This window comes from Schistocerca nitens, chromosome 7 (assembly GCF_023898315.1).
Source record: "Schistocerca nitens isolate TAMUIC-IGC-003100 chromosome 7, iqSchNite1.1, whole genome shotgun sequence".
Taxonomy (NCBI): Eukaryota; Metazoa; Arthropoda; class Insecta; order Orthoptera; family Acrididae; genus Schistocerca; species Schistocerca nitens.
The window spans coordinates 617,539,165-617,827,522 of record NC_064620.1 but is presented as its reverse complement, the minus strand read 5'-3'; positions in this window follow the sequence as shown (position 1 = coordinate 617,827,522).

Here is a 288,358-nt window from a genome sequence, read left to right as displayed (position 1 = left end):
TACGCAATCTGACTGCATAGAACAACAACAAAGAATGAAATGGAAAATTTCGTTAACACAATTAATTAATTAAGTCCCCAGCAACTATAAAACCTACGAAACCAAAGCACAAGTATAACTGTTCTGTGTGTGGAAGTGTGATTCAACGTACGCATCTGGCACGGTTCTTCTTCAATAACACAAGAAATTTTAAATATCATTTATACTGAATTAATTAAAGAAAATAGAAATACCATAATTACTCGAGAAAACCAAAATTACACTCTAATCCAAGAACACAAGCCAGATGCTTTGTTGACTGAACCTGTAATGACGCATTATTCAGGACAGTGTTCACTCTGTCTGCTTGCCGGGGGGTCTCATCCGAGATGTGGAGGAGGCCCTACCGGCGGCGATAGAGAGCACTGGGTGCACCCGACTGCAAATTGTTGCTCATGTCGGCACCAATGACTCCTGCCGTCGGGGTTCAGAGGTCATCCTCAGTTCGTACAGGCGGTTGGCGGAATTGGTGAAGGCGGAAAGCCTCGCTCGCGGGGTGGAATCAGAGCTAACTATTTGTAGTATCGTTCCCAGAACCGATCGCGGTCCTCTGGTTTGGAGCCGAGTGGAAGGCTTAAACCAGAGGCTCAGACGATTCTGCGGAGATCTGGGGTGCAAATTTCTCGACCTCCGCTATCGGGTGGAGAAATGTAGGGTCCCCCTGAATAGGTCAGGCGTGCACTACACGCCGGAAGCGGCTACAAGGGTAGCGGAGTACGTGTGGAGTGCACATGGGGGTTTTTTAGGTTAGAGAATCCCCTCCCTAGGCCCGACAAGACGCCTCCTGAGACGCGGCGAGGTAGGAGTAGGCAAAATGCAACAGGGAATAACAATATTAATTTGCTAATAGTAAACTGCAGGTGCGTCTATAGAAAGGTCCCAGAACTACTCTCATTAATAAACGGTCACAACGCCCATATAGTACTAGGGACAGAAAGTTGGCTGAAACCAGACGTAAACAGTAATGAAATCCTAAACTCAGATGGGAATGTATACCGCAGAGACAGGCTGAACAGTGAAGGGGGAGGCGTGTTTATAGCGATAAGAAGTGCAATAGTATCGAAGGAAATTGACGGAGATCCGAAATGTGAAATGATTTGGGTGAAGGTCACGGTTAAAGCAGGCTCAGACATGGTAATTGGATGTCTCTATAGGCCCCCTGGCTCAGCAGCTGTTGTGGCTGAGCACCTGAAGGATAATTTGGAAAATATTTCGAGTAGATTTCCCCACCATGTTATAGTTCTGGGTGGAGATTTTAATTTGCCGGATATAGACTGGGAGACTCAAACGTTCATAACGGGTGGCAGGGACAAAGAATCCAGTGAAATTTTTTTAAGTGCTTTATCTGAAAACTACCTTGAGCAGTTAAACAGAGAACCGACTCGTGGCGATAACATATTAGACCTTCTGGTGACAAACAGACCCGAACTACTTGGAAAAGTTAACGCAGAACAGGGAATCAGCTATCATAAAGCGGTTACGGCATCGATGATTTCAGCCGTAAATAGGAATATTAAAAAGGGTAGGAAGATTTTTCTGTTTAGAAAAAGTGACAAAAAGCAGATTTCAGAGTACCTGTTGGCTCAACACAAAAGTTTTGTCTCAAGTACAGATAGTGTTGAGGATCAGTGGACAAAGTTCAAACCCCTCGTACATTATGCGTTAGATGAGTATGTGCCAAGCAAGATCGTAAGAGATGGAAAAGAGCCACCGTGGTACAACAACCGAGTTAGAAAACTGCTGCGGAAGCAAAGGGAACTTCACAGCAAACATAAACATAGCCTAAGCCTTGCAGACAAACAAAAATTAAGCGAAGCGAAATGTAGTGTGAGGAGGGCTATGCGAGAGGCGTTCAATGAATTCGAAAGTAAAGTTCTATGTACTGACTTGGCAGAAAATCCTAAGAAATTCTGGTCTTATGTCAAAGCGGTAGGTGGATCAAAACAAAATGTCCAGACACTCTGTGACCAAAATGGTACTGAAACAGAGGATGACAGACTAAAGGCCGAAATACTGAATGTCTTTTTCCAAAGTTGTTTCACAGAGGAAGATTGCACTGTAGTTCCTTCTCTAGATTGTCGCACAGATGACAAAATGGTAGATATCGAAATAGACGACAGAGGGATAGAGAAACAATTAAAATCGCTCAAAAGAGGAAAGGCCTCTGGACCTGATGGGATACCAGTTCAATTGTACACAGAGTACGCGAAGGAACTTGCCCCCCCTTCTTGCAGCGGTGTACCGTAGGTCTCTAGAAGAGCGTAGCGTTCCAAAGGATTGGAAAAGGGCACAGATCATCCCCGTTTTCAAGAAGGGACGTCGAACAGATGTGCAGAACTATAGACCTATATCTCTAACGTCGATCAGTTGTAGAATTTTGGAACACGTATTATGTTCGAGTATAATGACTTTTCTGGAGACTAGAAATCTACTCTGTAGGAATCAGCATGGGTTTCGAAAAAGACGGTCATGTGAACCCAGCTCGCGCTATTCGTCCATGAGACTCAGAGGGCCATAGACACGGGTTCACAGGTAGATGCCGTGTTTCCTGACTTCCGCAAGGCGTTCGATACAGTTCCCCACAGTCGTTTAATGAACAAAGTAAGAGCATATGGACTATCAGACCAATTGTGTGATTGGATTGAAGAGTTCCTAGATAACAGAACGCAGCATGTCATTCTCAATGGAGAGAAGTCTTCCGAAGTAAGAGTGATTTCAGGTGTGCCGCAGGGGAGTGTCATAGGCCCGTTGCTATTCACAATATACATAAATGACCTGGTGGATGACATCGGAAGTTCACTGAGGCTTTTTGCGGATGATGCTGTGGTGTATCGAGAGGTTGTAGCGATGGAGGATTGTACTGAAATGCAGGAGGATCTGCAGCGAATTGACGCATGGTGCAGGGAATGGCAATTGAATCTCAATGTAGACAAGTGTAATGTGCTGCGAATACACAGAAAGATAGATCCTTTATTATTTAGCTACAAAATAGCAGGTCAGCAACTGGAAGCAGTTAATGCCATAAATTATCTGGGAGTACGCATTAGGAGTGATTTAAAATGGAATGATCATATAATGTTGATCGTCGGTAAAGCAGATGCCAGACTGAGATTCATTGGAAGAATCCTAAGGAAATGCAATCCGAAAACAAAGGAAGTAGGGTACAGTACGCTTGTTCGCCCACTGCTTGAATACTGCTCAGCAGTGTGGGATCCGTACCAGATAGGGTTGATACAAGACATAGAGAAGATCCAACGGAGAGCAGCACGCTTCGTTACAGGATCATTTACTAATCGCGAAAGCGTTACGGAGATGATAGATAAACTCCAGTGGAAGACTCTGCAGGAGAGACGCTCAGTAGCTCGGTACGGGCTTTTGTCAAAGTTTCGAGAACATACCTTCACCGAAGAGTCAAGCAGTATATTGCTCCCTCCTACGTATATCTCGCGAAGAGACCATGAGGATAAAATCAGAGAGATTAGAGCCCACACAGAGGCATACCGACAATCCTTCTTTCCACGAACAATACGAGACTGGAATAGAAGGGAGAACCGATAGAGGTACTGAAGGTACCCTCCGCCACACACCGTCAGGTGGCTTGCGGAGTATGGATGTAGATGTAGATGTAGACATTGAAATAATGAGAAAAAAATAAGAGTTTTGTACCCTTCATATATATTGACGAAAAGCACTCTAATCATTACAATATCTCCATTGGAACAATATCTGATCTCGACAAGCACTGCCCACTACGGCTTCTCGACAAGAACTGCCTACTGCCACATCTCGACAAGAACTGCCCACTACGACATCTCAATAATCACTGTCCACTACGACTTCTCAACAAGAACTGACTACTGCCACATCTCGACGAGAACTGACTACTGCCACTTCTCGACAAGAACTGCCTACCGCCACATCTCGACAAGAACTGCCCACTACGACATCTCAATAATCACTGTCCACTACGAGTTCTCAACAAGAACTGACTACTGCCACATCTCGACAAGAACTGACTACTGCCACTTCTCGACAAGAACTGCCAGTGGAGGCGGCGGAACAATACTCTCTAGCGCGATCTCTGGCGCTGTGGCTCAGTGTAGCCACCTTTCAACTTCATTCGCGAAGAAGGCATTGCGTTCACGACGGTAGCTGGAGCCCGACGGTGCATAAATGTTGACGATGCGTACACCAAAAAGAGTAAGGGCCATACCTCTGCCGTTGGGGAGGTATTGGACATCTTCGGCAAGACGACCTTCGCGTAAGATGATGGCAACACCACTACCGGTGTCCGAAGCGGGAGAAAGATGCACCGTGAAGCCATGTGGTGGTGAAAAATCGGCGACATGCACTTCCTATGTCAGCATCATAAATCACATCGCTGAGCAGCGCTAGTTTGTGGGGCGCACGAGTGGTCGCGAGGTTAATCGTTGCGACACGATAATGCTGGTGTTGGAGTCCCACAGGCACAGGTGGGGCTTCTTCTTCAGAAGCGAGAGGTCGTCGATCTTGCCGGTCCGCTGAAGAGGCTGCTATTATGGAGAGTTTGCGGGCGCGGGCACGGGCGCAACCGATGGGGGTGCCCCATCATCAGCACCGTCCACCCCAGTCCCTTCGATCTCCACGTCGTCTGCCCAGGAGACTGATACTGCGGTAGGGCATCGGCTGCGCACATCATCCACGTGGAGAGGAGACGTAGTTTTCGTCCCATCGGATAGGCTCTCTTCAACGTCGACCTGTGGGGGCGACGGCGCCAGTAAGGAGGGGTGTTCGTTGCCAGTGGTCGCCTGTGGCGGGTCTTTCGCATCAGACGTTTGGTCATCAATGAGCGGTTTGTCATCCATCTTCGGGTCTACATCCCTGGTATCCATCCGTAGAATGAATTCATCAGGGGGTGTACGGCTACGTTTCTTTCTCTTTCGTGTCGACCCTTGTTTTCGAACAGGTCGTTCAGAGTCCGATTGCGGGTGGCTTTCGTCTGACTCCGGACCAGTCTGAAGGAAAGCAGAAGTAGGTACCACTCCCGGATCAACGTCCATTTCAGTAGCATTTTCAGTCACAGTGCTGCGATGATTCGGCAGGTCAGGATCTGGCGTCTGTGGCACCTCAGAAGGAATCTCAGGAGCGGTTGCATCTACCTGATCAGACGACATCAACGGAGCAGGAAGACCATGTGTAGAGGTGCTACCTCCCTGGGCAACCTTGGCAAATGTGACAGGGATCTGAGTGATTACCGCTGGGGACGCTTCCTCGCCGACCGGCGTCTGGATCAGGCGGCGTCGCATGCAGGCGGATCTGACGTGGCTTTCTTGTCCACAACCCGCACATGTTCGGGGATGGCCGTCGTACATAACAATGGCTCGCACCCCGCCAATTGTCAGGTATGATGGTATATGTTTTTTCAGTTCGATTTTGACCTGACGCACACCATTAAGTACATGGTAGGTCGTGAAGGTTTGCCATTTTTCCTCTACGTAACCGATGACGTTACCGTATGGTTGTAAGGCAGAGACAACTTCGTCCTTTGGCACTTCAAAAGGTAGTTGGCTGGCTCTGAGCACTATGGGACTCAACTTCTGTGGTCATTAGTCCCCTAGAACTTAGAACTAGTTAAACCTAACTAACCTACGGACATCACAAACATCCATGCCCGAGGCAGGATTCGAACCTGCGACCGTAGCGGTCTTGCGGTTCCAGACTGCAGCGCCTTTAACCGCACGGCCACTTCGGCCGGCCCAAAAGGTAGTTCAAACACCCTAATCGTGCGTTGACCGTACTCTGCGAGTTCAAGTGTTACAGCTCCGACGTGACCATCAGAGTATTTGAACTTAAGTCCATTGGCATGGCGGCGAATAACATCTTCACACACCTCGGTGTTTGTCATTTTAATATGAACGACACTACTCGTGTTCGAAAAATTGATTCCGATAACGTGGTTAGGATCCAAACGACTTCTTCACGTGTGAACGTTTCAACTTCATGTGCACGAGGTCGCGCATGTTCAGCTGGGAAGGAAACGTTAGGGGTCGCAGGACGGTAAGCGCTCGACATGTTGTTCACGGTGGACGGACACAAACCTTAAAGCTACGACGCGGAAGTAAACAACGCCTGCAGCGGAGCACTGGCCGGCGCGCGGGGCCGTCCGCACGCTGTCACGGCTGAGAGCCGACTTACCACTCAGCTACCGGGGGCGGACAATTTGCAAGTAAGACGCAAGAAATAGTTTGAGTGACATCATCCATTCCTTCCTTGGAAACGAAAAACCTCTCGATTTACTAAGAAACTTACGTTTATGACAAAAATGTGCTCCCCTACGGACCAAAAGAATAAGGAGGAAATCTGCACGTTGCCTAACTGAAGAAATAAAACAGCTCATGAGTCTGAGAGATTCGAGACATCCATGATAAAAAACTATGCCCTAAGCCGGAAAATCATGTTGTCTACAAGCAGAACAGTAATAATCAGTCAAGCCGTGAGAAAGGAAAAACTCAGGAATGCCCAGACGTTGACCGACAACAGAAATAAACTAGCTGACCTGAGAAAAACTTGCGTTCTCTTAGTATATGGAAAGTTAAAGTTGCAGCTGATTTCATAGTCGCAGCCGAAGAACTCAACTGATACTTCACATTGACAACAACCCCAATCGAACTGCAACGAAACAGAAACCCATTGATTCCTTAATGGTGGTAAACGACTGTAGCTCGAAAAATTCTGTCACGAAAGCTGTCATGCGTATCAGATCAGCGTCTACTGGACACGATGGCACCAAAGTCCAAGTGATGAAGCTTGCTATTGACTCACTGCTGCCACTAAAACAGTTATAGCATCCCCTTGTCTCACGTGATATTCTACAAACCATGATTTTTTCCGACAGATTCCATATTTCTAGGTTTCCGGAAAGCATTTGTCTTGGTGCCCAATTGCAGACTGTTAAAGGTTCGAGCATATGTGTTAGGTTTCGAGATATGTAAGTGGCTTGAAAGCTTTTTAAGTAGTAGAACCCAGCACAGAGTTTTCGACGGCGTGTGTTCAGGGTATCTCCGGGAGTGTGTCTGAGAACTGTGATAGGGACGTTTTTATTCTCCATGTACATAAATGGTCCGGCGAACAGGGTGAGCAGCAATTTACGGTTGTTTGCCGATGACACTGTGGTGTTCGGGTAGGTATCCTAGTTGAATGACTATGGGAACATACAAGATGATTTAGATAAAATTTCTAATGACAGCTTGCTCTAAACGAAGAAAAGCGTAAGTAAATGCGGATGAATAAGACAGACAGTCTTGTAACCTTCAAATGCAGCATTAGTAGGGTGCAGCTTCACCCAGACACTTTGACTGAATATTCAGGCATAATGTTGTAAAGTGACATGAAATGTAATGAAAACATTATTTTGGTAATAGGTAAGGTGGATGCTCGACTTCGATTTATTGGGAGAAGTATGGGAAAGAGTAACTCATCCATGTAGGAGGCGGCGTTTAGAAAGACAGTGCGACGCATTCTCTAGTGCTGTTCGACTTTTTGGTATCCCTGCACTGGACAAATTAAAGTAAGGCATCGAAGCAATTGAGAGGCGGACTGCTAGCATTGTTATCGATAGCTTCGATCAGCAGACGAGTATGACGCGGATGCTTCGTGAACTCAAATGTTAATCCCTGGAGGGGATACGATGCTCTTTCAGCAAGATACTACTGGACAAGTTTAGAGAACCGACATTTGAGGTTGACTGCAGAACGATTCTACTACCGCCAACGTAAATTTCGAATAAGGACCATGAAGATAAGATGCGAGAAATTAGAGTTCGTACGGGGGCTTTTAGGCAGTCGTTTTCCTCTCGCTCTATTTGCGACAGGAATAGGAGGGGACATGACAAGTAGTAGACAAGGTACCTTCCGCCATGCAGAATACGGTGGTTTGCGAAGTATGGGTGTAGGTGAAGATGGAGGTATCCAAGACCACTCTTTAACCATAAGTCTCGGCCTGAAAACATGGACTAGTTAAGGAACTATCTAAAATGGACGCTGCAACAGTACCCTCTCATTACTGACCTATTTGAATTCTTCTTGCGGTGCCGAAGGTCTTAGAATAAACATTATGACGCCAGGTAACAAGTTACCTAACTGCAGACAACCTACTAGAGGAATAACAATCATGCTTCCGTAAACATCGAAGCACATTATCTGCTTTAATAAAGTTAACATACAATAAGACCAGAAGCTTGACATGGATGCACAAGAGGCAACTATCATGTGGTACTCGGACTTCAGCAAAGCATTTGACATTGCCGACATTTTACTTTCCCAACTTAGCAGACTAAATCTCTCGCCGAATGCAGTGTAATGGTACCGCTGATACATGTCGCATCGCCAGCAATGTATCATGTTGGGTACGATGAAGAGTCAAAGGAGGCAGGCAGTTGAAACGTCCCCTTTCCATAATAGTACACTACTGTGCTTAAACTGACGCACAATATTTTTAGCGCAACGCAATCTGACTTTCAATAATCTCTACAAGAGAATGGCCCTGACTAACATTAACCTGTACTTTTCACAAATCACTTACCTCACAAAAATCTTGGTTACTCCCACTACTGCAATACAGCAAGCGCCACTACTGCCAGCTAAATAAAAGATTCAAACTATGGAAGGCACTAACTACTGATAGGGATAGTTAGCAAATGAAAGATATTAATAGAGAACAAACAATGTATTTACCTTGATATCATATATATATATATATATAGAGAGAGAGAGAGAGAGAGAGAGAGAGAGAGAGAGAGAGACAGCAGTTCATGACAAATTTCAAAACTCCGCCATCTCTCTCCCCACATCCACCACTGCTGGCGGCTCACCTCCAACTGCGCAACGCTACGCGCTGTTCACAGCCAATGCCTAACACTACAATGGCGAGTATTACAACAATGCAAAGCAGCCACAGACTGCACACAGCACAGCCAGTGATTTTCATACAGAGGTGGCGTTACCAATAAAAAAAACCTAAACAGCCTACTTACACAGTTTTAGACAGGTCCTACAGTTCTGTATTAGTTTCTATAATCTGTTCATTGAATGCCAATGATGTGTGATCAGTCTTGACCTGCTGAAAATACCCAATAGGCGTGAAAACAGCTATCGAAAATGTCAATACCGACCTTTGTGCGATACCAAAATGGGGACAGTCTGTCGGGTTAAAAGGCAACCTACCCAAAATCTCAGCGGGACTGACTGGTTGTTCTAGCCTCATTAGCCAGAATTATAGGGAATCCATAACGTCTTCAATCCTAAACGGGACAAATATCAACTTCTGTACCTCATCATATGTTCTAGAAGAAATAACAGATGAAAATGGAAATTGATCTGAGCACGTAAATGCTCTGTTCAAGACGGCATCAGCATCTGTCCATATCCTACAAAAATATACCATAAAAGGTTCTCTCCTGTTGACCTGGAAAAGAAATTTCTACGAACACATACTGCATACTTCCAATCACTGATAACACTGAAGTTACCCTGCAAGATCTTTCTCAGGAAAACTCACGGTACCGTTACCTGATTATGAATGTTTGTGTTCCTCGTATCTGTGGTGTCTGACTCTTAGATCATATTTCATCATCATATACATACCTATAACAATTGCGTGCAGACTGGTGCAGATACTTTCCATACCCTTTGGAGTCTCTACTGTCTTACCAAGGTATACTGTCCTTCATGTTTCTCCTGAACTTTAACGTTCTTGTCTCAACAATTTGGCAGGTATACCCACACCTATCAGAGAAAAATCCTTTCTACACCACTCCATGGTTGAGCCACTTTCACGAAGTCCTTCTCAGAAGCAGGAACACGACTCTGGCATAACCTCCTGCACTATACTTGATAACTGAATAACATTTACAACTTCAAAATAGAGCTAGTGATATATCTACTGAAGCATAAATAATGGCTACGACTGTCCCTGAACGCACTCGTTGGGGCAAAACATACTTAAATTTCTTTTCCCCATAACTCGCTGTATCGAAAAACCTCTATTCTGTACACCTACACATTCTTTTTATATCTGCCACTATCACCAATGTCAGCGCTGTTATGATTACCGTTTCTTATTGTTATTAACTTTATTAGTGGTGGCAGCAGCAGTGTTAGAAGTACTGCTAGTATTACCTTCTCAGCTCATAGTGTTACTTATGCACATTATTTGTATTGATACTATGACCATTTTGATACTACTTATCATATTAAAACTTCTATTTTTTAGGTAAATATGACGTAAAAAGGTATTTCATATGTGAAACTTTGGTCCGATGCAAGACAGGGCCTGATGACCCTAAACTGTTCAAGTTGAGAAATAAATAAATATTTCTCCTGAAAGTAGCTGTAAGCTGATGGGTGGTAGTTTTACGGTGTGTGTCACTGCTACAAATGCTGATATCGCGGCTGAAGCTGGAGTAAGCGTCACGTTAACAAACGATTAGGATGCAGTATCTGCTATCGTTCATGTCCCATTCAAAACTGCCCTGTTAGCGATGTCGACTTATTCTTCGCAGTTCTTTATATCAGCGTGTTAGAAAGCAGATCCTGAATTGTGTCATCTCGGGCTCTCGAACGATCTAACATCTCTTTCAGTAGCGGTAGAAAGTTCTCATAATCTGTATCTTTGCCTTTACCTTCCTCATCAATAGCTGTACTGAACAGTGTTACTAGCTTTCTTTCAATCATTCGTTTCTTATTGAAATCGCTCAAACGTATTTCTATATCCGTTTTCACATCATACCTTGAATTGATTTCACATGCGAACAATCAGAGAATATAGTACAAGAAACTGTCCATAGATTGTGCTATCGCAGATTGGTGCTACGATGGAAAATTCAAAGATTATAGCAATATAAACAAACAATAGAAAGCGCTGCCTGCGGTTAAATATTTTATCATTACACGACTTTGTTTAAACCGTTACTATCCAGCCTGTGAATGAACCCCACAATACTTTCAGAATTTACTTAATATACGTTTGCTAGAATAGTAAAGAGTACAACTCAATTGCTGTGCCGAGGCTCTGCGACTACTGATTATTCTGCTATATGCTGTCTCCGATCTTACCTCGATTCGAGGCCGTGAAGCAGGTGGACGACGATTTTCGTCTGGCAGCTGAACTCCCACTCCACTGCCATGCTATCCTAGTCACAGGTTCCCAGGTGTCGGCACCATATTATGCACCGTTCATTAACTGACGTGCAATGTTTACACCTTCATTTTCGTCTCCAATCAGAGATATATATATTTCAGAGACGAATAAAGATCAGAGCACATTCACAATGAAGATCGTGTCAATCTTGTATTCGATGTAGATGGCTAAGGAATCACTCATGACTAAATGTAATGCCAATTATGGAACGTATAAATTTTTGTTGCCTTGACTTTGTGGAACCAGGAACTAGGGCTTAAAGGGCATTTTTGGGTACGTTTGTCCTTAATATTTCCATTTACTGCCCCTTGATGACATATTCGAGTGCCCACTGGAGTCTTCCTCTTATGTATAATGCAATCTTTAGGTGAGATGGCAAATTTTAAAGAGCCATTTACATCAGCGATCCCCACTAACTTATCCACTACTTCATTAAATATAATGTTAGCGCCCACCTTGATACACACAAATGTTAACTTCTACGCCAGAGTACAGGCCTTTTTTGTGGCATTCTTAGTGTCCGCTACCATTAGATTAGTTTTCCTGAGAAGAGCTCACGTCTGAATGTCTTGGAACAACCTTCCACAGTCCACTAAAAGCGAAATGTTTATATTGTGAGTTTCTACAACTAATTTGAAGCTTCACGCATAGTTCGTTGGCGCTTCTATGCAAAGCATCCTTGGGAAGTGCAATCAGATTCTTTGCAACATGTACTTGGCCACAGGAACATGCAACAACCTCTACCATCAGCTGTGGTTTTCGATCCGTCATATACAGTACCGGTCAAAAGCTTTCAATTACCTGTCACAGCTATGTATTTTTAATTAAAACAGGGAATTCATTCTAAATATTTTATCACATCCCCAAATCCGATAATAAAACAAGTATAACCATGTGAAGTTGGAAGCGCCTGTAACGTGTATTCGACTGGTTTTTCACCTAGAGGGACACTGATGAGCATCCGGTCCAACATTGTCGTACCTTAACCTAAGCTGGTTTCGTTCTAATAGGCCTCATTCCATCAGTTCGCGTTAGTGTACAGTACAGTGGGTGAATCTGGCAGTGTGCTTTTATACCTAGTGAGGTTCATAACGTATTATCTCCTAATGAGACAGAAGCAGAAGACTGGAATTCAAAAACGTGCTGTAATTTTAGCCCTGCATCTAGAAAGACAGTAGCAACAAAAGTTGGCATTACCCTATCTACAGTGATGTATACGTTGTAGCGGTTCAAGTAAACTAGAGACAATGTAAGTGTGTCTGGAAGACACCGAGTAACGTCATACAGGGAAAATCAATTCATATGTGCTCAGACTAATCACCAGAGTACGCGTACTGCACCTTAAATACTTGAGAAAGTAAATACTACGCGAGCAACTCCAGTTGCCCTCCCAACAGTGCAAGGCCTTCTCCGTGAACAAGTTTTAAAGTGGTGTATAGCGGCCAGAAAACGGTTATTATGTGAACAAAATAAAGTGGAATTATTACAACGGGTACAGCGAAAGCCAGGTTTTCACGGACGACTCTAAATATGAAGTATTTTAGAAGCCATCGTCGACTTCGTGGAGAACGTATGAGGAAAAATGTTTAGCGGCAACGGCCAATGATCGGCCATGGTGTGGGGATGTTTTGTGTCTGGACAAGAATGCACGCATCCTGATCGCATGTCACCTGAAAATGGCAGAAGCATTACCGGCACACACTTGGGAGTGGGTTGACTGCAGCTCTCACGCCGACAGTGAGGTGCAGAAACGACATGTTGCCGCAAAACAGATCAACAAATTCGGCAGACTCTCTGGAGCTCAGTTGACCCAGAAGGTGACAAATAGCACCAGAGCTATTGTAAATTTGACAGATAAGGTGCTAGATGCAGCCACAACTTCTGTCCTCACGAAAGGGTTGAACTTTGCACCTGTACCGAGGACCATACCGAAACGGGACATCATCAGCAGCGTAGAGGAAGCAATCCGGGGCCTACCCAAGGAGGAAGCTGAGCAGATCCGAAGGGAGACCTGCAGGATCATCGACAAGTCACGACTCCCTAAAGCTAACATTACTGCGCCGGAGCGAGAGGCTATCCGCGCACTGAGGGATGATGCTGACATCATGGTCCTCCCAGCAGACAAGGGAAATGCGACTGTGCTGATTCGCACAGTTGACTACCAACAGAAAATCTGCTCTCTGCTGCAAGACCCAGCCTACAGGAAACTCAACAAGGACCCTACATCGACGATGACCAGGAAAACCTTGGCGCTACTGAAGGACTCAGATCTACCAGAGGCAGTGCAGAAACGGCTGTATCCCAGAGCGCCAACGACACCGCGCCTGTATGGATTACCCAAGATTCACAAAGATGGGGTGCCTCTACGGCCGATTCTGGACACCATCAACTCGCACAGTTATGGACTGGCCAAATACCTGGCGACACTATTGAAACCACTGGTGGGACACTGCAGTCATCACGTGATAAACTCCGCGTATTTCGTTAGAATACTGAAGGACATCCGAACACAGAGTGATGACCTACTCGTGAGCTTCGACGTCACCTCCTTGTTCACGAGAGTACCGCTACAAGACGCCTCGGCGCTCCTTAATCAGCACTTCGAGCCTGAAACAGTGAAGCTCTTTGAATATGCACTTACGACCACCTACTTCAAGTGCAATGGAGAGCATTATGAACAAGTGGATGGAGTGGCCATGGGATCTCCCCTTGCTCCAGGGATCGCGAATCTTTATATGGAACACTTTGAGGAGGTGGCACTACAAACTGCTCACCGTAAACCCAGGCACTTCTTCCGCTATGTGGACGACACTTTCGTGATTTGGCAGTATGGCAGGCAGGCACTGGAGGAGTTTATGGACCACCTAAACGGCATACATGAAAATATCACCTTCACGATGGAAGTAGAAGAGAATGGCTGTATTCCATTCCTGGACATACTGATCAGGAAGAAAGCGGATGGCACGCTGGGCCATTCAGTATATAGAAAAAAGACGCACACAGACCTGTACCTCCATGCAACCAGCTGCCACCATCCGGCGCAACGCCAGTCAGTACTGACCACCTTGGTACATAGGGCGCACGTCATTTGTGACAAAGAAAGCCTCTGAGACGAATTACACCACCTAAGAGAGGTATTTCGGAAAAACGGGTACAGTGAAACACAGATTGACAGGGCCTTCAAGAGAAGACAGGCTGACAAATTTCAGGAAGAGGAAGTTAACAAGAGACTCGCCTTTCTTCCATATTTGGGGCCCACATCAGCCAAAATCGGGAGGCTATTAAGAAAATCTAACATAAATACCGTCTTCCGACCACCGCCGAAGACGAAAGAGCTGCTGGGCTCAGCTAAAGACCCACTCAAACTAAACACACCTGGTATATACAACATTGCCTGCGAATGTGGTGTGCAGTACATTGGTCAAACGCAGCGCTGCATCTCTAAAAGGTGCGAGGAACACATCAGGCATGTTCGACTTGGACAGATAGAGAAATCTGCTATAGCTGAACATAGCATCAAAGAAAACCACACCTTTGACTTCGAAAACACCAGGGTGCTGTGCCGAGCCGGGAGCTATTGGGGTAGCGTCATTAAAGAATCAATAGAAATACGGGTCCACGAGAATCTTGTGAACAGGGACGAAGGCTATCAACTGAGCGCGGCCTGGAATCCAGCATTAGCCGCAATACGCCAGGAACGCAACAAGAACCGTCCAGCTCACGAGACGCGATCACAATGCTCCGACGGAGACACGAACGGCGCACCCGCTTCCCCCTCCACCTCGCCCGCCGGCTCCTCTGGACCCAGCCTCCCGCGGCCAGGTGGTGGGGGGCACACCGCAGGTATAAAGGGACCGGCATCCGCAAAGTCTCGGCACTTCGCCAGAAGATGATGAGTATGTCACTCGTCGAAACGTCGCAGTTTGAAGACACCGCCACCCGGCTGGAAGCCCGAGAACTCTTCGCCAGCTGTATACGCCGGGAAAGCATACATTCACATTTACTACAAAATCTTATCTCCAGAATGACTAGAGTTTGTGTAATTGTACTGAGGGCACAGTGTTGATACTTTGAAGAGGCTAAAATCTAAACCATGTTGAACTGTACTTAATCACAAAGAGAGAAAATATTTATTTTGTTGGAGAATTAAGTTTGTATATTGTGTTTGAACACTGAAACAAAATATATAGCCTTTTTCGTAAGGGGTCGAAAACTTCTGACCGGTAGTGTATCTCGAAATACTACAGGAAATTATCAGCAATGCTGTTTTTTGCGAAGTGCGCTGCTCCGACGAAAGTTTTTGTTGACAAGTAGAAAAGGTCTGCTGCTAAACTCTATTTGTTGTAATGGTAACCGGCATTATAAAATGCACATATTCTCACGGGGTTTCCAATGTAGTTGTTGCACACTCAGTTACGACTTGGTCATACAGACCATCCTACCCACGGTAATTTGTAACCACTGCCTCTCCAGCTGCAATTTTCGACTGTTTATGCCGTGCAACCAACAAATATTGTTTAACAATAATGGACGCCTTTGAAATAGTTACGTCAGTTCTGTTAGTGAACGTTGAAGATAAGCGGATAAAATAGCGAATAATATTGTGGACAATTCGGTGGAATTAACAACGAATTGTAACGCATATTTAGAGAATTGCTTTGGCATTCCTTTGGAGTCATTAACTCCGGCCTAACGCATTTTACTTCTTCACATGCGCAAGGAAACGTCTCGGATTCGCATTGTTTATTGTTCTAATTGGTAATTTCCACATTGAAATAACACTGCCCCTCTTTCAAAGTGTATATTAAAGCGAATACATGCTCCTTTATCAAGATGAAGGTCATGTCGTTGCGTCTGTAGGACACACTGTGCTGAATCGTGAGGTAGTCACCCAGTGACGCAGACAGAGATCTTTCAATGAAATGGTCGATGTTCCGTACGACGTTCCAAACTGGAACGAATAAAGCCCCGAACTTATATATATATATATAACATCGAATATTCCAGAATATTCTTCTACTAAATGTAGAAGGAAGTCACAGATACCGAAAGAAATTACACAAACGCCTAAAAAATTACTCGCTGAAAAGAGATCCTAGCCAGAAACCGCTTCGTTCTCAGCCCGTGACTATATGCGTAAAACTTTTTTAAAGACGTAATGTATGTCCATTTGCCGGCCGCGGTGGTCTAGCGGTTCTAGGCGCTCAGTCCGGAACCGCGCGACTGCTACGGTCGCAGGTTCGAATCCTGCCTCGGGCATGGATGTGTGTGATGTCCTTAGGTTAGTTAGGTTTAAGTAGTTCTAAGTTCTAGGGGACTGATGACCACAGAAGTTTAGTCCCATAGTGCTCAGAGCCATTTGAACCAATTTTTGTATGTCCATTTATTTGATTCTACGATGTTGTCAAAGAATTATCTATCGAGAAGTCGTTAACTGACACTTAATTACGATAAATTATACAAAGAAGGCGCGATTTTGACAAACTTCTAATGCGCTGGTGTCTTGGAACGGGATCCAGCAAATAACAATACGAAAAACACCAAGCACGAAAAACACCAAACACGAATATTTTTAACCAACAATACTTCGCTACCTACATTTTATTACAAAGAATCTTACCATAAGCGGCTCTTTTTTCCAGAGATACTCAATATGATAGCATTACATCAGATCATATTCAAAGTATTTAAGCAATAATACAGAAACACCATCAATAAGGGCCAAAACTACAAATATGGTGGCTCCTAATGTGCGTTTGTTAGGCAGAGTCCTTACGCATCTCATCAGTCACATTTCTCTCCATGAAGCAAAAATCTGCGGCATCTGATTCTACCTGCCACGGTCGATATGCTGCTCGTTGTGAAATTCCCCGTTGTGACGCCATATAATGGACCAGCTTCTCGTCCAAGTTCGCTTTCCCCCCTTGAGTGAGGATTGCTTGACCCTTTGTTTAGTACCAATGAAATCTATGTACAGTGAAATACAAAGGCTAACTAATAAAAGCCGCGCGGGATTAGCCGAGCGGTGTAGGGCACTGCAGTCATGGACTGTGCGGCTGATCCCGGAGGAAGTTCGAGTCCTCCCGCGGGCATGGGTGTGTGTGTTTGCCCTCAGGATAATTTAGGTTAAGTAGTGTGTAAGCTTAGGGACTGATGACCTTAGCAGTTACGTCCCATAAGATTGCACACACATTTGATTTTTTTTTTACTAATAAAAGGGCCAGAATATTCAAAAAACTGTTTTACACTGCTTTTTTTGTATGTCGTTTCGGAGCAAAATGATTAGAAAAACCTATGTTAAGTGTTTGGGAAACTCTGCGAACAGTTATTATTAGTCATGCAGAGCGCCGTGTTTCACTGTGCTGCACAATACACCATCTTGATGTTCCCTCTGTAGGCGTATGTTGCCGCTACATTTAGCCGTTCGGCGTGTGGAACGCGAGCGTTAAAATAGCTAATCCTTCGTGATTATTGCTGTTATTGTTGACGAGAGCGTTGAATGTCCCACGACCCGTAGAAGTATAGAAGCTCTAACGTTTATCAAACTCAATCTTTTTTGTGAATTAATTATGCACAATATTGTGGTACACTGACTATAGCCACGTGAAGAACAATCCACGCTATACGTTGTCAGTGTTTCACTTTGATTGTCGTTGAGATTACTGACTTATGATAGCTTAACAGAGGCCAGATTGGTGGCGCACAGATTCCATTGTTCCGTGAGTCTATGGCTGAGCAGACGAGACGTCTCAACCCTTATCTGACAATGATTACACACTGAAGCCATGCATGACTATCTTGCTTAGGACGAAAGGTGACTTATAGTAATGACTTACGGCACACAAAATGAAAATTAAAGACGCCTCAGCAAAACCTGAAGTACTTCGAACTGTGTAACCACAAACGAGATACAGACAGTTTACTGTGGCCGCTGTTAAAGGTCAAATGTAATTCACCCTTAAGACAGGTGGTTCATAGGGTTCATAGAACCAGTTTAACACCATTTCTCTACAGTTCCACTCCCGAACGGCGCACAGAAAGAACAAAGGCTTAAAAATACTTAAATACTTCTGTGCGGATACTGGTTTATTTTTATGTTCGTTTCTCCCTAACGAGTGGGTGTGCAGATCCAGTTCACGCTAAGTGAGGAACATTGTTCTCTTATGGAACCAAACATGCCAGATGCCCTAGTTCCACTTACATAAATAAATCTTTCACTTAGGTCCTTCTTTTGTTCGTTTATGAGGTGATCTATAACTATCATGACAGTTACTATAATTTATGGCCATGATTGCTGTCGAGTAGCCTACTTGCGTTCATGTTTACACAGGAATTCGATTACTTTCGGTGTTAAGTGAGAACTGTCACGTCCACCTCGGTAGCTACACGGTTAGCGAGATGAATTACTAAGCGAAGGGTCCCAGCTTCAGTTCCTGCTAGGTCGGAGATTTTCTTGGTTTGGGGACTGCATGTTGTGTTGTCCTTACTTTGGTATCGTCATAACTGACATTACTATTGAGAAGGCTGAATGGGTATGGCCCAGAAGCCAGTAAAAAATAAAACACTATCATCATGAAGACTTTAATTTATGACTCTCAAATGATGGCTCTCCTCCCCCACTGGAGTAGTGTGCCCCTTCTCCTACCAACACTGTTGTCGTGTGCTCGAATTTGTTCCTCCCACCACCGCCACCCACCTCCTCACTAGTGCCTCCATCACTCTGAGAGTGTCATTCTTAGCCTGTGCCTCCACTGGGTAACTGCATGAAACATCTGCAATTTACAGCATGGTAATGCGTACTCAATGCTGTTTGCCGATTATTTGAGGAACATGGTTACAAATATGAAACTTACCATCAAAAAACACAAAAAAATACACTTCTCTTATATTATAGCATAAAACGTTCCTACATAAGAAGAAAATAGGACTTGGTAACTATCATTACAGCACATAAATGGCAATAATCATGCGTAAAAATGTGTAGTCCACGTCACTCTGAATCAACAAAATACTCACTTTCTACTTTGATAGTACAATACTATAGTAAATAACAGTCATATACGGTATCATTATATCTTCTGCACACTGGCACTGCACTCTGTCGGGGCTACTTGAGAGAGCAGATCAATGCAGTCCACCTCCTCCTTCTCGTCCGCTCCAGTAATAACATGGATACACTGCCTGATGTCTCACTTGCAACATGATTTGCATCAAATTCAAAATGCTTAAGGATGTGCTGCTAGTTTAGCACAACCAAGAGGGTACTTGCTAATAGAGGAAGGGAGTAGCCCTCATTACCAACGAGTCCGCAGCTCGTGGGCTAGCGGCTAGCGTTGCTGCCTCTGGATCTCGGGGTCTCGAGTTCGATGAGTTCGATTCCCGGCCGGGTTGTGGATTTCCCTCCCCGGGAACTGGGTGTTTGTGTTGTCCTCATCATTCCATCGTCATTCATGAAAGTTGCTAGACTGCACTGTGTACAGATTGGGAATGTGTACGGGCGCTGATGAACGAGCAGTTGAGCGCCGTACAAACCAAACGTCATCCTCATTACCAACTGCCTCCACTAAACCATCCATAAAATTTATACAGAAGCAGAGAATAAGACTTTAAAAAAGCCATTTTTATTCGAACCTTAATTTACTACATACACAGCGCAGTTTAATGGAAGATGTGCCATCAATATAGCAATTTACATCCAACGGTAAATGCTTATCACAGAGTCATACATGGAAATAACCTCATCACTATGAAAAATCTCTATGTTCTATTACGCAAAGCAGATATTAGATTTTAGGAAACAGATAATAAGTACTATATTGCATTCAAATTATAGCGCACATCCATAATTTTTGTTATAAACTTTAGGAATAACTTCATACACTTTTCAGATACAAGTAGGTAGAGACTATATGTTGCTATCTTTACACCCCAAAGAGAAAATACAGTCGTAAATGTCATTATTGGTCTAGACGCATCAACACTTGTAGTACGAGAGATGGTCTAGATCCTCGTAGGAACCGGTACATGTGGAAATGGCAATTGAAAACAAGAAATACCAGCACGAGGAGCCTAGCCCCTTCACAGCATACACTGACATTAAATGTCTACTCATTCTTGTCGCGCTCTGTAAGGGAGACTGGACTGATACATAAGCAACCTTCACAGAGCAGCATGTACCATACGTTGTGACATATATAGTTGTGTGGTGGTGTGACGCAGGTAAAAATCGTTTTATATCATTTGTCAGGGATAATTCTGGGAGGTGGCTGCTCAGTGAGGTAGAACAACTTGCGTGGTATTTTGATGACAATAATGGCACCAAAATCTCCATGATCATCCCACAGGGGAAGTTCTGCAACACAGCATACACTGCATGCAACTTAAACAACTACATGCCGTGACTCATACTCACATCCTTCCACAATTTCAGCAATTATAATGACGATTTCGTAACTGTGCACTTGGGTGTTTTTGGTTTGCGCAAAGACCAGATCCTGTCCTGCCTGAGACCGTTTAGACACACATCTCGTTCTCCAGGCGAATGGCGCCAAACATTACATCACACTCCCTGGACTTAATACGATTTATGCAAGCGCTGCTTTAGAAATACGTTAGGAGGACACGTAACTCTCTAAACCTGCATTTGCCGATGGTGCGAACTTCCACTCATGACGAATAATGTTGTCTGTCCCTATAAATACCTGGATTTCAAAGAGAGACTCAACGAAGTCACATTGCCTGACATACCCACATTCACCAGTTATCTTACAGACAATACCATAACGAATACCGAGTATAGCTGGTGAATGTTTAGCAGGAATTCAGCGTCTATGATTTAAAGAGTATGAAACGCTATATATTGGCATGGACGTACGACTACTTGCAGATATTTTCGAGAAGTTGTAAATAGTATGCATGACCACATACATTTTGAATTCCACATTATACTACATGTCGACTCTGAATTTTTTATCATTGTCAACGTGGTGCTCTTTTTCGAATGCAGAATGCACGGTGGACTTTGGCAATGTGTGCAGAGACACGCCAAGGCAAACAAGACGGGAATGGGCGGACAGTTCAAAGTATATGAGTATGAGAGTTACGTCACGTGTCTTCGTGTTAACAACTTACACGTATATGCCACGCAACATAATCTGGCTGTTGGGAAGTTTCGACGGCTGTCTGGGGAGGACACCCATATATTAGGTGATTTCAAAGGTTTGACAGCTGGTCTAATAAAGGATATGGTGTGGAAGGTAGACTTGGCGTATCCTGCAAGTTTGCATGATACGCACAGCAATGGAGCACCTGGACCCATGAAAAGACTCCACCCTTCCACCCTCAAACTAATGACGGCACTGGGGGGGGGGGGGGGGGACAGAGATGCATTATGCACTGCAGATATTTCCAGCAACGTATCCATTTGGAATGGTTAATGGTTCTGACTAGCGTCACCCAATTCATCTCTTTCAAGTCAAGTCGCTGGTTGAGGAAGTATATTGACGTTGAAACGGGACGGAGAGCCCTTGTGACATGTGACTTAGATAAATATTTTTTTTAAATTGATGAATAATGCTTTTTTCAAGAAAAACATCGACAACTTAAGAAAACACCACGAAATTCACGAAGTTTACTGCTGGGAGAGGCGTTATGCGGGCAATATTATGTCGCTTGGCCAAATTTTAAAAAGACCACATTCCTCAGCCAAGGTTTAGTCGTCATGGAGATGGATAAGTTTTCGATAGAGTTCATGAGAGCTGTTTATGTTTGTATGTGTATATCGGACATTTCCTAACTCCATGTGCAGCAAATTCACTATGTCTTCTGAAGACCAAATTCACTGACAAAGAGTTACTTTATATGGATGAAGACTGTTTCATCTACTGGATGAAAGACTGCAATCCAAATAAAGTAACGAGATACAGTCCGGAGGAATTCGACACGTCTGGATATTCGACCAATAATACGGTTTACATCTCATAACTAGAGGTTTATCATAATCATTTCAAGCCGTATCAATTCGAATACAATTCTCAAGGTTTCTATGACTATTTCCGCCATCGTTGTCTGGAGTAAAACTGCTAACTGCAGGGTCTAACACTATGATCTGCTTATATAACCACGATTGTGGCGGCTGGCACCAATCAGAGAGGGCCGAAAAGATGCGAGCGGGGAAGGTGAGGTGGACAGCTCAAAGCCACTCCGGGCCGCCGCGCGACTGGGAGACAGAGCCCGGCGACACGTTTGGAATTGTCGCTCCCTGCAAGCGTTAAGCATCCGCCGTGGTTTCCTTTCGACACCCAGAGACCGTCCCCACGCACTATTCACTGTGTGTCTCTTGTCTCTGTTAAAATTGTTGTTGTTCATTCATTTTATAACGGAATTCCAGTACGTTCACGTATAAGCCAAGACTCTCGTTTCTCAAACAGTATTTTGTGTCCGTTTACCAGGCAATGCTCAGCTACGGCTGACTTGTCAAACTCCCTTTCTTTTTTAAGATGTCTCTCGTGCTCAGTACAATGTGCTGAATTTTCTGACCTACATAGACGCTGCTGCACTCGCAAGGGCATCATACACACAGGGCACACGAAGAGCTTTGTCGTCTGGAAGAGGGCGCAGCGTATCTTACATTTTCGGCCGGGCTGGAACACTGGTATCAATCCCCGTGTCTACAATACACGTCCTAACTTGCTGCTCATTGTTCCACAGTGTGCCTCCTACTATACTGTAAAAATTTTCTTACCCTGATTTTTCTCTGCTTGCTTAGACATTGCAGTAAGCAATGGAAACTGTAGTGCGTTTAAAATTAGTTGCGACTTTTGACAGTTGAGTACGGACCGAGTGGAGGAAAGCGTAGTTGCCAGCGTGTGCTGAACGCGTCAGCATGCGAAGATAACGCCAGGCCTGCTCGGTGCGTAAACTGTCGGCCGCGCAAGCTGCTCCAACTGCATTCTTTTTCAAACGATTTTGGAGAAACTATACGGTAGTAAACTGTGAGCTTCATGATCAGTTACCTATTACTTCGTTAATGGTCATAGTTATTGTGATATTTCCGTATTAGCTAAACTACTGCTAGAAATTCTTAAAGTGTATAGTGAAAAATAGGGATCGCTACGAATTTTCGTGTGATGTGATATGTAATATATTGCTGCATATAAAATTTAGATAACATATTGAATATTTATTAAACCTCGAAAGATATCGTTATTTATCTACAGTGTCCAGGAAATGGAATGTGTGTAAAGATTTCCGTCACGAACGCACAAGCCACTGAAATAGCCAGAATGAAATATTCATAAAGCCCTCGTAACTTATAAACGGTCTGAAATATCCAAACAAGATTTTGGCAAATGATACAACGCAAATAGCAGAGCATTTTTCAATATGATTAATATGCGAAACTTCCATGTCTACCATGGTATTCAAGCAACTACAGAAGTTATTAAAAGATATAATGTAATGTTGAAGGACCATCAGTAGCCTGTGAAACGAAAACTGCTGTGGGTTTTGAAACAATGTAAATGAAGAAGCTGCACATTTATTTTTATGCTGAGAGTGGGCTTTCTCATAACTAATGATATGTCTCGCCCTCTGTTGCTAGTTTAATAATACGCTGTTTTATGATTCTGCCACTATTTCAACTGCAGTAGAATCTTAGTGAGATGTATATCTGTAAATTCTGCTGTGACTATTCAAAAGAAGTAGTTGCTAACACAACTATAAGGGAAGCAAAGTATTACTCAAAACTCGACACAGTCCTTCATGACTCCGTGTCTCCTTAAATACATTTTTGGTTTGGCTGACAACTTGACGCCAGCCCTGTGATGTAACTTTTGCAATGATTTCTGTTGTCAGCATTTCAACCTCAATGAGCGTAAATTTCTTGTTTCTGCCACATTACTTTTCACCTAGGCCCATATATTCTCACTCGGATTTAAATGTGGATGATACGGGGAAAGCCTGATTATTCTATGCCCTTTATCGTTAGCCTGTTCGTCGACCTAGTAGCGTGGAGTTCTTGGCTTGTACAGTACTACAAGTTCCATTAACTTCGCCTTACACAAGCTAGGTTCAATCGAATAGCCGGCCGGAATGGCCTAGCGGTTCTAGGCGCTTCAGTCTGGAACCGCGCAATCGCTACGGTCGCAGGTTCGAATCCTGCCTCGGGCATGGATGTGTGTAATGTCCTTAGGTTACTCAGGTTTAAGTAGTTCTAAGTTCTGGGGGACTGATGACCTTAGATGTTAAGTCCCATAGTGCTCAGAGCCATTTGAACCATTCAATCGAATATTTCTTTGCACCTAGAGGAAACTAGCCGCTTTCCTCCGCTGCATTGTTGGAGCTTTATCCATCACAACCGAGTGATATTGCGTACTGTCCATTGCTTTGTCGAATCCGGATGAATAGTTTGCATCAGAACATTATATTCACGGCCGATGACCGTGTTCTAGGACGAGCGCATTTACGTGTTCACACGTGCTCTACTGTTGTTATTAATGTAACGCCAACACGAAACACTCGTTCACAACACCTGACGACTGTAGAACACTATAACGCTAGAAAATACTACTTTACTACAAGGCTTAACAGACGCGACACCACGTGGCGCTGTTTATCCATGGCGTGGTAACAGGGGCGCTGCACCAAGCGAACTGGTCGTGGCGTGGTGGGGAAAGCCGGCTCACCATTTTTGTTACCTGGACAACAGGGTCATGCCTCCACCGGTGAGCCAAACAAGTCGCAACTAATTTTAAACGTACTATACTCATCAGGCTTTAATTGTATAATAAAAACTGCGCTCTACGTACTAAAAGATTTTTACATCAAAATTTTTTATTTACTAATATAAAAATTTGTGTGATTTATTGTGTATGTGAAAGACCTTACACATTTTATTATTTAGAACCAACATCCAACTTCGCACCATGCAGACATTTGTCTAAATCAGTCTGCAATTCGTTCTCATGCTTTGATCACTGTCTTAGCTGGTAAAATACATTATGACCTCCAAACAATCTAAGAGGGCTCCATAGATTGTGTCCCAAATAATTTACCGGAACATAAATTAAGATCAGCAGAGAGCCTATAACGCTCGCTTGGGGATCCCCAGATGTCACTTCGTTTACGCTAGATGACATCCTATCAGTTATTACGAACTGTGCTCTCTGTGACAGGAAATCGCAAATCCAGGCGCAAAACTGGTACGATACTCCGGAAACAAGTAATTAGGTTAGAAACCTTTTATGGAACGGTGTCAAAAGACTTCTGGAAATCTGTTGTTGTTGTTGTGGTCTTCAGTCCTGAGACTGGTTTGATGCAGCTCTCCATGCTACTCTATCCTGTACAAGCTTCTTCATCTCCCAGTACCTACTGCAACCTACATCCTTCTGAATCTGCTTAGTGTATGCATCTCTTGGTCTCCCCCTACGATTTTTACCCTCCACGCTGCCCTCCAATACTAAATTGGTGATCCCTTGATGCCTCAGAACATGTCCTACCAACCGATCCCTTCTTCTGGTCAAGTTGTGCCACAAACTCCTCTTCTCCCCAATCCTGTTCAGTACCTCCTCATTAGATATGTGATCTACCCATCTAATCTTCAGCATTCTTCTGTAGCACCACATTTCGAAAGCTTCTATTCTCTTCTTGTCCAAACTATTTATCGTCCATGTTTCACTTCCATACATGGCTACACTCCATACAAATACTTTCAGAAAAGACTTCCTGACACTTAAATCTATACTCGATGTTAACAAATTTCTCTTCTTCAGAAACGCTTTCCTTGCCATTGCCAGTCTACATTTTATATCCTCTCTACTTCGACCATCATCAGTTATTTTGCTCCCCAAATAGCAAAATTCCTTTACTACTTTAAGTGTCTCATTTCCTAATCTAATACCCTCAACATCACCCGACTTAATTCGACTACATTCCATTATCCTCGTTTTGCTTTTGTTGATGTTCATCTTATATCCTCCCTTCAAGACACCATCCATTCCATTCAACTGCTCTTCCAAGTCCTTTGCTGTCTCTGACAGAATTACAATGTCATCGGCGAACCTCAAAGTTTTTATTTCTTCTCCATGGATTTTAATACCTACTCCGAATTTTTCTTTTGTTTCCTTTACTGCTTGCTCAATATACAGATTGAATAACATCGGGGAGAGGCTACAACCCTGTCTTACTCCCTTCCCAACCACTGCTTCCCTTTCATGTCCCTCAACTCTTATAACTGCCATCTGGTTTCTGTACAAATTGTAAATAGCCTTTCGCTCCCTGTATTTTACCGCTGCCACCTTTAGAATTTGAAAGAGAGTATTCCAGTCAACATTGTCAAAAGCTTTCTCTAAGTCTACAAATGCTAGAAACGTAGGTTTGCCTTTCCTTAATCTTTCTTCTAAGATAAGTCGTAAGGTCAGTATTACCTCACGTGTCCCAGTATTTCTACGGAATCCAAACTGATCTTCCCCGAGGTCGGCTTCTACAAGTTTTTCCATTCGTCTGTAAAGAATTCGTGTTAGTATTTTGCAGCTGTGGCTTATTAAACTGATTGTTCGGTAATTCTCACATCTGTCAACACCTGCTTTCTTTGGGATTGGAATTATTATATTCTTCTTGAAGTCTGACGGTATTTCGCCTGTTTCATACATCTTGCTCACCAGATGGTAGAGTTTTGTCATGACTGGCTCTCCCGAGGCCGTCAGTAGTTCCAATGGAATGTTGTCTACTCCGGGGGCCTTGTTTCGACTCAGGTCTTTCAGTGCTCTGTCAAACTCTTCACGCAGTATCGTATTTCCCATTTCATCTTCATCTACATCCTCTTCCATTTCCATAATATTGTCCTCAAGTACATCGCCCTTGTATAGACCCTCTATATACTCCTTCCACCTTTCTGCTTTCCCTTCTTTGTTTAGAACTGGGTTTCCATCTGAGCTCTTGATGTTCATACAAGTGGTTCTCTTATCTCCAAAGGTCTCTTTAATTTTCCTGTAGGCAGTATGTATCTTACCCCTAGTAAGATAAGCCTCTACATCCTTACATTTGTCCTCTAGCCATCCCTGCTTAGCCATTTTGCACTTCCTGTCGATCTCATTTTTGAGACGTTTTGTATTCCTTTTTGCCTGCTTCATTTACGGCATTTTTATATTTTCTCCTTTCATCAATTAAATTCAATATTTCTTCTGTTACCCAAGGATTTCTACTAGCCCTCGTCTTTTTACCTACTTGATCCTCTGCTGCCTTCACTACTTCATCCCTCAAAGCTACCCATCCTTCTTCTACTGTATTTCTTTCCCCCATTCCTGTCAATTGTTCCCTTATGCTCTCCCTGAAACTCTGTACAACCTCTGGTTCTTTCAGTTTATCCAGGTCCCATCTCCTTTAATTCCCACCTTTTTGCAGTTTCTTCAGTTTTAATCTACAGGTCATAACCAATAGATTGTGGTCAGAGTCCACATCTGCCCCTGGAAATGTCTTACAATTTAAAACCTGGTTCCTAAATCTCTGTCTTACCATTATATAATCAATCTGATACCTTTTAGTATCTCCAGGGTTCTTCCATGTATACAACCTTCTATCATGATTCTTAAACCAAGTGTTAGCTATGATTAAATTGTGCTCTGTGCAAAATTCTACCAGGTGGCTTCCTCTTTCATTTCTTAGCCCCAATCCATATTCACCTACTACGTTTCCTTCTCTCCCTTTTCCTACACTCGAATTCCAGTCACCCATAACTATTAAATTTTCGTCGCCCTTCACAATCTGAATAATTTCTTTTATTTCATCATACATTTCTTCAATTTCTTCGTCATCTGCAGAGCTAGTTGGCATATAAACTTGTACTACTGTAGTAGGTGTGGGCTTCGTATCTATCTTGGCCACAATAATGCGTTCACTAAGCTGTTTGTAGTAGCTTACCCGCGTTCCTATTTTCCTATTCATTATTAAACCTACTCCTGCATTACCCCTATTTGACTTTGTGTTTATAACCCTGTAGTCACCTGACCAGAAGTCTTGTTCCTCCTGCCACCGAACTTCACTAATTCCCACTATATCTAACTTTAACCTATCCATTTCCCTTTTCAAATTTTCTAACCTACCTGCCCGATTAAGGGACCTGACATTCCACGCTCCGATCCGTAGAACGCCAGTTTTCTTTCTCCTGATAACGACATCCTCTTGAGTATTCCCCGCCCGGAGATCCGAATGGGGGACTATTTTACCTCCGGAATATTTTACCCAAGAGGACGCCATCATCATTTAATCATACAGTAAAGCTGCATGCCCTCGGGAAAAATTACGGCCGTAGTTTCCCCTTGCTTTCAGCCGTTCGCAGTACCAGCACAGCAAGGCCGTTTTGGTTATTGTTACAAGGCCAGATCAGTCAATCATCCAGACTGTTGCCCTTGCAACTACTGAAAAGGCTGCTGCCCCTCTTCAGGAACCACACGTTTGTCTGGCCTCTCAACAGATACCCCTCCGTTGTGGTTGTACCTACGGTACGGCTATCTGTATCGCTGAGGCACGCAAGCCTCCCCACCAACGGCAAGGTCCATGGTTCATGGGGCAAGGTCTGGAAATCTAGGAGTATGTAATCAATCTGAGATACTCTGAAGGTGGCACTGAAGACAACACTCAGAGCGTTGTGTGAATAACGAGGCAGTTGTTTCACAAATACAATATTTCCTTCATCCGTGCCTCTTATGTCCCAGTAGATCGGTTTTGTCGAGGACATTTCATAGTAATGGAAGACAGTATATGTTACAAAAACCTATTACAAATGTTAGTTGTAAACCCTGCAGATAGCACGAGTGGACAGGATAAATATTGAAGACTTTGGCTTCCAGTGGCTTTCGTGTCAGTTTATGCATTGCCATAGTATATTTAGTTGTTGCCGAGGTAACATAAAGCTGCAAAATTATTCTTCAGCTAAGATAATCTTAAATATGGAAATTTGTGGTAAGCTCTTACGGGACCAAACTGCTGAGGTCATCGGTCCCTAAGCCTACACACTACTCAATCTAACTTTAACTTATCGCTATAGGCAACACACACACCCATTCCCGAGGGAGGACTTGAACCTCCGAGGGGAATGAGGGAGGGGGGAGGAGCTGCACGGACCGTGACAAGGCACCTGAGACGGCGCGACTAACACTCGCGGCAATATAATCTTAAACAGGATGACACAGAATACGTGTTTGAAAGTATTTGTCTTCTGTGGTTTAATTGTATGCCGTAAATGACTCTCCTTGTGACATTGCTGTGTTGTATCCCTGCAAATTCTATAGCTCACTCACCGATGTCTCAGTTCGCATTTCAGAATGAAAGCTCTAACTTCGGTACTCCGTTTGTTGATGGCGAAGGCATTTTACGCTAATCGTAGGGTTGAGACGCACATTCAGCAGGACATTTCGGCCAAGAACAAAACCCCGGAATGCCCATTTCTCGGTGAGATTCCAGTACAGAGCTGAAGTAAAATTGTAATGACTACAGTAAAGCAACCTCTGATACAGATTTTTCTGTAATGTCAACCCTGTTGTTTAACAGTTTGCTGAATTGTTTCCAAAAGACAAAATATCTACATGGTTCCAGAAAGGGTCACTCAGGACGACCAGTCTCAGTTGTAGCCCTAGGGAGTGTGCGAGGGCGAACTTATTCAGTGAGGAGTCCACGACATCAACAATACATGCAGCACAGTAACTCAGGATGTCACGACGAAGTCTCCAGAGATTAATGAAAAAGAAACTATGTAAACGGTGCCATCCATTGAAGAACAGGGGTGTGAAGCGGCCATAGTCTTTTGGAAATGAGATGACTGAGGCCTCTGAAAATGGCATCAGACCTGTCTTACAGATGAACCACACTTTCGTCTCCTTAGGTACATCAACAAACAGAACTGGCACTACCAAACTGCCGAGAATCCACATTTTCTAGCTACTACTCGATCTCATCAACAAAAAGTCACTGTCTGGTGCCCACTTAGTACGACACGATGCGACGGAATGCTACGAAACTACTGCTTCATGCTAGACGCAGCACGTTTATATCGTACTGCGGCCGTCTTAGATTTCTCTCGAGAGACATCCAGGGGTCAGAGCATTGCCCTGGCACCTTAGCATTCACTGTGCATGGTTTAGAATGACGCCGTTATAGTGCCGATATCAGGTGGGGGGGGGGGGGTTGATTATTTCACATGAGATTATCAGAAGGACAGACCCTTCAAAAATGCACCTGCAACAATCCTAGATGTTGGTGCTGCGGTTTCCAGAGAAATTCGAGCATTCTAAAATAATGATAATCAGAAAGTCATCACGGAATTCAGTTCAAGGATCTAAACATTCATTGCTGTAGAAGGGAAAACTTTGAAAACCTTCAGTATTTAACTTCAGGTTGCCTGCTATAGCATGAATGTGATGGCAACAATCTATAGCCCCTTATTTTTCGCAATAGTCAAAAACCTCGTAACACTCACTTTGCGCCAGCCTGTAAGTAGGAGCCGTGTACTCGTATAAGACATGGGATGCTGTGGAGTTGCAGGAAATTGTGGAACTGTATGACAGGGGAGTTGGACGCGGCGTTCCAGAGAGAGAGAGAGAGAGAGGGGGGGGGGGGGGGAGAGAGAGAGAGAGAGAGAGAGAGAGAGAGAGAGAGAGAGAGAGGCGGCGATCGCGACGGCGTCGTTGTCGAAGACCACTGCCGGAAACAATTTTGGAAGGCGCACCCTGGGGGAGAATACAGTGTTATAGCAGGAGCGGCCGAGGCCGGGACGAGACGTCGGTCAGCCCTGTAGGCGGGCGACGGTGCTGTCTGGGGCGACAGCGTAGTGCGCACGCACTCTGTCCGCATGGCGGCTTTTTCGGCGCGACAAGACGCGGAATTCACAGGCTGTCCTACAAGGGTAACGCAGATACTCCTCATCACCGCTTTCGTCCACGTCATTGGTACATGGAGCTTTGGCCAGAAACGAAAGTGACAGAAGCTGGAGCTCCAGATGGCCAAAGGTTTATAAAAAAAAAAAAGCAGTAGGAGCAAGTAGGACTCGCACTCTGAGGGTTCACACAAACTTAATTATGTATATAGACAGTTCATCCATCGCGGCAGTCGACAGTCTGTTATCCGCACTGATACTGGCAAGATGCCATTCCTGGGAAGTCCAAGACTTTTGAGAATGCTTCAATTATAAGTTAAATATCGGACAACAAGTGAGAAAAGAAATATTTTTTGTGTGATATAATTACAAATTAACGATTTTCAGATATTTTTCCTTTGCTTATGCGGTGAAACATCGCACGTTTCCAAATTTCACGATTCCAGGTCAAGGCTCAAATGGCTCAAATGGCTCTGAGCACTATGGGACTTAACATCTTAGGTCATCAGTCCCCTAGAACTTAGAACTACTTAAACCTAACTAACCTAAGGACATCACACAACACCCAGCCATCACGAGGCAGAGGAAATCCCTGACCCCGCCGGGAATCGAACCCGGGAACTCGGGCGTGGGAAGCGAGAACGCTACCGCACGACCACGAGATGCGGGCCCAGGTCAAGGGAAAGTATCCTATAGGTATTGATGAGTGAAATTCCGAGTATCAAAATATATGACATACAGGGTGACAATTATTTAACTCAATGAAGAAAAACGTAAATTAGTTACATACTACAGCGTACACACATTTCATTCAACATGTAAACGTCACTACAGATATTCGGATTTAGTTATGACATGTTCAGTATGCCTGCATCCTTGGGGACGATGTCACGCAGGTGGATATCAAAATTCTGCAAGACTCGCTGAAGTGTCGAAAAATCGATGGTGTCGATGACCCCCTGAACGCCTGTTTTCACATCAGCAATTGTTTTTGGGCTATTGCTGTACACCTTGTTTTCAACACAGCCCCACAAGAAGGAGTCGTAAGTGTTCAGATGCGGAAAATATGGTGGTCAATCGAGGCCCATGACAATGACCTTTTGGTACCCAATAGGCAGAATGTGGTCCCCAAAGTGCTCCTGCAGGGCATCAGACACTCTCCTGCTCAGATGGGGTCGAGTTCCGTTTCGCATGAAGCACATTCTGTCGAAATTAGAGTCATTTTAGATGACAGGGACGAAATCATCTTCCAGAACCTTCACGTACCATTTGGTAGTCACCGGGCCATGAAAGAATATCAACTCGATTATTCCGTGACTGGGCATTGCTCACCACACAGTCACCCGATGAGGGTGAAGAGACTTCTCAGTCCCCCCAAATGCGCGACTTTTGCTTATTGACGAATCCATCCAAATGAAAGTGAGCTTCATTGCTAAAACAAACCTCGCATGCGCGTACTAATTCCCATCATGCCCGCGGCCGACTGTGCAGTTTCGGCGTCCTAACTCAAACCGTTGAGAAGCTACTTCGATTTTATTTCACATAGTTCAATAAGTGTCACCCTGTAAATCGCTGCACCTTTTGACTGCATTCATCTAGAAGTTTCCATTTTTCGCACCGCCAAGGGGCCGTAAACTTTAGTTTGTGGCAAAAGATACAGAAATTTCAACTTGCAACGCCTACCAGTTCCTGAGAAAAACGGTTTTCAACAGTCAGATAGGCAGACAGACGGAAAGACGGACATCAAAGTGACCCTGTAAGGTTTCCGTTCTTGCCGACTGAGGTACGGGACCTGCGAGAAATGAACCGTTTATAATAACATTGTTTCCAGGCAGCATTTGGTAGAGCGGTACATATAGTCTGCGACGGTCGTTCGCTGCAGTAGCAAGAGGAGAACCGCACCGGAAACAAGTGGCCACGAAACCCTTAACAATTTTGTATTTGGGAAAATGTCAAAAACTCCATCTGCCACAGATCTCTAGTTCTAATTTGCTTACCCCAGAGTGTCTACCGATAAGGTACACCCACGATTTGTGTCACATTACCGAAATTCCTTTTATTTAGCCAGCAGATAGCCGCATTTGGTATAAGAGGAGCTCCAGGGGAGAAAACATCATTATGACAAATATACATAGGTGGGCGTAGTACCAGACGCATCGCAGGACGCCCCAGAAACAGCGCAATCTTCGACGACTACAACCTACTGCCAGCGGCAGCCGCCACTCGCATCCCCAGAAGCACGCTCTACAGATCCACGGTTTGGCCGCTGCTTAACAGCAAGTTTACACCGGCTGGACCATGCATTTGCCAGCCACCAGCCGTGATTCGGCTCTCTCTCTCTTGGCGGGCTCTTCGAGCGGTTCCGCTGCTCTCTGACAAACCGTGAGACCGAACACTACGGGATGAAGCCAGCACCGTACGGCGCGCTCTCCGCTCTTGTCCACCGCCGCCGCAAAGTGTTGCCTCCGGTTGGCTGTCACATACGGCCTCGACGCTGGCTTCAAGCTGTGGCTGCCCCGCTGTGGCACAACAAACTACTGTTTTCGCTGTCGGCCTGCTTTTCGACCCGCCGTGTCACCGATCCTGACTGCTTTGATGCTTGGCGCACTCTCTACCCTGGCAGGAACACATCACCAGCCCTGGCGCCAACTGTCGTTGTGGTCTTTAGTCCGGAGATTGATGAAGCGCTCCAAGGCTTTCACTCCATCCAGCATTCCACATCCAATTGAACGTGCTTAATGCACTCGTCTCTCGTTCTCCCTCTGCAACTTTTAACCGCCAACTTCCCTCCAGTATTAAACTGATAAGTCCTTGAAGACTCAGAATGTGTCCTATAACTGACGCTTACAACTTACGCCCCCATTTTATTTCCTCCCTAATTCCATTCAGTATCTCCTCATTACTATTTTGTTCATTTGTAGGTCCATAGTAGGCTGTATAGTTATCCTCTATTTGTCGTGCGATTGGCCAAATTTTCATGTCTATATAAATATGTTGTCGCTTTAACCTCTTTCATTACTTGCTATTGCTCATATAAAATTTTGTAGGATGAAATGTAGAGAGAGGTCTACAACTTCTGAAGAAAATAGTTAACTATAACTTTGTCTTACAAATAAGGATATGTTCATTTTACAAGCATAACACTAGCGTCTGGATGTTATTCGGCTGTTTATTTCAGTTTTATTATCAATAACGTTGTACTTATGTGATTTAGGTTTTATTGGTGATTTAACTATGGTTACATTTAATGGTTGTTATAAGTACGACTTAGGTACAATACATGTAAAGTAATGTGGTGTTTCATACATTCAGCTAGCATTTCATTAATCTTTTTTGATGTGTACACTATGTGATCAAAAGCATCCGGACACCTGACTGAAAATGACTTACAAGTTCGTAGCGCCCTCCATCGGTAATGCTGGAATTCAGTATGGTGTTGGCCCACCCTTAGCCTTGATGACAGCTTCCACTCTCGCAGGCATACGTTCAATCAGGTGCTGGAAGGTTTCTTGGGAAATGGCAGCCCATTCGTCACGGAGTGCTGCACTGAGAAGAGGTGTCGATGTCGGTCGGTGAGTCCTGGCACGAAGTCGGCGTTCCAAAACATCCCAGAGGTGTTCTATAGGATTCACGTCAGGACTCTGTGCAGGCCAGTCCATTGCAGGGATGTTATTGTGGTGTAACCACTCCGCCACTGGCAGTGCATTATGAATAGGTGCTCGATCGTGCTGAAAGATGCAATCGTCATCACCGAACTGCTCTTCGACTGTGGGAAGCAAGAACGTGCTTAAAACATCGGTGTACACCTATGCAGTGATAGTGCCACGCAAAACAGCAAGGGGTGCAAGCCCCCTCCATGAAAAACACGATCACCCCATAAAACCACCGCCTCCGAATTTTACTGTTGGCACTACACACGCTGTCAGACGACGTTCACTGGACATTCGCCATACCCACACCCCGCCATCGGATGGCCACATTGTGTACCGTGATTAGTCACCCCACACAACGTTTTTCCACTGTTCAATAGCCCAATGTTTACGTTCCTTACACAAAGCGAGGCGTGATGTGTGACTTATGAGCAGACACTCGACCATGAAATCCAAGTTTTCTCGCCTCTCGCTAACTGTCATAGTACTTCCAGTGGATCCTGATGCAATTTGGAATTCCTGTGTGATGTTCTGGATAGATATCTGCCTATTACACATTACGCCCCAGTTCAACTGACGGAGGTCAGTCTGTACGCTTTTGTGCTGTACGTGGCCCTTCAAGTTTCCACTTCAACCACTTCGCTATCAATATGTACAAGAGCCAAGAGGGAATAATAAGAGTGGACGACCAAGAACGAAGCTCTCGTATTAGAAAGGGTGTTAGACAAGGCTGTAGCCTTTCGCCCTGTTGCTCAGTCTGTACATAGAGGAAGCAATGATGGAAATAAAAGTAAGGTGCAGGAGTGGAAGGAAAATTCACGGTGAAAGGATATCAATGATACGATTCGCTATTGACATTGCTATCTTGAGAGGAAGTGTACGAGAATTACATGATCTGCTGTACGGAATGAACGGTCTAATGAGTACAGAGTATGGATTGAGAGTAAATCGAAGAAAGACGAAGGTAATGAGAAGTAGAAGAAATGAGAACAGCGAGAAATTTAACATCAGGACTGATGGTCACGAAGTAGATGAAGTTAAGCAATTCTGCTACCTATGCAGTAAAATAATCAATGACGGACGGAGCAAGGAGGACATCAAAAGCAGACTAGCAAAGTCAAAAAGGGCATTCCTGGCCAAGAGAAGTGTACTAATATCAAATATCGGCCCTAATTTGAGGAAGAAATTTCTGAGAAAGTACGTGTCGAGTACAGCATTGTATGGTAGTGAAACATGAACTGTGAGAAAACCGGAACAGAAGAGAATCGAAGCAATCGAGATGTGGTGCTACAGAAGTATATTGAAAATTAAGTCGACCGATAAAGTAAGGAATGAGGAGGTTCCGCGTAGAATCTGAGAGGAAAGGAACGTGTGGAAAACACTAATAAAGAGAAGGGACGGGATGATAGGACATACGTTAAGAGATGAGGGAATAATTTCCATGGTACTAGAGGGCCAAATCTGTAGAGGAAGACAGAGATTGGAATACATACAGCAAATAATTGAGGACGTATGTTGCAAGTGCTACTCTGAGATGATGAGGTTAGCACAGGAGAGGAACCTTTGGGGGGCCGCATCAAACCAGCCAGAAGACTCATGGAAAAAAAAAAAAAAAAAAAAGGGATGTTCAGGAGTGTGGAAATCTCGGGTACAGTCGTATGACACAAATGACACCCTATCACCTGACCACTTTCGGAGTCCATGAGTTCTGCGGAGCACCCCATTCTGCTCTCTCACGATGTCTAATGACTAATGAGGCCACAGATGTGGGGTACCTGGCAGTAGGTGGCAGCACAATGCACCTAATATGGAAAACGAATGTTTTCGGGGGTGTCCGGATACTTTTGATCGTATAGTGGACGTCTTAATTACTTGGTGCACTGACATGTTTTACACATGTGGAACACCAAAATTTAGAGGTTTGTAGACCATAGAGAATTGTATACCGCTGATTAGAAAAAACGTGATTTGTAAATATTGTTTAATGTATAACTACTCTATGTCTTAAACTGCCACATTTTATGAAAGCAGGTACGACATGTTCACGTGTCACTAGTAGCTAAATTTTATTCCACAGTAGCGTCTCTCTCTTTCTTCGTAAATAAAGAAATGTACTTTACTTTAGTCCTGTTATAGGTTTCTTGTGCAGTTATATTACATTTAGAAATAACTGGAATATCTGCAAGTGTAAAGCAGACATACTATGCATTAACTATATTTTATTGAGTTGGTGTATTTCTATACCATGGGCATACGTATTGCATTTTAGATAAGGAATATTACAATACCCACACCTCTCTGAACCCTACTGTCCCTAATGCCCATCACGTTATCCCCACGCCATGTTGTTTTTATAACTGCTAGGATTCTACGTCCAGTACGTTGAAATACTGTTTTATAATGAGTGTTTCACGCATAATACCTTGACGTTGTAACTCATGGTTCATTAAACTATTCTGACGTTGTAACAGACGTTTCAAAAAAATCTATTTTTAGATATAAGATTAAATTACGTTTAGTGACACGTCAGCAAAGTATACAATGTACACATAAGTTCATTAGCGATGGCCATCTACCTTATCTTTGAGTGTATGCTCTGCTATAAATTAGAACAACTGATTTCTGCCACAGTCTGAATATGGAAGTCTTGTGGTTTACACATGAGATGAAACGGTTATTTGCTTCTAGTCTGATGTTTTCGATCTCATATTGTTATGCAGATATATTATTCCACGTATGGATGCCCGTATGGAATGGTTTATTCGATTGTACGGCACAAAACGTAGGGTCTATAACTTACTGCTTATGAATAAGTAAGTGATACTGCCTCTATGGAATGTAAACACTACTACTGTTATGATTAATGATATTCCACGATGTATATATTTTAATGTAATACTCCTCCATGTTCATATATATTTGTTGTTGCTGAAAAATAAACCGCAATTGCCCAAACGACGAATAATAAAAGATAAATATACGGCCTACTAAGGGCAACGTTTTCTTTCTGAAAGAAATCTCCTTATCAGTTATGACAACTACCATTTAATTTTCAGAATTCTTCTGTTGTATCACAATTAAAAAGCTTCCATTCTCTTCATCTTTGAACTGGGTATCGTTCATGTTTCATTTCCGTGAAAGGCTTCACTCCAGACAAATACGTTCAGAAAAGAGTTCCTAAAACTTAAAGTAAAATTCTGTTTAAACAAATTTCTCTTCTTCGGGGACTCCTTTATTTTACTGTTATTCTTCTGTTTATATCCTCTCTAATTCAGCCACTATAAATTATTTTACTGTCCAAAAAGCAAAACTCATTACTACTTTAATGTCTGATTCCCTAATCTAATTCCACAGCACCTCCCGATTTGATTCCACTACTTTGCATTACTATTGTTTGCTTTTCAATATTTATCTTACATCCTCCTTTCGAGACACTGTCCATCCAGTTCAGCTGCTCTCACAAGTTCTTTGTTGTCTCTGACAGAACAACAGTGTCACCGGCAAACTTCAAACCTTTTATTTATTCTCCCTGAACTTTAATTCCTACTTCAATTTTTCTTTGGTTTTCTTTACTGCTTCCTCGATGTACAAACTGAATAAAATCGGGGATAGCTTACAACTGTGTGTCATTCTCTTCACAAACACTGCTTCCTTTTCATACCGCTCAAATCTTATACATGCCGACTGGTATTAGTAAAAGTTGTAAATAGCCCTTCGCGCCTTGTTTTTTACTGCTGTTACCTCGAGAAAAATAAAGTGTGTATTCTAATCAACATTGTGAAAAACTTTCTCTAAATTTACAAACGCCAGAAATGTCGGTTTGCCTTTACTTAACCTGTCTTCCAAGATACATTGTAGGTTCAATATTGCCTCACTTGTTGTAACATTTCTCTGGAACCCCATGTGACCTTTCCCGAGATCGGCTTCGACCAGGTTATCCGTTCCTCTGTAAATAATACGTGTCGGTATTTTGCAACCATGGTTTATTAAATTGATGGTTCGGTAATATTCATCATTTCCAGCACCTGCTTTCTTTGGAAGATGATTTATTACAGTCTTTCCCTGTATTATTTCCCCTGTCTTATATTTCATGCACACCAGGTATAATTTGTTTAGTTATGGATGCCTTTCCCAAACATACCAGCAGTTCTGAGGGAATGTCGCCTGCTGACGCCAACTAGACGTGGGTGAAACCATTCTTTTCAGCGACTTTGTCAGAACATCTGACTCACTGGAGTGAAATAGCTCTTTTTAAGGATTCTCCACTCACCATACAGTTACTAAAATAAAGTAAGGCACCTTGACTTTTTAATTCAAGATCACTGTACCTGTACTTTTACCTTATTTGTTACATCCATTCTAGTTCTAAAATTTCCTAAAAGTTTTACATATCATCTTCATTAAAAATTAAAAATATCGGTATAAAATTATAAATATTTTAATAAAGTTGGGTAGTTATAGAAATAAAACTCGTTCTTGCTTTTTTCACAACTCTATTGAAAACAAGATACAATATAAGAGCTACAACATAAATGAAATTAATTTCCTATTTCCTGAAAATATCTACTGTGGTCATTTACAAACAAAGCCACAATAAATGTGTCCAGGAGTAAGGAACTGAGATGTTCTGGGCACGCAGCCGGTTGTCGTCATCAACACTTCACGATATTTCGACTGGGAACCTGCCAGTCATCCTGAGGTGAGCCATCAGTCTCCTATGGCACACCGGAAGATGTCTGGCAGGCATCAGTCGAAATATCGTAGAGCGTTGTTGACGGCGACCGGTTGCAAGCCCAAAACTTCTTCCAACACTCAGTTCGCCGAGAAAATATTACAGTCAGAAGGGAGCTAATCTTTGTTATTTTTTATAAACAAAATTTGATCAGTTTTACTCCAGGTGAGTCGGTTCGTTTTCTCGGTGCATCTCGGTGCATAGCTACACTCACAGTGCATACGCGTAGCTGCAGTATACAGTCTTCTCGGAACGAACTGGTCAAGCGATGTCAACATGAGTTATCCTCTCATCTCTGCTTGTAAGCAAATATTCGTCAGATAAAAATTTGTCTAGTTCGAAAATCGCCATAAGTCTCAGACCGTGGTTCCTTGGAGCTGGCAGATGATATAATCGCCGATTGCGGTGGCCGAGCGGTTCTAGGCGCTTCAGTCTGGGACCGCACGACTGCTACGGTCGAAGGTTCGAATCCTGCCTCGGGCATGGATGTGTGTGATTTCCTTTGGTTAGTTAGGTTTAAGTAGTTCTAAGTTCCAGGGGACTGATGACCTCAGACGTTAAGTCCCCTAGTGCTCAGAGCCATTTGAACCATTTTTTTGATGATATAATCGAATTCCGCCTACACTGCAGAATTCGCACGGATCACGGGGGTAACTGGTTAGTAATTGTTCTTTTTTTCATTTTCCTCTGTTTCACAAGTTTTCTTATTACTTCTACTCTTTTCGAAGAATTACCAATAGTTCTCTGTACTGCATTCCGTGTGTCACAACGATGTTTAAAGAATAGGAAAAGCATACGATGTGAGGAAGGTTCGAAAGCATGACAGCTGATTTCATGTTTGAAGCACTGTACGTTATTACGACAGAGATTTTAGTTTGGTGTTATAGTAGGTAATATCAACATTTACTCAATTTGGAATACAGGATCATTATAATTAAACGTTTGCTACTACTTACCGCATGCTACCCAACTTTATAGGAAATATGTTCGGAGCTTGCGCTCCAGGATTTGGGTTTTTAGTAGTGCCAGTGTCATGACGTTAGGCGCCGATACTGGTACGGATTAACTCGGAACCCAAGATCCAAGACACGCAGCATGAACGTCACATGTCACTGTCATCTGCTTCGCCAACATGTGACCCCTGCTGCACGGGAGAGGTGCTTTGGACTCGTCTGTTTTGGTGCACACAGTAGCTCCATCTCACATTGCTCGCCAGGTCACTCGGCTGCTACGTAACGCATTTGGAGAAAACCGAATCACTTCCAAGTTATGAGGCCACCAAGATCATTAGATTTGAACCGGTGTCGTTTCTGGCCGTGGCTTACCTAAAGGACAGATTTGATCAACGGGACACTAACACACGTTGGAATTTGAAGATAAGCAAAGCGAGGGAGGCAACCAACATCATACCTAAGCTGTTTCGACCAACAGTAGAGCAGTTTCTAGTTCGGTTCCAGGCTGTTGTGGGTACAGGCGGTCGTCACAGCGAGCAACGTTTCTGTCCTGCAACCTACAACGTAAACATGGTATGCAATTAACGATGTCACCTTCTCATCTGGAAATTAAAATGTGTTTCTTTCAACGATTTACTTGTTATTTCTATTTCGCACGTCCTTACAAATGTTTCCACAATGTCTCATTGTCCTACGATTACTAGTTTTTCTCGGGTGCCCCAACAAGTAGCGAAAGTCTAACCATAACTACCCTATGCTTTCTGCAGTATGTCTTTCTTCATATTGGAAGAATTCACTAAAGTACGTCTCTGACTCTTCTCATCCAGAAAATGTTTCATGAGATAAAAACCAATATTATTTGTAGTTGTTCACCCATCTTTACCTTTGCGGCTATCAGATCATTTTCAATTTTACCAAATAACTGGGAATTAGAGATTCTGATAACCTTTCCCGAATTTGTAAATTATAATTTGGGCAAAACATATTTATGATTTTTCATGATGTCATTTATATAATGCCATACCTTCATTTAATGTGATCTGCTTTATAACAATGACAGATTTTTTTTTGGGTTGTTGTAAACGAAAATCGGTTGGAGTTGAGGGCATCAAAAAAGAAAATAAATTAGAATGTGTTCAGGATTGAAATTACAATGGCAGCCTTGGAACAGATTTCGATTAGCTTTCACGTCCTGGAAGGAGAACTTCATCTGAAAGGGAAGGAGGCATCAGCGAGGATAAATCGCGGGAAACGATTTCTCAAATATCTGCAGAAAACTCATCGTTCGGCTGCGATCTTGATCTATTTCCTCACCCACACCGTTCAAGAGGTACTGCTGGATTCCTGGACATTAGACATCTCCTCAGGTTTCACGAGGAAAAAAAAAAAAAAGAGAGAGAGAGAGAGAGAGAGAGAAGTTATCCGCTGGCAGTAGCGGCATTTTTCTTTTTTTAATCGTTTTTGGTGAAATGATTCAAAATATCTTTCGTAAGTCTTCTAGGTGAAGGCTGTGTAGTTATATCCTGTAGCACTGAACAGTAATGTCTCCGAATTATACTGCTCTCAGTATCGGGTGAGGTATTACACGTAAATTGAAAAAATCCACGGCCGGAAATGTTACAGTTAACAAAATATTTTGGGCTATTAAGACTTGGTGGAATGGATTGCACCTTAAAACCTAACGTTTCGTTCCATCTGCGGTGGACTTTTCGAGGGAGATCGAAGTATATTTAAATGTCCGAGTAACGAGCCAGGGTGTGAATTCTTTGTTGATCCATTATGGACTGTGGGACAACGGCTGACATGTATTTCTTGATGTAATAATTTACCAACAGCCGTATGTATTGTAGAAATTTATTTTATGAACTTCTTATGTGGTACCAGTTTCGGGCTATTTAGCCTTGGTCGAATGGGGAATGAAGATGGCATCAATGTAATGCCGAAACTGGTAGACATAAGAAGTTCATAAAATAAATTTCTACAATACATACTGCTGTTGGTAAATTATTGCATCATGAAGGGTGTGAATTGATCGTTCAAAGAAGCTACGATTCCTCTTGAAAATGTCCTCCGCAGATGGTATTGACACGTTGGGTTTTAAGCTGAAATCCATTCGACCCTGGCATTATAGTCAGGAACATTCTGTTAATTGTGACGTGTTACATGTCACGCATATTACTAGATCGACTTTCCCATTCCGCTGACGCAGCCCTCTGCCGTTAGAGGATTCCGAACTGTAGCGTGTAACATGGCCTGCGTAACGCAAATATGCCGGTGCGTGAGAAACAGCATACTGCAATCGATTTTATAAATACTCAACAGTTCGTCCACACATGGAACACCTTCTCCCTCAACGTTATAATGCCAGACCGCACACGACGCTGCGACATCTGCAACAATCCAACGCCTTGGGTTCACAGTCGTCGATCATCGTCCATACAGTCCCGACTTGGCCCCATTCGATTTTCATCTGTTTCCAAAACTTGAACAACACCATCGAGGACATCACTTGGATAGTTATGAAGCGGTGCAAACAGAGGTGGGGCTGTAACTTTGACAACAAAGTCGAAGTTCTATAGTGACGATATCAACAAACTGATCTCTTGCTGGGAAAAATATCTTCGTCGCCAGGGTTCATATGTTGGGAATTATATATGTAATGATGAAGAATGAAGATGTAAAATGTTAATACAGTTCGTTTTATTTAAAAACTTAAAGAATTTTCATATAAAACATTTGGAGGCCTTACATTTTAATAAATATATAATAAAATATAATATATAATAAATATATAATAAAATACTATAACATAATATACTATAATATAACTATATATATATATATATATATATATATATATATATATATATATATATAACACAATTAAAATATTAAGTATTAAGACACAATTTCTTAAGTAGTAAAAACTTAAAATGAGAACAAGTGTACGCACACTGTATTATGTAATACACACATGCACTAACATGTGTGTAAAATTTATTAATACATAGCTTCATTTTAAAATAAATAATACTCATCCTGAACTCAAATGGAGAACACTGTGTCAAGAAGGGATGAGGTCAAACTGCGAACTGTGTCAGGGAGAGGGGTAAGATGGCTGCAGCCCGTATCAATGAAAGGGCCAGGAGCACAAAGAATGACGCAAGGGGGGGGGGGGGGGGGCTCGTGTGAGTTTGTGAACTCTCACTCACTGTCAAGTGAGCTGCAGTGCGCTCCTTGCAGGCTGTCTTCGCAAATCAAGAGAAAAAAAAGAGAAAGCATTTTCTACACTCATGAAGCCCTCAAATAACTGACTTTTCTCCGCTTTCCACACCTTCCATGGCTGACAAAAGCTACTCACAACAGTAAAGTATATGAACACCTACATTCACATCGTCTACACCATACTTTTCTGCAACTTGGGAGACATTTCATAATACAATGCTCTATGGCACAGTGACTAATCCAGCGTGTTGGGTGAAATGCTGCTGTAGCAGCCTGTGATAGAATCTCGGTTTCACTCACTTTCATCACTGGGCAGACATTTGGATCTGAAGAGCTAGTGCTCCATTCTTCTGACTCACCAACTGATCACTCTGTAGAAGGAGCCAGTACTCTGAATCAGTTCAGGAGCCGATCGTCCATCTATAGCGCAAGCTGCTAAGCAGGGAAGGACTTTAACTGTGTCTTGTGCTGCTAAACCAAAGAAATAAGTTGTCACAAGCAATGCGTCGCCTTTCTTCCAAAAATTCCCAATGAAGTTACCAGAGCATTTCGATTACACCTTCGTATCGACTGTTCGATGAAATAATTCCAATTTAATGAAAGCAGGTACTGACAAGTCTGAATTTAACCAAACTGTCAGTATTTGGCAATTGTTACTTATTCAACAGACCTGATGTATTTACAATAAGAGGAAAAACTGGTAGTAGCCAACCTTGACGAAGATCAGTTTGTATCCAGAGAAATGTAGGAACATGCGAGGCAGTACTGAGCCTAAGACTAGTCATAGAAGATAGGTGAAGGAAAGGCATACTTACGTTTACACCTTTTGTAGATTTGGAGAAAGGTTTCGACAATGTCGTCTGGAATACACTCATTGAAATTCTGAATGTAGCAGGGGTAAAACACAGGGAGGGAAAGGTAGTATACAACTTGTATAGAAACCAGGCTGCAGCTGTAAGAGTTGAGGGGCAAGTAAAGAAAGCAGTGGTTGAGAAGAGAGAGAGAGAGGGAGACGGTTATTCAGTCTGTACGCTGAGCAATAAATAAAGGAAAGCAAAGAAAAATTTGGGAAAGTAATTAAAATTCAGGAAGAAGAAATAAAAAAGTTGAAGTTTGCCGATTACACTGTAATTCTCGCAGCGGCAGCAAAGGACTTGGAAGAGCGGTTCATCGGAATGGGCAATGTCTTGAGAGGAGAATATGAGATGAACACCAACAAAGCAAAATAAGTGTAATGGAATGTAGTCGAATTTAATCAGGAGATTAGATCAGGAAACGAGACACTAAACGTAGCGTATGTCTTGCTATTTGGGCAACAACAAAACTGATGATGGCCAAAGCAGAGAGGATACAAAATGTAGAAGCAATGGCAAGTAAATCGTTTCTGGAGAAGAGAAATAGAATATACAGTGTTAAGAAGTCATTTCTGTACGCATTTGTCTGGTGTGTAGCCGTGTATGGAAGTCAGATGTGGACTACAAACAGTTCATACAAGAAGAAAATAGAAACTTTTGAAATCTGATTCTCAAAATTAGATGGATATGTCATGTAACCAATGAGACGGTACTGAATAGAACTGGAGAGAGAAGGCATTTGTATCACAACTTGAGTAAGAGAAGGAATCGCTTGGTAGGACACATTTTGAGACATCAATGGATCATCAGTTTAGAACTGGAAGTGGGGGCGGGGAGGGAGGGGATGGGGGGGGTTAAAATTGTAGAGGTAGACCAAGGGATGAATACAGTAAGGTAGCGCAAAAGGACGTAGGCTGCAGTAGTTATTCGGAGTTTAAGAGGCTTGTACAGGATAGAGTAGCATGGAGAGCTGCAACGAACAAATCTTCGGACTGAATACCACAACAACAACAATGTGCTCTTCCCACTTGTTACGATCCCAGAATTCTTTCGAAGTCTGTTGTCACTCCTACGTGATAAGGGCTCCAGACACTGCAACAATAGAAATGGTCACAATAGCGTCTCGTATGCGATTTCCTTTACGTATGCATTACATTTTCATAGAAACATTCCAATAAATCTAAAGCCTCGACTCGCCTTCCTTATACTGGTTTTTACGTGACCATCTCATTTCATATAACTTATTATCTTTACGTAAATAGGCTTGGGACGTGACTTGCTCAGTATGTTAATCAATAACACAGCTCTACAAAATAAAATTTTTTTTTTCGTTGCCAGGGAAGTTTGAACGAAAATGGGATATTGTTATGATACTCATTCCGAGTATATTTCTACTTTTTCCAAATTGGCTCTGGTTTTTGAGATATAGGTTATTTGTGGAAATGAGAGTTTCATGTGGATAATATCGACTGCAGGGTCCATATATGGTGTAATGTATTTGCTACCTGTTTTTTAATTAGTGATATTGTACTATCTTTATTAAACAATTGTGCTCAGGGAGTGCATCTGTGTGGTTGAGGATTACATCATGCAAACATCACACTGTCAGCATGTGTTCAGTCCTGTTGTGCGGTGCGTGTGTTGAAGATATTGAGGGTTGTGCAGATTTGAATTCGGCGGTACTCGACATTCATTTGTTGGCTGAGGTAATCCCCGCAACAGCCGATAGGTAGCGTTCAGTGTAAACAAGAAAAATGGCGATGGTCGAAAGTCACACACATGTGCAGTGCAGCTTCAAGGAGATAGAACCTTTTCATCGTGACGTAGCAAATAAGAGGTGAGTATTCATTTCACACAAAACAATTAATGATGTTTGTTGGATGTGATTGACATGCAAATACAAGAAAGTTCTGCATAATATGTAGTATTTGTGCAATTTTGTTTTAGGAAAACATGAGTTCTTCACGCCGTCTTTGCGTGAACCATCCAGATGAGTTCTGCTACATTTGTGGTGAATACGTTCTTCAAAAGAACAGGAAGAATATCACTCCTTTTGTGAAGGAAGCGTATCTGGCATATTTCGGAATTAAACTTGGAGATCAAGACAAGGCGTGGGCACCCCATAAAGTTTGTAAATGCTGTGTGGAGTGCTTACGGCAGTGGACAAAACGAAAAAGGAAAAGCTTAAACTTCGGAGTGCCTATGGTATGGCGAGAGCAGAAGAACCATACAGATGATTGCTATTTTTGCATTGTTAATGTGAAAGGTTTTAATAGGTTCAAAAACGAAAGTGGGAATATCCCGATTTGGAGTCAGCAAGAAGACCGGTGGTGCACAGCAACGATGTTCCTGTACCAACCTTCACAACATTACCCACGCTAACATCATCAGATGACGATGTGCACGGCGAGGAATGTACAAGTAGTGGTTCGGAATACGAAGGACGTGAGACACAACCCCAGCAGTTCGACCAGAAGGAGCTCAGTGACTTGATACGAGAACTCAATCTTTCAAAGCAAGCATCAGAACTCTTAGCATCCAGGCTTAAGGAAAAGAACTGTCTTCATCCAAGTGTTAAAATAACAGCTTACCGGACGAGAGAAGAAAACCTTCTTCCATACTTCAACCAAGAAGAGGTTATAGTGTATTGCAGCAATATACCTGCACTTTTACTTGAATTGGGGCTGCCAGAATATAGACCAGAGGACTGGCGTCTCTTCATAGACAGTTCCACTAGAAGTTTAAAATGTGTCCACACAATATCTTGACAAGAAAATGTATCGTGAAACATTCGCCACCTCTGGTCCTCTCTAGTGAAGTGCAGCAATATTTTTTCCTATACAGTTCATGTTCGCTACGTTTTCATACAAACTGTGCAAATAAGAAATCTGCTTACAGGATCAAAATGGTTCAAATGGCTCTGAGCACTATGGGACTTAACTACTGAGGTCATCAGTCCCCTAGAACTTGTTGTTGTTGTTGTGGTCTTCAGTCCTGAGACTGGTTTGATGCAGCTCTCCATGCTACTCTATCCTGTGCAAGCTTCTTCATCTCCCAGTACCTACTGCAACCTACATCCTTCTGAATCTGCTTAGTGTATTCATCTCTTGGTCTCCCTCTACGATTTTTACCCTCCACGCTGCCCTCCAATGCTAAATTTGTGATCCCTTGTTGCCTTACAGGATTACACTTGTCTGGGTCACTTGGGCTATTATTATTAAGGTAATCGGAATTATCCTCCATAACGGTTTCGTGAGAAATAATATAGGGGACTTGTAACCAAGCATATGGAATCGCAGAAGCACTCTTCTTCCTTTTACAATCAACGTTCGTCTAGCTGTCGCTTCAGTCTGGAACCGCGCGACTGCTGCGGTCGCAGGGTTCGAATCCTGCCTCGGGCATGGATGTGTGTGATGTCCTTAGGTTAGTTAGGTTTAAGTAGTTCTAAGTTCTAGGGGACTGATGACCTCAGACTTGAAGTTCCATAGTGCTCAGAGCCAGTTGAACCATTCTCTCCTTCCATCTGCTCATCCTTTCTCTGTGCTCCCCCTCTATCTATGCACTCCTTTCCCTTATGTCGATCTCCTGCCTCCACCCTCTACTTCCACTTCCTCGTACCCCCTCCCTCTTACACCTTCTTCCCATCCTTCCCTCCCTCCTTCTGTTTGACCGTCTCCGCCTCTTCCCCTATTCAGTCAATTTCTGGCTCCCCCTCTCTCTATCCATCTTCTTCTCCCCTTTCTCCGCCCTTCTCTTCTCTCCCTGTCAAAGTCATTCTCTTCCTCTCTCCTTTCGCTGTCCATCTCCTCCTCTCCCTTCTCTCTGTCCATTTACTTCTCCACCACTCTTTGCCTCTCACCTCCTCTCACTATCTGTTTCGATCTCATAAAGGAAGATCAGGAAGACAGCGTACAACTAGAAGTCCTGCATCGTCGACACAATTGTTGGAAATTATTTTGTAAATTCTGCTTGGAAGTCTGCTACGCAATGTGCAGGTGAATTGAGGGATAGCAGTACAAGTGTACGAAGAATCCTGAAAGCTGCAAAGTTGCAAGTTTACACCCCACGATTGTTGTTGTTGTTGTTGTGGTCTTCAGTCCTGAGACTGGTTTGATGCAGCTCTCCATGCTACTCTATCCTGTGCAAGCTTCTTCATCTCCCAGTACTTACTGCAACCTACGTCCTTCTGAATCTGCTTAGTGTATTCATCTCTTGGTCTCCCTCTACGATTTTTACCCTCCACACTGCCCTCCAATGCTAAATTTGTGATCCCTTGATGCCTCAGAACATGTCCTACCAACCGGTCCCTTCTTCTTGTCAAGTTGTGCCACAAACTCCTCTTCTCCCCAACTCTATTCAATACGTTCTCATTAGTTATGTGATCTACCCATCTAATCTTCAGCATTCTTCTGTAGCACATAAATTCGGTAATGCATCTGATTTTATTACGATGGTCACCTCTCCCGGTGTAGGTGAGAGGTTGAAATTTAGTTAAAAGATATCGCCACAACGAGAAAACCCTGATTAACACTCCAAGTCATATCCGTGGCACCCTAGCGATTGCTTCCACCTGCTAGATGGCACGTCATTGATATCTAATTGATAAGCTACTTAATTAAATTGGTCATGAGATTACTGAACGTGATTTATGACGACGATCCTGATCGCCGAATGCACGACAGTGTGTACTGGACACCGGAAAATCCGCATGTTTATGTGGATAATGCGCTCAAACTACCAGGGGTCTATTTGTGGTTTGGACTATCAACCAGGGGCTTTGTAGAACTCTCTTTCTTTGATGTTACTGTCACTGGAGAAATGCACCTGGAAATTTTACACACAAATTTTGCCAGATATATGTGCTCTTTGTGGAGCTGATGAAGAGGTCTTCTACCAACAGGACAGGGTGCCACAACACTACCACCTAGCCACACGAGCTTACCTGGACGATAATTTTCCGGGGCATTGGATTAGACGAAGAGGGCCCATAGAGTTCCCTACACGGTCCCCAGATCTAACACCTATGGACTTTTGCTTGTGGGGAACTGTGAAAGATAACGCCTATCGACGTGTGCTGCGATCTCCACTGTAACATTGACTGATGTAGTTGCGGCGACCGGTCGTCGTTCTGTTATGTGTATAGCCGCCAACGGTAACATTTTGAACAATTAAAGTAACAATGTGCGAAACTGTAGATTGTAAAAAATTTGTGATAACTATTAAATGTAAAATAACACATAAGTAATACTTTTCGTTCCTTAAAGTGTGTATAAATCTTTCTTGCGGACTCTGTATTTAACGTGTATTTGTAGATATATTTTACCTGTATCTCTAACGAAGTTCGTCCTGCAGAGTCATTTCCACACAGCTCACTATTTAGGACATCAAATCTCCTGAATTATATATGACGTACAAATAAATAATTTTCTAAGTGCGCGCTACGGGATTTGTGGATACGTCTGTGACAAGTGTTGCGAATGCAGTTGATAGGAAAGAACCAACAGATTAATAAGTCATGCATTATGTGTCCGTATTTCACGCTTCTTAGTCTTTGATATCATGCCTCCTCAGTTATATGTGGCACAACGATGGTAGACTCTGTGGTATTGTGAATACAGCCTGCAAAGAGGTGTCTCGTACACAGTAGTACAGAAGTAATAAATTAAAACTTGATGCTGTGCGAACAGCGAAAATGTAGAAACGGCCAACTAATTTCCTTTCTTCATTTCCTGGAGTTGTCAACGAGAGAAATTTGAAAGACACTGAGTGCTCTCATTCTCAGGTCGAATACTGAAAGCATGGGGTGTGGTTACTCGCGTGTTGCGGGTTACACTGCTGTTTTTCTGTGTGTGTCAGAATGTGTCCCAGGCGGTATACGAGAGAGAAGCGACGAGGAGAGAGACAGTCGGAGAGGGAACGGAAGAGATGGCCATCGAGACATGGCAGAGGAGACGGAGAGAGTGAGGGGAAGAAGAGATGGAAGTGAGAGAAGAGAGACAGGCGCACTGGACAGGAGATATTGTGAGAAAAAGATGAACAGAGAGAAAGGGGGAGGAGTACATGAACATAGTGTGGGAGGAGGAAGTGAACGGAGCAAGACGGGGCTAGTGGATGGCCAGAGAGAGGTGGAAATAGGAGATGGGCAGAGAGAAATGATAGAAGTAGACAGACAGAGGGAAGGGGCGTTTGGGAAGTGTGCATGTGGGAGGTGGTGACGTAGTGGTCAACTGGAGAGGGAAAGTGTGTGAGTTAGCAGATGGAAGAGAGGAGACAGAAAACGTGTGTATTTCTTCCTTTCTAATAGTAAATTGGGAGAAATAAATACCCGGGCACCCCCGTGTACTCAGCCAATAGATATATAAGAAACTGCAACTGGCTCTCAAAACTAAACTAATATCGCACTAAAATAAGCAAATTATAATTCGTACAGGTCAAATATGTTGTTCTTTAAAAGTTAATTTTAAGAGAGCAATGAAAGTAGATAAATTGGTGGACATAGAACGAAAAGGTTATAATAGATTTACGTGGCGCAGAGTGACCATAAATTGTGATGAATTTGTATGACTCCATTCTTGCCAAAAGAAAATTGTGTAGTTCAATCTTTAAAAGGCATATGGAGTGGACAAGTGTGGGTGTATGTAAAGAATACAATAAAATAAGCGTACAATAACCTGTGGTGGGTATAATAGGTTCACAGTCACGAGAATATTACTGAAGGAAGCAATATGAAAAAGCAGAGTGTCTGATGACCTAAAAATATCATGCAGTTATGCTATTGCGTAGGTGACGGTTTTATATTTAGTTCTTACCATAGCAGAAGCCACATACACTGATCAGACAGAACATTACGACCACAGAGCTACTGTACATATAAACACGTCCAGGCAATAGCGGCGTCACACGGCAAGGAATGACTGCTAGTCTGACACACGCTGGTGCATGTACTATCAGTGACAATGTTGTTCGTTTGTAGAATAGGGAAGGCGCGCGATCTGTCTACGTTGGGCTGAGGTCAGAGTGTGATGGCCCAGAGGCTCGGCATGACCGTGCCGGGAGCTGCACGACTTACCGAGTTTTCGAGAAGTGCTGTGGTGAATGACTTCAAGATGCAGCGAAACCAAAGGTAAAACCGTGTCCTCTCGTCGTGAAGTTGGGCGGCAACACCTCATTACAGAAGTCAGACTGCAAAACCGGGACAGGTGGCGAACTGTGACGAAACTAAGATCAGACTTTAAGGCTGCGCAGAGTACAAGTGTATCTGAGTACACAGAGCACCGAACACTCCTAACGAATGGCCTCCACAACCGTCGACGCACACGCGTGCCAATGTCAGCACCTGACGTCGGCAACTACGACTCAAATGGGCACGTGACCATCGACACAGGAGTCGGCACAGTGGCAGAGCGTTTCATGGTCCGATGGATCCCAGTACCTTCTGCATAATGAACTGTTTGCAGACCAAGTACATCCCATTATGACGATTTCGTTTCCTGACAGCTGTGGGATTTTCAGCAAGATAATGCACCGTGTCACAAGACCAGGAGTGTGATGGAATGGTTTGACAAACAACTCAACCCACCAGATCTGTACCCTACCCAACACACGTGGGATGTGACCGAACGTGGCTTCACAGCTCATCGCTCCCCTTCCCGGAATTTACGGGAATCGGGTGACCTGTGTGTGCAGATGTGGTGCCAGCTCCCTCCAGCGACCCATCAAGGTGTCACTGCTTCCATGCCACGACGTGGTGGTGGTTAGTGTTTAACGTCCCGTCGAGAACGAGGTCATTAGAGACGGAGCGCAAGCTCGGGTTAGGGAAGGATTGGGAAGGAAATCGGCCGTGCCCTTTCAAAGGAACCATCCCGGCATTTGCCTGAAACGATTTAGGGAAATCACGGAAAACCTAAATCAGGATGGCCGGAGACGGGATTGAACCGTCGTCCTCCCGAATGCGAGTCCAGTGTGCTAACCACTGCGCCACCTCGCTCGGTACGACGTGACAGCGCTGTTATCCGTGCGAAATGTATACATACCGGCTATTAGGTAGGTCGTCATATGTTCTGTCTGATCAGTGTATGTGTAAAGCCTGTATGGAGCAAAGTTCATGGGCAATTGAAGCCAAATATATTCAAAACAAAATCCGTTTAAAACGTATGTTTATGATGATACTGCTGTAGAAATTAATAATGAAAGCGAACAGACATTATATCATTTGCAATTATTAATAATACAGCCACTATTTGATTTATACGGATTTATAATTGTTAGTATTTGCCCTGTTATAAGACAAATATTTCGACTATATAATACTACGCTTCCCATTTAAATATATGTTCATTAGCTATGAAAATATAGTTGCTTCATAAAGACGTAAAATTATCTTAAGGTGAGATCTGAAACTCTTCATGGGAAGTGATCGTGGATGGCTGAGGGAAAAGAAGTGAACCACCAACGATAAAGGAGAGCGTCTCCTTGAGTGTTCAGATGAACATAACATGATACAACAATCATAATCTTTGAAGTGCATAAAATAAGAAACTGCACCTGGAAAATCAATGTGATAATGACAGCATTTTCGTCGATTTTATATTAACGTTGAGAGCGTAAAGATATCAAATAAAGTCCAACAGTTCTCCAGAATTAGACGTAGACACCGAAAATGAGTGTATGTTTGTAAGGTCTAATTTAAGATTTAATATAAACCAGAAAACTAAAACAAATAGTTGGAATATTGAAAAAAACTGGGAAGCTAAAAGAACAGATTTTGCTACTAGAGTCAGCATTGTTACTAATTTCAGCAATGCTTTAACATCACTGTGCCGTTTTTGATACGTCTTGGAGTTGCTCACCATGTTCAGATCCATTATTCCAGCATCAAGGTCTTTCTTCCACTCTTTTCTACTTGTGTAGCGCTCCACATAAGGTGTCGCTTCCTTCGTTTTCTTCGTTTTCTTCCTGCAGGGAAGACACGAACAGCACAGTATGCTGCGTAGCACCTGAGAAGCCAAAACAAAGTCACTATATGCGTAAACCAGTGCCTATACATTAAGACAACCATGACGCCGCCTCAAACGTGGACTAAATAGCGATCAAGAAGTTGAGGTTTTTTTTTGTGGACTGGCTCTGACAAGGATTTGACCCTTGCCTCAGTTTGTTGGAATAATCTCCTGAAACTGTAAAATCTGCGTTAATAGACGTATTTATTCCAAACGTTGAGAAAAAATGAATTGTATACTTCGATCAATGCTTCACGTTCAGTGGGACTGTGGTGAAGTGCAATATCGAACAGTGCGGGTATGCATATGTTTTCGAATTAGTTTTACGTTACATCAAGTGAGGAGTTATGAGATACAATGGAGGCTCACTCAGTATCCACCTGCTTCACTTATCCCCGGCGAACTGGAATTCCATATTACCAAGCCGTAACACAGTGTGTCAGTGTTCAGGACGTCCACGACGAATGGCAGCTGCAGTTAACTCCGAGATAATATCTGGAGTATCATATTAACAAGTGAGGTATATTTCCTAATCCGAGCGGAGTTAGACACGAGAGGCGTAAGAATTTTAACTCTAAGCATTATCTCCAATCAAAATTTTCATGGTCCTTCAGTGGCATATTCGGTCAGTCGTAGACAACAGAGACAGCCTGCTACAAGAAATCCATCTAAAAAATGTGTGTGCTGCTTCGATTTCCGAAACGTGATCCAAACTAGATAGGCATATCATCAGTAGAAGGTACTTTGTTATTAGGTCAGGCAGACTCGACTCTAAAGGGGGTGACGCTGTCCTGCTGCGGCAGGAATTACTTTCCCGGATATACACATTAGTTCCCCTACCGCAGGACTGCAGATATCGGTAGCACGAATTAAATTACGTTCTGTATTATCCACGCCGTTAGCCGGTTTTTAGTACCCGAGAACTGAGATAGGTGAAGTAAGAGTGGAAAGTACTGTTGCTCCAACTTGAGCAACCGCTGGTGCTCTGCGGGAATTTCAGCGCTCACACCTCTATTTAGGGAAATTCGTGTACAACAGACCCAGGACAGAGCTCACCTAATGTAATGGAAGACAGTCACCACATAGTCCTCGACGACGGCTCTCCTGTTCTGGAGTCTCTTGCGACAATAGTGGCTCACGTAATTCTTGCCACCAAAAGTGAATATTTGTGTTCGGTCGATATTTCATCAAAAATCAGGATAAGGTAACTTTTCCTGTTATTTGGACGATGGAAGCGACAAGAGACGTGGAATTCTTTCCTAAAAGTCATTGGAACATAAATAACAAAAACTGGCACTCTTTCAAAAAGTAATAATAGAGTTGCTGAAGTAAGTTTACCCGAGAAAGGCTCAGTGTAAGTATCTTACTACACATTCTTTAGAATATTAAATGCGAAAGACTTCTAGTGTCAAAAGCGACATTTAACTTAGTTATATGTTAAGAACTCCGTGGTACGGTGGAATACAGAATACTCACTAGTGACTGCCGAACGTCGTCTAGAACGAAAGAAGGGTGAAATCTTCTCATCTGTGGAAGATCACCCGTGAAACTGGGATGTAAATGCTCGAACTAACATGTTTTAAAAATTGTGAAAACCTCTTAACTGGATAAATTCCCCCCCCCCCCCCCCCCAGCAGTCATCACGTATGATCATTTCCTAAGGCCCCCGTCTTAGATGAAATGGATAAATTATATACGGAAGTCCTCTACGAATTCAGTCCTTGGAATGTATTATGCTCACTGTCCTGTTCTCTCTCTCGTGACAAATCGTCCCTTCACGACTTTTCTACGAACCTTATCGACATCTGAATTAGAGTCTGCTACCCCTCTGAATAGTTCAAATTATGGTTCCAGTTCCCTAATCTAAATCGGTGCCTGGAAGTCCAACTTCCTACATACCTATCCCGTTGTCGGCTTGTCGGCGTTTACTAAAAGAGCTCTTGAAAGACTTATTTTGTTTTGTGTTCAGATCTTTCCAAAGTGCAGTACCAAGTGTGTAAGAATAAAAAAAATTACTCGTACAAACTCAAGAGGACTACCTAAACGCTTAGATCAGCGCACTACTCTGTTTTTAATGTACACACGAGATATGAAGAACATCATTACACCAGTGGTTAAATCTCTCCAGTATGCAAATGATTTATCGCTTTTCTTCTACACTTAAAGACCAAATCTCTATGCCTAATGTCAGGCAGAGCCATTTACACCTTCAATGACTGTATGACGGCCAACGACCTAACTGTTTGACTAAGAAATTTTCTACAGTTGTCATCAGCCCACTATGTAACCACGAAAAGAAGCAGCATTAACGCAATGGGACCTGCAGCTGGAACTTGACGGTGTGACCACTGTAAGTCTGTCTTCGTCCGCTGCATCATCGATTAGAATGATCGTTGTACCGTAGCGTTGCGAAAGGTGCACTTCATCAGTTTGACTTAGTAGAATTCGCGTGCAGGCTTGTGGGCCTTGGAGAAATGCGACCATCTTACAATAATATCTTACTAGGAGAAGTTGTTGACGCCCTGCTGCATGTCGATGTTAGTACTTTCAAAGATATTTTAATAGCCAAGTAGGGCAGCAGCCCAATACAGATTAATCATGCTCCTGCGACAAATGAGGGTGTCTTCCACACACAAGGTCTGCATTGGAAATGAGGAGTGTTTGCCCTCTGATAGTGAAAGCATTCGGCTCAGTGCACAGTATCTACAGTTAGGTTCAAACAGATACATCCATAGACGAACTTAGAAATCCATTCCGATATCAGATGTAAAATCTCACTATTTACAGTACGATGAAAAATTGCTTTGGCACAATGAGTTCCAGTTTCATTGTCTACTTTAAACTTTACTGACGCACTTTGTTCACTTTTATATTGATTGCTTTTAATTTCAAGAGACTTCAGCAGAAAGATGCGTATTACTTCTCCCGCAGCTGAAGTATTCCTAAGAACTTCGTCTGCCGCCACCTTGATCATATTTTACTGCAGAAGCGGCAGCGATTCGAGATGCTCTGACATTACGTATTTATGTGAGGCTCCAGAACCTGCTGTAGTCTAGCAATCAAAAAGCGTGTTCCATTCTGTTCAGATTAGAGTGTAACAGTAAGATGAATATTCAGGTATTTGAAATTTTACGATAAGCATTGAGAAATAAACGAAAAGGCATGAGAATTTCATTCCAATGGGCCACAGATCATGTATGGCTGGCTTAGGGCACTTAGTCGGAAAGCTGGCGAAGAATCCCAATGGTTCTGGATGTGCGACGAACGTCGTTCTACCATCCTCAGATTTCCAGCTGTGAACGACACTGCGATCCAGCCAGTAATTAGGAGGTTCTTCTGTCTTCGAGACTTTCAGTCTAGCAGGAAGGTGAAAACTATCTTTTTTTTTTCTTATTCGTATGAACCATAAGTTCATCCTAAGTACTTACATTTGGTAGATGTCAGGGATATCCGTTTCTGCGAGTGTCAGAACACAAGAAAGAAGGAGACGCAAGTAACCATATGTTTACCTACAAGTACTTGGAAATACATCAAAACTCTTTAGTGCAAAACCTTGTGAAATTGATGATTCCCATTCCAACAAGTGCTCATGTTTTGTTATATCATAGGGATCCTTAAACATCTTCCCCACTCCTTCTGATGCGTTTACGCTACGTACTAATTTTATTTTCTTCTAGCTCAGAAAAGTAAGTAAATTCGCTGTCCTCGATTGTGGCTTTACTTCACACCACGTGCTTTCTGTCCATCACGTACTTTCGTTTCTGAAAGCTCCCAGTAGGTTGACTGAAGAAACATGTTTATCGCAGCGTTAGCATGGTTTTAAGAAATAGAGGTAATTTCTGTACTTTTGGACTGGATTGACTGTAGAAAATGCTTCAGAATGTAAATATACCCTGCGCTATAGAGAAAGAGGTCATTTATTTCCTCAAAACAACACAGCGATGCTTTTTATAGGTGTAGCGCTATGTCTCCATTCGGCACATTCACAGCAGAGAATACTAGACGTATAAGAGAGCGAAGAAGAGAAGGTGGAATATGATGACAAAGATTAGGCATTTCCAATGAGGTAACGCACCAGAACACCAAAGCCTATGCCAACGGAACATTAAGGATGTTTCATATAGCACATCTACCTGAGATGTTGAATAAAACTTGTAAAAGTTGATTATGATTGCGTTGCCTGGTTTTAAGGACTGTTCTTCATATCACATTTGTGCACTAAATGCAAAATAGGTATTCGTTTCAGAGAAAGAGCAAGAAGGAACTGTTTTTTCAGTTCCATAAAAAATAGAGTCAACGATCTTGCCGCAGTGAAGGCACCGGTTCCCGTCAGATCACCGAGGTCAAGCGCTGTCGGGTTGGGCTAGCACTTGGATGGGCGACCATGCGGTCTGCCGTGCGCTGTTGGCAAGCGGGGTGCACTCAGCCCTTGTGAGGCAAACTGAAGAGCTACTTGTCTGAGAAGTAGCGGCTCCGGTCTTGTAAACTGACACACGGCCGGGAGAGCAGTGTGCTGACCCCATGCCCCTCCATATCTACATCCGGGGTGACGCCTGTGGGCTGAGGATGACACGGCGGCCAGTCGGTACCACTGGGCCTTCATAGCCTGTTCGGATGGAGAGAGAGAGAGAGAGAGAGAGAGATAGCAAATAGAAGAAACTATATAAAGGACCATATACATAGGGACTTGCAAAAGTAAGTGACACATGTCGGCCCATGCTTGTGCAACAAGTGTGACGCATTTTCAGAAGACAGTACATGCTCTGGGTATCGTGCAGACACAGTTCTCCAGTGATACAGATAACAAATGAGAGTGAAATCACGCGACAGCTGGACACGTACTCCAAGTTTGAATTACGCGGGACAGTACGATCATTGTGGGCATAACGTCTGACACACGGGTTAGCCGTGAATTCTGACGCTGTATGGACTACATTCAATTTCGCGTTCAGCAACAGTGAAATTCTGCCAACAGTTTGACCAAAGCCGGACAGATGAGGATCATGCTGATCGCCAATGGAGGCCATCGACTTGTACGTCTGCCATAGACGACGATGTGAAGGTACCGAGGAACTGATTCACGCCAGTCACAAATTTTCGGACGATGAAGACATTTACACACTTGTTCTACAATGGCTGCGTGGCCAGGAGCGGGTTTCTATAGTCGATAAAGTGAGCGACTCTTAAAACATTTCGAGTCTTGCTTACAGAGCTCTGATGATTGTGTTGCAAAACATTGTCATGTATCTGCGTTTGTTTGAAGTTTAATGCAGTAATCAATATAATATACTTGGCGTGACATAACAACGTGCAACGTACTTTCTGAAGGCGCTGGAGTGAACAGTTTTCTGATAGTATTTTATGACATAATAATTAACTAACATTTTGCGCTACGTACGTAAAATGTTTATATATTTCAGTTGTCAGATTACAAATAAAATATCTAAAGATAATCCGTGAAAATATGTCATTATTAGGATGTAAAACGAGTTTGATGAATGATGTAGCATATATGAGTCTACTTGCCCTAATACTTTTATGATTCATAAGAATTTTTTTAAATTTGTTATTTCAGTCTTATTCGGTCCCAGAACATTTAATTGACAATCAATACAAAATTTTCGTTCGCAAAACCCAAGCTCAGAACCGAGGAGAATAAATAAAGCTCCTGTTTGAAATTTTATGCTTTCCCGGAGTAATCAGAATCGATAGTCTCCTCAGGGGCCTGTATATTACGAAGACCTGCAACCTTGGCATCAGTTTTCAACAGGACTCAGCAACAGGGGTTCTGATAAGGATGGGGAACAGCTGGATCGCCGAAATACTGAATGAAATTGATTTTATAATGGGGCAGCCAACCTGAGGTGTCATTCAAGAAAGCCCTTATTTGCTTTAGACGAAATAATAGTGTGGTTGTACGAAATACGGTTTGTTATTTATAAGTGAATACTCTTGTTAATCTCTGTGTGTATGCATTTCATTCTCTCTTGAATACTACTTCGTGTTTTCTGAATACATTTGATATGTGAAGAGTCATTAGCTCTAAGTATTGAACATAGGTGAAACAGCAAATTAATTTAAAACCATTGTATACATTATTTATACAATGTTTTCTCTGCATATATGAGTTGACATTTGTACCACGCAGTTTGCAGTATGGCTCAGTAAACCCAAGCGAAATAATGTAGTAATAATAAAATTAATAAAAATGCAACAAAGTAAAGGCTGTGTGTGTGTGTGTGTGTTGGCTGTCCTACCTATGCCTTCTCTATATAACTCCATATTTTACTTCCTCTGCTCCCCATTTGATTAAAGTCGACTTGAGGGCTAATATGAGAGGACTAATAAGAATGTCATTAGATTAACGACCCCAAGAGGGAAACGAAACCGGTGCATCAAATGTATCTAATGCCAAGCAGCCTACATCTGATGTCTTAATGAGATACAAAGTATTCTTTGAGTTTTGGCCGAGAAAGAAGAGAAGGCCGTGTTGGCGAAGCGGTTAACGCGCTGGAGTTTCATACATCTCGAGCTGCTGAGATCCTCATTCAACGTTTTCACCTGAATTTTATTCATTTTCTCAGTCCACTTCAAGCAGGTGCCGGAATGGTTCACCTGAAAAGGTTATGATCCGTTTATTGCTACACCTTTGTGCGATCCGAACGTCGACGAGACGTCAAACGCAAATTTTCGTTCTACTTATCTAGAACATCACAAAGTAGGATAAAGTTTGAGCGCAGTTCTAGAAATCCCTTTAATCAGTTGGCAACTTTTTGGATCCTTAATCGATAGTTTGGATATAGAGTTATCAAGTTTACATCATCTTAATTCCTTCCTTCAGCCTACTAAAAAGTTTCACTATTTTATTTAGCGTTGAAAAGTAAAGAATAAAGTTAATGCCTCATAGGGTAAAACTGCCAAGGTTATCATTGATATCCATCCAATATCCCTGAGTTCATGATGTCTCCCTTAGGTACTAGACGTACCCTAGCAGCAGTAACCCTAATGAGTTTCCTTCACTTAATAATTCAATTATGAATCCATCGTGATCAAACATTTGAGACTCGAAAAATAAGTTATAGTTGCGTTTACTGTATGTCCTTATCCGTGTTACACCAGTTCTCAATTTGCTCCCGTCGCAGAATGAGGAAATTCTGTGGTCTTTCAGCTCCTTTTGTGTAGTCATAGATCTTGCAATTTATATACACATCACACTTAAGCAAGTTTACATAATTATATTTCAGTTACGCCTTTGTTGTTATTGCTGTATCACTACATCCAAATTAGAACACTGAAGATTGTAAACTCGGCAACACGCAAATGTCAGAAAATCTAATCTGTATCGTTATTGCTCGTACTTACACCCAAACCTCCAGATATCAGACACTCAGATCGGTACCAAACGTTGTGTTTCAATAGAGTACCAACCAAAACACCGATTTAGTTCGCGCTGGGTGCTATCGTCCAATAGAACATTCATAAACGATAATTAAAAGTAACACCAGCACAATGGAGTCTAGGAGAAGCATATCTGTGATAAAACGCCACAGAGAGCTGTGGTAGGTGAGTGGGTAAGGCGTTAGCTCCTCGTCTTAAACTTCCCGAGTTCGAAGCCCACTGATGACGATTTTTGTAAAAACAGTTTACGCGTGATATTGTTATAAGGGATACCATATCCCTGACATGTAAAAGAACGTTTCGGAGTTTGTAACAATGTTATTTTTGCTGGCCACCATATCCCATTACTACACTCCAGGAACTAAGGAAAGCGTAGGGGGTGCAACGAACATAGTTTATTTATTTTCCTTTTCTCTCATTAATACCACCGAGAATAGCAGGTTGATACTCTATCGGCACACAACGTTTGGTATTGATCTAACTGTTTCACATCTGGAGGTTTGGGTGTTAGTGATAAAATGCTATTAAAGGGGGGGAGGATCATCACATAGAGCCGACGACGATGTAGTTCGGCCACACATGTTGCAAGGTCTTGACTTCCAACGCCTAAAAAAACATATGTGACATATTTTCCTGAACCTGTAAAGCACTATAACACGTTCCGAAATACTTCACGTTAATGATAATGCTAAGCCGAGAATCACAGCCAGTATGAACGTTCTTACTACGGACTATTTCACTTCTATCTCCCACTACGTATGGTCGTAAGTAGTGGAAAACAAACTACTGATACTGTCAGGGAATAGTGATGATGATATAACAAATGTGTTTTTTTTATTTACTTATTCTTAGCATTCTTCTCACATGCATCTGACAACGTATTTGCCTTCCCTTCCACCTTATTGTGGAATGAACCCAATCACTTACGGTAATAAGGCAAGTTGGTTCGTACATCCAGAGAAAACTGTTTATTTAATTTGGATGCTCGTTTTGCTATTGCAGTTTTACATTTACATTGAAAACGATTCCATAATTACTGGACCTAATTCGGTCAGTTCTGATCCTCAAAAAGAAAAAAAAAGACATTGGACATAAGGCGATCTATGTGGATAGAACGTAAAGCGAAAAACGTATCTACGATGGCGTTAGGTGAGAGAGTTCCGGATGAGACATTTAACTGACTTATTTGCTTGGGATGTATGTTGAATGCTGTTTGCAGAAACGTGCACACATATGAGATGGAGTTCTAATTTAGCAACGTGCATTCTCGATTACCTATCTGCACTGTGGTTTTGTGGAAACAGTTTCGCATGAACTAGCACAAACAGTATACGTTGCTCACATTGGCAGTTTGCTAGAACTCAACGAGCTCATACTGTGACTACTGCAAGTTGTACTCCACTGAATATGCGTAAGTTGATTGCAAATCTGCTTAAATAATCGGCATTATCTATCAGTCACTTCGTTGGCCATACTGGCACAGAAATGCAAGACGATAAGAGAAGACCATATTGGTGAATTCAATTTTCCGAAAATCATAACAGATCGTAATTAGGATGCTACTTTCAGCCATTGCACAAACGTGGAAGTGTTAGTTTTGAGACAATTATTCAGGATATAGGAAATCAACTGAAATCCCTTGCCAGAGAAAACGTATCAAGGTCGGATGAGAAGCTGGGACATTCTACAGAGGTCACTCAAAGAAGTTGCATCCCTTCGATTACCAGTTTATTATAGGTTGCTGGAGCAACTAGGTAGCTGGAGCAACTGACGGTACCAAGCGATGGGAAAAGAAGCGTAGGTCAATCCAGTTTTCAGGAGAAGTCGCCGGGCAGATTCACATGATAATACAGCGCTACTGACAACGTCCGTCTGTTGCAGATCTGTGGAACAAGTTCTACGCTCACTCATTTGGACGTTTCACCAGAAAGAATATCTGTAAAAGAGTTTTCTACAGACAGAGATCTTGACAGACTTACCAGTTAGTTCGGAATCTGACTCAACCCGTAAGCATATACCACCGGGAATTTTCTCACTGTGTAGGCGATAACTGATGCTTGCTACTTTAAAAAGTTTCAGATATTCTTGCAGGATGTAGTATTATTCAGAACTGAATGAAGTGAATAATGACATGTTCGGAAAGAAGAACCTGTTGAGATATGGATCGTTGAATATTCTCAGTTCACAGAGAACAAGGAGTGCATTTGGCAGTTTCGTTTTAAAGGAGAATTTAATACCGTAGTCTGACTGGCTGTCTTAGTTTTCATGACTTGTAAACTATTTGCGTGAGACTGGAGCGCTGAGACATTACGAAATGACAGAAATAGGCACGGCTTAGGCAGGGACATGACCTTCACCTGCCACAGTTTTAGTCTCTACCTACCATCTTCAGAGGAAGGAATGGTGTGCACACTTGATCCATAAACCCCTTACATTCCTACTGATGAAGAGTGCAGGTTAGACGTACGCAGGCAACCTCACTCTAATTTTAAACGATTAGCAACGTGAGATCAGCACATTTAGTATACTCAACGAATAATTAACATCTAGCAGAACCATATTTACTCGATACATCAGTCTGTATCGAACTCCGACTCAATTCTGTGTCTCGGTAACAGTGAGTTTGTATACAGGGAATAAAAATCATCATTTGGTTATGATCATGGAAGAAGGACGTTCATTTAATCAAAACATTGTACGGCTTTTGGTATTACTTGCATTATACAAATGTTAATACATTTTTAGTTGTGTCAGTACTACTATGTTTTTAATAACTTTACCTACCCAGTGTACCAGTAGCCTCTTGAGGAAGATTGTGGATAATAGGTTTAGTTATTAATTAGTGCACATACCCCCTTTTTCCATTATGTGTCCGCATTTTATTACCATGTAGATAGCGTGGGGTGAGTCAGGAGCATGGATGTTTGCTGATGCATGCATAATGCATTTGTAATGTCAAGTTGTAAACTAACTGTGTTTCTGGAAAAGAATGCAAACAAAATAGGTATGACGGAGATATACAGTAGTCTGAAATGTGTTGTGCCGTGGTTGGTCACGGGAATGATTCAATTTATTCTACCGTGGAACAGAAAGTCGATGCTGCCTCATCTGTAGGCCACGATGGGCATCGTATCTTCGTCTTTTAAGTGAACGGTCGCTCCGTCAGAGCGTCACCTTCAGGTTGCTGTCTAACGTACAAGAATGAGTTATTTACAAATGTAACTGATTAATCACTTTTTTGTATGTCTGTTAATAGTAGCGAAGTGTTATAATGTACATTAATTTTTATATATCTGGTAAATTCATTAGGGAGAGCAAAGTCTGATGGACTTTCGATGAATCACCAGCCTTTAGCCTTTAGCCTTAAGCTTTATAACTGCTGATGTTATCATTATTAAATTACAGGTGCTCCTTTCTTAATTTTTCCAGCAAATTGTATAGAATCAACTGACGATTTCTTTGTGTGAAACGCATCAGTCATTGCCTTCCATGGACTGTCGTTGATGGCCACACCTACAATTGGCTCTCACTTTAAGGGGAGTTGGAATGCCGGAAAATGGAAAAAATTCACATTTTCAGTTTTTAACCTTATAACTTAATTTGAAATTTTCTGCTTAAAATGGTGCAAAATTTGTTAAGAAATTCCAATTGGAAGTATTTTTATTTAATTTTTCAAAATTACATGTGCGCCCAGCAAAGTTACCCATCTTGTGATTTGTACACATTTAAATCTTCGCATTTCCGAAAACATTACATATAGAAGGCTGTGGATTTCACTCTTCAGTTGTAGAATCTTTGATCCTTCCATAGGTACCATTGTTTTTACGACTAGCTGTGTTTATTGTTCAGTTTTTGATCTGTGAGTGTTTGTTTTGAGCCTCGAGTTTAGTTTGTCGCTCATTTGGAGTTTGTTATCTGTCTTGTTTTGACTTTCAGTGGTGAGTGCGTAGTTTCTACGATGCCTAGGAGTGCATCATTATTTAAAAAGCGAAAGTTTCGCGGTAATAGATTTACAAATAACGTTTGTTCAAGTGATTCTGCTTCAGCACCTGTTGATGCTGGTGAAAGTTCTGACGTTTGTACAGCTGAGATGTGTGAAGGAGACACGCCCACCAGTGCATCAAAAAAGAAGTTATCAAACTGTGCAAGTGAAATTACAGATGAAGCTTCTAATGAACAATATGTTTTAGTCGACTTTCCTGTTTTTACTGAGTTTATGAAGAAATGTTTGTGTTGTAATCTTTGTGGAGGTTCTTTTGATATGAACATAACAAAATCTATAGGACTTTCCTGCAAAATTGCTATAGTTTGTGCCAGTTGTGAAAATGAGACCTGTTTTTGGAGCTCTAAAACATGCAGTAGCAATTTGTTTGAGAGTAATATCAGGCTAATGTATGCAATGAGAGCAATTGGTAAAGGACATACTGCTGCTCAAACATTTTGTGCCATAATGAATCTTCCACCTCCACCTGCTAAAATTGACAATTACACTGAAGTGATAGGAGATGCTGTTCAGTCTGTAGCAGATTTATCAATGAAAGCTGCTGCCAGTGAAGCAAAATATATAAATGAAGGAAACCCAGATATCCCTGTTGCTTTTGATGGAACCTGGCAGAAAAGGGGTCACACATCCAAAAATGCTGTTGCTACTGTTACTAGTGTGGACAGCGGTAAAGTTTTGGACTATGAAGTGCTCACTAAACATTGTTACCATTGTGCATCTGGTAAGATAGAAGCAGCTCACATATGTAGCAAGAATTATGAAGGTACGAGTGGAGGCATGGAGGCTGCCGCTGCTGTGAAAATGTTTAGCAGATCAGAAAAAGAACGGGGAGTATTTTACACAAAATTCCTTGGAGATGGGGACTCCAAGGCATACAAAAGTGTTACAGAATCCATGCCATATGTCAATAAGACAATAACTAAACTAGAATGTGTCGGTCATGTTCAGAAACGAATGGGCACTCGTCTAAGGAAACTGAAACAGAATCTGAAGGACAAAATTTTGTCAGATGGTAAAACCATTAGAGGTCGCCTGTCAGATAAAATTATAAATGAATTACAACAATACTATGGTATGGCAATAAGAAATAATGCAAATAATTTGCAGGAAATGAGACAAGCTGTATGGGCCACATATTTACATCGATCATCAACTGATGATAATCCTCAACATTTTGCTTGTCCAGATGGTCCTCAGTCATGGTGCAATTATAGAAAATCTCAAGCTACTGGGGATCCTTATCACCATAAAAATTATATTCCATTGGCTGTTATGGAAGTAATTAAACCAATATATAGAGACTTGGGGCATCCTGATCTTCTGCGAAAATGTCTTCATGGTTGTACCCAGAATCAAAACGAGTCGTTCAACAACCTCATTTGGACTCGTGTACCTAAGAATGTATTTGTTGGGATAAAAACATTGAAATGGGGAGTCAGTGATGCTGTTATTTCATTCAATGATGGTCATATGGGTAGGCTAAAGGTCATGGCAAGGCTCGGCATTGCTCCTGGTATCAACACCATCAGAGGTCTTCAGCTTCTGGACAGCGTGCGAGTAAGGAAGGCTCAGTATGCAGCTGAATTTAATACAAAAAAAGCAAGGGCAGCAAGGAGAAGAAAGCTTCTAGGTGAAGAAGAAGAACTAGAAGATGACCCTGATTACTCTGCTGGACACTTTTGATAATAGAATAAAAGGTATTTGTGAATTTTCATAATAAATTACTTTAATCGCATTTTCTGGCATTTGACATTTTTAGTGTTACATGTACCTTTATCTCATAAACCACTCAACCAACAACATTCAAATTTTCAGAAATGCTGCAAAACAGTTCAAAGAGGCCACTGAACTAGAATCATGACAAGAACTGGCTTATTCTCTGAACTAGGGAAGTTTATGTTATACTTTTTCCAATAAAAAATGGCTTAATGGTAAAAAATTCATAAATACTATACCAACAAAAAGAAAACATTGGTTCTAGTTCAGTGGGCTCACAATATATGCTGAAAACCTCTGCCAGAATTTCAAAGTTCTGAAGATAATAGTTCCAAAGAAAAAGGTACACAAAGTTAGCAAATTTAACATTGGCGAGATAGGGCATTCCAACTCCCCTTAACTCGGACATTTCATATCGAATAAGAAGAGTGTTTTCGTGTGTACTGTATAAAAATATTATCGTGTGAACGTTCTTCCAATGAAGAATGATATCACGCTCAGTAAACTGTATGCCACGGTTCTCCATGTACCATGTGGCCATGGCTACACAGAAAATGAGCTCTCATCGTTCATCAATGGCTCTCTTTTAAGGCAGAATGCGTGTGCAAACATACACTGAGAAAAGATATTAGTGTGAATTCTATCGGAATCAAGATCTATTAAATGGTGCGTAATGTGTATAACATCGTTTTAAAAAAGCCATGTGTGCATGACTGTACAGACAATGTGCATCCGCTCCTTGTGCATAGCAATCAGATCAGGCAGTGTGCGTGTGTTAATGTGAATTTGATATAAATCTTTCGTGTGCTTTGTAGTCGATGTGTGGACGATGTCTACTACGCTCACACGTGGTCACAACTATATAGACGATGATGTTTCTTCTTTCTTGGAATGTCGATGTTGTGCATTCTGTTACGCTGATACACCGACGAGCCCACATTCTTTTTGTTATTACGGCTACTTGCTTAACTTGTACAACCAGTGGGTAGGTGTGCACTCTTTGTGTACCGTTTGTAAATATTCTGCCTCCATTATGATTGCCCACAATTACTGGTAGGTGTATGGTGCCATATTTGATTTCTTCAGACTTTTAAGTGACTGTGTTACGGACCAGCTATAAACCCGACCAATTAGTTACTGAGGACACTTCCCTTCCATATCCATTGCACTAAATTAAATAATAATAAGACCATTTAGCATACTGAGATGGTACACCACGCCCTGCACCTACTGTATGTACTTACAAAGTTGTATGCTTTGTTTCCCCACCACACAATTGCTTTCAAATAATACACCTTGTTGTACCATACGGAAAGAATCTCTGTTGCTCACGAACGTACTTTCGTAGCCCATTAACCGTAAATAACTGGGTCCTTTTACATACTACTGATGAACACATAGTGCAAGAATACTCACAGAGGATAGGAATGAGTGTCATAATTAAGCTGAGTGGCATACGATACATTTTTTTCACGTTAGAGTGTATCATAGTACCGTGCTACGTAGATGAGAAGCGGGTCAGAGAAGGATACGTGCTCGAATTTGACTTCTCCCCACAGCACCACTGCTACTCTATTTCTCCTCTCTACGGAGTTTCCCGAGTTAAAACGAGAGGAAAATTGAAACAACCCAGTTTATTGCGCATGTATGATTAGCGCACAAACATACCAGAAAAAAATGAGACTATGGTAGCTTGACTACAGTTTGTACATTCCGGAATTCCATGACAGTATTTTTAAACAAGCTACACAGAAACTCAGTGGAGAAGCAGAGAGGATCACAAATAAAATATCCCAAATCTGTCAACTCTCAGATTTAAGTATGTACGCTTCTACTGCAAAGAAGTTAGCTGCATAGGGGAGAACAGATTACAGTAATGTCTGCAATATTCTTTCGTCATTTTTCATCCAAAGCACTTCCCACACGTCTTGCAGCCATGAAATACACTCACATAGATAGGTCATAATTCCGGAGAGTGGTGTAGGCCATGACCTTACCCAGAGTCATTAGAGACATCGGACCAAACATATTACGGCTGGTTACATAACCCTCTCTAACAACTATAAAATCATACTACGTAAATCGGCATTATGTGATGTTTGCAATACAGAAGTGAGTCCAGCACTTACTGATGACTATTATCGTGTATATATCACAGACCTTTCAGTGATACTGAAATGAGCTTCATAAATGCCTTAGGCTGAGCCTCGGGTATAGTATATTGTTCATTTAATTGTAACGACAGGGAGAGAGTCACCTACAGAATAAACTGAAAATGAAACGTACATTCAATTCGGCAACTATTATTGCTGCAGATGCAAACTAAAAAAATAAGAGAGCAGTTGGTGAAATACGTAAAATTTATTTATTACTTTAAACAAACCAAGGATTGTAATTGAAAATTGAAAATGAATAAACACAAACAACATTAAATGAACTCAGAAAAAAACGAAACATGGAACAAAAACTAAACAAAAAACACACAGAACAAAATCAAAACTCAAACAAGAACTTTAGGAACAAACGAACATTTTTTTCAGTGGGTGCAAGCGGCACCCGAGGGTTGGCTACATAGACTCATAGCTGCTCCCTCCTCAACATCTACACGAACTTCCTCCATCTTGGAAGAACCCATCAGACTCTCGGCTGTGTCATCCTCTAAATATTGATGAGCTTTTTCCATCTCGGCAGCATTCACGAGACCTTTAGCCGCACCTAGCTCCTCATTTCCACATGCTTTGTCAATCTCAGCATCATCCTCGAGACTCTCATCTGCCCCTTCCTCAATCTCTCCACATGTTTCGCCCATCTTGGTAGCACCCATGCGTCTCTCAACTATCTTCTCCTGTAAACCTTGGTGGGCTTGTTCGATCCCAGCAGAATCCATGAGACACTCAGCTGCCCCTTCATCCTCATCTCTACGTACTTTGTCACTCTCAGCAGCATCCATAAGACCATCACCTGCCCCTTCATCAATCTCTCCACATGTTTCGCCCATCTTGGCAGAGTCCATGAGACTCTCAGTTGCCTCCTCTTCTAAATCTTGACTCGCTTCTTCCATGTCGGCAGCATTCATGAGACCCTTAGCTGCACCTTCCTCCTCAATTCCACATGCTTTCTCAATCTCAGATTCATCCTCGAGACTCTCACCTGCCCCTCCCACAATCTCTCCACACGCTTCACCCACCTCGGCAGCACCCATGCGACCCTCAACTGTCTTCTCCTGTAAATCATGATGGGTTTGTTCGATCACAGCAGAATCCATGAGACACTCAGCTGCCCCTTCATCCTCATCTCCACGTACTTTGTCACTCTCAGCAGCATTCATAAGACCATCACCTGCCCCTTCATCAATCTCTCCACATGTTTCGCCCATCTTGGCAGCGTCCATGAGACTCTCAGTTGCCTCCTCTTCTAAATCTTGACTCGCTTCTTCCATGTCGGCAGCATTCATGAGACCCTTAGCCGCACCTTCCTCCTCATTTTCACATGCTTTGTCATTCTCAGCATCATCCTCGAGACTCTCATCTGCCCCTTCCTCAATCTATCCACATGTTTCACCCATCTTGGTAGCACCCATGCGACTCTCAACTATCTTCTCCTGTAAATCTAGATGGGCTTGTTCCATCCCGGCAGCAATCATGAGACACTCAGCTGCCCCTTCATCCTCATCTCCACATACTTTGTCACTCTCAGCAGCATCCATAAGACCATCACCTGCGCCTTCATCAATCTCTCCACATGTTTCGCCCATCTTGGCAGAGTCCATGAGACTCTCAGTTGCCTCCTCTTCTAAATCTTGACTCGCTTCTTCCATGTCGGCAGCATTCATGAGACCCTTAGCGGCACCTTCCTCCTCAATTCCACATGTTTTCTCAATCTCAGATTCATCCCTGAGACTCTCACCTGCCCCTTCCACAATCTCTCCACACGCTTCACCCACCTCGGCAGCACCCATGCGACCCTCAACTGTCTTCTCTTGTAAATATTGATGGGCTTGTTGCATCTTGGCAGCATCCACGTTACAATTAGCTATTCTCTCCTCCTCTTGATCCATCTTGGAAGCATCCACCTAGGATACCAACATAGTGTTAGGTGCTTGGTTAAACTAGGAACAACATTATACACTAGAGCTTACAGTATGAAATAATAATTGTTAAGAGTTTTCAATCATACGGCGAATTAGAGGTTTACATAGATCATCACTGTTTTATATCAGATTCCAATGAAATTCAAAATTTCAATTGTAGTGGTAATGTTTAACATTTAGCGAGTAAGATATTGGAATATTATTCCGGCATAGGCATTAGAAGCTGATGACTTAGTGTATGGTATGAAAAAGAGGGTCTTCAATTATCACCAACTGCACAATAATGTATCGCTGTGATCCTCATACTAGCAGCATATCTGTAACTTAAATGTTTCGGGCCTACTGAAGAACGGGATACAACCCGTCGGCTCTGACCAATGACGTCAGAATTTGCCAGAGATTATTTACTACACAGATTCAACAGCTGAGACAAGTGTTCGTCAACTAAGGAATGTGGGAAAGAAAAACAGGTGGTAGACATATATAACGTCCAGTAATATTGCGTTATAATGTTAAGGTTATCGCTTGTTTGAGTCCTAGTGCTGCAGTAAAAAATAATAAAAAAAGGATAAACGTAGTGCTAGCGTAGAATACCTCAGTTGACATATATGAGTTGTATCTCGAAATTCAGTCTATCTCTGTAGGTTAATTGCAGTATGGGATGCGAATTTAACGTGTGTCGATTTCTTCGTTTTCGTTAGCATTGGTATCCTATTCTTCAGTTGACCTGTATACGTCAACTGAAGTACGGGATATAAATTTTACGTATGTCGGTCTTTTCGCCATGTGTAGTGCTGGTATAGACTCGGAAAGTGACACTACCACCCGACGAAGAACTGTGTCAGTTACAAGCGTTATGCGGTTTGGGGATTCGCAAATGACGCATAATTCCCCATTGGCTCTTGTTTCCTATGATTTCAAAGCCGCTGAAATTGTGTATTAACAAGACAGAGATTTTGAAACCAGATTTTAAACACGTTGTCCTTTCCAGTAGCAGTTTGGACTATAGCCATACTTTATTGGATATAACGGCCTAATCGAAACTGAAGAAGCTGCAGAAAGATTGAAATCTGGAAAAATGGTCCGAGGTAAGTCTAAAACCAAGTGACAAAAGGGAATCATTGCATTAGAAGACGAATGGAAAACTTGAACACATGAAGTAAATAGGGCAGTTAAGAATAAAATGGGCAGAAATATTGTTTCCAATAGAATTCTCGTCTAATTCACCATATGCTGATTTCAACTGTTTAAAGAAGAAAAGTAAAAAAGAAAAACAGGAAATGAAGCCTCAAACGAGAATATACACACGTAAAAATAAGTTTTGCATTAAGCTGAAAACGGGAAAACAAGGCTGGATGCAGAAGACACGCGAAACAATAGAAGCTTGTGTAACAATCGGAATGTTAGATGCCATATACGGGAAAATTATGGAAACCGTTAGAGGAGAGAGATTCAGATGTATAAATATCAAACGCTTACGTGGGAAGCCATTACGAACGAAAGGACGGAGGTCTGAAAGCTGGGTTTAACGTCAGAATGGGTCCCACAAAGTAAGCCGACTTAAAAAAGGGAATGGATGACGATTCTAAGTGAAATATGGTACACTAAAAAGAGTTTGACACAGCAGTAAAAGACCCAATTCGAAATAAGACTCTTGGCGTACACTACAGTGTTTCAAAATTGTTAAGATCACTGGTAGGGAACCTGAAACAGGTGCCTAAGCAGGCAAAATACACTCATACTTTCTAAAACATGTAATATTCCCATTCCCAGACAGACCAAATGCTAACAAGTTTCAAAGTTAACGCAATGGTCACGAAAATTCTAATACGAATTAATGAAGACATCGGTAGCAGAGAATTTCTGTGGAGATGAATTTAGGTTGCGCGGAGGAATGGGGACGAGTAAGTCATTTCCGACCTCAGGACTCTGAAGACAGACTGCTGCAAGGCAAAAGGAAATCGGTAGGAATTCAATTTCTGAGGGTCACAGGGGTAAAATACAGGGAGTGATGCTATCCTATACTTGTGCATAAAACAAAGTGCAATTATAAAGGTCTCAGGACCTCGCAGGAATACAGTAGCTGAGACGGGAGTGAGATGCGTTTGTAACCTAGCAATTCAGCAAGCAGCACGGAAAGTAGAGAAAAATTACGTATGGTGATAAACCAGCAGAACTCGTCAAAGTTGCTAGACAACATCTGCATTAAGAACAGTTCCATTTCATACAAATTACACACGAAACCAGGGAACACCGAACAGTCTTCGAAGAATAGTTACAGCACCAACACAAAAGGAAGAATCTGCAAACAAATGTCAACAATGCAGCACCCTCAATTTGATAACACACGCCACCCAGATCTTGACCTCTATCATTATAACGCGGACTGAAGAAAGCATAGGTGTACAAAATACGGAAGATCAAGTTGCCTTTAGAGGAGCTGTAGGCACACGAGAAGCAATACTCGGATTACGGCTAATACCTGAGACAAGACTAAGCAAGAGCCAAGAATGCAGCAGTGTTCCATAGGAGGAATGGTCACTATTCAAGTGTATGGCAGGAACGATCATGCGAAGCTTAACCATCTACTAAATATGGACTCTAAAATGCAGCTACGAGCACTTTATCTTCGATACTGTAACGAAATCTCGTCTTGGTCTTCTATATTTTGAGGGGTGTAAGTATGGCCCAAATCACGAAAAAAATTTCCTGTAAATATGGGCTGTAAAATGTTCACCTTCAGACCTTTGGGCACTTGTTCAGCTTCACTGGTGTGAAAGGCATCCCTTACACAAAACAAGTGCTTGCAGATCTTAAGCTAATAGTAGAGCCCATGTTTACTAGCCTCTTTTTCTTCGAATGACCGTCTCTGTCCCATCTCTGAAGACTGATCATAACTCCCAGAACGCTGTATATTACCTACGTCGACAAATAGAAAGAATTAGACGGTGTAGTATAGCGACAGATTTTTGAGATGCTGAGAGTGTGAATGGCACAATGTATCAGAACAGAGGAGTACTGCAGTAACTTTACAGAGAAAAGACGGTAGTGATAAGAAGCGGGAAACACCAAGAGCAAGCCACTGTTAAATAAGGTGTACGACCGGGCTGTTCACTTTCTGCTATCTTATTCAGCGGATACATTCGGAGGACTCTAGATGAATTTAGGGACACACTATGACTTGTACGGGGAATTAAAATTGAAGGTAAGATAACAGACATGCTGAGATTTTCTGATGATGCTACAGTGTTAAGTGAATGTGCGGAACTACAGAAGCGAGATGCAGATGAAAGTCAGCCCCATTTCTTCCTAACATGCAAATTAATAAAGTTAAGACAAAAATCTTGATGAGTAGATAAAATACCGTTGCCCAGTGCTCACTTAACAAAGAGGGACTGGAGACCGTAGAATCCTTTTGCTCCCTATGGAGTGAAAGGACCCTCTGACTGAGAAAGGAAGGATACTGCAAGCCAGATAAACCAGGCAACAGCTGCTTTCAACAAGAGCAGGAACCTTGCTCATCTCTTTTCATAGCCCAATACCTGAGGAAAGACCCCATAAAGATTTTGTGTGGAGTGTGCCGCTGTAGAGATGTGAAACACGGACATACCAGAAGGCGGAAAGAAAAATGATACATGCAGCTACGTCTCCTAAAGCTTATTGAATGCCACATGTGTCAGCCATATGATGAGAAATTATGGTGTCATTAAAAGTGTTGCTGAAAGGACAGCAGAAAGGAAGTACACAAGAGACAAACATAGTCTAGTATACATCAACCGTATCATGGACGACACAAATTGCACCACCTATACTGCACTCAACAAAAGGGCCGGAGACAGAAATGCTTGCCAAGCTGCTGATAGCCAACCTGATAGTTAAAGACCAAAGAAGAAGAAGGAGATCATGATAAGTTTTGAAAGTGGAACAACTAATGGTAAGAGGCTTTAAATGTTCGGAAATGGTACATGTTTGAGTAAGTAGCCTGTGCTACATGTGAGGACAGAAATGTAGTTACATTGTGTGATCAAAAGTATCCTGACACATCCAAAAACATACGTTTTCCATATTAGGTGCATTGTGCTGCCACCTACTGCCAGTCACACCATGTCATCGACCTCAGTAGTCATTAGACATCGTGAGAGAGTAGAATGGGGCGCTTCGCAGAACTCATGGATTTCGAACATGGTCAGGTGATTGGGTGTCACTTGTGTCATACGTCTGTACGAGACATTTCCACACTCCTAAACATTCCAAGCTCCACTGTTTCTGGTGTGGCAGGGAAGTGGAAACGTGAAGGGACACGTACAGCACGGAAGGGAACAGTCCGGCCTCGTCTGTTTTACAGAGACCGACGACAGTTGAAGAGGGTCGTAATGTGTAATAATCACAGACTATGCACACCATCGCACAGGAATTACAAACTGCATCAGGACCCACTGCCAGTACTACGAGTGGCGGGAGGTCAGAAAACTTGGATTTCATGGTAGAGCAGCTGCTCATAAGCCACACATTACGCCGATAAATTCCAAACGACGCCCTCTTGATGTAAGGAAAGTAAACATTGGACGATTTAACAGTGGAAAAACTTTGTGCGGAGTGACGACTCACTGTACACAATGTGGTCATCCGATGGCAGTGTGTGGGTATGGCGAATGCCCAGTGAGCGTCATCTGCCAGCGTAAAATTCGGAGGCGGTGGTATTAGGGTGTGGTCGTTTTTCTCATGGAGAGGGCTTGCACTCCTTGTTGTTTTGCGCTGCACTGCCACAGCATAGGCCTACATTGATGTTTTAAGCACCTTCTTGCTTCCAACTTTTGAAGAGCAATTCGGGGATGGCGATTGCATCTTTCAACACGATCAACCACCTGTTCATAATTCACGGCCTGTCGCGGAGTGGTTACACGACAATAACGTCCCTGTAATGGACTGGCCTGCACAGAGTCCTGACCTGAATCCTGTAGAACACCTTTTGGGATGTTTTGGAACGCCGACTTCGTGTCAGCCCTCACCCAACGACACCGATACTCCTCCTCAGTGAAACACTCCGTTAAGATTGGCTGCCATTCCCACGAAACCTTCCAGCACCTGATTGAACATATGCCTCCGAGAGTGGAAGCTATCATCAAGTATAAAGGTTGGCCAACACCACATTGAATTCCAGCATTACCGATGGAGGGCATCATTTTCAGCCAGATGTTGGGATACTTTTGATCACATAGTGTATCTCGCACACGCTGCTCTGTTAACCTCCGTCTATGAGTAAATTTTTTGTCAATCCGCAACAGCTGTGTCAAAGTAAATGTTTTTTAATACGTCAAATCATAATTTGTACGCTTTACCTCAAACTTCCCCCCCATGAACCATGGACCTTGCCGTTGGTGGGGAGGCTTGCGTGCCTCATCGATACAGATAGCCGTACCGTAGGTACAACCATAACGGAGGGGTATCTGTTGAGAGGCCAGACAAACGTGTGGTTCCTGAAGAGGGGCAGCAGCCTTTTCAGTAGCTGCAAGGGCAACAGTCTGGATGATTGACTGATCTGGCCTTGTAACAATAACCAAAACGGCCTTGCTGTGCTGGTACTGCGAACGGCTGAAAGCAAGGGGAAACTACGGCCGTAATTTTTCCCGAGGGCATGCAGCTTTACTGTATGATTAAATGATGATGGCGTCCTCTTGGGTAAAATATTCCGGAGGTAAAATAGTCCCCCATTCGGATCTCCGGGCGGGGACTACTCAAGAGGATGTCGTTATCAGGAGAAAGAAAACTGGCGTTCTACGGATCGGAGCGTGGAATGTCAGGTCCCTTAATCGGGCAGGTAGGTTAGAAAATTTGAAAAGGGAAATGGATAGGTTAAAGTTAGATATAGTGGGAATTAGTGAAGTTCGGTGGCAGGAGGAACAAGACTTCTGGTCAGGTGACTACAGGGTTATAAACACAAAGTCAAATAGGGGTAATGCAGGAGTAGGTTTAATAATGAATAGGAAAATAGGAACGCGGGTAAGCTACTACAAACAGCTTAGTGAACGCATTATTGTGGCCAAGATAGATACGAAGCCCACACCTACTACAGTAGTACAAGTTTATATGCCAACTACCTCTGCAGATGACGAAGAAATTGAAGAAATGTATGATGAAATAAAAGAAATTATTCAGATTGTGAAGGGAGATGAAAATTTAATAGTTATGGGTGACTGGAATTCCAGTGTAGGAAAAGGGAGAGAAGGAAACATAGTAGGTGAATATGGATTGGGGCTAAGAAATGAAAGAGGAAGCCGCCTGGTAGAATTTTGCACAGAGCACAATTTAATCATAGCTAACACTTGGTTTAAGAATCATGATAGAAGGTTGTATACATGGAAGAACCCTGGAGATACTAAAAGCTATCAGATAGATTATATAATGGTAAGACAGAGATTTAGGAACCAGGTTTTAAATTGTAAGACATTTCCAGGGGCAGATGTGGACTCTGACCACAATCTATTGGTTATGACCTGTAGATTAAAACTGAAGAAACTGCAAAAAGGTGGGAATTTAAGGAGATGGGACCTGGATAAACTGAAAGAACCAGAGGTTGTACAGAGTTTCAGGGAGAGCATAAGGGAACAATTGACAGGAATGGGGGAAAGAAATACAGTAGAAGAAGAATGGGTAGCTTTGAGGGATGAAGTAGTGAAGGCAGCAGAGTATCAAGTAGGTAAAAAGACGAGGGCTAGTAGAAATCCTTGGGTAACAGAAGAAATATTGAATTTAATTGATGAAAGGAGAAAATATAAAAATGCAGTAAATGAAGCAGGCAAAAAGGAATACAAACGTCTCAAAAATGAGATCGACAGGAAGTGCAAAATGGCTAAGCAGGGATGGCTAGAGGACAAATGTAAGGATGTAGAGGCTTATCTTACTAGGGGTAAGATAGATACTGCCTACAGGAAAATTAAAGAGACCTTTGGAGATAAGAGAACCACTTGTATGAACATCAAGAGCTCAGATGGAAACCCAGTTCTAAGCAAAGAAGGGAAAGCAGAAAGGTGGAAGGAGTATATAGAGGGTCTATACAAGGGCGATGTACTTGAGGACAATATTATGGAAATGGAAGAGGATGTAGATAAAGATGAAATGGGAGATACGATACTGCGTGAAGAGTTTGACAGAGCACTGAAAGACCTGAGTCGAAACAAGGCCCCCGGAGTAGACAACATTCCATTGGAACTACCGACGGCCTTGGGAGAACCAGTCCTGACAAAACTCTACCATCTGGTGAGCAAGATGTATGAAACAGGCGAAATACCCTCAGACTTCAAGAAGAATATAATAATTCCAATCCCAAAGAAAGCAGGTGTTGACAGATGTGAAAATTACCGAACAATCAGTTTAATAAGCCACAGCTGCAAAATACTAACACGAATTCTTTACAGACGAATGGAAAAACTAGTAGAAGCCGACCTCGGGGAAGATCAGTTTGGATTCCGTAGAAATACTGGGACACGTGAGGCAATACTGACCTTACGACTTATCTTAGAAGAAAGATTAAGGAAAGGCAAACCTACGTTTCTAGCATTTGTAGACTTAGAGAAAGCTTTTGACAATGTTGACTGGAATACTCTCTTTCAAATTCTAAAGGTGGCAGGGGTAAAATACAGGGAGCGAAAGGCTATTTACAATTTGTACAGAAACCAGATGGCAGTTATAAGAGTCGAGGGACATGAAAGGGAAGCAGTGGTTGGGAAGGGAGTAAGACAGGGTTGTAGCCTCTCCCCGATGTTATTCAATCTGTATATTGAGCAAGCAGTAAAGGAAACAAAAGAAAAATTCGGAGTAGGTATTAAAATCCATGGAGAAGAAATAAAAACTTTGAGGTTCGCCGATGACATTGTAATTCTGTCAGAGACAGCAAAGGACTTGGAAGAGCAGTTGAATGGAATGGATGGTGTCTTGAAGGGAGGATATAAGATGAACATCAACAAAAGCAAAACGAGGATAATGGAATGTAGTCGAATTAAGTCGGGTGATGTTGAGGGTATTAGATTAGGAAATGAGACACTTAAAGTAGTAAAGGAGTTTTGCTATTTGGGGAGCAAAATAACTGATGATGGTCGAAGTAGAGAGGATATAAAATGTAGACTGGCAATGGCAAGGGAAGCGTTTCTGAAGAAGAGAAATTTGTTAACATCGAGTATAGATTTAAGTGTCAGGAAGTCTTTTCTGAAAGTATTTGTATGGAGTGTAGCCATGTATGGAAGTGAAACATGGACGATAAATAGTTTGGACAAGAAGAGAATAGAAGCTTTCGAAATGTGGTGCTACAGAAGAATGCTGAAGATTAGGTGGGTGGATCACATAACTAATGAGGAGGTACTGAATAGGATTGGGGAGAAGAGGAGTTTGTGGCACAACATGACCAGAAGAAGGGATCGGTTGGTAGGACATGTTCTGAGGCATCAAGGGATCACCAATTTAGTATTGGAGGGCAGCGTGGAGGGTAAAAATCGTAGGGGGAGACCAAGAGATGCATACACTAAGCAGATTCAGAAGGATGTAGGTTGCAGTAGGTACTGGGAGATGAAGAAGCTTGCACAGGATAGAGTAGCATGGAGAGCTGCATCAAACCAGTCTCAGGACTGAAGACCACAACAACAACAACAACAACCTCAAACTTGTTGCTCAGTTTGGGACAGAGTATAATCCTCACTATTGTTGTAGCTGTAACTTAATCAGCTTAATTCTAAAGCAGACTATATCTCTAGAAAACAAAGTAATTCCACATTATAGACTATCATCAATTAAGGATGTGGTAATACACTGTTAATGATCTTTTTCGTTCCAAAACTTAAGTATTATGGTGTTGAAATCTAATATGGGCATAGTATCTCTAGCAGAACCTGCAAAGAGACACGATGGAAACCTATCATGTGGTGTCACCGCTAGACACCACACTTGCTAGGTGGTAACTTAAATCGGCCGCGGTCCTGTAGTACATGTCGGACCCGCGTGTCGCCACTGTGTATTCGCAAACGTAGCGCCACCACAGGGCAGGTCACAAGACACGGACTTGACCTCGCCCCAGTTGTACGGACGACATAGCTTGCGACTAGACCTACCAAGTATTCCTCTCATTTGCCGAGAGACAGATTAAATAGCCTTCAGCTAGTCCATCGCTACTACCTAGCAAGGCGCCATGTGTATCATTGCTAATTGCTTACTACTATGCAAGAGCTGTATTTCAACAAGAACAAGACTACATTAAAGTTAAGTATATTAAAATCTCTCTTCTTTTCTTTATAGTTTTCATCCAGTCTCCTGTTTCAGAATTTACGCCCGTCTGCGTTAGTTTCGCGTGCACCTAGCCACTCATTGTGTCGAGACCTTAGGGAATCGACACAACATATCATTCGCCTCAATGAGAGACAGTAATCGTTTCTCATAACCTGGGCCACTGCACTTCTTCTCAAGTTAAATTGATAGTATGGACGGACAATCCTTTTATAAGACAACGTTTGTTTCAATGTTCGAAGAAGTGTTGTAACAGAGCAATGAAGACCCCACGAAATTGGATCGAACTGTGCTCTCATTGTCTGACCAGTGTTGGAAGAGGGATGACAATGTTCTTTAGGTCAGACGGTCATTTATTTACACAGATGGAATGTTTATGAGGCCGAATATATCCTGCTCAGTTGTTTCAAGAGACGATACCAAAGTACCGTTATCAAGCGGACGTACTAGATGTAGTAATTATACCATTTCAACCATCCGTGTTAGATGGGATATAATAACCTGCTTGTAGGCAACAATCATTGAGGTGTTGTAACTGTTGTGCCTATCTTATCCGCCCTCTACCGTTTCACATGTTCATTAGTGGTATTCATGGCGGCAGTTAATCCCAGCTGCTGGTTTCATATCCACAGACTCCTGTGTAGCACGCAGAAGTGCTCTGCTCGACTAAGAGGTTTGCCTAGTTGTACTTATTTGTATATAAGTGCATAGCAAGTTTTGCCATTTACTGTGATATTTCTTTGCGCTAATGTGACTGTTGAAGATGTGACTGACTAGACGAAATATGCTACTGTGGTCCTAATTTGCATTACACAGCAGCATCTAAAGAACTTCCGTTATCCTTGATAGCAAATGACGACGGCAGCAATCGGACTGTAGCCAGACGTTCTTACCCTCACTAGCAACCGTATAATTTTCCAGCTGTGATTCAGTAGGATATTTTCCGAAGTCTTACATCTCTGTAAGAGACAAGCCAATCATAAATGGTATTACACAGAAAATGCCATAGGTTGCACTAGGTCAATTACGACTTTGTCGCAAACTGAAATTCAGCTGCTGATCTTACAGCATTGCTGGTACGTGCAGTACTGCTAAACGGATGTGTCTCCGACTGGTAGCAGCCTTTGGACCGTTGAGACCCGTCATGACAGAGTTCTACAGTTGGTGGACTCACAATCGTTGTAGGCTAGCGTCTGTAACACGAGTAATATTTGCCGAACCCGTGACAGTTTTACAACATAATCTTACATTCCCTGAGTTGTACTTTATATTTACATTTGGGTCTTCGAACCCAAGGTTGCTATTTTATTGGATTCTAATATCGTGAATCAGTCTGTTAGTTCTTCATGTAAAGATGAGAGACAACTGCATTTTACAGTCATGGAGATATGTGCAAATCATAAGATTTTCTCGATTGATATCACCCGTCTAAGTGGCTAATTATGCAGTGTGAACAATCGGAGACCCAGCTGTTTCCTCATCGCACTCACACGCATACTCTTAATGTTAGCAATGATGTCGACTCACCTCACTGGGGCCCTCCTGCGGCGCATCGACCAGCATTGTATCTCGTTCCTCGGGACACATCTCTCTTTTTGTAGGCAGGTCCCTGTCTTCATCCTTAAACGGTGGATTATCTTCTGCGACCTGATTGACTTTGAAGCGCCCAATAACGTGGACCTGTGGGTGGTTTGATGTTATAGTTACTTATGAAGCTAGGATGGCATATATCAATAATAGATAAAGCTTTAGATACTTAACTCAGCATTCTTAAACAGATTATATATTAAATTAGCAGCCCCTAAATTTAGGCTATAAGATGTCAGTTGAAAACTATGATATTAAATAAGGTAGAGAACTGTGGGATACAAGAATGAAAGGTCGATGATTAGTGGGAGGTTGACATAAATATTTCTATCTCATCCATGAATAGTTGCGCAAGCGCTTGATAGGAAAAGCTGAGACGATGTCCCTAGATTGGAATATAAGAAACAGTTTCTTACAGAACAATGCATAATGTGCGAGAAGACATAAAGAGCCGGCCGCCGGGGATGAGCGGTTGTAGGCGCTTCAGTCTGGAGCCGTGCGCCCACTACGGTCACAGGTTCGAATCCTTCCTCGGGCGTGGACGATGTGATGTCCTTAGGTTAGTTAGGTTTAGGTAGTTTTAAGTTGTACGGGACTGATGACTTCAGATGATAAGTCCCATACTGCTCAGAGCCATTTGAACCATTCGACATAATGAGTTTAGCTCACACAGAAGAATGAAACCAGCCTGTTAAGTGATGGATCTAACCACATGAAAAATTTTTCGTGGCCTGTTTTGTAGGTAACTTTCGTGAATGTATTTTCTTTACTACTTAACACAGTACAGCACAAACTTATGTATGCCAAATACACAGTAAAGTAAGCATGTATCTCAAACCAGTGTGTTGTGCAAACGTTTTTGTAAACCCTGTCTGGTGCCATAGTCAGACTCCGTTAACTTCACTAACCCACCGAATCGAAATCAATTCCAAGCAGAAAATAAGAGTTTTTGTTGAAAGTGACGTCAGTGATTTTCGTATCTACGAAGCCAATCCCAAAAGTAAGATCTATTTTTTTTATAAGTACATAGACCTGTTCGTTTCTACAATGGTTAACATAAGTTTACAGCTTGAACATTTAGCTATTTTTCGACATAATCACCATTTCTGTAGAAGCATTTTTGTAGGTTTTTGAATGCCCATGTCATACCAGCTCGCCGCCATGCTGTTCAGAAGGTTATGATCCTCTTCTCTCACCTTGTCGACGGAGCTGAATCACTTTCCGGCCAAACGTTCTTTTAACCTAATAACAACTGAGTCCAGAAAGTTGTGCTGGTCTTCTGCAAGGCGGAGAAGAAACAGGCGGGAAGCATCAACTCGTTGCCGCATGTGGTCCCAGTCAGCATGCGTGGCACCCATCTTGCGCACACCTTCTGGTAGTTCAATCTTTCCGTTAAAATTCTGTGAGCGGTGCTTCGGGAAACCCCAGGGACCAACGTGCAGAGATCATCCAAGGTGATTCTCCGATCTTCACGCTTTGCTCAACCTTCATCATTGTCTCCTCAGAAATTGACGGTCTCCCGCTCCTTTGTTCGTCGTGAATTACGGTCCGACCATCTGCAAACTCTCTACACCACTTACCAACATTTTTGACATCCATGCAGGACTCACCATACACTTCCGTCAATTGGCGATGTATTTCAATCGACGCAGTGCCCTTTTCGTTCAAAAACTGGATAAATGTGCGCAATTCGCACTTGGCGGTATCATCCAATGAGAGCTCCATTCTCAACGAGTGCCAAGCCAAGACTGAGCGCCTCAGCACAGCACGTGACTCATTCTTCATAACATCGTGACCGATTGCCACACAAACATATAAAAAAATAGGATACCTTACTTTTGGGATTACCTTCGTAACACTAGATTTCCTTATTATTTCCTGAATCTGGGCGACTGTTTAAATGAGTAGAGCGGAATCCTACTGACTACACGTTGAACACAGGCCACCAGAAGAAGGGAGCGTGTGTCGGTGTCAGGCCACAGTATACTGCATGTGGGCTGAGCCCGACGACAGAGGCACTGTTCGTGTCTGCATCCTAAATGATGGAAAGCTGATCTGCACGTTTTAACTTGGCGTGTCCACTGGCGCAGAGGTGGCACGTCGCGAGTTAGCAGCTACAGGTTGTGTTCCCATGTTCTCCGAACTCCTAGTCCCACAACGGTGAACAGGTTAGATTGGCGTGAGACGAAACACCATCTGGATCTTGTGTGCTTAACAGCACAGCTCGCTGAGATGACAGGCTGCAGCGAAACTAACTGAAATTTTGTTGAATCTGCTAAGAAACGTGCGAGCACTGACATAGGATAATGCAAATAAATTCTGGAGTGGAAGAACAGAACTCACATGAGTCTACATGGAGAACGCCTGATTGCCTAAACGTGATATAGGAGAGATGGTGGGAGTCATAAGTTGCCGGTTTCTCAGCTCCAGCACAATGAACCTATGACTGGTTTATTATGTTAAACTAAATAGGGAATGGAGAATTTTGCACTGTTATAAGGGATCTGATTGGCTGGTACTCAGGAGAGTAGGAAGCGATTTGTTTATCGGTAAGGTCACCCGTTACAGATTCTTCTGTGTGGAAACACAGGTATGTCGATGGCTTTGTCGTAACCTCACAAAGGGAGCTTCCTAACGAAAACGTAATTATTTTTACATTATTATGCAGAATCTTGTGCCAAAGAAAAGTATTACTTTCAATTAAAAGTGAAGCATGTGGAGTTATTAACTACCTATATGTCAGTTGCCCCCATAAAACATTACTCGTTATACTGAAAGAATTTAGTGACACGTAGTAGATTTTCGCACTGTTCCTGTATAGTATCAGAGCTCCTATATCTGCTGTAAGGTTATTAACACAGCACAATTTTGTTAGTTCACACTTGTCATATTAGAGCCCTTTAAATCGTGTACATTGTCCGTGCTCTTATTTAGTATCGTTACGTGCTAAAACTTCAGTTATTATGCTGATCGCGGATGAAGTGGACGTACAGATGGGATAACATCTGGTTTCAGCCTGGGAGTAATCCTATCAGAACCTGCACCAAGGCTCCTGGGCCATCTCTGATTCGCTCCAGTGGGAGGCAGTAACACATTTTTCCGACTTGTGCCATTGACGTCGTGTGTGCTCTGCTGGCTGTTATTACTACTATTTCACACAAATAGTCTGGCTAAGTTATGTAATTCCAAACTCATTCTTATCTCATCATGTCAAGAACTGTTGATGGGATTATAATAAACCAGAAAAGACTGCACTGATGCTCTTCATTCGTCACTTCTGTTTTAAAAAACTTAAGTTGTTCCCAGTATGCCATTTGTGTCAGTCACAGATTTCATTAACATAGTTGGAATGTATCCGAAGTCTGATTAACTTCGACTAATTCTTACCAAGTTTCTGCTATGTTAAGGTAGTCACTTCACTTCTACAATGTACGTTAGGTGAGTCATCACTTTCTTGCAAGCATAAATGGCCGAATTGTTGTAATTGATCCCGAGTACTTTACTAGTTCCCTACTGTCTCATGAGTGCAGCTTGTGGTTTCGTACGAGTGTATACTACCGTAGTGTTCAGTTCCGTTAACAGTCTGGGCTAATACCACTTATACCTATATCTTTACGTACATGGTAGTTTTCTCTTTGATGTGATAGCTCCTGGCGCCAGTATTTGTGCTCATTTTGGGACTGGCTGTGCGACCGTATGACACTACGATTTATAGCCACCGTGCAGCTAACTTTCTCTTTCCTTGTTAGCAAATAGCTAAAGACGCAATCAAATTGGAGCTAGAGGTACTTAAGCTCACCCTTTGCTGAGCCAACCAATCGAGCAGTTCAGCTCTCCAGTCTGATACATAGGCGATATTTCATGTCGCTGTAAGAGACAAGCTGAACAAAGAAGGTATTTCCACAAGAAACTTTAACCAGGTGATGGGTCGAGTTGCATAAGGCTCACTACGCGATATCAGTATGTGCTCAGTTAAATTCACGTCGGTCAATCGGACTGCGGTTCTCCGTGTTTACATAAATCACATAAAACGGTTATCGGCATACTTGCGTTTAAAATGAGGCAAACAGTTTCATTCCCCGTCATTCCACACTTCGATGTGTCCCCGACTGGCAGTAGTCATTGGTCAGTTGTGACTTGCACAACTGCAGATCTATAATTTTCGTATATGAAGCTGTCTGAAGTTGCTGTGTTTCGCACGAGTGTTAAGTTCCGAACCCGTTGATATTTTACATCGGTCCTTACTATCCCACAGTAATAACTATCCGTACGATCAAAGAATTACCTCAGCGAGTTGTAACCAATCTGTTATTTGATTTTAATAGAGCGAATCCCTTAAATCGTCCATCCTGAATTTGTAGTCGAGTAGGCGTGTCTGGAGCATCAGAAATTCTCGATAGACATGATCTGACAGAGTGGCTGATTCTGCAATGCGTGCAGTTTAAGAAGTAGCTGTTGTTTCGTAGCTCTGAACCTGTTTGTCCGCCCCCTCCTGCTTGCTCTTCGTGGCAGTAATGACGCTGACTTACCTCAGCAGGGCCCTCCTGCGGCGTGGCGACCAGTTTATTATGACGTCTCTTGCGGCGACGGCGACGCTGCTCGGTGTCTTTGCGCTCGCGGTCATCAGAAGGTGATATTTCTTCGGCTGCCTTTCTCTTCTTGACGCGCCCAACAGCGTGGCCCTGCAGATGGTTTGACTTTACTATCGCTTATTTAGCAAGGATTCCATATGTCTAATTGAAGGAAACTTTAGACAACTGACTTAGCTTTGTTAAAGAGATGGTACATTAAGTACGCAGACCATAATTGTGTATAATAACGAATGTGAAATGTGATGCTATAGGCGTTTGTCAAATAATAATATATCAAAGACACATAGGGAACTGAGAGGCACACGAATGAAATGGGTACAGAATGTTTTAATGGGGTCCACTTAACAGAATAAAGGTTAGTTGACACGAATAATGATAAGGAATCTAGGAATTATGAACCCCGCACCTGAAAGAGGAAGAATGTGAAGGTGTGCAAAGTGTATAAACACCAGATTGTTGTCCGCGGACTGTGTAGTACACAATATGAAAAAAGCTGAACAAAGTCAATCGATATATGACTCGAAAAACATAGACATTGTCTGTGATCCGTTTTGTATATAACGGTTGTGATGCATCTTTGTTCATAAATGCGACAGTAGAGCAGAAGTATACGTACAGCAAGAACATAGTAAAATACGCAGGCATTTGTAAACAAGAAAATTTGCTGGTGTGAACCTGCATTTATATTTATAATACTCTCTGTTACCACCATAATTTCTCTCACTTGATCCTCTGATCGTCACGTGAATATTCGTGTAAAGCTCAATGGCGCTGCCTAGTCTATCACAAATTCACGTTCTGGAAGACTACACGAAGAGATTACGACAACATCTTTACCTTTTGTTTAATAGCCACACACACTATGCAAGTCTTTTTTATATCTTCGTGACGTTTGGTCTGGTTACTTATATTCTTATTAACTATTCTTCATGTTTCAAAACCTTATTCTGCATGTCGCATTGATGGAGGCCACAAGCACTGGAACTGTAAACCATATTATGTCGCATTGGTGTCGTGTGTATTTCTCGTGCAGCTACTGAATAGAAGCTAAAGTCGAATTTGTGCCTCTTATTACCGACAGCATATGCCCACTGCAGTTCATAGCAGCACTTAGTTTCACGAACAGGTATTGAAACTAACACTCCGTATGACCGTACATCGTGTACTGAACACTTGAGATAGCATGTCGAATGCACATGCGAAACCATGTAAGACTGAATCGACTGTTAACATGCGTTTTTAGCTCTTGTTTCAAACTGGTGGTATACTACGTATCCTTGTAATTTTACAACGGAAGTTTACTTTCCACAGCAATAGCATTCCGTTTTATGTCACATTTACTTTAGGATATTGTGACCACTGCTATTTTGTATTAATGGATTACAACAAAGTGCGTTCCTTACTTAGGCCCACGTGTAAAAATGAGAGAGCTGTCTGGGAGAGTGACTGATTCTGCGATGCAAACCCGGTAGTACTGATGTTCGCTCACCACTGCACGGCCGTCCTTCCCAGTGTCGTCCTTATTATTCTCTTCTTTCTTCATGCGAGGGGCTGGTCCTGGAGTCGGCTGACAGGGAAAGATCTCGAAGATGGACGGATATTCTGGCTCCCTTCTCTCTCTGAAGCGCCCGTACTCCATAAACTGTGGATGTTTTGTTTTTGCCATTACTGACTCAAGTAGTATTGTATATAACTAACACATAAGAATACTCTAGAGATTAGACTTGCCACACTTGAATGGATTTTTGGTCACATACTCAGTCGATAAATGTAAATTCTGAACAATGTGTTTCATTGTGTTATAGGGAGCGGTTATAAAATAATAAATCAAATAAAGTAGGAAATGAGAGGCACAAGTGTGAAAAGGTGAGGTAAGCCTTTAATGGAACGTGCTCAACAGGATTGGACGCAGGTTAATGGGACTGCTGCTAACTGCCGACGCAGTGTGGTAAACATATTGATATAAAAAGATTAGCCCATGAAGAAAAATGAAACCCGTCAACAGACTCATTTTCCATAACCATAATTGACTATCTGTGGCCCAGGGATGATATTTTGCTTAGTAATTACATCAGTACACGTTTATGCATAGATGTGAACTCTAAGTTACATAGTAAATTTTGTATACAAATATAAACATTAAACTTGGAAACGAAAATATAAAATTATGCTAATAATACCACCCTAAATCATCTGCTGCAGTAAATTAATTAGTGTAATACCTTGTTAATACATGAATTAGGTGTCCTCATAAATTATTACATGGAATAAATTTAGCCGCATATAATAATTCAGATTCATCGCACGGTGTAACTGTTTCTGAAATTCTATACTTGCTCTAAAGGTACTATATCTTTTTTCTATAATGGTTCACACCCATAATATTACTCCCTATTATTATAGGGCAATTGTTTCGTTTAGGTACCTCCCTAAGTAAACATACTTGATCCACCGTTACAGAATATTTCTCAATGGCCTAAATGGTTTCCAGTATTTTGATAACATCTAAGTTTCATTGGCAATTGTTCTTGTATTTATATAGTTCCAGAACCTCGGCTTTGATGCCACAAAGCCAGTACTTCTCCATCGAATAATGTAGCAGTGTTATCAAATGGCAAAACAAGCAAGTATTCGTAAGTGCCAATGCTTTCAGTCAAATTTTCCCTATTAATAAACGCAAGGATAGTTCTAATGCAAAAAAAGTGAACAAATTCCGTTTAAAACGTATGTTTATGATAATACTGCTGCAGAAATTAATAATGAAAGCGAACAAACACTATATGGTTTGCAATTATTAATAACACATCCATTACTTTATTTGTACGGATTTATTTAATTGTTAGTATTTGTCCTGTTATAAAACAAATATTTCGACTATATAATACTACGCTTCCTATTTAAATATATGTTTATTAGTTATGAAAATATAGTTGCTTCATAAACACGTAATATTATCTTAAGGTGAGATTTGAACTTCTTAATGGGAAGTGATCGTGGGTGGCTGAGGGCAAAGAGATTTGGATAGTGAACCACAAACAATAAAGGAGAGTGTCTCTTTTGACTGTTCAGATGAACATAACATGATACAACAATTATAATCTTTGAAGTGCATAAAATAAAGAACTGTACTTGGAAATTGAGTGTGATAATTGAAGCCATCTCGTCGAATTTATATTACCGTTGATAACGTAAAGATATCAAAGAAAGACTAACAACAGTTCTCCAAAATTAGAAGTAGACAACAAAAATTTGTATATGTTTGTAGGGTCTAATTTAAGATTTAATATAAACCAGAAAACTAAAACAAATAGTAGGAATATTGAAAAATACTGGGAAATTAAAAGAACATTTGCTACAAGAATAAACATTGTTACTAATTTCAGTAATGCTTTAACTTCGCTGTGCCGTTTTTGATACGTCTTGGAGCTGCTCACCATGTTCAGATCCATTATTCCAGCATCAAGGTCTTTCTTCCACTCTTTCCTACTTGTGTAGCGCTCCACATAAGCTGTTTCTGTCTTCGTTTTCTTCGCTTTCTTCGTTTTCTTCCTGCAGGGAAGGCACGAACAGCAGAAAATGCTGCGTAGCACCTGAGAAGCCAAAACAAAATCACTATACGCGTAAACCAGTGCCTACACATTAAGACAACGATGAAGCCGTCTCAAACGTGGACTACACAGCAATCAGAAAGTTGAGATTTTTTTTTTGTGGGCTGTCTCCGACAAGAGTTTGACCCTTGCCTCAGTTTGTCGGAATAACCTCTTGAAACTGTAAAATCTGCGTTAATAGACGTATTTTTTCAAAACGTTGAGAAAAAATGAATTATATGCTTCGATCAATGCTTCAGCTTCAATGGGACTGCGGTGAAGTGCAATATCGAACAGTGCGGGTATGCAGATGTTTTCGAATTAGTTTTATGTTACATCAAGTGAGGAGTTATGAGGCACAATGGAGGCTCACACAATATCTCCTGCTTCTTTTATCCCAGGCGAACTGGAATTAAATGTTACCAAGCCGTAACACAGTGTCAGTGTTCAGGACGTCCACAACGAATGGTAGCTGCAGTTAACTCCGAGATAATATCTGGATTATCATATTAACAAGTGAGGTATATTCCCTTATCAGAGCAGAGTTAAACACGAGAGGCGTAATAATTTTAACTCTAGCCATTATTTCCAGTCATTGCTTTCATGGTCCTTCAGTGGCATGTTCGGTCAGTCGAAGACAACAGACAGAGCCTGCTACAAGAACTCCATATAAAAAATGTGTGTGCTGCTTGGATTTCCGAAACGTGATCCAAACTAGATAGGTATATCACCTGTAGAAGGTTCTTTGTTATCAGGTCAGCCAGACTTGACTCTAAAGTGGGTGCCGCTGTCCTGCTGCGGAAGGAACTTACTTTCTCGGATATACACATTAGTTCCCCTACCCCAGGACTGGAGATATCGGTAGCACGAATGAAATTACGATCTGTATTATATACCCAGTCAGCCGGTTTTTAATCCCATAGAACTGAAATAGGTGAAGTAAGAGTGGAAAGTACTGTTGCTCAAACTTGAGCAGCCGCTGGACCTCTGCGGGAATTTCATCGCTCACACTTCTATTTAGGGAAGTTCGTGTAACAGAGACCCAGGACAGAGCTCACCTAATGTAACGGAAGACAGTCACCATATAGTCCTCAACGACGGCTGTCCTATCCTGGAGTCTCTTCGCCACTATTTTGGCTCACGTAATGCTTCCCACCAAAAGTGAATATTTGTACTCGGTCGGTATTGCATCAAAAACCAGGATCAGGTAACATTTCCTGGTACCTGGACGATGGAAGCGACAGCAAGAGACTTGCAATTCTATCCTAAAAGTCACTGGAACATCATTATCGCAAACTGGCACTCTTTCAAAAAGTGAGAATACAGTTGCAGAAGTAAGTTTACCAGAGACCGGCTCGGTGTAAGTATCTTACTACACATTCTTCAGAGTATTAAATGCAACCGATTTCTAGTATCAAAAGCGACATTTCACTTAGTTACATGTTACGAACTCCGTGGTCGGAGGAATACGGAACTCACCAGAGACTGCCGAACGTCGACTAGAACATCTTCTCATCTGTGGAAGATTATCCGTGCAACTGGGAGATAAATGCTGAAACTAACATGTTCTAAAAACTGTGAAAACCTCTTAACTGGGTGTATAAATTCCACCCAGCAGTCATCGCATATGATCATTTCCTAAGATTCTCGTCTGAGATGAAAGAGATAAATAAAATACGGAAGTCCTCTACGAATTCAGTCCTTGGAATGGATTATGTTCACTGTCCTGGATCTCTCTCGTGACAAATAGTTCCTTCACGACCTTTCAACGAACTTTATCGACATCTGAATTAGAGAGTGCTACCTTCCTGAACAGTTCAAATAATGGTTCCAGTTCCCTAATCTAAATCGGTGCATGGAAGTCCAACTTCCTACACACCCATCCCGTTGTCAGCTTGTCGGCGTTTATTAAAAGAGCTCTTGAAAGACTTATTTTGTTTTGTGTTCAAATCTTTCCAAAGCACAGTACCATGTGTGTAAGAATTAAAAACAAATTACTCATACAAACTCAAGAGGACTCCCTAAACGCTCAGATCAGCGCACTATCTGGTTTTAATGTACACACGAGATGTGAAGAACATACTCACTCAACAGAGGAAAGTCCACTGGACCTGACGGGATACCAATTCGATTCTACACAGAGTACGCGAAAGAACTTGCCCCCCTTCTAACAGTCATGTACCGCGAGTCTCTAGAGGAACGGAAGGTTCCAAATGATTGGAAAAGGGCACAGGTAGTCCCAGTCTTCAACAAGTGTCGTCGAGCAGATGCGCAAAACTATAGACCTATATCTCTGACGTTGACCTGTTGTAGAAATTTAGATCATGTTTTTTGCACGCGTATCATGCCGTTTCTGGAAACCCAGAATCTACTCTGTAGGAATCAACATGGATTCCGGAAACAGCGATCGTGTGAGACCCAGCTCACTTTATTTGTCCATGAGACCCAGAAAATATTAGAGACAGGCTCCCAGGTAGATGCCATTTTCCTTGACTTCCGGAAGGCGTTCGATATAGTTCCGCACAGTCGCCTGATAAACAAAGTAAGAGCCTACGGAATATCAGACCAGCTGTGTGGCTGGATTGAAGGGTTTTTAGCAAACAGAACACAGCATGTTTTTCTCAATGGAGAGACGTCTACAGACGTTAAAGTAACCTCTGGCGTGCCACAGGGGAGTGTTATGGGACCATTGCTTTTCACAATATGTATACATGACCTAGTAGATAGTGTCGAAAGTTCCATGCGGCTTTTCGCGGATGATGCTGTAGTATACAGAGATGTTGCAGCATTAGAAAATTGCAGCGAAATGCAGGAAGAACTGCAGCGAATAGGCACTTGGTGCAGGGAGTGGCAACTGACCCTTAACATAGACAAATGTAATGTATTGCGAATACATAGAAAAAAAGATCCTTTATTGTATGATTATATGATAGCGGAACAAACACTGGTGGCAGCTACTTCTGTAAAATATCTGGGAGTGTGCGTGCGGAACGAGTTGAAGTAGAATGATCATATAAAATTAATTGTTGGTAAGGCGGGTAGCAGGTTGAGACTCATTGGGAGAGTCCTTCGAAAATGTAGTCCTTCAACAAAGGAGGAGGCTTACAAAACACTTGTTCGACCTATACTTGAGTATTGGTCATCAGTGAGGGATCCGTACCAGGTCGGGTTGTCAGAGGAGATAGAAAAGATCCAAAGAAGAGCGGCGCGTTTCGTCACAGGGTTGTTTGGTAAGCGTGATAGCGTTACGGAGATATTTAGCAAACTCAAGTGGAAGAATCTGCAAGAGAGGCGCTCTGCATCGCGGTGTAGATTGCTGTCCAGGTTTCGAGAGGGCGCGTTTGTGGATGAGGTATCGAATATATTGCTTCCCCCTACTTATATCTCCCGAGGAGATCACGAATGTAGAATTAGAGCGATTCGAGCGTGCACGGAGGCTTTCCGGCAGTCGTTCTTCTCGCGAACCATACGCGACTGGAACAGGATAGGGAGGTAATGACAGTGTCACGTAATGTGCCATCCGCCACACATCGTTGGGTGGCTTGCCGAGTATAAATGTAGATGTAGATGTAGATAATGACACCATAGGTTAAATCTCTCCAGTATGCAGACGATTTGTGGCTTTTTTCAACACTTACGGACCAAATAATATGCCTACTGTCAGGAAGAGCCATTTATACGTTAAATGACTATGACTGACAGTGACCTAACAGTTTGACTATGAAATTTTCTATAGTTCTCTTAGCCCACTATGTAACCACGAAAAGACACAGCATTAATGCAGTAAGACCTGCTGCTGGAACTTCTCGGTGTGCACACTGTAACTTTGTCTTCGTCCGGTGCATCATCGATTATAATGATCGTTGTACCATACCGCTGCGAAAGGTGCACCTCATCAGTTGGACTTAGTACAGTTCGGGTGCAGGCTTGTGGGCCTTGGAGAAATGCGATCAACTTACAAGAATGTCTTACCAGGAGAAGTCGTTGAGACTCTGCTGCGTGTTCGACGTCAGTACCTGGAGAGATATTTTAATAGCCAAATAGCGCAGCAGCCCAATACAGGTTAATGCTCCTGCGACAAACGAGAGTGTCTTCCGCACACAAGGTCTACATCGGAAATGAGGAGTGTTTGCCCTCTGCTAGTAAAAGCATCGGCTCAGTGCACAGTATCTATAGTTGGGTTCAAACAGATACATCCATAGACAAACTCAGAAATCCTGTCCCGTATCAGATGTAAAATCTCGGTATTCACTATTTACAGTACGATGAAACATTGCTGTGGCACAATGAGTTCCATTTTCGCTCCCTACTTTAAACTTTACTGACGCACTTTGTTCACTTTTATACTGATTGCTTTTAATTTCGAGAGACTTCAGCAGAAAGATGCGTATTACTTCTCCCGCAGCTGAAGTATTCCTAAGAACATCGTCTGCCACCTCGTTGTTCATATTTTACTGCAGAAGCGGCAGCAATGCGAGAGGCACTGACAATAGGTATTTATGTGAGGCTCCAGAACCTGCAGTAGTCTCGAACTCAAAAAAGTGTGTTCCACTCTATTCAAAATAAAATGTAACAGTAAGATGAATATTCAGGTACTTGAAATTTTGCGACAACCATTGAGAAATAAACGAAAAGGCATGAGAATCTCATTGCTATGGCCCCCACATCATGTGTGACTGTTTAAGAAGACATAGTCGAAAATCTGGCGAAGAATTTCAATGGTTATGGATGTGTGATGAACGTCATTCTACCATTCTCCGATTTCCAGCTGTGGGTGCGGAAACTGGCCGTAAAGTCAATGCGGCACTTCGATCCAGCCAGTTACTAGAAGGTTCTCCTGTCTTCGAGAATTTCAGACAGGCAGGAAGCTGAAAACTATCTTGGTACTCATTCGTATGAACCATTAGTTCATCCTAACCACTTACATTTGGTAGATGTCAGGGATATCCGTTTCTGCGAGTGTCAGAACACACAAGAAAGAAGGAGACCCAGATAACTATCTGTTTACCTACAAGTACTTGGAAACACATCAAAACTTATTAGAGCAAAACCTTGTGAAACTGATGGTTCCCATTCCAACAAGTGCTCATGGTTTGTTATATCATAGGGATCTTCAAATATCCTCCCCACTCCTTCTGATGCGTTTACGCTACATACTAATTTTATTTTCTTCTAACTCAGAAAGTAAGTAAATTCGCTGTCCTCGATTGTGGCTTGTACTTCGCTCCACGTGCTTTCTGTTCATCACGTACTTTCGTTTCGGCAAGCTCAAAGTAGGTTGACTCAAGAAACATCCTTATCCCAGCGTTAGCATGGTTTTAAGAAATATAGGTAATTTCTGTACTTCTGGACTAGTCTCACTATAGATAACGCTTCAAAATGTTACTATACCCTGCGCTATAGAGTAAGAGATCTTTTACTTCCTCAAAACAACACAGTGATGCTTTTTATAGGTGTAGCGCTAAGTCTCCATTCGGCACATTCACAGCAGAGAATACTAGACGTAGAAGAGAGCGAAGAAGAGAAGGCGGAATATGATGACAAACATTACGCTTTTCCAATGAGGAAGCGCACCAGAACACCAAAGCCTATGCCAATGGAACAGTAAGGATGTTTCATACAGTGCATCTACCTGAGATGTTGAATAAAACTTGTAAAAGTTGATTCTGAGTGCTGTGCCTGTCTTACGTCAGGCACAGAGATTTGGCCTTTAAGTGTAGAAAAAAGGCATAAATCATCTGCGTACTGGAGAGCTTTGACCTCTGGTGTAATGATCTTCTCCAAATCACATTTGTATAGGACACTAAATGCAGAATACGTTTAGTTCCAGAGAAAGAGAAAGAAGTTTATTTTTTGCAATTCCGTAACAGTTCCCCTGCCGCAGTAATAACACCGATCCCCGTCAGATCACCGAAGTCAAGCGCTGTCGGGCTGGATTAGCACTTGGATGGGCCACCATGCTGTCTGCCGAGCCCGTTTGAGAAGCGGTATTTTCACTCAGCCCTTGTGAGGCAAACTGAAGAGCTACTTGTTTGAGAAGTAGCGGTTCCGGTCTTGTAAACTGACCTATGACCGGGAGAGCGGTTTGCTGACCACTTACCCCTCCATATCCGCATCCAATGATGCCTACGGGCTTAGGATGACACGGTGGCCGGTCGGAACCGTTGGGCCTTCTTGGCCTGTTGGGACGGAGAGACAGAGCGAAAGAGACAGATAGCAAATATAAGAAACAGTTTAAAGTGTCATATACATACGGACTTGGAAAAGTAAGTGACACATGTTGGCCCATGCTTGTGCAACAAGTGTGACGCGTTGTCGGGAGACAGTACATGCTCTGGTTGTCCCCCAGACACCGTTCTGCAGTTTAAATTAAATGGGACAGTACGATCACTGTGGGCATAACCGTGAATTTTGACGCTGTATGGACCACATTCAATATCGCGTTCAGCAACAGTGAAATTTTGCCAACAGATTGACCAAACAGGTCAGATGAGGGTCATGCTGATCGCCAATGGAGACCATCGAATTGTACGTCTAGCATAGACGACAATGTGAAGGTATCGAGGAACTGATTCATAACAATCACAGATTTTCCGACGATGAAGATATTTACACAGCTGATCTACAATAGATCCGTGGCCAAGGAGCAAACTTATATAGTCGAGAAAGTGAGAGACTGTTAAAACGTTTCGAGTCTTGCTTACAGAGCTTTGATAAATATGTTACAAAACATTGTCATGTATCTGTGTCAATTTGATGTTTCATGCAGCAATCAATAAAATTTACAACAATGTGCAACGTACTTTCTGAAGGCACTGGAGTGAACAATTTTATGATAGTATTTTATGGCATAATAATTAACTAACATTTTGCGGGACTTACGTAAAAATGCTTATATACTTCAGTTGTTAGATTACAAATGAAATCTCTAAAGATAATCTGTGAAAATTGGTCATTATTAGGATGGAAAACGAGTTTGATGAGTGATGTAGTATATGTGAGTGTGCCTGTCCTAATACTTTTATGATTCACAAGATTTTTTTAAAAAATTTGGTATTTCAATCTTATTCGGTCCCAGAACATTTCATTGAAACCAATAGAAAACTTTCATTCGCAAAACCCAAGCTCAAAACCCAGGAGGATAAATAAAGTTCCTGTATGAAATTTTAGCCTTTCCCGGAGTAATGAGTATAGAAAGTGTCCTCAGAGGCCTGTGTATTACGAGGACCTGCAACCTTGGCATCAATTTTCAACAGGACACAGCAGCAGGTTTCTGATAAAGATGGGGAACAGCTGGATCGCCGAAATATTGAATGAAGTTGATTTTATAATGCGGCAGCCAACCTGAGCTGTCATTCAAGAAAGGCCTTATTTGGTTTACACGAAATAATACTATGTTTATGTGAAATATGGTTTGTTATTTGTAAGTGCATACTCTTGTTAACCTCTGTGTGTTTGCCTTTCATTCTTTCTTGAACACTACTTCTTGTTTTCTGGCTACATTTGATACGTGAAGATTCCTTAGCTCTAAGTATTGAACATATATGAAACAGCAAATTAATTTAAAACCATTGTTCACATTATTTATGCTATGTCTTCTCCACATATATGAGTTGACATTTGTACCAAGCAGTTTGCAGTATGGCTCAGTAAACCAAAGCCTAATAATATAGCTGTCACAGAGTGATGTACTTCTCGCAAGTGAGAGACTGTTTGTTTACTCTTAGGACAATGTATCTTTGACTTGTTATATTGTATGTTCTGTGACTATGTAATAAGTGTTGTTAGACTGCTAATCGCTGCTCTACTGTGATTCACGACACAAGAGTTTTTGGTGCCGAAACCCGGGAGAGACTTTGCCCGAGACAATTCCACGATTGTCGTAGTGAACCGAATTCTGGACGCACGTCACGCGGCAATACTACGACGGGGTTTACTGCAGCGATTTGTTACACCACGCAATAAGCTCTTCGACGACAACCGCCATCATACACAGCTAAGTTCAATTGAATTATCACGCAACATGTTTTGTAGTGCCATTTGTAAAGGCAACTGATTACATTATTGCCGCTGTGTACTGCTATTGTAGCTGTTCGATTAGCGCTTTAACGAATTATCAGATACTACGCTACGCCTGTAGATTGTTTATGACTAGTGCTGCCATCTAGCGACCATCAATTGAACTACTTCGACTAGCGATCCAAAGATAACGCCTTACTAGGACCAGCTGATCACTAGCCGACACTGCTTTAAACTTTCGAGTAATCGGACGAAATGGACGTGCCAGACCACAAACCAGAAGCGCAATTACACTCTCTAAAGAGAAAACGTATGAGAGAAAGAGCAAACATTACGCGACTCGTGGCGGAAGTTGCAAGGTTGCCCGACACATCGGAAATCGCGGATTATAAATATTACAATGACAGATTGGGAAGCGGTCTGGACCGCCTCGTTAAATTAGATGAGGATATTCACGAGTTGTTAGACGATGGCGAATACGAAGAAGATGTTCCTAAATGCGAAGATTATATAGACACCGCGAAACTCACAATTTCCCGATTGTCTCACGAAATAGAGAAACAGCTTGCGAAATCGGTAACAGACATAAAGATTCCCGACAATCCGCCGGCACAATCTGTAACAATGAGTGTTCCCGCAGCTTCAGTAAAACTTCCGCCAATCAAACTTGAGCCTTTTTCAGGCGATATTGAGACATGGGCGCGATTCTGGGAGCAGTTTGAGCAGTCGGTTGACAAAGATCCGACGGTAACTACAATCAATAAACACATTTTTCTTCGCGGCTATCTCTCGGGAGAACCAAAGCATTTAGTGGACGGTATTGCGGTGACGGCCGAGACGTACGCAGAAACGAAGAGGATTCTCTGAGCGCGTTATGGCAACAAGGATCGAATAATTCAAGCCCACTTAGATTATCTCGAAGCCATAAAACCAATTAAGCTGTCCACCCCAGAGGAACTTAATTCAACATTCATTGAATGCCAGCGACGTATTCAAGCTCTCCGGGCACTTGGGGAAGACGTGAACGGATACGGTCGAGTCCTCGCGCCGAAAATTTTACGCGCTTTTCCGGATGATATATGCCGCCGCTGGATAATTCACGCCAAGCGTACTGGAATATCCGAAGGGGACATTTTGCAACTGATGGAGTTTCTGAACGAGGAAGTCGACGGGGCGCTTACCACGCAGAAGATACGCGGTGAATTTTCAAGCACTTCTAGTAACCTTCCCACAGCGTCCACACTTCACGTACACGCGAAATCTAAAAGATCGACTCCGAAGGATACCAGCGTAAAGGAACCATTCTGCGTCTTTTGTGAATCCGACGGTCATTGGGCGCAAGACTGTAAGAAGATCGTACGCGTTAATGATCGAATAAATAAATTGAAACTAGCAAACAGATGCTTTCTTTGTCTTCAACGTGGGCACAAAGTGTCAAATTGCAAAAAGAAAGAAAAGGCTCGGTGTGTTAACTGTAAAAGACTGCATCATAAGTCCATTTGTGAGGAACGAAAGGATATTAGGGGTCCTGCGGGTCAGACAAACGTTACTTCTGTTGGAAAGGTATCTGTCGCTCCCCACGGTTACACGTACCTTCAGACAGCCCAAGTATGCGTCTCAGGACCTACAGGATTGAGCAGGACAACGCGATGTCTACTGGACGCAGGCAGTCAGTCCAGCTTCATAGCAAAATCGCTGATTGATGATCTGAAACTGCAAACGGTAGACCGACAAGGACTAACCGTTTGTTCCTTTGAATCAAACCCTACACGCCCACGCCACCGCAGGCTTGTTCAGTTTAATATGAAGGGGCTTTGGCAGAATTCTTCAGTGCCACTTACTGCCTTCGAAAGTACTCACGTTATTTCTCACCAGCCTTCAGTTCCACACCATATAAAGAGTTTACCAGATGCCCGTAAGATTACGCTAGCAGATCCGAAAACCGATTCAACAGAAGATCTTCCCGTGGAGATTCTTGTAGGAGGCGATTTTTATTGGAAGATAGTGAAGCACAATTCGCCCATACGCATCTCTGAAACCTTAGTGTTAGTTCCTTCTCTGTTTGGCTGGATACTTAGTGGTAACAAGTCACAAGCCTGTGTGCATGCAACCGTGGTAAATTTTGCTCAGACTGACCGATCTCCTCTGCACTCTGACAATGATTTCAGACGCTTTTGGGACTTGGAAACTATAGGGATTACTGCCGATCAGGATCTACCTGCGAACAACAAGGATACGAGACTTCTTGAAGAGTTTAGAGCATCTTTCTCTATAAAAGATCATCGAGCAGTCGTTACACTTCCCAAAATGCAACATAAAGTGCTTTCGAGTAACAGACCTATCGCGGAAAAACGATTCAAGCACCTCAGGGAAAGATTTCAACGTCAAGAGACATTTAAGCAAATGTATTTCGATCTTATGCTAGACTACATTACGAAGGGGCAAGTAGAGGTCGCTCCCACCCCACTCTCAGGAAAGGAGCTATTTTATCTCCCTCATCATGCAGTGAGGAAGGAGAAATACGGAACCACTAAGTGGAGAATAGTCTTTGACGCCTCATCTCACGAAAACAATGCACCTTCTCTGAATGAGGTATTAGAAGTAGGACCGAACCTGTTACCAGAGATTCTGGAAATTTTACTGCGTTTCAGATTATATTCTACGGCTATCGTCGCGGACATCACACAAGCTTTCCTTCAATTAACCTTAAACGAAAAGGACAAAGACTTGACCAGATTTTTCTGGTTCAAAATTAGCCAGGATCAAACAGGAAATCTTCAAACGACGGACGAACTAACAGAATACCGTTTTAACAGACTCCCATTCGGCCTGACCTGCAGCCCATTTTTACTTTCTGCAACACTAAGAGAACTCGCCGACAAGTGTATGACAGCATTTCCCACCGTAGCGCCACTTGTAAACAAGACTGCATACATGGACGATTTTGTGATCTCAGTAGAAGGTGATAATTTGGTGATAACTATATACTATGAACTTGTAACCCTAATGAAATTGATCAGTCTCCCCTTATCAAAATGGGCTACCAACTGTGAACAACTCCACACTATCTGGAGGGCAGAAGGGCGAGAACTCCACACCCAGACTCAAGTTTTAGGTGTAGACTGGAACACCGCAGGTGACTACTTCTGTATCGACCCTAGCGAAATCATCAGAAGGTCGTCAGAAGAGCCAGCCACCAAACGACTCCTTTTACAATGTACGGCTAAATTCTATGACCCACTCGGACTGTTTTCCCCAGTTTCTCTTGTTGGGAAATTGCTATTTCAGGACACATGGTGCCGAGGAATTGGCTGGGATGAACTTATGCCCTGGGACTTAGGGGCACGATGGCGCACTTGGATATCTAGCTTACCTTCATTGTCACATATACGTGTCCCTAGATGGATAGCTACAGCTCATGGAAGAGACTCTCAGCTGCACGTATTCTGTGACGCCTCGGAAAAGGCATATGGAGCAGCTTTGTACATTCGTACTGTCTTAGATGATGACGTCGTAACCCATTTAGTCTGTAGCAAGAACAGACTTGCTCCTATTAAGAAGGTGACATTGCCTCGACTCGAACTTTTAGCAGCAGTAGTTGGGACCAGACTATTGTGTTACTTTTGCCGCGCAACAGACTTTAAAATTGCCCGTGCAATACTGTGGACGGATTCTACAATAACACTAAGTTGGATTCGCTGTGATCCTAACAAATGGAAGACCTTCGATTGTAATCGTGTAACTGAGGTACAAACACACACGACTCCCACGCAATGGAAACACTGCCCAGGACTAGACAATCCTGCTGACCACCTCTCACGTGGACTCCTCGGCTACCAAATGAATTCTTTGGACATTTGGTGGCATGGGCCGCCTTGGCTTACACGCCCCCCTGAATGCTGGCCAAACAACGATACTCCAACGATGGTACGACTTCCTCCCGAAGAGAAGAGGAAGAAAACGCAGAGCCAAGTTTTGTCGATATCTACGCCAACCAGCCTTTTGAACTTACTTAAATTCAGCTCATACTGGAAGCTCATTCGTATCACAGCATGGACTCTCCGTTTCCTACACAACATTCGTCAGAAGAATACATCTTCAGGAGAACTTACTGCCACCGAATTATCAGCTGCCAAAATGTATTGGATTCAAGTGGGCCAGAGAGATTCCTTCCCCAACGAATTACATGCACTTCAGAATAACTTACCACTGCCAAGAGAGTCAAAAATCGCACGATACAATCCTTTCCTAGAAGATGGACTGATACGTCTAGGAGGTCGACTGCAGTGCACTAGCCTAAATAGGGAACAAAAACATCCTGTACTCCTTGACGGTTCCCACCACTTCACACAATTGGTTATTCGAGAGACACACATCCGCCTTCATCACTTTGGTGTTCGTTCTGTACTATCCGAACTGCGAACCGAATTTTGGATCCTTAGAGCTCGTCAGGCCATCAAAAGAATCCTATACTCATGCCTCGCATGCAAGATCTTGAAGAATCCACGAGGGCAACAGATCGAAGCACCGCTGCCACCTGAACGAGTTTCACCTGCCAAACCATTTGCTGTAACCGGAATAGACTTTGCTGGCCCACTATTCATCAAAGTGGGGAAGGAAACGCACAAGTCATATATCACTCTTTTCACATGTGCTACCACACGAGCTGTACACCTCGAACTCTGTACAGACTTGTCAACGGACAAGTTTCTTATGGCACTTCAGCGATTCGCCGGAAGACGCGGACTACCTCACACGATATATACAGATAACGCGAAAACATTCCACGCCACGAATATGGAACTAGCCTAACTTTGGAAGGCATTAACCACCACAAAATCTTATCAGTTCCTCGCCCACCACGGTATTACTTGGAAATTCATTGTCTCCCGTGCGGCTTGGTGGTGAGGATGGTGGGAAAGAATGGTGGGCACTATAAAGTGTTGCCTACGGAAGGTACTGGGACTCGCAAAGCTCACTGAGGAACAACTGAACACCACCTTGATCAGTATTGAAGCCGCGGTGAACTCCAGGCCCATCACAGCAGGAGATGATTGTGATGCACTCACACCATCCCATTTTCTGACGGGAGAAAAACTTACGACTATTCCGACGGGACCAGAGCCTTCAGCGAGTACGAATTTAACAAAGGAATTCCGACTGAGACAGCAACTCTGTGACAGTTTTTGGAACCGTTGGGTTAAAGAATACCTATTGGAGCTCCGGAACTACCATGAAGTTAAACGCCCATCGGGACGAGTCATCCTCTTTCGCCCTGGCGACATCGTGCTGATCCAAGAGGACCTTCGTCCGCGACATATGTGGAAGAAGGCCAGGATAGAAAAGGTACTACCAGGAATAGACGGCAGGGTAAGGACGATAATACTCCGGACACCAGAAGGTCACATCATTAGTCGTCCTGTGCAGCTGGCCGTACCTTTGGAGGTCGACCAGGGTGGGGAGGATGTCACAGAGTGATGTACTTCTCGCAAGTGAGAGACTGTTTGTTTACTCTTAGGACAATGTATCTTTGACTTGTTATATTGTATGTTCTGTGACTATGTAATAAAGTGTTGTTAGACTGCTAATCGCTGCTCTACTGTGATTCACGACAATAGCAATAATAACAAAAATAAAACTGCAACAAAATAAAGGCGTGTGTGTGTGTGTGTGTGTGTGTGTGTGTCTGTTGGCTGTCCTACTTATGCCTCCTTCATATTACTCCATACTTTACTTACTCTGCCCATCCCTCCCCCCACCCCCACCCAGCTGATTAAAGCCGATTTGAGAGATGAATATGGGAGGACTAACAGGAATGTCGATAGAGTAACGACACCAAGAGGGAAAGGAAACCGGTGCGTCCAATGTATCTAATGCCTAACAGTTCCTAGCAGCCCACATCTGATGTCTTAATGAGATACAATGTATTCTTTCAGTTATGGTCGAGAAAGAAGAGAGGGTCGTGTTGGCGAAATGGTTAACGCGCTGGAGTTTCATACATCTCGAGGTGCTGAGATCCTCACTGAACGTTTTCACACGAATTTTGTTCATTTTCTCTGTCCACTTCAAGCAGGTGCCGGAATTGTTCACCTGAAAAGTTTATGATCCATTTAATGGTACAACTTTGACCGATTCGAACGTCGAGTAGACGTCAAAAGCAAATTTTCGTTTCTACTTATCTAGTGCATCACAAAGTAGGAAGAAGTTTGAGCGCGCCTCTAGAAATTCCTTTAATCAGGTGGCAATTTTTTGGATCCTTAATCCATAGCTTGGATATAGAGTAATCAAGTTTGAAATCATAATTCCTTCCTTCAACCTACTAAAATCATTTACTTTTTATTTGGAGATGAAAAGTGAAGAACAGAGGTAATGCCTCATAGGGTAAACCGGCCAAGGTCAGCAATCATACCCATTCACCATTCCTGAGTTCATGTTGTTTCCCTCAGGTACTAGACGTACCATAGTAGCAATAACCCTAATCAGTTTCTTTCAATGAATAACTCAATGATGAATACATCGTGATCAACTATTTGAGATTCCAAAAATAACTTCTAGATGCGCTTTCCGTGTTACACCGGTGCTCAATTTGCTCCCGTCGCAGAATGAGGAAATTCTTCAGTCTTTCAGCTCTTTTTGTGTAGTCGTAGATCTTGTAATTTATACGCATATCACACTTAAGCACGTTTACACAATTATATTTCAGTTACGCCTTTGTTGTTATTGATATATCACTGCATCCAAATTAGAACACCGATGAACGAGCACTCGGTAGCATGCAAATAAAAGTTAGAAAATCTAAATTGTGTCGTTATTTCTTATACTTACACCCAAGCCTCCACATATCACACACTCAAATCGGTACCAAACGTTGTGTGTCAATAGAATATAAACCAAAACACCGATTTAGTTTGTACTGGGTACTGTCACACAGTAGAACATGCATAAACGATAATTAAAAGTAACACCAGCACAATGGAGTATAGGACAAGCGTATAGGTGATGAAAGATCACAGAGAGCTCTGGTAGGTAAGTAGGTAAGGCGTTAGCTCGTCGTCCTAAACGTCCCGAGTTCGAAAACAGTTTACACGTCAACATTGTTATAAGGGAGGAGATATTCCTGACATTTAAAATGACGCTTCGGAGTTTGTAGCAATGTTATTGATGACGTTTGCTTTCGCTTCGTTGGTTGAAAGTAGCAAACCTGTAACGTTCACTTTCATAGAGAAGAACACACCTGTTTATACAAAGGTACTCTGTAGGTTTGCTACTATTATCAACTAACGAAGCGAAAGCAGACTGCCAAAAAAACACTGCTACAAACTCCGAAAAGACCCTTTACATGTCAGGAAAATGTTCTCCCAATTAACCATGTAACTGTTTCACGTATAAAAAAATGTTATCAGTGATGTTCCAACCGGGACTTGGATCTCAAGCACTGCCAACTTCCTTTCTTTTCTTTTTTTAAGGTGTGGCTGCAAAGTGAGCAGTGATCGCAGCTCGAGGACTGGCCACCATATCTCGTTCCTACACTCCACGAACCAAGGAACCAAGGAAAGAATAGGGAACGTGGAGTAGAGGTACAATGAACATTATTTATTTCCTTTTTCTCGAGAATAGCAGGTTGATACTCTATCGACGCACAACGTCTGCTATTGATCTAAGTGTTTGACATCTCAAGGTTTGGGTGTTGGTGACAAAATGCTATGAAAGGGAGGGCGATCATCACATACAGTCGACGACGATGTAGGTCGGCCACACATGTTGCAAGGTCCTGACTTCCAACGCCTAAAAAAATATGTGACATATTTTAATGAACCTATAAAGCATTATAACACGTTCCGAATAATGATAATGCAAAGCCGAGAATCACAGCCAGTACGAACTTACTTACTACGGAATATTTCACTTCTATCTCCCACTACGTATGGTCGTAAGTAGTGGAAAATAAACTACTGATACTGTCAGGGAATAGTGATGATGATACAGTATCTGTGTTTTTTATTTACTTATTCTTAGCAATCTTCTCACATGCATCTGACCTTCTTGTGGATGGAACCCAATCACTTTCGGTAATAAGGCAAGTTGGTTCGTACATTCAGAGAAAACTTTATTTAATTTGAATGTTCGTTTTGCTATTGCAGTTTTACATTTACGTTGAAAACGATTCCATAATTGCTGGACATAATTCGGTCAGTTCTGATTCTCAAAAACATAAACAAAAAACAAAACAAAAAAACTTGACAATGGACATAAGGCGATCTGTTTGGATACACACAAGGTGAAGACCTTTTCTACGATGGCGGTAGGTGGAAGAATTCCGGATGAGACATTTAACTGACCTATTTGCTTTGTACTTATGTTTAATGCTGTTTGCAGAAACGTGCACACACATGACATGGAGTTAAAATTTAGCAACGTACATTCTCGATTACCGTGTATGCACTGTGGACTTGTGGAAAGTTTCATATGAACCAGCAGAAACGGTATACGTAGCTCGTTTTGGCAGGTTGGTGGAAATCAACGAGCTCATTCTGAGACTACTGCCAGTTGTACTCCACTGAAGATGAATAATTTCATTGCAAATCCACTTAAATAACCGGAATTATCTATCAGTCACTTCCTTGGCCATACTGGCACAGAAATGCTAGACGATAAGGGAAGACCATATTGCCATTTTCCGAAAATCACAACAGATCGTAATTCGGATACTACTTTCATTCATTGCACAAACATTGAACTGTTAGTTTTGAGACAAATATTCATGATATAGGAAATCAACTGAAATCCCTAGCCAGAGGAAACGCATCAAGGCCGGATGAGAAGCTGAGCCATTCTACAGAGGTCACTCAAAGAAGTTGCACCCCTTCAATTACCAGTTTATTATAGGTCACTGGAGACACTTGGTAGCTGGAGCAACTGACGGTACCAAGCGATTGGAAAAGAAGCGTAGATCAATCCAGTTTTCAGGAGAAATCGCCGGGCAGCTTCACATGGTAATACGGCGTTACTGACGACGTCCGTCTGTTATAGATATGTGGAACAAGTTTTATGCTCACTCATTTGGACGTTTCAGCACAAAGAAAATCTGTAAAAGAGTCTTCTGCAGACAGAGATCTTGACCGACTTAGCAGATAGTTCGGAAGCTGACTCAGCCTGTAATCATATACCATCGGGATTTTTCTCACTATTTAGCCGTTAACTGATGCATGCTATTTTAAAAAGTTTCAGATATTCTTGCAGGATGTAGTATTATTCAAAACTGAAAGAAGAAAATAATGAAATGTTCGGAAAGAAGAAGATGTTGAGATATGGATCATTGAACATCCCCAGTTCACAGCCTCCGTTCTATTTACAAGTAAGACGGCATTCTCATGTCATGGCACAGTAAGTTACTGCTGTACCGTCGCGATGTCTGATGCCATTTTTCGTGTAAACGTGAAATTGTGGCGACATGATTGCTTCAGAATCAGTTAATGCGCAGCAGTTGCAGGTGACAGATCATTGAGCCAGACACTTAACCAAACAGGTTAACAAGTGTTTTGTATTACCGATTACCAGTCCTATTGTAGAACTTTGTACAACGGGGCACCATACCGCATCGTTTTTTAGGCCATATCCTCGCCGAGTAGTTCCAGTATCATGTCCCCATCATTCACCGGAGACGAATGTGCTGTGGCTGTGGAGGCACTTAAAGTCATTGGTGTATGCCCATCCAGTCCATCGACAAAGTGCGGACGTAACAGGAGCGTGTGACCAGAGCATGTAACGCAATCCGAACAGCGGCAGGTGTATTTGAAAGAGAGTGTGCTTAACAGAGAAGGATGTCATGATCCGTACAAATCACATGCCGCCCTACTTATAGAGTCTAGCTCTGTGTATGACTACGGGAAAGTTCCTTGCTGATTTGGACAATACTGTGTCGGTTTAGAATATATGAAACTTGCTTTCGAAGACCTGTTTTTATCCACAGGTAGTGTAGGTGATGATCGTATTTCGCAAAGACTGATCACAAAAAATAAACATAATGATTGCGGTTAAATGGGCGAAAAGTTACAAGGTGCTTTAATCACGTGCTTGGTTATCCGTCACTGGAATCAGTCACAATCTTCGAAGCTCTGGAGCTTAAGTTCGGACCGGTTTAAAGTTGAACGACGACACAAAACTGGCTCTGGTTATGGCGCAACAGAAGCAAGCAGCCAAGCGGTCCACTATGTTCCACCTATTACGCACGACTGGAGTACTTACGTGTATGAAACAAATGCTACTCTAGTATGATGCAGGTCTGTCGCACAATCAGCTTAACAGCTCATGCATCCACATTGGTGATAAGAATAATACACAGAAGAATGAGGAAGAATGTTCTCGATGTGCTCCTCGATTTGGCTTTGATGAAGACGGACACGAGAAAGCAGTTCTGACATAGTTAGCGATGATGGAAGCAAGATTTATGGAAAATTAATACAAAAGACAACAGACTAAGTGTCGCCATTTTACCGGTATCATTATCTCGGTGATTGGTCTTCCCGCTTCCCGCGATGATGGCCCGCAGACTGAAACAGCTGTCTGGTCGATTCCTGTGGCGCCGCCATATCTTTCGAGTCCGGTATGAAGTACTGGCCAGGCCTCGAAAGCTTGGAGGATTGGGTCTTTCCGATATCAAAATAAAAACATCCATCTTCTTTGTCTGCCGCAATGTTTTAACCTGTACGCATGCTCTGCATTCAGTTACATCTACATCTACATCTACGTCTACATTCATACTCCGCAAGCCACCTGACGGTGTGTGGCGGAGGGTACCTTGAGTACCTCTATCGGTTCTCCCTTCTATTCCAGTCTCGTATTGTTCGTGGAAAGAAGGATTGTCGGTATGCCTCTGTGTGGGCTCTAACCTCTCTGATTTTATCCTCATGGTCTCTTCGCGAGATATACGTAGGAGAGAGCAATATACTGCTTGACTCCTCGGTGAAGGTATGTTCTCGAAACTTCGACAAAAGCCCGTACCGAGCTACTGAGCGTCTCTCCTGCAGAGTCTTCCACTGGAGTTTATCTATCATTTCCGTAACGCTTTCGCGATTAGTAAATGATCCTGTAACGAAGCGCGCTCCTCTCCGTTGGATCTTTTCTATCTCTTCTATCAACCCTATCTGGTACGGATCCCACACTGCTGAGCAGTATTCAAGCAGTGAGCGAACAAGCGTACTGTAACCTACTTCCTTTGTTTTCCGATTGCATTTCCTTAGGATTCTTCCAATGAATCTCAGTCTGGCATCTGCTTTACCGACGATCAACTTCATATGATCATTCCATTTTAAATCACTCCTAATGCGTGCTCCCAGATAATTTATGGAATTAACTGCTTCCAGTTGCTGACCTGCTATATTGTAGCTAAATGATAAGGGATCTTTCTTTCTATGTATTCGCAGCACATTACACTTGCCTACATTGAGATTCAATTGTCATTCCCTGCACCATGCGCCAATTCGCTGCAGATCCTCCTGCATTTCAGTACAATTTTCCATTGTTACAACCTCTCGAGATACACCACAGCATCATCCGCAAAAAGCCTCAGTGAACTTCCGATGTCATCCACAAGGTCATTTATGTATATTGTGAATAGAAACGGTCCTACGACACTCCCCTGCGACACACCTGAAATCACTCTTACTTCGGAAGACTTCTCTCCATTGAGAATGACATGTTGCGTTCTGTTATCTAGGAACTCTTCAATCCAATCACACAATTAGTCTGATAGTCCATATGTTCTTACTTTGTTCATCAAACGACTATGGGGAACTGTACCGAACGCCTTGCGGAGTCAAGAAACACGGCATCTACCTGTGAACCCGTGTCTATGGCCCTCTGAGTCTCGTGTACGAATAGCGCGAGCTGGGTTTCACACGATCGTCTTTTTCGAAACCCATGCTGATTCATACAGATAATTGTACCGTTGCCAATATTCCACATCTGCTATTAAACCACTGGATCGGTTTGATTCAAACTTCGCACTGTCTGGAAAGAAGCGCTGTGGTGTGTAGGAACCAGCCACCAATCAAAGAGGTTGGGGTGAAGGTGAAAAAGTAGCATAGCTCATGACTGACAAATATCTGGAATTTATTCATTCAACATTTAAGAGTGAGGGCCCTTAATCATTTGTAACAAACTTTATACGTAATATCAGTGCTTATCCCTTAATACATTTTCATGTAGTGCAGTAAAACAGCTGCATCAGGAATCACATTTTAATTTATGGCTTTTTTTGATAGAAACTCTATTCGTGACACATATCGCATACAATATTCACATATACCACCGACTGCACTTGCAAAATATACCACTGTACGGCACATAGTTCTGGAAATATTACATCATATACACTTACATGCGTAAAAAGCTGCTTCAGTATGCGTGACGTTTTAATTTATTGCTACTCCAGAACCAACTCTACTCCCAACATACTTTGCGGACAGTACGCACAAATACCGTTTAATGTATCTGGAACATTACATGTTAGTACGGAACATTGTTCAGAAGATAAGACGTCAAAACATAGAACTTCGTGAAAAGGAGACTGCGGGGTGAAATTCACTAGGGGTACAAGTCACATACGGGTCTCAATTTGTATGAAATACGTTAAATATATTTGAAATGTATGTGACACATGTCTACACAGGTGAAGCTGCAAGTAAAAACTGCTCCTAAATTCAATGTCAACCAAACTTGGTACACATGTTACTAATGTATTTTGAGACGGGGAAACAGTGAGGCGTAATTAGTAGCTGGACACGGTTAAAGGACGAGAATGACAGACAAACGGGGAGAATGAGACTAATGGCGTAGGAGATGGGTGAAAAGAAAAGCGGGAGGAAACGGATGGAGTGAGGGGGTGAATAATGTGGACAGTAGCGGAGATAGGTGCAGGAGAAAGTGGACACAGAAGGAGCGGACGAGTGGACTAATAGAACACTAGAATATATACATAGCCAAGCCATTGGAGGTACTCAGTTTGTATGATTAATATTCGCTATCACTTGCGTATCTTGCTTTGTTTGATTTTCAATATATTAATATTAGACTGCACGCTAAACAGACTACAGACACATATGCACTGCACATGTGATTCCTAAAAGGAATAATATTCACTGATGTAACACTGTTATTTTCCAGGTCAGTAACCTTTCAGTTGGCCTATCCTGCTAACATTAATCATATCACGTAACATAATATCTAATGCTGTCTTACAGTTGGCTTACCATTCCCGGATATTTTAACTAGCAGTTCAATACAAGTGAATAATAATCTCAATGTGTATACTAGAGGAAAAATATTTATCAAAAAGGAAGCTCCATTCACTACATGTCTGCCTCATACTGCATAGGTGCGATCAAAGCTGGATAGACTGCTTGAATGAATATGGGAGGTAGAATGTCGCGGGTAAAATGGGAAGACCTGACAGTTTATAAGATTAGCTGTAACAACAAAGGAGATTTGGTACCTAGAAGTGCTTAACATGTAAAGGATACTGGAACATCGGAGAGACAGGGAGTACAAGTTACTTTCAGGTAGCTCACAGGTTGAGTGCGTTGTGAGACGTGGATAGCACGGTCTAAGAAGTTCCGGAGGAAGTCGCTACTGCAGACGCGTGAAACTGCACAGTGGCTTCTGGCAGCCACCTGTTGCCAGCTAATGCCACACGCTAGGAACACATCGCTTCTGCTATTCGTTTGACTCACCCCACAGCTCACTAATTTACAAAACTCGTGCGTCTTTTGTGTAGCCAGCTAGAAAACTGAGTCGACACGTGTAATGTCTCAATATCGTACATTCATAGGCATTCTTTGGAACAGGTAATTTAATCCTTTGCTCCAGACGATCCATTAATGGTTTCTAAACTGAAGAAAAACAGGCTGTAACGCTTTCTACGTAACTGGAGACACGGATTCATTGTACGTAGCTCATCTGATGAAATCATGGCTAGTAACGTGACCTCGTTGGCCATCAGAATTCAACAGATAGATGATTAACGAAGAGGACTGTTTTGTCTTCTTTGTCGCCTTTCTGGACTCACATTTGGGATAACAAGTGTTCACACACTCGTCCGACCACCCACGTTACGCTCTTCTATTTGATACCTTACATCGACTGAGGTCAATGCGTGGCGAGGTCCACTGAAGAGGTTCACAGTTCACTTCGTTAAGCAACATTGTGCAATTCGTGCTCGTTATATTTCTCCGAAGATATGGTCATCTCCTCGACGTTTTAACCTGGTCTTTAATTTTTCAATGAGTAAATGTTGCAGAAATAGTGGTACATGTATAAGTATACTATGAGACAAGTGTATTACGAGAAAAGCGAAATTAAATTCCCACTGGTAAGCGTTCCTCTGACATAAGAAGTTATAGTGTTAAGAACACATAACACGAATGATAAAAGCAACACTTTTAGTCTAGCGGTTACAGAGTTTAGAGATCCCTTTCTAATTACTGCTTTATTGTATCCCTTTAATAGTAAATCAACCATCCAAAAAAGGTGCACTTCTGGCCCTTAAAATCGTAGCACTAGGAAGATTAACCAGTAACGAAGCTGAACTCATTGCGCGTATGTGCAAGACCAGCAAGAATACGCGTTTAAATTCTCATGTAATCTGGGGGTATACAGAGTGTGAAGTACACAGAACTGCCTCCTCACTCAGCGATATTAATTTTAATTCGGTCGTCCATCGGAGTGAACTGAGCCCAGGAGCCCAGAGTTGCTTCAACTCACTGCCACAATCCACCCATTGTAGTGACTGGCAAGTGCTAGCGTGCTAGCCTTTCGACAACGCACTACCAGACGTTTTCAACCTAGAGAACGCGTTGGCCAAGGCAACAAACTAACACTCTCAATCGCATGTGTTAACTTAGAGGACACCGCATGTCATATCTACTGCTGTATTTTCGTCTCCTTTCAAAGATATAAGTATTACAGAGATGAATCGCAAATAGAGAATTTATTTAATCCTCAACAGCCTCACCACCTGGTGGGTATCAAGTGGGTTGACCCGTTGCACCGGCCGACTAATATTTCTTCCTTCTGGGGTATGAAGCATTAAGGTCCTCACTGTTCCATCTCCCCCTGGCCTACTATCCATAATGCCGGTTCTCTCCATCAAGTGCCTCACCTTCTGTCTTCCTGCAAGGGTACAATCCATTCGACATTTCCCAGTTCTCGGATTACATCGCTGGACTTCATGGAAGTTTCAGAGGTCGAGCAGGTATGCTCCCTTCCATGTCTTCATCAAGTCATTTTGCACTCTTCCTCGTTGCTTGGCCTCTCTTTCAAGATCTTTCTGTATACTTTGTTCATGGCCTATGGGTATTATAGCCAACCATTCTCCAGTCATGAAACAGCTTAGTGTAAGTACTGCCGAGCCTCCCTCAGCGACTGGTCGCGACTTGATGGCGGACTCTATCTGCAACAATAAAGTCCTAAGTGTTGCTTCATCTACCAGTGATTTTTCTAAACTTTTCTCGGCGAGCGCTCCATTGTTCCAACCATACGCTCCCACCAACCACCCACCAAGCCGCAAGTGGTGCAATAAGCTTCTAAGTAAAACCTTGCTGATGGATGTGCTGGTTGGTCTTTGTGTTCTCTATGTCATGAGTGAGGTCTTCTAGATCTTTATTTGCTGCTCAAAAGTTTTCACATCATCGGAATAAATAGTATACAATTTGATGGTGGATGGCGGAGAAACTAATAATCCGGGGCAACATCCAAACTTTTAAAACATAACAGTGGAACCAGAAACTCGAAGGGCTGGACACCACGCAACCTGGCGTGTGGCAGTTGGCCCGTCACTTCACCAGGGAGAAACTGTACACACCCACGCTACAAGGGCCCGACGGACCGGCACATCCTGCGGAAGAAAAAGTAGAACTTATGGTCCTCACACTTGCAGCGTCATTCACACCGAACCTGGACCCCTCAAACCCAGCGTTCGCACTTGCGACCGACCAGGAGGTTACAAGCATCTTGGCCCAACCATCGTGCAACGATATACGACAGGCTATCACAGCTGAATTCAAATGGGCCATCATGCATACCTTAGCTACGAAGGCCCCTGGTCGAGATGGCATTCAAAACCGTGTCCTCCAGGAGTTCACGGATAAAGCAGCAGAATACCTCACACACATCACGAATGCAATACTTAAACACCAACACTTCCCCGCCTTTTGGAAGACGGCCATGGCCCTCATGTTCAGGAAGCTGGCGAAAGACCACTCCCTCCCACAAAATTACCTACCCATCAGTCTGCTAAGCGCGCTCAGCAAGATAGTTGAGAAGGTAATACTAAAACGACTCACTAGGCACTGCATTACAAACGATACCCTGACGCTGGAGCAATTCGGCTTCGGGAATCACCACTCCACAACACAGCAACTCTTGCGCGTCGTTGAATACATAACACATGGATACAACACAAACAAAGCAATTGGGGCAGTGTTCCTGGACATTGAAAAGGCCTTAGACCGTCTGTGGCACAACGGCCTCATACGCAAACTCAGCGACGGATGGCTCCTCGACGGGCTCATACATCTCATACACTCATATGTCACGGACAGGAGTTTCAACACCGACGTCCAGGGCAAACAATCAACACGACATGGTATCCAGGCTGGAGTAACCCAAGGAAGCATCCTAGGGCCCATACTGTCTAACCTCTACATTAATGGCCTTCCAGCTACACGCAACACGATGGTGGCAATCTACGCGGATGACACTGCCATGCTCGAGCAATATTGGAAACCGTCTAACATTAACTCAAGACTACAGACGACACTCAGAGAGGCAGAGCCTTGGTTGGTGAAATGGCGCGTTAGAGTAAACGTGCGAAGCCGTTCTGTTCACTAGAAGACCGAAACTGGGGGGGGGGGGGGGGGGGGGGGCGGAGAGGGGGGGGGGACCACATTCAACACATGGCCTACAAAGTAACACGAGGCTCAAACAACTCTATCCTATGCTTAACAGGCGTAGTACACTGAATAGGAGGGTGTCCAGGTCCATGTACATCACACTTATTAGACCTCTGATGACGTATGCTGCTCCGGTCTGGGGATACGCTGCGCCCACACGCCTGCGCCGTCTGCAGCTCCGCGGATTTTTATTTATTTATGCATTTATTTTACCTGGCAAGATTAGGGCCTTCAGGCCCTTACACCTAACCATGCATGCTCAGATTGAACGAGTTACAGTTTCTACAGAACATTAAGGACATATAATGTATTATACAGCATTGATGTTACAGAAAAAAATAGAGATTATAACAGTAGTACAATGATAATTATAACAATCAAAAAAATAATTATAACAATCAAGAATAATAATAATAATAATAATAATAATAATAGTAATGACTATGTATATGAAAGTAAACATACTTTTCTTTTCTGAATGTCAGTCCTATTGTTAGTTGGGAATTTTCTCGTTATGTTCTTGCAGCTTGTGAGTTATTCTCATCGAGCAGAGACATAAGACGATAGAATGGGGTGAAAGAGATATAGAAGAGGTAGATAGGTTAGAGGAAGAGAAATAGAATGGTAAAATTGGAAACTGTGATGGAGAGGAGAAAGAAAGACATGAGAGGGGCACAACAATGGTGGCTATACCGTCCCTAATATGTAAGTTTTGAGTTCCCTCTTGAATGTTGAGTGGTTCTGGATAAGACGCAGATCACAGGGGAGCACGTTGCATAGTCGTATGGCTGAGATGGAGAATGACACGGAGAAAGATTTTGTGTTATGTAAAGGTACAGCCAAGATGCTAGACGTAACCGATCTGGTATTGCGGTTGTGGAATGATGATAGGTGTTTAATGTGAGAAGATAAGTATTGGGGGCACCAGTGGCTAAGAAATCGATGAAGTAAGCACACTGGGAATATCGGCTACATGCCCTCTTGCAGGTATTCCAAAAACTCTCCACTCGACTTTACGGAAACACAAGACACTCGAGTAAACCGTTTATTCTTTCTCTGGGGAACTACGATCACAACCCTAGATGGAAACATAATAGACCAAAGACACTACTATAAGGGAACTAAACATCTATGATCCATAGCACGCTAACACAACAGTACTGGCGAGCCCTTGCAACATAGCTACTACTGGCAACCCCAGATGGTCGCCGAAAAACAGGCAATCGCAGGGAAGCCGTACTGTACACAACACGCAAACCAGCCACACACAAACCTCCTAGACTGTGAGTTGATCTATGGCCGATTGCCCACTATGTGTGACGACACTGAACTGCTACAGGGACGCAGCCGCTGCAGCACGCCCTACAACGAGTACCCGCGACGACAAAGGTAGCAATGCACGATACGTCGCACCAACATAAACACACCTTGCATGCACTGTCGTAGCTAGCAATCCACTACTGCCCTTACTACCAGTCCTACTGTGGCAGAGGCTTTTTTTTCTCTTGGCACTTGCCTTGTCACTTTTTTCCCTCTGCCCTTACAAACCGATACCCTTCGATCGCTTTAGTCCACTTTCTGTCTCCTGATGGACTATTTCAATGAGTAATTCTACCCAGACGCATGGACAACATCACAGCCCGGACCGTGTGACTCCTGATTGGAAAGCTAACATGTTATACGGAAGTGACTGTAGAACTTTTGGTTTGGTCACCACGTCAGTGTGGGCGTGGAGGGGCCCCATCCTATGGAAAAAAGGCGGAGAAACTAACTGAAAGGGAAGGAAATACTGATGTCAGCTGGATCCGGGAATTTATGCGGAATCAGCGACAACGAGCGAAAATGCGTGCCGGTCAGGTATTCGAAACCGGTATCTCCTGCTTGCTAGGCAGTTACGTTAACAACTGTGCTACGCGCTGACTATCTTGGTTCTTCTCCCAGCAGTACCATATTCCTGTCTGGCGCCACCTAACTGCAGTCCCCTGCAGGTGGTGCCTGATACTGATTCGAGTGTAGAATGAGTCCGGTATTTATGCTCATGTAGTGCTAGGCGCTCCGTCTGCGATCTGCGCCGCGTCATGCTCTCTGTATGTGGTATGCACCGACCAATAGCAGCGACTGTAGTGCTTTCCCGCGGCAGTTTCGAACGCTGTGGTTAGTACCCGTTGTCAGTCTCGCTGTTGCAGTTCTTAAAGACGTCCAAGTCGTGCTAGACATTTTATCTTCCGGTTGTCCTCATTGAAGCCCACCTGTGACCTCGGACGTTCTGTTATCGTGGCGTGCCGTGTCAGGCGTTTTGTCCTAGGTCCGTGCCCACCAGGGGCGGCTGCAGTGTTACTTTCAGGCCGCTGTTGCTCAAACTGCCGCTCGAGACCCGGTAGAGCGTCCTCAGGTATTGATCTGTTGTCTAAGGTACCATTCCATGTGCGTCCTTTTCCACATGCACCGGACAGTTTTCTCTAATTCCGTCTTCATATTTGTGTCCATGGGGTCTTCATGTTGTCCCCGTTGCGACTTCACAAGACCGGATCCCGAATTCGAGGCAGAACTCAACTGGAAACTTATATCACGGTTAATAATACTATCCGTGACCTTAACCTCAATAGATTCTTTGTTAATGCTGCTCCAATATCTCGATGTATGTGTTAGAATCTTGGCATCGGTGTAGATCATAGAATGACTGAATTTTAAAGAATGTTCAACAATCACTGACTTCATTGCCTGTCTCAGTCTGGTGTGCCTATGATGTTCTTTGCACCTATGGCAACGGTATTAGTCGCCTGGCCGATATATTCCATCCCACATTCAAATGTTATGTGGTAAAAGCCTGGTTTCCGCAGATCCAGGTAAACCTTCACACTCCGTAGCAGAGCCTTAAGATTGGTAGGTTGATGGAACACACTCTTGGTGTTATGTTTCACTAGAATTCTACTGATTTTTGGAGATATCGGATCGACATATGGCAAACAGCCAACATTCTTCATTTCGTCTTGTTCCTCTTCAGGAACCTCTGATGGGGAAACAGACCGCAGTGCCTTTTGAACATATATAGAAGAGTATTCGGTTTTGTAGAATACAGATTGCAAGTGCTCTATCTCCGTCGCTAAATTATTCGTGTCTGTTCAACCAGTTCTGAGTACACTTATTTTCTATGTCGGATAGTGGCAACTGCTGGCGTGAAGCTACATGTCGGAGTGTGTTTGGGGTACGCACTGTGACAAGATAGCATCTGCCTTACTCTTGACTAGTACATCTAGGAATTGGATACCCCATCCATCTCCAGTTCGATGATAAATTTAATGTTAGGATGGCGTGAGTTTAGGAGGTCCAAGAAAACATTGAGGTTTTCCCTCGATGCCATGTAACAAAGGCGTCTTTCACGTACCTAAAAAAGCATTTGAGTTGATCTGGGGCCGATGTAAGTGCCAAATCTCTGCATAAGGAGATTGACCATCATGGGTGAGAGAAGGCTGCCCATTACCACCCCTTTCATTTACACGTAAAAATGATCCCCATATAGGAGGTACGTGGAGGTAAATATGTCCCTCAATAAGTCTAGCAGAGAACCGTCGAACTTTTCCCTAGCAGATCCAGTGAATCATTCACTGGTACGAGGATGAACAGGGACACCAAGTCGAAACTAACCGTGATGTCAGGTACCTGTAACTGCCTCAGGCGTTAGAGGAAATCCTCTGAGCTACGAATGTGACGGTCAAACTTTCCCACATATAGCGAGAGCATCTTCTGAGGGTGTTGAGCAGTGAAGTAGGTGGCTGCGCCCGTGTTGCTGACTACTGGATGTAGAATAACGTCTTCGTTTTGCACCTTAGGCAAACCATAAGGTCTTAGCGTCGCTGGTGCTTTTGCTCTTAGCTGCTTAACGATCTTTCCTGGAAGGTCGATTTCCTTTAGAAGAGCCCAGATCTTCTTATCCACTTTGTCTTGTGAAGTCGATGTCTACTGGTCTTTACCGGATCCTCCTGCCTTCTGTAGGACGACGGTAGCATCCCCCTTTATCTGCTGGTAACACCACAACGCTATCATCTTCCCGGAATTATTTAAGGAAAAACATCCCATCACCAGAGATGTTTCGTGAGCGCTCTGCACATCTCACCTCGCGCTTCTTCAGCATCATTGACAGTTAATTTCAGGGTCCCCTGCTCCATTGCACTAACGAAGGCCGCCGCAGGAACATTTATGGGGGCAACAGAGAAATTAAGACCCTTCGTTGAGCACTTTCAATGTGGTTACGTCGAAACCCTTCTCGCTCAGGTTGACGACCGTGCGAGCGCCCTCATTCTGCTGCGCCTTGTTATTAAGACGTTCAGACTTGGCTAGTTGACAGGACGCTGATTTCTCCCTTGTGCACTCCGCTAGTGACCAAAAGATGCCATCAAATCGGTCCAAGACTTGTCTGGTTAGAAGGTTTGGTATAAAATAGTGTAGAGACAGCAACACTCTCGATGTCACATCAAGTCGATTACACATGTCACGTACTCTCTCCCTGACCAATGCTAAGCTCGCTCTATGGTTGATTCTGTTGATCGGTCTGGAATTGACGTTATGTTTGATTTTAGAAAACACTGGAACCACGTGCTCTTCTCGGTGTCTAGGCCGGAAACAGATAGAACAGAGCTTTTTCCCCTTCCCTTGTCAAAACTTATCCAGCGTTCTAATTATGACATAGGGGGAGAAGTACTCACATCCTAAAGGCCTGGTACTGTCGAGCAAGAAGAGATATTCAGAATGCAAGGGCACTCATTCAGTATGCTCATACTGCAGGATGTGACAGACACAGTCTCTAAAAGCCGAGGCTGGGACTCCTTAGCACAGGGTCCGAGCATCTGAAAGCGCTTACCAGATAAGAAAACCAGGACAAATGAAATCGTTAAAGATAGGTGCTCCAGCGTCTTATGATTTCTGAGCTGACCTGTTGCTGCAGGGATAACGTTAGCCAGCCTGACACACATATATAACGAACGTTTTAGGGTGAGGGTCTAAATTAGGACCCTCACTTTCAAACTTTCGTTGCATACATCAACATCTACATCTTCATGGATACTCTGCAAATCACACTTAAATCCCTTGCAGAGGGTTCATCGAACCACCTTTACAATAATCCACTTTTATTTCACTTTCGAGCAATGCGCAGAGAAAACGAACAAATATACCTTTCCGTGCGAACTCTGATTTCCCTTATTTTATCAACATGATCTTTTCTCCCGAAGTATGTCGGTGTCAACAAAATATTTTTGCATTCGGAGGAGCAAACTGGTGACTGAAATTTCGTGATAAGGTCCCGCCGGAATGAGAGGCGTTTGTGATTTAATGATGGCCACCCCAAATACCGTATCGTGTCCGTGAAACTCTGCCCCCTATATAGGGAAGGATGGCGAAGGAAATCGTCCGTGGCCTTTCAAAGGAAACATCGCGGCATTTGCCTGAAGCGATTGAGGGAAATTACAGAAAGTCTAACTATGGATGGCCAGACGCGAGTTCGAACTGCCGTCCTCCCGAATGTGAGTCCAGTGTGCTAACCACTGGGCAATCTCGCTCGGTCTCCTACGAACTGTGACTTCTCTGACAGTAGATAACGTATCCACTTGCGTAAGTGAGGCCATACCAAGTAAGCACGCTATTTGATTACAAGCCACTTGTGAAGTATGGTGTCAAAAGCCTTCTGGAAATCTAGAAAAACGGGATCAATATGAAATCCTTTGTAGATTCCACTCAACACATCTTTGAGTATACAGCTACTTCTGTTTCATAAGAACGATGTTTTTTAAGTCTTCGAGGTAAAAGTTTGATCACAATATATGTTCCAAACTGCATGTCGACGTTATTGCTAGGATTCTGTAATTTAGTGGATTACTTCTATTGCCTTTCTTGAATATTACTGCGACCTGTGAAATTTTCCTGTCCTTGTGTATGGATCTTTCGACGAGCGAGCTCTTGTTTATATTGTTAATTGTGAAGCTATTGCATCAGCGTACTCTCATAGGAACTTAATTCGCATACATTCAGGACCGGAAAACTTATTGCTTTTATTAAATGATTTCAATTGCTTCACTACTCCGAGGAAATTTAACGCAAAGTTATTCTTGTTGGCAGCTGTTCTTGATTCAAATTATGAAATATTTAATCCGTCTTTTTTGTTGAAAGAATTTCGGAGGGCTTTGTTTAGCAAATCTGCATTGGTAGTACTGTCATCGATAGTATTTCCTCTGCTATCGCGCAAGAAAGCGCTGATTATCTCTTCTCGCTACATATTTAACATACGAGCAAAATCTCTTTGGATTTTCTACCAGGTTTCGAGACAAAGGTCCTTTATGGTAACTAATAAAACCATTTCATGTTGATATCCGCACTAAATTTCGAGCTTTTGTAAAAGATCGGCAATTTTGGGTGTTTTGCGTCCGTTTAAGTTTGGCATGCTTTTTCGTTATTTCTGCCGCGATGTTATGATCTGGTTTGTGTAGTCGTTTTTTAATTTGTTTGGTATAAATCTTTCAATTGCTGTCGATACTATTTGTTTGAATTCAAGCTATATCAGGTCTACACTTACGTTGTTAATTAAGGAGGAATGGAAATTTTCTCTCAGGAAACAGTGAAGTGAATTTTTATCTGGTTTTTTGAATAGAAGTATTTTTAGTGGATTCTGTAGTTACGGTACTTAGGCTCACTACGACAACCCTGTGTTCACTAACTGCTGTATCCGTTTTGATGCTCGTTAATGGCTCAGCATTACTTGCTGCTAAGAGATCGACAGTGTTTTTACAATCATTTAGGATTCTAATAGGTTGGTCAACTAATTACTCGAAATAATTTTCAGAGAATGCGTTTAGCACAATTTCGCATGATGTTTCATGGGTACCTTCCGATTTAAACACGTAGTTTCACCAACATATCGAGGGTAAGTTGAAGTCACCACCAACTATAACTGTATGAGTCGGGTACGTGTCTGAAATTAGACTGAAGTCTTGTTTCAACCTTTCAGCAAGTGTATTATTTCAGCTGGGAGGTCGGTAAAACGATCCAGTTATTATTTTATTCCGGTTGTCCAGAATGACATGTAGCCATACTAACTCACAGGAACTATCTACTTCCATGTCGGTACAAGATAAATTGCTTCTAACAGCAACAAACACGCGACTGCCAGCTGTATTTAGCCTATTCTTTCTGAGCACTGTTAGGTTATTCACAAAAAATGTCGCCTAAGCATAACTTTAAGTACCTATAACGATTAGAACATCAGTACTTTCTATTAGCCACCTGCAGTTGGCTGCACCCTGTGCTCTTCATGGCATCCGGAAGGACCCGTTCCACATCTGGATTGGCCCCACCGGGTATGCACACGGGCTTTCTTCCCTTCCTTGGCAGCCATATCCCTAAGGGGCTCCATAACGCGCCTGACATTAGACCTCCCTTTGTGAGTGCCCGGATCTTGCAGGCCGAGAGGTTTCCTTTGAAATAGGGCAAGCGACTGCATCTGACTGAGGGACATTGTCAGCCGCAGATAGCACCTGGAATCTGTTTGTCAGCCTAACCGGGGTGGCCTCCCCGGGAAGTCTTCTGTAGCCTGCCCCCCTCCCCCTTCATATGCAGACGTCGTTTCAGAACACCCACACCGTTGTTTGAGGAACTTTACATTCCTGTACTTGCCTTCTTGTGGACTTGCGAGGGCCCTGAGTGAAAGCGTCTCGGATATGCAAGACGTTATCATCACACGTGCGTAGCCGACCAATGCCCTTCCCTGCGGGTATGCAACCAACTTTCAAGGTTTTTGTATACCACTCATAAATATACAAAAATATGGCTCTGAGCACTATGGGACTCAACTGCTGTGGTCATAAGTCCCCTAGAACTTAGAACTACTTAAACCTAACTAACCTAAGGACAGCACACAACACCCAGCCATCACGAGGCAGAGAAAATCCCTGACCCCGCCGGGAATCGAACCCGGGAACACGGGCGTGGGAAGCGAGAACGCTACCGCACGACCACGAGATGCGGGCAATAAATATACAAGTGCAGAGGTGGCTTCTTGCTGTATCGCCGGCGAAACGACGTTGGACGTGAACAATGGACTGATCTCACGCAAATTCCAACACACAAAACGATTTCTCTTCTAAAGTTGTAGCCATGCTGTAGTGTTGGCGGAGTGGTTAACGCTCTGGAGTTTCATACGTCTGAAGTTACTCACACCGTCATTCAGCGATCTCACGTGAAATTTAATTCATTTTCTTTAGCCACTTAAGAAACGGGATTGGTTCACCTGAAAAGTTTATGATCCATTTAATAGTATACCTTTGCCCAATCCGAATGTCGACAAGACGTCAAAACCAACTCTCCACGTCTGTGAATATAGAGCTTCACAGCATAGGCTGAAGGTCCAACGCAGCTCTAGAAATCAGGTGGTAAACTTTTGGATCCTAGTAATCAAATTTGCATTATCTTCCATCCTTCCTGGAGCTTACTAAAATCTTTCTTTATTTTGTTTAGAAATAAAGAGTAAAGTGTGAAGCAGTGCGTCGTGGAGTAAATCGGCCATGGTTAGTATCCACATCCATCCCTCTTTCTGGGTTGTCTCTTAAGTAGGGAACGATTCCTACGACCAACAAAGCTAAACAGTTTCTTTCATTGCATTAGTCATAAAGTTCAGTAAATAGTCCGATAGCAAATACATCATGATCAGACACTTTAGATTCGCAAATTAACTGCTAGTTGCGTTTACTGTAAACAGTTCCCAGTGTTACAACACAGCCCAATGTGCAGCCGCAGCAGAATCAGAAAATTCGGTGACTTTGTAGCGTTCATCTTGGGATGAACATGCGCATCAGACTTGAGAACATTTAACTAATTATATTCATGTTACACATTTCTTGTGATTGATATATCGTTGTGTCCGAATAAGAATACTGAAGATCGTAGTTTCACGAACATGCAAACAAGTTGTTAAAATCTAAATTGTCATCTTATATCTCGTACTTAGATGCAAAATCTTGCGGAATGGAGGAAGATTAATACGTGTATCCAATGGCGACATGTATGGTGCAGTGTCTTTACCTTCTAATGCCTAAGAAAACTTATGTAATACATACTTTACTGAACATGTAAACTTCTATAAAATGTTTCGAGAAACTTCAATGGCAATGTTAATGCTAAGCTGATAATGACATTCAGTATGAACGCTGTCCTACGAAACACTTCAATTCCGTACCACATAACGAATGGTTCAAAGTAGTGGAACAGCAAATTCTGATAATAAGAGGCAATAGTAAAATGATTCCGTATCTGGGATTGTTTTTTAATTACTTATTCCTGAAATTCTTTTCAGATGCATATAACCACATATTTTAATTCGCTTCCACTTTCATGTGTACTGAACATAAAGGACTTAATGGTAATCAACAAATAGGTTCGTACGTAGTGACAAAAGACGTTATTTACTTGGGATGCTTGTTTTACTACTGCAGTTTTACATTCACGCTACAAACGCAAAACCAATCGAAATTGATCTCTCCTGATTCTCAAAAAAATTATATTTGATTGACAATGGATATATGGCGATCTGTTTTGCTTAGAATATATCCCGAAGAATTAATCTAACATGGCGAAGGGTCGGAGGGTTGCAGATGAACCCTTTAACGGACCTGTTTGTAGAAACATGCACAGACCTGCTTGTAGAAACATGCACACAACTGAGCTGGAGTTAAAATTTAGCAGCGTGCATCCTCGATTACTGCATCTACGCTAGTTCCACGTGGGTTAGCGAAGAAGTATCCGCTGCTCGTTTTGTCAGTCTCATGAGGCTCATGCTGAGATCATCGTAAGTGTAGATCCACCGAATATGTGTGAGTTCATCGCAAGTCCCCTTAAACAATCAAAGTTTTCTAATTAGTTGCTGCGTAGCCCTACTGGCCCAAAATAGAATACAATAAAGGTCGAATTGCTGCATTTGACTGTCGCAAAATATTACGCCACGAAGCTTAACAATTATTCCTCCTTTGAATCATCGCACAAATTCCGAAGAGCTAGTTTTGAAACAAGCGACCACGAAATAGGAAATCAACAGAAATCGTTCATCAGAGGAAACACATTGTAGATGCGTGAGACAGTGCGACATTCTACACAGATTACTCGCATCAAGCGATTGGAAAAGAAGTGCAAGGCATTACCGTATTCAAGGGGGGTCGTCGGGTACATGCACATAATTGCAGGCCAGTATTACTGTAATTCATTCACGAGAGAAGTGGCTTACAAAAATTTTGTTCGACCGATTTTTAAGAATTGCTGATCACTCTGTAGCCTTTGTCTGGTTTGACTAATATAAGTGACTGAGAAGATTCAACTAAGGTCGGTACGTTTCGTCGAAGGATTCTCGAGTAGGCGCGAGAACGTTACGGTATGCTCAAAATACACACCCTAGTCGCAGACGCCGCAAGATGTTGTACATCACGAAGATGGTAGTGTAGAAATTTCAAGAGCATACATGTCGAAGAAAGGCTGGCAACAATTTCTCACGAAATGCTCTAACTACTGGGAAATCAGAACAATTGGAGTCGTTACGATGGTTTGTTTAGAGGAGACCTTCCCTGTACCACGTGTGAATACAAGAGGGAAGGCAGGAGTGCTGAAACACTCTGCGCCACACACCGTAAAGCGGTTTGCGGAGCATATCTGTCGAAGCAGAGAGATGCACGATCCACAGGAGACTCCCAAGCCAAAATACTAAGGGAATACGCGTATAAACTTTGGAAGTGGTTTTGGCGATGCTCGGATTCACGCTGTATCTTACTCTCCTTAGGACACGCAGCATTCAGCAGTAGCAGCTTTTCAAATTGTTGCCTACAGTATCAGATTTCAGCGTGGACTTGTTATGATGGCTGAATATGGATTGGTCACTTACCTCCATTGCTTTTCGTCACAAGTCTGCTTCTCTTCAACAGTTACGCTTCTCTCAAAACCTTAGTTAGCTTCTATGTGCTATGAACGGCAGCAAACTCTTCAATCACTGAATTGCTCTCAAAGAACTCCGACACACGCCCGGATGACTTGAGCTCTCGAAGCAGACAGTTGCTAAGCAACGGCAGAGTCCTGTCGCGCAGTTTTCTCATTGTTGTGAGCCTGTCCTGGGACAGATGCTAAGCAGCGAATATTGGTGATGACTAGCGCCCGCATTATTGGGTTTTTGTAAGACTGATTTTAGCGTTTTTGGAATCCAATTAAAAGTGTAAAGGACTCAAATATTAACATAGAAACCCTCATTCCATTTTTGACAGAGCCATTCTAGTTCAAATTTTTGCAGTGTCGACTTTTCCGGTGTATTTCAGGAAGGTCTTAAAATGTTGAGTTCCTTAGAACGACCCATGGCAGATTAGATGTCACTAAATCCTCACACAAGTCTAGATGAAAGCTGTCCACTTTAAGATTTGCCATAGGAGACTTTAATGGTTCAGTCTGTGTTTGCTCTATTTACTAGTGGAGCGAGTAATGTGAGCTGTGGAGCTTGGTACTGAAGTAAATGTCTTTTTAGAACGGATTACCTAAACAAACGATTACTAAGAAGATGACAGCAACTAAAAAAATAAGATTGTAATCATATAAAATGTCAACTTAAGTTCAATCACATATGCCTGTCAGTCATCTAATTTTATAAAAAGCGATTAGAAAGTTTCTGCTTAAAAGCCGCACAGTCCAGACTCGGTATGTCGATCAGGAAAAATCGCCGTGGGCATTCAGGAAATCATCCCTCCGACGCATCAGGCTGGAGATAACTGTTAGCTAAAACAACAAGTCCTGCTGGTTGACGAAGTCCGTAACTACCTGATACACATCCTCTGACAGGTACAGCTGATGTGCCAAGGTCTTATTTTAAGAGAGCGATGGCGTGATAATCCAACGGGATGAGATCAGGACTATAGGCCGGGTGTTCAAGTGTCTCCCACTTACGTTGGCGTAACTTTTACATTTCGACATTTTCGATGTGGGGACGTGCGTTATCATGAAGCAGATGCTCCATATGAAACTTCCTGGCAGATTGAAACTGTGTGCCGGACCGAGACTCGAACTCGGGACCTTTGCCTTTCGCGGGCAAGTGCTCTACCAACTGAACTACCCAAGCATGACTCACGCCCCGTCCTCACAGCTTTACTTCTGCCAATACCTCGTCTCCTACCTTCCAAACTTTACAGAAGCTCTTTTGCGAATTTTTTCCGTAGTATTGGATCAGAAATTCTATTTAAAAATCATATTTTGTAGCAACAAGTCCTTTTAGTCCCCACTTTTTCTGTGTAAGTCCATTTTAGCTCCCTTTTAGAACTTTAAGAACGATTTAACCGTTTTGAGGTATGTTGCACAGTGGAATAGTAAGTAGTGCACGGATAATATTTTGTTAAGAACCGACAGAAACGGCTAACTGGGCCGCAACTGCCACCGGCTTCGTAACGGTGTTGTAACTGAATGTCAACGTTGGAGGCCAAAAGTACAAACAAGCTGCGAGCACATTTCATCAGACTATGCGACTGGGAATCCGAGAACAACCGAATCAGCATTTTGACAACAGTGCGGAACAGACAGAACGTGCTACACTATCGAGGCTACATGTAGTAACTTCACTTAGAGGTGTCTTAAGAATACCTTTAGGGATGCAAAGTTGACATAAAGGGACACAATGAAACCCTGAAGTTAAACACTAGAGCAGACGAGAGCGCTTACAGGCTTGGAAAAGAGAGGACATTCAATCATCTCAGTCACAGGGGACTTCTGATATACGATCCGCATTCCTGCCGACCACAACAGTGACTGACTGGGGATGGCGTTGGGGGGGGGGGGGGGGGGGGCTGTCTTTCGTCGATGAGGAACCAATCTATCTGTCTTCGGGCGCCTATGTCACCGCCACTGGGGCAGTACAAGTACAGCCTTACCGGCTGTGTGTTGCTGTTGAGTCTCCTGCCTAAACACCACCTCGACAACCGACAACAGGCACGAGCAGATTTCTGCGGTCGAGCCTCGGCGCAGCTCCACTCGTCGAGAACGCTGAGTCTCTGACGGACGTCCACGGCCACGACGGGCTGCGGGGACGCAGTCTCCTGCGACGTGGCCGCAGCGCTGACAACGGGCAACACGGGACCTGTGTTCGGCAAGTTCCTCCTTGCCTGGCGCTGACGCGCTACCTCTCGCGCTTTCGAGCAGCGCGGACTCGGCACGTTCGCTGCTAGACAGCACAGGGAAGAAGACCGAGTGACTGTAAAATTCCCGCCGAGAAATGGTTTTAATTTAATGACGTTTCGTTAGCGCCTTGGCGTTCTGCAGGATCACTCAATCTCGCTCTCCGCTCGACCTCCAGATAACAACACGACAATTGCTCATATCATAATGGGGTGAATAAGGATAAGACCTTTAAATCAGGACCCTACTAATGATAATTCAAAATTGACTTTCGTAATCTGTTTAACTCGGTTGCGGACGTTCATTATAATAATGGTGTTAGAAAGGAAAATAACGTTATCGATTCACAGGGTTATAAAAACTGTAGTTCCAGTTTCAAAACGCTGTAAACAGCTAACCACTTCTCAGAACTATTTATAACTTGAACGGATTATTATCGAAAAAGGGGGAAACGCTATAGGAAAAGAAATACGAAAGTTTTGCCATCAGATGGCGCAGTAAGGGCGAAAATATGCAAATTACAAGACACATGATAAACAGCTATTTTTCAGTTTGCGTCTGAGATACTCAGAGTAACTTTCTCCATGCAGGATCGCAAGCTGCTTGTAACGCTCTTTTACAAGAACGGTGACTGTGCGCCTGTAGCTGTGCAGAAGTTCTGGACACTCAGGGATATGGAAAAGATTGTTGGTCTGATGTCTGCCAGGGTCTGGAGTAAATGATAACGATATTCCTGAAGAAATATTCTGCATCGCCAGGGGGCTCGAGCAGAGGTTTGTAAACATGGAATGCACGGGGAACTACCCGAACTTTGGACATGCCTGTGAGACCTGTGCATAAAATTCTACGAAACATCATGTATCCATGTTGTTATTGTTGTGGTCTTCAGTCCTGAGACTAGTTTGATGCAGCTCTCCATGCTACTCTATCCTGTGCAATCTTCATCTCCCAGTACCTACTGCAGCCTACATCCTTCCGAATCTGCTTAGTGTATTCATCCCTTGGTCTCCGTCTACGATTTTTACCCTCAACGCTGCCCTCCAATGCTAAATTTGTGATCCCTTGATGCCTCAGAACATGTCCTACCAACCGATCCCTTCTTCTAGTCAAGTTGTAGCACAAGCTCCTCTTCTCCCCAATTCTATTCAGTACCTCCTCATTAGTTATGTGATCTACCCATCTAATCTTCAGCATTCTTCTGTAGCACCACATTTCAAAAGCTTCTATTCTCTTCTGGTCCAAACTATTTATCGTCCATGTTTCACTTCCATACATGGCTACACTTCATACAAATACTTTCAGAAACGACTTCCTGACATTTAAATCTATACTCGATGTTAACAAATTTCTCTTCTTCAGAAACGATTTCCTTGCCATTGCCAGTCTACATTTTATATCCTCTCTACTTCGACCATCATCAGTTATTTTGCTCCCCAAATAGCAAAACTCGTTTACTACTTTAAGTGTCTCATTTCATATCTAATTCTCTCAGCATCACCCGACTTAATTCGACTACATTCCATTATCCTCGTTTTGCTTTTCTTGATGTTCATCTTATACCCTCTGTTGAAGACACTGTCCATTCCGTTCAACTGCTCTTCCAAGTCCTTTGCTGTCTCTGACAGAATTACAATGTCATCGGACAACCTCAAAGTTTTTATTTCTTCTCCGTGGATTTTAATACCTACTCCGAACTTCTCTTTTGTTTCCTTTATTGCTTGCTCAATATACAGATTGAATAACATTGGAGATAGGCTACAACCCCGTCTCACTCCCTTCCCAACCACTGCTTCCCTTTCATACCCCTCGACTCTTATAACTGCCATCTGCTTTCTGTACAAATTGTAAATAGCCTTTCGCTCCCTGTATTTTACCCCTGCCACCATCATAATTTGAAAGAGAGTATTCCAATCAACATTGTCAAAAGCTTTCTCTAAGTCTACAAAAGCTAGAAACATAGGTTTGTCTTTCCTTAATCTTTCTTATAAGACAAGTTCAAATGGTTCAAATGGCTCTGAGCACTATGGGACTTAACATCTCTGGTCATCAGTCCCCTAGAACTTAGAACTACTTAAACCTAACTAACCTAAGGACATCACACACATCCATGCCCGAGGCAGGATTCGAACCTGCGACCGTAACAGTCGCGTGGTTCCGGATTGAGCGACTGAACCGCTAGACCACCGCGGCCGGCGAAGATAAGTCGTAGGGTCAGTATTCCCTCACGTGTTCCAACATTTCTACGGAATCCAAACTGATCTTCCCCGGGGTTGGCTTCTATCAGTTTTTCCATTCGTCTGTAAAGAATTTGCGTTAGTATTTTGCAGCTGTGGCTTATTAAACTGATTGTTCGGTAACTTTCACATCTGTCAACACCTGCTTTCTTTGGGATTGGAATAATTATATTCTTCTTGAAGTCTGAGGGTATTTCGCCTGTCTCATACATCTTGCTCACCAGATGGTAGAGTTTTGTCAGGACTGGCTCTCCCAAGGCTGTCAGTGGTTCTAATGGAATGTTGTCTACTCCGGGGGCCTTGTTTCGACTCAGGTCTTTCAGTGCTCTGTCAAACTCTTCACGCAGTACATATCTCCCATTTCATCTTCATCTACATCCTCTTCCATTTCCATAATATTGTCCTCAAGTACATCGCCCTTGTGTAGACCCTCTATATACTCCTTCCACTTTTCTGCTTTCCCTTCTTTGCTTAGAACTGGGTTTCCACCAAAGCTCTTGATATTCATGCAAGTGGTTCTCCTTTCTCCAATGGTCTCTTTAATTTTCCTGTAGGCAGTATCTATCTTACCCTAGTGAGATAAGCCTCTACATCCATACATTTGTCCTCTAGCCATCCCTGCTTAGCCACTTTGCACTTCCTGTCGATCTCATTTTTGAGACGTTTGTATTTCTTTTTGCCTGCTTCATTTACTGCAGTTTTATATTTTCTCCTTTCATCAATTAAATTTAATATTTCTTCTGTTACCCAAGGGTTTCTACCAGCCCTCGTCTTTTTACCTATTTAATCCTCCGCTGCCTTCACTATTTCATCCCTCAAAGCTATCCATTCTTCTTCTACTGTATTTCTTTCCCCCATTCATGTCAATTGTTCCCTTATGCTCTCCCTGAAACTCTGTACAACCTCTGGTTCTTTCAGTTTATCCAGGTCCCATCTCCTTAAATTTCCACCTTTTTGTAGTTTCTTCAGTTTTAATCTACAGTTCATAACCAATAGATTGTGGTCAGAGTCCACATCTGCCCCTGGAAATGTCTTACAATTTAAAACCTGGTTCCTAAATCTCTGTCTTACCATTATATAATCTATCTGATAGCTTTTAGTATCTCCAGGGTTCTTCCATGTACACAACCTTCTTTCATGATTCTTGAACCAAGTGTTAGATATGATTAAGTTATGCTCTGCACAAAATTCTACCAGGCGGCTTCCTCTTTCATTTCTCTCCCCCAATCCATATTCACCTACTATGTTTCCTTCTCTCCCTTTTCCTACTCTCGAATTCCAGTCACCCATGACTATTAAATTTTCGTCTCCCTTCACTACCTGAATAATTTCTTTTATCTCATCATACATTTCATCAATTTCTTCATCATCTGCAGAGCCAGTTGGCATATAAACTTGTACTACTGTAGTAGGCGTGGGCTTCGTGTCTATCTTGGCCACAATAATGCGTTCACTATGCTGTTTGTAGTAGCTTACCCATACTCCTATTTTTTATTCATTATTAAACCTACTCCTGCATTACCCCTATTTGATTTTGTATTTATAACCCTGTATTCACCTGACCAAAAGTCTTGTTCCTCCTGCCACCGAACTTCACTAATTCCCACTATATCTAACTTTAACCTATCCATTTCCCTTTTTAAATTTTCTAACCTACCTGCCCGATTAAGGGATCTGACATTCCACGCTCCGATCCTTAGAACACCAGTTTTCTTTCTCCTGATAACGACGTCCTCTTGAGTAGTCCCCGCCCGGAGATCCGAATGGGGTACTATTTTACCTCCGGAATATTTTACCCAATAGGACGCCATCATCATTTAATCATACAGTAAATCTGCATGCCCTCGGGAAAAATTACGGCTGTAGTTTCCCCTTGCTTTCAGCCGTTCGCAGTAACAGAACAGCAAGGCCATTTTGGTTAGTGTTACAAGGCCAGATCAGTCAATTATCCAGACTGTTGCCCCTGCAACTACTGAAAGGCTATGCCCTTCTTCAGGAACCACACGTTTGTCTGGCCTTTCAACAGATCCCCCTCCGCTGTGGTTGCACCTACGGTACGGCTATCTGTATCGTTGAGGCACGCAAGCCTCCCCACCAACGACAAGGTCCATGGTTTATATGTATCCATATCCGTACAAAATTACTCATTTTCAGGACTTGCTTCATGCTGGCGTGGAGTTAGATAAACGTTTGCTCTAGAGTTCCTTACTCGCGTGGCAGTGTGCAATGAGCGACCATGGAACATTCTGTAGACGAACCCCGTTTCTACGAGTATTCCAAGGATCTGTCAACCGGTGGAACAATGTTCCTGTGGGAGTACAAAAAATTCGAATAAGTTCCTGTTCATTTAAAGGACTCTGACTGAAAAGCAGGTTATCAGATCCCTCACTTTACCTTTTTCAGTACCTTTAAAAACTTTCCCAAAAATTGTGGCTTGCGAACGTACTCGGGCGTTTCTTAACATGCAACTAACCTCAGAGTCCCACCAGCTCCCCTAACCAAACCCACTAGTCCATCGCTGTAAGTCACTCAAACCCATCCATTTCTGCCGAGTGATATTTTACCGGAAGTCACACTGTAAATCACTAGTCTCATTTATTTTACACACCAACGTGACTAGTCGTTTTGTTGCCACACCCCCGAATAATTTTAGAAATTCTGACTGAATGTTGTCCATCCCCTCTCCATTATGTGACCGCAACTCGTTCTCCCGTATTCATTTAGTAGAGGAGTTTCCATTTCACTCTTAATGTTAACGCCTTCGTTTTACTTTTCTATATGCTGAGTCAGTCCTTTCGACAGTAATTTATTTTCCGATTGCTTCATATTTTTCATGTAGTCATTTAGCATTTGCTTCCCTGAATATCCTATTTAGTTCCCAAGTGTTTTGCACTTCTATATTTCTGAACTTGCCTGAACATTTTTGTTGTTCCTTTTTTCGTCGGCCAGATAAAGTATTTCCTCTGTTAGACATGGTTTTTTCGCAGTTACCTTTCGTGTACTTACGTTTTTCTTTCGAACGTTTATGACTGCCATTTTTAGAGACGCTCATTTCTCTTCATCTGAACTGCCTACTGACTAATATATTTTTCTCAGTATCTATAGCTTCAGAGAACTCAAAGCCTATCTTTTCATTCCTTAGTACTTCCGTAACCCATTATCTTACACACTGAATCTTTCTAAATAGTCTCTTGACCTTCAGCCAACTCTCCATCAATATCAAATTGCGGTTTGAATCTATATCTGCTTCTGGGTAAGCCCTACAATTCAATATCTGATTTCGGAACTTATGCCTTACAAAAATGTAATTCAGTTGGATTCGCCCTCTATTTCCTGGCCTATTACAGGTATGCCTACTCCTCTTGTGAGTTTTGAAGACAATATTCGCTATTAGCACCTAAAAATGTATTGCAAAACTCCGTTAGTCTTTCTCCTCTGTTATTCCTGCTACCTAGCTCGTATTCTCTCCTAAACCCTTCTTCTAATCAGTCTCCCACAGTCTCATTGCAATCTCTGGCTGTGAAAGATGTTGTGTTCAGGGCTCCCATTACGAATGTAGCTCAACTGAAGGCACAAATTGCCCAACGCATTTTCAACGTGACCCCTGACATACTCCGATCTGTTATGGAACATGTTTTTTCTCAATCTCAACTTGTGCAGAAAACGTTGGGCAGCATGTTGAACGTGTATTGGAACAGTCTCGCGACAGGTAAAAGTCCATTGTTTGTTGCTTTTCATGGAATTTCTGGGCTCGCAACAATGAAAAACAGATTTTTCCTCTTCTGATGATGTCCTAGTGGCTAGCGTTGCTGCCTCTGGATCACGGGGTCCCGGTTTCGATTACCGGTTCCCAAGGTTTACTTCCGCCAGTACCACACTCCCACATTTCAAACGTCGCAGCAGTTGCCCAGCATTGTCACTCCTGGAAGACGGGATATTCAGATATAGGCGCTAACTAAAGCCTAGAAACTGACAACAATAACAAACAGATGCCTCAAAAGCTATGTAACTGCAACGAAGTCGTGAAAATGTGTAAAAGAAAACAATGTGTAGAAAGCAAAAGTTCAAAATTTCATCATTAAAAAATATTAATTGGGACAGAACACACATACGCAACCGAGACATTGAATTGAGGATTAATAAAGGAAAATAAATGTATCTCGAAAATGTTATGAAGGAGTATGACATACAGCAAAAACATTTAAAGTAACAAGTAATAGAGATGAATTGTTACAGCGTAGAAAAGGCCACACACGGAATTGTTTTTAGCGGGCTCTTGGTGTTAGGTTCCTATTCGACCTAAGAACATAGGGTAAAAATATTTTTCTTTAGCCCGGACCTGCGGCCATTTTTATAGGCGTTCTGACATCGGTTTTGCTGTGGCTTTTTTACAGTATAATAAGCAACGTTTGATCGACGACCCGGAGCTGGCGCTCAGGAAAAATGCATGAATCGATTAATTCCATTCTCAAAATAATGTAATTGGGCTGAAAGTAATGCTTAATTAATGATACCATTGGTATGTGAACCATTCGGATTTTATGAGGAGAAACAGACGCCCTTAAAAAAACTGCTGAATGGAGTGAGACTGATGGTTCAAATTTGGTCCATTCACGTGTCGGACCTCCGTCTAAGATAAGTTTCAACAGTTTCAAAACAATCATGCTTCGTTTGGATTTTACGTACAAGAAACACCTTTTCCTGTGAGGTTTCTGAAGCGCGTCACTTCTATTCTTGAAACTGATACAAAACGGCTCAAACACTACACGAATGTAGATAAATAGAGTCAAAACAATTTTGTTTCAATCCAATAATGTTGATCCGTTATCGAGATAAGATGTTTTAAATTCGAGGGTATTGTAGCACATAAAATTCGTACTTGCTCGAATCGAATGCGCGTAAACGGTTTCAAGTAAATCAAACAAATACAAAACGCCTTACTACGGTAAAATTGAAAACTCGCTTTCAAAAATTTAGATAGAGTTGGATTTTATGTGCAAAATACACATTTCTGTGAGCCTTTCTAAGCACGCCACGCCACTTCTATGTTCCCAAATTGCGCGAATCGGTTCAAATGTTGTAAGAAGTTAGACAAAATCGTGTAATTAATGGCTTCCTATTGTTTTGTGAAAGCTTTATCCCTTGCCACGATATAGCGGAGGAGGAGGAGGAGATTAGTGTTTTAACGTCCCGTCGACAACGAGGTCATTAGAGACGGAGCGCAAGCTCGGGTGAGGGAAGGATGGGGAAGGAAATCGGCCGTGCCCTTTCAAAGGAACCATCCCGGCATTTGCCTGAAGCGATTTAGGGAAATCACGGAAAACCTAAATCAGGATGGCCGGAGACGGGATTGAACCGTCGTCCTCCCGAATGCGAGTCCAGTGTGCTAACCACCACGATATAGCGGTCTAAGTTTGCACATAAATGCAAGTACGGTTTTATGTGAATAGCACAAGCTGGGACTGTTAAAGGTGACCGAGGTGATATTAATAAATTCAGTCCTACTGTAAATGTAAGAAACGTTTGTCGAAATCTTTTATCATTCGTCTTTTACTTGCGCAAATTCATGCGTTTTCACGTGAAATTCTATTTCGTAGAAATGCATTTCATTTTTAGCTGTGCGACCGCTACGGTTGCAGGTTCGAATTCTGCCTCGGGCATGGATGTGTGTGATGTCCTTAGGTTAGTTAGGTTTAAGTAGTTCTAAGTTCTAGGGGACTGATGACCTCAGATCTTAAGTCCCATAGTGCTCAGAACGATTTGAACTATAATTAAAGTAACGTTTGTTACAGTTGATTATCATTTCCTTGTTAATGCGTTTACATTTTATTCGCCAGTGGCTTATAATCTCGAAAAATCTTTGGACATCAAAATAAAGCATGTAACAAATCCTAACTATGCCCAGCCCTGTATAAAATGATATATTGTTTGCTAGAGCATTTAAAGCTTTGTCGACGACCACTCAGACAGTTAAGCTAACCTACGAATTGGTACAAAAATAAGTGTGAGAAAAGAAGTCACCTTACTTCTAACCAGTAGATAAGGTTCTTCTGTGTTTTCTTAAACACTAACGTGCTGTCCTATAGAAAATTTATTTCCGGACACAAGACGCTTAATTTCGTCATTTTTCGTACAGGACTGAAAAGTTGATAGTATTTTGTCGTGCATAGGATGCTTCGCTGTTCGTCTGTTTATTGCAGCCGATCATAGTCACTCCTAATTCGGTGTGGTTGTCGCAACATTTCGTGCCAAATTAATTATGTGAAATTTTCTGGCGATGGATTTTTAATGTTCAATTTTTGTTATTATTGCAAGATCCGGGCAATCACAGAGTGTCGGATTATTGGTAACTGGGAACTCCAATCTTAGACGTGTTATGGGGCTTATTAGAGACATGACTGGCGAGGAGGGGAAGAAAGCCAGAGTGCACTCCGTATGCATACTGGGTGGAGCCATTCCAGAAAAGGATCGGGTCCTTCCGGATGCCATGAAGAAAGAGGTTAAAGCGAACTACAGGTGGTGGCTCAAGTCGGTAGCATTGATGTGTGTCGCTTTGGATCGAAAGAAATTCTCTCTGGTTTCGAGCGGCTAACACAGAGGTATAAGCCGCTAGTCCTGGTGGCGAGATGAAAGGAGAGCGCAACGTTTGCAGCATAGTCGACAGGACCGATCGCGGACCTCTGGTAGAGAACCGAGTGGAGGGTCTAAATCAGAGGCTCAGACGGTACTGTGACAGTGTAGGGTGGAGATTCCTTGATTTGCGCCATAGGGTGCTTGGGTTTCGTGCTCCGTTGAATTGGTCAGGAGCCCACTACACACATGATGCGGCATTACCGGGTAGGAGGTGCTGCGTGGCGTGGACTGGGCGGTTTTTAGGGTTACAGAGTCTCGGGGAAAAACAAAAAGGGGTTCTGTCTCAAAACGTGCGAGATGAACGTAGGTCTAGGAATCATCGGTTTAACAGTTGTAAATTGTTGTAACTGTGTTGGGAAAGTACCAGAGCTTCAAGTGGTAATAGAAAACACTGATGCTCAAATCGTTATAGGCACTGAAAGCTGGCTGAAGTCGGAGATAAGTTCAGCCGTAATATTTGCAAATGATCTAACGGTATTCCGAAAGGATAAGGTAAACACCGTCAGCGTTGTCTTGTTTGTTGCTGTTAGAAGTAGTTCATCTTGTAGCGAAATTTAAGTAGGTAGTTTCTGCGAGTTAGTATGGGTGGATGACATTCGTAGCAATTGGAATAAAGTAATAACTGGATCGTTTTATAGATCTCCCAACTGAAATAATACAATTACTGAAACGTTCAAAGAAAACTTCAGTCTAATTTTAAACACGTACCCGACTCATACAGTTATAGTTGGTGATGACTTTAATGTACAATGGATATGTTGTCGAAAATACATGTTTAAATCCGGAGGTATGCATAAAACGTCATCCGAAGCTGTGATAAACGCATTCGCTGAAAATTATTTCGAGCAGTTAGTTCATGAGCCCATGCCAATAGCAAACGGACGAGAAAACATTGTTGAGCTCTTAGCAAGAAATAATCCTGCGCTAATAACGACCATCAAAGCGGATACAGGTTATAGTTTACACAGGGTTGTCGAAGCGAGACTAAATACCTTAACTTAAAAATCCACCAAAAATAAACTAAAAATACACTCCTGGAAATGGAAAAAAGAACACATTGACACCGGTGTGTCAGACACACCATACTTGCTCCGGACACTGCGAGAGGGCTGTACAAGCAATGATCACACGCACGGCACAGCGGACACACCAGGAACCGCGGTGTTGGCTGTCGAATGGCGCTAGCTGCGCAGCATTTGTGCACCGCCGCCGTCAGTGTCAGCCAGTTTGCCGTGGCATACGGAGCTCCATCGCAGTCTTTAACACTGGTAGCATGCCGCGACAGCGTGGACGTGAACCGTATGTGCAGTTGACGGACTTTGAGCGAGGGCGTATAGTGGGCATGCGGGAGGCCGGGTGGACGTACCGCCGAATTGCTCAACACGTGGGGCGTGAGGTCTCCACAGTACATCGATGTTGTCGCCAGTGGTCGGCGGAAGGTGCACGTGCCCGTCGACCTGGGACCGGACCGCAGCGACGCACGGATGCACGCCAAGACCGTAGGATCCTACGCAGTGCCGTAGGGGACCGCACCGCCACTTCCCAGCAAATTAGGGACACTGTTGCTCCTGGGGTATCGGCGAGGACCATTCGCAACCGTCTCCATGAAGCTGGGCTACGGTCCCGCACACCGTTAGGCCGTCTTCCGCTCACGCCCCAACATCGTGCAGCCCGCCTCCAGTGGTGTCGCGACAGGCGTGAATGGAGGGACGAATGGAGACGTGTCGTCTTCAGCGATGAGAGTCGCTTCTGCCTTGGTGCCAATGATGGTCGTATGCGTGTTTGGCGCCGTGCAGGTGAGCGCCACAATCAGGACTGCATACGACCGAGGCACACAGGGCCAACACTCGGCATCATGGTGTGGGAAGCGATCTCCTACACTGGCCGTACACCACTGGTGATCGTCGAGGGGACACTGAATAGTGCACGGTACATCCAAACCGTCATCGAACCCATCGTTCTACCATTCCTAGACCGGCAAGGGAACTTGCTGTTGCAACAGGACAATGCACGTCCGCATGTATCCCGTGCCACCCAACGTGCTCTAGAAGGTGTAAGTCAACTACCCTGGCCAGCAAGAGCTCCGGATCTGTCCCCCATTGAGCATGTTTGGGACTGGATGAAGCGTCGTCTCACGCGGTCTGCACGTCCAGCACGAACGCTGGTCCAACTGAGGCGCCAGGTGGAAATGGCATGGCAAGCCGTTCCACAGGACTACATCCAGCATCTCTACGATCGTCTCCATGGGAGAATAGCAGCCTGCATTTCTGCGAAAGGTGGATATACACTGTACTAGTGCCGACATTGTGCATGCTCTGTTGCCTGTGTCTATGTGCCTGTGGTTCTGTCAGTGTGATCATGTGATGTATCTGACCCCAGGAATGTGTCAATAAAGTTTCCCCTTCCTGGGACAATGAATTCACGGTGTTCTTATTTCAATTTCCAGGAGTGTACCTCTAGTCATGAAAGGTGATAAAAATTCGCTTGACGCATTCCTAAGCAGCAATTTCCACCCACTGCAAATTAACAATGCAAGTGTAGACCGGAGTTCAAAGAAATAGTCTCGTCAGCAATTGCGAGATTTATGCCAAATAAAGTAACAAAAGACCGAGCTGATCCCCTTGCTACACAAAAAGGGTCAGAACACTGTTGCAGAAACAATGAAAGAAGCACGCCAGATTTAAACGAACGCGAAGACTCCAAGATTGGCGATCTTCTACAGAAGCTCGAAATTTAACACGGAATTCAGAGCGAAACGCTTGTAACAGTTTCCACAACGAAAATTCAAGGAGATTCTGGACGTATGTAAAGTATGGTAGCGGCAAGAGACAATCAGTGCTTTCTCTGCACGATAGCAATGGAAATACTATCAATTACAGTCTTGCTGAAGCAGAATTACTATACACAGCCTTCCTAAATTCCTTCACCAAAGAAGACTAAACAAGTATTCCAGAATTCGAATGAAGAACAGCTGCCACCATGAGTAACTGACAAGTAGCCGGCTGCTGTGGTAGAGCAGTTCTAGGCGCTTCAGTCTGGAACCGCGCGACCGCTACGGTCGCAGGTTCGAATGCTTCCTCGGGCATGGATGTGAGTGATGTCCTTAGGTTAGTTAGGTTTAAGTAGTTCTAAGTTCTAGGGGACTGATGACCTCAGATGTTAAGTCCCATAGTGCTCAGAGCCATTTATTCTTGAGTACTGCTCGAGCGTTTGGGATCCCTATCAGCTCGGATTGAGGGAGGACAGAAGCAATTCAGAAGCGGGCTGTTAGATTTGTTACTGGTAGTTTTGATCATCACGCACACAAGAAGACCACATTTACAAGTCTGCCTTTCCTAGGAAAGATTTCTCACCAAATTGCCAACCTCTTCAAGACATACAACATAAAAATAAGTTTCAACAACAAAATACAAAATAAAATCATACACAGCACCAAAAACACTATACAACAGTATCAGAAGTCAGGTGTGTACAAGTTCATTTGCAACTCATGTCCAAGCTTCTACATTGGACAAACTGGTAGAAGCTTCACAACAAGATTTAAAGAACACATTGATGCACTCCGTCTCAACAACCTGAACAAGTCCAGCTTTACCTCACATCTTGCCCAACACAATCAACCTGCAAACAACATAGAAGAGAATCTCCAAATACTCCATTTTGCCAACAAAGGCACAATACTTGACCTTCTTGAAGAAATTGAAATATTTATCTACACAAATACAGCTCCTGACTACCTACTCAATGATCAAACTGAACTGAGAAACTAATTTTTCCTTCAGAACTTTGAAGATCTACTAGTTCAAAACAAGTAACCACTCAACGAACCCTACACCACCTCTCCACCCCCCCTCCCCTCCAACGACCTCCCCCCTCCCCCTCCTCACATCCTAACTAGACCGGTGCCAATGTAATATACTACCACAGGATAAAACCTGTACTGTACTTCTAAAAGTTAACGCCCTCTACTGCTAACATAAATCAGTACTTTTATACATATTAGTTCTAGCTGGAACAAACAGAAGCTGCCTTTACCAATATTCCAGATCACTTTAATGTTAGAATAAAAATAAGTCAACAGTTAAAGAACTTTTGTTCATGGTTTTTAAATATAAAGTGTACAGAGCAATACAACCAACTTTAGTCCATTACAACCACTATAAGTTTTATGAATATACCTTTAGGTAAAATAAACAGAATCTAGTCTTGCTAATACCCCAGACCATGTTAACATAACAACAGAAATAAGTCATCAGTTCATCTGACGGTTAGTTATTAATTTAAATTTAAATATAAAGGTCCTAGTCTAACAGGCAGCTGCATCTCACTGCAGATACAGTAACTCTGTAGCATTGATTGATGGATATCCATGCTAATGCCAATCACATAAAAAAATACGCTATAAACTGCCTGTATTATACGTAATAACAAATAGAAATGAGATATCAGATCACCTGAAATTTGTTCTTGTAGTAGTTTATTTATTTATTTTATTTTGTGCTCTCATGTTATTGCCAGTGTGATTAAAATATTTGCCCTTATATCGACCTTAATACATGCAAAGAAGAACAAATTACATCTGTGTGCAAAGTAGGCCTATGCCAGATCTTCCTGTCAAGATCTTTGTTACAAGTAACAGTTGTAAAGCGCATGCTCGATGCTGGAAAAGGTTCGCTGTCAGAGTGTAATTAATATAGTTTGTGTGGAAGTGTGTGATACAACAACTGGACTTAAAAATGGAGGCAGACAGATGGACACTAACCGGAAAAAGCTGCCTATACTTTCGCAGTAAGTAAAAAACTAAATTTACATCCATATCGACAGATAAGCTATAGTCATGGCGATACATTAAAGTGTGTTCCATCTTTTTGTCATAGACCCAGCACCCAGCATTATGCTAGCAATAATGATGAAACTTCCTGAAACCATCTGAAGATGAACCTGAAAAGGTTCGAAAATCGGTTCATGGAATAAAGTATAATTATTCAAAAAAGTGACTGGTTGCTGTTTTATATAACTTACACTCCAGGAAATTGAAATAAGAACACCGTGAATTCATTGTCCCAGGAAGGGGAAACTTTATTGACACATTCCTGGGGTCAGATACATCACATGATCACACTGACAGAACCACAGGCACATAGACACAGGCAACAGAGCATGCACAATGTCGGCACTAGTACAGTGTATATCCACCTTTCGCAGAAATGCAGGCTGCTATTCTCCCATGGAGACGATCGTAGAGATGCTGGATGTAGTCCTGTGTAACGGCTTACCATGCCATTTCCACCTGGCGCCTCAGTTGGACCAGCGTTCGTGCTGGACGTGCAGACCGCGTGAGACGAAGCTTCATCCAGTCCCAAACATGCTCAATGGGGGACAGATCCGGAGATCTTGCTGGCCAGGGTAGTTGACTTACACCTTCTAGAGCACGTTGGGTGGCACGGGATACATGCGGACGTGCATTGTCCTGTTGCAACAGCAAGTTCCCTTGCCGGTCTAGGAATGGTAGAACGATGGGTTCGATGACGGTTTGGATGTACCGTGCACTATTCAATGTCCCATCGACGATCACCAGTGGTGTACGGCCAGTGTAGGAGATCGGTCCCCACACCATGATGCAGGGTGTTGGCCCTGTGTGCCTCGGTCGTATGCAGTCCTGATTGTGGCGCTCACCTGCACGGCGCCAAACACGCATACGACCATCATTGGCACCAAGGCAGAAGCGACTCTCATCGCTGAAGACGACACGTCTCCATTCGTCCCTCCATTCACGCCTGTCGCGACACCACTGGAGGCGGGCTGCACGATGTTGGGGCGTGAGCGGAAGACGGCCTAACGGTGTGCGGGACCGTAGCCCAACTTCATGGAGACGGTTGCGAATGGTCCTCGCCGATACCCCAGGAGCAACAGTGTCCCTAATTTGCTGGGAAGTGGCGGTGCGGTCCCCTACGGCACTGCGTAGGATCCTACGGTCTTGGCGTGCATCCGTGCGTCGCTGCGGTCCGGTCCCAGGTCGACGGGCACGTGCACCTTCCGCCGACCACTGGCGACAACATCGATGTACTGTGGAGACCTCACGCCCCACGTGTTGAGCAATTCGGCGGTACGTCCACCCGGCCTCCCGCATGCCCACTATACGCCCTCGCTCAAAGTCCGTCAACTGCACATACGGTTCACGTCCACGCTGTCGCGGCATGCTACCAGTGTTAAAGACTGCGATGGAGCTCCGTATGCCACGGCAAACTGGCTGACACTGACGGCGGCGGTGCACAAATGCTGCGCAGCTAGCGCCATTCGACAGCCAACACCGCGGTTCCTGGTGTGTCCGCTGTGCCGTGCGTGTGATCATTGCTTGTACAGCCCTCTCGCAGTGTCCGGAGCAAGTATGGTGGGTCTGACACACCGGTGTCAATGTGTTCTTTTTTCCATTTCCAGGAGTGTATTTACATTCAATGTACAGTCACGGTTCTAAAATATCCGTTATGGATAAGCATAATCCGAAAATCTTTTATTCTTAAAGTGAAGGCTATAGAACCACTGCTCCATGTACTACATGGTTGCTTGGTGTAGCAGATAGAAACAGATTGACACAGGAAAAAAAAATTTATGCAATCGACAATGTATGAGCTGGAAAAATTAAAAATGGAAAATTGAGATCGCGGGTGAGAAGGCCTGACTGTTTATAGATTGACCTGTTGTTGCGACAAAGGTAATTTGGTATATAAGCATTGAAGTAGCTAACATTTCATGGGTGTCGGGATAAAGGAGCGACAGCGAATGCCGTTTACGTTCAGATAACTGACAGGCTAAGTTTGTTGTGAGGCGTGGGTCGCACGTAGGGGAAATGACCTCTGGTGTTCCCTGAATCTGTACAGTGGCTTCTGGGAGCCACCTGTTGCCAGGTGATGCCACGCACAGATTTTCTACTTATCGTTTGACTCGCCCCGGAGCTCACTAATTTACGAGATTTGTGCGTCTAGCCACCTATAAAACTGAGGTGACATGCGCAGTGTCTTATTTTTAGATGTAGTGTTAGAAATATATATAATGTTGAACTGCTGAATATCAAGTGATCAACTTTTCTCCAGCGACTTAATAGCAGTACATAAATAAAAAATTCAGATTTATTAAAGTGTCGCTTGCTTCTTACTTGCCGCGCCGAGTATCCGCGCGGTCTGAGCGCGTCTTGTCACGGTCCGCGCGGCTCCCCCCGTCCGAGGTTCGAGTCCTCCCTGGGGCATGGGTGTGCGTGTTGTCCTTAGCCTGAGTCAGTTTAAGTTAGATTAAGTAGTGTGTAAGCCTAGGGACCGATGACCTTAGCAGTTTGGTCCCATAATCCTTACCACAAATTTCCAAATTCCACCGTACGGTGAGTGGCGGACCGTAGCCTGTACCACCCCTTGTCATTTCCTTTCCTGTTACACTCGCAAACAGAGCGAGTCAAAATCAATGTCTACATGCGTCCATACAAGCCCAGATTTCTCGTATCTCGTTTCAGTCTGCACTCGATAGGTTATTGCGTGATCTGAGTATTTACGTGCAACTGGCCGTAGACTTTATTTGAATGACTCTAGAACTGTCACAGCGGAATTGTATGGCCGGTGAAACATATAACAAATAACATGGTTTCACCTCGACCTCTAATACGAGACCAGATAACGTTACTGTGTCACCCAACTTTGACCTCAGTAGAGACAATATTTTCTTGAACTGCATTAAATACTCCCCCTCCTATGGCGTCTAATCCACTTTCCGATATATGTATCATTATTCGCTAAATATCTCAGAGTCTTCTACTTCAGGTTTCAGCCAACTCTTGGCCCCAGCAATGATTTGAGTGCGACAACTTTGCAGAAAATAAAACAGACAATCCTTAAATTTGATAATGGAAAATCGAGTACCCGAAAGAAATTCACAGCTGTCCATTGAAATTGCAACCCCAGGAAGATCAGTAAATAACTAAGTTGTACTTACTTTGCGTAAACGCAAGAGCAGCAAGAAAACACGACTAAATTTGCTGGTGATCAGGGTTTACAGAGTACGATCTATACAGGGCTCCCATCTCAGCCAGCAATAATAGTTATAACACGATTCCACGTAGAGCTTAATTGAGCTTGGATGGGAGATATTGGTACCTCATCCCGTGCCACCTCAACTCAGTGCCAGAGACCATCGATCATCCCAGCTGTCAACTGGTGGCGTACTTAGTCGCTCGTCAGCTCGTGACCAGATATTTTCAATCTAGAGAACTTATTGGCAGGGGAAAATACTAACACTTTTTATTATACTTCATGTATTAACTGACAGGAGACCACGTGTAGTGTTTACTGATTTATTTTCGTCTCCATTCAGAGATATACGTAATACAGAGATAAATAACAAACAGAGAACTTATTCAGTCATCAACAGCTTCCCCAACCTAGTCACTCTCAAGTTGGGTGACCGTCTGCACCGGCCGACCAAAGTTTGAAGGATTAAGGTCCGCCCTGTTCCACATTTCTCTGGACTTCTTTCAATAGTGCGGGTTCTCTTCCACATATGCTTCAACTGTCAGCTAAAGAGTACAATATCGCCAACTCGGTATTTCTCAGTTTTCCTGTGAGGACGGTGGTATTCATAAACTTTCCTCAACTCGAGGAGATAATGTTTCTTCCATCTCTTCATGAAGTCATTTTGCAGTTTTTCTGCTAGTTTCGCATCTCTTCCAAGATTATTGTGTATACGAGATTCAAGAGCAGTGGCTAATGAAGTCAACCGCTCTCCAGTCTAGAAATGGCTTCGTGTCAGTATCTCCCAGTCGCACTGTGTGGTCGATCGCGAGCTGATGGCAGCACCTACACTGAAGCGCCTAAGAAACTGGTTCAGGCATGTGTATTCAAAAACGGTCATATGGTCGGCAACGCCTGTATAGGACAAAACATGCCTGGCACAGTTGTTATATCGGTTATTGCTGCTGCAATGGCACGTTATAAGACTTAAGTCAGTTTGAACGTGGTGTTACAGTCGGTGCACAAGCGGTGGGACACAGCATCTCAGAGGTAGCGATGAAATGTGAATTATCGTGTGCGACCATTTCATGAGTGTACCGTGAATATCAGGAATCGAGTAAAATATCAAATCTCTGGCAGCGGTGCGGCCAGAGAAAGATCCTGCAAGAACAGCACTAATAACGACTGAAGAGAATCGTTCAAAGTGACAGGAGTGCAACCCTTCCGCAAATTGCTGCAGATTTCAATTCTGGGCCATCAAGAAGTGTCAGTGTGCGAACCATTCAACAAAACATAATCGATATGGGCCTTTGGAACCAAAGGCCCACTCGTGTACCCTTGATGACTACACGACACAACGTTTTACGCCTCGCCTAGGCCTGTCAACACCGACATTGGACTGTTGATGACTGGAAATATGTTGCCTGGTCGGATGACACTCGTTTCAAATTGTATCGAGAGAATGGACGTGCATTGGTGTGGAGAAAACCTCATGAATCCTTGGACCCTGCATGTCAGCAGGGGACGGTCTAATCTGGTGGACGCTCTGTAATGGTCTGGGGTGTGCGCAGTTGGAGTGGTATCGGACCCTTGATACGTCTAGATGTGACTCTGACAGGTGACACGTACGTAAGCACCCTGTCTGATCACCTGCATCCATTCATATCCACTGTGCTTTCCGACGGACTTGGGCAATTCCAACAGGACAATACGACAACCCACTCGTCCAGAATTGCTACACAGTGGCACCTGGATCACTCTTCTGAGTTTAAACACTTCCGCTGGCCACCAAACTCCCCAGACATGAACATTATTGAGAGTATCTGGTATGCCTTGTAACGCACTGTGTAGAAGAGATTACCATCCCATCGTACCCTTAAGGATTTATGGACTGCTCTACAGGATTGATGGTGTCAGTTCCCTCCAGCACTACTTCAGACATTAGTCAGGACACGTCGTGTTGCGGCACTTCTGCGTGCTCGCGGTGGCTCTACACGAAATTAGGCAGGTGTACCAGTTTCTTTGGATATTTCAGTGTATTTCTACCAATAAAGTCCTAAATATTTCTTCCTCTACTATCGTTCTCCAAAGTCCTTCTCAGATAGCGTTTCTCAGTTCGTACCATAAGCTCATCCACCAAGCCGCACGTAGTACAATAAGTTTCAAAGAAACACCTTAGTGAGTAAAGTACTGATAGGTCTTCGTGTTCTCGAAGAGGTGAGTGAGGTATTTTAGTTCTGTGCGCGACAAGAAATATAGTCCCTGGCAGTCTCCTTCTCGCCGGAAATATGGGAACAGCACCATATATTTGCTTGTTTTCATATTTAACATTAGTTCAAATTGGAGAGCTGTTGTTATAGAAAATCTAAAAAGAAGGTTGTAGCACCGAAACAAGCTATCGAGCTTGACGAAAATTGGACCTACGAAATCTACGCCTGTAACGGAAAACGGCTTGGTGATTTCAATACAGTCAGGTGGTAGAGGACCTTCTACCTCGGATACGCGGACACTTCTGTTTAGTTTCCAAGGAGACACGTATGTATGGACATTTTTACCGTTTCCCTTCCCTTCAAGATTCAAAAGTCGTTACGTATTTCAGACAGCACTATAGAAGTTCCTAGGTGGTGTAAATGTACTTGCCTCTGTCGAATGAGTAGTTTTGTGAATGGGTGGGTATACTCTATGAGTAGTGGGTGCTTTTCTTGTATCTTAGACTCTGCAAACTGAACTCGTCTTCCAAGTCGTACAAGTTCGTTACGAAGGAACTTGTTATAACATTAAATTTCATATTCCGTTGGAAGCTGGGTATTTGGCAGGGAAGCTACGATGCTGAACCATCCGCATCCAACTGCGTTTTTCTGTATCTAGCTCTTGGAAAGTGAATTTGTTCTTAACATTGTCTGAGCGTCGAACATTATAGATCAAAGGCAATAATCCATGCCGTTATGCGTAATGTTTCCAGTAAGCTCTATATTTTGACGCGTTAATGGAACACACCAAAGCATTAATAATGAAAAAAATTTCAATATCTTTCGCATCTCTGGAAGGGAATCGTCAGAGATTTTTTTCAAGAGACCACGTGTGAAGTGGCTGACTTTAACACCGAGGTCCATTCCATCATAGTACAGAAGACCGGAATTTTCCCATTGATGTTCCACGTAACACCAGATCTGCTGGATCATATGTGATGGGACAATGTCGCCGCCGGCCTGTGTGGCCGAGCGGTTCTAGGCGCTTCAGTCTGGAACCGCGCAACCGTTACAAACGCAGATTCGAATCCTGCCTCTGGCATGGATGTATGTGATGTCCTTAGGTTGGTTAGGTTTAAGTAGTTCTAAGTTCTAGGGGGACTGATGACCTCAGATGTTAAGTTCCATAGTGCTCAGAGCCATTTGAACCATTTGAACAATGTCGCCACTGCAATGGCGTCAAACTCTCTTAGGTATCAATTACTATACGAACAAACGTATTCTGGCAATTTCGGCGTCTCCGTATCTAGTCCAGAGTCACCATACGATCGCTCCACATTCTGGCGTTTGCGATGTTAATTACGGAGAACTGGTGAAAAAATCTCAGAATTCGCGAGCCCAGGAAAGTGTATACTTAGTCAAGGCGCGGAAGCGTGTCCATTTTAATAAAGGTACACAGCTTTTACTTAGGATCAAAAGAACAAATGTGTTTTTAGTCTTGGAGATTCTGATGTACAGCACTGCTCCATGAACCCTCCCCAAGGCATCACATGCCCTGAAAAACAATTTTTTCTACGATGGATGTTGATGAAAAGATACCAAGAGAATCATAGAATTTCGCAGTCACGTGCAGTAACTTTCGTTTAATCAGCAGGGTCATACTGCAGTTTATCGGTTACGGGACGGTAATGATAGAAAACTTATTCCGTGTCTCAATCAATGCCTAACACTGCTGTGTGTTCTTCAACTTTTCGCTGATCCGTTTTGCATATGACCTCTAGTATATTATAAATACTATCCCATTTTTTCATTGAAAGTTTTTTTCTGTTTCAGCAGACTTGTCAGCTGCTTTTGTAAGGATATCAGTTTATTGTCATTCTCGCAACAGGCGGCAAAGTCGTCCACGAAAGTACTTTCAAGCAGGAGTTCTGCTGCAGCAGGATATGTGCCCCTAAGTCGTGTAGCCAAACCACGCAAAGTTGCTGAAAGGAGAAACTTAGTGTATGTGAGGCCAAACTGTAAACGTGTATTAAACCTGTGAATGATGATGTCATCATAGTTTGCCAAACTGCACCTTTTTTCTCGACATGAAACCGGGGGAACCTCGTTGTATCTCTATCCTTTTCGTTCTACGTCAGTTGTAAATATACCTGAGTGCCATCTCCAATGATTGTCTTATGGAACATCCTGAAGCAAATTCATGATGACAATATTTCACACAACAGATTCGAGCCTGTGTCCAAAATGTCACTGAGTGATGGTGAGCTGTTTTTCCGAGTTGAAGCATCAAATAATTCAACGTTTTGTAAATCTCAGTCTTTCTTTCCTCACAGCCTGATGAGGAAGGTAGGATACATAATTTATAGTATCCTGCGTACTGATCGTTTGGCCGTGCTGGTTCTAAATGTAAAGAAATATTTAGGAATGACACATCTCACAAAACTGAACGTTTTTAGAAAATTTTCATTGTAACGATGTGCTACGTTTACCTGCGTTGCAACGATTCGAATAAAGGACTCCTTTCGTCTAGAACGGGCTTCTTTAGTTTTGTTGCTACATTCGTTAATCTTACTACCACTTAACAATCGTAAAATTCCATTAGCTTCCTGACGTGCCTTTCTGCGTTCTATAGTCTTGTAGCATACATAAACCAGTGTTGAGCAATATCTGCAGGTAACGCACGCAGGATTTTGGGTGCCATCCTGCGGCTGTAATTATTCACGGTTTTCCCTTTGGCTCGTAAGGCTTATCGGGATATTTACAGGGTGACCTTCACAGCTTAAAATCCTGCTGAACTTTGTTTTATATTGTGTTTGTTGTGTACATTTTGTGAAGAAATTTCTTTCATTTTATTTGTTGGATGTAAAAGAACGCTATGCTTTAAGAATTTGTTCACAGATTATCATTAATGTAATGATTTTACATCATAATAATGAGTTACTGATTGTTATCAGTTAGCAAAATCCATGTATGTGAAACGGTAAAATTAAAGGAAAGAAGGACATAAATGTGAAATGTAAAACAACAATTTAAAACATAACATTTAAATACTCTGGCAGCACATAGTGACAGCTTATCTTCCAAAAATTGGATTTTAGAAACCACCTGTAACGTCGCGAGTCAATACGCAATAGCATTTTATTGCAGTAAGCTACTTTGAAGTACGGGCTCGTAGCTTTGGGGCCATTGGCGGTGGCAATATTAGGCCGCTGGTATCTTTGCGTGACTCACTCGCACCTGTCGCTAGCCTAGCCGTGGGAAGCGCAACCTGTGTTAGTTCGAGAGACAGATTATTCAAGTCCCTAAGAATCTAAATAAACAGTATTAAATATTATTCAGTTTTGTTAAAAGTCAATATACAGCCCTTTGTTATTGACAGAAAGGTTGTGTTAAAATCTCATCTATCTAGCTGAGATACTTTCAGATTCAGAGACAATTACCTAAAACAACAAAAACCGACACTTACAGGATTAAAGTCAGTTAGGATTCACAGCTGTTTGTCTCTTAGTATCATTTGGAATGTTACTGAAGTTCACTAAATGGCAGAAAAATTTATTTAGATTTTTTATAATTAAAAACGTCCATTGTTTTTTATTTTAGTAACATTGTATTCAGAAAGGGCTAATATTTATTTAATAACAATTTGTTTTGTTGTATGAATAAATGAGAGTGAGTAAGACTGTATATGTCGGACATACGTAAAGATTCAATATTATCCGATGCTAAACTTTACGTGACTATGTCATAGGAAAGTGTGAAGCAAGCAGTTGCAATGAAACTTGTAATTTCCCTACCTTGCTGATGACGTATGTCCAAGAGTACCTGCTTTTGTAAGAAGGCAGCCAGAATAGCCATTTGCAGAGTAATGATTTTCTAAAGTCACTTCAAGATTAGTTTTCTTTTCGTTGGTTTTGTTCAACATTTTATTAAGATTTGCATGATGAAGTGACGTAAATGCATATGTGAATATTGATTGGCATTGGACAATTTTGGCGCGAGAAAGAACACTTAAGGATTGTTTTGATTGGCTGGTCATTCTGAACAACCAATCAGAGTTAAGCATTTCCCGCGCTCTATCATTCAGTTTTAGGCCCTGGAAGGAACGGCAGGAGTCAGCCGTTGGCTAGCTATTGGACGTACAGGCCACGTAGGACGTGTCCGTCTATGTTATGAGTAAAATGAAGAAGTTACTGGTATTTCGCGTGCGGATGGTATTGCCGTGAAAGCAGTTTCATTTACAGACAGATTGTGGAAATTTGAGCTTTGTGGAGTGTTTAGTTGGGAAGATAAACGCGTGACAACTTTCGGCCTCTGTAGAATTCCGCGTGGCATGTTTCATATTTATCTATGGAATAGTTGGCGATCAGTTTTTTTATTGCAAATCCACTGAAAAAAAAGACCGAATGTGAAACTCATATATTGTAGCAAAGCATCGACTGTAGATCACGTAATAATTCGGGTAGGACTTAAGTACATTTCTGGCTGTTTTGCGTGTATACTGGGTTGTATGAACTGTGAGCTGAGGGAATTTATATTAGTCGTTTCAGTAAATACGGGCTGATGGCTAATTATTTAATTTTGAACCTAAAGAAATAAAGAACGTGTTGCCGAATTTTGACACTTTTTCTAAAAGAACGAAACAATCGCCCTCCAACCGAAAATCGTTATATTACAGGATAGCTTGTTACCAGAGTTTAGGCGGACTTTGCAAACGTAAGTATTGACGTAGTTTTTCTTCAACGCTGCTTTTAACATCGTCTGAACAGTATCAACGTATGCAGGGAATCGGGCTGGTGACCAGATACCGTACTGAGGTAGGTGGAACTTTTTGTAGTGCACTGTAAGACGAATGACAGTGGTCATACCATTACGCAACGCAACACGACTTTTAACCTGCCTAGCCGCACAGCTTCATTATGCGTGGATACACGTGGTTTGAAAGTTTCTCGAAATTATGTTGTAACAAAAGTTATACTTTTTCAAAATTATTAATTGTGGTGCAGTAGTTTGCAAAATTTCAGATTATTACAATAGCTGTAAATAATTTTCAAGAACGTTAATTACAAGTCAACTTTTATACTAAAAACATCATATCATAATTTAGAAGATATTCCCTCTAAAGCTAGATTACATTATGGGCTGCGTTCTACTTCTTAGTAGTGAAACTAGGTAGGAACAAAGCTATACTCCCAGATTTCATCAATATCGTTTATTTACACTTGGGGACGTTGACTTGTTAGTCTTACCCCATTTTCATTGATCAGTTTTTTATCATATTATTGTTGACAAACTGCCTATTGGCTTCTGTCTCGGGTTCTTCGGCCGACGTTCATCTAATGATTTTTCTGACGTTTCGCCAGCACGAGTGGCTGGCATTGTCAAAGCTTCACCCTCCATTGCCGGTGGTGAACTGGAGCCGAGCTTTATTTAAATAAGGATGGGGCCCCTCCACGCCCGCACCAACGTGGTGACCAACACAAAAGTTTTACTGTCACCTCCGTAAGCATGTTAGTTTTGAATCAGGCGTCACAGGATGCAGGCTGTGATGTTATCCATGCGTCTGGGTAAGACTACTCATTAACATGGTCCATCAGGAGATAGTAGTGGTCGAAAACGATCGAAGGGTAGCGGTTTTAAGAGCAGAGGAAAAAAAGTGCCAAGGCCAGCGCCAAGGGAAAAAAACCTCTGCGATAGTAGGACGGGTAGTAAGGGCAGTAGCGGCTTGCTAGCTGCGACAGAGCATGCAAGGTGAGGGGGGGTTAGCGTGAGGTATCGTGCAACGTTACCTATGTACTGCGTGGTTGTTAGCTGGGGCAGTCCGGTGCTGCGGCTGGGCTCGCTTGTAGTCTCCTGGGCCGGCCGCAGTGGCTTACTCCCTGTAACATAAAAATTCGGCGCGGCAGGGCGGCGACGCTTCTGCGATGAAGACTGGCCTATTGGCTCCTCGACCCCTAGCGGGGCCCGGTCCCGTAGCAGTCGGCGTCGCCAGCGGCTCCTCTGCGGCGGCGGTTGTCTTCTTCTTCTTTGCGCCTCTCACCCGCGCTGCTGCTGGAACAAGAGCTGGGATAGGCGCGCGAACGTCCTTCTGCGAGGTCGCAGGAGTGTTCGCAGGTACGACTGCGCTGAGGCCTTGGGCGAAGACTGCTCGCAGTTGCCTCAAGGCCTCTTCCTTCTCTGCAGCCACGGCGGCTGCGAAGGCAGCCCTCTCCGCCGCCATGACGGCTTTGAGGGCTGCTGTGGCCTCCTTCACGGCGGTGCCGAGTTCGAGGTCACATCTCTTCGCAGGAAGGCGAGCTGCGTCCTGGCTGCCCGTTTCCGAGCGGCCGTCCCTGCCCCTGGCAGGTGGATCTGCTGCTGCGCCGTCCCTCAGCTGCGCCGGGCTGTTCTGCGCCCTACGCCGTTTCCGGCGTCGTCTTCTCTTCTGCTGCTGCGTCGGTGCGGCCGCGGCCGCTTCGCCGCCCCCGGCACGGCTGCGGCTTGAGAAAGCCGCACAGCCGCGCCAACTGGCGACGTGCGGGCCGCCACACCGGACACAAGTCGGCAGAGCGTTGCTGCCGCGGTCGCAGGCGCGGCTGTCGTGCTCACCTGAGCACTTGACGCACCGCGCCGCGTTGCGGCAATACTTCGCAACATGGCCCTCGCCCTGGCACCTGAAGCACTGGGGCTGAGGATCCGTGGCGGTCGGGAGAGCCTCCGTCGTAACCGGGAAGCCCAGCAACTTCCGCAAGTCGAAGATGTCACTCCCGCCGTCGACCGTTTGCACGGTCACGGCATAGAGCGGCGCCCTCTTCCTGTTGGTTCGGTTGTGCAACCTCGCGGCTGCAATACCAAACCCGGCTCGCAGCAGCCCTTCCCGGACCGCTGCCTCATCACAGCACCAAGGCAACCCCCTGAGGAGTGCCTTAGTCGTCTTCATCCTTCCTACGGAAGGTGCCTTCTCACGCGCCGGCGGCGCGTCGACGATGTGGTCGGCCACTGCGACCTCGATCGCCCTGTGGTCGGCCACGTTTGCGGCTCGAACGCAGATCAGCGAGTCTGTATCGACAGACTCGTAGACCACCTCGTTCCGAGCGCAGCTCGTCATGGTGTCGAACAGCGCTGTCCACCCGCCTTTGCACTTGACGTACAAAGGGGGGACAGGCCGCGACTCGTCTTCTCGAGAGTTCCTTGCACGGTCGGCAGACTCGGTGAGTTGCACAACCGAAGGACCCTTCGTAGCGGCAGGTTTCCTCTGCGCACGCTTCTTTCCCATGCTGCGAGGCGCGGAACACGACAATTTGCACGCGTTGTCAAAACAACGCACGACAATTTGCTCTCCGCAGCGCCCACAGCACAGAAAACCTCTTCACGAGCTCTCAACGGCCGAGTAAGCGGAGCGCGCAACACCAGCGATGCGCTCACCTCGCCAGCTCAGGCCGCTGCCTCGCGGCCGCAGACTATATGTACCTGGCGCGCCAACGTTCGAGGGCTTCTCCGCGGTCATTTCCGGTGCGGTTCTCCTCTTGCTACCTGCGACGGTCGTTCGCTGCAGTACGGGAAGCCAGGATCCGTTTACCTTAAGGCTTTCCTCTTTCTTCTTGAAACTGTTCGCGTGTTTTTGTATTTCTACAGCTTCTCTAAACAAGCGCGTGTGATAGTGCTTCTCTACAGCCAGAACTTCCGTGTCGGCGAATTTTATTACTTGGTCGGTCTCATTCAGTGCGTGCTCTGCCACGGCCGATTTCTCCACCTGCCCCAACCTGCAATGTCGCTTATGCTCTTTGATCCTAGTGTTAATTGATCGTCCAGTCATTCCGACATAAACTTTTCTGCATGTGCATGGTATACGGTATGTTCCCGACATTGCAAGTGGGTCTCTTTTCTCCTTCGCCAATCTAAGACACTCTTTGATCTTCCTTGTCGGTTTGAAAATCGTCTTTACGCCATGTTTGCGTAATATACGGCCGATTCTGTCCGTCACTCTGGGAATGTATGGCAGAGAGGCCGTACCCGACATTTCTTTTTCTGGTTCCTTACTTCGCCGAGTGTTTCGCTCTGTTACACTTCTAATATAATTTGTGGAGTACCCATTGCTCCTCAGAACAGTTTCCAGGTCATTTCTCGTTTGAGGTGTTGCGGCTCACATATTCGTCCTGCTCTCGTTACGAGCGTACTAATCATGCCTCTTTTCTGGCTCGGGTGGTGGTTTGACAGTTTGTGCAGGTATCAGTCAGTCTGTGTCGGTTTTCGATACACGCTGTGTCCCAGGTTTTCGCCGTCCCTTGTGACCAGCACACCTAGAAATGGCAGTTTCTCGTCTTTTTCTACTTCCATGGTAAATGTTATGTTGACATGGAGGCTGTTCAAGTGTCTTAGGAAGTCACCGAGCTGTTCTTCACCATGGCTCCACACCACGAAAGTATCATCGACGTACCTGTACCACACCTTAGGTTTGCAAGTCGCCGAGTCCAGTGCCTGTGCTTCGAATTGTTCCATGAAGAAGTTGGCCACCACTGGACTGAGAGGACTACCCATGGCGACGCCTTCCAGCTGTTCCTAGAAATTGCCATTCCACGTGAAATAGCTCGTGGTGAGACATGCATGGAAGAGCTTTTTGATGTCATGCGGGAACATGGAACCGATGTGCTCCAGAGCGTCACTGAGTGGCACTTTCGTAAATAACGAAACAACATCAAAGCTGACCAGTATGTCGTTTGCTGCAAGTTTCAGTTTCTTCAGCTTCTGAATGAAATTTCCTGAGTCTTTAATGTATGTGTCGGTCTTCCCCACATGTGGCTGGAGCAGAAAGGCCAAGTGTTTTGCCAGTTTATACGTTGGTGAGCCAGGAGCGCTAACGATCGGTCTCAGTGGAACGTTGTTCTTATGGATCTTGGGTAATCCATACAGCCGAGGTGGTGGGGCTTCTGTGTTGCGCAGGTTTCTCTGTATGTCCGCCGGCAGAGAAGACGCCTTGATTAATCGATTCGTATTCGAGTGATACGCTGCGTCGGATCTGCGCTTAGTTTTCGGTACGTCGTCGGATCTAATAGGTCTCGGATCTTTTGCTCATAATCTTCGGTCTTCATTACGACGGTCGCATTCCCCTTATCGGCAGGCAGTACCAATATACTCTTGTCGGCGTTGAGATTCTTAATGGCTTGTACCTCTTCTTTCTTCAGGTTGCAAGCTGGTGGTTTTGCTCGGCGCAGTATCCTGGCTGTTTCAGTGCGTATTTCCTCTGCCCTGTCACAAGGAAGGGTCCGAATGGCTGCTTCGGTGTTGGCAATGACGTCCTCCATAGGTATAGTTCTCGAGACGATAGCGAAATTCCCTCCTTTTTGAAGAACAGACACTTCCTCTTCAGTCAATTGTCGTTCAGTGAGGTTGACCACTGTGTGTGACATGTCGGGAATCGCCTTGTCGGTCTGCTTCCGGCATCTTCCAAACTTTTTCTTCTGGCGCTCGGTGCAGCGCTCGAGTTCCTTCTGCATGCTCCTGTGAGTGATGCTGTCGATCTTGTCCCAGTCGTCTCGATGCATTCTGATACTTAGTTGATAGAAATAGCGCGCCAGGTACATATAGTCTGCGGCCGCGAGCTCGGCTCCAGTTCACCACCGGCAATGGAGGGTGAAGCTTTGACAATGCCAGGTACTCGTGCTGGCGAAACGTCAGAAAAATCATTAGATGAACGTCGGCCGAAGAACCCGAGACAGAAGCCAATAGGCAGTTTGTCAACAAGTGGCCACGAAAGCCTTAACAATGTTGTACATATTACTGTTGTTTCTCATTGTTAGAGCCAATAATATTATTGTACAATCTACTTTTATTCCATTTATCTTGATTTCAATACTGTTGTTAACAGATTATTCTAGCTCTGTATGGGGATTTTATTTTCTTGTCGCCTCTCGGCTGTTTAACGATTGCTGCTAATCCCTGTGGCGTCGGCCATAAGACCTCCTTCGTTCCTAAAGATACCCAGCGCCTTCACTTCCTAGAACCTGCACTGCCCCACCTTCGCCTATTCTGTTATAGTCAGCTCACTGCTTACTCAGTGCCGCAAGTGTCCATTAGCGCCGGCCGGAGTGGCCGTGCGGTTCTAGGCGCTACAGTCTGAAACCGCGCGACCGCTACGGTCTCAGGTTCGAATGTTGCCTCGGGCATGGTTGTGTGTGATGTCCTTAGGTTAGTTAGGTTTAATTTGTTCTAAGTTCTAGGCGACTGATGACGTCATAAGTTAAGTCGCGTACTGCTCAGAGCCATTTGAACCATTTTTTTCCCCATTAGCAGTATCCTCACAGGTGCTGCACCTGAATACACTAAGCTCCATATTGCACGTACAAATATCCAGTTTCTGGCAGCTTATCTCGAGGAGTTCCGTCATGGATTGGAAGACATAGGTATCCGTCAGAGATCTGGCTCAAACAAAGCATTCCCACAAGCTCGGTAAATCTGACGACTACGTGTTTCTTAGACACGGTACATATAACAGACTAGAGGGAGGAATAGGGGTATACATACTCTATGGTTCTAACCTACTATGTTACACACATCGAACAAAAATGAAGATAAATAAGTAGAATATGTGTTCATAATCCTTGACAGAAAGTGCCTGAAATGTGTTTCTTACAAGCTTCCTAAAGTACGTGTGGTTGCCTGCTTCGAAATTGCTCTTTCAGGTCTCGAAACAATACTCGAGCACATGTTCATAGCTGGTGACATTAACATAAATTTTCTGCACAATAGTTCCTTCCAGTGTGAAATTTTGGCAGGTGCTTTCTTCTTCAAACGTGTCACTGCTTTAGGTTTCTCTTACCCATCATATAAGCTCTAGTCAGCCTCTCCTACATATATTTACAATTAAATCCCAAACTCAGTGTTTTTCACCTCTCAGCTACTTGCACCTGGCATGCCTGCATGTGACGTAACTTTCATGAAATATGCAGTACAATGTCCCAGAAAGAAAACACAACTGACTACATACCGAGGCTTCAGATGCAGTAATTTATCTGAATTTGCAAGTAAGGCGCAAGAAATAGTTTGAGTGACATTTCCGTTCCTTCCTTGGAAACGAAAAACCTCTCGATTTACTAAAAAACTTACGTTTATGAAAAAAAGTGCTCCCGTACGGACCAAAAAAATAATGAGGAAATCTGCGCGTTGTCTAACTGAAGAAATAAAACAGCTCATGAATCTGAGAGATTCGGGACACCGATGATACAATCTATGCCCTAACCCGGAAAATCGTCTTGCCTACAAGCAGAACAGTAATAATCAGTCAAGCCGTGAGAAAGGAAAAACTCAGGAATGCCCATACGTTGACAGACAACAGAAACAAACTAGTTGCCCTGAGGAAAAACTTGCGTTCTCTTGGTAAATGGAAAGTTAAAGCTTCAGCTGATTTCATTGTCGCAGCTGAAGAACTCAACCGATACTTCACATTGACAACCACAATTGAACGGCAACGAAACAGAAACTCATTGATTCCTTAATAGTGGTAAACGACTGTAGCACAAAAAATTCTATCTGAACCATGTTACTGGTAATACTGTCACAAAAGCTGTCATGCGTATCAGATCAGCATCTACTGGACACGATGGCACCACAGTCCAAGTGATGAAGCTTGCTATGGACTCACTGCTGCCACGATAACAGTTATAGCATCCCCTTGTCTCACGTGATATTCTACAAACCGTGATTTTGTCAGGCAGATTCCATATTTCTAGATTTCCGGAAAGCATTTGACTTGGTGCCCAATTGCAGACTGTTAAAGATCCGAGCATATGTGTTAGGTTTCGAGATATGCAAGTGTCTTGAAAGCTTTTTAAGTAGTAGAACCCAGCACAGAATTTTCGACGGCGTGTGTTCCGGGCATCTTCGGGAGTGTGCCTGGGAACCGTGATAGGAACGTTTTTATTCTCCATGTACATAAGTGGTCCAATGAACAGGGTGAGCAGCAACTTACGGTTGTTTGCTGATGACACTGAGGTGTTCGGGTAGGTATCCTAGCTGAATGGCTATGGGAACATACAAGATGATTTAGATAAAATTTCTAGTGACAGCTTGCTCTAAACGTAGAAAAGCGTAAGTAAATGCGGACGAATAGGAAAGACAGTCTTGTAACCTTCAAATACAGCCTTAGTAGGGTGCAACTTCGATTGAATATCCAGGCATAACGTTGCAAAGCGGTATGAAATGTAACGAAAACATCATTTTGGTAATAGGTAAGGTTGATGCTCGACTTAGATTTATTGGGAGAAGTATGGGAAAGAGTAACTCATCCATGAAGGAGACGGGGTTTAGAACGCCCGTGCGACGCATTCTCGAGTACTGTTCGAATTTTTGGGATCCGCGTAGAGGACAAATTAAAGTAAGGCATCGAAGCAATTGAGAGGCGGACTACTAGCATTGTTACCGACAGTTTCAATCGGCACATGAGTATTACACGGATGCTTCGTGAACTCAAATGTTAACCCCTGGAGGGGATACGATGCTTTTTCCTCAACATACTACTGCACAAGTTTAGAGAACCGGCATTTGAGGCTGACTGCAGAACGTTTCTACTACCGCCAACGCACTTTTCGTGTAAGCACCATGAAGATAACATGCGAGAAATTAGAGTTCGTATGGGGGCTTTTAGGTAGTCGTTTTCTTCTCGCTCTATTTGCGACAGGAATAGGAGGAGACATGACAAGTAGTGGACAAGATACCTTCCGCCATGCAGAATACGGTGGTTTGCGAAGTATGGGTGTAGGTGAAGGTGCAGGTGTGTAACACCACTCTTTAACCATAAGTGTCTTCACTGAGGCCTGAAAACATGGACTATTTAAGGAACTACCTAAAATTGGCGCTGCAACAGTACCCTCTGATTACGGACCTATTTACATTCTTCTTGCGGCGGCGAAGATCTTAGAATAAACATTATGAGGCTAGCTAACAAATTACCTAACTACAGACAACCTACTAGAGGAATAACAATCATGCTTCCGTAAACATCGAAGCACAATATCTGCCTTAATAAAGTTAACATACAGTATGACCTGAAGCTTGTCATGGATACACAAGAGGCAACTATCATGTGCTGCTCGGACTTCAGCAAATCATTTGACATTGCCGACATTTAGTTTCCGAACTTAGCAGACTAAATTTCTCGCCGAGTGCAGTGTAATGGTATCGCTCATACATGTAGCATCGCCAGCAATGTGTCATCTTGGCCTCAAAGGAGGCAGGCAGTTTTAGACAGGTCCTACGGTTCTTTGTTAGTTTCTATAATCTGTTCATTGAATGCCAATGATATGTCATCAGTTTTGTCTTGCTGAAAATACCACGTGACCAAGCTGTATCTAAGTACAAATCCAATAGGCCTGAAGACAGCCATCGAGAATGTAAATACCGACCTTTGCGCGATACCAAAATGGAGACAGTCTGTCGGGTTAAAGGGCTACCCACGCTAAATCTCAGCAGTACTGACCCGTCATTCTAGCCTCATTAGCCCGAATTATCAGGAATTCCTACCACCTTCAATCCTAGTTGGAAATTATCTATCTCAGCATATGTTCTAGAAGAAATAACAGATGAAAATGTAGATTGGAATGAGCACGTAACTGGTCTGTACAAGACGGCATCAGCATCTCTGCATGTCCTACAAAAATATACCATAAAAACCTCTTCCTTCTTGGTTAGAAAAAGAAATTACTACGAACACATATACTTCCAGTTATTGATTACCATGAATGTACCCTGCAAGGTCTTTCTCAGGAAAGCTCAAGGTACCTGTAACTGCTCATGGATGCCTGTGTTCGTCGCATCTGTGGTGTTCCACTCCTGGATCATATTTCACCATCATACACATACCTATCCTGACTGCGTACAGACTAGTGCAGATTTTTTCCATATCCTTCGCATTCTGTACTGTCTTACCAACGTACACTGTCCTCCATATCTCTCCTGGACCTTAACGTTCTCGTCTCAACAACATTGCAGAAATACCCACTCCTATGAGAGAAAAATCGTTTCTACACCACTCCATGGTTGAGCCACTTTCACGAAGTCCTTCTCAGAAGCAGGAACTCGACTCTGGCATAACCTCCTGCTCTATTCTAGATAATTGAATAACATTTACAACTTCAGAATAGGGCTAGTGACATATCTACTGAAGCATAAATAATAGATACGACTGTTCCTGAACGTACTCGTTAGCGCCAAACATACTTAAATTTACTTTCCCTAGAACATCTATTTTGTACACCTACACATTCTTTTTACATCTGCCACTGTCTTAATTACCATTTCTTATTGTTACTAACGTTATTAGTGGCGGCGGCAGCGGTAGTAGAAGTACTGCCAGTATTAACCTCTCAGTTCATAGTATTACTCACATTATTTGTATTGATACTATAACCATTTTGATACTATTTATCATATTAAGACTTCTATTTTTTTGGTAAATATAACGTAAATATGTACTTCATATGTGAAACTTTGGTCAGATGCATGACAGAGCCCGATGGCTCTAAGCTGATCAGGTTGAGAAATAAATAAATATTTCTCCTGAAAGTAGCTCTAAGCTGATGGCTGGGAGTTTATCGGTGTGTGTTACAGCTACAACTGATGATGCCGCGGCTGAAGATGGAGTAAGTGTCGCGTTTGCAACCGCTTAGGATGCAGTATCTGCTATCGTTCATGTTCCTTTCAAAACTGCCCTGTTAGCAATGTCGACATATTCTTCGCAGTTCTTTACGTCAGCGTGTTAGAAAGCAGATCCTGAGTTGTGTCATCTCGGGCTCTCGAACTGTCTAACACCTCTTTCAGTCGCGTTTGAAAGTACTCATAAACTGTATCTTTGTTTTTACCTCCCTCATCAGTTGCTGTACTAAACAGCGTTACTAGCTTTCTTTCAATGATTCGTTTCTTATTGAAATTGCACAAACGTATTTCTGTACCGTCTCCACATCATACCTTGATTTGATGTCACATGCGAAGAATCAGAGAATATAGTACAAGAAACTGTCCATAGATTGCGCTATCGCGAATTGCTGCTACGCTGGAAAATTCAAAGATTATAGCAATATAAACAAACAATAGAAAGCGCTGCCTGCGGTTAAATATTTTATCATTACACGACTTTGTTTAAACAGTTACTATCCAGCCTGTGAATGAACCTCACAGTACTTGCAGAGTTTACTTAATATACGTTTGCTAGAATAGTAAAGCGTACAACTCAATTGCTATGCCGAGGCTCTGCGACTACTGAGTATTCTGCTACATGCTGTCTCCGTTCGGGTCTAGTGCAGCAGGGGATACAACCCGTCGGCTTTGAACAATAACGTCATTCCTTAGTCATAGATCGTAATGTCTTCACTTCGAGGCATAGATAATAAAGCAGTTCTGTGTTCTAATAAGCTTTTGCTGTTATGTTTCAATTTCGTTTTTTTACTGATTGCTTAATAAAGTAGGATCAGTTTATTCTATCTCGTGAGATTTTTTTTAAAAAAAGCCAAAAAAACACTATTGCTTAATAAAGTAGGATCAGTTTATTCTATCTCGTGAGATTTTTTTTAAAAGCCAAAAAACACTTATTAGGTACTGAAGGGAGCTGCTTAATAAAGTAGGATCAGTTTATTCTATCTCGTGAGATTTTTTTTAAAAAAGTCAAAAAAACACTTATTACGTACTGAAGGGAGCTAGAACATTAAGAACAATCGCTTCTCGGCTTTTGACAAGATATTGCTTAATAAAGTAGGATCAGTTTATTCTATCTCGTGACTTTTTTTTTAAGAAAGTCAAAAAACACTTATGCTTTTGACAAGATCAATGTTTACCTCTCTCGCATTCCTTTGTTTCTCAACATTCTCCTCTGCTCTTTCATCTATGTACTACATGCTCTCTGGCGACTTGTGACGTCATTGTTCAAAGCCGACGGGTTGTATCCCCTGCTGCACTAGTCCCCTCCGTTCTTACCTCGACTCGAGGGCGTGAAGCAAGTGGGCGTCGATTTTCGTCTGACAGCTGGACTCCCACTCCACTGCCATGCTATCCTAGTCAGAGGTTCCCGGGTGTCGACACCATATTATGCACCGTGCATTAACTGACGTGTAATGTTTACAGCTTTATTTTCGTCTCCAGTCATATATATATATATATATATATATATATATATATATATATATTACAGTGATGAATAAAGATCAGAGCACATTCACGATGAAGATCATGTCGAACGTGTATTCGATGTAGATGGCTGTGGAATCACTCATGACTAAATGTAATGCCAATTATGGAACATAAAAACTTTATTTGCCTTGACTGTGTGGAACCAGGAACTAGGGCTTAAAGGGCATGTTTGGCTATGTTTGTCCATGGTATTTCCATTTACTGCTCCTTGATGACTGATATTCGAGTGCCCACTCTAGTCTTCCTTTTCTGTATAATGCAATCTTTCGGTGAGATGGCATATTTTAAAGAGCCATTTTTATCAGCGATCCCCACTAACTCATCCATTACTTCATTAAATATAATGTTAGCGTCTCCCTTGATCCACATAAACGTTAACTTCTACACGAGAGTACAGACCTTTTTTTGTGGTATTCTTAGTGTCCGCTACCATTAGATTAGTGTTCCTGAGAAGAGCTCACGTCTGAATGTCTTGGAACAACCTTCTACTGTACAGTAAAAGCGCAATGTTTATATTGTGAGTTTCCGCAACTAATATAAAGCTTCACGCATAGTTCGTTGGCGCTTCTATGGAAAGTCTCCCTGGGAAGTGCAATCAGATTCTTTGCAAAATGTGCTTGGCCATTAGCTGTGGTTTTGGAGCCGTCATTATATACACTACCGGACAAAAGTTTTCCATTAACTATCACAACTATGGATTTTTAATTAAAACAGAGAATTCATTCTGAATATATTATCACATCCCCAATTCCGATAATAAAACAGTTATAATCATGTGGAGTTGGAGGCGCATGTCCTGTGTATTTGACTGGTTGTTCACCTAGAGGGGCTATGTTGAGCATCTGCTACAACACTGACGTACCTTAACCTAAGCTGGTTCCGTTCTAATAGGCCTCATTCCTTCAGTTCGCGTTAGTGTACAGTACAGTGGGTGAATCTGGCAGTGTGCTTGTGTACCTAGTGAGGTTCATAACGTATTATCTCCTAATCAGACAGAATCAGAAGACTGGAACTGAAAACCTTGCTGTAATTTTAGCCCTGCATCAGGACCACTACTCTAGAAAGAGAACAGCAACAAAAGTTGGCATAACCCCATCTTCAGTGATATATACGTTGTAGCGGTTCAAGTAAACTAGTGTCAATGTAAGTGTGTCTGGAAGACACCGAGTAACACCATACAGGGAAAATCAATTCATATGTGCACAAACTAATCACCAGAGGACGCGTACTGCACCTTAAATTCTCGAGAAAGTAAATACTATGCGAGCAACTCCAATCGCTGTCCCAACAGTGCAACGCCTTCTCCGTGAACAAGTTTTAAAGTGGTGTATAGCGGCCATAAAACGGTTATTATGTGAACAAAATAAAGTGGAATTATTACAACGGGTACAGCGAAAGCCAGGTTTTCACGGACGACTCTAAATATGAAGTATTTTAGAAGCCATCGTCGACTTCGTGGAGAACGTATGAGGAGTAATGTTTGGCGGGCGGCGGATGGTCGGCCATGGTGTGGGGATGTTTTATGGTTGATAAAGTCAATGGTCTAAAGAGAATTAGCTCAATAAGTGTTATCATGTAAATGGCTGCACCTTTCGACTGCATTCATCTAGAAATTTGAATTTTTTGCACCGCCAAGAGGCCGTAAACTTTAGTAGGTGGCAAAGGCATAAAGGTTTCAGCACGACACGTGTACCTGTTCCTGAGAAAAACGGTTTTTAACAGTCAGGTAGGCAGACGGAAAGACGGAGATCAAGATGGTCCTATAAGATTTCCGTTCTTGCCGACTGAGGTACGAAACCTGCGAGAAATGAACCGTTTATAATATCATTGTTTCCAGGCAGCATTTGGTACAGCGGAAAGTGTACAGAACGGTAATTCCAGGATCATGTGGTCGAGTCCCTGGACGGAAGCTTATTTTTATTTTTGTTTCCACTTTCAATTTTTACGTTACACAAAGAGTCACCGTCCTCTTCTTCACATTTCCCCCGATCGTCGACTTCTTCGGAGCAAGTCAGCTCCTCATCGCACACAAACGTATACGCTGATAAAACTTCCGCTGCTTTCTAGTGTATTTTACTTATAGTCTGAATGCATTCTTCAGTTATTACCGCTCTACTTTCTGAAGTGATAATGTCATTTTCGACTGAAACATGTAAACTTTAATCCAGCTTCGTTTTCAGTCGTTGCTTCGACACATGTTTGTGGATACTATCATCTTGTGACTCCTGGCTTCCTTCTAGCGATGTTCCAGGCACATCAGTACTTTCACTTGTACTATCAGAAACCTTCGGTCGACTCGAAATTTTCACAATCCTTTTACTGTGTTCTCACGGTATTCTCCTAAAACCCACATTACTTGGTGCACAGCCAGCAAGTGAATGAGCTCTGTAGCCGTAGGTAGCTCTGAACCCAAAGGCCGATTGTCAGAATTTACCTTCTGCTAACCCTATTTTTTGCCTGCAGCTGCCAAGGGCTGTTCGAAGATCAAATTGACATTGACGGAATACAAGCCGTTCTTGGAAAAAATGGCAAAAAAGACCCATAGGAACTACAGTTTTCCAAATGCACAATAAAAAGGGGGAGCGTTAGCGATTAGTAATAAAAACGTCTTCGGTCCCAGGTTCTAACCCCGTCATTGTTTAAATTTTGAATAAAAATCATTACCTAAGGCAACCGAAGACCTGCGGCATAAGAAGTAACCATCATTATGCTAACGGCCTTATCAAAGTAGGCCGAGGAGTGGACAGAGGTTCAGTGCACTCTCTCGACCTTAGTGTCGGAAACACCCCGTGAAAGGTGAAAGAATCAGCCATGACAATGGCGTGATGATTCAAAATTCAATGGAAACCACTGCATTAAAAACACATAACGTGTATCCATGGGACGTGGCCTGTAGTTGAAAATAACATTTGTGGCGGGCCACATCAAACCAGTCAGAAGACTGATGAGTCAAAAGAAGTAAAAATAACGTAAACTATATTGCATCTTTTACAAAGCCTTCAGACTTTGCTTGGTAAATACTTTTCTAAAGCGTACTTAAGGATATTTTTGAACTTTTTTCAGTTTCTGCTCCACATATCAGTCCTCATTATTGAGTATTTGATGTTTAATCACAGAGATACTCTGCATTTTGTATCTGTCATTCTTGTTAAGCAAAAACATATTCCTGCCATTCTTATCATTCTTTGTAAACCCGTAGCCGTTGTTCCTTATTATAACTGAAACCTTCCTCTGCGTAACTGATTCGATAAGTTTAGTTCTGCTGCTAGGAGGTATAAGACGTCACCTTAACGAGTTGTTTCTCTGTCTGCTCGAAGCAATATTCGGAAAACACATTCAGAATAATATCACATGAATCCCTGTGTGTGGCACCAGTTGTGATTGTACGACCTTCCCAACCAATGCCTGGCAAATTGAAGTCACCCTGCATTACAACAGCATGATCAAGGATATTATTAACGATAACATTCAAGTTTTCTGTGAAGCGCTGAATCACTACAAGTCCTGACACAGGCGGTCTATAAAAGCACCCGATTATCATTATTGAGCGATCTCTGATGCCTGAGGTCACGCAGATTAATACATATTCGGAATCCGTGATAACCTAGCTATGTATTACAGAGTTCTTTACTGCAATAAATACGCCGCCAACACTGGTGACTGACGTATCCTCACGATTAATATTCCAATCGGAACTTACGATTTCTCTGCAATTCACTTCCGGTTTGGGTCAAGAGTCTGTTCCTAATACCAACTTGGCATTATAGCCTTCAATAATCGATACTAGTTCTGGGAACTTTCCTTGGATGCTCGTGCAGTTTAAAATAAGAAACTTTTCTACATCCAGTCTGCGAAGACGAGCATTCTCTAAGAACATTGTGGCTGTTAGATTGTGGCAGGAAATTCGTCTCTTATCCCAAGGGGGTTCCTCTAACCTAAGAAACGTTTATGTGCACGCCAAATATACTCTGCTACACTAGTTGCCGTTTCATGTTTCTAGTGCATGCCTGAGGTATTAAGGGAACCCTACAATTCTCCACCCAATTGCGGAGGTCGAGAAATTCGCATCTGATACCTCCGTACTAACACATATGAATCCATGACAAAAATAAATTATTTGAAGAATCTCCTGTGAGAGGAAAAAGAACAGGATGTGACACTTTAATTATAGTGCACTGGATCAGAAACAATGAAATTACTTCTGTGCCACATTGATGTATTGCATACTAGTGTAATAAAATGCTCATCAAATAATTTTATGGACCACCACTCAACAACATTAAAGAATTTTACACCGTCGAGAGTGAGGAGTGGAGCAGACGTTGTCGGCAGAAGGCGAGGCAGCGCAGTGCCTCAGCCCCCGCCGGTAGGCAGCAAACGGGTCCCAGAGAACTCAGACGCATGCGGTGTTTATAGGCAGATGGTTGGCCAACAAATCTCTCGCTTAAATATTGTTGAACCAAACTGTTATTACCAATGTGACAGAAAGCGAAATATACTGTAGATTCACTTGAATTACACTCATAACTTCAGCACGGAGAGGAAAGTGGCGATAAAAATTTTGTCGACGTGTGCTTTCAGTTGCCAGACGTCGTATTATCTTCCCGCGTTTTACCTCAAGACTACAGTCATAGTCAAGAGTGATGTACTCAGACTGCAGTCAAGATTTCCTCCGGGAAGTGCCTCAGCCTACAATGTTGCCAGATGGAGCATATTGCCGGACATACAATTCTGACGGTAGCATGACTGTATTGTCCACCTTACGTGAACGACTCGGCGGTCAATTTTTTAGTCTAAGACTGTATCTATAACACATATTGCACGCTGAAAACCCATAAGAATTTGAAAAAGAAAATTAGTTTATGAGAGCAACGTTAACTATAGCGTTCGAAGTATTGATAGTATTGTATACGTGTGTGTAAACTCCTTCCAATGCCCACTCAAGGAAGACAAGGATACACAGTCTAGCTTCAACATTATAAATACGGCTCAGTTTGTGGATGAACTCATACTTAGGTTACTAATCATTTTGAATATTTAGCAGTACTGTAGGCATTGGCGTTAAACTCGTTTTCAACCCATGATTCCCACTGCTACAGGAACACTACTTGTGATACCTCTTAGAGAAAATACTAATGCAGTGCTATCAGACGAAAAGATCAACATTACACAAACTGTGGGAAGTTTGTTTTACAACCTTTGTACCTGGATAAAGAGCTTTTTCTATTTGAGATATCTGTGGATGTTGCTGCATAAGACGATTTAAGAAATTCAATTCCTTTAGCTACCACAATGTTTACAGAAATCGTCTAAACGGCACTAAATCGTGGTTTGTGAATCGTTTACCCGCCGCATACTGACAAATTTCACAGAAGGAAATGGGGGACGAAACGTCTCCCACTGGAAGGTCATGTTGTTTTATTTAAATGATTACAAAATCAGGTAAAACGAACAGTGAGGTTGTCACTGTAAGCACATTACTGTTGTCAGTATGATGATGCACTGCCCAGGCCCTGTCACCATAAAGGACCCGTTTAGGTCAGGAATATTGTATACAGAAGTGGAAGAGAGAGCACCACTAAATTCTACAATCCGTATGCATTGCATACACACAGAAATTACTGTTACAGTGTACTTATGGAGCCCAGTGAGTGAATTGCATATTTTCCGGTGAGAAAGAGCACTGGCAAACAGTCTTCGCTACATTAGGTTACTTAAACTGGTGTCACTCTGAGCTAGAATTTATGGTCAGCGACTAAGTGTAAGGTCAATGAGTCAAATGCGGATTTTGAAACTTAAAATACTTTCCTACATTATAGAAGCGAATATTACATTTGAACTAATATTGCGAAAAGTTTGAACTTGAATAGCTTAGAATGAAAATATTTCTGTTTATTGCAAAGGAAAGCAATTGATTTTCTAAAGCATTCTCTGTCATACACACCTTGAAAAAGGTCACGTCGACCAAATCATATGGCAGAGCTGACAGCGACATATATCGGAAGGCAGTAAGATCCCTTGGCTTTTGGTTTGGCAGTATTCGACAGCCATTTCTAGGCGCAAGTAAATGAAGAAAGGCAGCGCGTTTTGTTATCAAGTAACGTCTTCATCAATTACTTTAGTTTTGATGTAATCTACGAGTAGTTGCTGATGTTTGATATTAACATGAAAAGGATTCCGTAGACAGGGAAAAAACCTGTTCTTGGGCAACTGCTTCTATAATCACCAAAATGCATTAAATGATCTTCAAGCACATGTGTTTCAGCTGCGGTACGAAGAAAATGATACAAATAATGACGATAATAATCGAATTATCTGGTAATTTCACACGTCACACTGGATTTTCTCGAACTAAGAAATTTGCTAAATTAGTGAAAATTTCAAAATGGCTTCACATCGAGGCTATGATGCCTAGAAGAGTCTTTACATCCTGCTGACATGAGAATAGCATAATCTCCGCGTCAGAATCTTGCTTCTACTTAACCATTTAATAGAGTCGCATTTTTTCCGCAATGACTAATTTTGTAAGCTAAGCACATCATCCGTTGAAGCACACTCCTGGGGCTGGGAAATGAGGCCACAATGGCCTGGTGGATCGAACTATCACAGGTGCAACGCGTTGGTTCAGGCTTTTACTTTTGAGACGCACAAACAGATTTACTTTACCTCTGGTAACCTCAACAGAAAGACGTTATAATCCAGAATCCGCATTAAACAACACGTTCCTTCATTACCAACTGGGCAGAGCCGGTTTGTGTTGGGAAATGACATTAGCGGAAGTCATGGTAAACAGAAATACTGTCGCCAGTGAACTTACTTACACTAGAAAATTTTATTTTATTTGATGAACCGATAGCCACTTAAAGGAACAGGGCTCTTATTTTATTTGTACTTGATTGAAGTAGAGACGCTGAAAAATTTGGAGCTGGACTGTGATTTCTTTTGAGGAACTGAATCTCTCGGTACAGTATAGATCAATAATTTCGTTCCTTTTCCCAAGACTGCAGTCTTCTAGGTCACCTCCAAAGGTACATATGTGGGTTCGAATCCTGATCCAGTACAAAAACATTCATAATTTCATTTTCACGTGCACACCAGCCTGCTAGTGAAAACTAAAGTGCATTTTAATGTCTGTTCATGTGTTGTCAACAATCGCAATAGGCGTCGTTATTTCTTGTCAAACGCGCCCACATCGTACTGTTGGTGACTAAGCAATTGATACTTAAGCTATATTCGTGGATGATAAAGAAGGACGGTAGGTGTGCGGTTCGACTGTCGCTCAGGCACAAAAAATTGTATCCTTATTTTAGATTTAAACACCTAGCAGCTGGTAAGAAAAACCGATATGTAACATTTCATTTTACTTAATTAACAATCCGATTATGAGTTGTGTTCGTGTCTCCATCCCAGAACTGTCATCATGCGCTTCATCTTAAAAAGCATGAACACTTTGTTACTTCTGAATGGAAATATATCATATATCTTTCATGGTTAGTTAACAGGGACGAAAGAGTCTTGATACGAGTCCCGTTTTATTACAAAAACTGTCGTCCTTTATATTCAAGCTTAGATTTGGTTACTGATATTGGCGAAAATTTCAGTAATTCCTGTCTCTTCATGGCTAGTCAGCAATATGATATGATTAAATTAGATTAATTCTGATTAGATTAATACTTGTTCCACAGATCATGAATACGACATTTCGTAATGATGTGGAACGTGTCATTTTAATGAAAGGTTTCTTTTCATACCATGATTCAATTTCTTTACAACTATTTATTACTCTCTCTCTCTCTCATTCTTTTTTATATTTATGTCTCTCTCTGTCTCTCTCTCTCTCTTATCACACACACACACACACACACACACACACACACACACACATTCTTTTTTTATTTTTATTTGTTTGTTGAGCTCGACTATCGGCCAGGCACGAAAACGACAATGAATGAATTGAATCTCCTAGTTTTGAGTTCACTTGTGAAAGAAATATAAAAATATCTCTGAGAGTTACTGATTTATGATGCTTAGTTTGCAGTCAGTTATGAGTGTTGTTAGTAACCCTACTCCAGTCCCTAAAACTAGTTACAGAAATGCGAATCAGACGCATTATGTATTCCAGTCCATGGCAGCCGCATCTTTGGGACGCCAGCTATGGTCACTTCCCAGCCCGCTGTAGGCACACATCTGTTCATCATCTTCCTGCTGGTACTGTAACTGAGACTTGGCAACACTGCAAGGTACGTTTGGCAACTCTGTGATCCGCGAGTTACTTCCTGGTGTGCACAGAATTAAGTCTCAAATTTCACTTGATTTTTCCTGTCATATCCATTGAATAATCTGAGTTATTACTGCTTGAGGTGTAACAAAAGATTGTAAATTTACGGTTTTCAGTCCACTAGAGTCGTTTCACTCTGTAATCGCACTAATCTCGTCTTTTAAATAGTGGTTTAAAAGTTCTAGACAGTACTGGTTGAGACACATACGTCTTTGCTAGCTGTGTGGTAATGTACTGATACGTGAAAATGTTCTGTTATGGTTCCTGGTTCCAGTCACACTGTGAAGTTTTACCCCTTCTGTGAAAGATCAAGCAATCAGATCAAAAATCGATAAGGAAATCGTAAGAAGATACTTTCGGATGATAGTGCAATGGTGAAAAACTTACAATGTTGCACAACAGGTAACGCCTCTTTCCGCTGCTGACAAGCAAATTTTGGGTTTCCAGGGTTACATAACTTTGTTTATGAAATCCCACAGTGTGCAGTTTTCGTAAGGTTCCTTTAGTGTTGTTAAAACAATAGTAAAGATGAGTGACAAATTAATCATCAACGATATATGCGATTTCTCTGATGATATCTATTACAGTCTGACAATGCACATGCAGTTTATTGATTACGTGCATGTAGAAAACTTGTTCTGAGTTAAGGCTGTCAAACAAGGTTTGAAGAAGAATAAAATGCCACTACCACACGACAGCTAATGTAGGAAGTACTTTTCTGACGTATTTTGGCATGATGCGCTCTTCCCATACATAATACAAAAGTTTCGAGATGTATCTGTTGCCTGGCCGTCTATTAAACCTGAAAAGAATAAAATGTCGCAGAAGTTAGCCCTTTATCCACATGCGGCTATTTGGGGTTTATAAGTGAAGGGAATTATGTTCAGAGTTCCATTAGATTGATAACATCAGCAGACAGCAGAATTGCGTTTAAAAAAATGCAGCAGTGAATGTATTCGAATTCGCGACACTTACCATGACGCTACCAGCTGACACATAGCTACATCAGCTCCAGAAATCAACAACAATGCCTCCAGAACTTCTGCATTCCACACTGCTGTGAGATATTGCATATGGAGAGAGCTAGACTTCTGAGAGACAGACAGCAACACCTTTTCTTTTGCACTCCACGACGTTTTCAACAAACAGGTAGCGTAATAGAGTAGCTCAAGTGGAAAGGAACACTTCCCATTTAAATTTCTGCATCCTACAGTGTTGGCAGTTCTGTGTAGGTGGCAGTTACGTGGTTTTATTCAGGCGATTACAAGATAGTGTCGAATGTATGCACTGGGTAGCCGAGGCAGCTAGTTCATGGCGATTCGGTCAACCAAGTAACCGAATGTACTGAACATCCTGCAAACAACTACAGGGCGCCTGTGTGTCAGAATTCTAACCCTTTCACTGCGCATTTACTCTCAGCGGCTCCCGCCCTGTGCGCGTTATTTTCACGCGGTGCGTATATATACGACTGTAGTAGTCTACCGTTATTATTGAGGTAAAAATGAGACGCAAAATCCAGTATTATCGGCGTAAATCGTTTCCTTTTTTTAAATTTTTTTCAGAAAGTCTTATTTTGTTTAAAGAAGGTACTTTATTAGGAGAATAAAATACAAAACATATTACTGTGGTGTCACCGCCAGACACCACACTTGCTATGTGGTAGCCTTTAAATCGGCCGCGGTCCATTAGTATACGTCGGACCCGCGTGTCGCCACTGTCAGTGATGGCAGACCAAGCGCCACCACACGGCAGGTCTAGAGAGACTTCCTAGCACTCGCCGCAGTTGTACAGCCGACTTTGCTAGCGATGCTACACTGACAAATACGCTCTCATTTGCCGAGACGATAGTTAGCATAGCCTTCAGCTGCGTCATTTGCTACGACCTAGCACGGCGCCATTACCAGTTAATATTGAAATTATAAAACATGTACCGTCAAGAGCGATGTTCTCCAATTATGGATTAAAGTTAAGTATTACATCAACTAAATACTTTATTTGCTACTATTAATTCCCTTAACTGTTCCAGACCTCACGCCAGTCTGCGTGTAATTAAACGCGTGCATTTCGGCCTCCTCTAGCAATACGGTGTTGGCTCTTCTGCCAACACAGCAATTACATTAGCAATACTCAAAAGTGTGATACCTCTCGAAACAAAAATTCAAACATAAAGGCACATTACATTTTACGCAAATGTATCTTGTGTCACTTCGTTTATCATGTTTTGCACATACAATGCACCTTCTCAGGGCGGCCTCCTTCTTTGAAGTTCCTGGGATTAGCGAGATAAAGTTGCGCTCGGTTAGACGTAAGGGATTGTCACCGTCAGCCGATCTCCTTCCAGGACGTCCCTCTGTTTGCGGTTGGTGGTGAATCTCTAGGATCTCCTTGATAAGTTTCTGTTGAAAATCAGATACTGAAATATTTCGTCCCGTTTGAGTTTTATATAAAGCATGCGCATTGAGCAGAGACAGATCCACCAAATGAAAAAATACTTTTTTATGCCATTTCACAGTTTTTCGTACACATTTTACTGAACTTAGCATCATGTCGCTCCTGTCGACGGCCCCCGTATTTTCAGTGTAGCTTACGATACAAGCTGGTTTTGTTTCTGGTTCATTCGTGGTTCTGTCAATTTTGTCAGTCGCTGTAATTTCGCTTGTATGAAGAGTTGAAAGCATCCTCGCTTCCCGCTTGTCCTGCCACTTCAGAGCAAGAAGTTTATCTGTTGACATAAACTCGATCTCGCCTTTTCTAAGTTTTTTTTGATAAAGCAGGCATGCCTTTGCGGTTTGTTCTCACAGTTCCGCAGGCATTAGTCACTCTGTCATGCAAATAAGAAAATAACGTTGGGCTAGTGTACCAATTGTCAACATATAATGTGTGGCATTTACCAAGGTAATGTTCAAGTAGAGTCAGAACAATGCTTCCAGGTATTCCAACATTCACACCAAAGTCAGTTTCTTTTTTTACGCCTGTTGCTGCACCCACATAAATAATAAAGTCAAGAATATAACCAGTTTCACAATCACATAACACAAAAATTTTTACACCAAATCTGTGGCGTTTGGAAGGAATGTACTGCTAGAAGAAGACACGACCTTTGAAGAGAACTACTTTCGTCAATGCACAAATTCTTCAAAGGATAGAAAGCACCTGGAAATACTTTTCTTAAGTGATCCACAATTCGACGTTATTTCCAGATTTTGTCATCTCCAGGGTCCTTACTGTTATCAGCAAAATGTAACATTCTATGTAACAGAAGATATCTATCTCTCCGCGTGATTTGCGCGAACATTGGGGTAGACAGTAACTGATCTTTGGTCCAATAACTGTTTATTTCATTTTTTCTCACTCGAGCCATCAGAAAATTAACAGCAAGGAAACAGTAAACTTCGTCACTGTTTGTGGTTTTCCAATGTCGCAGTCTTGATTTTTCACTGGCATAATTGCAAAGGTGTTCATAATATAAATTACATTGCTCAGCTATGTAGCTCACAGTACATAAATCATCTAAATTGACGATTTTGCAACCGGAACCACTGTTATCGAAATTATACACTTTAGGGTCCAAATCAGAGTCTTTCCATCTAAAATCAACTGTTTTGTGTCTCTTAGGAGATTTTTCAGGCATGCGCTGAGGCTCTTCTTCGCAATCGAAGAAAGAATCGACGATAACATCAAAATCTGGATCTGCATTTACTGGTTCAACGTTCGTTGGTTCACAAATATTTTTTATACTTGTGGTGACAGATTTATCTGCCAGTTCGTCGTCGTCATTACCTGTCCCCCCATAACCAGCTGGACTGGGCACGATGGTGTCCTCGTCGTCACTTTGGTTTAGAATACTCAGCAGCTCGTCGTCTGTAAACGGGCGGTAACGTCGCGTCATTTTATTCGGTAACGCGGAAACGGCCGCACACAAACTAGGTAATATAGCGATACGAATGAACTCAGCAGAAAGAGAATTCAGCTTTCAATAGTCGTTCAGGTATTTCCTAGTATTCCAACAATTAAACTGCTTACTTGCGCAACAATTACCTCCGACTCGCTGGCCCGATTGTCGGCGTTATGAGTAACTATACGACTGTTGCAGGGAACCGCTGTAAGTATTTTTTATAGCAAATAGTATATTTACGTCTGGAGCACTGAAACGACTAGCGTATATTTACGTCTGGAGCAGTGAAAGGGCTAATCCAGTGTGGCGCAACGGCGTCACGATAGAAAAATAATTCACCGAGAACAGGATTTGGTGGTCTGTTGGATTGATGATACGTTCAAATACTTATGGTCTGGGTTTGATTCCAACTTCTGTCGGTGATTTTTGATAGGGGGAGACAGATTCTATTCTATTCTGGCTACGCCAAGTGAAGAAGGTATAATGGCATTGTGGTCTGAAATTCACATTAAACATGATATTCATTCTCTACCGAGTAGACGTTATGTTGAACATCTTTTATTTGCGCTTCTGTACGTCGATAAAATTGGTTCTGAACTGGGAATGCATCTCAGACCGCCCTTAACGCGGAATTTGACCTCTTCGTGACAATACAGCTCGACTACAATTTGTTGTTTGTTCAAAACTGCGGATTCTTCAGCATCTCCACATATTGCGCGTGAATGGGTTCGAATCCTGGACCAGCACTAAAGTTTTCATTATGTATTATCAAGCTCTGAAATGAGAACACCTATCTGCTGGTGGATAGTAATTTTGATTTTTAACGATTTTCATTCGTTGTCAACACTAACGATATCTGACGTTTTTGACTCCCAGTCAGACACAGATCTATTTGCGAGATCATTGTAAGTTCAAGGATGTTATTCCGAGCTGCTGGTGGAGAAAAATTCGATACCTGACGTCTCTTTGTGTGTGGTCAACAACGATATGTGTGGGGTTCGACTACTAGTCAGCACTGATCTCTTCGTCGTATTATTTCTAGTTCAAACATGCTCATATGTCGCTGCTGGTGTAACAAACCCGTATTTAACGTTCGTTTTCTCTGGAATATAACAGCGATAGTTGCCGGGTTGGAGTCCTGGGAAGGAAAAAATTAATGTTTGATCTCGTCGTTTCAGTTAAAACATCTAGCTACTGGCGAGAAAATCCGATGTGTCACAGTTGATTATGCTTCGATAACAATCCGAATAGGTTCTGGGTTCGAATCCCTATCCAACACAAAGCTTTACCTCAGGGCATTTCAAGTAAGTCACTTGTGAAGAAGCAATATTTAACATCTCTCGTAATTCGTTAACAGGGGCAGTAGATGCTGGGTAGCAATTCGCATACGTTAAAAATGTTTACGTTATGTAATAATTATTTAAAGTTGATATTTCCTAACTGATGCTGTCTAAAATCGAGGTATATCACTCTCTTTGTGCCCAGTCAGGAATGACTGTTAGTTTCCGTCAGCTACGAAATCTTTGCTTAGTCTGCATGACCTGGATTTGAATCCACATGCAGAACGAGATGGTTCGTCGTGTCATTTGAAGTTCATACATATTCTCAATTAGCCGCTCGTAAATAACTTAAATTTTTAATGTCATTTTGAGTTAAATAATAAGTACGGTATGTTACTTTGAAGAGTAAATCATGAATACGACGAACTTACTATGTGCATTACGTACCTGACGTAATAAGGAGAGTGATAACATTTCAGGTATATCATTTATTGTAATAAATGTGAACTTACAAGCCTTAAGGAGAGTCTTATCTGTGATAAGGTGTTCCCTGATATTTGTAGTATCGTGGTATTACTTTACATCTTGAGTTATTGCCATACAGAGCAGTATTTTCTAGTGGTGGCTTGTGGGAACGATTTTCAATTGTCCAACGACTATTCCGAGGAGCGATTAGAGGACCTGCTAGACATCTGCGTTATGCGGGTTGCATTCGAGTCAGGCGAAATGCAATTCAGGTCGTTCGGATACTTTTGAGCACGACTGTACGTGCAGACGCACGAGCGAACCTTTTCTTGCGAGAGAAAAATTCGGGGAGTGCATTAGTTCGGCGGAGGACCCTGTTCAGTGGCACCAAGTAGCTTTAAAAAGAGGCCGCTACTAAAGTGATGAACTGATTACCTCGTTTATATTGTTATAAGTTATATATTGTTATAAGTTTCATAGTTATAAGTTTTATATTGTTATAAGTTTATTGTGAAGAGGTATACGAAATAAAGAAATAAAATAATGACTAATGCAATTTATATAATGTAATTTCTCTGCTATCTTCTTCCTTTAACTTATTCTTCATTTAGTTCAGATACTCGTATCATACGCTTTTAAAATGTTTATGACAGATCATAAATACACAATAAATAGACAAAAGTCTGAAGAAACAGCGTGATAGGGTGTAAAACAAAGCACAGCGCTACAGATAGGCAAATGCTCAATGAATCGCTTTTGACTGTCTAAAGAAAAATATGTGAAGCCTTCAGTGACTACCATAGCACAACACTACAGAAAGAATCCTCAAAAAAAGCCAAAGAAATTCTACTCATATGTAAGTGTTAGTGTCCAGACACTCATGGACGAGATCGTGACAAATTGAGGGTAGCAAAGCAAAAGCGGAAACGCTTAACTCACTTTTCAGATGCTGCTTTACAAATGAAAATCTGGGGTTACTGACCGAAATTAATTCCCAGACCACAGCAAAGATGGATGATTTATATATGTCTCAGTGGTGTTGATACAGCATAATCAGTCTTCTTCAGAACACACAAATGAAAGTAACAGTTCTGGTCCTAACGACCGCCTCTAACAAAAGTCTGTCAACTTAACTGCAGTGACTGCTGATCCCTAACTGCGCTATGTAGGGATTGCTAATGAAGAGGTTACGCCGGCCGGAGTGGCCGAGCGGTTCTAGGCGCTACAGTCTGGAACCGCGCGATCGCTACGGTCGCAGGTTCGAATCCTGCCTCGGGCATGGATGTGTGTGATGTCCTTAGGTTAGTTAGGTTTAAGTAGTTCTAAGTTCTAGGGGCTGATGACCACAGCAGTTAAGTCCCATAGTGCTCAGAGCCATTTTTTGAAGAGGTTACGACGCGTCGGCTAACGAAGTGGCTAACATTGAAGCCGTTGTCGAAGTGGCTGCCAACCAGTTGGGCGCGGCGCTTATGTCGTCTTCACCGAGGGGCCACTGCTGTCGCGTTGTCGTCCTGGAGTGCTCAGACGGTGTGCAGGGGAGATGGCAAGACCCCGGGTCAAGTCAGTACTTGCTTGGCTGACCTCTTCTCATTTTCTCTTCTCTGCTGTTCCCGACTGGCGTGCCTGGGCTGACTTTATGCCGTAACACGAATACCTGGGTGTAAAACTTTGCATGGATATCAAATGGGAACGGCCACAAAGTCTCAGTCGTGGGTAAAGCAGGCAACAGGCTTTGGTTTATTGGTAGAATACTTGGGAAACGCAGTCATCCTACAAAGGAGGTTCCTTAGAAGTCATTTATGCGACACATCCTAGAATATTGTTCAAGTGTGTCGGACCCGTACCGAATACGACTAACATGCGACATTGAACTTAAAATATTCAGAGAAGGACAGCTCGGACGATCACTAGTTTGTTTCACACATGAAACAGTCCAGTCAAATAGCAGATATACCTTGCAAAAGGTGGGGTAGAAGACTTTATTTTTCCAACTCGTTCATATGGTTGGAAAGATTAGAAAACCGAGTTTTGCCAACAAAATTTCGATTGGGAAAACTTTCTGCAGTCAAAAAACTTCGAAAATTTCGGCCTTTTTCAGTTTTTTCAAAATATCTCAGTCTTTTTGCTCCTATAGCTTTAATGTCTATTTTCTTTTTTAAAGAGCACAAAATTCTCTACAAATTTGATTCTTGCCATTTTTTTCTACTCCCAGTATCTAAGGCGCTACAGCGCGTCAAAAAATACCAATTTTTCAAATTTCGAGCAAAGTGGCAAATTACCTTATTTTTGAACACTATTTTTTCAGTTTCTGTTTGTGTAGTTTAAATACATTATACATCATGTTATATGTTGGAATTTACCACCTCACTTTCAGGTATTCAATTTCTCTGTATGCAACATGAGGATTGCTGGGCACCCAACTATTGTGATTCTTACATCACTACCTGAAGTTCACTATGGGCCACCTCAGCCCTGGTATTTGTAAAACTATAAATATTAAAATACATCATTAAGAGACATAAACACACACACACACACACACACACACACACACACACACACACACACACACACACACACACATACACACGCACACAAAATAAATTGTGTCAGGAAACTGAACTATTATTAGCTGCAATAGGCAACCTAATTAAGTAGGTAATTATTCTTGTGGATAAAAGCCACACAGTTGACATTAAAAATAAGTAGCTTTATTACCATTAAAATGCATTGTCAGTTACAAAAAAATGTTGACAGTTCAGGGTGTATAATACTTGTAATATCGCACTTGAGACAGATATGAGCATCACTTCCAACGTTTTGATGGGGCAGGTTCCTCAGTGTCACCAGAAATACCTTGAGTTACGGTCTGTATATAGAGTTGATCCCAGATTGACCTCTTCTTAAAACAGCGAGGCAGCCTCAGCAAGTTGGTTGATTTCGTCAGCGGTTTCCTCAACATCCTCCATAACAATTTCTTCACTGTCTTCATATAAAAATTTTGGCACGTTTTCACAGTTGACCCCAATACATTTCTTGCAAATTGAAGAACATTTCCGACCCGCTTTTCTGCAGGAGCACGCTCCGCCACAGTGCAGCTTGCATGAGCACGAAACAATGTGAAGAAGTGCTTCAGGTGCTGGATCTTGGCTCATTATAACGGGTATTGGACCGTGGTCACTGTGATTCCAGCCCCATTTCTCAGGAGGTTTCCAGTTTCCCATCCAACTTTGGACTTGTTCGTAAGTCCGCAACGAATGATGTTGTGCAGCATCTTGTGTAGGATTCAGTTTGCATTTTGTGGCAGACCTGGCGAATAGCTGGTACCGCAAATGGTCTAGTGTGTGGGAACTGCTGACACCTCCACTATACAATGCGATAGTAACCTGTTCTCCTGCTGTTGTTATTTCTTCACGGGTAGCAGGTGGTTTATTGAACGTGCAAAGCGCTGAGGTTAGGTGTTCATTTTTTGCAACAATATTGCAGCACTTAATTTTTCCTTGACCAAAAAAAGCGAATGTTGTATCACATCCGCTAAAGGCGTGAGTGAACAGAATATATTCACTGTCAAACTTGTAAAATGCAGTGGAAAACCACTTGTCTTCTTTATTTCCGCTTCCTGGCTTTAAGAAAAATAAGTTTTCATGAGCACAAGCAGGTCAACACCTTCTCCTACAATGACAACACTTCCAAAATCTTTGGTTCTTGAAATGGCAGATGTCACAATCATAATGTCAGCATCTTCTTGTGCCTGGTGCACTTCAATGCTACACTCCAGAAATTCCTTTTTAAGAAGTGTGATCAAACGCATCTTGTTTCGTTCGTTGTACAAGAACTTGTCCTGAGGGACTTGGTTCACCATCTCTGATTCAACAAAAACGTCAACCGAAGAATGTGTTTTGGACCTACGAATCCTCTCTGCACTCTTTGTGCTACATTTGTCTGCCTCACATGGATACCCATAAAATACAATAGCAAATTGAGATCCAAAATGACGTTGCAGGTAAGAAACATAGCTTTGGGCTATTGACTTGAAGCAAACATTTCGAGTCCAAGTCAGTTTGTGGATAAGGTACCCTCCATCAATGACAAAAAATTTACTCGGTCCACCTGACTTCACATCTTCCACTGGAACGAAGGCATTGTAGAATGAAGATTTTGTTCCTTTTCGCATGCCTTTTTCAGAGAATAGGGACATTGGGTAAGGAGCAAGTTCATATTTCAGAAAGGCTTTTAACTCTTCTTCACTTTGTTTCATTAAACAAATCCTCTGGAAAAGAGTTAAAGGATCAACAGAAGTAAGTTTGGTGTTCCCAGCATTTACAGAATTGAACGCAGAAAGGAGAGCCAGAACTTTATCTTTTCTGCGGAACTTTACATCGTGGAAATTGTCACCAACTATTCTTTTCATGCCTTTTGACGCGCTGTAGCGCCTGAGATACTGGGAGTAGAAACAAATTGTAAGAATCAAATTTGTAGAGAATTTTGTGCTCTTTAAAAAAGAAAATAGACGTCAAAGCGATAGGAGCAAAAGAAACTGTGATATTTTGGAAAAACTGAAAAAAGTCCGAAATTTTCGAAGTTTTCTGACTACAGAAAGTTTTCCCAAGCGAAATTATGTTGGAAAAACTTGGTTTTCTAACCTTTCCAACAATATGAACGAGTTAAAAAAATAAAATCTTCTACCCCACCTTTTGCAAGGAACAGGCTTTTTTTCTGACAGTTTCACTGGACTAAAAGAGCTTCGCTACAAATTTAAACTTAGCCAAAGCCTCATAGACAAACAAAAACTAAACGGAGCAAAAATTACCGTAAGGAGACCAAGTGTGAAGCGTTCAAAAAAATGGGAAGTGAAATTCTGTCTACAGACTTCATAGCAAATCGTAGAAAGTTTGGTCTTACATTAAATTCAGTAAACGGATCGAAGCCATCTGTACAGATACAGTAACGGCCGAAATACTGAACAGATTTTTCCAATACTGTTTCACAGAAAAGAATAGAACTGTAGTGCCTCGTTCAAAAAGTCGCACGAACGACTCAGATATGGAAACAAGTGACCATGAGATAGGAAAGCAACTTAATTCGCTCAACAGAGGGAGGGCCACTGGACCTGACGGGGGTTACTAGCAATACTGCTCTATATTTCTGACGTCGCTCTGTTGTAGAATTTTGGAATATGTTTAATGTTCACGTATTATGACATTTCACCAACACAGTTTCCTCCTACTAATATCTTCCTGCGAACCATTCACGACTGGAACAGGAGAGCGGGAATGATAGCGGCGGTACAGAGCGTGCCCTGAGCCACACGCGCTGGGGGCGTCTTGCGGACTGCAGGTGTAGGTAAGTCACGCACTGTGTGGCAACGAGATACGTAACTTATTTTGCACTCTTGAATATGTAAACAACGAGAAGCAATCAAAAAGTCGTACGAGAAGTCTACCAGGCATGGCATGTCATTGCTTTGAGAAGATGGGTAGCCACTGACGCCACATTTCCCGACCCTTTCAATTATAATAACACGCACCAAAAGTGTTTTGAAGATATATTTAAGGCAGTGTACCAGTTATACGTCACACTGCAACAATATGCATGTGTGAGTGCGGAAACAACCAAATCCGGCATTTGAGCTTTGCGTTCACATAGCCCAACATTGTGGCTGCTCTGTTTGCTTCTGTATGGCAATCATAGCATTAGACATGTGACGTCACGCGAACGCCATTGTATCGTCACACGCACTGGTTTATTAAAAGTGATGATAAACCTGCAAGCAGTGAGTGCTCTGTAAGGCTTGCACTTTTGTGAATCTGAACCGTAAACGGTGGTTTTCAAATTTGAACCTGCTGCTACAAGACATGCATCAAACTATGCGCTTGAAAAATTTGTGATAGTTACACAAAATTTATTAATCCAGCGTCTCACACGGTATTTGTGTTGGCAGTCAATAGATTTGACCCCCATGGAAACGGTGGTCAGATGTCACAGATATCACCATTAAGTGTACGGGCGGATACTCTGCATTGTAGAATAATATACTGGATTGCTACCACTCCTTTGTGCGAAATGCAATTGACTAAATTATTTTCGTATTTCTGGCCTATTTATTCATAAATAATGTAGTAATCCGTTAGTCATAAATGAGTTCAGCTGTCTTAATTTGTTATGTGGATTTCAGTCTCCTTGAAGTATCACCAGTCGTTATGTTCTGCGAATACCGACGTTTGCACAGCCAGTAATTGTCTGAACTGAGGTAGGTTGAAGCGTGGCGTAATGAGGTGGTGTGTGGCGTCATAGATGATCAATCAGATACGCCACGACGTTGACAATGTTTATTTTTTTTTCTTTTTTACACAACTGTCTGTAACGTAGGTTGATGCCCAGACACTAGCGAACGCGGACACTTGTGGATTTACCCGCCGTGAAGGGCTACGCACCATCGTCCCCTCCTCCTGTCCCAACCACGCGACCCGCGGAAACAGCCTGGCCAGTGCCCAGACAGGCGGTTTTACCTTCTCCGACGGGATAATGTCTCGGTGGTCGAAACACAAGTCCTTATGCTCACTTTGCTTCCAAAGTTGCTGGTCGGACCGTCAATGTGGAAGTTATTACAACAACCAAAGACCAGCCATCTGTTTGTTACAGTGGTTACGTGCACCGTAAAGTGAAGGAATCTGTAGGTATTGTTACGCGGGTGTGTGTACGACAAAAATCGGATTATTGCAAGGGAAGGATGCATTCGAAGAATGGAGATGCGTCTAACGTACTAGAATACCTCTGTGAACCACGTGATGACGCAGCTCTGGAAGTGAGAAAAGAAGTGGGGAGAGCCGACAGGAGAGCCCGAGTAGAAACTGCACAGTTATTTGATACACAAGTGGATGAAATGGGAAATTTTCGTGAAAAAAGTTTATGACACTGTGACACTGATGCCTAAATCTTCATCTATGAAGAGGATCCTGAGTCGCCGGCGGAGTCAAGCATAGAGGAACCAACAAGAGCCCTGGAGCTCTTACCAAATTGATCTTCATGGATGTCTCTTAAAAATAGGAGATGGCATTGGTTTTCTTCTAGAAGAGATAATATTAGAGGACAGGGGAGATTAATCATTTTTAATGGAAACAAAGGAAAAGAAAGCTTAAAAACATCTTCCCATTTTTTTATGGAAAGAACACTTAAGAGCTGCAGCAAGCAGTTTCCACAAATCTATACCATACATGCAAGGGCCAGGTACTGTATTTGCACTCTTCCTTAGTAAGAACAAAGACGCATATGTTCGCCTGTTTCGTTTGATTAAACAAGCAGTTTCCCAGTGAAGTCGATTTTCAGGCAGCTGCGATATCAGCCCTTGGGTAAGTATTCCATATCGAGAAGAGATTAAGGAAAGAACTTAAAGATCTCGGTCTAACTGAGGGTTACAGCCAGAACGAATATTTAAGACTTCACCCCCCCTCCCCCTCTCCCGTGCAGCCGCTGGCATTTGTAAAACTAGAGGACAAATGTAACGGATGCGTTGAGATTCATGCACAAACTCCTGATAACGAAAGGCTCTCTCAATTTTTTGACTACTTTGTGGGCAACTGCTGTAGAACGATGATATCCCAATAGCAGTGCGAAAGTGCTACGGAGAAAGGCACCAAACGACGAAGACAGTTGAAGCGCAGCACAAAAAATAATATTATTGAAAACCCTCACCCTAGAATCACCTGTTCGGTGGAGTATTTGAAGAAGGGAGCGGAGATCACAAATTGCATGTACAGGAAGCTGCAAATGAATCTTCAAGGGAAAAAGAAGAAGAAGAAATAGTTGAAGCTGGACTAGAGAATAAAGAGAACCATAAAGAACTATGAAAAGGGCTTGAATATTAGGTCCTGCATGAAGGCCATTGCCCATATTTAGAAACTGGACGAAAATACACTCTAAGAAGAAAAAAAAAAAAAAAACGCCGCAACACGAAGGAATTATCTAAATGGGACGGAAATTGGTAAATATGACGTACATGAACAGACAAAAGAATGATTGCAATTTCAGAAACATTGGATTATTTATTCAAGAGTACGAGGTTCACAAATTGAGTAAGTCAGTAAGGCAATGGTCCACCTCTGGCCATTATACAATTACATTATTCGGCTCGGCATTGATTGACAGAGTTGTTGCATGTCCCCCTGAGGGATACCGTGCCAAATTCTGTCCAGTTGGCGCGTTCCAAAGTCAGCATCCCGAGCTAACTGGACAACCCTGCCCTTAATTCTCCAAACGTAGTGCTTGAGGAGAGGCCCGGCGGCACTGCTGGCCCAGCCAGGGTGGCGACCACGAAGACAAGCAGGAGAAACTCTTCGCGTCTACAGGCGGCACTTTTGTTGCTGAAATGTAAGCCCAGAATGGCTTTCTACGAAGCCCAACAAAACGGGGTGTTGAATACCATTGTCACACTTCTATGCTGTAAGGGTGCCACGGATGAGACTCAAAGGGGTTCAAACGGCTCTGAGCACTATGGGACTTAAAATCTGAGGTCATCAGTCCCCTAGAACGTAGAACTACTTAAACATAACTAACCTAAGGACATCACACACATCCATGCCCGAGGCAGGATTCAGACCTGCGACCGTAGCAGCAGCGCGGTTCCAGACTGAAGCGCCTACAACCGCTCGGCAACACTGGCCGGCATCATTGGCTTTCAGGCCGAGGGTGGCACCATTTCAAAAGTGGCTAACTTTTTAAACCGCTCACAGTGAACGACGGCTGCGGAGATTGTGTGGGCCAATAGACGTGTAGCTCTTGAGCTGCTAGCCTCACAGGTGACCCGAGGCACTACCAAGACTGTCTGTCTCCTCAACATTCTGCAAATGTTTGTCCATATGGGCCTCAGCAGAGGCACAAATGTCATGCACTTGCGCTGACTGCTATTCATCAGCAACGAAGGCTGGAATTTACACCCCAATACCGAAACTGGACATTTAGTGCCAGCAGGTGGCCTTTTCAGATGAATTACGTTTCATGTTACATAGAACAGATGGCCACTGGCGTGTATGGCGTCAAATGTCTGAGAGCAAACGAGAAGAGTGTGTTATGGTTTGGGGATTGTTTTCGTAGCATTCCCCAGGTGATCTCGTCGTTCTGGAAGAGACAGTGGATCAACACAAGCACGCATCTATCCGTGCGGATCATGTCCACCCCTACATGGTTTTTGTTTTTCCTCAGCACGGTGACAAATACCAGCAGGATAACCAACGTGTCAACAGTTCCCATTGTATGTGCATGGTTCGCGATGTTCTTGAGGACAATACTGCGGAGATGGAAGAGGATGTAGATGAAGATGAAATGGGAGATATGATACTGCGCGAAGAGTTTGACAGAGCACTGAAAGACCAAAGTCGAAACAAGGCCCCAGGAGAAGACCACATCCCATTAGAACAACTGACAGCCTTGGGAGAGCCAGACCTGACAAAACTGTACCATCTGGTGAGCAACATGTATGAGACAGGCGAAATACCCACAGACTTCAAGAAGAATATAATAATTCCAATACCAAAGAAAGCAGGTGTTGACAGATGTGAAAATTACCGAACTATCAGTTTAATAAGACACAGCTGCAAAATACTAACGCGAATTCTTTACAGACAAATGGAAAAACTGGTAGAAGCCGACCTCGGGGAAGATCAGTTTGGATTCCGTAGAAATGTAGGAACACGTGAGGCAATGCTGAACCTACGACTTATCTTAGAAGAAAGATTAAGAAAAGGCAAACCTACGTTTCTAGCATTTGTAGACTTAGAGAAAGCTTTTGACAATGTTGACTGGAATACTCTCTTTCAAATTCTAAAGGTGGCAGGGGTAAAATACAGGGAGCGAAAGGCTATTTACAATTTGTACAGAAACCACATGGCAGTTACAAGAGTCGAGAGGCATGAAAGGGGAGCAGTGGTTGGGAAGGGAGTGAGACAGGGTTGTAGCCTCTCCCCGATGCTATTCAATCTGTATATTGAGCAAGCAGTAAAGGAAACAGAAGAAAAGTTCGGAGTAGGCATTAAAATCCATGGAGAGAAAATAAAAACTTTGAGGTTCGCCGATGACATTGTAATTCTGTCAGAGACAGCAAAGGACTTGGAAGAGCAACTGAACGGAATGCACAGAGTCTTGAAAGGAGGGTGTAAGAAGAACATCAATAATAGCAAAACGAGGATAATGAAATGTAGTCGAATTAAATCGGGTCATGCTGAGGAAATTAGATTAGGAAATGAGACACTTAAAGTTGGAGATGAGTTTTGGTATTTGGGGAGCAAAATAACTGATGATGGTCGAAGTAGCGAGGACATAAAATGTAGACTGGCAATGGCAAGGAAAGCGTTTCTGAAGAAGAGAAATTTGTTAACATCGAGTATAGATTTAAGTGCCAGGAAGTCGTTTCGGAAAGTATTTGTATGCAGTGTAACCATGTATGGAAGTGAAACATGGACGATAAATAGTTTAGAGAAGAAGAGAATAGAAGCTTTCGAAATGTGGTGCTACAGAAGAATGCTGAGAATTAGATGGGTAGATCACATAACTAATGAGGAGGTATTGAATAGAATTGGGGAGAAGAGGAGTTTGTGGCACAAGTTGACTAGAAGAAGGGATCGGTTGGTGGGACATGTTCTGAGGCATCGAGGGATCACCAATTTAGTATTGGAGGGCAGCGTGGAGGGTAAAAATCGTAGAGGGAGACCAAGAAATGAAAACACTAAGCAGATTCAGAAGGATGTGGGCTGCAGTAGGTAATGGGAGATGAAAAAGCTTGCACAGGATAGAGTAGCATGGAGAGCTGCATCAAACCAGTCTCAGGACTGAAGACCACAACAACAACAACAGCATGGTTCGAAGAGCACTAGAATGAGTTGACTGTACGTCATTGGCCACAAAATCCCACCGACTTTAAACAAAATCACGCGTCTGTGGGACCACCTCTGTCGGGTTGTGCACGCCCTGGACCCTCACCTCTGGAACAGAGCGCAGCTGTTCACAGCACTCGAGTCGCGATGGCTCCACATTCCAGAACCGCACCGGCACTCCTCCTGCACCTCTCGCAGCGGTCTGCTCTGCAGAAAGAGGCTATTCAGGATTTTAAGTTCGACAGGTTAATGTGACTGGACCGTGCAACTCGCGAAAACTCGAGTGCTGGAACCAGTGCTTGTATCGATACCTTTACAAGAGTCTACATTCCACCACAACAACTTTTACACACATGGCATATAACGAGCATTTCAGAATGCACTCTCTGTTACTCCCAAACACTTTTTGTTTCACTCACTCGTTGACCTGAGTCTATTCTGTCAGCTAAATTATGTTACTGAGATCGAATCTCATTCCTCAAGGTAAACGATACGGATATGTATCTTACCTACACTAACTAGGTTCAAAATGGTTCAAATGGCTCTGAGCACTATGGGACTTAACATCTGAGGTCATCAGTCCCCTAGGACTCAGAACTAATTAAACCTAACTAACCTAAGGATATCACACACGTCGATGCCCGAGGCAACATTCGAACCTGAGACCGTAGCGGTCGCGCGGTTCCAGACTGAAGCACCTAGAACCGCTCGGCCACACCGGCTGGCACACCAACTAGGTGTTTATTCGGCATACATGCCCTACGAAAAGTTGCAGTGTACACAGTTGTATGACACTGCACTTAAACAAGGAAATTCTAGATTTCTGCAAGTTTTTCGCGTTAAATCAAGCAGTTGTTAGAATGAATGTATGCAACAGCATGACTCTGCTGACGCTCTTAAATGATAGCCGACAATTCTCCAAAATGTCTTACTTTCAGAGCTTCACTACTTGCTTGGCCACCTTATAGAGTACTGGTGATGGAAGACCGATGTTAAGGTGCCAGTAACACAGCAGCGCTGGCCGTAAGGCAACAGAGGTCGTCATATACTGAAGACTATTGTCTCAGTAACAGCAACATTCCAAACACTGCTCATCAAACAGGCTTTAGATGGAATGGCTGTTCAACGATAGATATGCTACGTCTGTTTTCATTGCCTAGAATTTTGCTCCGACTACATTTCCCCAATTGAAAATCAGAACCATACACAGCTTGCAATCTACGGTTGGTTCTTCTATTATCCATAAAGAATGCTTACAGCCAGTGACGTTAGTCTAAGTCTCTGTACGTCCATATTTTCAGAGATAGTTACGGGACTCCGCTATTCGATACAGGATGTCGTATCAAACACCTTTCAGCCCTCTAGTTTCCAAACTTATTTTATTTGCCTACCAGTTTCGGCGATTTACTACGTCATGTTCAGGCCCCTTGATCGACGCGATAGCTATAGCAAGCAGAAATCTAGTAATACTAATATTGCTCGCCCCTGTTTTGACCACAACCGAGGCAGAATCTTCCTACACGTCGGTCAGAGGCCTGAAGATGCCGTACTAAATCGCCGAAACTGGTATGCAAATAAAATAAGTTTGGAAACTAGGCGGCAGAAAAGTGTATGATTTGACACCCTGTAAGTAATCTAATGTTATTATCACCATTTGCAGTAACTTGTGGCCTCCTTTTTTTCATTTTACTGATTCAGCAGCCAATATGTTTTGTATGGATCACAGCGGCCAGCCTGTATCGATACCATCGGCACCAGAAACTGGCCGCTACGGTCGGACAGAAGCGGCGCTGTCTTTTAAGGGGTTCCCCACCACTTTGTCATCACGATTCGTTTCCTATTAACTGGTTCATAAATTTTAAAGATGCACACATCCGATTTAGGCTTAGCAGCTATATCCGTTTGACAGAGAATTGTTAGCAGTCTACGTGTGAGCTACAAAACATATGTGAAAAAGTTTCAAAAAGGCTTGGTGCAACAAAAGCGGAAACTCGTTCTAATAAAGACTCTATAAGAGTTTGCTATATTTTGTCAGACTCTTATCTGAATTTTCAGCAGATTTAGGAAATGGAGATCTTGTGTTTATGGCAACGATATTTAAGACTTTAGAAATGATGTTACATCCAAGATCGAATGTTTCGGGAACTGATTTTGAATTCAGCGATAACCTTCATTAAATGCTGGATTGTTGTGGCAGATAAATGTTTAGAAACCCACAAGGAAATTAACAAAAGATGAGTCTTACAACTATGATTGTGAATTATTTTACTGTCTTCTCAAGACAGAACTGTTACTAAAGGATGCAAAGCATCTAATTCCATAAGTTATCCCTGCAACTACTTCTTCTCTCCTATACGGCAAATGTTCCACCTGGAGACTTGTCTATTTGGAACCAATAATTGAGCTTTTTCCTGCAGCGATGTACTACAAACGTGGAATATCGTCCTCCATATGGCCGACAGGGTATTCGAACGTCTTCCGTCCTGAATCTAATACTCGAATATTGCTCTTTAGTCTGGGATCCGTATCAAATAGGACTGATAGAGGAAATAGAGGAGATTCAAAGACAAGCAGCGCGTTTCATTACAAGGTCATTTAGCGAGCGCGGAAGCGTCACGGAGATGCTCACCCGACTCCTGTGGCAGGCGCACCACTACTCTCGCAATTCCCAGAAGACACAGCCAGTTTATTGCTTCCTCCGACGTATGTCTGGCAAAAAGACCATGGACATAAAATCTGACAGATTCAAGTCCAACAGAGGCTTAGCAGACATTTGTTCCGCGAAGCTCACACGACTGGTTTCAGTTTTACTGCCACGCAACGTGGCCTCTGCCACACACCGTAGGATGGCTTGTGGACAGTAGAGATCTAGATGTCGATCGTGGCGGACTGTGAACGATGTACCACTCGCTGCCGTGCAGCACGGCATGTTGTTGTTGCTGTTGTTGTGGTCTTCAGTCCTGAGACTGGTTTGATGCAGCTCTCCATGCTACTCTATCCTGTGCAAACTTCTTCATCTCCCAGTACTTACTGCAACCTACATCCTTCTGAATCTGCTTACTGTATTCATCTCTTGGTCTCCCTCTACGATTTTTACCCTCCACGCTGCCCTCCTCCAATGCTAAATTTGTGATCCCTTGATGCCTTCTTGTCAAGTTTTGCCACAAACTCCTCTTCTCCCCTATTGTATTCAATACTTCCTCATTAGTTACGTGATCTACCCATCTAATCTTCAGCATTCTTCTGTAGCGCCACATTTCGAAAGCTTCTATTCTCTTCTTGTCCAAACTATTTACGTCCATGTTTCACTTCCATACATGGCTACACTCCGTACAAATACTTTCCGACACGACTTCCTGGCACTTAAATCTATACTCGATGTTAACAAATTCCTCTTCTTCAGAAACTCTTTCCTTGCCATTGCCAGTCTAAATTTTATATCCTCTCTACTTCGAACATCATCAGTTATTTTGCTCCCCAAATATTAAAACTCCTTTACTACTTTAAGTGTCTCATTTCCTAATCTAATTCCCTCAGCATCACCCGACTTAATTCGACTACATTCCATTATACTCGTTTTGCTTTTGTTGATGTTCATCTTATATCCTCCTTTCAAGACACGGTCCATTCCGTTCAACTGCTCTTCCAAGTCGTTTGCTGTCTCTGACAGAATTACAATGTCATCAGCGAACCTCAAAGTTTTTATTTCTTCTCCATGGATTTTAATATCTACTCCGAACTTTTCTTTTGTTTCCTTTACTGCTTGCTCAATATACAGATTGAATAGCATCAGGGAGAGGCTACAACCCTGCAATAAAGTGCCCGGGGAGGAATCCGTAGTTGCACAATTCGGAAACATTCAAATGACAATTTTCTGCTCCAGTTAACATAAATATTTGCTTAGCAGAAGAGATTCCTAAAGACTGGAAGACATCTTTGATTCACCCAAGCGATGTGAACAACTTCAGAGGCATCTCTTTCCTAGCTGTTACATGAGATGTCTTATCAAAAACATTATTAGCTATGGCGGAACAACAAATCGACCCTCCAGCTGATGTATACCAGTATGGTTTTAGAAAGAATAGATCATGTTTAGAGCAGAGTCAACCGAAAGTCAATAACAATGTATCTGAAGAGAAGATCTAAAAATGTAATCACATTTGTCAGCTTCACGAGAGCCTATCACTCAGGCGATAGGAAGTCACTGTTTTAATTCCTCGACCAAATTAATCAAACACCAACGAACACCAATTCTAAAGCCATATTTGGAGGTGAAATTTGTAAATATTTTGGGATCAAAACTGGAGTCGGACAGGGAGATGGTCTCTCCCTCGTACTCTTTGTGATCTAGATGAAATTCTGGCGGAATGGGTGATGGCATTAGGAGAAAGCCAAATCAATGAGAGGAGTTAGAATAGGCTACAGAAGGGAGAAGTTGCGAATAGACTGTCCAGCGTTTGCGGTCGACCTAGCTATTCTTTCAGACTCCATGGAAACAGCCAGTGGACAAATGGAATTGCTCAAAGAACAAGCTGAGAAAAGCAGCTTCAAATTTTGTTCGAGTAAACCGAATTGATGACAAACATTAAGGCAGCTTCTAAGATAATTAAAAGTAAATATTGAAGAAATGACAGAAATAACAAATTCAAGTATCTGTGAGAAGTAACTTGGAGGAAAAAGAAGATATTAAACAACACTTAATGAGATGAAAACGGCATTCTACCTGACTAACAACGTATATAATAAGAAATCAGTATCCCCCAACACAACTAGAACACTACTCTACAGTAATTCGCTCAGAAGCATTTTATCTAACAGAATGTTTAACTCTATAAAAAAAGGCGATGACGGAACCTTTTAAAATCACAGAAATAACAATAGAAGGGAAATTTCTGGACTAGCTAAAGAACAAACTCAATACACAAGATGTCATAATAGTGAACTTAACAGACATACTGAAAAACTTAAATACACGTTTAGGAAAAGATAGCTTTTTACGGCCACATGTAGTGGATAAGTCCCAACACACACACAAAAAGACTATATAGTTACTTCGGTAAATTGAAAATTGATGAAACACGATGCAAACGACTTGAAAGGAAACGGACTGAGCCGTGCGTGGCTCGTGTTCCCGCCGTCATGTATTTTACACCCTGTTTTCAACGTACTTCCACGTCATTACGTTAATTTAAATTACTTCTGTCACTGAGTTGCTGCTTTGGCTGACCGTGAGCGGCGTCAGCAGCGCGTATCGACATATCCCCTCTCGTAGTATCTTTGCTCGACTACTGTTACTTCCCGGTCGTTGTTTGTCGTAAGCGAGTTCGGATAGCGAGTTCCGGTCTGCCAGTCAGTTGTAACTCGTCTGGAGTGCAGTCCGGACCTACCAGTCGGGGAGTTGTAATGCGGCACTAGTGCAGTCGGGTTGGAGCAGCAGTGAGGTCTGCGTCGACATGGCTCGCCCGACCACTGCCGCCACGCATCACTTGAGCCGGGCCACGGTCTTGGTGGATCGTCGGTCGGTCGCCCTACCAAACGACGTGTTTTGGTTCGCCGATAGTTCTTGAGTCGGCTGTGTGTGTGTGCGCATCAACTCCCGATTTGTCTTCGTGCGTGCTTAGTTACTGTGGGGTATCGTTCAGGTCTTCGTGTGTTTGTCAGGTTGTGTGTGTGGTTGGCGTTACTTCCACTGATGACTATTTTAGATGTTGTCGGCATTCTGATGGAGTCGGTCGGTTGCTGGGGACCAGGGAAGTTATCTCCACGCGGTGCAGTCGGCTGGGTCCGCTGGCGGTCCCTGTGCAGAGTCGGAGCCTGTGTGGAGCTGTCTGATCGCTACGAGCTTCGTGGTTCACCGACCCAGAACGTCAAAGGTGAGTAGTGGTTTCAACTACCCAAGCCACATCCATTCATGTTGTGTGGTTCCTTTCGGTGGTTCACTGTTGGGGAGATTTTCCTGTGGGCAACACTGAGTGTTTCTATTGCTGAAATTTAGCCGCCATGCAGTGCAATTAACTATATTGGTTGACTACAATTCAAGTGCAACAGAGGAATTTTCTGCCTTGTGGCCATTAGTGTTTTGGTTACCTGCCCTGGCTACTGCTGTAAATTCAGACAGTGTTCTTTTCGGGTGAAGTTACCTATATTACCGTATTTCAAATTCAAGTGTACCAGCGGAATTTTCTGCCTTGTGGCCGTTAGTGTTCCAGTTACCTGCCCTGGCCACTAACCTAATTTCAGGCAGCGTCCTTTCCTCACCTGTTGTCGCTGTCCAACATGGTGTGTAGTTTTGACAGCTAATACACATTTCATTGTGGATAATCACCTTTGTAACTTTTGGTGTTTGAGTTCTCATGTACCGGTTGGTGGCAAGCAAGTCGTTTTGTCGGTCGGTCCATGGCTGTCCCCTGGTTGGGTTCCGAGGGATCAAGTGTAGTTTGGCTCACTACCTCCTGTCTCACCTAAGTGAACGAGGGCTGACAGACCTTCCTGGAGGCTTCTGAGTGCCGTTTTCTTTATTGTCCTTCTCACCGATGTTTGTCTGTTTATAATCTATCATAGCCAATGATTTAAAGAAATTCTTGTTTTTACTGGATTTTATGTATTTTTGAATTTTAGAAAATCAATTGTGGGCCTTCAGCCACTTAAATCCTTATTCTAAATTAAAAAAAAAAAAAACCATTGCAGCCTTCTGCCTTTGAAAGGTTATGGTAATTTATTTTAAATCTTGAAAATTTTATTGTGTCCTTCGGCTGTTTGTATTGCATATTGTTTATGTTTATCTATTCACCCTTTCCTTGAGGCTCTCAGCCTCGCTGCGTATATGTATATGTTAATTATATTATTTGCAATTTCAACTGCATGTTTCTTTTACCACTTGAGATTTATCTTGTTGCTTTAAGATTTTTTGTCTGGAGGCCTTCAGCCGTGAAATAATTGCCTTTTTGAAACTCGTCATTATAAAGTTTCGGCTATGTGCCGTCTTGGTTTAAAGGTGTTATTAAATTACAATAAATTACAATTTTGAGTGAACCTGATCGTTACCTTATTTTTCACTTTCCACAATCCTAATCACCTGTTCTACCCAGCGGGTTTAGCGGGCGTATCATGGACGAACGGAATTACTCCACGAGATGCTGAGGAACGGCTGCAAATAACGAGATTGTAAAGGTTGGATCTGAGCACTACGGGACTTAACATCTGAGGTCATCAGTCCCCTAGAACTTAGAACTACTTAAACCTAACTAACCTAAGGACATCACACACATCCATGCCCGAGGCAGGATTCGAACCTGCGACCGTACCGGTCGCGCGGATCCAGACTGAAGCGCCTAGAACCGCTCGGCCACTCCGGCCGGCAATTACAACTCTCTGAAACACACACAAAAATACAGGGCAGAATTCTTAAACCAGACACACGTGCGTCAGTCTACAAAATGTTCCGTACACAGCAATCACTGACCTTTAAATTGAAACCATTTAAGGACGGTTCACCGATAATAGTAATATCACTTAGGTGCACTTTTCAATCACTTAATACCCTTAATGATCAATAAGAGAACAACCAGTACAGTTATAACTAAGACTTCACTGCGAAGCCAACATTTAACAAGCACACACGGAGCTTTTCGATTAACTGCTGTGTATGTTCCACAAACATCTAGCGAGTGAGACGCCTCTCAACAAGACGCTCAGCCACATAAACTAACGGCCAACTAACTTGATGTTAGCACACAGCACAACTCAGCGGCTCATGCAGCTTAAGCACTTTACTTCAGGGACCTTTCCCTTGATATAAATCACGAAACTTGGATCTCCGAGCTGCCCCAAAACACAGACTTGCCGAGCAATGCAACTCCGCGGGGTATCAGGCTGATAGGGCACACCCGGTCGCAGTCGACACTCCTTTCTCCAGAGACGTCCCAAGTCTCTCAATATTTTTCTTTCTGTTGTATACATAGTTCCGCGTAGTCAGCGCGTACACAACTTTCCCACTAGAGCGCGCCCCGCTAAGCACAACAGCGCAGGCGCAGCGTCCGACCGTCTCCGCACTACGAGATGGCGCCGCCTTAGAGACGGACCAAATCCTGCTTCCGCCGATCCGCGTATTAATATGTAACGCAGCCAATGAGATTGCTGCTAACGTAGAACCTTTTCTCCTCGCGGATCACACTCGCGCAGTGATACCTGAACGCGTGAGGTATTATAACGTGTGTACAGACCTCTGATTAGTCAGTCTGCATCAGTCTGCAGTCAAGTTTCAGTCTGCGCCTAATAAGATTGCCATATTCCGGTACATAGCCATGTATAGACACTTTGTCAAGTATCAGAGATATGTGAAAATAAGATTAACGTACCAAGACCAAAGGAACTTCAGATTGTCGATTGTAAATAGCATCCAGAATCAAGTTAAGTAATTCCATGCTTGTTATTATTTTAATAAATGTGTGTGAAAATTAATCAAGTTCTGTTTTTATTTTGGTCACCGTCAATCTGCTACTCTAAGCGTGCAAGTGGCATTTCTATCGTCTGACCTAACGGCAGAAGTTAAACACGCCACGATAAGACCACGAAACATATTGCTGACAATCGCCTACTTCGTTAGAGCGACAAGTCAAATAATCTGATGGTGTGTGTACCAAAGGTCTTACAGTACGCACACCACACTTTCGAAAGCTGATGGCCGACTCATGAAGCCCGCTAACCAGGAAGAAAGCCACACGAGATCCAAAGATCATATGTAACCTCCAAAATCGATCGCAACGATATAAGGAGCGTACCTGGTGCTGGCGCCAGTGCGCCACGGCTTATTTTGCTTATTGACGAACCCATTCAAATGAAAGTGGGCTAAACCAAAGCATACAGCGCATACTAATTCCCATCATGCCCCACGGACAACCGTGCAGTTTGAACGTCCTAACGCAAACCGTTCAGAAGTTATGACCATTGTTGCATATAGTTGAATAATTGTCATCCTGTATTTGGGCTGAAGAAAACGTTTGAACATTCTCAAAGTTTATAGATACATGAAACACACATTTAATCATGGAAAAAAACATATTTTCAGAAAGAAAATGAAATACTGTAATAGGTATGAAATTATTTCACCTGTACAACTGTCGTCGCTAATTAATTTGCAATTTGCTAAACCTTCTTAAAACTTCCAGCGAGAATATTGTTAAGTAAACTATGAAATTTATTTTGCTGATACCTGAGGCGTCATTGTGGGCGGCTACCACGTAGGGCATCGTGCTGCGACTGTGCTCTTGCTGTGCCGCGCCACGTGCATACAACCTCGTACGTGTTTGGTCACCAGTGAAACAAATAGACGTTGCTGTTGTGGAAGCTCTTGGGGGTTATTATGTTTTTTCTGAGGAGAAAACAAGAGCGAGAGAGAAAGAAACGTCGTTACCGGGATCGCACTATATTCTGAGCTGCAGAAGAGTAGCGGTACAAAGTCGTTTGTAGCGCAAACTTTCACGTTTCTACAAATTTTCTGTATCGTTTCTGATGAATGGTGGTGTGAAATGGTGTGGTACACATCCCCTCAACTACGACTTGCTTGGCGGACTCGACTCTCAAGGCGGACTGTAATCCGATTTTTCAATTTTGCACCAAAACCAGCGAATTTTGTGGTAAATAGGGTTTCCAGCAGTTCGGAAACCTAAATCAGTCGCTAAATCGATAGACATAATAGCATTTCTAAGATAACAGTTTGTAGCATGGCAGGAGTAGCGTGAAAGCTTTATACCTACAAATGTTGCAATTACACTCCTGGAAATGGAAAAAAGAACACATTGACACCGGTGTGTCAGACCCACCATACTTGCTCCGGACACTGCGAGAGGGCTGTACAAGCAATGATCACACGCACGGCACAGCGGACACACCAGGAACCGCGGTGTTGGCCGTCGAATGGCGCTAGCTGCGCAGCATTTGTGCACCGCCGCCGTCAGTGTCAGCCAGTTCGCCGTGGCATACGGAGCTCCATCGCAGTCTTTAACACTGGTAGCATGCCGCGACAGCGTGGACGTGAACCGTATGTGCAGTTGACGGACTTTGAGCGAGGGCGTATAGTGGGCATGCGGGAGGCCGGGTGGACGTACCGCCGAATTGCTCAACACGTGGGGCGTGAGGTCTCCACAGTACATCGATGTTGTCGCCAGTGGTCGGCGGAAGGTGCACGTGCGCGTCGACCTGGGACCGGACCGCAGCGACGTACGGATGCACGCCAAGACCGTAGGATCCTACGCAGTGCCGTAGGGGACCGCACCGCCACTTCCCAGCAAATTAGGGACACTGTTGCTCCTGGGGTATCGGCGAGGACCATTCGCAACCGTCTCCATGAAGCTGGGCTACGGTCCCGCACACCGTTAGGCCGTCTTCCGCTCACGCCCCAACATCGTGCAGCCCGCCTCCAGTGGTGTCGCGACAGGCGTGAATGGAGGGACGAATGGATACGTGTCGTCATCAGCGATGAGAGTCGCTTCTGCCTTGGTGCCAATGATGGTCGTATGCGTGTTTGGCGCCGTGCAGGTGAGCGCCACAATCAGGACTGCATACGACCGAGGCACACAGGGCCAACACCCGGCATCATGGTGTGGGGAGCGATCTCCTACACTGGCCGTACACCACTGGTGATCGTCGAGGGGACACTGAATAGTGCACGGTACATCCAAACCGTCATCGAACCCATCGTTCTACCATTCCTAGACCGGCGAGGGAACTTGCTGTTCCAACAGGACAATGCACGTCCGCATGTATCCCGTGCCACCCAACGTGCTCTAGAAGGTGTAAGTCAACCACCGTGGCCAGCAAGATCTCCGGATCTGTCCCCCATTGAGCATGTTTGGGACTGGATGAAGCGTCGTCTCACGCGGTCTGCACGTCCAGCACGAACGCTGGTCCAACTGAGGCGCCAGGTGGAAATGGCATGGCAAGCCGTTCCACAGGACTACATCCAGCATCTCTACGATCGTCTCCATGGGAGAATAGCAGCCTGCATTGCTGCGAAAGGTGGATATACACTGTAGTAGTGCCGACATTGTGCATGCTCTGTTGCCTGTGTCTATGTGCCTGTGGTTCTGTCAGTGTGATCATGTGATGTATCTGACCCCAGGAATGTGTCAATAAAGTTTCCCCTTCCTGGGACAATGAATTCACGGTGTTCTTATTTGAATTTCCAGGAGTGTATTACTTAGAGCAGACTCCCCGTTTGCCACTGTCAACTTTTCAAGTGTTTTAGAGCTTTTGATTCCATTTTTCACACAAAATTTGATGCAAATTCTTTCCTCCATTTTGTATAATAACTGAAAATCGGCGTGGGACACCAACACACGTCTAATCTTTCTATCTGTCAAAAACAAACGAAGTATGCTGTACACTTTACACTGTGTTCGGGACATGTGTACCAACAAAACCAAAAAAACCAATAATCGAATGTACGTTGCCCGCGCAATTTGAAAAGTCATCTTACTTTTTGAACAGCCCTCGTACTTTTCTGTGGAGCATAGACAATGAGTTTGCAGTATTGTAAAACCATGCTATTTGCAACATTTTAAGTCTTTAGTAGGGGACTACCTAAGTAATGGAAAACAGTGTGTTATACTGGACGACGAATGTGACAAATCTCGGTATACATTACATATCTGACAGACAGGAGCAGCAACACTACAAGACTATTGGGCGACGATGCTGTTGCGTGGAGGACAGTATTGTCCTTGGACAGTCATAAAGAACTGCGCAAAACTGAGAACAAAATCTCCTTTTGGTGTAATGAAGAATACTAACTTCAAGTGTTTAGTAATATGAAGAAAGACTTGTACAGTGTCTAATCATAAGATTACCTGTGAACATTGTACAAGTATTCAGGAGCAATACTGTTAAATAGAACGACCACAGAAAATCACTATTAGACAAGGTGAATGGAATTGTTCCTGGAAAATTCAATGCATCTTTAAAGGAAATCACATATAATGCGCTAGTGCCGGCAATTCTGAAGTATTTTTCAGGTGCTTGCGGTCGTTATGAAGAATATATGAAAACAGAAATCGAAGTCACAGACATCGTGCTAGAGTCTTTAATAGATCAATACAGCCTCCATATAGAAGTGTAACAGAAATGCTCTGGGAACTGAAATGGAATTCCATGGAGGAATGACGACCTCGCTCTTGTAAAACCATGTTGGGTAAAGGGGTGTGAACATCGAAATGGAGGAACGACTTCGCCCTTTTGAGTAAGTAAACTGCTCAAAACAAAAAAGTTGTACACAGTATAGTGCACGTACATAGGAATTTTATTGTTTTTCATTGGTAACTGCATTGGTATTGAATACCTTTACAGAGAATTCTCAAAACTGGCTTTTATCAATACACATCTCAGAGTTTGACACTATGAAAGCGAGCTCACCGACAGGAATAGACTTCTGCGGGCGGCAACGTCCGATGTCTGAACGTAAAAGGATGTTGCAGATATTGTACTAACACGAGGGACAGGAAGCGCACACTCGTTCATCCCGATCTTTCTCAATGAATGTCGGCCAATTGTGGACATAGCACTAATGATGTTTCGTCATTTCTGTCAGAGACTCGAACTTTCAGCTTCCTAGTTGTTACGATTTTAACATATAAGAATTTAGGTTGGATAAAGTAAGAAGTGATATGGATAACACCTCTTGAGCGCAATTTCTGACTTCATGTTATGCACAGACCTGATTTCGCAGCTGTCCATAGCTGTCAATGTGCGTCCTACCATTATGACACTGTTAATAAACCGTAACATCAGACCTAGCAGACTTTGAACAAGGGTAAATAAGAGACTACCATCGCAAATCTAAGAGAGGCCTAGAGTGATTGTTTGTCTAGTGATATGGTTGCGTACATGATCATCGGGAACCTTTGAAATGTGTCATATTGCAACCATCCCATTGTTTCATTTTTGTTACTATTATTTCCTCTTTAATCATGCAATAATTACAATGGTTTCTGTCTTTGATTATGTGGTGCAAGATTTAATACGCAAATCTGGACACACATGACTGCAAAGACCACAACTTCCCTCTTTGAAGCAGGCGTGTGTGTTTACTTAGTGCGCTCGTAAACATAGGTGTTTTATCGTGGAAAACAATTTATTAAGGCAATATGGTAGCGTAAATAAGTAAATTAGTATCTTTTGTGATCTATATATTGAAGGTTTCGCTTTTACTTTTATAGTTTTCGTGAAAAGATAACTGTTCTAAAGTGCAAATCTTTGGCGTGGGTTTGTTTTCGACACTGACCGCAGTAAGTTATGTGATTATTCAATAATTTGCGGGTAGTGTCTGTGTAGCTTTATTGTGAGGAGTATCGTACGTGTATAGTTTGCATTCGGTTCGTGTTTTCTGTGTTTCTGTACTTCCGCACAGTTAATTTTCCATATTGTGCAGTAAAGTCGTTAAGAGATGTTTCTGTTTCCATTAGAGTATTTATACATAATTCAGTGATAGCGCCTGTTCAAATTTGTCGTTAGAAAATATCGAGCCTCTTCAGTTTATTACTCGTTTCGTGATTTCCTCCACTATAACCTACACCAGCAATTAACTTCGCCCTGTTTACATTCGCCTGCTGCTACATTCGCCTGCCGTCCAGAAGTTCTCTGCTAATGTCACCACAAACTAAGGTACTTTCTGTTAATTATTAATTGGTGTAGGGGAATTGTTTGTAGTGTAATTTGCATTGTTGGTATTTGTGTTGTTTGTTTGTAGTGTAATTTGCATTTTTTAATCTGCCGTCATGTGTGACAAATGTGGATGTTGTCGTAGATTATTGAGCACGGGAGTGAAATGTCAGGATTGTGGGTTGGTGTTTCACTGGGGAGATTGTAGTGGGGAAGCTGTTATAGTGCCAGATGAGGCTCGCCAATGGAGTTGTAGATTATGTAGCCGTGACACGGAAATCGTGAAACAGGGAAAAAAGATTTGTGCCCTTCAGGCTGAATTAGAAATGGTGTACTTTGAATTAGACAAGTTGAAGGGGGAAAGAGACAATGGGAGCTGGGAACAGGTAACAGGTCGTAGTCAGAAGGAGAAAACCTCAGAAATCACTTTTCACATTCCAGTGAGCAATCAGTTTGATTTGTTACCTGAAGCAGAAGAGCCTCAAAGTGTTTTTGAGCAAAGCAGGGTGCAGCAGACTCGTAGTGTCAATTGTAAAGCTAGGTCGGGAGTAAAGTCAAGCATAAAGAAAAGAGTCCTGCTGTTAGGTAGCAGTCACGGGAGAGGTGTAGGCCAGTTGCAACAGGATATGCTAGGAGTCGAGTACCAGGTCACAAGCATTGTGAAACCTAGTGCTAAGCTTATCCAGGTTACAGAAAACCCAGGGGCCTTGTGCAAAGATTTTGATGGCGAGGACCATGTTCGTATAGTAGGAGGAGCAGGCAACAGCCTGGCTAGCAATTCGGACAACAGTATTAAGTGTGACCTGGATGTAATAGGTGCAGCAACAACTCACACTCGTATGGGGTTTGTGGATGTTTTGCAGCGCCATGACCAGCCCTGGGTTAATATGGCTGTCAGCCGTGTTGACAGAGAGCTGGAGGGGGGGTGGGGGGAGGGTTACCATTGGCAGAAACTAAATCTCGTATCTGTTCTGTGCCTGTTGATGCAGTTGGGAGGCGGGGTTACATTAGTCATGGCCTGCACCTAAATAGGAGGGGGAAGGATAGATTAGTTAATCTTCTTGCATAAAATGTAAGGAGGGCCACATGCACACATGACAAAATACCTGTGATTACTGCAGTGAGAGGGACACATTTTTTACGTCACGGTCAGGTTACAGACAGAGAGTATTGAAAGAGATTAAAACAGGACAGTGCTATAATGTCTGTAGCAGTATCCAAAGAAATAAAATTTGTGTTTCATCAGAACATTAGAGGACTGAAAAATAAGAAGATGAGCTTCTTGTATGTCAAGAAAATGGGGTAAATCCTGAAGGTATAGATGTTTTATGTCTCTCTGAACACCATGTAACTGCAAGGATGGAGAAGTTAAATTTAAGAGATTACAGATTAGCATCTTATTCATGGCCGGCCGGAGTGTCTGTGCGGTTCTAGGCGCTACAGTCTGGATCCGAGCGACCGCTACGGTCGCAGGTTCGAATCCTGCCACGGGCATGGATGTGTGTGATGTCCTTAAGTTAGTTAGGTTTAATTAGTTCTAAGTTCTGGACGACTGATGACCTCAGAAGTTAAGTCGCATAGTGCTCATAGACATTTGAACCATTTGAACATCTTATTCATATAGAGTCAACATGGAAAAAGGAGGAGTTGCTACTTACATAAAAACTGGACACAAAGTCAAAATAGATCAGATCGTTGAAGGATGTGCTTTTGAGTTGCTACTGCAATAGGCTTCTATAGTAATTATAACAGTCTACAGATCCCCTCAAGGTAACTTTCAACTATTCATGAAAATTAATGTGTACCCAGTTGTTAGTGGGCTCCCTGACCATGATTCACTGTTAATGTAAATAACACATATAGCACCTTACAGGATTCAGGCAGATTCATACAAGGCAGGGAGGCTTATTAATGCAAACAGGATACAGAGCTTTAAGATCAACCTAGAAGAGGTAGAATGGGATGAAGTATACACAGAAAATGATGCTGATGCCAAATTCAGTTTATTCCACCGTAAATTTGTCTCAATATTTCAGAGTTGCTTTCCTCAAACGTTATCCAAAAAAGCCATTACAAAGTCAAGTAAGCCATGGATTACTAAGGGAATTAAGATATCGTGTAAGAGGAAGAGGGAAATATATGGGCAGACCAGAATAAGTCAAGATCCGACGTTACCTTACTACAAAAGATACTGTAACATTTTAAGGAAAGTCATTAAGAAGTCGAGGAGCTTATGTGTTCTGACAGAAATTAATAACGCGGAAAGTAAGATTAAAACTATATGGAATATTGTCAAACGGGAGATGGGGCAGCCTGACAGTGCACAACATACCAGAGCAATAAAGCTAAATGATGATGTTGTGAATGAATGTAGCAGCAAAAATCGAGTTAAAGGGTTCAATTGAAGAAGCAAAAAAATATGTTAAAAATGTCATTCCCCAGGACTTTAGGCCTTTAGAAATAGCACCAACATCCCCCACTGAAATTAAGGGAATTATAAATATACTGAAAAACAAGAGCTCATGTGGTGTTGATGAAGTCTCTAACAAAATTTTGAAGTGTTGTTCTAATTTAATAAGTGGAGTCCTTAGCGATATATGTAATGCTTCACTGGCACAGGGAATTTTTCCAGACAGATTGAAATATGCAATTGTCAAACCTCTTCATAAGAAAGGGGACAAGAGTGATTTAAATAATTATAGACCAGTATCATTGCTGACTTCACTTTCTAAAATATTCGAAAAAGTTATGTATTCAAGAGTAGTCTCACATTTAAGTGAAAATAATTTACTCACCATGTCACAGTTCGGATTCCGAAAGGGTTACTCGACTGAGAATGCTATCTACACGTTTACCCATCAAATAGTACAACCCATAAATAACAAATTATCGCCAGCTGGTATTTTTTGTGGTCTCTCCAAGGCATTTGAACATGTAGATCATGTCACACTCTTAGAAAAACTCAGGTTCTATGGAATTGAAGGCTATGTACACAGCTGGTTTGAATCGTACTTAATGAACAGAAAGCAAAAAGTTGTGCTGAATAGCAAAAACAATGTTGGGAGGGTGGTAACTTCTAGTGAATGGGGAGTTATCACAAAGGGAGTCCCACAGGGTTCAATTTTAGGTCCTCTGCTGTTCCTTATTCATGTGAATGACCTCCAACTTAACGTTCAGCAAGCGGAACTAGTACATTTTGCAGATGGCATAAGTGTTACAATAAACCCCATTCCAGAAAAAGTAGCTGAAGATGTTGTTGAGGATGTCTCTCAAAGAATTATTAAGTGGTCCTCAGAAAATGGACCCTCCCTTAATTTTGAAAAAACTCACTATATCCAGTTCTGTAGACCGAACAGAGTCATACCGACAAATGCTGAGCATATATACAGGGCCCAGTTAACAGGGTATATTTCTCCAAATTTTTGGGTATTCACATTGATGACAACTTGAACTGAAAGAAGCATATTACTGAGCTTCTCAAACAACTAAGTTCAGCTTTCTTCGCTCTTCGTTTAATCGCTAGTCTCAGTAATAAACAGATCAGCCTCCTAACGTACTTTGCATATTTCCACTCAATAATGTCGTATGGAATAGTTTTCTGGGGTAACTCACCACTTACACATAAAGTATTGATTGCACAAAAAAGAGCAGTGAGAATAATTAGTGGTGTTCACCCAATGACGTCATGTAGGCACCTTTTGAAGGAGTTAGGTATTTTAACCACACCATCAGAGTACGTATGTTGGCTAATGAAATTCGTTACAAGTAATCCATGTCAATTCGTGAAGAACAGTGATGTTCATACGTACAACACTAGAGGGGAAAAAGGACCTTTCCTATCCGTTATTGCAGCTGTCAGTTGCTCAAAAAAGGAGTACATTATTCAGCAAAAAGATCTAAAATCTTTGATCATTTGCCCAACAACATTGTCTGGCAGGTAGCAGATCAAGTTTTAAATGTAGCTTAAAATCATTTCTTTTGGACAACTGCTTCTACTCCATGGACGAGTTTCTGTTTCAGAAATGGTAAAAAAAAAACTAAATAATAATAAAATGTACCTCTAAATGTAGTTGCATGCGTAGGACTAAAACTTTCAGTAATATTAATATTAGCACCATTCATGTGTGTATATGTATCTTGTAATCGGACTTGTTCCACATCATATCGATAAAATAATCGGGAAAATGATCTACGGAACATGACAACTAAAACAAAAACTAAACTGAAACTAATAATCTCACTTTGATAATTTATCAACCTAGTACAACATGGAAACCCAGCACCAAATCAATCAGTGCCTAGGCGAGCTTATAAACCATCAGATGTCCCTTTGACCAGATGGCGCAACCGCTCTGTGGGCCAGCTTTCTCGAGCCTCTCCGTGGCAGTGGGCCCCGTCCGCTGGAGCCAGGGACACTGGTCAGTCACAGGTCCGCAAAGCTTTGTGTCCAGGGCGCCACTGTGGTGAGGCAGTATCTGTGGATTTCTTTACGCTCAGTCCTATTCAATCAAACTGTACCCTGCAGCACTTGCTGGGCACAAGCTGGACGCTAGTCACAAAAGAACAGACGGGTGAACGATGCACTAGATAATATGGCCAAGTCCGTGGGAGTGTGGCACTTGTGGAGTGTTTGCCTGGTGCATGTTTCTGACACTAGGGCACGTAGCTAGTTGAACACCTGCTCTTGTACAGGGCGATAGACACTATAATTGCTTCGTGTTTAAAAAAGTAAACAGATTGAAGCTAGCGCACATTTTTCCAAGAAAACGAATCATGGATAGATTTCATTGGTCTGAGATGAAATCTGTTTCGAGAGTGGGAACCTAGTACCAAACTGCTAATTTTCTTTTTTTAAATTGCAGCATTTAGAGATTGGCTAGTGGATAAAGTTTTTGGAGGAAAGAGGGCAAGGTTTGTTATGCAGCAACCCATTGTAAGCTCGTCTTACAAGCTGGCAGATTGGCAGATGACCAGTTTTTGGCAGGTTCTACATGTAGAGCTCGGAGGAGCAGGCTTTCTTTGTCTCTCTTGTTCCTGACTTCTTCGGGAGACTTTGTTGCTGGTTCTTCAGCTGATCTCCTGTGGGATCTTCCACTGAGGTACTTTGCCTCCAGCTATGACTTGAACTTCGGCCACTGCACCTATATGTGGTGCAGTCCACCTTCTCGTGCTGCAGTATCATGGTGAGTTCACACGCCAGTGTGATCGCAGGTCAACAGGTACGTTTGGCTTCAGACTTGCAGGGATCCTGTCACAGATTATATGGTGCTTCATTGGCTCATGACTAAGGTATCAGGGAGCCTGCATGTGTTTTCTTTCACCCCACAATGATCGATGTAATCATGTCCTGTTTGGAGCCATGTTTTCAATTTGTTTTGAAGCAACGTGACTTTCGTACCAAATACATTCTCATTCCCTTTCTCTCAGACATCGCCACTTATTGCTGTTTTTATGTTAATTGAGTGTACTGTAGATATTCTGAAGTTCAATTTTCTCTTATATCTGTTGTGTCGGAGAAGATACTATTTCATTTATAAATAATGTTTGACTTTCCTTTTGAATTTTATAACAATAAATATTTATCAGAGCGGACCTATCTTTTGCCTCTGCAGTTAGATGAACCCCATAGGTCCACTTATTTTTGTTTATATTGACAAGAACCATGCCTACAACATGTTTGTCTCAGTCGTTTCCATTGCACACAGTTTGTCACATCACACATTTGAGTTACAATCTGTGTATCAAGGCGGTTCCACTGATACAGACCACAGGCACATTGCCATTTATCCGTAGGCCAGCGGCACCTTGAATTTTCACGGGCTCCAAAAATAATATAGGAATATGCTAATCGTAATATTGTAATCACATCTAAATGCAACCTGTCGTTACCATGAGGGTGACGACCAGGCTTAATATGCTTCTAGAGAATGGTGTCAACGAAAACAGTTGGAAAGGAACTACAGAAAGCATACAGAAGCTGTGGAGCATGATCTTACAATTCTGCTGCAACATGACAATGAACTGGGTAAGCTATTACAATTTTGATGTAACTAGGAGGAATTTGTTACTATTTTCTGCAACATCGGGTAATTTTGTTACAATTATGCTGTTACATAGCGAATTTTGTTACAATTTTTCTTTAACAGAGGACAATTTGTTACTGTTTTACTGTAACATGGGGCATTTTGTTACAATTTTGATGTAAGATGAGGCAATTTGTTACAACTTTGATAAAACCTGGTGATTCATGGGGCATTTTATTACAATTTGGTTTCAACAAGAGGCCATTCGTTACAGTTTTGCTGTAACATGGAGTAATTTGTTACAATTTTAGCCTAACATGGCGATGTATGGCATCATTTGTGAGATTTAGGATGCCTGAGAATGTGATGTCCAGATAGTACAGCCACAAAAATGTGACCTGGTCGGAATGCAGTGGCTGTATTTTCATACGATCTTGCTACAATATGCTGTAACGTGACGATATGTGGGTGCAATTAGCTACAAATTTGCTGTAAAATGAGGATGTATGGCGCAATTGCCATGCAGTTGGCACCGCGCAATTGACTATGTTAATACTGTTATCAGAAGGTTACAAACGTTTTGTGTTGTAAGATAAAGTTAATAAGGATGGTCACACTACAATGGATCAGTAACTGTAAAGTAGTTGAATGTGGGTAGTTGAAAACATGGCAACCCCCATTTTCCCACCTATAAATTTGTGTGTTACTTTTGTTCGGTATGCAGTTTAATGAAAGGGTTATGTAGTTTCCACTGTATGACTGCATGCGTCATTCATCTGTGAGTGCACTCTAACTTGTAAGTTAGTTCACTAGTAGCTCCATGTGTATGTTGAAGTGTAATAGAAACAGTCTTTTGGAATCTTTATAAATGACACCCAGAACCGTCACAGTATATGTCTTGTCATCAGATCAAAGATGTAAGAGACATATTTTCTGGTACAGCTTCTCGCAGTTCTATCCATTTGACTAACATCGTGCATCTTCCTATCACATTCTTGCAGCAGTGGGAGGAATCTGAGAAACATTTGGCTGACAAGAGGGTAGGATTTCGGACGAGATATTAACAGATGTTTGAAATTATAAGAAAAATAGTTACAGATTATAGAGAAAGACTGGTAATTAACAATATGTAACAGAAGTTGTAGGAAATCATAGAAATGGAAGTCCAAGGGAAAAGTGTTTGGATTGGAAAGGAAGAAGGCACAGACGCTGTCGTACTCTGTACATCAAAGAGCTCTGGGCTGTCATTGTATACTAAGCAGTAGTTCCATCGGAATTTCCATCTTAACATCTGCCAATTCCACTTTACATGATATGGCTCAAGGGTTGTAGATGCTTCCTTCCCCATTTTATCCACCATTCCCCTTGCTGTCACACTGTGATTCCCATGTAGAAAAAGTAGTATTTCTGCCTTGACGTCGTCTCTCGTGGAGATAAATTTGTATAACTTACCACATAAATGCACCACATACATTTTCTCCTGTAAGGTGACAGATGGTTCCTTCTCTAATTTTTCAGTCCAATTAATCATAGTTTTTAAGCACCATAACACAGTCACAAAATGGTGCTGCAATGGACATATGCACATTTAAATTCTTCTGTTTGCTAAGGAACTTGCCATTTTTGATGTGATTAATGCTATCGATGTCAATAGCAAATTTGTCCAATTTCTTTAACCAAGGCAAAGCGTTCTTCAGTTGGACCTCTCTACATCCCAAGAAGTTGAGAGATGTTGAGCACTTTAGGGCAGCTCGTATTAATGCTTTGAACTAGTACATAGTAAGAACTATTCCCAAGGTAGAGAAACAGAAACGACTTGATTCACTGCAAGAATATGACTGCTCAAAAATTAAGGTATGTGCGAATGAAGCATACCAGGTGTCCATAGGAATAGTACAAAGCCGTATATGGCGTGCTACAAGGTGTGGAGGTACTTTCTCTGTATTTATTGATAAACCAAAATGTAAAATATTTGCCAGATATCGACCGGCCAATCAAAGAAAAGTAAGAGCATTGACAGACTCTGATAGACAATTACATAATTACGCTCTTCAATTATTAGCTTTAGTAGTAGTCTTCCGCTCTGTTCTTGTTCGTCATAAAGTGTACGCGTTTAAGTGAAACGTGGTACTATATTTATCAAAGTTTATTTGAATAATCACCAGTTTAAGTCAAAACGAGATCTCCATGTTTATCATTATTTATGAAAGCCTAATAAGACATTCTCCTGGACCATTGTTGTTAGTACACTACTGGTCATTAAAATTGCTACACCAAGAAGAAATGCAGATGATAAACGGGTATTCATTGGACAAATATATTATACTAGAACTGACATGTGATTACATTTTCACGCAATTTGGGTGCATAGATCCTGAGAAATCAGTACCCAGAACCACCACCTCTGGCCGTAATAACGGCCTTGATACGCCTGGGCATTGAGTCAAACACAGCTTGGATGCCGTGTACAGGTACAGCTGCCCATGCAGGTTCAACACGATACCACAGTTCATCAAGAGTAGTGACTTGCGTATTGTGACGAGCCAGTTGCTGGGCCAGCACTGACCAGACGTTTTCAGTTGGTGCGAGATCTGGAGAAAGTGCTGGCCAGGGCAGCAGTCGAACATTTTCTGTATCCAGAAAGGCCCTTACAGGGCCTGCAACATGCGGTCATGTATTATCCTGCTGAAATGTAAGGTTTCGCAGGGATCGAATGAAGGATAGAGCCACGGGTCGTAACACATCTGAAATGTAACGTCCACTGTTCAAAGTGCCGTCAATGCGAAAGAGAGGTGACCGAGACGTGTAACCAATGGCATCCCATACCATCACGCCGGGTGATACGCCAGTATGGCGATGACGAATACGCGCTTCCAATGTGCGTTCACCGCGATGTCGCCAAACACGGATGCGACCATCACGATGCTGTAAACAGAACCTGGATTCATATGAGAAAATGGGCGTTTTGCCATTCGTGCACCCAGGGTCGTCGTTGAGTACACCATCGGAGGCGCTCCTGTCTGTGATGCAGCGTCAAGGGTAACCGCAGCCATGGTCTCCGAGCTAAGAGTCCATGCTGCTGCAAACGTCGTCGAACTGTTGGTGCAGATGGTTGTTGTCTCGCAAACGTCCCCATCTGTTGACTCAGGGATCGAGATGTGGCTGCACGATCCGTTACAGCCATGCGGATAAGATGCCTGTCATCTCGACTGCTAGTGATACGAGGCCGTTGGGATCCATCACGGCGTTCCGTATTACCCTCTTGAACCCACCGATTCCATATTCTGCTAACAGTCATTGGATCTCGACCAACGCGAGCAGCAATGTTGCGATACGATAAACTACAATCGCGGTAGGCTACAATCCGACCTTTATCAAAGTCGGAAACGTGATGGTACGTATTTCTCCTCCTTGCACGAGGCATCACAACAACGTTTCACCAGGCAACGCCGGTCAACTGCTGTTTGTGTATGAGAAACCGGTTGGAAACTTTCCTGATGTCAGCACGTTGTAGGTGTCGCCACCGGCGCCAACCATGTGTGAATGCTCTGAAAGGCTAAACATTTGCGTATCACAGCATCTTCTTCCTGTCAGTTAAATTTCGCGTCTGTAGCACGTCATCTTCGTGGTGTAGCATTTGTAACGGCCAGTGGTGTATCTATACGAGATGGATACAGATAGCAGCGGCGATCATCGCGACGGCGCAGTAGAAAAAAGGAGGCAGGTGAATACGCCCTGCTCTTCCTTTGTGGCCGTCATTTTCATGTTTTTAAATTTGGTCATTTGTTGCGACACTAATACCTGCAATCTCCGTCATTCCTCTTTTTGTAATGAAGTCCGATTGCTTTTGCTATGATTTTTATCTGTTTCTTATTTCCACCATAGCCAGTATTGTTTGCAATCAGGCCACAAGGAAAGGTAAAGGTAATAAAATACGGGCGTCTACTACACGCGCAAACAAAGTTGACACTCGGCGCGGTGGCTGATGGTAGCGACCGTAAGGGCGTTTCCAGTTTACAGTCGCTCCCATCAGCCACCGCGCCGAGTGTCAACGTTGTTTGCGCGAACATTACCTCACCCGTATGTTCGTCATATGTGAGTGACTTTTACAATCATTAAAGTTTCTTACCATCATCCGCAAACGCAGCAGTTATTAGGCGGCCCACTCACTCACGTACGCCCCTTTTGTCGTTGTTGCAGCCAGTCTGATGTTAAATATTACTTACATTTTATTAGTATTCTGTGGCACAGTTTCCACTTGTGTGTGTTTCTACTGTCGCAACACTCCTCCACGGTGAGATTTATTACGCGACCTTATTAAATTATAATTAAACCCATTTTCGAAATTACTGCACCAATTGGCGTAATAATCAGAAAGATTAAGAAACAACGAGAAAGGCGAATTAGAAAGGTTAAAAAACAACGTAGAAGGCGAATTATACCGGATTTTGCAGTATGTGGCGCAGTAGCCCGGGCACAAAGCACGTGGACGGCCGAGGCAGCTGAGCTGAGGGATATCAGGTGTGTGTGCAGAGGAAACAGAGCAGAACGGACCTCGTCGATCCGTGGCACACTCCTGTGGATGGAAGTGTGGGAGATCCAGGATTAGGCATGGTTAATGGCGACAAAAGAGGTGTGGTATATAAAAAGCAAGCCAAAAGGCTGATAGAGTTCAATGGAAGTGCATACGCTGTAGTTTGAAAAGGGTACCAGAATGCCTTACTAGGCCAAAGGTTTTTTTTCTTGTCAGTGGATACAAAAAATGGATTTATTGGCGTTTATTCGGTTGCAGGGAGGAGAGTTGAATGAGGTTGAGAAGTTACTAACCTGCATAATATTTCGGAGTCTACCATGGCTGCTGGAAGGGGCTATCTGCGGATACTTTGTTGGAGACGAGTCTAATGATCACTGTAGCTGTTGTGGAACCGTCTTGAGTAGGAGTTCTATTTACTTATTGATTGTCTATTGTCAAATCATGCATGTACATAAGTCTTGCCTTACAACAAGGTATTCATGTAAGTTAGTGGCCACAAGACATATAAATGTAGCAATATCCAGTGTAGCTTCCACACGTCAACATCACTGTATGTCAAAACTTCTAATGAGTGGGTAGAAGGAGGTTTCAGAGGGAGATTTGTTAGGTTCCGGGAGTAAGAGTATTTTGGAGGACTTCCATGGCTTGCGATAGAGACTAGTGGGTAGGATGGTGTTGTACAGCTTTTTCTGGGAACTGAAGAAAGAAGACGCAGCTTTCACGTAGGTGGTCGTAGGTGCCATGACCGGGTGCAGGGTTGTCGTTCTGGGACACTGTTGTTTTTATGTCTTGTAAAGTAATTGGCTTGTTTAATTCAGTCTGTGGCATTGCGTGTAGACGGTGAAAGCTGGCAGCAAGGGTTGCGATGATCAGATCGGTACTTTGGTGCCTATCGTTAGGATCAATGAGGATGTCTTCGAGGTACCGACAACGAAGTTAGCCTTACTGAGGTTCGCTGGTTGGTTGTTGTGAAGAAGAGGACAGTGTTAGGCGTTAATGCCAGTGAGACAATGAAAAGCTTTTTAATACTTTATTGACTTCATACATACTTTGTTTTGTACATGTCTGCTGCCAGTTTCGTCGTTTCTGTCTCTGAGGGAGGTTATGGGTGTACTGGTGTAGCTGCCAGTGGTGTCTGAGGGTGACCCAGTCTCGGGTGTGACGGATGGATCGTTGAAGCCGGTGGATGCACTTAGGAGTGGCAGAGTGTTGTGTACATAGTTCCGCGTAGTCAGCGCGTACACAACTTTCCCAATAGAGTGCGCCCCGCTAAGCACAACAGCGCAGCGCAGCGTTCGACCGTCTCCGCACTACGAGATGGCGCTGTCTTAGAGACGGACCAAATTCTGCTTCCGCCGGTCCGAGTATTAATATGTCACGCAGCCAATGAGATTGCTGCTAACGTAGAACCTTTTCTCCTCGCGGATCACAAGCGCAGTGATACCTGAACGCTCAAGGTATTATAACGAGTGTACAGAACTCCGATTAGTCAGTCTGCATCAGTCTGCATTAGTCTGCATTAGTCTGTAGTCAAGCTTCAGTCTGCGCCTAGTAAGATTAACATATTCCTGTACATAGCCATGAAGATAAATGTATAGACACTTTGTCAAGTATCAGAGATATGTGAGAATAAGATTAACGTACCAAGACCAAAGGAACTTCAGATTATCAATTGTAAATAGCATCCAGAACCAAGTTAAGTTATTTTTATGCTTGTTATTATTTTAATAAATGTGTGTGAAGAGTAATCGTTTAAAGTTGGTCACCGTCAATCTGCTACTCTAAGCGTGCAAGTAGCGTATCTATCGTCTGACCTAACGGCAGAAGATAAACACGCCACGATAAGACCACGAGACATATTGCTGACACTCGCCTACTTCGCTAGAGCGACAAGTCAAATAAGCTGATGGTGTGTGTACCGAAGGTCTTACACTAGGCACACCACACAGAGCACGTGAGGGTCGTGGGCTGGTGAGTTTAAACTGGGCTCACAGAGGCGTCGGTGTACGCGACTCGAAAGAGAGTATCGTGGAGGAATCGTGCAGTGAGGGCTGTTGTGAATAAACTGAGTAGCTTTCGATCTGGGCGTGGATCGAGTCCCAGGAAGCATTCGATTTACGCACTTCAGTCATCACACGAATGCCTAAAATACGGATATTGATGTAAGCGATCGCGGAACAGAAAATCACCTAAAACTAGTCAACAGTCGGGTGGCCACAGGGCCGGGTTCTACAGGGGTTATGCGAAACAACTTGCTCCTGTTGTAGCAGTAGCTTATCGTAGGTTACTAAAGCAGTGGAAGCTGCCCATCGACTGGTCATTCCCGATTTCAAGACAGACCGTTGGACAGGTGCTTATAGTTATTGACCTATGTCGCTGGTGTCAGTTTGTTGCAGAATTATCGGGCAAGTTTTATGCTCACGTATTGTGGGGAGTGTAAACTTCCCCTATGAACATCAACCCGGAATACGTAAACACAGACCTTGCGAAGCTCAGCTCGCTCTGTTCATCCGCGAGATCCGAGGCGCTCAGGTCGACAGGTGGGTGCCCTGTGGCTTGACTTGCAGGAGGCGTTTCATACAGTTCCGCACGGTCGTTTAGCGAGCAAAATACGAGCTTACCGAGTACGACCCAGGTTTGTACTGGATACAAGACTTCACTGCAAAGACAACTCAGAACGTCGTTCCCGAGGGAACAAAGTCGACAAATGTAAAGGTAGTTTCTGGAGTACCGCACGAGTGTGTTACAGGGCCGCTAGTAGCGTCCTAGTGGATCATGTCGGACGCTGCACGAGACCATTAGCGCACGATGGTGTTTTCTGTAGGGGGGCTGCGACGCCAGCAGACTGCAGCGAAACACTGAAAGAAGTGCAGAGGGCCGAAGATTGACGCAGGGGCGGGCACATGATCCTCAGCGTAAATATATGTAACGTACTGCACACAGACAGGGGAAGAGTTCCACTGCTATTCGACTGCACTGTATGCGACTAACCACTGGAAACAGCAACTACCGTAGGAAAAGAGAACGAAATTATCTTATGGCGTCATTGGCCGGGAGTCCCCACCTGGGCAAGTTCGGCCACTTAGTTGCAAGTCTTTTCAGTTGAGGCAGCACTGGGCGACTAGCATGTAGATGATAATCAAATGATGATGAGGACAACACAACAGCCAATCCCCAGGCGGAGAAAATTTCCCACCCGGCTCGGAATCGAATCCAGGCCCGCTGCGTGGCAGTCAGAGGCACTGCCTGCTCAGCTAAGGGGGCGGACAGTAACTAATGTAAATTAGCTGCGAACAGTCATTGGGAGCGACCTCAGTGGACTGATTACACGAAGCATTAGTTGATGTTTCATCGAGGTTCATTGAGGAATTCTTAAGGAAATGTAATTCATTCACACTTTTCGTCACGCAATCGTTCACTCGGCAGGAGAGCGTGAAGGAGGTGTGAAACGCCCTGCTAAACCCGCATGATAGGACAGGTAGTTGGAACTGTCGAAAGGGGCCAAGATGAGCCGTCAGTTACACTCGAACACATATAACTTTATTTATTTCACCAAACATTACAGTAGAAATTCTTGAACTTAGTGTGGAGTATTCAGCCGATAACTATCTCATGCCTTAAGGGCACAACCACTTTAATTAAAAAAAAAAAAAACCGGCTAAAAGCCATTAACTCAAAATTCAACCGCCAAAATGAATATTTAGAAGGCAGAAGGCCTCACGTTAAGTAAGTTCTATAATTTGGATGAAGGCCTAAAAATCCAACACTTGAAAAGCAACATCCTTAATTTAAAAACGGCTGAAGGCCCCGTGACTTAGAACTCAAGGTAAAATAACGCTTTGTTGTTTAAATTTATCTTAAATTAGTCTGAAGGCCCCAAACAATCTAACACCTGACAAGCAAGAAACTTTCAATTTTAAAACGGCTGAATGCCCATGACTCAAAACACAACTAAAATAATTTTTAGAATGCAGGAGGAACAAGGCTTTATCTTTAAACAATATTTTAATCAGGCTGAAGGTCCAAACAATCTAACACTTGAAAAGGCTGGAACTTTAATTTTAAAGTGGCTGAAGGCCCATGACTTAAAACACCACTAAAAACAATTCAACTTTAATTCAAAACAATCGGCTATGACCCATACAAATACACACAACAGAAAATAAGAAAGGCAGTGCAGCTAATGGTACACAGGCAGTCGGGCCAACCATTCTCTATCCGACGACAACCCAATCAACAGACAGTCAACGAACCCACCGACAAGGAAACTTGCGCTCCACTCGACCAGCACACAACTGGGAGTTCAATGCAAACGTAAAAGGCATGGACGCCCGCAACCAGGCATACATTAAGCTGTCGAACTACACACTGTGCTGGACAGCGACAACACTGTGAGGAAAGGACACTGCCTAAATTTATGTCAACAACCAGGACAGGTAACCAGAACGTTAACGGCCACAAGGCAAAAAATTCCGGCGGTGCATTTCAGTTGCAAATGACCATGTGGAGTCTAACTGTATTTGGACAGTGGCTAAACCTTCACCAACTCGAACACACATGTTGCTCGAGGGAATGTCCCAACAAAGAGAACCAAATGGCACAATGTGAACAGTCTTGACTTGCTGGCAAATTAAATCCAAACTCAATTTCTGTGTCCAGGGTCGGTGAGGCACAGACCACGTAGGAATGGGAACAGCCCCAGACACTCCGACACTGCATAGAGACTGCCAGCGGGCCCAGGCAAACTACGTCCCGCAGAGGTTTCCTTCCTGCCCCCCGCCAACCGACCGGCTGCCACACATCAGCACGGAGACAGTACTAAAATAACTGAGCAGTCGACATCACAAGCTACACACAGTTTCCCGAACACTTGAACGAAGGACTAGACAATACTAATGGCAGCAACTGTGCAACAACAAGGACGAATCACGAGTCGGCACACGCAGGTAACCCATAAGCGATCGCAGGCCTTCATTCACGTCGTCCAACAAGACGACCGACCGACGACCAACCAAGGTGGTCCGCAGTCAAGTGATATGTATCGGCAACCGTCGTGCGAGTCATGGCTGTCGGGACCTCATTGCAGCTGTGGCCCGACTGAACTTCTGCAATGTCCTGAGTCAAACACTGCCAGGTCCGAACTGCACTGCTAGCGTCTCCCAACTGACTGGCAGATCCGAACTAACTCTGAACACACGACAACCGGGAAGTAATAGCAGTCAACAAAGATAATACGGCAGGGCTTATATCGATAAGCGCCGCTGCCGCTGCTCACGGGAAGGCAAGGCGGCAACTCGGTGACAACAGTAACTGAAATTAACATAACGAGGTGGTAGTACAGTAAAAACAGGATGTAAAATGAGATATGGCACGAACACGAGCCACGCATGGCTCAAGGTGCTAACATGTCGAATAAATCCCAGTGTCGGATGCTGTACGAGAGGCTTTGTGCAACACAGAGAGAGATACTTTCAAAATTTCGAGACCTTGCGTAGGAAAAAAGAGTCGGGCGGTATCATACTTTTCCCACAAACATCTCACGAAATGACCATGAAGAAACGGTTAGAGGTATTAGATTTGGTTTAAGGCTTTACGGACGGTAATTTTTCCCAAGTGCCATTCGTGAATGCAATAAGAAACATTGGGTAAAGAAATACCATGCACCTCCTGCGGGTTTGGGGGTAAGAATAGGCCCGCGGTATTCCTGTCTGTCGTAAGAGGCGACTAATAGGAGTCTCAAAAGTTTCGGCCCTTATGTGATGGTCCCCTCTTGGGTTTGACCACCATATTTCAAAATTATTCCGAAGAGCGAGCCAACTGGGGAAGGGCGCCTTACTTGCTGCTTTGTGTCCATCGAGCATTGAGACGTTTAGCCAGCTTATTCGTCATTGCATTGCAGTCCCGCTTGCTCTCCATCTCTTGGGCGAGGTTACATTCCTGGGTGCGATTTTCGCCATGCACTCTGCAATGTCGCTTTCTGCGCTGACAACGACCATGGACCACGTCCCACTTAATATCCAGCACGGTAGCCAGTCCGTTGTGGTGGGGCCGCCATGTACCCTGTTGGTTGTAGCCCCTTGGCAACACAGGGATAGCTCTACTGATACCTTCGCCGTTTACTCCCCATGTATGCCAAGGAGTAGATGCCCATCTCCCTGGGGCATCAGGACTCCCAGCAATAGCCATCCTACCAGGTGGCCCTTGCTGTGGCTGGGTGGCGCCCATGCGGAGGGCCCTTGCTCGGAGTGGGTGGCATCAGTGGTTTACACGCAATGAAGCGTGGCACATCTTCTCTTGCTGGTGGCCAACCACCAGCAGTCTCTAAGCGTTCGAGGGCTCACTTTAATACAAACATGTATGACCCTAAATCGTTCCCCTCCCTGGCCACACCATGGGAGGAACGACAGGCTATGAATGGCAGCGAGACGTATTTGTCCCGGTATCTAGTCTGTACGAGAGCTGATGGGTAATCCTTTGTGTCCATGAAGCCTCAGTTCTTTGTAGAGCATTTAGAGGACAAGTTCGGGGAGGTGGAGGACTTGTCAAAAATGCGGTCTGGGTCAGTCTTGATAAAAACAGCATCTTCTGCCCAGTTACAGGCATTACTTGCTTGTAAGAATCTGGGGGATGTTTTTGTTATTATCACGCCCCATAAAAGCTTAAATATGGTCCAGGGCATTATCTTCCACAGGGACCTTCATTTACAGTCCGATGACGAGCTGCACACAACTTAGAGTGACAAAGTGTCCATTTCATCCGGCACGTCCACCAGGGCCTGAGGGATAATCAGATTTCCACTGGTGCTTTCATCTTGGCCTTCGAGGGTGACACATTACCTGAGAAGGTGAAGGTGATGGTCTACCACTGTGATGTTAAGCCATATATCCCTCCCTCGATGCGGTGCTTCGAGTGTTGGAAGTTCGGTCATATGTCTCCCCACTGTGCTGCCAGCCTCATATGTCGCGATTGTGGTCGTCCATCCCATCCCAGTACTCCATGTGCCCCACCTCCCATCTGTGTCAACTACAGAGAGCACCATCCGCTTGCTTGCTGGACTGTAAGATTCTACAAAAGGAATGGAAAATAATGGAATACGAGACCCTGGACTGACTGACCTACACTGAGGCTAAACGTAAATTAGAACGGCTTCATCCCATGCACATGACGTCATCTTATGCCGCCACTGTCACTCCTATTACAGCTCCATCCGTTGCACCACATACAGTCAGCTCTCAGAGCCAGAGGACCACACCTGTCCCCTTGATGTTGTGGGGCAAACCAGTCAGCCGCCACAGGGTGAAGAAGCCCCAGGTAGCTGGTTGTAGGGCTTCGCGCTCTTCAGTCCCAGAGACTGAATCAAAGAAGCCCTCCCAGCGAGGGCAACCAAAGGAACAGAGTGAGAAATCGAAATCAAAGACCCCTAAGACCAAGGAAATTGCGATGGCACCCACTCCACTGCTACCTACAAGCTCTGCATCTGAGGCCGCAGTGGAGATTCTGGTGTCCACTGAGGACCTAGATCTCACCAGCCCCTCAGACATGATGGATGTCACTCCCATTGGTACTCAATTGGTGGCAGCAGGTGACCCAGTGGCGTAATCTGCCTCCTCGGCCCCTTCACGCCTTTCTCAGCCATGGACAATTTCATCCTCTAGTGGAACTGCAGTGGTTTTTTCCACCATCTTGCTGAGCTCCAACAACTTCTCAGCCTTCACCATTTCCTCTGCATTGCTCTTCAGGAAACTTGGTTTCTGGTGATGCAAACCCCCACCCTCCATGGCTATCAGGGTTGTTATAAGAACCGGGCAGCTTACGAGAGGGTGTCTAGTGGCGACTGTATCTACATCCTTCACTCTCTTTACAGCCAGTCTGTCCCTTTACGAACACCTTTAGCGGCTGTCGCTGTACATGTGTGGACGCCTCAGGCTGTAATTGTCTGCAGTCTCTATCTTCCACCGGATGGTGATGTCCCACAGCATGTCTTGGCTGCGCTGATACACCAATTGCCGCCACCTTTTTTTGTTACTGGGCGACTTCAACACCCATAACCCTCTTTGGGGTGGATCAGTGGCAACAGGGCGAGGCAGCGTCGTTGAGAAAGTATTGTCACAGCTCCACGTTTCTCTTTTAAATAATGGGTGCCTTCACACATTTCAATGTGGCGCATGGCACATACTCAGCCATCGACCTTTCGATCTGTAGCCCTAACCTATTACCATCTGTCAAATGGAGTGTGCATATGACTTGTGTGGTAGTGACCACTTTCCGATCTTTCTGTCACTGACACAGTGACACTCTTCTGGGCTCCCCTGCAGATGGGCTATGAATAAGGCTGACTGGGACTTGTTCACCTCCACTGCCACTATTGAGCCTCTTGCCAATGACGCCATTGATGCTGTGGTTCACTCGGTCACCACTGGCATCGTTACTGCCGCATAATCTACCATTCCTTGTTTTTCTGTGTCCTCTCGGTGGAGGACCGTGCCTTGGTGGTCGCAGGCGGGCACTCCAGTGTCACAAGCTGTCTCCTTCATTGGAAAACGTCATCGCCTTTAAACGGCTCCGTGCGCGAGCTCGCCACCTGATTCGCCAATGTAAGCAGGAGTGCTGAAAAAGGTATGTCTCCACCATTGGCCTCCGTACCTCTCCATCGCAGGTTTGGCCCAAGATGAGGCGACTCTATGGTTATCGGACCCCCGTCAGCGTACCTGCGCTTTCGCTGAATGGAGCAGTCTGTACTGACCCCGACACAATTGCAAACCACTTAGCGGAGCATTTTGCTCAGAGTTCCGCTTCTGCGAATTACCCACTGGCCTTCTGCTCCCTGAAAGAGCAGTTGTAACGTCAGAGCCTTTCATTTCACACGCACCACCCTGAATTGTACAGTGCTCCGTTCAGTGAGTGGGAATTCCAAAGTGGCCTAGCCGCTTGCCCTGATACGACTCCAGGGCCAGATCGCATCCACTGTCAGATGCTCAAACACCTCTCAGTGGACTGCCAGCGACGCCTCCTACACATTTTCAGCCGTATCTGGGCTGAGGGTGAATTCCTGTCTCAATGGCAGTAAAGCATCATAATCCCCATGTTGAAACCTATCAAGAACCCACTGGAGGTGGACAGCTACCGCCCCATTAGCCTCACCAACGTTCTTTGCAAGTTGCTCGAGCGCATGGTGAGCCGGAGACTGATTTGGGTACTTGAGTCTCCGGGCCTTCTGGCTCCGTCTCAGGGTGGGTTCCATAAGGGCTGCTCTGCCGCCGATAATCTGGTGTGCCTGGAGTCTGCCAGCCTTAGAGCCTTTGCCTGCAGTCAGCATCTGGTCGCCATCTTTTTTGACATGTGGAAGCCATACGATATGACATGGCGACATCACATCCTCTATATGCTTCATGGTTGGAGTTTTGGTGGTCCGCTCCCGATTTTCGTAAAAAAATTTCTGTTGCTTCGTTCCTTCCACGTGCAAGTTGCGGACTCCCATAGTTCCCCCCATGTTCAGAAGAATGGGGTGCCGCAAGAATCTGTCTTCAGTGTCTGCCTCTTTTTAATTGCAATTAATGGGCTCGCTGCGCAGTGGGAACGTCTGTCTCAGCTTCCTTGTATACTGACGACTTCTGCCTATACTTTAGCCCCAATGTCATTGCAGATGTTGAACGGCAACTGCTGGGCACTCACTATCCGCAAGGCGCAGTCTTGGGTTGTAGCGCATGGTTCCCAGTTGCCGGCTGCCAAGACTTGCGTTATGCAATTCTGCCGGCGACGCACTGTTCACCCTGAGCCACCACTTTATCTTGACAGCGAACCTCTTGCTGTAGTGGAGATGCACCGGTTTTTGGGATTGGTTTTTGATACCCGGTTGACTTGCATCCCTCATATTCGGCAGCTTAAACGGACGTGCTGCCGGCACCTTAACGCTCTCCATTGTTTGCATCACACCAGTTGGGGTGCAGATCAGTCTACTCTTCTTCGGCTGTACCAGGCGTTAATTCAGTCCTGTCTAGATAATGGGAGCCTGGCTTGTGGTTCGGAATCCCCTTTCGTATTGCAGTTGCTGGACCCCATCCTTCACAGTGGGATCCGACTCGCCACTGGAGCTTTCTGGACAAGCCCTGTCAACAGTATACTTGTGGAGGCAGGTGTCCCTCCATTGCGGTTCCGGCGCCAACGATTACTGGCCACTTATGCTACACACGTTTGTAGCTTGCTCAGGCATCCCAATTATCGTCTCCTGTTCCCTCAGTCGGTCGTCCATCTTCTAGAACGGCGGCCCCTGTCAGGGCGTACGATTGCGGTTTGCATCAGAGCTCTTCTCTCTGGGCTTGAGATCTTCCCTCTTCCACCTCTTTTCTGGGCCACTCTGCGTATACCCCCGTGGTGTGTGCCCCACGCATGCCTTCGGCTCGATTTGGCACAGGGCCCAAAGGACTCAGCCCTCCTGAGGCCCTCCGCCGCTGCTTTCTTTCAATCCTTGCCGCGTTTCAAGGCTCTGACGTTGCCTATACTGACGGTTCGATGGTTGCTGGTCGCGTCGGTTATGCTCTTACTTTAGGGGATCATTATGAACAACACTCATTGACGGCTGGCTGCAGTGTTTCCCCTGCCGAGCTGGTCGCTATCTCTCGCACCCTAGAATATATCTGCTCCTGCTCAGGTGAGACCTTCATTATCTGTAGTGACTCCCTGAGCGGTTTACGACCTATCGACCAGTGTTTCCCTCGCTCTCATCTGGTCATAGCTATCCAGGAGTCCCTCCATGCTCTTTCCCATTGCGGCTGCTCTGTGGTCTTTTTGTGGACCCTGGGTCATGTCGGCATCCTGGGAAATGAATGTGTTGACACGCTGGCCAAACAGGCTGCTGGTGCACCAGCCTTGGAGATTGGCCTTTCTGAGAGTGACGTCATGTCAGTTTTGCGGCAGAAGGTACTTCGCGCCTGGGGTGAAGAATGTCGCGCCCTTCCTTCACCCAACAAACTTCGGGCCATCGAGGAGGCTACTGGTGCTTGGCACTCCTCCTTGCGGGTCTCTCACAAGGACTCTTCTGTCCTCTGCCGGTTGTGCGTTGGCCACACCTCGATGACACACAGCTATTTATTGCGCCATGAGGACCCACCTTTATGTCGCTGTGGTCAGCTTTGATGGTGGTCCACATCTTGTTGGACTGCTCGCTTTTAACTCCGCTCAGGCAGACGTTTGCGCAGCCTGATACGCTTCCTGCACTTTTATCAGATGACGTTGCTGTGGCAGATTTAGTTTTGAGTTTTATTCGTGCAGGGGTTTTTTATCGCTTTATCTAAGTGTTTGTCCTTTTTTTTGTGTTGAGTCTGGCCTTTGGCCTACGATTTTAGACTGAGGTTTTTAGTGCGTTTCTTGGTGGTTGGCTTTTGGTTTCTATTGTCAGCAACAACTGTCACACTCGGTGTGATTTTAAATCCTTTTTCCTGGTCTTTGTCTGTGTCTTTCTTGTCCTGTGTCTTCTCTTGTCATCTCCATTGTTTGTTCTTATTCTTTGTGGGTGTTTCATGATCGTGGAAAAAGGGACCGATGGCCCCAGTAGTCTGGTCCCTTCAGTTCCAGAAACCAACCAATCAAATACCGTGCGACACACGCCAAAGGGTGGCATGCGGTGTGCAGACGTGAATATACAGGGTGACAGTTATTGAACTATATGAAATAAAATCGTCATAACTTCTGAACGGTTTGCGTCAGGACGTTCAAACTGCACGGTTGGCCGCGGGGCATGATGGGATTTAGTATGAGCTGTATGATTTGATTTATTGACGAAGCCCACTTTCGTTTGGATAGGTCCGTCAACAAGAAAAATTGCCGCATTTAGCGGACTGATCGAGAAGTCTCTTTACACTCAACGAGTAAGTGTGTGGTGTTCAATGTCCAGTCGCGGAATAAGCGGTGCGATATTCCCTGATGGAACAGTGACTACCAAATGGTACGTGAAGCTTTGGGAAGATGATTTCATTCCCATTGTCCAAAGTGGCCCTGATTTCGACAACATGTGGTTCTTGCAAGGCTATGTTCGACCCCATCGAAGATGGAGGAGCACTTTGGAAACCGCATTCTGACCCAGAGGCCACTTGCATTGGCCTCAATTGGCCGCCATGTTCTCCCGATCTCAACACAAGCGACTTCTTTTTGTGGGGCTGTATTAAAGAAAAGGTGTATAGCATTAACTGAAAAACCATTTATGAGCTGAGCTGAAAACAATCATTCAGATGATCATCGATAGCATCAATGTTCCGACACTTCAGAGAGTCATGCAGAATTTCGCTATTCGTCTGCGCCACATCATGACCAATGATGGCAGGCAAATGTAACAAGTCATATCCTAAATCCCAATAATTGTTGTGACGTTTTTACATGTTGAATGAAGTGTGTGGACGCCGTAGTTTGTAACTAATTTACGTCTTTTAAATATAGTTCAATAATTGTTTCGCTGTAGATTTTACTGCTGACATATGAATTTGGGGGCGAGGGGAAAGTCCGCCTCGGATGTTATACAGTCTTATTTTGTCATTCTTGTCGAGTCAGTTTGTCAAGGACGTCACTGAACTTCATGCTGGATCGTATGACTCAAATGCTGAGCCACAGACTGACATACAGTGATGAGCCAAAACAGTATGACCACCTGCTTAATACCTTGTTTATTCATTTTTGGAACGAAATACGTCACTGATTGTGCGTATCATCGATCCGACAATTTGTTCGTAGATTTGTGGAGATATGTGGCATTACATGTCTACGCACAGGTCATGTAATTCGCGTAAACAACGGGCCGCTGATTTTCGTACGCGGTGGTCGCGCCCAATAGCGACCCAGGCGGGTTCCTTAGGCGTCATATGAGGCGAATTTCGTCGCCGAGACATGATCGAGAGTTCACTATAACGTTCCTCAAACCACCGTAGCACGGTTCTGGCTCCGAGACACGAACGACTATACTGCTGAAAGATCGCATTGCCGATGGGGAAGACATCGAGCATGAAGGGACTGAGGTGGTTCGTAACTGTCGCGTGTCCTCGATTACAGCTACAGGTCCCATGCAAGCACAGGAGAATGTCTCCCATAGCATAATACTGCTGCCACCAGCTTGCGTCCGTGGCGCACTGCGCGTTTCGAGCCGCCGTTCACCTCCATGACGGTGTTTATGGAGACGACCAGCGATCTGTTGCAGCAAAAAGTGATTCACGCGAAGAGCCGACACGTTTCCATTAATCGACGGTCGAATCCGCTTGGTCCCGTGCCCACTGCAACCGTAATTGACGATGTCCTTGGGTCAACGTGTGGACATGTAGGGGTGGCCTGCTGCGGAGCCCCATGTTCAGCAATGTACCATGGACTGCGTGTTCCTAAGCACTTGTGTGCGCACCAGCATTGGGCTCTTTCCGCAGAGATGCCACAGATCACCACTACCCTACTTTACAGAACAGATGGATGTGGATCGAGAGGGTTGTATTGGCGCACGACGGCAAGGTCTTCAGCGCCCGCTCTGTAACAGATTGAGACGGGTGTGAAGAAAAGACCCAGAACAGTACGATAAAACAGAACGTAAAACACAGGTAACAAGCTTGGAAAAATATGGGGCTACCCACACCGAAGCGTGGGCCGAAGCATTGCGCCAGCAGTAAAACATGGACAACACAGGAAGAAAGTGGTAGAGGGAGCTAAAACAATATAGCAGATGGAATTGGCTGGCTGACCGCAAGGAAAAAGGGAGGAGCCAGCCACTGTGCAATACACTAAGACCTCCAGCCTAAAAGTTTAGGCCAGAGTCCAGACACATCACAAAACTTTAAAACCCTAGACACACACGTCTCATCATTAGCTAAAACATAGGACAGATCCCTATCAACTTGTGCTTCTGCCCTTGCATCACGGTATAAAATGCGGTCTGTTAAAATGTAGCGGACGTAGATGTGCACACCGCAAGCATCACAAAACGGGGGATCCTCCCGCAGTAATAGAAAGCTATGTGTGAGAGGACAGTGCCCAATCCGAAGACGCGTGAGGGCCACCTCTTCCCGCCTGAGCAACCGGCAGTAGGGACGCCACGGCCGAGTTGTTGACTTCACCAACCGCAGTTTATTGGCCGTCACCGCCAGCCATTCTTCCTCCCACAACTCCATGCACTTCTCGTGGAGTGCAGAAATGACAGAGGCAAGCCTGCGAACCCCACGTTCTGCGAAGAGTTGTACATGTGCAACCACGTAGTGGTAGTTCCACTGTGCTTGTACGTCTTTCCTTACATGCTCACGACTAGAATGCGAAAATTCGACCAGCTTCCCCATTTTCAAGGTACTCGTTCACAGGTTATGCGTAATAACAATCAGCGCTTTGGCAAAGTCTCTTATCTCGATGGATTTCCCCATTTGCAGCCCATATCTTAGCTGGGGCAATTACCCGACCGTGTCTGCTCCGCTTACATGTTTTTGTTACCGCGTCACGTGTCCGCAACACCACCGGGCTACATCCGACGTCACAGTGGGCGGTGGTCGTAATGTTTCGGCTGTTCAGTGTGGTCTTATGGGTGGCACTTTTCCTTTCAGTTGCTGCTGACTGGTATCAGGGACGAGTGGAAAGACGGTATGGTGGTGTGGCAGCTGTTTGCCCCCGCAGTGGCTGCTGGCTGCCTCGGGCGCCACGTCCTATGCTGCCACGGTTTCTGGGGCGCCCTTCTGAATGCTGTCGGTCCGTAGGCCGCTTGCCTATAAGACTCGAACTCGACTGGAAGCGGGCTCCGTCCTCGGCATTTGTGTAGCCAGGCTGCTTCGCACTTCCAGTCAGCTGTCTTGTCTTTCTCTCGAAGGTACGAGGCTGGCTAGCGCCGGCTACAGCGATCTTCCAGCAAGTCTGTAATTTCGCGGTACTCACTGTGACGTTCCGCCACTGATGACGCGCGCGTTGTCAGAGACGTGTGTACCTTTCGCGTGCCGTTAGGCGCGTGCTAATTGGACACCCCGTAATGCAAATCGTGTCGCCATCGCAGCTGACTTTGTACACTCCAGACTGGTGCAGCTTGCTTTCTGCGTCGTTCGTCGAGACTACCACATCTCGTTGATGCTTCTGTAGAGTCCTCGCGGGGGTTACCTTTCGCCGCTCCCTCACTGGCAGCCTCCTGTTACGGTAGAAGGCCGATGTGTTTGTGTTCCGTCTCCACCTTCGTTTTGGTTACATTTTGTGATGTCGTGTTGGTAGATATCGTTCTGTTATCGTCGCCACTGACTCTGACAGTACATCACAGCCTCTGAAGTTCCGCGTTCGAGCGTACGTCGTCACTCCGTGCCCTGTCGGTTAACGCGTGCAGGGCGGTGCGCCGCAGGTACTGCCAGCTTCCCTGTGCGCTCCGTGACCGAGTGGGCCATCAGGCTTTCCGTGTACTCCCGGTATCTCCAGTTTCCGTCGTGGAGTGGATATCAGCGAGGTGCTGGTTAAGGTGGTACGAAAACAGTGGCACTTCACATTCGCCGTGTGGCCAGATAACAGAGGGGTTATCTGCGTACCGAAGCCGGTATTTCGGGCGCAGCATCTACATCTACATGCATACTCTGCAAATCACGTTTAAGTGCCTGGCAGACGGTTCATCGAACCACCTTCACAATTCTCTATTATTCCAATCTCGTATAGCGCGTGTAAAGAATGAACATCTATATCTTTCCGTACGAGCTCTGATTTCCCTTATTTTATCGTGGTGATCGTTCCGCCCTGTGTAGGTCGGTGTCAACAAAATATTTCCGCATTCGGAGGAGAAGGTTGGTGATTGGAATTTGGTCTCAAAGAAAAACGCCTTTCTTTTAATGATTTCCAGACCAAATCCTGTATCATTTCTATGACACTCTCTCCAATATTTCGCGATAATACAAAACGTGTTGCCTTTGTTTGAACTTTTTCGATGTACTCCGTCACTCCTACCTGGTAAGGATCCCCCACCGCGCAGCAGTATTCTAAAAGAGGACGGACAAGCGTAGTGTATGCAGTCTCCTTAGTAGGTCTGTCACATTTTCTACGTGTCCTGCCAATAAAACGCAGCCTTTGGTTAGCCTTCCCCACAACATTTTCTATGTGTTCTTTCCAATTTAAGTTGTCCGTAATTGTAATACCTAGGTATTTAGTTGAATTTACGGCTTTTAGATTAGACTAATTTATCGTGTAACCGAAGTTTAACGAGTTCCTTTTAGCACTCATGTGGATGACCTCACACTTTTCGCACCACTCAGATATTTTTTCTAAATCGTTTTGCAGTTTGTTTTGATCTTCTGATGACTTTATTAGTCGATAAACGACAGCGTCATCTGCATATAACCGAAGACGGCTGCTCAGATTGTCTCCCAAATCGTTTATATAGATAAGGAACAGCAAAGGATCTATAACACTACCTTATCGAACGCCTGAAATCACTCCTATTTTATTCGATGACTTTCCGTCAATTATTACGAACTGTGACCTCTCTGGCAGGAAATCGCAAATCCAGTCACATAACTGAGACGATATTCCATAAGCACGCAATTTTATTAAGAGCCGCTTGTGTGGTGCAGTGTCAAAAGCCTTCCAGAAATCCAGGTATACGGAATCGATCTGAAATCCCTTGTCAATAGCACTCAGCACTTCATGTGAATTAAGAGCTAGTCGTGTTTCACAGGAACGATGTTTTCTAAACCCATGTTGACTATGTGTCAATAGACCGTTTCCTTCGAGGTAATTCATAACGTTCGAACACAATATATGTCCTAAAACCCTGCTGCATATCGACGTTAACGATATGGGTCTGTAATTTAGTGGATTGCTCGTAATACCTTTCTTGAATATTGATGTGACCTGCGCAACTTTTCAGTTTTTGGTTACGAATTTTTCGTCGAGCTAACGGTTGTATGTGATAGTTAAGTATGGAGCTAATGCATCAGCGTACTCCGAAAGGAACCTAATTGGTATACAGTCTGGACCAGAAGACTTGCTTTTGTCAAGTGATTTGTGTTGCTTCACTACTCCGAGGATATTTAGTTATACGTTACTCATGTTGGCAGCAGTTCTCGATTCGAATTCTGGAATATTTGCTTCGTCTCCTTTTGTGAAGGCATTTCGAAAGGTTGTGTTTAGTAAATCTGCTTTGGCAGCACTGTCTTCGATAAGGGCGCAAGGGAGCGCTGCTAGAGTGCGGCGACATTCTGGACAGTCGGACTCTACTGGCAGGGTGAAGCTACGCCACATAAGATCTGAACGCGTCACTGGCCCAGCAGTAAACACTCCACCGTGGTGGCTGACTCTCGTGACAGCGGCCGAAACGTCGGTACATAAACACAACATGGCGACACGGAAAAGTTTTGCTGAAAATAAGAACGTCACAGACGCTTGCGCTAGCATAGTAAGCCCCTATTTATTTGTTAATTCGAATAACACTTTTGTAGGACACCATAACTCAACTTTGGTTTTGCCTCTTTGTGTTTAATTTTCGTTGCTGTGATACTCCCTCCTTCCTTCCTTCGTTCCGTTTGCAAATGGAAGGAAGCGGAACCAGTAACAGACTTGTTTCTTTCCTAAAATCCTCTCCGTCGTGTTGCTTCTGTAAAAAGTATTCTTTTATCTATTGCGTCCATTCTAATTCCAGTGTTTTTCGTGTCTTCGTCAGTTTCGTGTGTCACGTGGATTTGGATTTGTAGGTGTTTACTAAATTGACGATCTCTGTGATTAGTCTGTTACTCTCCATTCGGTATGTGTCGTGTGTCCATAAAACCTCATTACATCAGTTACCTTTTCTATTTCCAAATAGAGATAAGCGCCTGTATTATAACCTAGCAATATGTTCGCGTGTGAATACATATCAAAATTCATAACAATCGCTTGTTTTAAGGATACTTCAAAACGCTTCCAACTGATAGAGAACTAAACACTAAAACTTATAGTTTAGCTGACAGCAGTCTGCTGTACAGGGCGCTCAGCTAAGCTACTCGCCTCAGATAGTTACCGGATTATCACCAAGATCAACTGTGAGAAACCACCCACCAAACAGCGAACACTATTTTCTCGTAGCCACATTAATCGGTATCAATTTAGCTTTTCCAAATGGAAGTACACGAATTTATGCTGCTAGGTTGCAGTTCTCAAAGAGAAAAATTCTACGGTGCTTTACTCTACAAAATCAGATTACTATTTTCGTATTAATTTATCTGTTTTCAACGTGAAACTGGCTGCTGTCTAACGTGGAAGCTAAGGGTTTGATACTCGTGTAAGGAAACACAACGTGTCGGGTAAGAAGGATATAGTTATGCACCGCGGCGATACCAGTAAGAAAGGGACACAGAGAAGATGTAGCTTCCATTCTGCCTGTGTCTCTTACGCGTCTCGAGTACTGGTTGGCGTGAAACAATTAGGCCCTTCAGAAACGAATATAAAGTAGATGTGCTAGGTATTCCAACAGACAGTGTCCAACAAGAACGACAGTTCAGCGAACGTACAAAAAATTGTTATTGGAAGGCCACTGAAGTACTACCCGTAGGATAAGGAGGAATCCTGCAACAAGCTGAACGGACGAAGTAGAGTTTTTGGCAGCTGCCGCTCACAAAACGGAACGTCAGCTCCAGAGAAACTGCCTCAGGAAATAGTCAGGCCAGAGTGGATCGCATTCTGCAGGCAGACAGTTGCCGTGCGTATTACGCGTCGCTACACCAAGAGATTAAAAATCTGGCTGCAAAAAGACGAAAGGAACTGAGTCGCTCGGTTCTGATGTGGCATCAGGTCAACACGTTCTTTCTTCAAAGAACAGGTGAGGAAGTACAACTGCTTGTATGGTACAGGCGATGCAGATTATAAGAACATTTTGTAGAGGGCTGAAGGATGGAGGAATATAGCTGCTAAACTGGTTCAAAGTGGTAAATATTTTTGCAAAAATTTTAATTTACATCTATGTAAGCAAGCACGCGACCTAAGCGGAAAGCCGTGCAGTGGGAGCAGCTAGCGACGCGGCAGTCTCCCTCAAACCATTTTAAGCAAACTACTCGTGAAAAATAGTTGATTCTCCCGCATCTCACAGCTTTACTCGTTAACTTCATGATGAACCGCCTATCATTTCATACTCATTGTGATCTTTCAAAATTAAGTAACCTACTGCAAGAATTTCTAAAAGTTTATATTGAAAAACAGTGCTCGCTATGAATTCACGTTTGCTGGATGTTACGTCACATGTTTCTGCGTATCAAATATAGCTAATGTACTAAATTATCCTTTATAGAAAGATATCGCTATCTATCACCATCTCGAGAAAACTGATTGTATGAAAGCGCTTAGTTCCGAGCTCTCGCGATAGCGAAAAAGTCAGAATGAACTTTGTGTAACATTCCCCATATCTCATAAACGGTTTGAGATATCGAAACAACATTCTGGCAACTGACAATACGCAAACACGAGAATATCTTTTCATGTGACTAATAACCGATATTCAAGCTACTACAACGAAACAACACCATTTTTAAGGACCATAGATTACTCATGAAACAACAATTGTTACAGTTTCATAGAAAACTAGAAGAGTTTTTCGAGATATTGCTCTGACATTCACAACAGAATTCACTACCATTGTGCATATTGTGGATTCAACTATTGAAATGTTGTGGGATTGCCACTAGCCACACAACATGCGAGTGCGGTTTTCTACATACCGTTAACGATTTGTATAACATACAGAACTTCCCAACTACAGTCGGTGATGTTGACAGAAAACACGTTCGTCTAAGATGCCCAGAAAATTGTGGTACAATGTTCCATAGTGGAATGTTACACAGGGTGAGTCACTAACTATTGCCACCTAGAATAACTCCTAAAGTATGATAGGAACTGAAACGTTAGTGGGACAAAAAAGTTGAATGGGACAAAGGGGACCATAATATGACGTTGTTTTTTTGCTGCTAGGCGGGGTCGCTTCAGAGATATGAAGGTCAACTTTGTTTTTTTCAAATGGGATGCTATAGTTTGGTACTTATTTTCTTATAGTGGCTATCGAGACGAATCCAATTATATGTAACAGTAAGGTCTTTGAAGGTCAACGAAGGTCACAAAGGTGGCGTGAACGTCCTTATACAGAAGGTGTTCGAAGTGATGACCATTCATATCAATGCAGTGCTGCAATCCTTTTCACGGATTGTGTGGTATTCCTTATCACTTCGGCACTTATCGAAGCACATGCTCGACAATTCTCTCTCGCTTATCTTCAGGTGTAGTTGGAACACCTTTATAAACAATGTCTTTTACAAGTACCCACAAGAAAAAATCCAGAGGCGTCAAGTCTGGCGAACGAGCCGATCACGACACATCTCCTCCGCATCCAATCCAACGATTTGGCCATCAGCGAAAAATGTTCCGGACACCCATCGTGTTGATACCACGTTCTGTTTCTTGTTCTTAAAGATATTTATTGCAATAACAGACTTTCGTTTCCTTGAGACCCAAGGGGACCCAAGCCAATGGGACCCAAGCCAATCCAGTTGCCGTGTAATAAAAGGCCGGATCCAGAGAATATGTGGTCATGCATAGACTCCGGAATTTCCCAGGAACATCCGCAAACAAGTGGACATGTATGTCCATGTAGAGAGCCATGCATACTCCCCTAAAGTGTGAATGTCGAATTCCCACCAGACATTCACGGCATACTCATACTCTGCATGCATTATGGCATCGCCTGTAAGGTTGCTGGAGAATGCAGTTACGCCGGGTAACCTGGTTGAGTTTTGCCATACTATACACATACTGTTATGGGAAAAATCCCCTTCCTAGTCGTCACCAGGAAATGCAGCTCCAGTGGTATGCATTACCTCTGAGGAAGAGTTTCAATGCGTTTCTAGAGTGGCGCCTGCATAAAATGTAGCGCGTCAAGGAAGCGGAGCGTAATCCTTGGCGTCATTCGTTCGGACAATGAAATGTATTTCTTGTCGCTCTCAGATACTACACTGAGCTGATCGTTCTCCGTGCCGACATTAGCCAACAAGAAAGTGAGAGCAAGAAAGTGAGCGTCATAACAACTTAAATTATGGAAGAAAACGCGTATGTGCTTTGGTAGGTGATACTGCAAATTGCACCGCAAGGGAATTTCCCCATAAGATGACACTGGCCCCTACGAGGAGTTTCCGAGTTTCTATCCATCGGCAGCCCACAAATATAACAGTCAACCGCGATATTGTACAAATCTTCATTCTCCATCGATTCGGTCATAGGAACGTTGTCGCTGTAAGGCATGCCAACCTCCCGTGAAAGTTTTTCGAACTCAGTGAGCAGTCAAACTGCAGGATTATCGCCGACATAAAATTTGTGGCAGTTAAGACTCGAATCATAGGACGATACAATTTGCACTTTGCCACATATGATACGTGTTTTTCTGTAAAGCTGGTATATGACGTCTTGCGGTCACAGATGCGAGGAGGCATTCAAAGGCGCGTACACTACAAACGGGAGTTGCTCCTGGTGGTGAGCATTTTTAGACTTTTTGAATTTGTCCTCCTCAATAGGCATCATAGCATGTACCAGGTCCTTGGAAGCGCAATCTACTAGATGTGCCGCTGATAGCTTGTCTGAGGAAAAATAATTCAAGTGCCTTAAGTAGATATGCCGTTTACCATCACGCGTACTCAGTTGGTTAAAAAGGATTCGGGACATGTCTTTGATCCAAACATAATGATAATCATCACGTTCAGAAAAGAGTAACATGTTTACTTGCATTTCACTCTCACTGGCAAATTTTGAGAAATGGTGATGCTGACAACTGCATACATGTCCTGCTCATCTGGCTTCCTTTTCTTCTCCAGGCCATAAACGTGAACCGATATTCCAGTGTTCTGCGCCTCAGATTTAGGTATATCCTGGACATTGATGGGGGAACTCGATACCATCAAAGTTATAACACCCACGAATATTATCAGCTGCATAGTATGTCCTGGGACGCTCAGGATGATCTCTGTAATTGTAATTTCTCTCGCAAGCAATGATTGATCGTGCAGAACAAGGCTGTTCCTTTCTATTTTCGATATTAATGCATGGCTGCTTATTAGCTGTATAGTTAAGGAGCTTGATATAGCTGCATATCACAGCATCTTCTTCCTGTCGGTTAAATTTCGCGTCTGAAGCACGTCATGTTCGTGGTGTAGCAATTTTAATGGCCAGTAGTATATTTCCTTCCACGAGTATCGAATCCTTAGCTACCACATTAGACAGCAGCTAGTTTCATGTTGAAAACAGATAAATTAATACGAAAATAGTAATCCGATTTTGCAGAGCAAAGCACCGTTGAATTTTTCTCTTTGCGTACTGCAAGCTAGCAGCATAAATTCGTGTACTTCCATTTGGAAGAGCTAAATTGATACCGATATCTCTCTAATTAATGTGGCTATGAGAACATATTATTCGATGTTTGGTGGGTGCTTTCTCACAGTTAATCTTGGTGACTATCCGGTAACTATGTGAGGCGAGTAGCTTAGCTGAGCGCCCTGTACAGCCGACTACTGTCAGCTAAACTATAATTTTTAGTGTTTAGTTCTCTATGAGTACAGTGAACTAAGTTTACAGTCTGTAATTTTCGTCGCATCAGTTGGAAGCGTTTTGAAGTATCCTTAAAACACAAGCGATTGTTGTGCATTTATTGGATGATAGACATGTGTATGGATGTCCAGGGCTAGTATTCGGCCGAGTGCTTTAGCTCGCCATCTCACTTCCATCTCGGAAAACTGGGCCAGTATAGCACTCAAGATTGATTCACGAAACCAGTCGGCGATTGACGTGCTCCCCCCGCCCAAGATAACGAAGACTTATCTCTTCAATCATAGAGGCCACTTTTGGGAGGGGGGGCGAGGTTGTGATAGTTTGACACAGAGCACTGCACTGCCTTTAATGGCGGATCTTTGACTACTTGAGGAGTTCCGTTTCCACGAACAGAAAGGCATATCCTTAGAACACCGAGCGAGGTGGCGCAGTGGTTATCACACTGGACTCGCATTTGGGAGGACGACGGTTCAATACCGCGTCCGGCGATCCTGATTTAGGTTATCCATGATTTCCCTAAATCGCTTCAGGCAAATGCTGGGATGGTTCCTCTCAAAGGGCACGGCCAACTTCCTTTCCTAATCTGATGATACCGATGACTTCGTATTTTGGTCTCCTCCCCAAATTAACCCAACCCAACCCTTAGAAACACGACAGGGTCGCGGTGTCCTCCTGCCGGATGAAGTGTTTTCGTCTTCTTCACACACTCACCAAATATCATTGCTTTCCAAACACTGTGCAGAGGGCTGTCGACTTAGCTGCATGGTTACAGCTAATATACCCCCTAAACTTCTCCTTCCCCAGTACAGCCATCTCATACGCTGAACACATGGTACACAGTAAGAAACTGCTTCCATCCTGTTGCGAATCTCAGCACAGACTGAGCGAATTTTTCTCACGACTTTTCCCCAGACTGCCATCTTGAATTACATCACAGGAGAGGAGGACGAGCCCTCTGGTGGTGGTGAACTGGGTAAGTTGGATTCAGACCTCGAGGTGAACACACTGGATGTAGCTACTGTCTATGACAACTCAAACTGCTTAAATAAACGATGTACCACATTGCATACAAAATAAAGACATGTCTGTCCTATCCAGCAGCCCTGCACGGACTGAGTCCTTTTCCCACCAATTTCCAGATGGGGGAAGGGAGGGGAGGGGGGAGACGGGAGGTGAAGTGGAGTTAGGTTAGTGGACGTAGCCCAGTTGACCTGTTTTCCCACAAAAATTTGAACTTCCCACCACGACATCAGTGCGACGTTGCCACATCTATGGCCGCCATCTTCGACCCACCAACTTGAGTAAATTTGGCAACAGTGCAGAGTCAGACACATGCACAGTGCATGTAGTATCAGTCAGCATGCTGTCCATGTGTAGAATGGGGAAGGCTCTTGGTCTATCTGTGTTTGATCGAGGGCAGATTGTGATGGAGCAGAAACTGCACAACTTGTCTTGTGTTCAAGGAATGCTGTGGTGAGTGCCTTCAATACGTGGCGAAAGTAAGGTGAAACCACGTCCAGATGTCGTGGGGTTGGGAGGTCACCCCTCATTACAGATATCGGATGTCATAGGCTGGGCAGACTGGTGAAACAGGGCAGGAGGCGAACTATGGTGGTACTAACATCAGACTTCAATGCTAGACAGAGTACAAAGTTGTCTCAACACGCAGTGCACCGAACACTCCAAACGATGTCGCCTGCGCATGTGCCAATGTTAACACCATGACATTGGCAACTACGACTGAAATGGGCACTTGGCCATGGGCACTGGACCTCAGCACAGTGGCAGAGAGTTGCAAGGTCGGATGAATCCCGATACCTTCTTCATCATGTCGGTGGGAGGGTGCGAATCCGTCGTCTTCCAGGGGAACGGCTTCTTGACACCCGTACTGCAGGACGGCAGGATGGAGACAAGCTGACAGTGGCTCCATAATGGTCTGGGGAAAATTCACGCGGGCATCCATGGGTCCAGTGGAGTTTGTGTAAGGCACTTTGACGGCCAAGGGGTATCGTACACTGATTGCATACCACGTAACCCCCTTATGACGACCACGTTTCCCGACAACAGTGGCATTTTTCAAAAAGATAATACGCCATTTAACAAGGCCATGTGATGAAATGGTTCGATAAACAAAGTGGTGAGTTACAATTGATGTGCTGGGCCCTAACGTACCAGATCTGAACCCGATGGGACACATATGGGATGTGAATGAACGTGGCGTCAGAGCTAATCGCCCCCTCCTCGAAATTTACGGGAATTAGGTGACTTGCGTGTGCAGATGTGACGCGAACTCCCTCCACTGACCTACAAAGGCCTAATGCTTCCATGCCACGACGCGTCGCACCGCTGTTATCCGCGCCAAAGTTGGATATACCGGCTATTAGGCAGGTGCTCTTAATGTTCTGGCTTTTTAGTGTAACTCTGCCATCGCTATACATACGCATTTTGACGAGAGGTGTATTAACAATGTGGAATCATTCGAAAGGAATCGTTGACTCAATGAACGTCAATGTAAACTCCATCCAAAGGCTCTCAAGTGTTCAGCGGTACCGACCGACCGCCATGTCATCCTCCCCCAATGGTCTCTGGGTTCGGTACAGGAGGGTATGGGGTCGGCACACAGTTCTCCTGGTTGTTACCGGTTTTCGTGGCTTTGGAGCCGCTACTTCTCACTCAAGTAGCTCCTCTATTGGCCTCACAAGACTGAGTGCACCACATTCCAGTCCTCTCACGAAGGAAAAATCCCCGGCAGCACCGACAATCGATCCCGTCTCGTCCGCACGGCGGCCAGCAGTACTGGCCACTCAGCTACGGAGGCGCATTTGGTGAACGCAGGGCGTAAAAAGTGTTTGCACGTGGGCGACAACTCTTCAACCAGTCTAGAAAAAGATTTTCAGTAAAACCTCCTGGCAGATTAAAACTGTGCGCCGGACCGACACTCGAACTCCGGACCTTTGCCTTTCGCAGGAGAGCTTCTGTAAAGTTTGGAAGGTGGGAGACGAGATACTGGCAGAAGTAAAGCTGTGAGGACGGGGCGTGAGTCGTGCTTGGGTAGGTTGGTAGAGCACCTGCCCGCGAAAGGCAAAGGTCCCGAGTTCGAGTCTCGGTCCGGCACACAGTTTTAATCTGCCAGGAAGTTTCATATCAGCGCACACTCCGCTGCAGAGTGAAAATCTCATTCTAGATTTTCAGTAGTCTGCAGATTCCTTTCGCTCCAGACGCTGGTGGCCGAATTTAGCCTCCTCCTCCCCTCTTTGTGTTTGAAACGAAACACCGGATTCACGGCGGAACTGAATTCTGGGCTGCGTCTCATCTTTATAAAAGTGAACCAGCTGTTCTTCATATACGTAATATTGTGTCTCTGACAGTAAAATTCGTTTTCTGTTTATTTGCTCCAAATATTTCCGCTGCGGTTATTTCTTCTGTCTCGAACCATTTGGCGGCTGAAGTCTGTCCGCTGTTTGTGTTTGGCTCCTCGATTTCACCCTCGCCTCCCGAAGATTTTTCGCTTTATGTCTTTTCTGTGGGCTACTTTTCGTGAACGCCGAGGAATTGCACGCATGTTCCAGTCTATTACCACCGGGTAAGGCTGTCTGGGGATCCAGCCAGAGAGAGACAGAGAGAGAGAGAGAGTTCGCCGGCGTACGCCCTGGCATTCATGACAAACGTGTCGCCGCTTTCACAGCCTAAACGTCCGGTGACAATGAACGTGTGACGCTTTCACGGCCTGGACATTAGGCCTCACTTTCGTTCGACAGGACACGCCACACGGTGTCACTTATTCACAGTGCGATATGGGCAAACGACGTCTCGTCTGCCTATAATATTAGCCACTGGATGACGCTGTTTCCATTTTTCGTAAAAATCGAATACACCGGTAGTACCTGCGTGCAAAGTTCCCAGCTATATTTTATCATTCGCACATGATCACTCATTTGCATCGGAAGCTTTTGTAAGTGAACCCCCTCGACAGAATAAATTATCTGGGAATTGCTTCAGTAATCCTGAAGTTATTCCTGTGCGACAATACCTGTCAAATTCTCGCAGAGATTCTGGCTCCTTATGATTGTATCGCGGAAACTGCTGTCTGATATGACATTTAAGCATTTCGTTGACAAAAATTACACGTGCTGCGTCTTGTCCTTTGATTTAGTGCGTAGTCGATTATTACTGTCCTCGGCATCGAATCCATCCTCCAATAGATCGTACATCGTCCCCTTACTCGGCTTGTAACACTTGCAAAGATGGTTTCGTCGCCAGTGCCACAATTTCCTCGCTGCCATAGTCAATAAATGTTGATGACAACTAGAGAGTGGTGTCGCTACTGTCCACATAGACAGTTCTCGCAGTTGCGTTCCATGTTTTCGCTGCCAGGTAACATCACATACATCTACACCTGCGTTTATACTTTCGCCTACATGAACGTGTCTACTCCCAAACTGACGTTTAAGTGCTTGGCAACGCTCCACTTCCAAATTTCTGCTGTTCGATTCACAGAGGTCATCCCTACGTGTAAGTGGGAGAAAAAAAAAATCGACATTCAGAAGAGAAAGTTATTGCTTGCAATTTGATATGAAGATTTCACAGCAATGAACAAGGGTTTTTGGTTTAATGATTGCCACCCCAACTCGCTTATCGTATTAGTAACTATTTACCTCCCCCCCCCCCCCCACCCGCTCACCCATTGCATGATAAGACAAAAGGAGCCTTCCTTCTTTCGGTCTCTTCGATGTCTTGCGTCAATCCCCTCTGATGAAAAGCCTTTGCTGCGCAGAAGTACGGCATTTTCTTCAGTGTATTTGTTACATCTTGTAAATCCTCTACCAATAGAGTGCAGTCTTTGTTTAGCTCTCTCCACAAAACATTGTATTTGATTCTTCCGGTAGAAATTGCTTATAACTCTAACCCATATATATCCACTTGAATCGCCACCCACTGAAACTGTCTTATTTATTCAATGGAATCTTGTTAGAACTCATGGGGTTGTACTTTTCACCGACAATTGCTCCTTTTGGCGCCACTAAGGTATCTTGTTTAAATCATCTAGTAGCTCGTTCTGATCTTCTGTTCGCCTTACTACCTGGAGGGAACTGACACCATGAATCCTGCAGGGTTGTCCATAAATCCGTAAGAGTACGAGGGGATGGAGATCTCTTCTGAACAGCACGTTGCAAGTCATCCCAGATATTCTCAATAATGTTAATTTCTGTGGAGTTTGGTGCCAGCAGAAGTGTTTAAACTCAGAAGAATGATCCTGGAGCCACTCTGTGGCACTTCTGGACCCATGGGGTGTCGCATTGTCCTGCTGGAATTACCAAAGTCCGACGGAATGCACAATGGACATAAATGGATGCAGGTGGTCAGACAGGATGCTTACGTAAGTGTCACGTTTCAGAGTCGTATCTAGACGTATCAGGGGTCCCTCAGGACTCCAGCTTCACACGCTCACACCATTACAGAGCCTCCACCAGCTTGAACAGTCTCCTGCTGACATGCTGGGTCCATGGATTCATGAGGTATTCTGAATACCCGTACACGTCCATCCACTCGATACAATTTGAAACGAGACTCGTCCGACCAGGCAACAGGTTTCCAGTCATCAACAGTCCAATGTTGGCGTTGACGGGCCCAGGCGAGGCGTAAAGCTTTGTGTCCTGCAGTCGTCAAGAGCACACGAGCGGGCCTTCGACTTCGAAAGCCCATGATGCTGATGTTTCCTTGAATGGTTCGCACGCTGTCACTTGTTGATGGCCCAGCACATAAATCTGCGGCAATCTGCAGAAGGGTTGCACTTCTGTCACGTTGAACGATTCTTTCATTCTTCGCTGGTCCCGTTCTCGCAGGATCATTTTTCGGCCGCAGTGATGTCGGAGATTTGATGTTTTACCGGATTCCTGATATTCACGGTACACTCGTGAAATGGCAGTGCGGGAAAGTCGGCACACCATCGTTACCTCAGAGACGCAGTGTCCCATCGCTCGTTCGCCGACTGTAACATCACGTTAAAACTCACTTAAATGTTGATAACCTGCCATTGTAGCAGCAGTAACCGATCTAACAACTGCGTCAGGCACTTGTTGTCTTATATAGGCGTTGCCGATGGCAGCGCCCTATCTTGGCTGTTTACATATCTCTGTATTTTAATACACGTGTCTATACCAGTTTCTTTGGTGCTTCAGTGTATATAGTATCTAAGGAAATTAGACTTTTATGATTAACTCCCTTGAGAACCATACAGGACCTGTATTTTTCTATTCCGAGGTGACTTGGAAGTGGTTTTGAATGCCAGCTGGTTCCGTACACAGTGTTAGGCACGGTAATATGTCGTGTTTTTGGTGTTTCCATATTTTTGAGCAACCCCCTGTACCTGCTACCTCTGTTCTCCAGAGATTTGTTTCCTTCTTTCCAGTAATGTGACCCACTTCTCAACATTACTCCTGTATATCTGCCTGTCCTCTGTATTGCCAGATCTGACTGGTATTCTCGGTTTTTGCCAACGTGTCTGGTGCATACATACTTCGTACAGTGTTTCAGCACTCTCTTTGCCAATCTACTGGGGTGCGCTCTGTTTACAGGACAACAGAACTTGAGGCATCACATGCGTATCACGTCAGACAGCGGTTCAATGTGTCGATACAATTCTGTATTGTTCCTGATTCTCCACTCGCCGTCATGGTTTTTCCTACGTCCTAATTTCTTTCTGATAACTTGGAGTTCTCTGAGTTGCAGTGTGCTGCGTAGGCATACCTTTCCTAGTATGAGTGTCCCTGAAGTACAAAGTGCCACCAGTGGCCTGATAACTGTAATGCAGTGACAGAGTTTGGAATTTCAACTAATGTCTGTTTATTATAAAGCTCATTCATAGTCCTGTATACTGTCTCCAATGTGAGAATGCGAATCTTAGTTCTCCCTTTTTGTGTGACTTTTCTGGAATGATTTCTCCAAGGCACCTAAATTTTGGTACCTTTCTGACATAGCCAAATTCAGCTTCAAGGAAGGTAACGCTTTTGTTGGTCATGAATTCTGTCTTTTCCAAGTAGACCAGCAATCGGGTTCTTTCTGCACATTTATTTAGAGTTTCTGTTTGAGTACAAGCTGAGTCAGTCCTTGAATGTTTGTGAAGGGTGCTTACAGGATGTTACAAAACGATACCGACAAACCTAGAGGGGGAGAAGAGGTTTTTTGGGGGAACAGCTCCAGGACAGCAATCTGTGTCCGTAAACGTCGTCCAACGGCCCTGCAGTGCGTTGAACTTACAGGCGCCAGCGCCGGCTACTAGGCCACCCCTTTGGCACAAACGTGACTTTGTACACTGACGGATTATGGGGCGAACGTCTCGCAATGTTGCTTGTTATTCACTGCTCGCGACCGATTGAAACAATCGCCAGTGGAGAAATGGAGTTAGCTGCTACATAGAGTGGCTTTGTCTCCTATGAATGCGATGTTCTGTTACGTCGGTGGACATCGGTTTGCCGGCCGCGGTGGTCTAGCGGTTCTAGGCGCGCAGTCCGGAACCGCGCGACTGCTACGGTCGCAGGTTCGAATCCTGCCTCGGGCATGGATGTGTGTGATGTCCTTAGGTTTAAGTAGTTCTAAGTTCTAGGGGACTGATGACCACAGTAGTTAAGTCCCATAGTGCTCAGAGCCATTTGAACCTTTTTTTTTTTTTTTGCCATCGGTTTCAGACACTGGTTTCCATCCACTGTTTATTTTTCTCCTGGAGCCCTCCAAAATCTCCAATAAACTGCGGTTGGAAATCAGTGTCCCGAAACGTCATCCATCAAGACAACAGAGCATCGCATTCGGAGGGGGCGAGGTCTGTCTCTGCAGCAGCCAGCTCCATCTTTTCCACTGGCGATCGTGGCAATCATTCACGATCATTCAAAAACAGTCAACATTGCGACACTTTCCGCCTACGCTCCGTCAGCGCAGAAAGTCATGTTTCCAGCCGAACGGGTGGCCTGGCGGTTGGTGCCGACGCCTTTAATTCCGACGTTATGTAGCGCCGTTGGGTGACGTTTCTGGACACGCTGGACACAGTTTTCCATCCTCAGTTTGTTCCTCAGTACGGCCTCTACAGCCCCCCGAAGTTTGTTGTTGGAGTTCTGCTGCACCCTGTATATAAGGTGTCACAAAACGCTACTGACAAACATTCAGATGTTGTTCAGGGATACCTTCTGAGTATTTTCACATAAATACCGGATACCGCGCAATCCCAAACAGCAGAAACAAATGTTTACGAGACATGCGTGCAACCACAGTCTACATCTAGATCTACACTTTGCAACACACTGTCAAGTGCATGCGAGAGGGTACTTCCCAAGGGTTTTCTTCGATTCTATTCAGGTATGGAACGTGGGAAGAATGACTCTTTAAATGCGTCTGTGTGTCCTGTAATTAAGCTGATCATGTTCTCGTGATTAACATGGGAGTAATATGGAGGGGATTGTAATATATTACCAGAGCCATCATTTAAAGCCGGTTCTTGAAACTTTGCTAGTAGACATTCTGATGGTAGTTTCTGTCTATGTTCAAGAGTCTGCCAGCTCGGTACTTTCACCAATTTTGTGACACTCTCCGTGGATCAGACAAACCTGTGACAATTCGTGCTGACCTTCTCCGTGTACGTTCAACCTCGCCTCCTAGTCCTCCCACTCACTTGAGCAATATTCTGAGATGAGTGATTTGTAAGCACTCTGCTTCGCAGATGTTGTATTTCCATAGCGTTCTACTAATAAACAGAAGTTTGCCTCTTACTTAACCTACGACTGACGCTATGTGAATGCATTCCATGTCATGTCCATGCAATGTGTTATACCCACATTTTGATATGAATTTATCGATTCCAACTGTGACTCGCTGATACTGTACTCACAGGATACTATGTGTTTTCGTTTTGTGAAATACACAATATTTTACATTTCTGAACAGTCTACAGACGTTAAAGTAACCTCTGGCGTGCCACAAGGGAGTGTTATGGGACCATTGCTTTTCACAATATATATAAATGACCCAGTAGATAGTGTCGGAAGTTCCATGCGGCTTTTCGCGGATGATGCTGTAGTATACAGAGAAGTTGCAGCATGCGGCTTTTCGCGGATGATGCTGTAGTATACAGAGAAGTTGCAGCATTAGAAAATTGTAGCGAAATGCAGGAAGATCTGCAGCGGATAGGCACTTGGTGCAGGGAGTGGCAACTGTCCCTTAACATAGACAAATGTAATGTATTGCGAATACATAGAAAGAAGGATCCTTTACTGTATGATTATATGATAGCGGAACAAACACTGATATCAGTTACTTCCGTAAAATATCTGGGAGTGCGTGTGTGGAACGATTTGAAGTGGAATGATCATATAAAATTAATTGTTGGTAAGGTGGGTGCCAGGTTGAGATTCATTGGGAGAGTCCTTAGAAAATGTAGTCCATCAACAAAGGAGGTGGCTTACAAAACACTCGTTCGACCTATACTTGAGTATTGCTCATCAGTGTGGGATCCGTACCAGATCGGGTTGACGGAGGAGATAGAGAAGATCCAAAGAAGAGCGGCGCGTTTCGTCACAGGGTTGTTTGGTAAGCGTGATAGCGTTACGGAGATATTTAGCAAACTCAAGTGGAAGAATCTGCAAGAGAGGCGCTCTGCATCGCGGTGTAGATTGCTGTCCAGGTTTCGAGAGGGCGCGTTTGTGGATGAGGTATCGAATATATTGCTTCCCCCTACTTATACCTCCCGAGGAGATCACGAATGTAAAATTAGAGAGATTAGAGCGCGCACGGAGGCTTTCAGACAGTCGTTCTTCCCGCGAACCATACGCGACTGGAACAGGAAAGGGAGGTAATGACAGTGGCACGTTAAGTGCCCTCCGCCACACACCGTTGGGTGGCTTGCGGAGTATGAATGTAGATGTAGATGTAGATGTAGAAATAAAATTCAGCGAGACGAGCGTTTTAGCAAGGACTTCCCATTATCATGCACGCTTGTGTAGAGAAGCGATACAGATTCATAAACACCGTGATAATTTAAATACAAAAGAATATTTGAAGTTATATAAAATATGGATGTCTACTTTCCGCCAACAGGATGACACCGATTACGTTTTAACCGAGAATGATGATGTCATCCAGAGATGATGATCAAGTAACGTATGCTCTCTATAACATAAATGCGAGAGCCCCTCAAGTCTGGGAAGATGCCACCCGCATTTGGAGACGAAATGTCAGGAAGTACTTTTATACAACGACCACGGCCTCTCAGCCCGAAAGTGAAGATAATCAAAAAGTGTTTTAATCACAGTATACTTTAGAAGTTACACCACAATTTTGAAAGTGATTTATATTACACAGCATAACGTGGCAAACGCTGTATACGCCGTAGAGCTGTTATAAATAATTGCAGCGTCTGGAACGTGAAAACAACACAAAGAATTTCTCTTAACACTTAAAGCTAAATCAATGTTTTACGTCACGTGACTTCCACAAAAACTTCCAAAATTTCGTTTTTACATATGCGTCACGGCTGTTAATCTTCAAGTATACGTTGAATTGTAAAAGTTCCCTCAGTTTTCAGCTTTGCTTTAGACTGGCATCAAATATTCTAAAGAAAATAGTGTTTGAAAGCATCAGATTTGAGCAATATTTATTGGTTTTAGTTGTTTGTTTTGTAAGATGGCAAGAACTATACTCCTTGCATGAAGTCATTAAAGATCACCGAACTCACGTTGAGCAAACAGTAGGGCTGAACAAAAATGACTGACAAGGTACAATGCATTTTGTAGAGGGTATAGTACGGACGTATTGGAATAATTAATGTTGGCTGATGGTTTTAAAGTAATTCACATGACATGAAAACTTTGTGGAAACACGTCGATTTACTGGAGGCTAGTTTATCCCAGGGAAGTATTCAGAGTTAACCGCGACCAGGTGGCGGCGCGCGGCTGGGGAGCGGCGAAGGGAAGCGACAATAGGCAGCTTAGAGCCGCTCAAGCTCTGAGAAAGCGGTAACGGGGTGCGGCCTCCAGCTGCCTTAAGATGAGTGACAGTGAGTGGGTGGTTGACCCCATGCTGGTGTACTGTGAAGCAGACGGAGAACTTGTATGCCTCTTGATAAATGTCTGTTGTCCCGTTTTCAGTGAAACATGCGAGAAACCTGTGCAAAGCTACGGTGGAGTGGTCAACAGAGGCCAAAATATGCGTGTTCGTGACTATAGCAAATTCATGCTGAATTTATGGTCCGCAGAGTCTGAAGTAAATCAGGGGAAGAGCGTCAGAATGAAATACGCCGACCTCCGATGGGAACATAGGACCAAGGAATTTGAAGTACTCTCCTGGGAGTCAGAACTTCAGAAAAATTGGTGTTTTATGCAGATGCTAACCTTGATGGGTGGACTGGGAGGAGCTAAATAGCAGAAGTTGAGAGGAAGGGAAATTTTGTCAGAAGTTGTTCACCTTCCAGAGCAGGCATTGGTCGGCGCTGAGAAGCGACGCATAATTAACGCGACTTGCGCCGCAATTGGCGTAAGTGATTTTGCTGGAGGGGAGACCGAGGCGAAGAGTGGACTGGCAGAAGTATCTGTAGAGGTCTTCCATTCCCAGCTTGCCTTGAGTGCGGACATGGCATTCTTTACTTAGCTTGCCTGAGAGTGAGTGAGTATCTCTGCAGTTTATGGCTTAGCAAACGGAATGATTGAGCTTTTCGTTCAGGTATGTACTGAGTAAGATAGCTAGGAGTGAATAGACGAGTGCAGCCTTGCAGCACCTCGAGGCCGGCCGTTGTCCGCACAACGACGCCGCCCCGCCACTCTGAATTCGGTGATATTGCGCCCGCTCAGGCTTGAGTTAGGCCACTGATTAATTTGTTGGATCACGTCAGCAAAGTTGCCACGAGGGTTTCATGGGCCGTGTATGGTAGAATTCTTCTTGCACTTCGCATTACGCCTTGGTCAGTTGATAGGAATTAATTTTGATTTATCATGTAAACGCAATTTACTCCCCCTGCCTGTTGGGAGAGTCATGTAATGTGATGATTGAAGGTCGTGAGTTAAAATAAATTTGTGCTATCGACTGCATCTGTTTTCAATCAATTAGTTGAAATCCCAAGTCACTTTCTTAATTAATTTTATGTTCAACATTTGCATCTGGTGTTCAATAGATGAACATAACACCAATGTGGACCCCTTTTTAATTACAATGGATCAATTCTAAATGAATTAATGTCAACACTGCCACCGCCGTTCAACCAGGGGTCACAGGGCGTTATTATTTTCTTTGTGTTATCCAATATTGCGGCAATTCTGCACACTCTGTTGATCAGTTAGTCAATTAGCTGGGGTGAACACACACCAAAACCAGATAAGTGACGGGTAGGGTGTTACAGTTTTTGGAGACATAGCTTTCCGAAAGTCGCTGGACTTACTAAACTGGTGCTCCACACACGTCAGAAAATACGTGTTACAAGAGTCATATTGTAGTAGCTGTAGAACTTATCTGAATTATTACTTAAATCACTGAGCGAGGTGGCGCAGTAGTTAGACACTGGACTCGCATTCGGGAGGACGACGGTTCAATCCCTCGTCCGACCATCCTGATTTAGGTTTTCCGTGATTTCCCTAAATCGCTCCAGGCAAATGCCGGGATGGTTCCTTTCAAAGGGCACAGCCGACTTCCTTCCCCATCCTTCCCTAATCCGATGAGACCAATGACCTCGCTGTCTGGTCTCCTTCCCCGAAACAACCAACCAACCAACCATTACTTAAATCGTTCTTTTATACATAAAATTTACCCATTGTCTTCTCTCTTTCTATGAGAGCTGTCTGCTGTGCATTTTGATGCGTAAATGGTGAAGGTAAGGTTGTGGGGGGACACCATCCTTTTAATATATATATATATATATATATATATATATATATATATATATACACTCCTGGAAATTGAAATAAGAACACCGTGAATTCATTGTCCCAGGAAGGGGAAACTTTATTGACACATTCCTGGGGTCAGATACATCACATGATCACACTGACAGAACCACAGACACATAGACACAGGCAACAGAGCATGCACAATGTCGGCACTAGTACAGTGTATATCCACCTTTCGCAGCAATGCAGGCTGCTATTCTCCCATGGAGACGATCGTAGAGATGCTGGATGTAGTCCTGTGGAACGGCTTGCCATGCCATTTCCACCTGGCGCCTCAGCTGGACCAGCGTTCGTGCTGGACGTGCAGACCGCGTGAGACGACGCTTCATCCAGTCCCAAACATGCTCAATGGGGGACAGATCCGGAGATCTTGCTGGCCAGGGTAGTTGACTTACACCTTCTAGAGCACGTTGGGTGGCACGGGATACATGCGGACGTGCATTGTCCTGTTGGAACAGCAGGTGCCCTTGCCGGTCTAGGAATGGTAGAACGATGGGTTCGATGACGGTTTGGATGTACCGTGCACTATTCAGTGTCCCCTCGACGATCACCAGTGGTGTACGGCCAGTGTAGGAGATCGCTCCCCACACCATGATGCCGGGTGTTGGCCCTGTGTGCCTCGGTCGTATGCAGTCCTGATTGTGGCGCTCACCTGCACGGCGCCAAACACGCATACGACCATCATTGGCACAAAGGCAGAAGCGACTCTCATCGCTGAAGACGACACGTCTCCATTCGTCCCTCCATTCACGCCTGTCGCGACAGCACTGGAGGCGGGCTGCACGATGTTGGGGCGCGAGCGGAAGACGGCCTAACGGTGTGCGGGACCGTAGCCCAGCTTCATGGAGACGGATGCGAATGGTCCTCGCCGATACCCCAGGAGCAACAGTGTCCCTAATTTGCTGGGAAGTGGCGGTGCGGTCCCCTACGGCACTGCGTAGGATCCTACGGTCTTGGCGTGCATCCGTGCGTCGCTGCGGTCCGGTCCCAGGTCGACGGGCACGTGCACCTTCCGCCGACCACTGGCGACAACATCGATGTACTGTGGAGACCTCACGCCCCACGTGTTGAGCAATTCGGCGTTATGTCCACCCGGCCTCCCGCATGCCCACTATACGCCCTCGCTCAAAGTCCGTCAACTGCCCATACGGTTCACGTCCACGCTGTCGCGGCATGCTACCAGTGTTAAAGACTGCGATGGAGCTCCGTATGCCACGGCAAACTGGCTGACACTGACGGCGGCGGTGCACAAATGCTGCACAGCTAGCGCCATTCGACGGCCAACACCGCGGGTCTTTGGTGTGTCCGCTGTGCCGTGCGTGTGATCATTGCTTGTACAGCCCTCTCGCAGTGTCCGGAGCAAGTATGGTGAGTCTGACACACCGGTGTCAATGTGTTCTTTTTTCCATTTCCAGGAGTATATATATATATATATATATATATATATATATATATATATATATATATATATATATATATATATATAGGAACAAGGAATGATAGTAGTCTATTAACGACCAAAGCCAAATTCATAGTGAATGTCCTTGTCAAAGGTCATGTGGTGAATTCTGAGAATTGAAAGAACAGGAAAAGTGTCATCCGAACATTTCAAAACATAACATGCATTTATTTGAATGAGAAGATGAATACTTGCAAACACATCAAACAATATTTACAATACAGTAAATAGCACATTTTTACTTTGTGTTTTGTGTCTTGTTTTCTCGCTATCAGGGGAGACTCCCTCCCCCCCCCCCCTGATGTAGTCGTGAGATGGCCCGGTGGATAGCCCGCCAAAAACTGGACACGGATGATGCGTGAAAACAGGAGGCTGTGCAACATGGAGCGGACTGGGAAAGCCACGACGCCGTGCTGCTGTGGTCGCGGTGTTGGACTGCACAGCGGGAGATTCGTGTTCACAACTCCCTCGTGCCCATTTTTTCACAAAATTGTAAACGTCCGTTTTCTAGGGGGAGGTATAAGGATGGGACCCATAATGAAAGTTGGTTCCGAGCTCTCTTGTGTTTTCACCGGTACTGGACACTGTGAACGCGTCATTACAAGGCGATGACCCTCCAGATGTGTAGAACAAGTAGGAGCTACGTGCAAGTACCGCATTTTATGACTCTTGCGTTCCGTTTCTGAAGTTTTTACCTTTGAATTCCTATATTGTAACATAGCTCACGTCCGTTTAATTGTTGTTTGCGTTTCTGTGAAACGTCTATACGGCATCTCACCTGCTCTCACTATTCATCATATGTAGTTGTGATAGTAATATATTCTTTCCACATGACTCATATTCTGTAACCGATATGTAGTATGATAGTTGTTATGACTACAGAAAGAGAACAAACACGCCAATGAGCAGACGGATAGTTCGTAATATTGTGAAAAGAAAAGACAGGCAGGAGATTTGAAAACGAATCCCCAGCTCTGTAAGCCCAAAACCGTGAGCACATAAGCACCACGCAGTAGCTCCGTGTTGCACATCTTGAGCTTGGACCGTTCGCTGTTCCTATTTTGCTCCTTTTTCCACAGTTCAGTACCCCTCCTTCCTGTTTTCATGCTTTGTGTGTGTTCCGCTTTTGACAGACAGGCTGTCCACTGGGCCACCTTACCATTAAATATGACGGGGGAGCGATGGGGAGTTCCCCTCGTAAGTGCCAAGTAACATCAAAAATAATTTTTCTCATTAAATAAGTTTGAATTTTTCACTGTTGAACTAATTTTCATGAAAACACTTATCTATTTACGTTCTTATTTATGAACAGTGTAGGCGTTTTCTTTGGCCAGATATCGCAACACTTAGCCTAAATGCACAATGCTACAAAATTTTTGCATCACCCCTTTATTTAGAAATTCGTGGCACAGAAAACTAAAATTGGCTCTGAGGTAAGCATATATATTGATTTTCTGTGTGTTTAGATCACCAGATCGAAATCGCCTGTTTCCAATGCGGTGTTTTTCGCAGTACGCTTGAGCAAGGCAACGTCCCCTTGCTGTGATGCAGGCTTGAGTCCGTCGTGGCATACCATAGATGATATCATCAAGCCAGCTCTGGTCCGAATTGTCCCTCTCTTCAATGGCGAGAATCTGTTCAAATTGGTTCTGAGCACTATAGGACCTAACTTCTGAGGTCACCAGTCCCCTATAACTTAGAACTACTTAGACCTAACTAACCTAAGGACATCACACACATCCATGCCCGAGGCAGGATTTGAATCTGCGATCATAGTGGTCACGCGGTTCCAGACTGTAGCGCCTAGAACCGCTCGCGAGATTCTGTGTGGGCTGCGAAGAGTACATGGTCGTCGTCGACGCTGACATCCGAACACAGCTCGCTTCAGTCCATCCGACACATGTACGTTTGGGTTCGTGTCCAGACAACAGGCTGGCCGCTCCAGTCCCAGCATGCTCAAGAAACGTATTCATGAGATCAAGATGGAACTGTCACCAAACTGTTGGTTGCAAAATCTCGTCCCTGTACCGTAGAGCAGTCAGACTGCCCCTCAACAACCACGAGACGTGTACCGTGGCCCCATGTGATGTCATCCCAGAACATCTATTCATCACCACGTTGGACATGTGGGACACAGTGCTGGAGGCGTTCGATGGTACCACGTTGTCTGCAAACGCAGTGTACGAATGACACGGAACAAAAAGATCAGAGTTGCAATCCCAAACAATTGTGCGTAATTTCCTTACTATCTGCAACGACTCCATGTTGTCGTAGTGTACGATGTGGTGCTCGGCATGTTTAGGTATTTGCATACGCATGCTTCTTGGCGCTTGGGTGTACTACGAAGTACAGTCTGAATGAAGCTGTACAAATATTCATTGAGATGTCGATAAGATTTCAGAGTGGTGAAATGAATGGAAGCTTACTTGAAATGTTCAGAAATGTAAAATGGTGCACTTCACAAAACAGAGAAACGGGGTATCCTACGAATATAATATTAATGAGTCACATTTGAAATCCATAAGCCCATACAAATACTTCGGTGTAACAGTTACGAGGGAGATGAAGTGGAACGATCATATAGGCTCTGTGGCAGCCAAAGCTGGCTGTAGACCTCGTTCTTTTGTAGAATACTAGGGAAGTGCAGTCGGTCTACGAAGAAGATTGCTTACAAATCACTAGTGCGATCCATTCTACAATATTGTCAAGTGTGTGAGACCCATATCAAACAGGACTAGCAGGGGATATTGAACGTATACAGAGAAGGGTAGCTCGAATGCTCACAGCTTTGTTTGACCCACAGGAAAATACCACTGAAATGTCGGGCGAACTGAACTGGCTAACTCCTGAAGATAGATGGAAATTATACGGAGAAAGTCTACTAACAAAGTTTCAAGAAGCGGTTTTAAATGATAACTCTAGGAGTTCGCTATAATCCCTACGAATCGCTCACATAGGGGTCACGCGGACAATATCAGATTGATTGCAACTCGCACACAGGCATTTAAACAACCAGTTCTTCCGCGCTCCATGAGCGAATGGAACGGGGGAAACGCCCTAAAAACTGCTATATTGGTACGTGCCCTCTGACATGAGCTTCATAGTGGTTCGCAGAGTAAAGAAGTAGATGCAAGACACTAGTAGGAAAAATATAAGATCCTCGTGCAACTTTTTCTGTTAATCACTGAAGCGCCAAAGAAACTGGTACAGGCATGCGTATTCAAATACGGAGATATGTAAACAGGCAGAATACGGCGCTGCAGTCGCCAGCGCCTATATAAGACAACAAGTGTCTGGCGCAGTTGTTAGATCGCTTACTGCTGCTACACTGTCAGGTTATCAAGATTTAAGTGATTTTGAAGTTGGTGTTATGGTCGGTGCACGAGCGATGGGACACAGCATCTCCGAGGTAGTGATGAAGTGGGCATTTTCCCGTACGACCATTTCACGAGTGTATCCTTCATATCATGAAGCTGGTAAAACATAAAATCTCTGACATCGCTGCGGCCGGAAACAGATCCTGCAAGAACGGGTCCAAGAACGACTGAATCGTTCAACGCGACGGAAGTGTAACCCTTCCGCAAATTGGCGCAGATTTCAGTGCTGGGTCATCAACAAGTGTCAGCGTGCAAACCATTCAACGAAACATCATCGATATGGGCTGTCAGAGGCGAAGGCCCACTCGTGTACCATTGATAACTGCACAACCCAAAGCTTTCCACCTCGCCTGGCCCCTTCAGCACTGACATTGGACTGTTGATGACTGGAAACATGTTGCCTGGCCGGACGAGTCTCGATTCAAATTGCATCGAGCAGCAGGTATGGAGACAAACTCGTGAATCAATGGACCCTGTATGTGAGCAGGGGACTGTTCAAGCTGGTGGAGGCTCTGTAATGGTGTGGGGCGTGTGCAATTGGACTGATATGGGACCCCTGATACGTCTAGATACGACTCTGACGGGTGACACGCACGTTAGCATCCTGTCTCATAATCTGCATCCATTCATGTCCATTGAGCATTGCGACGGACTTGGGGAATTCCAGCAGGACAATGCGACATCCCACACGTTCAGAATTGTTACAGAGTGGCTGCAGGAACGCTGTTCTGAGTTTAAACACTTCTGCTACCCACCAAACTTTCCAGACATGAACACTATTGAGTATGTCTGTGGGTGCATTGCGACCTGCTGTTCAGAAGAGATTCGCACCCTACATCTACATCTACATCTACATACATACTCCGCAATCTACCATACGGTGCGTGGCGGAGGGTACGTCGTACCACAACTAGCATCTTCTCTCCTTGTTCCACTCCCAAACAGAACGAGGGGAAAATGACCGCCTATATACCTCCGTACGAGCCCTAATCTCTCTTATCTTTGTGGTCTTTCCGCGAAATCTAAGTTGGCGGCAGTAAAATTGTACTACAGTCAGCCTCAAATGATGGTTCTCTAAATTTCCTCAGTAGCGATTCACGAAAAGAACGCCTCCTTTCCTCTAGAGACTCCCACCCGAGTTCCTGAAGTATTTCCGTAACACTCGCGTGATGATCAAACCTACCAGTAACAAATCTAGCAGCCCGCCTCTGAATTGCTTCTATGTCCTCCGTCAATCCGACCTGACAGGGATCCCAAACGCTCGAGCAGTACTCAAGAATAAGTCGTTTAGTGTTTTATAAGCGGTCTCCTTTACAGATGAACCACATCTTCCCAAAATTCTACCAATGAACCGAAGACGACTATCCGCCTTCCCCACAACTGCCATTACATGCTTGTTCCACTTCATATCGCTCTGCAATGTTACGCCCAAATATTTAATCGACGTGACTGTGTCAAGCGCTACACTACTAATGGAGTATTCAAACATTACAGGATTCTTTTTCCTATTCATCTGCATTAATTTACATTTAGCTATATTTAGTGTTAGCTGCCATTCTTGACACCAATCACAAATCCTGTCCAAGTCATCTTGTATCCTCCTACAGTCACTCAACGACGACACCTTCCCGTACACGACAGCATCATCAGCAAACAGCAGCACATTGCTATCCACCCTATGTAGATAGAAAAAAAGAGCGGACCTACCGCACTTCCCTGGGGCACTCCAGTTGATACCCTCACCTCCCTCACCCGCTCGTACTCTTGCGGATTTATGGACAGCCCTGCAGGATTCATGATGTCAGTTCCCTGCGACACCACTTCAGACACTAGTCGAGTCCATGCCACGTCGTTTTGCGGCACGTCTGCGTACTCACGGGTGGGTGTACCAGTTTCATTGGCTCTTCAGTGTAAGAGTAAGCTGGGCCAGAGTAGGCCAACTTCCGATGTTAACAGAGGCCACCTGAGCGCCTTCTATCTTCGCACGCATAATCCGCAGCATGCGAGAGATTTTAGAACTCCACACTCTGCCCAGTTAATTGACCAGTGACGTCACTGTGCCACTAGCGACGTGGTTGGCTGCTGCTGTACACACGGGCACGTGGCGCGCACCCGTGACGAGCAGTCGATCTCCGCCAGAAAGCTGGCTTACCCCGCAGAGATCCGGAAGTCTGTCGGCACTATCCAGACGGCTAGGCGTGTGGTCTGGGTGAGGGGGGGAGGGGGGGGAGGGAGGGGGGCAGACGGTTCCCGCAGCCGCTGCCGGCCCAGTCTGCAGTCGGCAGTCCCGCCATGGCCTCCGCCGGCACCGCGCCGCCTCCCTGCCGCCCCCGCCGCCTCCAGGTGGCGCTGCCGCTGGCTCTGCTGGCCGCTTGCTGCGCCACCGCCGCTGCCGCCTCCGCAGGTAGGCGTCCTACGAGACAGGGGTGGGAAAACACGATACCGGTATTTTAGTTCTGAATAACCGGTATTTTTCCATATTTCTTTGGTTTAGATTGTAAGAAGTATTTTATTTCTTACTAATAAGTAATAACTTAGTAAAAAGACCGAAATATCAATTATCCGTAGCAGCAGAGCTTACATTTTTTGATTTTGAATAAACCTTTTTTTTAAAAAAGGAGTAATTTTTTGCACTTTTGTCGCTTTATTTGCTCATGAGACCCAGAAAATATTAGATACAGGCTCCCAGGTAGATGCTATTTTCCTTGACTTCCGGAAGGCGTTCGATACAGTTCCGCACTGTCGCCTGATAAACAAAGTAAGAACCTATGGAATATCAGACCGGTTGTGTGGCTGGATTGAAGAGTTTTTAGCAAACAGAACACAGCATGTTGTTCTCAATGGAGAGACGTCTACAGACGTTAAAGTAACCTCTGGCGTGCTACAGGGGAGTGTTATGGGACCATTGCTTTTCACAATATATATAAATGACCTAGTAGATAGTGTCGGAAGTTCCATGCGGCTTTTCGCGGATGATGCTGTAGTATACAGAGAAGCTGCAGCATTAGAAAATTGTAGCGAAATGCAGGAAGATCTGCAGCGGATAGGCACTTGGTGCAGGGAGTGGCAACTGACCCTTAACATAGACAAATGTAATGTATTGCGAATACATAGAAAGAAGGATCTTTTATTGTATGATTATATGATGGCGGAACAAACACTGATATCAGTTACTTCTGTAAAATATCTGGGAGTATGTGTGTGGAACGATTTGAAGTGGAATGGTCATATAAAATTAATTGTTGGTAAGGTGGGTGCCAGGTTGACATTCATTGGGAGAGTCCTTAGAAAATGTAGTCCATCAACAAAGGAGGTGGCTTACAAAACACTCGTTCGACCTATACTTGAGTATTGCTCGTCAGTGTGGGATCCGTACCAGATTGCGTTGACGGAGGAGATGGAGAAGATCCAAAGAAGAGCGGCGCGTTTCGTCACAGGGTTATTTGGTAAGCGTGATAGCGTTACGGAGATGTTTAGCAAACTCAAGTGGCAGACTATGCAAGACAGGCGCTCTGCTTTTCTGGGTGAGGTATCCCCCTACTTATACCTCCCGAGGAGATCACGAATGTAAAATTAGAGAGATTCGAGCGCGCACGGAGGCTTTCCGGCAGTCGTTCTTCCCGCGAACCATACGCGACTGGAACAGGAAAGGGAGGTGATGACGGTGGCACGTAAAGTTCCCTCCGCCATACACAGTTGGGTGGCTTGCGGAGTATAAATGTAGATGAAATGAACTGTTGATGGTCTACAGCAACCAGCCACAAACCGAGTTTACGTTACCTTACTCAAAAAGCAATGTTACCGGTTTTAGAGTTCATCACACCATTTTTTTCTTTTCATGCTTTCATCAGAACAAATTGTTCCATGGTTTACTGTGACTTACACTAGTAGAAACAATAAGTCACAATTACAAACGTGTAACCAAAATTGCTGCACTGCAGATTTGTGTTGGAATGCGACTTACGTGAAATGGCGCATCTCTTTTTGCTGTTTTCTTGCAATGCAATGGAATATATTCTCAAGGATGTTTGAATTTTTACAGTCGGACTGCATTGTAAACCACTTTCGTTCGGTCAGATAATGAATTTTAAATGTGCACCACATGTTTGGGTTTACAACGTACTGAAAGAAATACACAGTTTTTTAAGTAAGCCAGTGTCAAAGATGCTGCAATGAAATCATACAAAGATATGGCATTTTTTGGGAAAGGAACCGTATATTTCTGTCATGTTAGATTGAAAAAGTATTTTACATTAAATCTAGGACATTAAATGCAGACATAAACGACAAATATATGGAATTTTGCGAATTGTAGAACTACAAACTTATTTTATCTAACGATAGAGATACAATGTGAGAAGAAGTGTGAGAAGTCCTTATGTGCTATGTGAACAAAGATAATGGTCATACATTAAAATTTATTAGTATTTAGTACCAAAAACAGTACTGACTACTGTAGACTCGCACAGTATACAGTGGCATGGAGAGCTGCATCAAAGCAGTCTTCGCACTGAAGACCACAAATACAACAATATCGTAGGTACAAACAATATCATAAGATTAGATACTTGATATGCAGATAGGTGTACAAATATTATTTATATCTGAGTACAGAAAGCACTTCCTGGACGTTTTTCAGGACAGGTGTGTTAGGCAGTTCTGTCTGCTGATTAAGGACATTATCAGGGGAAGTATTTTTGTGTTTATGTATTTCTATTTCCTCTCACATATTCGTAATGGCTCCTTTTTTATCTGTAAAAATGGCATTGATTTGAAATATTGCGTTATTATTGAAAATAGGAAAAGCAACCAGAGCTATTTTGATAACAATGCCGACAGAAATGAGCAACAAACACGTGTCACAGCATTGCTGAGACAGTAATGCCCCTGTTGCCGCGTGTCGTGCAGGGCTTGTCCCCAGCTGCTCTGTACGGTAGTTTCCTGCTGCCATCGCAGGACATCCTTTGTATTGTTGAATGGCACCAAGCCTAGCCTGGAAACACTTTTACGAAGTGCCGCAGCAATGAAGTACAATACTTCATTTACTTTAAAATTCCACCGCGTAGCACTGTCTATTTGTAATGTCCAAAAAGCAGTACCATCCCCGATCTCAACGTGTTTTTTGAGCACAGTTTCAAAAAATTAGAATCAATAGGAGAATACTGGTGATTCTTTGTAGTATTCGTGAAAACAGCGAGTGATGGATGGACTAAGTTTTCTTTTACTTGTCTATTTAATTTAATATTTTGAAAAAATTTGACTCACTCGGCTTAGAGGTACGTAGAATAAATCTTTTTTTCGATTTGTACCTTTCTACAGGAAATAATAGGAACAAAAAACCGAAAGTCAGCTGTTTCAGAAACCAGTTACTTTGAGCGGTTTTGACAGTCATGTTAAACTGGCGTAGAAAAAAATATGTATAACCGAAAGACGGTTATTTCAGCGATAACTGCAGTCCTTAGTACACGATACCGGCCTCTTGCGTCCATAGGCAGGTCAAATGCTTCGCTCGACATTCGACGGACACACAAAGACCTAACTGTACGGCAGACCCATAGGGTGTAAATTTCTATGGAGTGAGCATTCGGATGCGCAGAACGAGGAATCTGTCCGCAACATCTGCTGCTCAAGTCACGTGGTATTGTGACGGCTCATGTTAGTCCGCATAGCGCTTAGCGTGTCTTGAGTGTTATTACTTCGCTAGAACAGATAGATCACCTTCAGAAGTATCCCGAAACTTTGTATATGCGTTTTATATAGATCTTAACGGTTCTATACCTGGAACGGAAATAGTTTTATAGCTGTGAAGACCAAGGGTATTGTGCTTTTTCGCCGCAGTATCATAGCTCAGTTCCATTTTACTTACGTTTTTTCGGGTGCGAGAAAAGAAGTGACAGCAACAATATATTTTTACGTTTTCTATTGCACTTATTCATATTGTCGAATATCCGTTCTAATTGATTACGTCTAAATGACACTGTATTGGGCGTCGATGCATCACAGGAAGGGCGGGGGGGGGGGGGGGGGAGGCATTTGGTTCAAATGGCCCTGAGCACTATGGGACTTAACATCTCAGGTCATCAGTCCCCTAGAACTTAGAACTACTTAAACCTAAGTAACGTAAGGACAGCACACACATCCATGCCCGAGGCAGGATTCGAACCTGCGACCGTTGCTGTCGCGCGGTTGCAGACTGAAGCGCCTAGAACCGCTCGGCCACACTGGGTGGCGAAAAGGCATTTGTAGCAATGAAATTGTTACTGTAACTAAGCGATTTTCACCACCTTTTTTATTTATTTGACAGCCAACTCTATTTATTTGGGTGTTCTATTGCACTTATTCACCTGAATAAACTGGAGGAAATTAATCACACTGTGTTATATAAATTTTATCTGCAGATGAACATAGCACGAAAACATAAACACTGACTGGCAGCTTTAGCGCACTTGCAAATTTATTTAGCATTTCACTCGTAAACAAACGGGCAAAAAAAAAAAAATCGCAGAAATTTGCCCTACAATACAAGACATTATAGTACCGCATCTCGACATTTTTGAACATATAAGGCGCCTCACATCAATATGATGTTCACTATTAGATATTTGTTGTTCGTACCTATGAAAAGTAACTGGACCTCCTTTCACGTACTGCTCTTTACTTCTACGTAGCAACAACAATACTGCACCATGGTTGTTAATTCTACTAAAACGTGAAGAAACGTACGTAGAAACAGGTGAATACGTGTAATATTAAAGTTTCGCTGTTACCACAAATTGCAGACAAGCAGCGACGTCCCACAACCACCTGACGAGCCCGGTTTGATGTTGAGAACATGCGCAGCAGGCTTTGCTCACTCCATAGATATTTATACTCTATAGGCACACCACTCTATGCGACGGCGCGAGACCGCCTGTGGGGTGGGTCCGCCCAAGTGTACCAGCTGTTCGAGCAGCTCGAGGCTCGATCGATTTTCTCCACGCGAGCTTTTCCTGGCGTACCGGCGTGCTCGTGCGGCAGCGTGTGTGCTCACAACCTACAGGCAGAACGTCAGTTGTCGGGTGCTCCTGATAGCTGCACGACGATAGCCACCTGAAGCTTACAGCTGGAAATTCTTGCAGATGTTTATGAATACGTCTTGTGGATTCGAATAAAGTTTCAGATATCAATTATATTTTTCGTGTAGGCCAGAGAGGATGCAATGTCATACTGATAAGTGGATTCATACTGTGAAGTTTGTCATAAATTAGACTCGGTATTGCAATCACTAAAGTACTGGCTGAGAGGCTATGCCATGTCAAAGTTTCATATTGATTTGTCGTCTGCTGGGAGTTTCAGATTTTTGTCATACAGAGTAGATGTAGAGCCGAGACCTAGCTACCACATACCAACAACACACTTACATGGGCTACTATACCCACCCCTCGGTCAAACGATTACCCAGTGCCACATCTAGGCCAGAGAGGATGCAATGTCATAGTGATAAGTGGATTCATACTGTGAAGTTCGTCATAAATTAGACTCGGTATTGCAATCACTAAAGTACTGGCTGAGAGGCTATGCCATGCAAAAGTTTCATATTGATTTGTCGTCTGCTGGGAGTTTCAGATTTTTGTCATACAGAGTAGATGTAGAGCCGAGACCTAGCTACAACATACCAACAACACACGTACATGGGCTACTATACCCACCCCTCGGTCAAACGATTACCCAGTGCCACATCTAGTTGGACGTACATGTAAACACTTGGACGTCGATGCTGACCACCACTGTGACTTGGCTGCTGGATTTCGACAGCCACAGTCGATTTTCGCTTCGTGTAAACGTTCTGCCGCAGCAGAGTCGCGACTGCGCTGTGCAGGGTGCTACTCGATCTTCAAAATATTGTCTAACTTAGATCAAGTGGCTTTGTGTGGAGTAAAGAAACAGATGAAGTGTTTGACTGACCTGGAAATCACTCATATTCTTTATTTAATATATGGAAACACGTACATAAATGCTGATACATTTCCTCATTAGCAAAATCGAACTGTTTGGTTATTGTTGTCAATCTCATCAGTCTGGAGGCTGGTCTGATGCAGCTCTGCATGCTGTTATATCTTCCTCTTCATCTCCGAGTAACTAGCAACCTTCATCTTTTTTTGAATGCTTACTGTCTCCCTCTACTGGTATCCCTCTACAAGTCTGGCCTCCTCCCCTCGCCACCAAACACACACACACACACACACACATATAACGAATTCTTGATGCCTAACGATGTGTTTGCAATTTGCATTGTCTCTGTTTCGCCGTCGTTAATGACTTTGGTTCCCAAATACCAGTATTGATCTATTACTTTTAGTGTCGCATTTCTTAATCAAACACTCTCAGCACCGCCTGAGTCTTACATTCAGTTGCTCATGTTTCACTTTTGTTGATACTGCTATTAAAATCTCTTTTCCGAGGCAGTATCCACTCCGTATCACTGCTCTTCCAAGCGGTTTGCCGTCTATGACAGACTTAGAATGTCATCGACAAACCCGTACGTTTTTTTTTTTCATCTCCCAGAACTTTAATTCGCTTTGAAATTTCTCCTCAGTTTACTTTACTGTGTGATACAAACATATATTATGTGTGGTAGGCTAATTTGAAAACTGGTGTATCTACTCTGGCTTCCAGCGGCAAGACTCTCCCATTCAATTGATGGCTGATAACACGTACGCAGATTCTCTGCGAAGCAGTAAGAATATTTCTTCACAGATTGCAAGTTTTCCAGCCGCTACGAGTCTTTAAAACACAGGATTACAGCAGACTGCCGCCAGCGGTGAATCGCAGACTTCTTCCACAACACGCTTGATATAGACGGCTGTAGTAAACAGTTTCACACGCAATACTTGACACCGAAACGATTTTTAAAGATATCTTCTTCAGGAATATCTCGCTCCTCTATTTCTGTACTAATTCACTAAGGTCCACAATGAAATCGGACTCTCTACTTAAAGTCACGAAGGTGCCAACCACCTCAGTTCTTCAGACCTATGAAGTCGGAATAGACACCATTTTCGCATAAATGAACCGACGCTCGGACAACAGATATTCTGTCGACATTGCGAAACCGATTGAGGCCTAAAAAGTAAGCTCGGCTCCGTATCCCGACTTCCGTCGTCCGCGAGTCGTGTCACGTGCAGCGTGGGGCCGCAGACGCAGCTGGCAGAGGTCGGCCGACCTACCGGAACGAACGGGACAGGCTGTGCACCTGTCTGTATACCTGTTATACCTGCTCCTCCTGCTCCTCTGGCGAGGTCAGGCCACGCGCCGCTGCGTGCGTTCAGAACGTGTGCCACGAGGAAAACCTGAGTGCGTGTTCGGTAAAACATCAGAGACGAGAGGGACACATGTCACTCTGACAGCTGAGTTACACACATTGTAAAACACTCCCACTGCTTCTCGGGAAGTATCGTTTGCTGGCACGGTTCGCGCCCACTTTCCCCCACACAACAAGGGCCGTTACAGGGATCCCGTATTGGCGCAAATGTCAGCCACAAATTACGGTGAGTATCAAAAACAATCACCCGATCCTAAAAAATTGTAACTGTTATGTTACTTGAGATATGTGCGTGAACAACGTACTGTTGGAAAGAGCAAAGTCTCGACTTTTACGTTGTTCCCGCTGGGTAACAGCAGTGTGCGCCCACTTCAGTTCTAGTAAAAATGGTGTTGGGACAACAGAAAGCGTTTTGTGTTCTACGTTTTGCGCAGTGCCGGTCAGTAATAACTGTTCAGCGCGACTTCCGTACCAGGTATGGTGTGCGTCCTCCTACAGCACAGAGCATTAGACGATGGCACGAACAATTCCGAGAAACAGGTTGTTTGTGTAAAGGCAAACCGCCGGGCCGTCTCCGAGTGTCTGACACAGACGTCGAACGCATCCGCCACGTTTTCACAAGGAGTCCGCAGAAATCCATTCGCCGTGCAGCTCGACAGCTCAACACGCTCCCGATGTCCGTCTGGCGTTGTGTTCCGTCGACGTTTACACATGAAACCACACGAAATTGAGCTACTACAAGCTCTTTAAATCAAAGGATTACTGAACGATGGATCGGTCGCACTGGACCAAATGACTCAGTCTTAAATTATTGGCCTCCAAGGTCACCGGACCTAAGTGTATGTGTTTACTTCTTGCGGGGATTTACAAAAGACTGCTTATGTGCCTCCGTTACCAGCAACAATGAATGAACTGAGCTGTAGAAGCCGTAACCCAAGAAATGCTCGCTGCATTGTGGGAACAGTTTCAATATTACATTGACATGTGCCATGCATCTCAAGGGAGGATACCGAACACCTATGAAAAGGTATGGAAAAAAAAACTTTTTGAGTTTCCCGTTCATCAAAAAACAAAATTCATTGTATATGTTTATTAGCTTCAGAAATACAGACGCGCGAAATCGGATGATGCTTTTTTATACACCCTGTACTTTGCTGTTTACCTGCTGGGCTCTACCACTACCGGTGTACTTCCGAATCACTGAAACGCCTCCTGTACTGCTCTCGCCTTCGTTCGAAATGGAGCAACAATATCGGTACTGTTTGGAAGTTAATGATTGTAAATGTGGTAGCACTGTAACTAACTTCGATGGTTGGCGTATCATTTTTGTTGTGACTACTATAAGCTTCAAATTTCCGCCATTTTACACGTAGGACAAGCACAGCTTTTTGCTAAGCAAAGAGTGAAATTTAGTGTTTCCGGCGGGGTCAGAGATTTTCTCTGCCTCGTGATGGCTGGGTGTTGTGTGCTGTCCTTAGGTTAGTTAGGTTTAAGTAGTTCTAAGTTCTAGGGGACTGATGACCATAGATGTTAAGTCCCATAGTGCTCAGAGCCATTTGAACCAAATTTAGTGTTCACCAGTGGGTGGTAACGCTGGAAGACAATTATCAACAAACTTTGAAATTCTGTTTTGTTGTTATGCAACAAATTTCAAAACTGGCGTTTATTCGCTGTGCAAAATAAAAAAACGTTCAAACAATATGATTCAAAAAGTATTGCGTGCCCGGCTTTCTGGATGACAGCGATTAGAGGGGGGGGGGGCAGTTTTTCTAGCTGCAGAGCAGTTGACCGGAAACCGAGAGGTCGCGAGATCGATATCTGGTCGGGCGGATTCTTTCGGTCTATCTTCCATCTCGCAACGATACGATGATTCACCAAAAGCCACACATGGTTCAGATTCCACGTTAAACTGCGGGTCCCCTTTCCCTGGTTGGATAACTGGGGTAGATTAAGGACATGCAACTCGCTGAAGCGGCGTCCAATTGAAAGACCTAGCACTGAGCCATACTAAATTATTATTTTTAGCCATCAGAAGATCAGCATTTCTATGCAATTTATGTTCAATATAAATTTAAAAAATCGATTAAGGTTACAAATTGTCAACGGATTTGTAAATCGGTAGTGTGAATACATTTTTCTGCACTGACCCTCTTTCTCTTTTGCCTTTCATGAAAAGTGGAGGGGTGGTTTACACCCGGGGCGCTAAGTTAATGTTCCCCTCAGTGCGGGACCTATCTTAACGGTATGTGCAAGAGTTCTGATAGGGCATCCAGAGGCAAGGTACTTGCAGTTTGTTCACAACGCCGTTACAGAGGACACCCCAGTTCTGGGTCGCCTGAAGCTGGTTGAAATGGGCCGACTTCCGACCACGAATTGTTCTCTGCCCCGCCGCTGCCAACATTGGGGTCCAATAACACATTACCTGTGCGTACCGTAGCCGCTACGAGCCCTGCCACAGCAGCACACGTGTGGTGCCAGACCTGCTGCCCCCTCCCCCACACCATCCCCCCCGGCTGTCGATGCTCTGGGCCTCGATAAGTCGGACTTGCTTCCTGAGCGCCACAAACACTCTCGAAGCGCCGGACAAGCAATATTTTGTGCATACTTCCGGGAAAAGACGTGCAAAAAATTTAACTTGATTTGCTTTGGACTCCAATACTTTATTCAATAGCTTGGTTGATACTGCTACCAGTACATAGTAGTGCTTATTGTAGTTCGTTACTGAATTTCCTGGTTTTCTGAATATCTTACCTACGAGTGCGCACATGTTCTGTTTGCTCGCTTGTATACTTCGAGCACAGTGCTTATTGTAGTTCGTTACTGAATTTCGTGATTTTCTGAATATCTTACCTACGAGTGCGCACATGTTCTGTTTGCTCGCTTGTATACTTCGAGCACAGTGCTAAATTCCGGCAAGACTGCGTATTACTATCAAAATGTTCCTGGTGTGAACTTGTGTCTCATATTTAACTGGAAATGTGTGTTGTCTTCGTTAGTAGTAGAGTATGGGATGGAGTATCAATTCAGTTGAGTTGAATATCACGTTTTTCTATCAAAACATAAATTATTATAAGACCCGCGTAAATGTTAGACAGAAAAATATTGGGTCATGGCAACGTCCCTTGCTTGACGTGGGCCCACAGCATCATACTTTAATCGGTCAAGTGACAGACAGTTCATGGTGATGCTAACTCAGGTAGTCACATTTTTGTTAGTTGTTCCACATTACGTGGAACTATCCCCACCTCTTTTGTATTTCCAATTACCACTTCACTGTTTTTTAGTCTGTGATCAGTTTCTGACTGCTGATTTCATTCATTCAGTTTTATAGACCGGACACTGATCAAATGGCTCTGACCACTATGGGACTTAACATCTGTGGTCATCAGTCCCCTAGAACTTAGAACCACTTAAACCTAACTAACCTAAGGACATCACACACATCCATGCCCGAGGCAGGATTCGAACATGCGACCGTAGCGGTCGCACGGTTCCAGACTGAAGCACCTAGAACCGCTCGGCCACACTGGCCGGCGACACTGATCATTGATGATATTTTTATAGATTGAAGAAGGCTGATAACTTTTCCTAACCATGCCAGCTGCTACTCGGCGATATTCCGTAACACCTCCCTGTTCAGTATAACATAGCATTGTAAGTAACCATCTTTTGGTATGAAAAATTACTTACTTACTTTACGCGATCAGTCCCAACGGACCGCGCGCTGCTTTGAGAGATTGCCTCCAGCCTGTCTTCGGCTCCTTTCTGCCATCCTTCCAGCAGTCCCACTCTCTGAACGTCTTTGGATACGCAGTCGCTCCATCGAGTTCTAGGTCTTCCTACGTGACTTCTGCCGGTAGGCCTGGTGTTGAGTACAGTTTTCGTCCATAGGTTGTCCTGCATTCGAGCAACATGTCCTGCCCGCTGGAGTCGTCGTGTCTTCATTGCGGCCACGATGTTCTACTCTTTGTAAATATCACACAACTCTGTATTGTGACGAATCCTCCATTTCTCACTCCCATTATCGTAAACTGGCCCAAAAATCTTCCGATCGACTTTCCTTTCAAGTATCATCAGTCTGTTCAAATGGTTCAAATGGCTCTGAGCACTATGGGACTTACCATCTGAGGTCATCAGTCCCCTAGGACTTAGAACTACTTAAACCTAACTAACCTAAGGACATCACACACATCCATGCCCGAGGCAGGATTCGAATCCGCGACCGTAGCAGCAGCGCGGTTCCAGACTGAAGCGCCTAGAACCGCTCGGCCACACCCACCGGCTTCAGTCTGTTCAGATCTTGCTTGGTTGTACTCCAGGTGACACATCCATATAGTACTACTGGCTGTAGGAGTGTTTTGTAGATGTTTATTTTGAAATGTCTTGACAAACTTCTGGTTCTGAGGCGAGCATTAAGGCCGTGGAAACAGCGATTACCTGCCTGTAGTCTTGCCTGTATTTCCATGTTACTGGATTGCTCATCTCTGAATACTGCGAACCTTCAGTTGTCTGTAAGGGCGGAACTGATTATTCAGTTTCATTATGTCTACAGTGTAGAACCATGTATTCCGTCTTGTCATGATTGATTTGAAGTCCAATTTTCCCGCTGTTGTTTCCAGAATGTCAGCCATTTCCCCTAATTCTTCTTGCGACCCAGATAGTAGCCCTACATCATCGGAATATCCAAGGTACTTGATGTTCACATTCCCAGTCTGGACTCCGGTGGTTTCATTAAATGACATCTCTCGCATTAATTTCTCTAAAGCCAGATTCAAAGGAACAGGCCATAGCCCATCGCCCTGCCGTCGCCCAGTTTTTATTGAATGCTTCAGCCACCTTATTTCCAATTTTTGTCTTTGCTCTAGTATCCATCAGGCAGGCCTTCGTGAGGCAGTTTCTTGCCTAACCGAACTCTTCCAGGCATCTCAGCATACTTTCCCGATGAATACAATCATATGTTTTTCTGAAGTCGACGAACAGCATGTGTAGTTGTTGGCCAAACTCCCACCTTTTTTCTACGATCTGGCGTAGGACATACATTTGGTCTATAGTAGATCTCCCGTGACGAAATCCTCCTTGATATTCTCCAATAATGGTGTCTGCCAATCATTGGATTCGATCTAGAAGACAGTTCGAGAAGATCTGATAACAAATATTGAGCAGAGAGATACCACGGTAGTTTTCACATGCCATTCGGTCATTCTTCTTGTGGATGGGACAGATTAGTGCATTCCTCCAGTCCTCTGGAATGTTTTCAGTGTTCCAAATGATCTCTGTTAATTTGTGGAACCTTGTGACAATGTATTCACCCGCTTCCTGAATTATTTAAGCATAGATGCCATCCTCTCCCGGGCTTCTGTCCTTTTTAAGCCGTTTTATCTGCTTCGTGATCTCTTCTACAGTTGGTCATAGGTATCCAGGGTTTTCTGTCTGTGGTAGGGGTAAGTTAAAGAGTGTCGTTGGGTCTTTACAATTTAACAAATCACTGAAATATTCTTCCCATCTCTTTGCAATTTGATATTCATTTGTCAGCATCTCTCCTTTGGCACTTTTTTATGAATTTCTCAGCGGCTTTATACGTAGGTTTTCCTCAGATAGTTGACCTTTCTGCACATGTTCTGCAGAAATCTTCTTCTGCTTCTATAATAACCCCACTCACAAACTTCCTCTTTTCTCTCCGCAATACCGCTTGTGTTTCTTTTCGGACTCTGTCAAATTCTGCCTTACTGCTCTGATCAATTGTCGACTGTAACCACTTGCCACGGGTTTCTTTTCTTCTGTTGACCGCGTCTTCACAGACCTCATTCAACCTTTCCTTCTTCCTCGTCACTCTTTTTCCAATGATTGCTCCTGCAGCCTTTGTAAACACATTTCTAATTACTTCCCGTTGCTGATTTACATCTGAGTCCTCTGTTTCCGGCAGTACTGTAAAACAATTCTGAGCTCAACTTGAAGTTAATTTCTGGTTTCTTGCTGTCCTACTTTTTCCATTTCTAAACTTGCCACTTTCTTTAGTTCACTTCTTTGGTTTGGTTACAGTGTGACTCTGAGTTCACTTTTAACCAGGAAATGGCCGGAACCACACACAGCCCCACGGGAATTTCTTACATCCATAATCCAATTCCTGGCTTCTGCATTAATTGCTATGTGGTGTATTTGGTTGACTGTTTTTCCACCTGGGGATACCCATGTTCCTTTGTGCACATGTCTATGTGGAAAGTTAGTGTTACTGATAAACATGCCCTTGGACGTAGCAAAGCTAATTAACCTTATTCCGTTGTCGTTACTATTTTCATGCAGGCTGTGACGGCCTATTGTGGTAGTAGAGCTGGTCTCCTTTCCAGTCTTGGAAGTGAAATCACCGATGAGAATTCTACAGCTGTTTTTAGGGATGGAATCCATGACATCTTCCAGCTCTGCATAGAATATATCCTTTACTTGATCGTCACTTTCCTCTGTTGGTGCATGAAATTTCAGAAAGGTAAGTTGGTGGTTTTTCACTGATAAAGCTAAAACTGAGATTCTTGGGTTCAAGGCCGTAAAATTCTTTACCATTGGTACAACGTCTTTGTTAACAAAGAAACCAGTTCCAAAACTGTGCTTGACTGCTTCGCCCTAGAATATTGTGTAATTTTCTACGTCTATTGTCCCTGTACCTTCTCACCGAACTTCCTGGAGAGCAACCAACAACATTTTCTGATTTTCCAATTCTCTAACTAAAGTCATTGCCGCCCCAGGTTTGCACAGAGACTGTACATTCCATGTTCAAAATCGTAGTCCTTTCCTATGCTCAGTTCGTTGTACTGCGTGTCTGTTCTGTATCCGAGGCTTCTCTCTAGCTTTCGTAACACGACTGGTTTTACGAGGTGAGGTTGTTAGTCCCACGTCCGACCCCCAACCTGGAGGACCAGTATCCCATTTAGTCCGGATCATCACCTTCGACCTGTCCGGCTTGGGAGGCCCTACCGGCTTAGCTCTCAGGATCATTTGACCACGCAAGCCCCATCACCACGACAAGGTAAGGATACCGTTGGAGGGGGAGGGGGGGGGGTATGAAACATCACAAATCTTATTCATTATATACGAATGGACCCGTTCTTTGAGGGGCGTATGTGGCCAGCACCTAATTTCTTAATCAGATGAGTAAACTATTTTCTCCCTTATTTTAAATCTGTTCACTCAGTACTTTGGTAATGGGGAAATGAAGTTATCTGAGATATTTTCAAAGCGTTAATTTATGAAAATTTCTGTGCAGATGTACACCAGAAGATGCAACTTAAAATCTGCGAAACCGGTTGTGTGAGTCTCTCACCGACTTCAAGAAATACAGATATTGGGGACTGTTGGACTTTTCGATCAGTTTTCTATTTTAAAAGTTTTAATACGTCTTTTACTGCATGAATGGCCAATAAATTATGTGCAACGATTCACACTGACTTACAAATAAATGGTACATATCTGTAAGCTTTTATCCCAGACTGCCTTTCTCAGCCTGTTGTGTACGTATGATCTCAATAACTTGCACAAATGTAAACGTAATAAACAGACACCGCTGCCTTGTTGCTAGTGCAGACTGTGACTGACATACGGTATACATCGTTCTGAAATACTCATGTACGTTTCCAGTCACATATCATTTGGTTGATTGGCTGATCTGAGGGAGGGGACCAAACAACGAGGTCATCAGTCCTATCGGATTGCGTGTGGAATCTTATGGGACTCAACTGCTAAGGTCATCAGTCCCTAAGCTTACACACTACTCAGCCTAAATTATCCTAAGGACAAACACACACACCCATGCCCGAGGGAGGGTTCGAACCTCCGCCGGGACCAGCCTCACAGTCCATGATTGCAGCGCCCCAGACCGCTCGGCTAATCCCGCGCGGCCCTATCGGATTAAGGAATGATGGGGAAGGAGGTCGGTCGCCACCTTTCAAAGGAACCATCCCGGCATTTGCCTGAAGTGATTTGGGGAAATCAGGACGGCCGGGTGCGGGTTTGAACGTCGTCCCCCCGAACGCGAATCCAGTGCACTAATCACTGCACCACTTCGGTCGGTCACATCGTTTGTGAACAATGTTTTGTAATACTATCAATTGTGTTGTTGTAAAATTATAAAACTGTAAATTGTAAGTAACGTTTTGCTCTTTTTTTAACGACGTATGTTGCCCAGTACTTACGCATAAGGATCATTGTAAGCCACCAATCATTACAGTTTACTTATGACCTAATCTTTGTGACTCAAAACTTGAGTCCATTATATACTCATGTGTACCGACGTTTTTAATGCCTCCATGATACATGTTTTGCCCCGTTATTCTCATTTTCTGCTAGATGTACGAAACGTTACGTAGATGAATGCAAGGATCCACAGGCCGGAATGGTACAAAATAAAAAAATAAATAAATAAGGGGGTTTGTCATACAAACGTGCAGAACTGCGAACCATGTTTGTGAAACTTATCTCACTTTTGTAGCAGCTCTCCCATTCTGTAGTTGTCGGGTCGCGAAGGGACACATATTTCTTACAATGACTTTCACACAGTGTGCGAAAGAAAAACAACTGTTGCAATTGAGAGATAAGTGTCGCTATGAAAATCTGTTAAAGAGAATCTTGTTGTTGTTGTGGTCTTCAGTCCTGAGACTGGTTTGATGCAGCTCTCCATGCTACTCTATCCTGTACAAGCTTCTTCATCTCCCAGTACCTACTGCAACCTACATACTTCTGAATCTGTTTAGTGTATTCATCTCTTGGTCTCCCTCTACGATTTTTACCCTCCACGCTGCCCTCCAATACTAAATTAGTGATCTCTTTATGCCTCAGAACATGTCCTACCAACCGATCCCTTCTCCTAGTCAAGTTGTGCCACAAATTTCTCTTCTCCCCAGTTCTATTCAATACCTCCTCATTAGTTATGTGATCTACCCATCTAATCTTCAGCATTCTTCTGTAGCACCACATTTCGAAAGCTTCTATTCTCTCCTTGTCCAAACTATTTATCTTTTAAAAATGACGAAATTCCTCCATATACTATACTAGCTGACGTCCCAAGTCGTCCGTTTCAATTATGGATATACGAAAAAAAAAGAAAAAACATTTATCGTCCATGTTTCGCTTTCATATATGGCTACACCCCATACAAATACTTTCACAAATGACTTCCTGACACTTAAATCTATACTCGATTTTCACAAATTTGTCTCTTTCAGAAACTCTTCCCTTGCCATTGATAGTCTACATTTTATATCCTCTCTCCTTCGACCATCATCAGTTATTTTGCTCCCCAAATAGCAAAACTCATTTACTGCTTTAAGCGTCTCATTTCCTAATCTAATTCCTGCAGCATCACCCGACTGAATTCGACTACATTCCATTATCCTCGTTTTGCTTTTGTTGATGTTCATCTTATATCCTACTTTCAAGACACTGTCCATTCCGTTCAGCTGCTCTTCCAGGTCCTTTGCTGTCTGACAGAATTACAATGTCATCGGCGAACCTCAAAGTTTTTATTTCTTCTCCAAGGGTTTTAATTCCTACTCCGAATTTTTCTTTTGTTTCCTTTACTGCTTGCTCAATATACAGATTGAACAACATCGGCGATAGGCTACAAGCCTGTCTCACTCCCTCCCCAACCACTGCTTCCCTTTAATGCCCCTTGAATCTTATAACTGACATCTGGTTTCTGTACAAATAGTAAATAGCCTTTCGCTTCCTGTATTTTACCCCTGCCACCTTGAGAATTGGAAAAGTAGTGTTCCAATCAACATTGTCAAAAGACTTATCTAAGTCTGCAAATGCTAGAAACGTAGGTTTGCCTTTCCTTAATCTATTTTCTAAGATAAGTCGTAGGGTCAGTATTGCCTCACGCGTTCCAACATTTCTACGGAATCCAAACTGATCTCTCCTGAGGTCGGCTTCTACCAGTTTTTCCATTCGTCTGTAAAGAATTCGCGTTAGTATTTTGCAGCTGTGACTTATTAAACTGATAGTTCGGTAATTTTCACATCTGTCAACACCTGCTTCTTTGGGATTGGAGTTGCTATATTCTTTTTGAAGTCTGAGGGAATTTCGCCTGTCTTATACATCTTGCTCACCAGATGGTAGAGTTTTGTCAGGGCTGGCTCTCCAAGGGCAGTCAGTAGTTCTAATGGAATGTTGTCTACTCCCGAGGCCTTGTTTCGACTTACGTCTTTCAGTGCTCTGTCATACACTTCACGCAGTATCATATCCCCTATTTCGTCTTCATCTACGTCCTCTTCCATTTACATAATACTGTCCTCAAGTACATTGCCCTTGTATAGACCCTCTATATACTCCTTCAACCTTTCTGCTTTCCCTTCTTTGCTTAGAACTAGGTTTCCATTTGAGCGCTTGATATTCATACATGTGGTTCACTTTTCACCGAGGTTCTCTTTAATTTCACTGTAGGCAGTATCTATCGTACCCCTAGTGATATATGCCTCTACATCCTTACATATTTCCTCTATCCATCCCTGCTTAGCCATTTTTGAGACGTTTGTATTCCTTTTTGCCTGCTTCATTTACTGCATTTTTGTATTTTCTCCTTTCATCAATTAAATTTAATGTATCTTCTGTTACCAATGATTTCTACTAGTCCTTGTCTTTTTACCTACTTGATCCTCTGTTGCCTTCACCATTTCATCCTTCTAAAGCTACCCAGTCTTCTTCTACTGTGTTTTTTTCCTCCATTCCTGTCAATCGTTCCCCAATGCTCTCCCTGAAACTCTCTATAACCTCTGGTTTATCCAGGTCCCATGTCCTGAAATTCCCACCTTTTTGCAGTTTCTTCAGTTTTAATCTACAATTCATAACCAGGTCAGAGTCCACATCGGCCTCCAGAAATGTCTTACAGTTCAAAACCTGATTCCTAAAACTCTTTCTTACAATTATATAATCTGTCTGATACCTTCCAGTATCTCCAAGCCTCTTCCATGTATACAGCCTTCTTTCATGATTTTGAACCAAGTGTTAGCTATGATTAAGTTATGCTCTGTGCAAAATTCTACCAGGCGGCTTCCTCTTTCATTTCTTACTCCCATTCTTGACAGTGGAAAAACTGGTAGAAGCCGACCTCGCCGAGGATCAGTTTGGATTCCGCAGAAATGTTGGAACACGTGAGGCAATATTGACCCTACGACTTATCTTAGAAGCTAGATTAAGGAAAGGCAAACCCACATTTCTAGCATTTGTAGACTTAGAGAAAGCATTTGACAATGTTGAATGGAACACTCTCTTTCAAATTCTAAAGGTGGCAGGGGTAAAATACAGGGAGCGAAAAGCTATTTACAATTTGTACGGAAACCAGATCGCAGTTATAAGAGTCGAGGGACATGAAAGGCAAGCAGCGTTTTGCTATTTGGGGAGCAAAATAACTGATGATGGTCGAAGTAGAGAGGATATAAAATGTAGACTGGCAATGGCAAGGAAAGTGTTTCTGAAGAAGAGAACATCGAGTATAGATTTAAGTGTCAGGAAGTCGTTTCTGAAAGTATTTGTATAGAGTGTAGCCATGTATGGAAATTGAAACATGGGCGATAAATAGTTTGGACAAGAAGAGAATAGAAGCTTTCGAAATGTGGTGGTACAGAAGAATGCTGAAAATTAGATGCGTAGATCACATAACTAATGAGGAGGTATTGAACAGAATTGGGGAGAAGAGGAGTTTGTGGCACAACTTGACAAGAAGAAGGGACCGGTTGGTAGGACATGTTCTGAGGCATCAAGAGATCACAAATTTAGCATTGGAGGGCAGCGTGGAGGGTAAAAATCGTAGAGGGAGACCAAGAGATGAATACGCTAAGCAGATTCAGATGGATGTAGGTTGCAGTAAGTACTGGGAGATGAAGAAGCTTGCACAGGATAGAGTAGCATGGAGAGCTGCATCAAACCAGTCTGAGGACTGAAGACAACAACAACAACCCCCATTCCATATTCACCTGCTACGTTTCCTTTTATTCCTTTTCCTACTATCGAATTCCAGTCCCCCATGACTATTAAATTTTCGTCTCCCTTCACTACCTGAATAATTTCTTTTATCTCATTATACGTTTCTTCAATCTTTTCGTCGTCTGCGGATCTAGTTGGACACGAATCCCATTCCTACCACAGTAGTACAAGTTTATATGCCATTTTGTCTACAATAATGCGATTACTATGCTGCTCGTAGTAGCTTACACCACACGCTCCAATTTTTTAATTCATTACTAAACCTACTCCTGCATTACCCCTATTTGATTTTGTATTTTTAACAGTGTATTCGCCTGTCCAGAAGTCTTGTTCCTCCGGCCGCCGAACTTCACTAAGTCCCACTATATCTAACGTTAACCCATGCATTTCCCTTTTTAATTGCCAGTATATATAACTTTAACCTGTGCATTTGCCTTTTTAAATCAAGGTATCTGACATTCCAATTCCCGATACGTAGAACGCTAGTCTTGTTGCTCCTCCGGAATATTTTAACCAAGAGGACGCCATCATCACTTAACCATACAGTAGAGCTGCATGCTCTCGGGAAAAATTATGGCTGTAGTTTCCCTTTGCTTTCAGCCGTTCGCAGTACCAGCACAGGAAGGCCGTTTTGGTTAGTGTACAAGAGCAGATCAGTCAATCATCCAGACTGTTGCCCCTGCACGTACTGAAAAGGCTGCTGCCCCTCTTCAGGAACCACACGTTTGTGTGGCCTCTCAACAGATACCCCTCCGTTGTGGTTGCACTTACGGTACGGCTATCTGTATCGCTGAGGCTCGTAAGCCTCCCCACCAACGGCAAGGTCCATGGTTCATGCGGGGGGGGGGGGGGGGTTAAAGAGAATATTGTGCATAGAAGCTAATGATTCCGTTATCTTTCTCCGATTTAACAGTCAAACTTTTAATAACTCGTTAGAATTCGTTCGTCTGTGAAAGAATCGAAAAGCATAGATTTCCTTATTCTGTTCCATTCCTGGTTATGTAAAACGAGTAGATAGTTAATTCTTTTCTTCACGTCCTTTTCTGTTACATTAGGATGTGAAGGTCCTAACATCTCTAATATTCTCGTAATGACTTGCATCTTTTATTGTCGTCCAGATGTTCCTTTCATGTTAATTTATTTTTATTTATTTTATTTTGTTTTATTGTGGAACCTGAGCATACAATGGGATGAACTTTAACATAAATGCTCTTTCGCTCTGAGTGCGAGACGAAACATCGATATGTTCACGGTCCGGCATCTCGGAAGTCTAGTAAGAAACTGGATTGTGTTTGGTAAAGAATAGCGTAAACGGTGAGAGACGATTGCCAAAGCAGCCGTCTATCCGAATTGCTCTCAAACGCAGTCTTCGTCTGACAAGCGCGTCGAACAAAGCAGCACTCTGAGAAACACGAGTAATTTAACGAACTGTTTGACGGTCTACCAGGGAGTCGGATGCCCCCGCCAGTCACTGCCCCCGCTGCCCCCCACTCGTCTGGGTGCAGACATGGACTCGACCCTCAGCTCGGCCGGTGTGGGGGTAGGGATGGGCTAAACTGCGATTTTCCGATACCAGTCATTTCTGTGAATGCTACTTCTCGGTTAACGAATTTACAACTTGTATTCCTCCGCTATTTCTGCGACTTCTGCGATTTTGCTACTCCTGCGATTTCTGTGACTTTTGCGATTTGTCACCGTAGACGTTCCACTGTCATTAGTCGCATGTAACAAGTGAACTGTGTCAATGCAACCGAGAAATATGTTCCCGTCTGTATAGGCGAGTATTTGTCGGGTCCTAATGTAACGTTTGAATAACCCAACTGACAAAAAGTTACGTGAATTGGTATTATTAATATTTCCAACCGTTCTTCCTCAGTCATTGCATGATATACGAAACATAAGCCTGCCCTCAGATAAAATTTCATCTCAACAACACAGTCAGTATTAAGTATGTTTTACGTATGTTCTTCCTTTGGCTTTAGTTTTATACAAATGGAACAAATGTGGAAATATTGATAGTGTGATGTTGAGAATCATAACACAAATTACTTCACAGTACATGGCCGGCCGAAGTGGCCGTGCGGTTAAAGGCGCTGCAGTCTGGAACCGCGAGACCGCTACGGTCGCAGGTTCGAATCCTGCCTCGGGCATGGATGTTTGTGATGTCCTTAGGTTAGTTAGGTTTAACTAGTTCTAAGTTCTAGGGGACTAATGACCTCAGCAGTTGAGTCCCATAGTGCTCAGAGCCATTTGAACCATTTTCACAGTACATGAGAGTTCATGTTTAGCATACGGATTCCAACCACGTTGTTACGTTCACATGTATCTGAACCATATTGTCAGTCACTCAATATAGCGATAATTCACACTATGACTGACAGCATAAACGGAAAAGGTGCCGTCAGAAGTTGGTTAGTTTCTAAGTTTGTCAATGAACATAGGTTTCACACTTTGCATAAACGATGTCCCTAACACCCTCCCTCCACCCACCGTCACTCAGCTGCTTTCATTAGCAGAAGAATTAGCAGTTGTATAATGTGAATTGTATTGCTAGTAATTAGTAGCAGTATAAAAATTTAATAATCCTCGTGATTTTGCAGACGCAGTTCCCATTTCGCTTACTGGCTGCTCTCTGTACCCATAAACATCTAGAAGAGATAATCGCGAAGATTCAGAACGACTCTTGAAGAATTCTCAGCGTAACAGAACAAAGCGTGCAAAATGAGTGTCGTTGAAATCATTATGTGATTTGAAAGCGATGAGTGAATTATGAAATTTCCATTCTCACCCCATATCCCAAAATTTTGTGCCTTGTATTTAGTGATAAAAACTTACTAGAGTGTGACACCGATCCGTTCATTCCTCCCGCGTTGGATGTCGGTTGTGATGAGAAACTGACTTGTAACGTGGTCCAAGATCTAGCTTAGGTTGGAAGGTTGTTTGTTTTAATGTTGATGATGTGCAAGTGCAAACAGTGGAAAGTACTGATCTTACAGTTAAAAGTTGATAATGGGAATAGTATTAATGCAATCAGTTGACCGACAAGCAGTTTTTGACAGCCTTGAAGAACAACCCCTAGATCCAAAACGCTTAACCTCATCAAAGAAACTTTGGCCGATACTACCTCCAAGATGAAATTCGTGGACGAAATATCCGAGCTCTTTCTGATCAAAACTGGCGTCCGACAAGGTGATGGTCTGTCTCCTCTCCTATTCAGCCTTGTGCTGGGCAAGGTCGTCCACGAAACGGAAAAGGAGCCGAAGACTAAAAACTGCTGGAAACCTGTACAGGTGCGGCGACTCAAGGATGACATAAGAGTTTCACGACTTAGCCTTACTAGCGGATGATGAAAGAACAGCAACCGAACAGGCTTAAACCCTTAGAGAATGTGAAGAGAAAACTGGTCTGCAAATATCTTTCCTAAGGTCTGTGTTCATCCCCACAAAAACTGACACCCAAAACTTGACTACAAAATACGATCATATTAATAGTCCCATATTTTAAATACTTAGGTGAAGTCATTGAATCTACAGGGCGAGAGAAAATAGCACAAGACATTCGTCTCCAAAAAATAAAAAGAGCCTGTGGAAGAACCTACAAGGTGTACAATAAAAAATGTTTGTCCAAAAACACTAAAATTAGGCACTATAATATTGAAACCTGAAGTCCTGCGTGCCAGTGAAACCCTGACAATCCACATAAAAAGTGACCTAGAAAACTTATTAAGGGAAGAACGTAAAATCATCAGAAAGACAACAGAAGAGGGCTATATACTACAACCTCATCAAACAGCTGAGAAATCGTCCAACCTATCACCAGATATTAGAAAAAAGGCGATTAAAATTTTATGATCACTTCTCTAGCCTTCCCAAAACAAGACTTACGCACAAAATTATCAAATACGTAGAAGGAACAAAATGGACAGAGGAAAAATGAGAGCAATGTGGAAAAAAAAGAAAAAGACTCAAGAAGCTTTGCGTGATGTCTGGATAGAAGAGGTCAAAAAGGACCTACAAAAAGCTCATATAAATTATTCAGATATTTTGGACAGAATGGTATTTAAGCAGAAAGTTGCCACATGGGAAGTTAAGGCAGAGAACGAAGATCCGAAGGAAGCAGGAACAAAATGGACAGAGGAAACGATGAGAGCCCTGCAGAAGAAATGAGAGCTGTGTGGAAAAAAAGGAAAAAGAATCAAGAAGCTTCGCGTGATCGATAGGGTCTAACCGCACGTGATAACAATAATATTAATGGATTATTTGAAAATTCTGACAAAAGTTTAACTGCGTGTGGTACTGTCGTAAAAAATATCCATCTTGTGAATACAGTTTGGTAAAAGTTACATAGCAGACATCAGATTGCATTTTTGAAATTGATGTACGATAAATGTATGTAACACGCATCATCTGTTTTCTGAAATTACCCTGCAGTATTGGCTTTTATGTCCGCCGCTCGTGGTCTCCCGAGCACGGGGTCCCGGGTTCGATTCCCGGTGGGGTCAGGGATTTTCACCTCCCCAAAGATGACTGGCTGTTGTGTCGTCTTCATCATCATCATTCATCCCCATTACGGTTGGAGGAAGGGAGCGACAAACCACCTGTATTAGGACCTAGCCGAGTCCTTGCGGATCTCCTGCATAGTTCCCCTACCCTATGTTAAGCAGCACGAGACGTCATTTCCATTTCCATTAGGTTTTATCATGAGGAGTGTGTTTAAATATGTCACGAAAATTCCAGGCTACGCTGTAGATCTGTCTGTTAGCACAACCTTTATTTGGGCTTCACATTCCTCGGTTGCACCAATTCTCAACCGCATATTGATTCATTACTTCGACCGTAAGCATGTTATAGATCCATATCGTGACACACACGGTTCTTAGAAAGAAGTACGGACGTTGGACAACAGTTGGTGTACGGCATCTGATGTTAACTGCGGTCTTTAGTAACTACTTGCGATTTCTAGTTGCAACTTGTAACAAAAAACGCAGTTGGACTCGATAGCGCGTCACTAACAAGGGAACCTCCCCATCGCACGCCCACTCAGATTTAGTTATGAGTTGGCACAGTGGATAGGCCTCGAAAAACTGATCACAGATCAATCGAGAAAACAGGAAGAAGTTGTGTGGAACTATGAAAAAAATAAGCAAAATATACAAACTGAGTAGTCGATGTGCAAGATAAGCAGTATCAAGGGTAATGTGAGCTCAGGAGCGCCGTGGTCCCATGGTTAGCGTGAGCACCTCCGGAATTAGAGGTCCTTGGTTCAAATATTCCCTCGAGTGAAAAGTTTACTTTCTTTATTTTCGCAAAGTTATGATCTGTCCGTTCGTTCATTGACGTCTCTGTTCACTGTAATAAGTTTAGTGTCTGTGTTTTGCGACCGCACCGCAAAACCGTGGAATTAGTAGACGAAAGGACGTGCCTCTCCAATGGGAACCGAAAACGTTTGATTCCTCCACAGGTAAACACGTCTGATATATTCTACACGACACAGGTGACGGCATGTGCGTCACATGACAGGAATACGTTGTCGACCCACCTAACTTGTACACTTGGCGAATGGGTAAAAAGATTCTTCTACCTTACCCGATTTAGGTTTTCTTGTGGATGTGATAATCACTCCCAAAAAAGTGATGAAAACATAAGAGTTTGTCACATAAACTGCAACAAATGAATGCAACAGTTTCACAGTCGCACAGTTTTCCCTGTGCTCTGTCAAGACATATGTTTTTAACGTTTTCAAATTTTTCCGTGTGTAGACCGTCAAATCCTGCATATGTCCAAGCAAATCTCAACATGTCCTGGAATTTTGGAGAGCGAAGTTGATTATGTGTGAGTGCCTGAACATTGATAATTGTCTGAAAATAAAAAATTGAATTTTTCGCTCGAGGTAAGACTTGAACGAAGGCCCTCTAGTTTCGCAGCTGCTCACGCTAACCACGGGACCACAACGCTCATGGGCTCACACTATCCTTGATGTTGCTTATCTTGTACAAGGACTACACAGTTTGTATATTTTGATTTTCTTTTTCATAGTTCCACACAGCTTCTTCCTGTTTTCTCGATTGATCTGTGTTCAGTTTTTCAAGGCCTATCCACAGTGCCAACTTATAACTATATCTGAGTGGGCGTGCGATGGGGAGGTTCCCTTGTAAGAAAAATGGTAGCCGTCAGATGGCACAGGGCGTTGACTGTTAACTGCGGCTTTGCTACTTCCGACTGATCATTGAAATCGCAGCTAGACAAAAGATTCACAGGAAGAAGTACGAAATTCGGCCAACAGATGACACACGGCGTTGAGTGTTAAATGCCACTTGCGAGTCATAGTTGTGACTGAAGTAGCAGCCAGATTCTGTAAAGTTGTTATTGTAATATCTGTGACTTCTCAATCACTGTGACTTATACACTACTGGCCATTAAAATTGCTACACCAAGAAGAGATGCAGATGATAAACGGGTATTCATTGGACAAATATATTATACTAGAACTGACATGTGATTACATTTTCACGCAATTTGGGTGCATAGATACTGAGAAATCAGTACCCAGAACAAACACCTCTGGCCGTAATAACGGCCTTGATACGCCTGGGAATTGAGTCCAGCACAGCTTCGATGGCGTGTACAGGTACAGCTGTCCATGCAGCTTCAACACGATACCACAGTTCATCAAGAGTAGTGACTGGCGTATTGTCACGAGCCAGTTGCTGGGCCACCATTGACCAGACTTTTTCAGTTGGTGAGAGATCTGGAGAATGTGCTGGCCAGGGCAGCAGTCGAACATTTTCTGTATCTACGAAAGCCCGTACAGGACCTGCAACACGCGGTCGTGCATTATCCTGCTGAAGTGTAGGGTTTCGCAAGGATCGAATTAAGGGTAGAGCCACGGGTCGTAACACATCTGAAATGTAACGTCCACTGTTCAAAGTGCCGTCAATGCGAACAAGAGGTGACCGAGACGTGTAACCAACGGCACTCCGTGCCATCACGCCGGGTGATACGCCGGTATGGCGATGACGAATACACGCTTGCAATGTGCGTTGACCGCGACGTCGAAAAACACGGATGCGACCATCATGATGCTGTAAACAGAACCTGGATTCATCCGAAAAAAAACGACATTTCGCCATTCGTGCACCCAGGTTCGTCGTTGAGTACACCATCGCAGGCGCTGTGATGCAGCGTCAAGGGTAACCGCAGCCATTGTCTCCGAGCTGATAGTCCATGCTGCTGAAAACGTCATCGAACTGTTCGTCCAGATGGTTGTTGTCTTGCAAACGTCCCCATCTGTTGACTCAGGGATCGAGACATGGCTGCACGATGCTTTACAGCCATGCGGATAAGATGCCTGTCATCTCGACTGCTAGTGATACGAGGACGTTGCGATCCAGCAAGGTATTCCGTATTACCGTCCTGAGCGCACCGATTCACTATTCTGCTAACAGTCATTGGATCTCGACCAACGCGAGAAGCAATCTCGCGATACGATAAACCGCAATCGCGATAGGCTACAATCCGGCCTTTATGAAAGTCGGAAACGTGATGGTACGCATTTCTCCTCCTTACACGAGGCATCACAACAATGTTTCACCAGGCAACGCCGGTCAACTGCTATTTGTGTATGAGAAATCGGTTGGAAACTTTCCTCATGTCAGCACGTTGTAGGTGTCGCCACCGTCGCCAGCCTTGTGTGAATGCTCTGAAAAGGTAATCATTTGCATATCACAGCATCTTCTTTCGCGTCTCTAGCACGTCATCTTCGAGGTGTAGCAATTTTAACGGCCAGTAGTGTAGCAGATACGCGATTTCGTGGTCACCGCTGTGTGGGGAATTCAGAGGCTGCGGACACTGAGTTCCAGTTCCAGCGGGAGGGCAGCAAGTGGGCCAGCCACACCGCTACGTGCCCCGCACACAGCCGCAGCAACAGGCGGGCACCGGGACTCGACGCGCGCGGCCGCAGCCAAACACCGCGTGATGGCGGGCTTGGCGGCGCCGTGACGCTGCCGCCGCCGCCGCCGCCGCCGCCCGCGTGCCCCTGCGCTGCCGCCCGGAGTACCCTGCCGCCCACAGCGTCGGCCCTCGCCACGCACACTGAATGCTGAGTGGCAAAAGTGGTGTTTCCCAGGCCAGTCGCTCTGCAATTGGTCAATGCCAGTTTTCACCTGCCGTATAGACGGATCAACCAGAATATTACGACCACCGACCAACTGTCCATATAAACCCGTCAAGGCGATGCGATATCTGGGGCCCTATTCTGTATCTTTCCTCCATTGTGCCGATCGTTTCGGTACTCAAGAGCACCGAACGGTCTAGTACTCGAATTAGAGTCCCATCATTATTCAGTATGCATTTCGGTAGCGATACCGTTCGGGTCTAGAGAACCGAACCGCTGTTGTCGGTTCGCGTTGTGCAAGCCAATCAAAAGTAAGCGGCCGCACAGCCGCGCATGCGCACTGCAGGGCGCACAGCGCCACCAACACAAAGCGGCTAGCAGACGACACAGGCGCGCTATTCTTCGCAGTACCGAACATGCGTTTTCGCAGTACGGAGTGTTGCTAAAATACCAGCGGAAATGTCGGACGAAAATGACATTAGTAGGTTCACAGTTCAGTGACACTGAAAGATTGTTAACGATTGCTATTGTGATTGGCCTTTATGGGTATTTCATTTGAAACAAAAACAGCAACCCTTGGTATGGAGAGGCACTTGATATTAAACAGTTTTTGTCAGTATTTATAGCCTGTGCAATAAGAATAAGAAGATAAACAGAATGTGGTTATAACTCGCTCTTAGAGATCCAAATGATTAAGTAACCCATTTCCCTATATGATATGTCAACGATTTCCGTCTTAAAAATAAAATTGAGAAAACGCGTTTTCGAGAGTTCCTGTAGTTCGTCGAAGTTTATAACATGCATCTCGTGAATGAAAATGTTCTGTATATGGTGCTACAGTCTAAAAATATTTCGGCGGAGATCTCTCATCTCTGTCTACTGTTGTTGAGGATTCGATCGCAGTTAAAGACTTGTGACAAGCACGTTTATGAAGATGACTGCTGCTAGTTACATTCCCAGTAATTTAAGTTGTGCTCTTAGATTCCTGTCTAACCGCTATACTCGGAAATCACCAGATATTCGCAAAAAATGGTGAATTATTTGTGACAAGAAAAAATATAAAGGTCACTGCAGTTGTTTCACTCACAGCAATTTCATCTCCAACAATTTCATATTTCGTTTTTTAAACACACAGAAATCACGAAATCATTACTGAGGAACTGCGCTCTTACATGAAAATAATATGACAGAAAAACCTTAACTTACATGAATAACAATGTCTCAGAACGTGTTGCATATATGAACAGGAAAAAAAAAATTCATCCATCCATGCGAGAACCCATGTCCTTACGTGTATAAATCCCGCGCGCTAACCACTTTGTTTTTTGGGGGGGGGGGGGGGGGGTGTAGTGGACCAGTGGGGGCTCGGGGTGCAAAGTGGGCAAGCCTCGAAACCCGAGGCCTGGCCACAGTGTCCCCCTCACCACCACCAAGCCTGTGGTGCTTAGGGAAGTAGGAGACACAGGAATCAACCGAAATCCAAAACCTCTCGGTACAATTGTCATAAAATCGGTGGAAGGACCGTTCGGTAAGAAGTCTCAGAAGCTTACTGAATAGGATATTTCGATAAAGAAGCGAAAATGACGTCACTACCGAAACGAACCAACTACACCGATCAAGATGAACGATACAGAATAAAGCCCCTGGCGAGAAATGACTGCTACTGAGACACATGCGCGGCGCATGTAGTATCAGTGAGCGTGCAGTCCGTGTGTAGACTGGGGAAGTAGCACAATCTGTCTGAGTTTGAGCAACGGCAGATTGTGATGGCCCAGAGGCTCGGCATGACCATTTCAAAAACTGCACGACTTGGATGTCTCTTCAACACGTGACGAAACCGAGGTGAAACCACGTCCAGATATCGATGGTTTGGACGACCACCCCTCATTACATATGACAGATGTCGTAGGCTGGACAGACTGGTGAAGCAGGACAGGCGGCGAACTGTGGCGGAACTAACATCAGACTTTAATGCTGGACAGAGTACAAGTGTGTCTGAGCACACAGTGTACCGAACAGAGCTAACGATGGGCCTCCACAGCCGACGACCCATACGTGTGCCAATGCTAACATCGCAACAGTGGTAACTGTGAAACGTCCCCTTTGAACAATTATACAAGACTGTGCTTAAACTGACACACAATATTTTTAGCGCAACGCAATCTGACTTTCAAAATTCCCTACAAAAGAATGGCCCTGACTAACATTAAACTATACCTTTCACAAATCACTTACCTCACAAAAATCTTGGTTACTCGAACTACTGCAATACAGCAAGCGCCACTACTGCCAGCTAAATAAAAGATTCAAACTATGGAAGGCACTAACTACTGATAGGCATAGTTAGCAAATGAAAGATTTTAATAGAGAACAAACAATGTATTTACCTTCGCTCTTTCTATACGACAACCATTGTCTACCACCTTCCAGTATGTACTGGTATGGCCTGCCCATTTGGCCTTGCGGTCTAACGCACGGCTTTCCGGGCGGTAAGGAGCGCCTGGTCCCCGGCACGAATCCGCCCGGCGGATTTGTGTCGAGGTCCGGTGAACCGGCCAGTCTGTGGATGGTTTAGGCGGTTTTCCATCTGCCTCGGCGAATGCTGGCTGGTTCCCCTTATTCCGCCTCAATTACACTATGTCGGCGATTGCTGCGCAAACAAGTTCTCCACGTACGCGTACACCACCATTACTCTACCACGCAAACATAGGGGCTACACGAGTCTGGTGTGAGAGTTCCCTGGGGGGGGGGGGGGGGCAACACCGGGGGCCGAACCGCACAATAACCCTGGGTTCGGTGTGGGGCGGCGGAGGGGTGAAGTGGACTGCAGTAGTCGTCGTGGGGTTGCGGACCACTGCGGTTGCGGCGGGGACGGAGCCTCTCCGTCGTTTCTAGGTCCCCGGTTCAAAATGGCTCTGAGCGCTATGCGACTTAACTTCTGAGGTCATCAGTCGCCTAGAACTTATAACTACTGAAACCTAACCAACCTAAGGACATCACACACATCCACGCCCGAGGCAGGATTCGAACCTGCGACCGTAGCGGTCGCTCGGTTCCAGACCTAGGTCCCCGGTTAACATACAGTACACACAATACAATGTACTAGTTTTCTGTGTCTTCCCAACTGCCACTGTGTCCTTCGCTCTCAGCATAACAAAGCACGGATGTCTCTGCGTGCCACAATTTTTGGGAACATTTTTATACTAGGGGAAGTTGTGAAATAAGTTTCTCCTGTCGACTGTGGGCGGAGTTGTGTGATATGGGCGAAAGACGACACGGCAGGTGAACGCGAACGTGCAAGACACCGATACACCACTGGGTCGAGGTCGACCGCGATCAAGCAGATGGCGCTGTCGCAGTGTCTGCGCAAAGTGGAGTCCAGCCGCTAAATCCTTTCCCGGAGCTATGGAGAGAAGGTGCATTTTGGAGTCGTGGTCAAAGGCGGAAGTGAGAACTGTTATCCGATATAAATGGGCACAGAAATTCATAATTGCCTTGTTAAGGTGTATGGGTCAGATGTGATGTGGAGGCAAATAGTGCGGAGACGGTGCCAGCAATTCAGTGATGGACGTCAGCAAGTGCAGGACATACCGAGACCTTGACGGACGCGCACGGTCATTACAGATGAAAATGTCAGGAAGGTGGACGGCATGATTAAAGCGAACCGGCGTATCACCATCGGTGGAGTAGCGGCAGAACTTGGAATCGGACACGAGCGAGCTCACAAGATCATCCACGACATTCTTCGATGCAGTAAGGCGTCAGCAATATGGGTACCCCGCCAACTGACCCCGACACACATGGAACAACGCATGTCGTTCAGCCTGGAACACCTCGTGCGTTACCATGAATCTGGCAATGACTTTCTGTTTCGGATTGTGACGGGGGATGAAACGTGGGTCCACCATTACACTTCCGAATCGAAGGCCGCATCCACGGAGTGATCCGTCATCACCTATCCGAAAGAAGTTCAAAAGCACTCCGTCTGCAGGTAAAGTGCTACTCACCGTTTTTCTGAGACGCCAAAGGAGATTTGCTGCTGGACTTCCTGGTGAATGCAACCATCAATGCTGCGCTGTACTGTGCCGCTCTGTCGAAATTGAAAGAGGTGATTCGGAAAAAGCGGCCTGGCCTTCTCAGATGTGGCGTTCTGCTGTTGGATGATAATGCGAGACCACACAGGGCAACGGCAACGCAAAACCGTATTGCAGCTCTTGGCTGGGAGCGGCTACCGGATCTCGCACCAAGTGACTTCCATCTGTTTCCTGCTTTGAAGAAGACTCTCGGCGGAAAGCGCTTTGGCAGCAATGCTGACGTCAAGCAAGACGTTCAACGCTTCTTCTGTATGCAACGCCCTCATTTTTTTCCTGGAAGGCTTTTTGAAGCTTATAAGGTGGCATGACAAATGTCTCAATGTACTTGGAAATTATGTAGAAAAATATATGTCTTATCTTTAATGTCTCATTCTCATTTTTTTTTTCCTTTCACACACAGCTCTGACCACAGTCGACAGGGGAAACTTATTTTCTAACTCCCCCACGTAGATGCTGAGGAAAGCAGACTGAGGCAGCTGGTTTCCCACTCTTCAGTCAGTCTTTGCATGTGCTTCAGTTTCACAACACGTAGTTCCGAGAACCTTTGTGATGATAACAGAAGTACTTTAAAACATATTTCTCCGTGCTGCGCCACTTTATAAACTACGTTTTTGCTTTATACGGGATTTTACTTGCGTATTTTACGTCTACAAGTAGAGTAACTTTGAACTTCTGTATATTGGAAACGGATAAAGCTATAAAGGAGAAATTCAAGGTTGTCCGACATCGGGATGTTAGAAACGTATGTAAAGATTAGAGCCATTTGCTGTGCATAGGCCTCCTGGAAACCCAAAATCACGTTTTTGGGGATGTTTCTCAAGATTTTTGAAAATGGGAAGATAGCACTTCTAGATAAGCACCTATAGAATGTACCGATAAAATCTGAGCAATTTTCTATGGTTTTTGTTATTTACATTTTGCCTCACATCGGATTTTACGCGTAGAAGAAGGGTAACTTTGAAGCTCTGTATCTCGGAAATGGATAAACACATCAAGAAAATCTGGATCTTAGAAATGTATCATAAAAATTTCAACTACTTTCTGTGCATAGCCGTCCTGGAACCCGCGGCTCGGTTTTGGTACGAAATAACGATAAAAAAACTCTTTTTTGTCGCTTTCGAAGGAACCCCCATTGATCTATTGGTGCCTCCACAAACCCTTTACGGCCCACCGTGGACCACATCAAATACAAAAAGAACCAACCGATTTGCTCCATCTGCCTAAACTGTAGGAAGTGTAACACAATCATACCTTGACCCTGTACTGCAGGTCAGTGACACCAAGACTATCCTTGCGTTGGGTATACAAACTGTCCCTAGCCCAGGGGCCATCCAGAACACTTGGTCCTACCTTTCTACTACCAACACAACACGACGTGCGAGCCCGGGAATAATTCCGTTTTTATGTGCGGCGTTTTGGAACATATTAGGTACGCTGCTGCCACATGCGTACCGAGATCGAAGCAAGTATGGTTATTACGAACGGAGCTCTATACTGTTCTAACGGTATTAAAATGCAGTCGGAAGGGCACTACAGTTAAATAACGTTTGTTGATGTTGGCGTCGCAAGTTCCTCTGAAGCTTGTCAGAGAGCGCCAAGGGTGAGAGGCTCGTGTGGAGTTAACCACACATTTCAAGAGGAGCGGACTCTGAAATGTTCACTCGCTTTGGATGAATTTGTTCTCTCAGTAGACCGTCAAGAACAAATAATTTTGTGATACGGATTACCGGATGTGATCCTTATGAACGAACTACACAAAACAAGGCAACTTTAGCAACTACAACATGCACAATTACCAGTAAAGAAATTCCTGTATCTACGTCTGCGTTTACTCCCACGTCTACACCCTGCAATCTACATGTACACCTGTCCCCATCCAGACCTACCCTTGTCTCTGCGAAAGACTATCAGTGTTCAGACTCACGATTGTATGGAAAATTTACAAGAATCTAAAATCGAAGAACATTTGCGGAATCAAATAACTTATTACGCGCCAATAGCATCGTCACCTGCAAAGTCCGATGCCAAGTCTAACTTGCCTCTTGTCAACTTCCACCTCTCCACCTTCCGCTTTTATCATGCAGTAAGATAGAGCCAGTGGGGATCGGGCTAGTTCTCTTACTCTCGCACCAGAGAGAATCGATCCAGGCGAAACTCCGCTTCACACCCTGCGACTTTTAGTTTTCTACTATACCGTAACAACCAGTTGTAAGTGGCTGTCACCGCTCTTTTTAACCTGCCCCAGATGTCTAGGATATTATTAGCAATGGCAATAACATTCTCCGCACAAGTTGCACACAGCTTCTCCCACCTTGAATTTTATCCGTCATGACTTCACGTTGTTGCTGTTTTGATCTGCAGTTCGAAGACTGCTTTGATGCAGGTTCAAATGGCTCTGAGCACTATGGGACTTAACATCTGAGGTCATCAGTCCCATAAACCTACTTAAACCTAACTAAGCTAAGGACATCACACACATCCATGCCCGAAGCAGGATCGCGGAATAACTACTGCAACTTACATCTTCCTGAATCTGCTTACCGTATTCATCC